The following is a 253,152-nucleotide window of genomic DNA, read 5'->3' as shown; positions in this document are numbered from 1 at the left end:
TTTTTTTTTTTTTTTGAGACGGAGTCTCACTGTCTCCCAGGCTGGAGTGCAGTGGTGCGATCTCAGCTCACTGCAAGCTCTGCCCCCTGGGTTTGTGCCGTTCTCCTGCCTCAGCCTCCCGAGTAGCTGATACTACAGGCGCCTGCCATCACGCCCAGCTAATTTTTTTTTTTTTGTATTTTTAGTAGAGACGGGGTTTCACGGTGTTCGCCAGGATGGTCTTGATCTCCTGACCTCGTGATCCACCTACCTCGGCCTCCCAAAGTGCTGGGATTACAGGCTCGAGCCACCGCGCCCGGACTTTTTTTTTTTTTTTTTACTGATATATAAAGGCTTTTGTCTGTAAGGGTCATACATGGTCACGTTCTAAAATATTTTTCCTAGGGTTCCCCCTTCCTTGCCATTTTGTTGATGGGGATTTGCTGTACCAAAACTTCATTCTTACCCATCTCTCTGTCTCCAGTAAGTCAAAATATATTTACATATGTGGGCTCCAATATCTTTGGTAGGAAAAGGAGAGTTCTTAAAGTACACATAAGTCCTTTTCAGTACTTAGAGGAACACTAAACTTGATAGCAGTTGGTCATTTCTGATCAACTCTTGCTTTCTAGCTACTTGAGAAATAACTTCTAGATCTGATTTTCCTTTTCTGAAATAAGGAAGTTACTTTTAGTTAGAAGGTTCTGCACATTTCGTTTTGTTTTGTTTTGTTTTGTTTTTTGAGAGTTTTGCTCTTGTTGCCCTGGCTGGAGTGCAATGGCACGATCTCGGCTCACCACAACCACCGCCTCCTGGGGTCAAGCGATTCTCCTACCTCAGGCTCCTGAGTAGCTGGGATTACAGGCATGCACCACCACGCCTGGCTAATTTTGTATTTTTAGTAGAGATGGGGTTTCTCCATGTTGGTCAGGCTGGTCTCAAACTCCCGACCTTAGGTGGTCCACCGGCCTCCCAAAGTGCTGGGATTGCAGGGGTGAGCCACTGCGCCCGGCTTGTTGGAGCATTTTATACCTAGTGTCAGTGGTGATTACTACTTTGGAGAAAAATACTTTGAGTGGCTAATGGATTGGAATTAATTTATTACTGGGAGTATGTATTGTTTGTTTGTTGACTGGATCTCGTAGCCCACTCCTGGCACGTAAATGCTCAATAAACTTCTCAAATGAAGATAACCGTGTTTGTCCATTATAAATCAAATTCCAAATGTTAACTACTGGTCTGGTCTGATGAGATTTTTTTTTTTTTTTTTTTTTTGAGACAGAGTTTTGTTTTTGTTGCCCAGGCTGGAGTGCAATGGCGCGATCTCGGCTCACTGCAACCTCCACCTCCTGGGTTCAAGTGATTCTCCTACCTCAGCCTCCTGAGTAGCTGTGATTATAGGTGTGCACCACCATGCCTGGCTAATTTTTGTATTTTTAGTAGAGACGGGGTTTCACCATTTGGCCAGGCTGGTTTCGAACTCCTGACCTTAGATGATCCACCTGCCTCGACCTCCCAAAGTGCTGGGATTACAGGCGTGACCCACTGTGCCTGGCCCACGCCAGGCACAGTGATATTTAAAAATGTGATTTTTAAATATCACATTTAAAAATATGTGATATTTTTAAAGAATATTATAGCCCAGGCGCAGTGGCTTACGCCTGTAATCTCAGCACTTTGGGACGATCACTTGAGCCCAGGAGTTTGAAACAGGCTGCAGTCAGCTATGATCACGCCACTGCACTCCAGCCTAGGTGACAGAGTGAGACCCTGACTCTTAAAAAAAAGTTGTGCTAGAAGACTTCAAGATCTCCCCTAAAACTGTATAGTCCTTTCCCTGGTGTTTTTGCTGAGCTATAGAGTCCACCCCTTTCTGTTACAGCAATGAACCATGAGATTCAAATACTGCTTTTTACTAAGTACTTACAGACTAATGACATAGGAGACCTCATAGGCACCTGGCTGTTTTTAACCAGGCAGGCCTAAATACACTACCCAAGTGGCCCTTCTGTGTGGCAACAAAATGGCTGTCATAAAATTGTGTCTGTGTGCATTTATCTTATCACTGGGGGTGGTGAACATTTGAGAAGGCACTTGACCTTTGAAATGTGAAGTTTTATGGCTTTCAGACTTGTATTTTAAAAACTATTTGTTAACTGTAAGGTCTTGTCTTTTTTGTTCTCCTGAAAGTCTCTTAGCGTCTCAGCTCTATAATCTATGATTGCAAGAATATTAAGATAAGCATATCTGAAGTAGTACTTAGTTCAGCTATTAATTGAGCATTACCTATGAGATGAACACTTAAAAAGGATTCAAAGATGAGTAAGACACAAAAGGACTCCATCAGTAACTTACCTAACCTAGGAGTAAGGAGGAGGAGGGAGAACAAAAGACCAATTCATCATGTCTTGTAAATACTGTATAATTACTACATAGAAATACAAATAAGATGGAGTAACTAACCACTACAAAGTGTCACTTGGATTAAAAGATCTATGTTTAATGGTAGAACTAGGAAAGAATTTATGGAGGAGTTGGCCTTTGGCAAGAGTTATAAGGCTGCCGGACTTTTGACTTACTTTATGGGATGGATGTGACAAACCAAATATTGGTCATAAACCATTTTAGCAATTTAGGACAGTTGCTACCCAAACACTCACTCATCATTTGGATTATTTTAGCCCTTCCATGATGATCCATAGATTGCAGAGCTTTTAATAATGGAAGCTTTAAGGACTCAGGGAAGACCAGGTGGCCATCTAGGCTCTCCATGAGTCCCTGCTTAACACTGGATTTATATTCTTTTTTAAAAAATTTAAAAATATTTTGTACAGCTAGGGTCTCACTCTGTTGCCCTGCCTGGCCTTCAGTGATCCTCCCACCTTGACCTCCCAAAGCACTAGAATTACAGGCATGAGACATCATACCTGGCCTGTATCCTCCTAACTACCAATTTTGTTTCTCTAATTCAGGTGCATAGCACTATTTATTAAATTGGCTTTCACAGGTAATATGACTTGGACCATAAGTGTTCATTCAAATTGCATATATAAACAATTTCAGTTCTGACTAATTTGGCATGAAAATATGGCAAATTATTTTCTTGATATTCAATTAGTTTTTATCCTGTTTATATTACCAGTTTCATAAACCAGGCAGTCTCTTCATTAGAGTTCTGAGACTTCTTATCCAGTCCAAATAATATGATCCTAAAGTTACTGGAAGCCTGTATTCAAGAGTGCTTGTCAGGGTCCATTCCATCCTTTTCATGAATCTCCTTGTTTTTTTTTTGTTGTTGTTTTGTTTTTTTTATTATGCTTTAAGTTTTAGGGTACATGCGCACAATGTGCAGGTTAGTTACGTATGTATACATGTGCCCTGCTGGTGCGCTGCACCCACTGACTCGTCATCTAGCATTAGGTATATCTCCCAATGCTATCCCTCCCCCCTCCCCCCATTCATGAATCTCTTTGAAGACACACTTTAGGATTTTGCTTGCTTGCAAAGAGCTTTTAGAAAATGTGCTGGATCTAAGCACTTAACTGTGGAAATGACTTGAGATGGTCATGGTTAAAGACACAGTTGACAAATTTGGTTATTTCCGTGCCTATAATAATTTAATATAATTACCATAATTACATGATAACATACCAAGACAGAATTTTAGGAATCTAAAAACCAGAATTTTAGGAATCTAAAATAATTTTGGAATATGTATAACAACACATCCATAAAAATGTAACTCAAGGAGACCACCTGGCCAACATGGCGAAACCCTGTCTCTTCTAAAAATACAAAAATTAGCCGGGCGTGGTGGCATGCACCTGTAGTCCTAGCTACTTGGGAGGCTGAGGTGGGAGAATTGCTTGAATCCAGGAGGCAGAGATTACAGTGAGCCAAGATCATGCCACTGCACTCCAGCCTGAGTGACAGAGTGAGACTCCGTCTCAGAAAAAAAAAAAGAAAAGAAAAATGTAACTCAAGGTCAAGGTCAAACATTCCTTATTTGTCAGTGCTGCTTATGTTGTTTATTTATTTATTTTCTGAGATGGAGTTTCGCTTTTGTTGCCCAGGCTGGAGTGCAATGGCACGATCTCGGCTCACTGCAACCTCCAGCTCCCAGGTTCAAGCAGTTCTCCTCCCTCAGCCTCCCGAGTAGCTGGGATTACAGGCATGTGCCACCACACTCAGCTAATTTTGTGTTTTTGGTAGAGACTGAGTTTCCTCATGTTTGTCAGGCTGCTCTCAAACTCCCGACCTCAGGTGATCTGCCCGCCTCGGCCTCCCAAAGTGCTGGGATTACAGGCGTAGGCCACTGTGCCCGGCCTGCCATGGAATTTTTAAGTGGCATGGCTAGTTCACTGTACCAGGGCATTCTGACAAGAGTATGGGTTCCTCCCTAAAGCAAAACCTAGACTCCAGCTAGCAGTGTTAATGCTGTGTGTGGGTGACCACTGATGGGCAGAGAGGAGACACAGCAGTGCCTCACAGATCTGAGTTGCATGGGAATCTCCATTCAGACCCAGGGTTGGGGTCTGGGTTAGGTACGAACTCCTGCCACTTGTTGGTGACATGGCCCTAAATAGGGCTCCGAGATTAGGTTATAAAAATAATATGGCCTGTGTCTGAGTTTCTTTCTCAGATCCCTTGCTCTGGGGAAAGCAGGTTGCCATGTTGTGAGCAGCTTTATGACAAAGCCCATGCCACTATGACATTTACCTCAGGCAAACAGCAAGCAGCTGGAGACAACCACAGGAGTTAGCTCAAAGCGGATTCTCCAGTTCCTGGTGGGGCTCAGGCCGACTGCAGCCCCACCAACAGCCTGTCTACCACTTCATGAGTTGCCCTGAGCCAGACTCACACAATTCTAAAATCCCTAGCCCTGAGAAAATGTGGGCAATAATAAATATTTCTTGTTTTAAGCTGCAATTTTTGAAGTAATGTGTTTTGCAGCAATAGGTAATGAGTACAGGTTGGGTGGGATGATTTCTTAGTTTTTGAAGTCAGCAAGTCCTTGTAACTACAAGATAGGTCTGACTGCTCCGAGGTTCTTCCAAGTCACATCTGTGTTGCACTGATCCTGGATGGGAAAGGGATTTTAAGCAAAACAAGCAATGGAAAAAATGACAGAGGACGTCAATACATAGGGTTGTATAAACATGAAAACGGGGCCCCCAAAAATCTAATTAAATACAAATTAATTCAGTTAAATCAATGTTTATTGAGCACCTATGATGTGCTAGGTAGCGTGCTAGGCTGTGAAATACAGAGCAAGACATGTTTGCAACAAAAATGGCAAATTGGTTAAAAAAAAAAAAAAGGAACAAGACTTTTGGCTGGTCCAGTGGTAGTGGATTATCAGAACTTACTAACATTAGTGTCACTAAAGTTGATGTACAGTCCCCTACTGCTAAATTTGACTGGCTTTAAAAAAGAAAACTAACAAAACTTCTAAAGATAAATGGGCAAAGGACAAGGACAATTCCCAAAAGATGGCATAGCCTGAAAAAACATGCGTATGAAAAACCTGATCAAGTAGTAATTAAAACCATGCAAATTTAAAGCATAATGAGAGCGTTTCCATGATCATATAACAAGGATTATGAATGATGTTATCCAATGTTTCTGAAAAGGCAGGGACACTGCTGTACACTACTGAGAGTATAGACTGATACAACTTTTGTGGAAAACTATTTGGTAATATAGTTCAAGACCCTTAAAAATATTCATATTCTTTAACCTGTAATTCCACTATGAGTAATTTTTTTTTTTGAGACGTAGTCTCACTCCATTGCCCAGACTGAGTGCAGTGGCGTGATCTCAGCTCGTTGCAACCTCTGCCTCCCAGGTTCAAGTGATTCTCCTGCCTCAGCCTCCCAAGTAGCTAGGATTACAGGCGCCCACCACCACACCCAGCTAATTTTTGTATTTTTAGTAGAGGCAGGGTTTCACCACGTTGGCCAGGCTGGTCTCGAACTTCTGATCTCAAATGATCCACCCACCTCAGCCTCCCAAAGTGCTGGGATTACAAGCATGAGCCACTGCACCCGGCCTCCACTATGAATAATTTTAACAATGATTTACATAAAAGATATTTATCACAGTAATATTTCCAAAAGCATTAGGGAAATGCTAAGTACATATTGGTATATCCACTTGATGGGAAGTTATGCAAAAATTAAAAATGATATTGATGAGTTTTCTTTGGGTTTATAATAAACTCACAGAGTATAAATTCTAAGGTCCAGAAGGGCATGGGATGAAAAGTAGGGCTCTCTTCTGCTCTCTCCTATCTCTCAGGCCCCAGATCCCGACTTTAGAGGGGACCATTGAAAGTGTGTGTGTGGGCCGGGCCCGGTGGCTCACGCCTGTAATCTCAGCACTTTGGGGGCCCAGGTGGGTGGATCACGAGGTCAGGAGATAGAGACCATCCTGGCTAACACAGTGAAACCCCGTCTCTACTAAAAATACAAAAAATTAGCTGGGCGTGGTGGCGGCGCCTGTAGTCCCAGCTACTCGGGAGGCTGAGGCAGGAGAATGGCGTGAACCCGGGAGGCGGAGCTTGCAGTGAGCCGAGATGGCACCACTGCACTCCAGCCTGGGCAACAGAGCAAGACTCTGTCTCAAAAAAAAAAAAAAAGAAAGTGTGTGTGTGTTCTTTTTTCTTCTCACTCTAGTGACAGCTTGTTTTGCCTTTTGTTTTTCACTTATTAATGTATCTGATGATTGTTCCATATCAATACGCAAAGAGCTCCCTCATTTTTTATGCTTGAATATGATTTCATTGGATCGATATATGACAATATATTGAACTAGTACTCCATGGATGGACATTAATTATTTCAAGTCTTTTGCCAAAATAACCACACTGCTATGAACAACTGTATCATATTTTACTTTGCATATGTGAGAATATATTTGAAGGGTAAGTTTTTTGACATGGACTTAATGGGTCAAAAGATAGGGGCATTTTACATTTTGATCACATGGCCACATTTCTCTTCACAGATATTTTTATTTTATTTTATTCTGAGATGGAGTCTCACTCTGTTGCCCAGGCTAGAGTGCAGTGGTACAAACTCAGCTCACTGTAACCTCCACCTCCCAGGCTCAAGCGATTCTCCTGGCTCAGCCTCCCGAGTAGGTGGGATTACAGGTGCTGCGCCACCTCCGCACGGCTAATTTTTGTATTTTTAGTAGAGACGGGGTTTCACCATGTTGGCCAGGCTGGTCTCGAACTCCTGACCTCAAGTGATCTGCCTGCCTCAGCCTCCCAAAGTGCTGGGATTACAGGTGTGAGCCACCCTGCCCAGCCTTTCACAGAGATTTTCAATTTTTATGTGCAAGATTGTCTGCTTATAAAGTGGGCAGCCCTGTATTCTGTCAAACTTTTTGTTAGAAAAAATACATTGAGTGATTTTAGAAAATACTTATGAAATACTAAGTTAAAAAAGCAAGACTCAAAATTTTATGTACAGTAAGAACTTATTCTTGCAAATATATATTGTTGAAAGAGATTATGCCAAAATATTCACAGCGATTATCTTAAATGTATTATTTGTCTTAAATATATTAAATAATTTCATTATTTCATAATTGCTATAATAATATTGTTTAATTTTGTTAGTGTCCTAGTATGTTTTCTGTTGCTTATAACAGAGTATCTGACATTGGGTAGTTTATAAAGGAAAACAATTTATTTCTCACAGTTATGAAGGCTGAAAAGTCCAAGGTTGAGGGACCGCATTTGTGCCAGCCTTCTTGCTGGTAGGGACTCTGTGGCGTGGGGTGTAACATGGCAAGGAGGTTGGTCGTGCTAGCTCAGGCCTCTCTTCTTCTTCTTCTTTTTTTTTTTTTTCTGAGATGGTGTCTCACTCTGTCTCACCCAGGCTGGAGTGCAGTAGCACTCTCGGCTCACTGCAGCCTATGCCTCCTGGGTTCAAGCGATTCTCCTGTCTCAGCCTCCCAAGTAGCTGGGATTGCAGGCGTGTGCCACCACACCTGGCTAATTTTGTATTTTTAATAGAGATGGGGTTACATCATGTTGGCCTGCCTGGTCTTGAACTCCTGACCTCAGGTGATCCACCTGCCTTGCCCTCCCAAAGTGCTGGGATTACAGGCATGAGCCACTGTGCCCAGCCATCTCTTCCTCTTCTTATAAAGCATAAAGCCACCAGTTTCATCTCCTGATAACCCATTAATCTACTAACCCATTAATCCATGAATGGGACTAGTGGCCCTCGTGAGCCAATCACCTCTTAAAGACCCTACCTCTCTCAATACTGTCTCATTTCAGATTAAGTTTCAACAAGAATTCTTGGAGGGGGCAACATTCAAACCACAGAAGTTAGTAAAATATCCTAAATATATCCCTTGGATATAGCACACACTTTGTTTTTTTACTCACAATACCTGCCCCAGAGATGAGCTGTTTGAGGAATGAATATTTTCCAGCAGCGTGGATGACCATTTGCAATTAAAAACTTTGTCACCAGATGGCGGAAGAGGGTTAAAATTCAGGGAGCTTAGAGTGAGTCGCGAAAATCAAGCACAATGTACTGTGAGAGCTTGTGAAACGTTCTAATAACTTAAAATTATACATGTATTAAAAATTAAAATGTGACAATTAGAATTTATCTAAACTATTTTTCCAGAATATTTAAAACTTCCAGGAAAAACTTTAGTGGTGTCTTCAGCTCTCCCGCTTCTATGTCCCCAGTTAGTGCCATTTCTTACCCCCTGCAGTTAAGCCTAGCTTCCTAGTGCCTACCACGTCCTCTGCTGCCCCTTGATGGTTCTGCCAGGCTTCTCTGCCTTCCTTCTAATCTCACTGCTTTCAAAGGATATGAGCAAGCAGGTAAATGGATGCATCCCTTGGAGATGCTTGGTGGCTGGAGGCCACCTCTCCGTCTTTGCAGTTGTGGATGACTTTATTGGTGGGAGTTCATCTGAGTGGGGCTGGCTGCAGTTTTATGGAGCAGAACTTGTTTCCAGGTGCTTCACATAATTCTAGCAATTGCCCTTTCACTGTGTCTGGGTGTAGCTAGAACCTGCTCCAGGGGTGAATGCTTGCTTCTCCAGGCTGGGCTGGTGCCAGTCTTGGCAACCTTGACCTTTATCCTCCCCCCTTTGAGCACCTATTCCTCTGCCCAGGATGGATCTGCCCCAGGAAGGATGTCTGTCTTTGCATCTGTTTAGAAGGGCAGAGCTCTAACCTTGAGCTCTTCATCCCTTAAATAAACTGTGATCTTGGGCAAGCCATTCAACCCCTCTGGGCCTCAGGTTGGGCCTCGGGCCTGTCGCACCAGGCAGTGCTTTGTCATAAGCCCTGCATTGCTATTAAAAGTAATGGCAAAAACCGCAATTACTTTTGTACCAATCTAATACAATGCAGAGAGGGGTCTGACCTGCCCTGGGGTTTTATTTGTGAGGGTGGAAGAGTGGAGGGAGAAGAAGGAATCTTGGGCCCCTCTTGCTGGGGTGGAATGGGCAGGGAAGGGTCTTGCCTTCTGAGAATGGAAAGGGAGTCAGAGAGCGGCTGAGCTCTTGGAATCCCTGTTAGGACACCACCAAGTGACTAGAGTCAAGGGGAAACAGCAGAGATGACCTCTCCATGACATTTTAGACTAAAACGTGACCCCATTCATTAAAAACACCTGCAACAACAAAAAGTAAAATAAAGAATGAACCGTTCCCCTGCGCCTGATCTGCAGCAGGTGCCGGTGGGGCCCGCCGTGAAGCCAAGGCGTCTGCGGGAGTTGCCGGCCCCAGGCCTTCTGTAGCTTAAACCGGGTCCTCGCGACCATCTGATCAGATCCCGTCTATCACCCCGCAGAGCCTGGATTTCGTGCGGTCCAGGGGGCCTTGTGGGCAGAAACCCAAGCCAGGACCAGTTATTTCCGATACCCAAAGACTTCCAGAAGGAGGCAGCTAGCTTCGGTTTGATATATTGATCGTGGCCTGACGCTGTGGGGCTTTAAATGGGCCTGGGTCCGGGTGCGGGCTGCAGCCCCTGGCCCGGTGAGCGCCGCGGGTCCCGCCCAGGTCCCGCGCAGGGAGCGCAGAGCGCCGACGGCGGCCGTCGCAATCGGGAGTGGTTTAGGACCCGGGGGCGGCTTCCCTGCGCGAGTGTGGAACGCAGAAGTTGAGTCTGCGGGGCCGCGGGCAGTGGCAGTCAGGCCTCCCCGCTCTGTGCCACCTGCGGCCCGGCTCTCCTCCGCGCCCCCACTCGCGCTGCGATGACGCGCTCACTGTTCAAGGGAAACTTTTGGGTAAGTCGTGGGGCCGACAGCGGATCGCGGGGCTCGGGACCCGGCCCGGGCGGGAGGCCAACGCGGCGGGCGTGGGGGGCGCCCCAGCTCCGGCGCCACTCGGTGACCGCGCGCCCGGGGGCTTGGCGGAGCTCGCGCGTGACGGGATCGGGGCCCCAGCCCCACTGCTCGAGGGGCAGACCTGGAGCGGACGCCGGGCTGCTGTTCCCTCTCTGTCCCCCGCTACCCACCGCGTGCCCGCGAGTCCCGGGGGCTTGGACTCCAGGGCCCACCCTCTGCCGCCCGCGCCCCCAGCAGCGCGTGCTCCTGAGGACGCAGAGAGCCGAGACACCTTAGAGTCAGGACATCAACCCCTCCTCTCACAGGCGAAGCAGAGACCCTTAGGGAGGCGAGACCCGTCCGGGGAGAGTCTCTGCCGGTCCCTGGAGCTGAGCCGTGAGAGGATCTGGGGGGATCTGGTGTGGGGGCTTGTGAGCTTTACCGGGTTGACAGCAGCAGCTGCCCCCCGGGATCGTCCTTTCCAGGAAACGTACAGCATAGAGGGCTTCCCTTTGCTGGAGCTTTCCCTGTTCGACAGCCTTGTTTCCCGAGCCCCCTCCCCAGGCCATTGCCCCAGCCATTCCATCCAGGCCCCATAGCGGGGCTGACGGTGTGGGAGACCCTATAAGCTGGAGGGGGTACCCCAGCCCGGTAGGGCCAGCCCAGCCTGGAGGGAGCAGGTCTGCCTGTCCCCCTCCTCTGTCTAGTCCTCTTCCCTCTGTCCTCTCACTCCCCAGGTGCCCCTCAAGGTCCATGCCCCCTCATTCAGAGGAGATGTCCTCATCCCTTTAAGACAGGAGCAGGAGGCCTCACACCTCAAAGTTGACCGCAGCTGCCAAGGGGCCCTGACTCCTTACTGGGGCTCCTGCTTGCCTCCCCCCACCCCCCACCCAGGTAGCTTCACAGCTGCCTAGATGGTCCCTCTACCCCACGTGGGCTGCAGGGTAGAGAAACCTGGCTGGGGACCTCAGGGACACAGTTGAGACTGTGCCTGTGAGTCCCTTCACTGGAGTTTGTGAGGTCCTTCTGGGGCACTACTCACCCTAGGGTGCAGGGTGGTGGCAGCCTCACAGAGGAACCAAGGGCACCACAGCTGGCTCTCACGGGAGGCCTGCGAGTTTTTCAGGTAGAATGGAGGACTGGGGGATCCCATGGCAGGCACTGTGGGAAAAAGGCTCTGTATAATACAAACTGGAGAATGAGATGTGGGCCCCAGAAATAAGGAAGTCAGCAGAGGAACTGGTTCGTGGAGACATAAGGAGAAGGAGGCAGACGTGATACTAACAGTATTTAGTTCAGGCACAGTGGCTCATGACTGTAATCCCAGCACTTTGGGAGGCCGAGGTAGGAGGATTGCTTGAGGCCAGGAGTTCGAGACCACCCTGGGCAACATAGCGAGACTCTGTCTGTCTCTACAAAAAAATCTTAAAAATTAGCTGGGCATGGTGGTGCATGCCTGTAGATATAGTTACTTGGGAGGCTGAGGCAAGAGGATTGCTTGAGGCCAGGAGTTTGAGGTTGCAGTGAGCTATGATCACATCACTGCACTCCAGCCTGGACGACAGAGTGATTTGTGTTTGTCTCAAAAACGAACAAACAAACAAACCCAACCAAACAACACAATCCTCAGTATTTAGCCACAGTTTTAGCACTGGCAAGGCTAAGGCCAGGTGGGCGCTAAGCCCCTCCCCACCAGCCTCCACCCCTCAGCCCCATGCCAGGGATGCTGGATACGGGGAGGTCTTAGCAGAGAGGGTGACAGGGTGAAGACAGGGTTCCAGGCCACAGAGTTTGCAGTATTTTAATATCTTCACAGCCAGTACAAACATGTCAGTGAGTACTCTCTAATGTCTGGTGGGTGACATGCAGGGTTTGAGGGGCTGGTGGAGATGGCCCCGCCCCTTGGGAAGATGTCCAGTTTTGAGAGCTTACCGAACAGCATGAAGCCTCTGAGGTGGGCTGCCCGGGCTTGAATCCAGTTCTGCCCCTTACTAGCTAGGTGACCCTGGGCAGCCTGCTTCTGCCCCCAAGCCTCAGTTTTTCCATACATAAAAATGGGGATAATAACAGTGTCTACTCCTTAGGACCGTTGGGAGGATTAAACTTGAGAGTTTAGTACAGTGCCTGACACACAGAGAGCACCTATAGTTGCCAGCTATTATTATCAGCAGCAGAGGTGACAAGTAAAAGAAGTGAGTGATGGTTATTCAAGGAGAAAGAATGAACAGATCGGAAGTCCACAAAGAAGCACTCTTAGTGCATGCCTCTATTGATGGAGGAGGAGAAAGGGGACAGGGAAATAGAGGAAGAGATGAAGGGATACAACCAGGAAAGAGCTATCACAGGCCCAAGAGAGGGACATTCCAAGGAAGGTGAGAGGACTGTGGTCAAACGTGTTTGTACATGTTCCTGAAAAAGTATGAGTCAATACACACTTCATAAATGAATGTATTTAAATGCTTCATGAAAATATTTATTTAAAGAAACCTTCGATGAATCTGCTTCAAAAGGGAATAATCAGTGTTTAAAACTGGGCTTGGAGCTGGCGTGTGCCTGTAGTCCCAGCTACTAAGGAGGCTGGGCAACATAGTGAGACCCTGTCTCTAAAAATCATTTTAAAATAAATGAATAAAACTAGGATTGGCCCCCAATGAATTTGCCTGCTATTGGTACATACCTGTGTGTTGTTTCTCTCCCACCCTTCCCTGTTTATACCTTCTTTGTGGCACTTTGGTTAAGCAGTGCTGTATAATTTCTCTTGGTTAACTTTGATTGTATCTTGTCAGAATAAGACAGTGACCACAGTTTCCAAAGATCCAGGGAAACAGCCAGGCCACAATGAGAAAAAATTCCAGTTTTTGGGATGATCAGACACCAGTGTCCTTCAAATACGGGCATGCACGGGTGACAGTGGGACCCGTGTTGGAAGGGTAGATGAAAGCAGTGTTCTCTCACCCCTGGGGATTTCCAGGCTTCTCACTTGGGTGTGAGGTCCAAATCGTCCCTGAACCTCCTGTAGATACTTATTTTTCCTGGGCCTTCCTGATTCCCACGGTTCTTGGTGTAGACCAGCTTCCTAGTTGCTGTTTCAGCAGCCCTGTTCCTGTAGTGGGCAGGGCTTCTCTCTGCCTGGGATTGACTAGGGCAAGTCTTGGGGCTGTCTGAACTGGCTCATTGCCCTGCTGTCAACACAAGGCTGTCACTCTCATCCAAACCTGTTACCAGATTGGAATCTTGTCATTCTGGAGCCTTAGCAGAGTTTGAACTGATGTTGCCTCTGGCTTTGCTCAATGGTTTTTCTCTATACAGTCATCTCTTGGTATCTGTAGGGGATTGGTTCTAGGACTCCCACGCAGGTACCAAAATTCATGGACATTCAAGTCCTTTCTTTTCTTTTTTCTTTTTCAATACAGAGATTGGGTCTTGCTATGTTGGCCAGGCTGGTTTCAAACTCCTGGCCTCAAGCTATCCTCTTGCCTTGGCCTCCCAAAGTGCTGGGATAAGAGGTGTAAGCTGGCCGGGCGTGGTGGCTCACACCTGTAATCCCAGCACTTTGGGAGGCCGAGATGGGTGGATCACGAGGTCAGGAGATCGAGACCATCTTGGCTAACACAGTGAAACCCCGTCTCTACTAAAAATACAAAAAAATTACCCGGGCGTGGTGGTGGGCACCTGTAGTCCCAGCTACTCAGGAGGCTGAGGCAGGAGAATGCTGTGAACTTGGGAGGCGGAGCTTGCAGTGAGCTGAGATCGTGCCATTGCACTCCAGCCTGGGCGACAGACCGAGACTCCGTCTCAAAAAAAGAGGTGTAAGCCACTATGCCTGGCCTCAAATTCTTTCTATAAAATGGTGTAGTATTTACATATAACCTACACACATCTTCCTGTATGCTTTAAGTATTCTCCAGATTGCTTATAATACCTAATATAATGTTAATGCTATGTAAATAGTTGTTTACACTGTATTTTTTATTTGTATTTTTTAATTGGTATATTTTTATTTTTTAATTTTTGGAATATTTTTCATCTGTGATTGGTTGAATCCATGGATGCAGATATGGAGAACTGACTGTACAGTGCTCTAGATAAATATAGGAGGCTGCTTTAAAAAAAAAATACAGAAAGAATACAGGTTAACACCACAGAGTCTCCCTGCTGACCCCATAGTGTATTTTGTACAATGTTTAGATTGTTGCTGTAATTTTTAAATACTCTCTCGGATTTTATGAAAAGAAAAACTTCAGACTAGTTAAATTTAGCAGAGTTTATCTGAGCAAAGAAACTATTCATGAATCAGGCAGCACCCTGAACCAGTAAAGGTTCAGAGAGCTCCACAAGGCAAAAGTGGGCAGGCAATACTTACAGAAAAAAGAGGTGATACAGAAATAGCCTGATTGGTTACACCTGGGTGGTTGCCTTATTTGGACTTGACTGGGCAGTCTGCAGCCTGGGATTGGCTGAAAGCTCCCCTGTTATGATTGGCAGAGACCCAGCTACTTGTTACAAGAATATACTCTTAGTTAGGTTACGGTTTGTTTACACACTAAGTTAGGTTGTGGCTTGCTATTTATGAAGGCAGCTTTAGGCCAAAATTTTTTTTTTTTTTTTTTTGAGACAGAGTCTCGCCCTGTTGCCCAGGCTGGAGTCCAGTGGTGCGATCTCGGGTCACTGCAAGCTCTGCCTCCTGGGTTCACACCATTCTCCTGCCTCAGCCTCCTGAGTAGCTGGCACTACAGGGGCCCGCCACCACGCCCGGCTAATTTTTTTGTATTTTTAGTAGAGACGGGGTTTCACCGTGTTAGCCAGGATGGTCTCGATCTCCTGACCTCGTGATCCGCCCGCCTCGGCCTCCCAAAGTGCTGGGATTACAGGAGTGAGCCACTGCGCCCAGCCTAGGTCGAATTTAATTTGACAATCTGGTCCCCAGAAACACACCAGGAGGGCTGTTTCCTTTTGTCTTGCCTAGTGGCAAAAGGGAAGATAGAGTCATGAACAATTACCTGCTCTCCCATACATTCTTCGTAGAGCAGCCGGAGGGAGCTAGCTTTAAAATAATTGTCAAAAACCTGTTTTTTTTTTTTTTTTTTTTGAGATGGAGTTTCACTTTTGTTGCCCAGGCTGGAGTGCAGTTGCGAGATCTCGGCTCACTGCAACCTCTGCCTCCCGGGTTCAAGCGATTCTTCTGCCTCAGCGTCCCAAGTAGCTGGGATTACAGGCATGCGCCACCACGCCTGGCTAATTTTTTGTATTTTTAGTAGAGACGGGGGTTTCACCAGGTTGGGCAGGCTGGTCTGGAACTCATGACCTCAGGTGATCCGCCCGCCTGGGCCTCCCAAAGTGCTGGGATTACAGGCGTGAGCCACCGCACCCGGCCTGTTCCACCCTTTTAAAGAACCTGTTCTGCTATGACTGGCTGGTGGTCTTGCATGAGGAGAATATCATCAAGGATGGGCTCTGGCTTCTTTAGAAGCCCTATACTCAAGAAGGGGTGCAGCACAAAGCCCACACACGTGGGGCTCACCTTCTGGTGAGAGACCTTGTGACCAACGGAGAAAACACAGCAACTTGTTGAAGAGAGGAACTTCTTCTCCATTCCCCACGTAATCTCAGGCAGTTCAACTCAGCAAATGTCTATGTGAAGTCTGAGTGGCCAGCCTTGTGGTAGCTGCTGTGGGCTCACAGAGAGACAGACACACAACATCTCACCTCTAAGAGATTATTAGCTACTCAAGAAGATGAGTCTCAACATGAAATTTTAAAACAATAGTTTTAATTTAATTTAATTATTTATTTTTGAGACAGGGTCTTGCTCTGTCACTCAGGCTAGAGTGCAGTGGTGCGATCACGGCTCACTGCAGCCTCAAACTCCTGGGCTCAAGCAATCCTCCCAAGTAGCTGGAACCACAGGCACATGCCACCACGCCTGGTTAATTTTTGTATTTTTTGTAGAAACGCTGTTTCACCATATTGCCTTGGCTGGTCTCAAACTCCTGAGCTCAAGCAATCCGCCTGCCTTGGCCTCCCAAAGTGCTGGGATTACAGGCATGAGCTACTGCACCTGGCCAATAGTTTTTAATATTAACATAAAATTAAGGTTATTAAAATATATATTATTAGTGATTTGGTACTTTCCCAACTTTTTTCCTCCATGCATAATTATAATCCTATAGTATCTGTACTATCTTGTATTCTACTGCTTTAATTAAAATATCGTAACTTTGGCTGGGCACAGTGGCTCATGCCTGTAATCCCAGCACTTTGGGAGGCCAAGGCAGGTGGATCACTTGAGATCAGGAGTTTGAGACCAGCCTGGCCAACATGGTGAAATCTCGTCTCTACTAAAGAAATACAAAAATTGGCCGGGAGTGGTGGCTTACGCCTGTAATCCCAGCACTTTCAGAGGCTGAGGCAGGTGCATCACAAGGTCCGGAGTTCGAGACCAGCCTGGCCGATATGGTGAAACTCCATCTCTACTAAAAATACAAAAATTAGCCGGGCGTGGTGGTGGGTGCCTGTAGTCCCAGCTACTTGGGAGGCTGAGGCAGGAGAATCACTTGAACCTGGGAGGCGGAGGTTGCAGTGAGCCGAGATTGCACCACTGCACTCCAGCTTGGACAACAGAGTGAGACTCCGTCTCAAAACAAACAAACAAACAAAAACAAAAATTAGCCAGGCAGGGAGGTGGGCACTTGTACTCAGCTACTTGGGAGGCTGAGACAGGAGAATCATTTGAACCCAGGAGGCGGAGTTTGCAGTGAGCCGAGAGTGTGCCACTGCACTCCAGCCTGGGCGACAGAGCCAGACTACATCTCAAAAAAAAAAAAAAAAAAAATTATAACTTATTTTATATATTGCTGTCTACTTTTCCTAACAATTATTTAGAAAAGTTTTGTGAGTGATACAACTATTCTGTCACTGTTTGGCATTTATGTAATTTCTAGAGTTTTCTTTTCTTTTCTTTTTTTTTTTTTTTTTTGAGACAGAGTTTCGTTCTTGTTGCCCACGCTGAAGTGCAGTGGCACGACCTCGGCTCACTGTAACCTCCGCCTCCTGGGTTCAAGCAATTCTCCTGCCTCAGCCTCCCAAGTAGCTGGAATTACAGGCATGCACCACCATGCCTGGCTAATTTTGTATTTTTAGTAGAGATGGGGTTTTTCCATGTTGGTCAGGCTGGTCTTGAACTCCCGACCTCAGGTGATCTGCCTGTTTCAGCCTCCCAAAGTGCTGGGATTACAGGCATAAGCCACCGCACCCGGCCCAGTGTTTTCTATAATAAAGAATGTGGTGCATGTCATTCATGTCAGGTATTTAAAATTTGGATTCTTTAAGTATCTATTTCTGGAAACTCAAGACAGAACTCATCATTGCCCAGCCATTTTACTATGTTTCTCTAATAAGTCACTCTTGCCCTTTCTGCAGTGATAATTTCATGCCTTTTCCACTCAAACCTCCACATCCCTCCCACATTCTCACTGTGTTTTGGTGATCTTACCTCTACTCCATTAAGAAACCAGACAGCAGGGCTGGGCGTGGTGGCTCACGCCTGTAATCCCAGCACTTTGGGAGGCCCAGGCGGGTGAATCACCTGAGGTCAGGAGTTGGAGACCAGGCTGGCCCACATGGTGAAACCCTGTCTTTACTAAAAAAAAAAAAAAATACAAAAATTAGCCAGGTGTTGTGGTGGGTGCCTGTAGTCCCAGCTACTCGGGAGGCTGAGGCAGGAGAATCGCTTGAACTTGGGAGGGGGCGGTTGCAGTGAGCCGAGGTCACTCCGCTGCACTCCAGCCTGGGCAACAGAATGAGACTCTGTTTTAAAAAAAAAAAAAAAAAAGAAAAAAGAAAAAGAAAGAAGAAAAAAAGAAAAGAAAAAAGAAACCAGAGCAGCTGGTGAAAGCTCACTTACCTTCTGTATAAATAGGATTCAGTTTGGCTGCAAGTAATAGAAAACCCCAAAACAACAGTGGCCTAGACAAGGAAGAGGTTTATTTCTCTCTCATCTACAAGCCCCTGATTGGTCATTCCAGGGCTGGCATGGCTGCCCTTGGGGTGAGGACCCACACTCCTGTCTGCTTACTCCAGTGGTGCCTGGTTCAATGCCTGGCACATGACAGATTCTCAGTAATACCTACTGAATGACTGAAAAAACCATTAACTAACAGGAGGACATTGAAAAACTTTTGATATGTAGAACCAGGATGATTTCCTAAAGAGTGGGCATATTCTCAGTGTTCCCAATAGTATGTGCGGATGCTAGTTTCACTCTGTCAGTCATAGCTATTGTCTTTTTTTCTGCTCATTTAATAAGCAAAACTTGGTGCCTTATTCAACTTTCATTTGCGTTTTTATCACCAGGGAGAGTGCACATTTGGTTATTTTCTTGTAATTTCTCTTTTACAAATGGCTTTGTTTTCTTCCTCATGCTTTGCTTGTAAATTTATATGCATATTTTAAAATATATATTTTTGTATATATACACGTGTGTGTGTGTGTGTGTAATTCACATGTTCTAACATCCAGTATAGGCATGACACAGTGAGAGGCAGTCCTCAGGCCCTCAAGCTTTTGCATTGGACATTCCCGGGTTTGATTCCCAGTTTGGCTCCTTTCAAGCAGAAGAATGTGTGTGCCCGTGTTCAAATTATTCAGCTTTCCTCAGCTTTGCCTCCTCATCTGTAAAATGATATATGTATATGGATTTTGAAAACACTTTATACACTCAAGTTTATTGATCTAATGTTTTGTGATTTCTTCTATTACACTTCGAGGTTTTCTGTGGTCCAAGTTTTACTCAATATGTGTCTTTTGATTGGACGCTGTGGCTCATGCCTATAATCCTAGTACTTTGGGAGGCCGAGGTGGGACAATTGCTTGAGTCCAGGGGTTCAAGACCAGCCTGGGCAACATATTGAGACCCTGTCTCTACAAAAAAAATTTTAAAATTAGCGAGGCATGGTGGCCAGTACCTGCAGTCCCAGATAATCAGGAGGCTGAGGCAGAAGGATCACTTGAGTCCATGCGGTTGAAGCTGCAGCGAGCTGTGATTACACCAGTGGACTGCAACCTGGATGACAGAGCAAGACGCTGTCTCACTAAAAATACTGTCTTTTGAGTATGAGGGCTTAAGTATTCTGACATTTGCAGAAGTCAGAGACCTGTGTGGACCTGCAAAATGAGGAGGAGGTGGATTCCTGCCCTCAGGGTCCTACATTCTTCTTAAGGAAGCAAACAAAGATGTAGGACACTAATGGGAAACAGACTGACCTACTCTCCTTCAGGCTAAAAAGAGTGGTTTACCTGCCGGGACGGTGGCTCCTGCCTGTAATCCCAGCACTTTGGGAGGCCAAGGCAGGTGGATCACGAGGTCAGGAGATTGAGACCTTCCTGGCTAACACGGTGAAACCCCATCTCTACTAAAAGTAGAAAAAAATTAGCCAGGTGTGGTGGTGTGTGCCTGTAGTCCCAGCTACTCAGGAGGAGAATTGCTTGAACCTGGGAGGCAGAGGTTGCAGTGAGCCGAGACTGCACCACTGCACTCCAGCCTGGGTGACAGAGCGAGACTCCGTCTCCAAAAAAAAAAAAGTGGTTTACCAGGGCAAGTTTCTTTTTCTTTTTCTTTTTCTTTTTAGTAGAGATGGGGTTTCACCATGTTGGCCAGGCTGGTCTTGAACTCCTGACCTCACATGATCCACCCACCTTGGCCTCCTAAAGTGCTGGGATTACAGGCATGAGCCACCACGCCTAGCATACCAGGGCTAGATTCTTGGACAAGTCTGGCTGGGTGAGTGCGATAGGGTACCAGTCCTTGAAGAGTGCTAAAATGGCACCAGGCAGGCAACAAGATGGGGAAATCTTTGTTTTCAGAATACCTCTCAGGGAGGGGATGGTGTGGCACAAGGCTGGAAGGCTGGAAGGAAGACTTGAATAAGCTGTTCAGGGTAGGGAGACTGAGACCCCATCCCTATCTGAAGCACATGCCTTCTAAAGGGCAGGAGCCTAACTAACTTCTGAGCTTAGTTTTGCTGAGTGAGGCATGCAAGCTGAACTGCCAGAGAAAGCAGTCTCCATGGTGTGTCCTCTTTACACTTGCCCTATAGTGCTTGGTCTCTGCTTCTATTTGAACGTTACTATTGAAAGAATAGCTGTTGGAAGTGATAGTTTCATAAGTGGCCACAAATATTTGAAAACCCTAGAAATATGGGCATCTAAGTCCCTTCACTACTTCAAACCTTGGTGGCCCCACCTCTTGGAATCTGCTCTGAGCCCTTATTATCAAATACAGATATTGTTTTCTCTGTCCCAGGAGATCCAGATCCTGCCCTACAAGGATTGAACTAGGGGTTCAAAAAGACCTAAGCTCTCAGGAATAAAAAGTATTGACTCAGGCCTTTGTCAGCACTTCTGCAGATGGCCAGATCTGGGCACTGTTGATTTGTCCTGTGGGCTGTCTGTCCCAAGCTCAGGTTTCCTCATCTACCTGTCCTATGTTAGGGCCTAACTATTTAATCAGCGTTCTTGTCTAGTTCCTGCCCATAAGAGTGGTTGACCTTTACTGTGACCAACCACAGCCCAGAGCCACTATCTTGGCTGGCAGGCCTCTCCCTGGCTGACACAGACTGGTATTGCTTTTCCCTGGGCAGCATGGGCAGGAAGTTTGTGGATAAGAGACCTTGATGCTCCTGCCAGGTCCTCCGAATCTCCATCTCATCTGCTTCCTTTGACTTAGAGCTATTGTTTCTCAGTGCGAAGCAGCCTCATTTTGGTCATGAACTTCATATATGATTTTTTTTTTTTTTTTTTTTTTGGTGAAATGGAGTCTCGCTCCGTTGACCAGGCTGGAGTGCAGTGGTGGGATCTTGGCTCAATGCAACCTCCGCCTCCCAGGTTCAAACGATTCTCCTGCCTCAGCCTCCTGAGTAGCTGGGATTACAGGCACGCACCACCATGCCTAGCTAATTTTTGTATTTTTAGTAGGGATGGGATTTCACCATGTTGGCCAGGTTGCTCTTGAACTCCTGACCTCAAGTGATCTGCCCACCTCGGCCTCCCAAAGTGCGGGGATTATAGGTGTGAGCTACCACACCCAGCCTTGTGTATGATTTTTTATTAATGTGCATCTATTGGTGCATTCCCTCTTATCTGCCAACCACTGACCATTTCATCTCTGCTGTTTTATACATGTCATTGTCAATTAGTAATGTAGTATTGATGTCAAGGATAGAGTACTATAGAGTACAAGGCACCTGCCTGTGAACACATGGCCCTTCCCTGCAGAAACTAAGCAGAAAAGCCCAAGGCCAAAGGGCTCAGCAAGTTATTATAGAAGCCTGTCTGCTCTCAGAGGGCAAAGAAACTAGTCCTCTGGGCGGAGCCTCACATGGGGAAGCTGGAAGCCTGGAAAGACCAGCACCCTCCCCTGCCATGTAAAGTTTGAGTGTACAAAGACTGCAGCCATTTAGAGGGAATTGTGATTGATTCTGAGAGAACAGAAAAAGGAGAGGGCAAGGCCACCAGCCAATGGCAGCCACAGCTCTCCTACCTTTATTAGGAGTCATTTGGGGTCTACACGCTATTGTACTCAGACTAAATGAGTGACTTGTCCAATACCACCCAGCTAACCACTCTGGACTTGAGCTTCCTCTTGTGCAGTGAGGATAATGATATCTGGCAAGCCCAATTTTAGGACTACAATGTGTTTCAAATGATAAAGTACGTCATAGTTGTGTTAAGGAGGTGGAATTGTGGGCAATGTGTTAGTATATCCACAGAATAGTATCTTTGCAGTTAAATTAATTTTTAAAAGTTTAGATAATGAATGAAAATGATGAGTGGAAATCACTTTCAAAAATTTAAGGAATTGCAGTGAAATACCATAGTGAAATAGAGTCCCTAATCACTAAAAATTGTGATTTAAAACAAGCACCAGGAAAGATATTTGAAATATAATAGTATTATAAAGATATTTAAATGACGATTTAAAACAAACACCACGAAAGACACTTGTAATATTAAGTTTAAAAGAAAGTTTCTAAAGAATTTGGAAAATAAGACCTCATTTTAATTTTATTTATTTATTTTTGAGACGGAGTTTCACTCTTGTTGCCCAGTCTGGAGTACAATGGTGCAATCTCAGCTCACTGCAACGTCTGCCTCCCCCGTTCAAGCAATTCTTCTGTCTCAGCCTCCCTAGTGGCTGGGATTACAGGCATTCGCCACCACGCCCGGGTAATTTTTTTTGTATTTTTATTAGAGACGGGGTTTCACCATGTTGGTCAGGCTGTCTCAAACTCCTGACCTCAGGTGATCCACCCGCCTTGGCCTCCCAAAGTGCTGGTATTGCAGGTGTGAGCCACCACGCCCAGCCTATACCTCATTTTTATTAAACAAAAAATGAAGACAGTCATATGTCACTAGGAAAATATATGAGGATTACATAGCAAATATCAACTATTGTTTTCTCTGGAATTTTAGACAATTTGAAAAATATTATTTTCTTTTTGTTTATCTATACTTAAAATTTTTCAACAATAAAATAAGTATAACTTTTAAAATAAAGAAATAAGACCAGGCGCGGTGGCTCACGCCTGTAATCCCAGCACTTTGGGAAGCTGAGGCAGGCGGATCACTTGAGGTCAGGAGTTCCAGACCAGCCTGGCCAACAAGGTGAAACAATGTGTTTACTAAAAATACAAAAGTTAGCTGGGCGTGGTAGCAGGCACCTGTAATCCTAGCTACTTGGTAGGCTGAGGCAGGAGAATCACTTGACCCTGGAAGGCAGAGGTTGCAGTGAGCTGAGATCGTGCCACTCCATCCAGCCTGGGTGACAGAGTGAGACTCTGTCTTAAATAAAAAGAAAGACCTGCCTGGCCATCACGTTGAAACCCTGTCTCCATTAAAAATATGAAAATTAGCTGGGCATGGTGGTGCGTGCCTGTAATCCCTGCTACTCAGGAGGCTGAGGCAGAAGAATCACTTGAACCTGGGAGGCGGAGGTTGCAGCGAGCCAAGATCGCACCATTGCACTCCAGCCTGGGCGACAGAGGGAGACCCTATCTCACAAAAAAAATAAATAAATAAATAAAGAATTAAGAGGATTTCCCCCTAAAGTATTAAAAGAAGAGCAAGTATACTTGTTCAGACCATAGAATACAAAAAATACCAAACCTGCAACTTGTACCCAAACCCAGATGGAAGTGGACCAGCCTCCCAGGCAGTGTCCAGGGTCCTGGGTCCTGGCCACCTGCCTGTGGCAAGGCCACAACCATTCCCTTGAGGACACAGAGGGTCCCACCCCGCTGGTGACAGGACCTGCCTAATGACAATTATCTTGCAGCGAGACCTCTCCTCAGCACCCCTGCCTTTAAGTAGAGAGAACCGCCTATGGATTCCATGAGCTATTTATTTTTCATTTTTATTGGTACCTTAAAAAACTAGGAATGTAGGGCCAGGTGCAATGGCTCATGCATGTAATCCCAGCATTTTGGGAGGCCAAGGCGGGTGGATCATGAGGTCAGGAGTTTGAGACCAGCCTGGCCAACACGGTGAAACCCCGTCTCTACTACAAATACAAAAAAAAAATAGCTGGGTGTGGTGGCGCACCCCTGTAGTCCCAGCTACTCAGGAGCCTGAGGCAGGAGAGTTGCTTGAACCCGGGAGGAGGAGGTTGCGCTGAGCCGAGATCGTGCTACTACACTCCAGCCTGGGCGACAGAGTGATACTCTGTCTCAAAAAAACAAAAAACAAAAAAACTAGGAATATAACACATGCTTATTGTAAAATATCAAAACAATACAGATGTATATGGAGTAAAAAACCATAAAAATCCCTCCCTTAGCCTTCAAATCCCAACCTCCAGGGGTAAATTACTCATAGAGGATCTTTTCAGAGTCTTTTCCAGGAGTCTCCCATCCTATACAGGTAGGCAAGTGTAATTGTCTACATGAGATGTTGAAGAAGTGTACTTATTATCATGCTAAGGAATGGCAGGTTAGCAAGCCATCTCTTCCTCTGACCCAGAGTTTTGTATTTTTTGAAAAACATAAAAGTAGAAATTTTACCTGGTTTTTAAGATTATGGGTGATTTTTTTTTTTTTTTTTTTTGAGACAGAGTCTCATTCTGTCACCCAGGCTGGAGTGCAGTGGTGCTATCTCCGCTCACTGCAAGCTCCGCCTCCCAGGTTCACGCCATTCTCCTGCCTCAGCCTCCCGAGTAGCTGGGACTACAGGCGCCCGCCACCACGCCCGGCTAATTTTTTGTATTTTTTAGTAGAGACGGGGTTTTACCGTGTTAGCCAGGATGGTCTCAATCTCCTGACCTCATGATCCGCCCGCCTCGGCCTCCCAAAGTGCTGGGATTACAGGCGTGAGCCACCACGCCCGGCCTATGGGTGATTTTTGATTTTTCTTTTTTGCTAATGTGTTCATTGTAGAACAATGAGATATTCTGTAAATTAAGAAAAAATAGTTTTGGGCAGGCACAGTGGGGCACGCCTGTAATCCCAGTGCTTTGGGAGATGGAGGTGGGTGGATCACCGGAGGTCAGGAGTTTGAGACCAGCCTGGCCAACGTGGTGAAATCCCATCTCTACTAAAAATACAAAACAATTAGACAGGCATGGTGGCACTCGCCTGTAATCCTAGCTACTCTGGAGGCTGAGGCAGAAGAATCGCTTGAACTTGGGAGGTGGAGGTGGCAGTGAGCTGAGACTGCGCCATTGTACTCCAGCCTGGGTGACAAGAGCGAAACTCTACCTCAAAAAAAAAAAAAAAAAAGAAAAAGAAAAGAAAAAATAGTTTTAAATGTCTCCCAAGAAAGGTGGTGGTTAAGTCGTGTGCACCTTCATGTGACCAAGCAATCTTTTCTCTGAGGGAGGCCCCTGTGGAGGGAGGGAGGGGTCTCTGCTGAGTGGGACGCAGGCAGAGCCAGGGCTAGGCTGAGGCAGTTGCCTTGCACATAAAATTTAAGGGAGTGCCAAAAAAACCCTCAGTAGTTTTTTTCCTTTGAGATGGAGTCTTGTTCTGTCACCCAGGCTGGAGTGCAATGCCCTGATCTCTGCTCACTGCAACCTCCGCCTCCCCGGTTCAAGCAGTTCTCCTGCCTCAGCCTCCCAAGTAGCTGGGATTACAGGTACCCACCACTGCACCCAGCTAATTTTTTTGTATTTTTAGTAGAGATGGAGTTTCACCATGTTGGCCAGGCTGGTCTTGAACTCCTGACCTCAAGTGATCTGCCCACCTCGGCCTCCCAAAGTGCTGGGATTACAGGTATGAGCCACCGCATCTGGCCAAGATAAATTATTCTTTAACGTAATATTTAAAAAAATCAAAGTTAATGAGAAAACCCCTTCCAGGAACAAAATATCAAAACTTTATTTCTTTGGAGACAGGGTCTCACTCTTCTGCCCAGGCTGGAGTGCAGTGGTACAACCATACCTCACTGCAGCTTTGAACTTTTTGGCTCAAGTGAGCCTCCTGCCTCAGCCCCCGGAGTAGCTGGGACCACAGGTGTGCACCACCATGCTCGGCTATTTTAAAAATTTCTTGTAGAGACAGAGTCTTGCTGTGTTGCCCAGACTAGTCTCAAACTCCTGGCTGCAAGTGATCCTCCCATGTTGGCCTCCCAAAGCACTGGGATTACAGGCATGAGCAACCACGCCTGGCCCCTCAAAATTGTAAAGACAGACAGAATTGAACCCTGTACATGCACGACCATGCCTCATCCTAGTAGGGGCCCTGGAGGAGGGTGACGTTTTGGACCAATGAGTACTTTAAGGAAGCACAGGGCACAACAGAGGGAAGCATGGATTTGGGGTGGGCAGGGAAAGCCTGGAGAGGGGAGTTGGAGAACATAAGTGATGATCCATTTTGCAAAGGGAATTCCTACAGACTCCCAGACCAGCTAAGGGATCTACGTTGCCGAGGGACCACCTGGACATAAGAAGTGGAGCCGGCACAGATTCCCCCTCATCCCAGCACCTGCAGGGCTGTGGAGCTGTGGGGAGCCCATCTCTGCTGTAGAGAGAGAAGGGAGAGGGCAAGTTTGTGCTTGGGGCTCCTATAGAAGCTGTCCTAGTGAGAAAATGCACCTGCAGTTCAGTTAGGTACTTACTAAACAAGAAAGATACAGTCTAAAAATACTCGGTTTTCCCGTGGAGTAGAAGCTTGTTTGCCTGCTTTCTCTACCTTTATTTTCCTAATCCTCTTTTAAAAGTGATTTTTTCCAGTACACAAATGAGAGTCTAAAAGTAAATTGTAAAAATATGGAGAACTTTTATACTTTACTACTAATAAAAAAGTCCAAATTATACAGTTTTGCTTATTAAATTTAGCAAGTTTTAAAAACTATATCAAGTGTCAGTATCTTTCACTGGGGGAAGGTGCAGGAAATGAGCATTTAGTCATTGCGGGTAAGCTGTTAGAGTTATTTTGGAGAGGATTTGGCTGTGTGCATTATTAGCCTTAACAATCACAAATGTTGGCACTGGCTGGGCACAGTGGCTCATGCCTGTGATCCTAGCACTTTGGGAGGCCGAGGCAGGCAGCTCGCTTGAGCCTAGGAGTTTGAGACCAACCTGGGCAACATCATGAAACCTCAACCAAAAAAATACAAAATATTAGCTGGGCATGGTGGCATGTGCCTGCAGTCCCAGCTACTTGGGCGGCAGAGGTGGGAGGATCACTTGAGCCCAAGAAGGTCAGGGTTGCAGTGAGCTGTGATGACATCACTGCACTCCAGCCTGGGTAGCAGTGTGAGACTACACAAAGTAACAAATTAACTATTAATAATTCCAGGGATTAGGATTTGGACATCTTTGGGAGAGGGTGTCACTATCTGCCTACCACATTAGGTGATTGGAGGGAGAGGCACTGGATGTGTATGAGGGATAGAGGGACCATAGAGGACTTCTCTATGGAGATGACATTTGAATTGAGATGTGGTAAGGTCAAGCTAGCCTTCTGGATGGCTGGGGAAAGGGGAGAGATAACAGTGAGGCTGGAAAGGATCAGTTAGAGGAACAGAAAGACCAGTGCGACTTCAGTAGGAAGCAGGAACTGGCCAAATTGCTGAAAATCAGTTGACAAGAGCCAATTTGCTGAAACGATCAAGTCACTAAAAACTAGTTTCTGTTAATTACCTACAAAGCTAAAATATGCTGTTGCCTCATTTTCAACAATTTTTAAAAATTAGTAGGTTTTTGGGAGGCTGAGGCGGGTGGATAATGAGGTCAGGAGTTTGAGACCAGCTTGACCAACGGTGAAGCCTTGTCTCTACTAAAAATACAAAAATTAGCCGGGCGTGGTGGCACGTGCCTGTAATCCTAGCTACTCATGAGGCTGAGGCAGGAGAATCATTTGAACCCAGGAGGCAGAGGTTGCAGTGAGCCAAGATCGTGCCACTGCACTCCAACCTGGGAGACACAGCAAGACTCTGTCTCAAAAAAAAAAAAAATTAGTAGGTTTTATTATTTAGAGAGGTTTTAGGTTTACAGAAAACTTGAACTCAAGCCCAGATTTCCCATCCGTTCTCCCTATTTTTCCTATTATTAACATCTTGCATTAATGTGGTATATTTGTTACAATTATGCACCAGTATGTATACATTATTATTCACTGAAGCTCATGGTTTATATTAGGTGTAGCTCTTTGTGTCCCATGGGTTTTGACAAATGAATAATGTCATATATCCACCATTATTGTATCATACAGAGTAGTTTCTCTGCCCTAAAATTCCCCTGTGCTCCACTTTTTCATCCATCACTCTTCCCTTAAACCCCTGGCAACCAATGATCTTTTTACAATCTCTATAGTTTTGCCTTTTCTAGAATGTCATATGTAGACATGGGCCACATAATGACGTTTTGGTCAACAAGAGACTGCATATATGATGGTGGTCCCATAAAATAATAATGGAGTTGCTTTATACAGATATACCATTTAAAAACATCCTCTGTACAAGTATTTTTACTATACCATTTCTGTTTGATATGTTTAGATACATAATACTCACCAGTGTGAGTATTGCCTACAATATTCAACACAGTGACATGCCGTACAGATTTGCAGCCTAGGAGCAATAGGCCATACCATATAGCCTCACTGTGTAGTAGGCTACACCATCTAGGTTTGTGTAACTACACTCTGTGATGTTCAAATAATGACAAAATCACCTAATGATGCATTTCTTACAACGTATCCCCATCGTTGAGTGACATATGACTGTAGTTGGAGTCATACAGTGTGTAGCCTTTTCGGACTGGCTTCTTTTACTTAGCGCTATGCATTTAAGATTCCCTCATGTCTTCTTGTGGCTTGATAGCTCATTTCTTCTTATCATTGATTAACGTTCCATTGTATGGATGTAGCAGTTTATCCACTCACATATTGAAGGATCTTGGTTGCTTCCAATTTTTGGCAATTATGACTAGAGCTTCTATAAACATTTGTGTGCAAGTTTGTGTGGGTATAAGTTTTCAACTCAATTTAGTTGAGGTTTAGTTTCAATGAATCAGACTTAATGGTCTGGCTGAATTGAATGTCATTTTCACATGTGTTTCACATCAAGATGTTTGCATACTTTGCTGTGCTCAAAACTCATGCAAGATGTTCATTAGATCAAGCTGGGTAAAAAATCAGCAAGTTAGAGAAGGAGAAAAGGCATTGGACTTCGATGAACATGTACTGAACATGTACTGAAAGAAACACTTCCTGTAAGTCGCTTCTAAAATCCTAACATTTAAGACTTGCTTAATTCTGAAATTTGAATATATAAAACATCCTCATTCCCATAAGTTATGGACCTGAAGTAAACTGAACTTGGGCTGGCCTCAGTGAAATGGCAGTAGTGAAGTTAGAAATAAGCTTAATCTAAAACTTAATTTAAATGAAAACTTTGGAAAAAAACCTCAAGGACAACACAAAATGTCAGTTTTATAAATAGCAAGTAGAAACAAGAGTCACATATTTCAAGGATTGGAGAAGGCTGACCCACTGAGACATGGAAGGTGAAAAGTTCTTGGAATAAACAATGGACACTGGTGTTACTTATCGGAGGCAAAGTTAATCAGTCTGATGTGTAAACTTGGAGATTACTTTTTTGTATTTATGTATTTTTGTTCATATGAAGAGTCTAAAGATTTTGGTCAACTTGCAATCTATGCTTGTTTGTTTTTTCATTTGTAAAAAGATGGAAATTAATGACATGATTGATCTCCAAGATGTACTCTACCTCTGATATCCTAGCACTCTAAAACTAGAGCACTGTAGGAAAGTAAATAGACTCTTTGATTACTTAGAACATTTAGGAGATGGGATAATCTTAGTAATTGTACCTTCTGATTCATCGATAATGAACACTGATTCATTTCTGGTTCAAAAAGTATTAGAAACTGTAAATCTACTTTTGTCTGGGAAAATCCAAGTGCAAAGAACAGAAGGGAATTTGTTTTGGAGGATTTTTCCAATTATGCTTTGGGATTTGAAGATGGATAAGATGGGAGAAACTGAATGGGAATGAACGCACTGAGGTCAGGTTTTACCTTAGAAAAAGTTTTTTTTTTTAAATTAACATTAAACATTTTCTATTAACTTGCAATTTCTTGGGATAAAGAGGTAAGCCAAGGTTCCCCAGTTAGCAGCTGTGAAATGCATCCCAGCCTTTACAGGGCTGTGGTTAGGTCTTCAAAGTTATATGGTGTCATAAGCCTTCAATATTTGTTGCACTTTGCTTATCTGGCTCGACTAGAGGCTAGCTGATAGAGATCAAAGACCTTCAAAATTGTATTGTGGTAGGGATGTGACATAGTAGTCAGAAGCTGTTTGGAATTTCTATGGGTTGGGCCTAAACGTTGTACTTGGAGTGAAAAGGAACACAAGTCAGCTGGTGAAGCAATGTTGGACATTCCCCTGGGTTTGACCTAGTTCAAGTTCCTAGCTCCTAGTTCTATATTTGCTTTTGACAGTAGTGGCAGCACATTTGTTGTTTGATCTGGCTTGCTTTCTAGAGCTGCTGAGGTTTGGTGTCTCACTCTGTTCCTCTGGTCCCATATTTGCGGACCTAGTTCCAGTTTTGGGTATAGCCACTTCCTGGCAGTTGCCTGCCTCCCCGCTCCTGTCTTGGGCATGCCCAGGGGTTCTCAGGGAATGCCATGGATCAGGAGGAGACCCGTGGGGTCTGCATTTCACACATCTTGGACGCATCACTGATTTGCCCGGTAATATGATGCATCACTAATTTTACCCTGTGAGATATGTGGTTGTTCACCTCTCAGGGATATCCAACAGAACTTCAACTTGTTTTTTATTAACTGGAAAAGTCTGAACATTAACTTCAGTAATACACTCAGAGGTGGTTGAATGTTTATGAATTAAAACACCTACTTCAATTCTCAGGTTTTCTCTTTCAATGGAATTGTGAATTGAATTTCTCATGTCCCTGGGGGTTTGGGGTTTTTCTGGGATTTGGATCATGTTGATGTTTAGATGGGTAATGTCAAACATTAACCAACTTTCTGAACATTGAAATCTACTGACTCTTATGCCTTCTATGTTAAGTTTCCAGGGATAATGGTCTTTCAAAAAGCCATGACCTTAACATACATGATAGAAAATAATCTGTGTTGTTTTCAGTTTTATGTTCAATTTTTTTTTTTTTTTCTTGAGACAGAGTCTTGCTCTGTCGCTGGGGTGGAGTGCAGTGGCGTGATCTTGGCTCACTGCAACCTCCACTTCCCGGGCTCAAGCGATTCTCCCACCTCAGCCTCAAGTGTAGCTGGGATTACAGGTGCCCACCATGCACCCAGCTAATTTTTGTATTTTTAGTAGGAACAGGGTTTCACCACGTTGCCCAGGCTGGTCTTGAACTCCTGTCCTCAAGTGATCCTCCTGCCTTGGCCTCCCAAAGTGCTAGGATTACAGGTGTGAGCCACTGCACCCGGCCTTATGTTCAATTTTTGTTATGAGAATCCAAACAGGCCAGGTGCGGTGGCTCACGCCTGTAATCCCAGCTTTTTGGGATGAGGCAGGTGGATCACCTGAGGTCAGGAGTACGAGACCAGCCTGTCCAACATAGTGAAGACCTGTCTCTACTAAAAATACAAAAAATTAGCTGGGTGTGGTGGTGGGTACCTGTAGTCCCAGCTACTTGAGAGGTTGAGGCAGGAGAATGGCTTGAACCTAGGAGGTGGAGGTTGCAGTGAGCCAAGATTGCACCACCGCACTCCAGCCTGAGTGACACAGTGAGACTCCATCTCAAAAAAAAAAAAAAAAAAAAGAATCCACACAGTTCAGAGATAGAGATTGTCACTACTACATGTATGGTGTGTCCCTTTCTTTTCTTTGCAGTTACATATAGTGGACCTGTACATTAACAAGTATGAGCTCATTTATAATGGGCTCATATATATAACTTTCATTTTCCTCCTGATATATTGTATCTTGTTATATTAATGTGTACAATTCTGCTTTATTCTAATATCTGTTCAGTTTTCCATCATGTGATTGTACATAATTTATTTAAATAATCTTTATTGCTGAATATTTAGGTTGCTTCCAATTCTTTGTTATTATCATTTTTCTTTTATTTTGTTTTTTGAGAAAGGGTCTCATTCCACTGCCTAGGCTGGAGTGCGGTTGTGCAATCACAGCTCACCTCAGCCTCGACCTCTCACCTTAGCATCCCAGGTAGCTGGGACCACAGGTGCATGCCGCCATGCCTGGCTAATTTTTAAAATTTTTTGTAGAGATGGGGTTTTGCCATGTTTCTTAGGCTTGTTGCGAACTCCTGGGCTCAAGGGAGCCGCCCACCTTGGCCTCCCATGGTGTTGGGTTTATGATTGTGAACCACTGCACTTGGCCAATTTTTTGTCATTATGATGCTGCACTGAACATCCTTGTGTACAAATCTTTTCATGTTTGTGTAGTTATTTCTGTAGGATAAACTCCTCATCATCAAAGGCTATACATATTTAAAATTTTAATGGATATTGCTAATTTCCTCCTCAAAAGGTTATGCCAATGTGCAGTTCTGCCAGTAGAATTTGACAGTATTTCCCTATAGTTCCTTGCCAATGTTAGAAATTTTCAACCTTTCCTAATTTGATGGATGAAAAATTATATCTCGTTTGTTTGCCTTTATTTGATTATTAATATTGATTCTCTTATTTAAAAATTGCTTACTGACCGTTTTTCTTTTTAGAGTGTTGCCTGTTTATATCTCTTACCCACTTGAGAAAATTGGTTGTTCTTTTTTTTTTGTTTTGTTTTTTGAGACGGAGTTTTGCTCTGTCACCAGGCTGGAGTGCCGTGGCGTGATCTCAGCTCACTGCAACCTCCGTCTCCCAGGTTCAAGTGATTCTCGTGCCTCAGCCTCCCAAGTAACTGGGATTACAGGCATGTGCCACCACACCCAGCTAATTTTTGTATTTTTAGCAGAGACAGGGTTTTGCCATGTTGGCCAGGATGGTCTCAATCTCCTGACCTCATGATCCGCCTGCTTCGGCCTCCCAAAGTGCTAGGATTACAGGCGTGAGTCACCTCACCCGGCCGGTTGTTCATTTTTATGGGATTGATTTTTAGGGCTCATTATGCACATTAATCTTTGATTAAATATTATTGCTCTTTTTTCCTCCTTATTTGTCATGTCTTTTTACATTGTTTGAATATCTTTGTTTTTTTAAACTTTTATTTTAAGTTCAGGGATACAAGTGCAGATTTGTTACATGGGTAACACACTTGTGTCGTGGGGGTTTGTTGTACAGATTATTTCATCACCCAAGTATTAAGTCTAGTCATTAGTCATTTTTTCTGATCATCTCCCTCCTTCCACTCTCCACTCTCCAAAAGGCCCCAGTGTGTGTTGCTCCCCTCTATGTGTCCATGTGTTCTCATCATTTCGCTCCCACTTGTAAATGAGAACGTGTGGTATTTGGTTTTCTGTTCTTGTATTAGTTGGCTATTATGCTGAATTTCGATGTTTTTAATTAAAGAAATTTAGATTTACTCTTGTAAATATAGTAGAAAGAATTCCTATGTGCTCTTCACTTGGATTTCTCAAAAGTTCTGTCCCTCTCTCTCTCCACACACACACACACACATACACACACGCTTTTTTTCTGAACCATTTGAAAGTAAAGAAGTAGGCATGATTTCCCTTTATCCACAAACATTTCAATGTGTATTTTCTAAATATAAGGATATTTTCTTATTATACAATCAATCACAATACAATGACAAATCAGGAAATAACATCAATATAATGCTATTAGCTAGTATATAGACCCTACTCAAATTTCCCCAGTTGTTGCAATAATGTCCTTTCTAGCAAAAGAAGAAAACATTTCCCATTCAGGATTCCACATGGCATTTAGCTGCCACGTCTCTTCTGTCTGTTTTAACCTGGAATAGTTCCTCAGTCTCTCTGTGTCTTTATGAATTTAGCATTTTTGAAGAGTATGGGAGAGTTATTTTGTAGGATGTGCCCTGATTTGAGTTTTCCCATTTCCTGATGATTAGATTCAGGCCATGTGTTTTGGGAGGAACAAGGCAGGAGTGATGCTGTGTCCATCTCAGTAACAGAAGGCACGTGATGCTTATTTGCCCTATTACTTGGTGGTATTAACTTTGATCCTTTGGTCAAGGTGGTTGTGTTAGCTTTCTGTTGGTGCTGTAACAAATTACCACAGACTTATGCTTAAAACAAGATGATTTATTACTTATGGTTCTGGAGGTCATAAGTCCAAAGTGAGTTTCACTTGGCTAGAATTGAATTGTCAGCAAGGCTGGCTCCTTCTGGAGGTTGTAGGGCAGAATCTCTTTTCTTGACTTTTCCAGATTCTAGAGATTGCCTGTACTCACTGCCTTGTGGCCCTTCCTCCATCTTCAAGCCAGCTGTGTAGCATCTTAAAATCTCTTTCTCTGGCCTCTGTATTTGTCATTGACATCTCCTATCCTGACTCTATGACCTTCCTGGCTCTTTCTTAGGACCCTTGTAAATAGGTTGGATCCACTTGAATCATCCAGGGAAATTTTCCCACCCCAAGACATTAATGACATCTGCAATGTCCTTTTTGCTATGTGTGGAAGCATATTCACAGGTCCTAGGGACCAGGATGTGGACATCTTTAGGGGCTCTTATTTAGCCTAGCATAGTGTTATTTTCCAGGTTTCTCAATTGTGAAATTACTGATTCCCCCTTTATAATTAATAAGTATCTTCAGGGGAAATATTTTGAAACCATGTAAATATCCAGTTTCTTCTCAAATGAATACTAAATCCATTAGTCTTAACATCCATGGAAAATTCTTGCCTTAATCAATTATTGCTAAGACAGTTGCCAAGTGGTGATTAAAATTTTTTCCCAACTTTATTGAAGAACACTTACTCATGTTTTAAGTATATAATTTGATAGGTCTTTTTTTTTTTGAGATGGAATTTTGCTCTTGTTGCCCAGGCTGGAGTGCAAAGGCGTGACCTCGGCTCACCGCAACCTCTGTTTCCCACGTTCAAGCCATTCTCCTGCCTCAGCCTCCCGAGTAGCTGGGATTACAGGCGTGTGACACGATGCCTGGCTAATTTTGTATTTTTAGTAGAGATGGAGTTTCTCCATGTTGGTCAGGCTGGGCTTGAACTCCTGACCTCAGGTGATCAGCCTGCCTCGGCCTCCCAAAGTGCTGGAATTACAGGTGTGAGCCACTGTGCCCAGCCAGTTTGATAAGTTTTGACATGTGTATTACATTCATGAAACCGCCACAATGAAGATAGTGAACATGTTCATTACCCCCCCCCCCCCACCCCGCCAGTTTCCTCATGGCCCTTTGACATCTCTCCCTCCGCATTATACCCTTCCCAGGCAGCCGCTGATCTGCTGTCTCTATAGATTAGTTGCATTTTCTACAATTTGTCAAATTGCAACACAGTAGGTACTTTTGTTTGCTTGGCTTCTTTCTCTTATACTTATTTTGAGATTTATCCATGTCGTTGTATGTATTAATAGTTTATTCTTTTCTATTAGTATTGAGACCAGCCTGGCCAACATGGCAAAACCTCTTCTCCACTAAAAATACAAAAGTTAGCTGGGCATGGTGGCACACACCTGTAATCCCAGCTACATAAAATAGAATAGAACAGTATTCTATTTTATGGACATGTCACTGTTTATCCATATACTTGTTGTTTTGTCTTGTTTTGTTTTGTTTTGAGACAGGGTATCACTCTGTCACCTAGGCTGGAGTGCAGTGGCGCAATCACGGCTCATTGCAACCTCCACCTCCTGGCTCAAGCCATCCTCCTATCTCAGCCTCCTGAGTAGCTGGGACTATAAGCCTGTGCCATCATGCCTGGCTAATTTTTATATTTTTTGTAGAGACGGGGTTTAGCCACATTGCCCAGGCTGGTCTTGAACTCCTGGACTCAAGAGATCCACCTGCCCCGGCCTCCCAAAGTGCTGGGATTACAGGCATGAGCCACCGCACTCAGCCTGGACTTATTAATGAACATTTGGGTTGTTTCAAGTATTTGGCTATTACAAATCGAGCTGCTGTGAACAATCATGTATAAATCTTTATATGGTGGTTTTCTAATTCTATCTACATAATAAAACTGGCATTCTACTCTAAGGAAGTCTCCCCTCCCCACCATGTTAGTGTGGATTCATGGAATCTTATTTTATTTAACGCATTATGGATTCTTATTTTGTTTGACACATTATAATATGTTACCATCTTTTTTTTATTTTTTTATTTTTATTTTTATTTTTTTTTTGAAATGTAGTCTCACTCTGTCACCCAGGCTGGAGTGCAATGGCATGATCTCGGCTCACTGCAACCTCCGCCTCCCAGGTTCAAGTGATTCTCCTGCCTCAGCCTCCCGAGCAGCTGGGATTACAGGTGTGCGCCACCATGCCCAGCTAACTTTTGTATTTTTAGTGGAGAAGAGGTTTTGCCATGTTGGCCAGGCTGGTCTCAAACTCCCGACCTCAAGTGATCTGCCCGCCTTGTCCTCTCAAAATACTGGGATTACAGGCATGAGCCACCATGCCCGACCATTACCATCATTATTAATCTTGATGTCCAAATTGTCCTAGATTTGGACAGTGGGAAGCTCCTTTAAACTGGATCCTATTTCCCTTTGATATATCCTCATCATTCTTTGAGCACTTCCTTGCTAACTGGCATGAAATGTTACAGGCTTAATAGGTAATTTTCCTGCCCCAGTTCTGGAATCCGCTGTTTCTCCAAAGAGTCCTGGTTCCATTAAGCAGAGAATAATATTTAGAAACTAAGATTTGTGCTCTAGGTAAGCACATTGCAATTTGTATGTTTCCAGGATTTCCCAACAGACAGAGCTAGGAAATACATTTATGCGTGATGATACCTCCAATTCCGTTTCAACATCATAGGGTTTATTCTAGCCTTCCTTCACTTGTAGTTTTCATTCCCTTCTAGTAGTGTGCTGGCAGATGTTTAACAACTGGCTCTCCAGTGGATAAAAAGCCTGATAGGCAACGTTTGCCAGCATTCATGGTATAAAAGCTCCCTTCCATGGCCAGTTTCAAGCTAGCAACATGACATTACTGAATGGAGAATTAGAAAGAGATGTGTACAATTGGTTCTCACTAAGTAAGCCAGCTCTAGCATGCCACTGTTCCTTTTTCTATGAGAAACCTGGCTCCCATTATCCACAATAAGCAGTTTCAGAATTGCTAACCACACCATTGTGAAAAACAAGCTAGAATTTCATATTTGTACTTTTTTTTCAATCTTTGGCTAGGAGTACATAGTCAAAATAGTGTGTTCAAAATCACTTAGGTTGGCTGGGCACCGTGGTAGATCATTTACATTTAAAAAGAAATCCCAGAATTTCTGATTTTAACTGGAATTGCTTTAACTTTCTAGATTTATTTGGGTAGAATTGACTCTTTCCATCTTCATCTAGGACTTATTTCTAGGCTGTATGGAGGTCTTCCTCTGTGTTCTTTGGCAATGTTTGGTAGTATTGCTTCAAAAAGACTTATTTCTAGGCTGCTCTGCCTATGGAGTAGACATTCTTTTATTCCTTTACTTTCCTAATAAACTTGTTTTCACTTAAAAAAAGACTTATTTCTAGGCATTTTAAAGATTTTGTTGGCATTTTGAACAGGATCTTTGTATTTTAAATTACATTTTAAAAGGTTACTGTTAACACACAAGAAGGATGTTGCTTTTCTGTATATTTATACTTTGTTCCCAGTTTTTCACTTTAATCTCTGGTTTTCTAAGTAGATACTTGTATTAACAATTTCTGATATTTTTGTCTCTGTCTGTAGTGAGAAGTTGGGAAAGGCATTGCCCAGGAAGTGGAGGGTATTTAGAGGGCCTCAGAGCTGTGCTTACCCTTTTTTTCCTCTAACTTTTTATTGTGGAAGCTTTGAAGACTTCTGGGGACAGTGCCTTTTGCTGTTCTGGTTTTCATGCCCACGTTAGGCGCCTGTTGTGGGGTGGAGTCCTCGGACCAACTGCAACCTTGGCACAAATGTCACAACCAGCTGCTCTGCTTCCTCCTGGAGTGGGGCAGGCCACTGGCTGGGTTTCCAGTGACCTCCAAACACCCTGCCGACTTCTCCAAGGCAGCTCTAGTTTCAGCCTCTGCTGATGGAGAGCTTGGGGGCTTAAGTTCTAGTATTGTGTTGGAAAAGTTTGTGTATTTCCTTCTCTGTCTTGTCTGGGTTGGAACACTGTCTTCTGACCTCTGTCTATCTAGTCCTATCTGCTTTTTCTATTGCAGAAATTCTTACAAATCTCCAGTTTCCTCATTGGGCCCCTCCCTGTTTTCTGTTGTTGCTGTGGATCATGTGTTATTTGAGTGTGGCTTGGGAACAGATGTGTGATAAACAAAAAAGTTCGATTTGTCATTAAGGGATGGAGGTAGGGAGAAAGACTTCAGATTATAAACACAGTATAAGTATATTGTAGAAAGTTTAGAAAACGTAGAAAAGTGCTAAGAAGAAAAATTGCTTTCAGTGTTTGGTACACATTCTTCTAGTTTTTTTTTTTTTCTAATGTGTTCTTGCACATTTTCTCAGGTTCTACTTTAACTTAACTTATTTTGAATCGAGTGAAGTTGCCTTTTTAAACGACCTGCTGACTTGAGAGTAGGGACATTTAGACATGTGAAAATATCAAGTGTGGGTCTAGCCTAGATGACGCCGAGGATTTTTCAGGGTTCTAGGATGCGAGGTGGGCAGATTGTGGGTTTGTGGAATAACACTGATGCAGGAACTGGGGTGGAATTTCATGCTTGTCTGCACTGTCCACTACTATTATTTAAGAAGGTTGAGGGACACAACCATTATAGTGACTTTGACCTTAGGCTTGGGAGAACATGGCTGAACATACTGACATGCTAACAGTCGTTTTCATATCCTTTGCTAAGGTATATCTGACACGTCTCCAACTCCTTCCCAGATGACAACACACACATTTTTGAATAGCCAACAGGCTATGTTTATTTCATCATTGTTTGCTTTCAGTGAAAAAATTCACATGGTCTTCTGACCTCTGTCTGTCTAGTCCTATCTGCTTTTTCTATTGCAGAAATTCTTACAAATCTCCAGTTTCCTCATTGGGCCCCTCCCTGTTTTCTGTTGTTGCTGTGGATCATGTGTTATTTCAGTGTGGCTTGGGAACAGATGTGCAATAAACAAAAAAGTTCGATTTGTCATTAAGGGATGGAGGTAGGGAGAAAGACTTCAGATTATAAACACATCCTTTTTTGCTAACGTGCCTGGTCTTGAAAAATCCAAATGTGTCTTCCTTCATTTTTTTAATTCTTGAAGCAGTTGACAGACTCAAAGCATGTGATCTCCTTTAATCCTTCCAATAATCCCCATTTTACAGTCTAATAAATTAACAGTAAGAGAGATTGAGTCTTTAGCTCAAAGTCACATAGTATGTGAATGGTAGAATTGCCACTCAAACCGAAGTGTAGCATGAAAGCCTGGGTGTGTTCCATCTAGAATTGCAAAGGAAATGGACTAATGGATATAGAGTTAGATGTGGTCCTTGTCCTCAAATAAGGGAAGCTATGTAGTTGAGTGGTTTAAAAATTCAGACTATGGTCTGTTTCAAAATACAGATTTTGAGCCTCAATGGCCTGTCCTTTATAGGAAGATAATAATGATACATATGTCATAGGATTGTGGTAAGGATTCAACAAGATATTCCATGCAAAATACTTGATATGCTATTTGGCATACAGCAAGTACTCAATGTATATTAGACATATATTTGTTTTTGTTTTTGAGGCGCATTCTCGCTCTGTTGTCCAGGCTGGAGTGCAGTGGCGTGATCTCAGCTCACGACAACCTCTGCCTCCCGAGTTTAAGCGATTCTCCTGCCTCAGCCTCCTGAGTAGCTACAGGCTACAGTACTCCTGAGTACTGCAGGCGCGTGCCACCATGCCTGGCTAATTTTTGTATTTGTAGTAGAGACGAGGTTTCACTGTGTTGGCCAGGCTGGTCTCGAACTCCTGACCTTATGATCTGCCCGCCTTGGCCTCCCGAAGTGCTGAGATTACAGGCATGAGCCACCGCACCTAGCCCTGGACATAATGATTAATATTAATTAATAATAATCCATATATGCAGAATTTGATCCGTTTGGTTGTACCTCATAGAGTGGTAAGTAAACAGGAAAGAAAGATCAAGGTTGACAGCATAGGGAGGTAACATGAACTTCGTAGTCTTTATCCCAAGTCTGCTGTTTTATAGCTCTTAATAAATAACTGAGAGATTTGGATAATATTGTTAGTTGAGAATTAAAATTTTTCATAGTGGTTGGAAGCAGTGACAAGGAAAGCGAATAAGGAAAGCTTCCTAGTGCCTTGTTTCCTCCACCTGTAAAACATAGAAAGAGCTCCTGTCTCACTGTGTTTGTGGAACATGTTGTGGTTCTTTAATGCAAAGTGCAGCACACTTATGCACCCTGTGCCCAGGCACCAAACTGCAGCCTTTGTATGAGATGCAAAGTAACTGGCCTCCTCCCTGTTCTAGTGGGGCTCTCTGGGCTTCCAAAAGCCATCATTGCCAACTTGCATGTTTTACTCAAGATTGGAGGTTTTTTAAACAATGAAATGCAAACCATGGAGGGTCTTCTCTGGCCTCTTCTTTGCACTTCTGACAGTCATTCTCTCACCTCCCCATTCTGTAGTGTTCTTTATTTTCACAGGCCTGCATCCTGCTTTCTTCTTCTGATAAGCTCCTCTAGGCAGGAACCATGATGGTTCTTTTAGCCTTTTATATTTTGTATGGCCACAATTGTCAAACTGCATTCCAAGTCACTTGGAAGGTGTATAGAAGGGTAGAGACTGCCATGCCCCACCCCAGGTTCAGAATTAGCAGGGCTGGGGTGGGACTGAGGGGTCTGCATGTTTAACAAGCTGCCTGAGTGATTCTAGCCTGCTGATCCCTGGAGCCCATGTCTATAGAGGCTGTATAGCAGACATCATGAGAGGAGCGGGCTGGAGATGCAGCACAGAACTAGATGTGTGGATGCTCAGCAGTGGGACCCGTAACCCTAATGGTAGCTTTGGAGACTGCGGGTGCTGTTTGCTTCCCCTCTGCTCCTTACACTTCTGCCCAGAGGCCATAGGAGGATAGACGAGGTGAAAAGGAGCATAGAAATAAGTTCTCAGAGGCCCTGCAGCGTGGAATGAGTAGAGGCTTTTCCCCCCACCAAGTTTATGCAGTTATTCCAGAGCCATTTGTTGGAAAGACTACCATTTTCCCATTGAATAGCTTTGGCAACTTTGTTGAAAGTCAGTTGACCATATATAAGTGAGTCTATTTCTGCATTCTATTCTGTTCTGTTGGTCTGTTTGTCTATCCTCAGAAAGGTACATACTGTTTCAATTACCGTAGCTTCAAAAGAAGTTGGTTTTTTGTTGTTGTTGAGGCAGGCGCTTGCTCTGTCATCCAGGTTGGAGTGCAGTGATGCAAAGCTCACTACAGCCTCAACCTCCTGGGCTCAAGTGAGTCTCCTCCTTCAGCCTCCTGAGGAGCTGGGACTATAGGTGTGGGTGTGCACCACCACGCCCGGGTCAAAAAAAGTTTCAAAGTCAGGTGGTATGAGTCCTCCAACTTTGTTTTTCTTTAAAAAAATGTTTTTTTCTTTTGTCTATTCTAGGTCCTTGGTAATTATTTATTTATTTATTTATTTATTTATTTTATTATTGTTATACTTTAAGTTTTAGGGTACATGTGCACAATGTGCAGGTTAGTTACATATGTATACATGTGACATGCTGGTGAGCTGCACCCATTAACTCATCATTTAGCATTAGGTATATCTCCTAAAGCTATCCCTTCCCCCTCCCCCTACCCCACAACAGTCCCCAGAGTGTGATGTTCCCCTTCCTGTGTCCATGTGTTCTCATTGTTCAATTCCCACCTGTGAGTGAGAATATGCGGTGTTTGGTTTTTTGTTCTTGCGATAGTTTACTGAGAATGATGATTTCCAATTTCATCCATGTCCCTACAAAGGACATGAACTAATCATTTTTTATGGCAGCATAGTATTCCATGGTGTATATGTGCCACATTTTCTTAATCCAGTCTATCATTGTTGGACATTTGAGTTGGTTCCAAGTCTTTGCTATTGTGAATAGTGCTGCAATAAACATACGTGTGCATGTGTCTTTATAGCAGCATGATTTATAGTCCTTTGGGTGTATACCCAGTAATGGGATGGCTGGATCAAATGGTATTTCTAGTTCTAGATCCCTTAGGAATCGCCACACTGACTTCCACAAGGGTTGAACTAGTTTACAGTCCCACCAACAGTGTAAAAGTGTTCCTATTTCTCCACATCCTCTCCAGCACCTGTTGTTTCCTGACTTTTTAATGATTGCCATTCTAACTGGTGTGAGATGGTATCTCACTGTGATTTTGATTTGCATTTCTCTGGTGGCCAGTGATGGTGAGCATTTTTTCATGTGTTTTTTGGCTGCATAAATGTCTTCTTTTGAGCAGTGTCTGTTCATGTCCTTCGCCCACTTTTTGATGGGGTTGTTTGTTTTTTTCTTGTAAATTTGTTTGAGTTCATTGTAGATTCTGGATATTAGCCCTTTGTCAGATGAGTAGGTTGCAAAAATTTTCTCCCATTTTGTAGGTTGCCTGTTTGCTCTGATGGTAGTTTGTTTTGCTGTGCAGAAGCTCTTTAGTTTAATTAGATCCCATTTGTCAATTTTGGCTTTTGTTGCCATTGCTTTTGGTGTTTTAGACATGAAGTCCTTGCCCATGCCTATGTCCTGAATGGTAATGCCTAGGTTTTCTTCTAGGGTTTTTATGGTTTTAGGTCTAACATGTAAGTCTTTAATCCATCTTGAATGAATTTTTGTATAAGGTGTAAGGAAGGGATCCAGTTTCAGCTTTCTACGTATGGCTAGCCAGTTTTCCCAGCACCATTTATTAAATAGGGAATCCTTTCCCCATTTCTTGTTTTTCTCAGGTTTGTCAAAGATCAGATAGTTGTAAATATGTGGCGTTATTTCTGAGGGCTCTGTTCTGTTCCATTGATCTATATCTCTGTTTTGGTACCAGTACCATGCTGTTTTGGTTACTGTAGCCTTGTAGTATAGTTTGAAGTCAGGTAGTGTGATGCCTCCAGCTTTGTTCTTTTGGCTTAGGGTTGACTTGGCAATGTGGGCTCTTTTTTGGTTCCATATGAATTTTAAAGTAATTCTTTATAAATTTTAGGCTTGACTTGCAAATTTCTACAGAAAAGACTTTCGGGATTTCGATGGGATTGTGTTGGATCTATAGATCAATTTGGGGAAATTGATATTTTAACAATATTCACTCCTTCAATCCACAAACATGGTATATACCTACCTTTATTTAGGTCTTCTTCCATTTCTTTTAGCTGTACCTTTTGTAATTTTCAGTGAAGAAATCTTGCAAAACTTCTTGTGTTATCCCTGTATAGTTTATCTTTTTAATGCTAATATAAATAAATGTTTACTTTTTTTCTTTCCTTTTTTTCCACTGGTATATAGAAATACAATAGATTTTTGTATATTGACCTTGTGTCCTGCAACTTTGTTAAACTGACTAGTTTTAGTAACTTTTTTGCAAACTTCTTAGAATTTTCTATGTCCATAATCATGTTGTCTACAAATAAGGCAGTTTTACTTTTTCCTTTCCAATATGTATGTTCTTTATTTCTTTTTCTTGCCTAGCACTGGCTAGGTCATTCAGTGTGTTGAATAGAAGTAGTGAGAGCAGACATCCTTGCCTTGTTCCTGATCTTAGGAAGGAAGTATTCTGTGTTTCACCTTAAACAGGCTGTTAGCTGAGGCTTTTTGTAGATACTATTTGTCAGATTGAGGACATTCCATTCTCTTAATGATTTGTTGATTTTCTATTGTGAGGTGGTATTGAAGTCTTTCAAATCCTTTTTCTGCATTGAGATTCCTCTTTTCTTTTCTTTTTTTTTTTTTCATTTTGAGACAGGGGCTCACTCTGTCACCCACGCTGGAGTGCACTGGCATGAACATGGCTCACTGCAGCCTTGATCTCCCAGGCTCAAGCAATCCTTCCGCCTTAGCCTCCCAAGTAGCTGGGACTACAGGCACACCACCATACTTGGCTTTTTTTTTTTTTTTTAAGGAGAGGTGAGGTTTCGCTATGTTGCCCAGGCTGGTCTTGAACTTCTGAGCTCAAGCGATCCTCCCATCTTGGCCTCCCAAAGTGCTGGGATTACAGGCATGAGCCACCACACCTGGCCCCTTTTTCTTAATTAAGGATGAGGAAACTCTTTGAGTGGGAATGCACGGGTGGAACTAGGCCGGAGTTTCCTGGAAACACAAACCAAAACCACAGACCTCCCAGCTGCCAGCCTTTAAAAAACCCAGAATTGCTGCTTCGGAGGAGTGGCTGGACTACAGAGGCAACCAAGAAAGGAAATCCCCAGGAGAAAACAAAGAGTGCTGAAGGCCAAGTTAAAGTGGTGGAGGACTTGTCTGGAAACTCCTGCCTATGTTACTCAGAGAACACGGGTGGTAAGTTGACTGACAAAAATAAGAATAGGAGGGCCAAGAAAAAGGGCTGCACGATGCACCAAGACATCCTCCAATGTCTTTCTCTGGGAAGGGCAAAGACTCCTGTCTACAAACCAGTTTTGACACTGACCATTTGGTACCCATTCATTCATCACTCAGGAATCTGTTTTCATTGTTCTCTTCTAATGCATCTGGCAGCAAGCACAATGGGCCTTTTCATTCTCCAGAATTTTACTGTAGGCCTTTGATGTGAATAATAAGATTTTTTGGGAGGGGATGCAGGGGTAGTTCAAAACTTGAAAGAAGCTGCAAGCACTTGCAGTGGAGTGGGGACAGAAAGGTATTCACAGGCATGATAGCAAACAACAAATTCAGATGCTGGGGACTCTGAGAACCTAGAGAAGGGAGAACTGGGGCTACTCAGGGAAGACTTCAGGAAAACCTGGGAATTGAGGGGCTAGATCTGGATTCAGGAGAGGATAATGTTAGCATCATCTTAGAGCTGCTGCTGAGTGCTGCATTTCAGGGGCAGTTAGATGCCTTCCTGGCTAAGACAGAGGGGTATGTATGGAGGAGGCCAGTGGACAAATGAGGCTTTGGTGGAAGCTGTTTTTTGGGCTTTCTAAGGTCTAAATGTGCTCAAACAACCATCACAAAGCATAGAATTAAACATTTCTAACTTAGATTCATAACTTGTAAAAGTTTTGATGATTTTATAGGTCCATTTGAAAAGTGCAAGGTGAAATGGCTTGTTAGGGTGCCAAGTTGAAATCAGCCCCAGGCCTGGGTCCTGCTAGGTCTTTCTGGGACTGCTGTCTGCTCAACTAGGCCATCATAAGTGGCAGCAAATGGAAGAGAGAAATTCTGCTTCTCCAGTGTCCAGGGCTGGGTAGAGAGGTATCTTTAGAAACCCCTTATCCCATACAGAGCTACACTTCCTTCTGCAAACTGGCGCTGGGAAGAGTTGGTCTGCCTTGGCTGGGATGGGGTGGATGAGTTCAAAACTCCCCAGGGCACATCCAGAGGCCAGCTAACCAACCTCTTAGGGACTATAGTCTGAATCAGACAACCCATTGTATGCATTCGGGGGTAGAAAGGAGGGAACCAGCCTCCTTAGGGGACACTTTGGAGTGTTATTTAGTGGACTGATTTGTTGGTTTGGGGACTTGTTGGCTTGATTTTTAAAATGTACTGCATCTGAGGCTACTGGTTTGGGGGACTTAGCCTGGTCCCTCCAACCTTGGAGAGCACAGTAGAATAAAATATAAATAAACTGCTAATTTAAAAATTTGGCCAGGCGTGGTGGCTCACTCTTGGCACTTTGGGAGGCCAAGGTGGGCAGATTGCTTGAGGTCAGGAGTTCGAGACCAGACTGGGCAACATGGTGAGACCCTCGCCTTTACTAAAAATACAAAAAATAGCTGGGTATGGTGGCATGTCCCTGTAGTCCCAGCTACTCAGGAGGCTGAGGCAGGAGGATCACTTGAGCCCAGGAGGTGGGGTTGCAGTAAGCCAAGATTGTGCCACTGCACTGTAGCCTGGGCGACAGAGTGAGACCCTGTATCAAAAAAGAAAACAAAAAACATAACATATATATATATTCCTTCTCCCATAATTGGGGCCAGTGACCATGGAGAGCATGTTTCATGCTTCCCAGTGGACAGACAGCCCCATTCTCCCACTCCTGAGTCCTGGCTCCTGGCTTCTGGCTCAGAGCTGCTTGTCTTTTGTAGAGATACCCTTGACCCTCAATACCGCTAACTGGTGGCAGGAAGAGCTATCAGGGTCAAGTTCAGTGGCAAGTTTAAGGACAGAGTAAAAATTTTATAGCACCAGGTTACATGGTCCTGTAGCATGAGTCAGTTTCCATCCGGCAGTATGAGGAAGCACATGACAGAAGGCTGGAGTGGGCGCCCAGCTCCTTCTCCCTCTCCTGGCCTGAATTTGGGCTTCAGTAGAGGATCCATAGAGGAACCTCAGCCTAGCCAGCTCCCTCATCCATGTGCCTGTGATTTGTCTGTCACTTCCTGTTTTGTGGCCCTTCAGTCTCATCAATTAAAAAACTCTTTCACACTACATGTGTTCTTACTTCTTCCATTGTTCTTCTCAGCTACCTGTGTCTTGGAGGTAAAGTGTTACCCTACTGAACTTGGGTCTGCTCACTGGGCACAGCAAAGCCCAACACTGACACAAATGTTTGCAGTTACAGAAAGAAAGGCATTTATTGCAGGGCACCAAGCAAGGAAAAGGGGCATGATGGCTTACAAGCAAGGGTTTTTAAAGGCAGGAATGAGGGGGTTTCCAAAGCGAGTTAGGGGCTGAGGAATTTGTGGAACTTCCTTATCCATTTTCTGGTTCCAGTCTGTCGAAGGTCAACATGACTGTGATCAGCATTTGTTATCAGATGAGAGTCCTGGTTTCTGAAAAACAACTCAAGGATGTACGTAAAGATGTTTTTGTTTCTATGGGGAACCAAACATCTTGTGACCCTGACTTACTTGGGTGGCTTGGTTGGTGGATTATTCATTCACATCCCTAATTTCTGGTTGCAGGGCTAGCTAGATACCTGGAATTTTCCTTGAAGGAACTGAAACATGTTCCTTCATCTCCAGGGTGGGGGTGGAGAAGCCTGACAGGCTCCTAAGCGGGTCCCTGCGCCATCTCAAAGTGAGTCAGCAACGTTCCATGGCCAGCTTCCCACCTCTTTTGTCCTATCTTCTCTCCGGCCTTGGGGGCTGCCTTCCGTTCCTGGTCTGAAGCCATGTTGTCTTTCCCCCAGAGTGCAGACATCCTCAGCACCATCGGCTATGACAACATTATCCAACATCTGAACAATGGCCGCAAGAACTGCAAAGAGTTTGAAGACTTTCTAAAAGAAAGGTACGATGATGCTCTGTCCTCTCTGAAGAGGGTGGGCCAAGATGTCTCCACACAGACAAGGAACAATTTCCTATTTTTCATTTGTGTTTAATGGTTCTGAAGACCCTCTCTCTGCTCTAGGTTATGGAATGATACCTGAGAAGTACATGATACTTCTGTCCTAAAGTTCTTAGAAACAAGTTTGACACATAAGATTTATGATGAAACTGCGAACGAATTATAGTAAGAAAAGAAATATACTTAGTACTGTGGTACAAATAACATTGAAAGACCCCATGATGTAGCTTTTAGACTGCTGAGGAAGAGACTGCTGAGGATTGGCAAAGAAGGAAAGGAGAGGGAAGGAAAAAGGAAGGAGAGAGGGAGGGAGGGAAAGAAAGCAGGAAATAAAATAGAGGACGGGGTGGCTTCATGGAGGAGTAGGTCCTTGTGGTGGCCCTCAGAGGGTGAGGTGGATTTGACAGGTGAAGAAGTACCTGGATATCTGGGAGAACAGCAGGCTTGAGGTGGGAATCAGATGGCCCACGTGGTTAGAGGGAGGCAGAGTGCAGCTCAGAGACCAGGAGGATGAGGAGCTGTGGGAAAGCTGTGAAGCCGATCATGATGCTCCTGGGGGTGGCAGGGCATGGTAGTCCATGGGGAACTGGCATGGTTTAGAGGATTTTCTTTTCTTCTGTTTAAAAATGGATAAGATTTTAAAAAAAACAAAACTTAGTTTTGTGGAAACTTATTGATCTAGAATATTCCATTTTACAGAGGTTCTGGATGAAAGAATATGTTAAGAGGATTTGGGGCCAAAGATCAGGATCCTTGCCAAGATTCAAATTAATGAACAGGTTCTATTTGTAAGGCAGTAAGTGAAAGGCTCAGAACCCAGAGATACAGACATCAAAGCATTTTCGGTCAACTCTCTCACTTTCTACTCAAGAGAAAATTAGGTAACGATCAAACTTACTCACACTGGTTGCCCAGCCCTTGGGTGGTGAGGTCTGTCTCCTTGAGCCATCCCAAAGGTCTGGAGGACCTGGAGGCCTGAGGACGGGTGAACCAAGAGAGGCTCGGCTACTGTCAGCGCTGTGGAGCTGGCTGCTGCTCCTCCCCCTTTAAGGGAGCAGTTCCCTTCTTTTCTACCCAAGATGGTTGACAGTGTTGACACCCAGTTAAAAAGTGTGCCTTTCTTTTTACAAACACTGGCAGTGGGCTTCCTCCTTCCTTCAACAGTACTAGGACAAAGAGTTTCATGAGCATGAAGGATGTAGAGATTGCAGAAGACTCTGCTTTTTTCTGTTCCTCCCCCAGTTATGGCTTCTATAAATTTCCTCCTGGGAATGAAATGGCCTTGGAATACATCTGCAGAGGAAGGAAGTGTCTGTCGGCTCAGGACCCCAGGCACTGACTGCCTGGGGGACCATCCAAGGGTCCCCTGATGCAGTGGGGTTTGTCTAAATCAGTGGCTTCCATACTTTTTTGAATGTGACCCTCAAAAAAAATGTATTTTACACAGCCACCCAGTACACACATGCATAAACAAAACAATGAAACAGGACTACCCTGTTAATTTATCCAATTGTATTTAATTTAAAAATGCTAGTCTTCCAGCTATTCAGGAGGCTGAGGTCGGGGGATCACTTAGCCCAGGAGTTCAAGGTTGCAGTGAGCTCTGATTGCACCACTGCACTCTAGCCTGGGTGACAGAGTGAGATCCTGTCTTTCAAAAAAAAATTGCTGGTCATAATCCACTGAATTGATTTATGGCTCACAAATGGGTCGTGACCCACAGTTGAAAAACGCTAGTCCAAATAGGATCACAAAGCTAAGATCTCGCTTTTAAAAACAATTCACAAAAATACATAAGAGTAGGAAATAAATGGAGAATAAAAATTATTGATTATTTATATTGTATTTCTAGTATATGTTCTCTTTTCTCCCATGGGTTTTATAGCAAAAGAAGTCAGTCTTGTGTTTTCCAATTCTGGGGAAGAATCTGCAGGCATTAGATCAGAGTGTCAGATAGGCATGCCCTGGGCGTGGAGATGCAGCCCCTGAGCGTGTGGCCTGCTTGGCTTTGGGCCTCTGTTCCTGGTGGCACGCTTGCAGGAAGGAAGCTGCTGTCATTGAGCCTGTGTGTTTGTTCCTCCAGTGTGTCCTGTTCAAGGGTAATTCATGTGCAGAAGGACAGTCCAGGCGTGGGGATCCAGCTTTCCTCTTGTTCGGGTGGGTGCAGGATGCTTGTGGGAACTGGGACTAAGTTGGCTGCATTTGTGCCATCATCTAATATGACTGAAACATCCTCCTTGAGTCTTAAACATTATTTGACTGAGCTGTCATAAATTACACGTAGAGGCCGGGCGTGGTGGCTCACACCTGTAATCCCAGCACTTTGGGAGGCCGAGGCGGGCAGATCACCTGAGGTCGAGAGTTCGAGACCAGCCTGACCAACATGGAGAAACCCCATCTCTACTAAAAATACAAAATTAGCTGGGCGTGGTGTAGCTGTAACCCCAGCTACTCGGGAGGCTGAGGCAGGAGAATTACTTGAACCCGGGAGGCGGATGTTGCAGTGAGCTGAGATCTCGCCATTGCACTCCCGCCTGGGCAACAAGAGTGAAACTCCGTCTCAAAACAAAAACAAAAAACAAACAAACAAAAATTACATGTACAACTCTGGAATATTTGTGGTTCTTAGAGACAAGAGGCAAACACACACAAATACAGGGGCAAAGATAACAGACTGTTATATGTAATAATTATTTTTGAACAACCACCTCTTGTCCAATGTCATACATTATTTATTATTTTGAGTTTATCAAGTTTAATACACATACATTTATACCACTTTTACATGGTACATGCTAAACATGCCCTATATCTAATGGGGTACTTTTAAGACTTTCCAGAAGTGTCAGAGTCCTACCATGGGCCTCTTGAATTTCTGTCAGTTTAACCTACCCAGAAAGTGGCAAGGGGAAGGGGGAGATACTATACTTCCTAGTGAGCTCCCCAGCCCTGCTCTTCCCTGGATGGAACCCAGCACTGCACCCCTCCATGCCACATTTTGCCTCCATTACCGAAACTAGGAAATATCCTTTTCATTGGTTGTACCCAGGCGGATTGCAGTAAATTCATCTGCACTGATGTGGGGTTGGACAGAATGATCACCCCAGTGCAAGGAGCCGCTCCGTGTGCTGCTCTGGAAGGGCAGGGAGGCTGCCTTTCTTGCCACCCATAGGGCAGATTCTTGCATCCAGGGTAGACATATAAAAATAAGGTTAGCTCAGAGGGTAGCTAGAGGTGGTTAAATGAGATTATATAATAGCTGCTGTTTATTGAAGGCTTGCTAGATACATAGGGCAGATTCCAAGGTCCAACTTTCCTAGGTTTCAAACCATATTACCCCTTATTAGCTGTCTGACCTTAGGCAAATGCCATAATCTCCCTGAACCTCAGTTTCTTCAATTGTAACATAAGGATGAGAACAGTTATTGTAACAACTGTTACAATAATAATTAATAATTGTTAATAATTGTTACAATAATTGTTTATAACTACTACATTGTTACAATAATTGTTCATAACTACTACAATTAATTGTTACAATTAATATTATAACATATTAACAATTAATATTATAATATTATTAAATAAAATGATATTAATTAAATTTAATATGGATAATATATAATAAATAATACTGTAAGTAACAAAACACAGTAACAAACACTCCATCAGTAAATTGTAAATTTATCTAGTTTACCCTTCTCTCAGCTGGAAAAGCACAACAATAATAGAGGTGATGCTGGCAACCACAGCCAACATCTGAATAGCTACATAATATAACAACAACATTGAGGCTTACACATCCCTTTGGCACTTATGTTGGCTGCATGAGGTTTCTTGGCACAGAAGTGTAGCTTTGTAGATGAGGTTTAAGTAATTTACCAGGGGAATCTAGAAAGTGACAGAACCCAGAATGGCTCCGGGGGCTGGTGAGGATGGGGGTCTCATACAACCCCTGTGTTTGACTCATCAACACTGGCAAAAAGGCTGGTGGCTATCTAGGGAGATGGGCTAGTTCCCAGCACAGACACACTCTCCCTTTCTTTACTGTCTGTTTATACAATCTCACTCATTATACCCATTCTCTCTATTTCAGCCAGATGGGTTTATTGGTGAGCACGCTTTGGATGTCTCTGCCTGTACGTCTTTACTTCAGTATTTCCCCACCTAGAAAGTCCTCCTTTTTCCTTGATGCCTAAGTAAATTCTCCCCATCCTTCCAAGTCCAGGTCAAATTTTCCTCTTCTTTTATTTCTCTCTCTCTTTTTTTTTTTTTTAAGACAGAGTCTCACTCTGTCATCCAGGCTAGAGTACAGTGGTGCGATCTCAGCTCACTTCAACCTCCATCTCCCGGGTTCAGACAATTCTCACACCTAAGCCTCCCGAGTAGCTGGGATTACAGGCATGTACCACTACCCCAGCTAATTTTTGTAATTTTAGTAAAGATGGGGTTTTTCCTGGCCACAGGCTGGTCTTGAACTCTTGGTCTCAAGTGATCCAGCCCAACTCAGCCTCCCAAGGTGCTGGGATTACAGGTGTGAGCCACCATGCCCGACCTTATTTCTCTTTAAAGGAAACATTCTACATAGGACTTTAGTCTGAAGTCTTTCAGCTGGTTAACAATTGAAATGAAGCCATCTTGTCACTGGTAGCCCAAGCCCATGGACTCTCCCACCCTCAGATCCCCAGATGTGGCGAAATATTATATAATGAGCTCCTGATATGAGCAGAAAATGAGAACTATAAAAATAGGGTTAATCATACCTTAGAGGGTAGCTAGAGATGATTAAATGAGATTATATTAATAGCTGCTGTTTATTGAAGGCTTACTCTATGCAAGCTACAGTGTGTTTTGTATATATTATTTAATTCTCATAAAAACTCTGTATGGTAAGTTTTCTCATCCTTATGTTATAATTGAAGAAATTGAGGTTCAGAGAGGCTATGGAACTTGCCTAAGTTCAGACAGCTAATAAGCGGTAGATATGGTTTCAAACCTAGAAAATTTGGGCCCTGGAATCTGCTATTAACCAGTACACTGTGCCCAGTACAGTAGCTGGTACACAATATATAGTGGGTAAATGGTACCCACTGATCTTAGGCAAGTTCCACAACCATTACTAATATTGTTATATTAAGTGTAGAAGGCAAGTAAGGAATATATCATTGGCTTCCTTTTACAGATAAGAACACTGAAGTTTAGTGGGCTTTAAATGACTTGCCCGAGATTACAATATGAGTAAGTAGTAAAGCTGGGATTCCTGCTGACTTCCTGTCTGATGGTTTTTCCACTTTACTTAATGGTCTCTTGAGAAAGTTGGGTGTATTCTCCGAAGAAGAACAGGAACTTGGCAGCCAAGTCAGTTCCCTTAATTGTGTGCTGCAATAGGATCCTGAGTAGGGAGGAGGGAAGCATGCTTGTGGAACACCTTTATGCCCAGAATTCTTTACCATTTGTAGATTAGCAGCTATACCTATACTCTAGGGGATCCACAGCCCCGGTGCCTCAGGACCCTGTACTCTTCCCCATAAGCTCCTGTACGTCCCATGGTCAACCTGCCCTGGCTACAGCTCTGTTTCCGGGACCCTCCCTGTGGTCAGCTATGTCTCAGGACAGCCTTAAGAAGGACAGATTGCCAGGGTGGGAATGACAGATTCCTTCGTGCATTAGCTGGTCAAGTTGTCAAGCCATTATGTACCATATTAGTTTTTTAGGACTGTTGGGACAAATTGCCTCTAACTGAATGGCTTTAAATAACAGAATTTATTCTCTCACAAGTCCATAGGCCAGAAGTCCCAAATCAAGATGTTGGCAGAATCATGCTGTCTTGAAGACTTTATTGGAGAAGGTGTCCCATTCCTTTCTCTTGGTTTTTGGTGTCATCAGCAATCCTTGGCATGTCCTGGCTTGCAGCTGTGTAACTCCCATCTCTTCCTCTATCATCCTGTGGTGTTGTTCCCCTATGTCTTCACATTGTCTTTTTTTTTTTTTTTTTGAGTTGGAGTCTCACTCTGTCCCCCAGGCTGGAGTTCAGTGGCATGATCTCAGCTCACTGCAACCTCCACCTCCCAGGTTCAAGCGATTCTCCTGCCTCAGCCTCCTAAGTACCTGGGACTACAGACGTGCACCACTACACCCAGCTAATTTTTGTACTTTTAGTAAAGATCGGGTTTCACCATGTTGACCAGGCTGGTCTTGAACTCCTCACCTCAGCTGATCCACCTGCCTTGGCCTCCCAAAGTGCTGGGATTATAGGTGTGAGCTACCATGCCCAGCCCACATTGTCTTCTTATAAGGACACTAGTCGTATTGGATTAAGAGGCCACCCTACTCCAGCATGACCTTATCTCAACAATTACGTCTGCAATGACCCTATTTCCAAATAAGGTCACAGTCTAAGATGCTGGGGGTTGAGACTGCAATCTATTTTGCGGGAGGAACACCTGTGCCCAAAAGAATGTACTGGAAGCTGAGAGCATCATGGGAAATAGAGTATCGGGATGGGAGTTTAGACACCTGGGCGGCCTTCTAATCCTGGCTTCCTCACTAGCCAGTGCTGATATTATTCAAGGCCCTAGACCTTTCTAGGTTCCAGTTTCGTTAGCCGTAAAATTTGGATCGTATGAGATGTTCTGTGAGAGCCCCTTGGATCTAATAACATGGGTCTTCCCAAGGAACTTATCATTCAGTTGAGGTGCTGTGAATGGCATATACAGTAAAATTGAGCAAAATATGTAAGTGTTAGGTTTTATGGCAAAAGGATTTCATCTTTTCAGTTCACTCTGATTTTGGGGCAACCTGGAGCACTAGATTGAGGATCATCCTGAGGCTGCTTTCAGACCTGATGGAAAAGGCCATATCTGATGATGTTTGTCATGGGTTGTTTTTCTTTTCTTTTCTTTTTTTTTTTTTTTTTTTTTTTTGACACAGAGTTTTGCTCTTATTGCCTAAGCTAGAGTGCAATGGCATGATCTCGGCTCACTGCAACCTCTGCCTCCTGGGTTCAAGTGATTCTCCTGCTTCAGCCTCCTGAGTAGCTGGGATGACAGGTGCACGCTACCGTACCAGCTAATTTTTTGTATTTTTAGTAGAAATGGGGTTTCACCGTGTTAGCCAGGGTAGTCTCGAACTCTTGACCTCAGGTGATCTGCCCACCTCAGCCTCCCAAAGTGCTGGGATTACAGATGTGAGCCACGGCACCCAGCCTGTCATGGGTTGCTGAAGGGAAAATGGCACATGGATTATTCCTGGTCTGGGAATTTGGATAGAAGCGAGGTCAAAGGGAGTTGGGGTTTTTAAGGAGAGTTTTGTGAAGCGTAGCCAGCTAAGTGCAAGAGGTGTGGTATTGCCTCTTCTGTTTCCTGTACTATTTTGTACATTTTCATCTGGCCCTTGTTACATGGTAGTAAACTAAAATATTGGTTTGCATCTCTCTCCTCTGCTAGATTATGAGCACCACTAGGCAGGTCTCATATTTCAGTCATCTCTGTGTTCTTAGCACCTAGTACGATGCCTGGCACATGGTGGATGTTCAGTAAATGACAAATTGATGATCAGAGGAGACAGAAAAATTCAGATAGGTAGTAGGAGGGTGATCTAGTTAAAGGCCTACTTATTCAAGCGTGATTTATGTGATGTTCTAGTAATTCCTTCATTGCCTGCCTGGACCCATTGCTTCCCATTTACTGGGGAAATACCCTCTCAACCTCAGTGGTTGTTCCCTGGTTTTATGAGGCTGAGATTCTAGTTTCACTTCCATTAAAGCTCCTTCTTTTCTCCAAAAAGCACACCATGACGCTTGCTGGAACTCATTACTTCCCGGGTTCTAGGAGAACATCTTGTTTCATGGGGAACAAGATGTGGCCTATGGTATGTTTAGATTCACGATGTCTTCCTCTTACAAGAAAGAAACTGAGTGAGTGACTTCTTGTCTTGGAAACAACAAAAGAGTCTAAAGAAATCTTAATGGATATAATTCTGAGGCTAAAAGGATAAAATGCCTGTATATTATATATTTTTAAAAATGAAAATGGACTGAACATCTTTTTACATGTAAAAATATTAAATGTTCATTGTAGCATGTTATAAATTTTTATATAGATATAGTGAACAGAGATTCAGAAAGTTAGAAACAGTTACTAGGGAGTTAAGATGCATCTTTTTCTATAACTAGAGTCAGCTTCAGGTGCACTTTACATTGTCAGGAGCTGGAAAAACTTTAGAAGTAGAGTCGAAGAATAGAGGCCTGAGAAGAAACAGGTTTCTTGCTCAAACTGTAGTACTGAGTACTGTCTAAGACCAGAAAGGCATGAAGGAGAAATCACTTGCGTGGTCTCAGAGCAAGTAGATAGGGCTGCCCACAGTACCAGGAGCAAGATGAAGCCAAATCACATAACAGCCATGCAAATGCACCTCCACCAAAAAAGGAGAGAAGGAAGGAATGAAGAAAGATATCAAGGCAAAAGCAACAAAGAACCAGAGCCCATAACTCAAGAACAAAGCCAATCCAACATCTGGATAACTGATCCCAAGCAGAAAATTTACCCAAAGGAATAGTGGAAGTATTCAGAGATATAATACAGGAAAAATGTCATGAAAGGAAGGACTAAATAGATCTGAAGGGCACACTATGAACCAGGAAACTCTGATACACAGTAATCAATACTGATTATGATTACATATGGATCAATGTTAACACACATCCTGGCTAAGTTATTGAATTAAATAAAGAATTCTTCAAATATCGAGGAAGGAAAAAACAAGTTGTCTATACAGAAATAATCAGGGGAAATTTGGGATGGCCCCAGGCTTCTGTACAATGACAGAAGCCAGTGGAACAAGTTCAGCCAAGTTCTGAGGAAATATTTAAGAACATTCGTTACACCAGTGAGGTTGTCAGTCCAATATAAAGTCCACAGGTAAATAGTCTCAAATATGAAAGAACTCAGGGAATACCAACCCCCTTCCTACCCTTGAACTATTTTGGCAAAAGATTATGTAGTGATAAAATTTAGTCAAGCAAGAAATGAATCCAAATTAAAATCTTCAGGATGAATAATTATGGTAACAGGACAATTATTGAGCCTCAAATTCATTGTAATAAATAGTTCAGACTAAATAACTGGGGGAAATATGATTGGAGAACAGAATATGTTATACACAAATGAAACAAAATGTAAACAATATTGAGGAGGTGGAAGTACAACAATGTTCATTATCTAACACTTCCGGCATGCTGTCAAACATCTAAAAATGGTCAAAAACAGAAACAAATTGTTAAAATGTTTTAATATCTCTATCCTCTTACTTTTTTTTTTCAAACAAAAGCTGCCACATGTTTATTAAGACATTACTAGTTCTTAAACACAGCTGGCTCTATAAGTCATTTTCCGTATATTATCACACATTCGGGAAAGTTTCTGAGACGATATATCAAGACAGGCTTCTCTTGTGACTCAACTGGACTTCAAATAGTCTGTTTAGAAGTCTGAGTAATGGTGCAACCTATAATCAGGGCCTTGCCCTTTCCTTTCTTTCTTTTTCTTTTCTTTCTTTTTTTTTTTTTTTGAGTCGGAGTCTTGTTCTTGTCACGGAGGCTGGAGTGCAATGGTGCAATCTCAGCTCACCACAACCTCTGCCTCCTGGGTTCAGGTGATTCTCCTGCCTCAGCCTCCTAAGTAGCTGGGATTACAGGCACCTGCCACCACACCCGGCCAATTTTATATTTTTATTAGAGATGGGGTTTCTCCATGTTGGTCAGGCTGGTCTTGAACTCCCAACCTCAGGTGATCCACCCGCCTTGGCCTCCCAAAGTTCTGAGATTACAGGTGTGAGCCACCGCGCCCAGCCGGCCTTGCCCTTTTCATTCCCCAAGGCAAAGTATTCACCTCTGAGAGAAAATTCCACGGCGTAAACATGAGAAATAGTTTTCTTTTTAATGACTGGGAAGTTTGAAATACTGTACAGGAAGGAAGATGAACCAATGACTGCTTCTTTCATTTTTCCTGAAGCAATTGCCAATATTTCTGTAGTAGGATTGAATGTCAGAGAATTAACACCTGTAACCAAGTTCATTATAGCTTTCATTGGCTTTGGGTTTGTTCCTTCGAGACAAGAATCTTGATTATTTATATTTACTACTCCGCAATTAGAACCACAAGCAACTGTCCATTCCTAGATGTGGCAATGCTTAATCCATATAAACTGCCTTAATCAACAAATCTGTTAAGGCACCTCCTTGAGTTCACATCCCAAACATAAACTTCTCCATCCCCGAAGAGGCATATACTTTCTTACTATCTGAAGAGAACGTGGATGCTGCAACCCTTCCATTAATTTTCATGCTTCCAATCAGTTCTTTGGTCTTCATCGATAGCAAATGCAAATACCCAGCAATGCCATTTATGAGCAAGAAGGACCCATCTGGGGAGACATCTTCAAAGCTCCTCACTATCTTCTTTCAAACCTCTCACTTGATGCACAGGAATTAATTTCCAGCTAGCATGTCATAGACATAAAAAACCTTGCTGTGAGTACTCACGGCTAAAACTTCTTCCCCATTAGCACTAAAACAAGCCTTAAAGTTTGGAAACCTTTCCAAACAGGTGCTCTGGATTTTAGGATTTGTTCTTCCATCAACCTGAAATAGTGATATAGGTTATCTAATCCAGCGACCATCACCATCTGTGCACAAGGACGGAACTGCACAGATGAGATCTGAGCAGCAGAAGGACGTTCAGCATTAGCGTGCTGGCAGTTCTTCATCTTCAGGATTCCTCTTGGAAGAGAAGTTGATGTGGATATGAAATTCCCAGTCCTTTGCAACAAAGCATCTTCATCCTCTTCACTTTCATCATCTGAAGTTGTTTTCCGCTTATTAGTCTCTGCCCAGGCAGGTACTCCTCCCACGGCATGCTGGAATTCTTCTTAAAGTCGCTTCTTAAGTTTGTCTTTCTAAAGTTTACTTTCACTAGCATTTTTCATCATTATCTTTCCGAAACCGATTGTTCATCATGTCAACCATTTCCTCATCTTCATCTTCTTCATCCACCCAAACTGGCTTCTTTTGAGGTGCACAATTACCTTTTGCCTCATAGTCCGCTTCTGAGTCTCCCAAGTCTTCATGTCCTTGAACCCGCGGACCCCGCAGACGCCGCAGCAGCGTGTCCTCGTCGTCCTCGACGTCGCCGAAGACCACCAGCTCCTCCAGGCACCACTCCACGGCCGGTTTGTCTTCTCCAGCGTCAGGCGGTTCCGCTGCCGGAGCCTTCTCTCCTCTTCCCTCGCCGCGCTTGGCCTGGCCGGCGGTTTTCGCTGGGATGAAGCGGCAGCCTTTTGGGGCGGCCCGCCCAGCCCCGCTCCGGCTTTCCAGTCCGCCCTCGTTCCGGGCTAACGCTTCGGCTTCGCTCCGGTTCTACTGTGCAGTTTCATTCGGCTCCTCAGTTCCCGCGGCATCGTTAGGTTTGAGGAGAAACGCAGGCGCTCGCGTGAAACCTCGCTGCGCATGCGCGCCTCTTTTCTTTTCGAGACACTGTCTCACTCTGTCGCCCGGGCTGGAGTGCAATGGCGCGATCTTGGCTCACTGCAACCTCCGCCTCCCGGGTTCAAGCGATTCTTCTGCCTCAGCCTCTTGAGTAGCTGGGATTACAGGCACGCGCCACCACTCCTGGCTAATTTTTATATTTTTAGTAGAGATGGGGTTTCACCATGTTGGCCAGACTGGTCTCAAACTCCTGTCTTCAACTGATCCGCCTGCCTTGGCCTCCCAAAGTGCTGTGATTACAGACGTGAGCCACCGTGCCCAGCCCTCTTACTTATTTTCATTAACTTTTTTTTTAACCTCAGAAAGATCTTTGAGGATCTAATTTTTCCTATGGTAAAGAGACTATTATTTCAATTTTAGTAATTCTTTCAGCTTCACTTCAGTTTTTTTTCTTCTGTGAAATTAAAATCAGATTAAAATTTCAATTTTTATTTACTTATTTTATTTTATTTTATACAGGGTCTTACTTTGTCATCCATGCTGGAGTGCAGTGGCGCAGTCACGGTTCACTGCAGCCTCAAACTCCCAGGCTCAAGTGATCCTCCTACCTCCGCCTCCTGAGTAGCAGGGACTACAGATGTGTGCCACCACACCCAGCTAATTTTTGTATTTTTTTGTAGAGACAGGGTTTCCCATGCTGCCTAGGCTGGTCTCAAACCCTTGGGCTCAATCGATCCGCCCACCTTGGCCTCCCAAAGTGCTGGGATTATAGGTGTAAGCCACAACACCAGTCCAAGCTATTTTTAAAAGGCGTGTGGCATATGGTCTTATTCTTTAAAAAAATCTTTTTTAAATATTTATTTATTTATTTATTTATTTATTTATTTATTTATTTATTTATTTATTTTTGAGATGGAGTTTCGCTCTTGTCGCCCAGGCTGGAGTGCAATAGTGCGATCTCAGCTCACTGTAACCTCTGCCTCCCCGGTTCAAGCGATTCTCCTGCCTCAGCCTCCCAAGTAGCTGGGATTACAGGCATGCACCACCATGCCTGGCTAATTTTTTGTATTTTTAGTAGAGGCAGGGTTTCACCATGTTGGCCAGGCTGGTCTCGAACTCCTGACCTCAGGTGATCCACTGCCTTGGCCTCCCAAAGTACTGGGATTACAGGTGTGAGCCATTGCACCCGGCCATATGGTCTTATTCTTTAAAAATTATTTGTTGCATGCATCTGTTCATCCTTCCTATTTGTATACCTGCAGAAAGAAATCCCTGTTACAATCATCATCAAATATTAATACTAATTAGTTTTAGTTGGTGGAATTTTGGGTTGTTTGTCTTCTTCTTTGTACTTTTCCTTCCTATCATAGTGCGCTGCAGCCTTGAACTCGCAGGCTTAAGTGATCCTCCTGCCCCATCCTCCCCCAGTAGCTGGGACTGCAGGTATGCACCACCACACCTGTTTATTTCATTTATTTATTTATTTAATTTTGTAGAGGCGCGGTCTTGCTGTGTTGCCGGGGCTGCTCTTGAAATCGTGGCCTCAAGCAATACTCCCGTCTTGGCCTCCCAAAGTTCTGGGATTACAGGCATCAGCCACTGCACCCATGCCCAGCCTGTACTTTTCTTCATGTTTATTTTTGAGTAATGAGCATGTATCATTTTAATAAATTGGGTAAAATCATTATTTAGAAAAGACAAATGACATGATGGGAGAAACTTTGTAACATATGTAAGAATAAGTTGTATATACATAGTCTATAAAGAATTTCTACCAAATTAATAGGAATAAGGCAAAATGCTCAGTTAAAAAGTTGGATGATAACTTACAGAAGAAGAAATGCAAATAAACAATAAGCGTATAAAATGATGCACAACCACACTAGAAATCAGGGAAATGCAAATTCAAAAAGAAGTTCTTCCTTTTTTCAACCTCCCTCTCACACTGGTAGCAATTTAAAAAGATTATTTATATCCACTGTGGGTCAGCATTCCTGGAAATGGGAGCTCCTGTACACTTTTTGTGGAAGTATAAATCGAGAAGACTTTTTTGGAGGACACTTTGGCACTATTTTTCAAAAATTTAAAATGCATTCTTTCCCCTGACCTAGTAAATCCACTTTCTCAGAACTCTCAGAAAAACACTCTCAAGCTGGGTGTGGTGGCTCATGCCTGTAATCCCAGCACTTTGAAAGGGTGAGGCAGGTGGATCACCTGAGGTGAGGAGTTCGAGACCAGCCTGGCCAACATGGTGAAACCTTGTCTCCCCTAAAAATACAAAAATTAGCTCGGCATGGTGGCGCACACCTGTAGTCCCAGCTGCATGGGAGGCTGAGGCAGGAGAATCGCTTGAACCCGGGAGGCGGAGGTCGCAGTGAGCCGAGATTGTGCCACTGCACTCCAGCCTGGGTGGCAGAGTGAGACACTCTCAGAGATGCCCGTGGATATATGTGCACAGATGTTCAGATGTTCATTTAGGTTTTTTTCTTTTTTCTTTTCTTTCTTTTCTTTTTTTTTTAGTGGTAGTGAAAACTGGAAATAACTCAGGAGACTTTGTACTACAGAGAACTCCATATTGTGAATGTGGTGGATCCCTATGTGCTGATAAGGAACATTCTATATGATGTGTTACTAGGTGAAAAACAGAACAGCAAATAATAGAATGATCTCAATTACATAAACATGAAAGTTACACATATGTGTATATGTGAGATATGGGCATGTAAATGCAGAGAAAAGGGACTGGAAAGCTAACTACTAACCTTGGCAGTGGCTGCCCCTGGGGAGAGCAGTGGAGCTGGAAGAGAGTGGGAAGGTGCTGGCGTGTTTTAGACTGTCTACCTTTGTGGTGTTACAGTCTTTTACCGTGAGGATATATTCATTTATTACTTATATAATTTTTTTAAATCTGAAGAAAAAAGTAGGGTAGATGAGCCTAAATCACTCTGTCCTAATCGTATGGTTTATATAAGGCTGGGCTGAGACAGAAGTGGAGATGGTGACAAAAAGCAGTGGGGAGAGGGGAAGGGGAAGGAGGATGTTTGGTGCTGAGACTGACCCTGCAATGCTGAGTAACAATCAGTGTTTTTATAGGGCATGCTGACTGCAGAGTTTCTTTCCTGAAATCCCCCTTCCTTTGGTACAGTTTAGTTGCGTATTTGAATTGCTTGTGAATGAAGGGCTCTATAGCATGGTAAAGGGCACTCTTAGAAAAGATGGAGGAGGGTTGGGCATTTCTTATTCCACTTAAACAAATGTTCAGTTTTACTGTAATGTTCACATAATGTCCATGTTAGGGACTTCCAGCTGGAGAAGACCACCATAGAGATAAGGGCCATCGATCTTTTTACAGTTGTTCCCTATCATACAGAGGGAGTTTTGCATTTTAGAGAACGGTGTTGTATCTGAGCTTCTATGTTCACAGGTGCAGTTTTGCTTTCCAGGGGAGGGTCATTGTGTCTTAACAAAGAGTCAGCTCTGAGAAGGACCCATAACCCTCTCTTCTGTTCCCCTAGGGCAGCAATTGAAGAGAGATATGGCAAAGATCTGCTCAACCTCTCTAGGAAGAAGCCGTGTGGACAGTCTGAAATCAAGTATGTATCAAGTTTTTTTCTGGTTTCCAGGTTGGTTAATAATGCCTGGGAGCCCCCTCACTTCAGCAGACAGATTTACCGGGAGGTTGCAGTATGCTGGCTGAAAAAAAAATTTTTTTGGAGATGTGATCTCACTATTTTGTCCAGGCTGGGCTCAAACTCAAGATCCTCAGTCAGGCGCAGTGGCTCATGCCTGTAACCCCAGCACTTTGGGAGGCCGGGGCAGGTGGATTGCTTGGGCCCAGGAGTTCAAGACCAGCCTAGGCAACTTGGCAAAACCCCATCCCTACTAAAAATAGAAAAATTAGCCAGGCATGGTGGCCCATGCCTGTAGTCCTAACTACTTGGGAGACTGAGGTGGGAGGATGGTTTGAGCCCAGAAGGTAGAGGTTGCAGTGAGCAGAGATTGTGCCACAGCATTCTAACCTGGGTGTCAGAGCAAGACTCTGTCTCAAAAAATTAAAAAAAAATATCCTTGCATCTCAGCTGTCCAGGTCGCTGGGAATACAGGTGCGTGTCATTGTACTTGGCCTGAAAAAAATTATAATTTTTTTTCTTATTTTCAATTGTGAAAAATCAAGACAAGCAGAAAAATGGCTAAAGTGGACTATGAAGCCACAACCTGTTATTAATACCTTCTAAGTTTTTCTTGAAGTTTTTTTATATGTACACCTTTTCGTAGGTAGGGCTATATTATATATATTTATACTACAAATTTAATAGTAGAGCTTCCTGTGTGTGTATATGTGTGTGTGTGTATTGTATGTGTGTGTTTTTTAAAAGCAAGAGAAGACAAGAGGAAGGGCAATGTCCTATTTGTCCCCAGGACCTCTGAGGGGACATGGACTTCTGGGCGTCTCTGCAAGTGTTGATAGCAGAGATGCCCAGAGGTCTGTGCTGATATTATTTTATAATATCTATCCTAAGTAAAACACCTATAAAATTATATATCTAAAATAGTATATAAAATAGAAAATTATACATATATTTTTTCGTTTGTGATAACTATAGGAGATTTTGCACCATTTTAAAAAAACTTTTTTTTTTGAGATGGAGTTTTGTTCTTGTTGCCCAGGCTGGAGTGCAATGGCGTGATCTTGGCTGACCACAAATTCTGCCTCCCGGGTTCCAGCAATTATCCTGCCTCAGCTTACCAAGTAGCTGGGATTACAGGCATGCGCCTCCATGCCTGGCTAATTTTGTATTTTAGTAGAGAAGAGGTTTCTCCATGTTGGTCAGGCTGGTCTTGAACTCCCCACCTCAGGTGATCCACCTGTCTCGGCCTCCCAAAGTACTGGGATTACAGGTGTAATCCACCATGCCCGGCGAAACAACTTTTATTTTAAGTTTAGGGGTATATGTGCAGGTTTGTTATATAGGTAAACATGTTATGGGGATTTGTTGTACATATTATTTCATCGCCCAGGTATTAAGCCTGGTACCCATTAGTTATTTTTCCTGATCCTCTTCCTCTTCCCATCCTCCACCCTCTGATAGGCACCAGTGTGTGTTGTTCCCCTCCACGTGTCCATGTGTTCTCATCATTTAGCCCCCACTTATAAGTGAGAACATGTAGTATTTGGTTTTCTGTTCTGTTTTAGTTTGCTAAGGATAATGGCCCCCAGCTCCACCCATGTCCCTGCAAAGGACATGATCTCATTCTTTTTTATGGCTTCGTAGTGTTCCATGGTGTATATGTACCACATTTTCTTTATTCAGTCTATCATTGATGGGCATTTAGGTCAATTCTATGTCTTCCTTGCATCATTTTATAATTGTCAGAACCCATGTGAGATTTCTGTACCATCATTTTTAATTTTTCAGTCATTCATTTAATACATTGAGGTTACAGAAATGACCAGGTCATGGTGCCACTTTAGCAATACACTCCATCTTACACAAGGCTGGTTTCCCCGGTGTCCTATGGCAACTCACACTTAGAAGGGTTTCATAATTGGCTTAATGCCCTGCTATCACCATTCTGAAATTTTTAATAATTTATAAACAAGGGGTCTCATGTTTTCATTTTGCAGTAGGAGTCACAAATTATGTAGCCAGTCCTACTCATTTGGAAATTTCTAGATTCCTTCCCCAACATGTTGAGGGAGGGTTTAGAGAAGGAGGTCAGGCTTTCTCTTTCCAGACCTAACCACATAACATACTTTCCTGTATCCTGCTCTGGTTGTGCTATCAACAGCTTCAGAGATGCGCAGAGGTCTGTGTCCCTTCAGAGGCCCTAATAGGTACATATAGGACATTGGCCTTCCTCTTGTCTTCTCTTGCTTCTTAAACAAGCACACATGCAACACACACACACACACACACACACACACACACACACACACACACTCATCCTAGACTACAAAGAAAGGTATTGAACTACTGAGGAGGAAAACATTGGGAGATATTGAAAATATTAATAGTTATATAAACCTAAAAATCTTGTTACCCTCAGACATAGGAAATTAGTACAAAGAAGATTTATTTTTCATTGGCTAATTATATATTTTTGATGTTTTAAATGAAAATTTAAAAATCACAGAAAAGTAAAAAAACGAACATAATAAATAGCTATATACCCATCACCTAGATTTTACAGTTACTCATATTTGTCACCAAGATTTTACAATTATTAACAATGTAAATGCTTTAAATTTAAATCTGGAATCAGCTATTTCTCCAAGAATACTTGGTTCCATTCCTTTTCGTGATTAATTGTGTTTAGAAACCAAATTTTCAGTTCTTTTTTTTTTTTTTTTTTGAGACAGAGTCTCGCTTTGTTGCCCAGGCTGGAGTGCAGTGGCCCGGCTAATTTTTTGTATTTTTAGTAGAGACAGGGTTTTACCACGTTGGTCAGGCTGGTCTTGAACTCCTGACCTCAAGTGATCCATCCGCCTTGGCCTCCCAAAGTGCTGGGATTACAGGCATGAGCCACCGTCTCTGGCCCAAATTCTCAGTTTTAATGTTGATCATTGTCACAGAGGCATCATCGTATGTAGGCCCTGGCAGGGAATGGATTTTAAAAGTGTGAGTTCATACTAATATTTACAATTCTAATTTAAATTTATAGGGCTCTATATAATGTTTAAAATTTTATGTTTATATTTCTTTCCTCTTATATTGAAGACCTGACAATATTAGTATAATTATTTGCTTTATTTGGTTATATATATATAAATTGTTTTAAAATAATATCAATATTGCTACTAACAATAAAACTTCTAAATAGAGCTTAACATTTCTTTGCAGTTCCTTTTGATCTTAGACCATAATAGGTCACTTAAACATTTATTTGCTCTGTGTGATTATGTAACCAATTTTACTTATAGTTAAGTTTATTTGTTTCAGTTCAGAAAGCAATTATAGGGATTGTTTTCTTTTTCCTGTTTGACTTAGTTTTATCTTTTGAATATGTAAAACATTTGCATGTCCAAGGGTCCAAACTACATCAACTTAGACAAGTTTCACTGTAATTAAAGAATGGTTTAGAACATTTTATGGAAGATAAGTGGGTCAGTTGACCAGAAAAACTTTTTCATTTATAAAGAAAGCATAAGCCATTGGCAATATACCCAAAAACTTTTGAGGTGATGTGATGGAAAATGGCCGTAGTCTCTCTACTACTTCCTGCAAAAGATATTTAGCAGAATGAATCTGACCCGAAATGATTATTTCTTATATCCTTACATATTTGATGTTTGCCTTGTTACTTGGTAAATTCAGACAGACTGTAACACAGTTCTTTTCTGTTGCTTGATAAAAGCCAGTCAGTTTTCCTTCTAAGAGTATACCTCAGAGAGGAAGTAGTCATAAGATAGGAGAACTGGGATTGTTTCCAAGGCTGAAGTGAAACGCTGTTTAGGTGACTTGTTTTTGTTGCCCCATGACATGATCTTTAGGAAGATGTTCTAGAAGACAGTGGATGATTTTTGGTTTGAGATAGAGTCTCACTCTGTCACCCAGGCTGGAGTGCAGTGGCGTGATCTCAGCTCACTGTAACCTCTGCCTCCGGGGTTCAAGCAGTTCTCTGCCTCAGCCTCCTGAGTAGCTGAGATTATAGGCACTCGCGACCCCACCTGGCTAATTTTTGTATATTTAGTAGAGACAGGGTTTCACCATGTTGGCCAGGCTGGTCTTGAACTCCTGACCTCGTGATCCACCTGCCTCAGCCTCCCAAAGTGCTGGGATTACAGGCGTGAGCCACCGCGCCCAGCCAGATGATTTTGCTTATCCAGGGACTAGCTAGGATTTTCCACCTCATTGGTTACCCTGAGAGACTCAAGTCTATAATGGAACCTGTTAGGGCTTAAGGCCAACGTGCTTTTTAAAAGAGCTGTAGAATAGTTTCCTTTTCCACAGTGAGGGAGAACACTTTGGAGAAGAGAGGGTGAATATTGTTACGCCACCATTCCCATGGTTCAGATTCCATTCCTGGAATGTCATTTTGTCCTGAACACGAGGAATGGCAATGAAGTGATGATGGGAGACAACAAAGCTGATGACAAAGGAAATGAAGATGGGGCTGCTCTTTTAGGGGCCCTTCAATCAGTCACTGTGGTGGGAGAAAAATTTTAAACTTGGGACAGACAATTTAGCTGTAAGGCTGGCCTTTCAATCTATGACTCACTATAGGGAGAGAATTCCAGTTGTATCTCCTATCATACCTGTCTTTTTTTCCTATTCTTTGAAGACAAATAAGCATCACTGAAGACTGGATTTATTAATTTCAGTTGACCATTGGTGCATTTGTTTGGATATGGACACTTTTTATTTTGATTTTTGTTTTTGAGATGGAGTCTCACTCTGTTGCCCAGGCTGGAGTGCAGTGGTGCAATCTTGGCTCACTGCAACCTCTGCTTCTGGGGTTCAAATGATTCTTGTGCTTCAGCTTCCCAAGTAGCTGGGATTACCGGCATGTGCCACCACACCTGGGTAATTTTTGTATTTTTAGTGGAGAAGGGGTTACACCATGTTGGCCTGGCTGGTCTTGAACTCGTGACCTCAAATGATCCTCCCGCCTTGGCCTCGCAACGTGCTGGGATTACAGGGGTAAGCCACTGCACCCGGCCTCAATATGGACACTGTTATAATGCATTGTACTCCTTGAAAAATTGTATCATAAGATGGGTAAAGTGAATGGAGAATGTGCAGTTAGGCTGTCCTGCTTAATGTATTTGTAATAACTGGCGCAAATGTTCATGTGAGAAAAGGCAGAGAGAAATAAGAACCTTTGTTTTGAGATAAATAGAGTGGGAAAAGTAAGGTAGCTGAAAGAAGGGGCCACTTGGAAAACACAGGGCCTTTAATTTCTAAAATAGTAGAATTTGCCATATATACATATATATATAAAATGATGCATGATCTTATGCTGCTGTGGTAGGGGACCGTGAGTTTACAAAATCCCAACCCTGTTTGGGTAGGTTGAGTGAGCACAGTCCACACAGTTCCATGAGATCAGCCTCCATGAAAGTAGCAGTGAGCGAGAAATTTACCAGGGCCAAGGCACCTCCGAGGGAGTTCACTTAAGGAAGTGTAGGTTGGGGGAGAACTAAAATAATGGGCAAAGGGGAGTTGATTATAAGGGAGAGGATGGGGGAGATTGAGAGAAGGTATGAAATATGAGTCACGGTCTTCCATATCTACAACATGGTAGACTAGATATTGGGAAAGCCCTCCCATTGTAAAACACTTAAAATGCTGGTTTAAAATATATTTTAATAATTTAAAATAAATATATGGCTATGCTGTCAAGAAAGTAAGGAAAATCCTTCCAGGCCAAAGATGAATCAAAGGTGTCTTTCAGTGGTCACTTAGCTCTCTGGATTCAAGCTTTTCTTCATCTCTTAAATCCCAGAGAAAGCCTATAAACCCAAAGATAAATAATGTCTTAATGAAAGGCTAAACCAGAGAAAAAAAATCTCAATAAAAGATATCAAGTCATGCCTGAAATCCCAGCACTTTGGGAGGCCGAGGCGGGCAGCTCACTTGAGGTCAGGAGTTCGAGACCAGCCTGGGCAACATGGAAATATCCTGTCTCTACTAAAAATACAAAAATTAGCTGGGCGTGGTGGTGGGCACCTGTAATCCCAGCTACTCGGGAGGCTGAGGCAGGAGAATTGCTTGAACCCAGGAGGCAGAAGTTGGGTGCGTAGGTGACAGAGTGAGACTCTCTTGCAGGGGGAAAAAAAAAAAAGATATCAACGAAAGATACCTCTCTAAGCCTTGATTATGAATGATGGGAGTGGTTGCATCTCCTGAGAATCTGTAATTATAAGCCAGTTCTCTTGCAGATTTGGAACTCCAAAGTACCAAATTTCATCAGAGTGGTCTGAAGAATCCTAAGCTAAAAATTTAGTTTAGAGTGGTCCTGGGTGTCAACAGAAGCAATAAATAGCAGAATTAGACATGCAAAGACTGTAGATACTAGAACTAACAGATCTAAAAAACAAGTATGTATAGTATGTTTAAAGAAAATAAAAGAGTGAATTAAGAGCATGAGTAGGGTGACTTTCAGAGGTATCCAAGAAATTTTGAAAGGGAATCAGATAGAACTTATATAAATAAAATAGAAAATACTTAAAATAAAAATTCAGTAGATGAGATGCATTAAGTAACATGTTAACTATAATTGAAGAGGGAATTCAAAAATTAGAAATGAAAAAATCAGGAGAGGCTGGGGACAAGGTTTGGGGAAATGTTGATCAAAGGATACAAAATTTCGGTTAGGAGGAATAAGTTCAGGAGATCTATTGTACAACACAATGACTGTAATAATAATGTATTATATTCTTGAAAACCACTAAGAGAGTAGATTTTAAGTGTTCTCATCACAAAAAGTGTAAGTACATGAGGTAATACGTATGTAACTTTGCTCTATTGAACCATTCCACAAAGTACATATTTCAAAACATCATTTTGTACATGATAAATATATGCAATTTTTATTTGTCAAGTAAATAAATACATTTCAAAAAAGAAAACAAATTATCTGGAATTCATCACAGAAAAAAAAATCAGAGGTTAAAAGTAAAGAAAAATTAAGAGACATGGAGAATAGGATGAGAAGGTCAATGCTGAGTTCCAGAAGAGAGAATAGAAACAATGAGAATAAATTTTTAAAGCAACAGAGCTCGACAATTTTCTAGAATTGATGGGAACCATAAACCTTCTGATTCAGGAAGCAAAATTAATCCCAACAATGATAAATTAAAAGGAAATTCACAAGTACACAAGAATAGTCAAACTGAGTAAGATCCAAGTTAATGAAAAAGTCCTAAAGGCATCCAGAAAGAGTGATTACCCACTAAGGAACATTTATTAGAGCAACAGCTGATTTTTTCAATAGCAATGATGAAGCCAGAGGCTGCAGAATTATGTCTTTAAAATACTGAGAGGAAATAATTATCAACCTGGAAAAATTATTTTTCTTGGAGAAATTATTTTTCAAGAAAGAAGGAAAAATAAAGATGTTATCCAACAAAAAATTAGAGTTAACTATGAGCAGATGTTCAATGAAGGAACTTCTAAAAAATATACTTCAGAAAGAAGGAAAATAATCCAGGACAAAAGGTCTGAAGTGCAAGAAGGAATAGTGAGCAAAGAATATGGCACATATGGATAAATCTAAACAGTTTGTAAATAAATGGTATTAATGTCAACTTGGGTGATTTAAAAAACAAAATGGAGCCAAAATATTGGACATTAAAAGCTTATAACTTGTTAGGAAGGATAATCAGAGTTAAAGCATTCTTAGGTATTTTATTGCTGAGGGTAAGTGTAATACTAACCTTGAGTAAGCAGATTCTTCCTCTGTCAAGCCACCAGATGAGAATGCAGCATGGGCAATACCTTGATTGCAGCCTGTGATGCTCCAAGCACAGGATCCAGCTAAACCATATTCAGACTGGCAATCCACAGAACTGTGAGATAATAAATGTGTGTTGTTTTATGCTGCTAAGTTTGTCATGCAGCAATAGAAAAATGGATACAATTTGTTTAATGTCTGTCTCCTCCATTAGACTCTGAGGTCTGGGATGAGGTCTGTCTTGTACGACTGATTAACCAGCATCTGACACAATGCCTGGCCCATGGTTTATGGTCAATAAATATACGATTATTGACTAAATGAATGTAAATGAGTGAAAAAGGAGGCAGTCAGGACTAGGTTTGAACCCTTCCTTTGTTGCCTTGTATTCATATTTTGAATTGCCATACTTTATTTATTTATTTTGAGATGGAGTCTTGCTCTGTTGCCCAGGCTGGAGTGCAGTGGTGCAATCTTGGCTCGCTGCAACCTCCACCTCACGAGTTCAAGTGATTCTCCTGCCTCAGCCTCCTTGCCATACTTTAAAGAATCACTGGTATTCTTATGAGAAAAGGATCATAACTCCTATCCTATCATTGGAGAAAATGAAACACAAAGAGTTTTGGCATGTTGCTCTCCCCAAATGAACAGTGAAGAATTTCTTGTGCCTGGGATTGAGGAAACTGGACTTAAGAAGTCTTGGTCTTTTGCTGTCTCTCTAGCTCATGGGCAAAAATTGGTCTGTAGTTTCTAAGTTAAGATATGGGCAGAGAGAAGCATGCAAAGGCATTATAATAAGATTGTGCAGAGAATTTCCAGAACTGAAATTATATATGTGCTTGTTTTTTTTAGCACCCTGAAGCGGGCCCTTGAAGTCTTCAAGCAGCGTAAGTAATTTAAAAAAAAAAAAAATGTATTCACTGCCCTTGACAAGCCCTGTGTCTGTCGTCAAAGGTGTGTTTTAATTTGAACAGCAGTTTCATAGTGGGTGAAAAAAAATTAGAGCAACTCCTACGGTGAGACAAAGCTCTGCAGGCTCGAAATGAGCTGGAGAACCTGCACACCTGCACATCATGATGTGTGTTTGCCTTACTCAGAGCCATGCTTCTCACACTTGCATGAGCATCAGAATCACCTGGAGGGCTTGTTATTGACACAGATTCCTGAGACCCATCCCCAGAGTTTCTGATTCAGGAAGTCTGGAGTGGGGCCTGGGAGTCTGCGTGTCTCTCGTGTTCCCAAGTGATGCTGAGGCCTCTGGTCCAGGGACCATGCTGGGAGAATGGTTGCCTCAGAGAATCGTCTATACTTCTTAGTTCTAACTCGGAGACACTGTCATCCAAGTGCTCCTCCACACCCCCACCTGCCTCAGCCAGGCTGTCTACCAACCTAAGCCCTGGTATGTTCTTATGCTCAGTCTGGTTTCCTTCTCCCAGAGCCACCCCTGCAGGGCTTCAGACTTTGGGACCCTGTTGTGAGTGTCTTGCCATTTCTCCCAGATCACCAAACATTTGTATCCAGAATAAAGTTAATTACAGTAAGCATCGAAGGAAATATTGTCATGATTCCCTCACCTCTTACTCTAATCTGCCTGTAGTCCCACCACTCACCTGGAACTGCTCTCTCCAAGGACACCAGCCCTTTGGGTCACTAAGTTTAGGGGACAATTTTGGGCCTCTTCTAGCTTGACTCTTCAACAGCATTCAGCACTGTGGTGCATTTCTTTCTTCTGGAAACCTGCATCCCTCTGACTCCCTTGGATTCTTCCTATTTCTCTGGCTACTTCTCTGTCCCTTTCCATATTGCGGGTCCTCAGAGCTTGGTCCTAGCCCTTCTCAGTCTGCCTAGAAAAACATTCTCGTCCCTGACACCAGCTATCACCTTTACATGAAGAATGTACATATCCATATTTTCAGTCCAGAACTCTCTAAGGACCAGACCTTACATCCTGTTGCCTACCTAGTGTTTCTTCTTGGGTGTTTCAAAGGCACCTTAAATTCAAAATATTTGCAGCTGAACTCATGATCTTACAGGCTGATTGCCTAAGGAAGTTTCATATCTGTTTATTTTTATTTTTTTTAAAGTCAGGGCATCACTCTGTCACCCAAGCTGGAGGGCTGCACAGTCACAGCTCACTGCAACCTCACACTCCCAGGGTTAAGCGATCCTCCAGGCTCAGCCTTCTGAGTAGCTGGGCCCACAGGCATGCACCACTACGTCTGGCTAATTTTTTACTTCTCATAGAGATGGGATGTCACTATGTTGCCCAAACTGGTCTTGAACTCCTGGGCTCAAGTGATCTTCCTGCCTTGGCCTCCCAAAGTGCTGAGATTACAGATATGAGACGCTGCACTCAGCCATTGAGATCTGTCTTTTTAGAACCACATCCTGTTTTTTCCTTAAGAATTCTTATTTATTTATTCTTTTCTTCCCAGGGTCAGGATGCTATGTCCTAGAAATGATCCCTTTTGGCCTGGTGCGGTGGCTCACACCTGTAATCCTAACGCTTTGGGAGGCCAAGGCGGGCAGGTTACCTGAGGTCAGGAGTTCAAGACTAGTCTAGCCAACATGGTAAAACTCCATCTCGACTAAAATACAAAAGTTAGCCAGGCATGTTGTCATGTGCCTGTAGTCCCAGCTACTCCAGAGGCTGAGGCACGAGAATCACCTGAACCTGGGAGGTAGAGGTAGTAGTGAGCAGAGATCTTGCCTCTGCACCCCAGCATGGGCGACAGAGTAAGACTGCTTAAAAAAAAAAAAAAGATCCCTTCTTTACTCCTCTCCTTCAGCCTCTTAAGAGGAGAACCCAGTGGGAGGTAGTTCCCTCCTGTCTGGATTTATTTTCTTGGTTTGAATCGGGTATTCTAATTTTATCAGACTTCTTGAGAATGGTAAAGGCTAATTTAGAAAGGAAATAGAAAGTCTTTGGAAATACCAATGTCACAGTTGTCAGAGTTCATCTCTGTTGGAGTGAAGTTCTATTTCCCTTCATCTTTTTGAGGCTAAGGAGTCATTTTCTTCCTGTGTTGGTCATCTTTGCTTTCCTTGGTATGAGAAATTATTATTTATTGATATGAGTCTGGAGGGGAAATGGAAGACATAAGTCATAGTGCCCTCAGCATCCTTTCTTAATTTCTCAGTTCTCATTGCCACTTTGTGGCCTTTGGTTATAACTGCAACTTGGAATTCAGCCAACAGATTTTTATTTAGCTCCTATTATTCTAATGTGATGACAAGCAGAAGTTGGGCAATCCAGGGTGAGGCACTGGCACTTTGGTTTTCAAGGGGTCCTATCCAGTTCTAATATTCTTCAGGCCTGTTACTCAGAACCTGCCTCTAAAGCTTTCTGTTTTTCAGAATACCTGGCCCTTCCAAGCTAAGGATTTTAACACAGCATAGTATGTTTAATGCTTGCTTAAAGTGTTTCTGTAGCTAGTTGAGTAGTTCTAGACGTTTGTAAATGTTAGCTAAATATTCATGTTAACTTTTTCATAGAAGGTGTCTTCTTCCCTCTGTAACTCATCAATGAATACATTTCTCAAAGTAGAGAAATGTTCCTTATATGCACTGTGAGGCCAAGTATGGCATGGCCCAAAGTCAAACCTTAGCATGGGCTGGGTCTCCTAAATAATTTTTTTGGCTTTACTTTACTTGTTTTCTTTTTTTCTAAAAAAATAAGTTTTATTTTCTTATTAAATTAATATATATATTTATCTTAAAAATTCAAATGAGACAACTAACTGTAAAGAAGATAGTAAGCACTGGAATTTTCTTCTCAGTGATTGTCTCCAGACAGTTTAATGCAATTAAACATATATGTGTATAGTATATATGTGTTTATTCATATACATAAGTAGTATTATACCATGGCAGTGGTCCACAATTTCTGGGATGGGGCCAGATATGTTTTTACATTGTTTTTAAAATGAAAACAATCATTTTAAAATCATGCTAGCAGTTTGGTATATATTTCCAGACCTTTCTCTGTGCATTTACAACTCTCTCTTTTTTTGAGATGGAATCTCGCTCTGTTGCCAGGCTGAAATGCAGTGGCACGATCTCGGCTCACTGCAACCTCCACCTCTTGGGTTCATGCCATTCTTCTGCCTCAGCTTCCTGAGTAGCTGGGACTACAGGTGCCCACCACCATGCCCGGCTAATTTTTTGTTTTTTTAGTAGAGACGGGGTTTCACCATGTTGCCAGAATGGTCTCAATCACTTGACCTCGTGATACATCCACCTCAGCCTCCCAAAGTGCTGGGATTACAGGCGTGAACCACTGCGCCCGGCCAACTCTTTTTTAATTGTAGATGCACATATGCATATAGACGTGAATGAGTTTTTATCCTGTTATACTATACATCTCTCTCTATAGTTTGTTTTACTTAACAATATATCATAGACAGCTTTTCGTTTCAATTCATATAGATCTGCCTCATTCTTTTACATTTAAAAAATTTTGTTTCTAAAAAATGCCAAATTTCCTCCAGAAAGGTTGTGCTGTTTTTTTTTTCCCAACAGTGCTGTTTTGTCCCATGCTTGCCAATATCAAGAATATTTGTGCTTTAAAAATTTTGCCCAACTGAAAGGTTTGCATTTTAAAGTTTTGCATTTTTTTCAGTAGTTTTAAGGCTGGGTATATTTCCAAATGTTTATTGGCCATTTAGCCACTCTTTTTTGAATTTCATGTGCTTTAACTGGTTTTTAAATACTGGAATATGTATTTTTCTTTTGATTTGTGGAAGCTCTTTTGATATAGCTAATTGCTCTTTGTTATATAAATTGCAAATATGTTTCCAGTTTGTCATGTATCTTTTAACCTTCTTCAAGGTTTTGATACCCACAAGTTTAAATTTTTTTCTTAGATCAGTCTGACCATCTTTCAGTCTTTCTAGCTTTATCTGTCAGTCTTTTTAGCTTTAATGCCGTGCTTTGATTTGTTTTCTTAGAACAAGTATTTATTGTTTTCTTTTACAAAGGCAGGCCATGCTCCTTGTATAGATCTTAAAAAATAAGGGGAAAAATCAGCAATAATCTTTCTACCCAGAGATAACTATTGGTAGCCAAAATTTTGGCATATGACCTTTCTTATAAACATTCAGGCTCATGAGACATTAGAGATGGAAGGAACCTTAGAGGTCATCTACAGTGAATGAAGAGTCAAATTTGAAATTGTGCTGGCTTTGGTAATGTCTCCTAGGATGTAACCTTCATGAATTGGAACTTTGGCTGCTTTTCTCCCTAGTCCTGGGCACCCTAGGTTAGTAACAGTAGTGGTAGGAGGCTAAGCTAAAGATCTTCTAGCTTTGATCTTGGTGGCCAGGGCTATGCTGGACATATGGAGAGGTTCAATACATGTTGGTGACCAAATGAAGAGATGTTGATTTTACCACTTACTCCCGTATTTTGTATATACATATTTATTTTGTATGATTTTACATATTTTAATTCAGACATATGTAGACCTTGATTTTTTTTTTAATTCTTTTTTGCAGAAGTAGACAATGTGGCACAATGTCACATTCAGCTTGCACAGAGTTTAAGAGAAGAGGCCAGGAAGATGGAAGAATTCAGGGAAAAGCAAAAACTACAACGAAAAAAGGTTGGATTTGCATATGTGTTAAGGTGTTTCCTTTCCTCCTATAGAAAACCGCAGGCTTGTTTGTTCATTATACTCCTCAGCTCAGCTCCCACCATCATGTAATCATGACCTGAGAAATTACTTATTGGAGTCCCCACATGGGGACTCAATCCAGATGGGTATATGCATTTCTACACCCCAGGCCAGTTGTCCTTTTTTAAAGTTCACATAGGATTCAGAGGTCCAGCTTGCATTCCTCTTCAGGTCTGCTGCCGCTATTCAGACTATGAATGGAAAGGGGAACCCTCTGACTTCAATAGACTCTAGCACATCCCAGCTGGACGGCTCCCGAAACCACACTCCTCATCCTGGACAAGGCAATAGGGGAAGGGAGAAGTAGTGGAAGAGTCTCCCGCTCCCCCTGAAGACCATAATGTAGTCCAACTACTCTACTGTACAAATGGGAAAACTGAAGCCCTGGGAACTCCGAGTACTCTTGTCTTCAAAGCAGCTATACATAGGCTCTTTTTCATTCATGAGATTTACTCTGACCAACTACATGGAAGAAGACAAGGGTGAACAAGAGTTAATAAAACTGACAAATATTTGGGATCAAGAAAAGAAGTCCAGGTTTATATCAAAGTGTTAGTTAGACTAGACCAGCCACAACTCTGTTCTCTTCTATTTTGTTCCTGAAAGACTGGATATTCAGGCTGATCCTGCAGCCATGTAGGGTCCTTACAGAATTTTTTTCTGTGTCTGGTTTTCAAGACTGGAACCTGGGCCTCACATGGGAGACAAGCTCTTCTCTATCTGGCACCCAAAGATGTCTACCCAGGTCTCCCGGCACAGCTCTGCGTGACTTTTGGTGACCTCTTTCACCCTTCCCGGGGGTCCCTTTGGAAACCTTTCCTTATCCTGGGCCTGAGCTTGCTGTCTGCAATGAGCATATCTGATAAGCAGCCAGCTGTTAAGGCTGATTCTACCTTGACCTCAGTCTCAGCAACTTTGCCTGTGGCTCTGGGTTGGAGTCTAGGTCCAGCTTCCCTGGCGGCCACTGGCCTCTATGGTGGGCGGCAGCATCCTAAGAGCCTGCCTGCCTTACCCCTATTGCTGTTTCACCAGCTGCTTTTAGCACACTACTGCCTCTTCCATCTTACACCTGTACTTGTGCTATGCCTTTTACCAGGAAGGAAGGGTAGAAATGAACATGAGAACACCCTGTCAGGTGCTTTGACATACTCTCTCAAACTTGATGTATCAGGTTTGAGGAGCGCCTCTGACCTGAAGCCTTTTTCAGAGCAGAAATAGCATGTGTATTAAACCCATTGGATGGTCAGACCCTTTTGGCTGACATAGCCAGGATTGCTCACCCCTGTAGGGGAATTACAATTTTTCAGAATCAAAAATGCCTTAGACAACCAGAGTCTAGGCACGCATGACTTCCCCTCAGAGGAGAGGAGAATCATTTCCTTGCATGTTTTAAGTGCCCTCCTTGGTAGCCCTAGCCCTTTCAGGGAGAGTTTTGTTAATTTTGCAAGGTTTCTGAAACTTCCTCATCCTAATAAGCTACACAGACCAAATTATTTTAAGCTAGAACTGAACTCTGCTCTGAACTGTGTTAAGCAATAGTGTAAGTCACCTGTGCTCAGTCCCCTGTCACCCTGTAAGTTCCCTTTATTCTGTGTGCTGTCTGCAGTGGGATAATACCTTCAAAGCTTTATTTGAGAAGTCCACATTTTATTAATAAAATTGTAATTACTTGTGTCAAAATGAACTCTGGGTTTTACCACTTCCGTATTTAGCTAGTTTTTTTTTTTTTTTTTACACCATAAAACTTTGGAAGAAAATGTGCCAATGCTAACTTCTCATTTTTCACTGGTCAGACACACGCTTTGGTCTTTCACTTCTTGGAAATTAAGCCATTTCCACTTAAGGAAAACCATCAGTTGGTTTCTTTTAATAAATGAGGGCACAAGAGGTAGAGGTGCTGGAAGGGCTGGCCGGAAGTTCATGGTATGGTCCCTCGCAGCTAATGTTTTATGAAGGTGGTGACCAAGACGTACATGGTCATCCTTCTCTCCCTAAGCATGAGAGCAGGGCCAGATAGATGGATGTGACCCAGGAATCATGATAAAGCGTGATGTGCCTTACATGATGGGGGGGAGGAAGACGCTATCTGAACACAGTGGGAACACGTAATGTCATCTGGAGGCTTGGGAAGGCCTCCTGAAAGAAGGACATTGATGCTAAAACCAGTGGGGTGAAAGGCTGTATAGAGGAGTGAGATACTCACCCCAGGGGGTTGGCAGGGTAGGGAGGGGTCTTAGGAGCCATTCTCAGCGGTATTGACACTTGAGGGTCATGAGGTTTCTTCCCCAGTCCATAACTGTCTGTAGCATGACAATGACAACACATGATCAGACACTCTGTCCTCTGGCGCCCACATGGTTTTATCACCTCAGCTAAGATTGGGATGGTCATGGGAGTTTCGTGCTGCCTGTGTGGAGAGCGGTCTCCAAAGAAAGGAACCTCCGTGGTTACAGAGGCGATGCTTCCAGTTTTTAGAATACAGCTTAAGGCTGGGCAAGGTGGCTCATGACTCTAATCCCAGCACTTTGCCGAGGTGGGCGGATCACCTGAGGTCAGGAGTTTGAAACCAGCCTGGCCAACGTGGCAAAACCCCGTCTCTACTAAAAATACGAAAATTAGCCAGGTGTGGTCGCTCATGCCTGTAATCCCAGTTACTCGGGAAGCTGAGGTGGGAGAATTGCTTGAAACTGGGATGGGGGGTGGGCAGAGATCATGCCACTGCACTCCAGCCTGGGCAACAGAGTGAGACTCTGTCTCAAAAAAACAAAAAATAAAAATAAAAAATAGAATACAGCTTGAGTGTGAGTAGAGAGAAAAACAGGCCATGAAGCAGCTATTCCAATAGTCTCTCTCAGGGTTATAGGGGTCACTTGCAAGTTTCCTCATCCTTTCTCCCTCTCTTGCTTTTCCCCACCCTATGGCAGAGATGGTTGTGTTTCTGCATTCCTTTGTGTTATCAGTAATAAAACCCAATCACATTTCCATTGGATTTGGTCTGAGCAGAAAGTCTGAGTCTCAGAAGAGACACTGCCCTGAGGAGCTCTGAAAGGGCACCTTTGGCTCACTGGGGTCACCACAAATGTCACCCTATAAGTGAATATGGACACGTAAATCCAGGTAGTGTAGCAGACAGAGCTGGACCTGATGTCTCTGCCACTAACTCACGAGTGACCTTGAGCAAAGCATCTCACCTCTTGGGCCCCAGGGTCCACGCCTGTCAGGTTAGGGAGGTGGATGGATGCTTTCTAGATTCCTACCAAGTTTCAAAGGCCAGGAATCCTTGAAGGCAGAGACAGGAATGATAGGAGGTGAACAGGGTTGGCTGGTGGTGGAATGTTGCAGCCACCTGAGAGGTGTTTGAAGCAAGTGTTATGTAGATCTTACAGGTAAGGTGGCCTAGCTGGGGCCACAAAATATAATATAGTAGCAGCTCCCAACTATAAGAGTGGCCATATGTATATTCAGACTAGAAAAGACCTTGGAATAGACCAACGTTGCTAACTGATCTGCTCTGTGTAGCCTGGGAAAATTGGGAACCATTATTAAATAAATAAACCCAGCTTCTCCTCCTGGCAGAGGGACACAGTCATGCATGTGAACCGCAGGTTCCTGACTGCAGTGGCAGGGATCTGCCGTGTGTCTTTCCATGCTGGGCTCCTCTTGGAACCTTGTCTATTCTCTATGTCTCCGCTGCCTTCGCCATTAGCAGGAGAATGGCCAGCACCTGGCACCTGACTTTCACATGGGCTGGAAGATGACTGCTGGGTTTTCTGAGGGCTCCTTTGAAGCTCCTCCAAGGGAATTTCATGTACTCTACAAAGCTCATATTTGAAGTGAGACCATTCCCAATATTCCATCCAGATATCTTCAAAATTCTTCTAACAATGTTTATGTGTTATGGTAGCAGACAAAAACTTAAGTTTTCTGTGTCTGGAAGGAACTACATTTGAATTTTATTTTCAATGTTATATCATTTTTGCACAACGTTAGTGTCATTGCTCATTTTGAATTTTCACATCTTTTCGTTGTTTACAGTTTGGTTTTATAGAGCTATCATAAGGATAATGACAATTTGGGTAATAATGAGAAACATAATGGCACTGGAGTCAGGGCTACTGGGTTCAAATTTCAATTCTATTACTTGCTGACTGTGTTACTTTGGTATGTTAATCAACTTCAGTACCATCAGGAAAATGGGAGTGATAGTACTCACATAGTTGTGATGCATGAAAACTGCTTAGCGTGTAAGTGCTTGATAAATGGAAGCTACTATAATTATGTCTGGGAGGTACATCTTTATTATTAACACCATTATTTTTGCTAACAAGTATTAACAGCACAGCCACAATAAAGAATTTACTCCCAAGCGAGGCATTTACCTCACTTGGATGGGGTATAAAAAGTAGCAGGGAGGCCGGGCGCGGTGGCTCATGACTGTAATCCCAGCACTTTGGGAGGCCGAGGTGGGTGGATCATGAGGTCAGCAGTTCGAGACCAGCCTGACCAACATGGTGAAACCCTGTCTCTACTCAAAATACAAAAAAATTAGCTGGGCATGGTGGCGGGTGCCTGCAATCCCAGTGACTTGGGAGGCTGAGGCAGGAGACTCGCTTGAAACCAGAAGGTGGAGGTTGCAGTGAGCTGAGATTGCACCACTGCACTCTAGCCTGGGCATTAAGAGCAAAACTCTGTCTCAAAAAAAAAAAAAAAAAAAAAGTAGCAGGGCTGGGCATGATGGCTCATACCTGTAATCCCAGCACTTTGGGAGGCCGAGCCGGGTGGATCACCTGAGGTCAGGAGTTCGAGACCAGCCTGGCCAACAAGGTGAAACCCCATCTCTACTAAAAGTGCAAAAATTAGCCAGGTGTGGTGGTGCAGGCTTGTAATCCCAGCTACTCTGGAGGCTGAGGCACGAGAATTGCTTGAACCCAGGAGGCAGAGGTTGTAGTCAGCTGAGATCATGCCACTGCACTCCAGCCTGGGTGACAGAGTGAGACTCTGTCTTAAAAAATAAAAAAATAGAATAAAAGAGTAACAGAACAGCTTCTTTTAGTTGTCTTACAAATTCTTTTTTCCTTCATACTTCCCAGGCACCCTGATGGTCATGGATGTGTCACTGATGGGCTGCAGAAATGAATGCTTACAAGTACCGAATTTAACTGTGCTGATGTATACTTATAGAATAAAGACCTCTTTTAAAATATAAATGGCACTTTAACAAAAGTTTTAAAATTCCTTTTTGAAACCAAAGTTCCTTGATTCCAGATTTTACTGAAGAGACTGCTCTAAGGTGATCAGTGAGTCTCCACAGTGTCTGAGAGTTCAGGCTTTGGTGTTTGCCTGCACAAGTTCAAAGATGGGCCCCGTTATTAGCTAGGAATAAGAGCTTGGGCAAATTGTTTGGTCTCTTTTCTCTGAAGATTGTGAAATGTGGGTAATCATTTTGAACACTTAACCCTCAAGATAAGCTGGTATTGATAATGATTTCTGTTTTTATTAATAATGACTTGTGGTTTTATTAAGAGTGTTTATGATCTCTTTACAGACAGAGCTCATAATGGATGCTATCCATAAACAAAAGAGCTTACAATTCAAGAAAACCATGGATGTGAGTCACATTTTATTGTCTTTTTTGGGATAATGGTGACATTTTCTGAAATCCTGTGCTGTGTATGAACATATTCCTACTCAAATAACATTTCAAAAATGTTATTATTTATTAGTGCAGTGTTTTAGGGAAAACAACCTTAAATGCTTTGGGTTTTCTTTTTTGTTGTTGTTGTACATATTATTACATTACCCAGAGATTAAGTTCAGTACCCAATAGTTATCTTTTCTGCTCCTCTCCCTCCTCTCACCCTCCCTCTCAATTAGACCCGAGTGTCTGTTATTTCCTTCTTTATATTCATAAGTTCTTATCATTTAGCTCCCACTTATAAGTGAGAACATGTGGTATTTGGTTTTCTGTTCCTGCATTAGTTTGCTAAGGACGATAGCCTCCAGTTCTATCCATGTTTCCTCAAAAGACATGATTTCATTCTTTTTTATGGTTGCATAGTATTCCATGGTGTATATGTACCACATATTCTTTATCCAGTCTGTCATTGATTGGCATTTAGGTTGATTCCGTGTCTTTGCTATTATGAACAGTGCTGCAGTGAACATTCACATGCATGTGTCTTTAGGGTAGAATGCTTTATATTCCTCTGGGTGTACACCCAGTAATGGGATTGCTGGGTCAAATGGTAGTTCCGCTTTTAGTTCTTTGAGGAATCTCCATACTGCTTTCCACAATGGTTGAACCAATTTATACTCCCACCAACAGTGTATAAGGTTTTTCTTTTTTTAAGGCCTTGGAAAGATTGAAAGTGACACTAGATAGTGGAAATGCAACAGGGTTATCTTTCTGGTAACCTGAGAAAATATAGCAAGTCAGTTCAAATATTTTAGGCAAAGATACAAAAACATATATAGTGTACAATACCCTTTATCTTGTTGAATTTGCAATTTTACCCTGTTACTATTTTGAATCTTGATTGCTTACCTATTTTATTGAGTGATCCCTTTCTGTTTTAAGATATCTGAAAATTATAAAAACTTTTCCTTTAAGTAATTTATTTAAAAAAATGCTTGGCAAGACAGAGATTGGACAAGTTGCTAGAAATCTCTCTCTAGCTTTTATGAATCTGTTGACTCTGGATACAACAAACTCTGTTATTAGAACATGTATGACTCCATCTTGACACCGAAGTATCATCATGATATTCTACGAGTAGGATGTAATAGGGAAGTGTCACCAGTGTTGATAGCATATGCAATCTGTTCTGCTGCATTCTTTTTCTCTTTGATGCAGAAATCCCTCAAAAACAATTGATAAATAGGGAATGATGTCAGTGTAATACAGAAATAGTGTTAGTTGATAGATGATTTTTCCCAGACCTTTTATATTTTAAACAATCTGGGGCAAGATTTTTTATAATTAAAGAGAAAGGCTTATCAAAATATAACTTTCTGGCTGGGTATAGTGGCTCACACCTGTAATCCCAGCACTTCGGGAGGCCGAGGCGGGTGGATCACCTGAGGTCAGGAGTTCGAGACCAGCCTGGCCAACATGGCAAAACCGTGACTCTACTAAAAATACAAAAAAAAAAAAAAATTAGCTGGGCGTGGTGGTGTGCGCCTGTAATCCCAGCTACTTGGGAAGTCGAGGCAGGAGAATCGCTTGAATCCAGGAGGTGGAGGTTGTGGTGAGCCAAGATTGCACTATTGCATACTCCAGCCTGGGCAACAAGAGTGAAACTCTGTCTCAAAAAAAAAAAAAAAAAACTCTGAAAGGTGGAGAGAAGAAGGCACACTGGCTAGTGACCTTGGACTCAAAGAACAACCTGACAAGGGTTCCCTGGGCTTTCTTTTTGCCTCATTTATCACAGACTGAGTGCCAAAGAAGCAGGCATCCCAGAAATGCCAATGGTCATAGACCAAAAATTTAAAAAAAAAAAATAAAAAGCTCCAAGAAAAACCTGTTCTCTCTAACCAAAAGACCAGAAAAGGGGCAGCCTAGCAGGACAGAAACTTTAGAAAATAACCATTCTACTGCAGCCAAACACCACGTAAAAAACCTGGGGACCCACCTCCACACATCAGCAAAGGCCAAATGGAGAGTCTAAACTTCCACCACACGAGGCTGTAGAGAGCACCCAACTCCCCTGCCAAGGTGGCAACAGAGAACAAATAGGGGACCAGGACTTTCACTCCCACCAGGAGATAACAGAGCCTCCTCTACGCAGTGTTATTGGGAGCTATGTGGGGAACCCTGACTTCCACCTGCACCAGGAAGTAATGATGTACACCCTCTCCCTCCTGGGATGGTGTCTAAGGAGGTCTAGTGGAGAGTGAGAACTTTAACCACTTTCCAGTAGTAACTGGGTCACACACACTCTGTGGTGTCAGTGGAGACCAAGGAGGGGAAACCTGGACTTTCACACTCACATGGCAGTAATGAGATGATGCCTCACCTTCCGCTGCTGGAGTGGTGTCCTGAGGAAGCTAGCTAAAACAGAAGCCTTAAATAAAATCCAGAGTCTTGTAACATAATACCAAAAATTCCCCCAAATCAATCAAATATCACTCTTCATACCAGAAAGATATGAAACTGCATGAAAAGAAAGACAATCAATAGCTGCCAAGATCTAGATAACAGAGATGTTGGAATTATGTGACGAAGATTTTACAGCATCCACTATCAAAATATTCAGCAAGCAATTACAAAGACACTTTTTTTGAGATGGGGGGGGGGGGTCTCACAATGTTGCCCAGGCTGGCCTTGAATTCCTGGGCTCAAGTGATTCTCCCACCTCAGCCTCCTGAGTAGCTGGAATTACCGGCATGTGCCACTACACCTGATTCACACTTGAAACAAATGAAAGACACAAAGAAAGGACTGGCAAAGAAATAGAAAAGCTCAGCAAAGAAATAGAAGATATAAAGATGAACCAAATGGAAATTTTAGAACTGAAAAATATAATAATCAAAATTTTAGAAAACCCAATATGTGGGCTTAAGAAGAGAATGGAAGAGACAGAAGAAAGAATTGGTTAACTGGAAGACAGAATAATATAAATTACCAGACATGAACAACAGAGAGAAAATAAGCTGAAAAAAATTAACAGAGCCTCAGGGACTTTTTGCACTATAAGAAAAGATCTAACACTAATGTCTCTGTGATACTAGAAGGTGAGGAGAAGGAAGGTGGGCTGAAAAAGCCCAGCTTTATGTCATTATTTGAAGAAATAATGGCTGAAAAATTTCCAAATTTAGCAAAAGACATAAATCTATATATCCCAGAGGCTGATTAAACTGTAACCAAGATAAACCCAAAGAAATCCATACCAAGACATATAATCAAACTTCTGAAAACTAAATGAGAGAGAAATGACACCTTCACTAAAAGGGAAAACCTAAAAGGGAAAACCAATGACAGCAGATTTCCTATTAGAAACCATGGAGACTATGAGGAGGTGGCCCAACGTATCGCAAATGCTGAAAGAAAAGAACTGTTAACACATAACCCCATATCCAGTGAAAATATCTTCTAAAACTGAAGGGGATGATAGCATGATATGGTGATTATAGTCAATAATCACTTAATTATATATTTTTAAATAACTTAAAGAATGTAATTGGATTGTTTGTAACTCAAAGAATAAATGCTTGAGGGGATGGATGCCCCATTCTCCATGATGTGCTTATTTCGCATTGCATGCCTGCATCAAAACATCTCATATACCCCATAAGTATATAAACCTACTATGTACCCACAAAAATTTTTTTAAATTAAAGAAAAATAATGAAAGGGAGACAGAACATAGAATGGTGGTTGCTAAGGGCTGGGGAAAGAAGAAGTTGAGATGTTATTGTTTAACGGGCATAGAATTTCAGTTTTATAAGATAAAAAGAGTTTCGGAGATGGATGGTGGTGATGGTTATGTAACTTTATAAATGTATCTAATACCACTGAATTGAACACTTACAGTGGTTACAATGGGAGAAAATATGCAAATTATTCATCTGACAAGAGACTAATATCCAAAATACACAAGGAACTCAAACAACTCAACAGCAAAGAAAAAAACAAACAATTGGTTAAAAAAATGGGCAACGGATCTGAGTAGACATTTCTCAAAAGAAGACATACAAATGGCAAACAAATATATTTTTTAATGCTCAACATCACTAATCATCAGAGAACTACAACTTAAAACCACAATGAGATACCATCTCACCCCAGTTAGGATGGCTGTTATCAAAAAGACAAAAAATAACAAATGCTGACAAGGATTTAAAGAAAAAGAAACTCTTACACACTGTTGGTGGGAATGTAAACTAGTACAGCCACTATGGAGAACAGTATGGAGATTTCTCAAAAAACTACAAATAGAATTACTATATGATCTAACAGTCCCACTACCAGGTATTTATCCAAAGGAAAGGAAATCAGTAGATCAAAGGGTTTATTTCACTTAACATAATGTCCTTCAGGCTTATCCATGTTGCCACTGATGACAGGATTTCATTATTTTTATAGTGGAGTAGTGTTCCATTGTGTATATATGCCGTATTTTCTTTATTTATCTTAGTCAACCATTCTTTCTCATCATTTTTATTTATTAGCTAACTGTTTGATTCACAGCTTTGTTGGTTTTCTTCCCCCTTCCTGGAATTAAGATAAAGCAGCTTCGGTGTTTAAAAAAGTCTTTGCTTTCACAGTTGAAACAGAAAATTATTTTAATGATTCACTAATGATTATAGTTTGTGATCTGTTTCCATAATACTGGTGGCAATGGTAACACATGATAGACCATGGCCTACGTTTAAACTACATAAAACAGAATTCTTTAAATAAAAAAAAGAACACTGGCTGGGTGCAGTGGCTCATGCCTGTAATCCCAGCACTTTCGGAGGCCGAGGCGGGTGGATCACCTGAGGTCAGGAGTTCGAGACCAGCCTGGCCAACATAGTGAAACCCTGTCTCTACTGAAAACACAAAAATTAGCGGGGCATGATGTTTGCTTGCCTGTAGTCCCAGCTACTAGGGAGACTGAGGCAGGAAAATCGCTTGAACCCAGGAGTCAGAGGCTGCAGTGAGCCGAGATTGCACTACTGCACTCCTGCTTGTGTGACAAAGCTAGACTCTGTCTCAATAAATAAATAAATAAATAAGGAACATGACTATCTTTAAGCAAAATAAATGATGGCATTGGTAACCTGTCGGCTGTTCACATGCTGTGGTGAATATTGAGGCCTCGTTAGAATTAGAGTGAGTTGGTGCCAAATAACCAAGCGTTTGTACAGGCATTCTTAGGATTATGAATGTTTCATAAATTTTAGACCACACGTTTTAGAGTTACGTAACTATTTTAATTGTTGTTGTTGTTATTATTGTTATTTTGAGACAGAGTCTCACCCTTTCGCCCAGGCTGGAGTGCAGTGGCATGATCACAGCTCACTGCAGCCTTGAACTCCTGGGCACAAGTGACCCTCCCAGCTCAGCCTCCCAAGTAGCTGGGACCACAGGTGTGTGCCACCATGCCTAGCTAAGTTTTGTGTTTTTTGTAGAGATGGGGTTTCATTCACTTTGCCCAGGCTTGTCTTGAACTTCTGGGCTCAAGCAAGCCACCCACTTAAGCCTCTCAGAGTGTTGGGATTATAGGCGTGAGCCATGGTGCCTGGCCTTAATTTCGTCTATTTCAAATTCCATCTTTCGTTTCAGTCCATTTTTAAAGCTCATGTACTTTATGTTGCCAAATAGGAGCTATTACTTCCTTGATCAGGTTGCCACTATTACATAATTTGAAAAAGGGCTAGAGAGAGAGAGTGAGCTTTCAAAGACTGATAAGAAAAAGCATCTGCCCTCTGGGAGCCCATGGCTTAGTGACAATCAGAGCACTAATCAGACGGCCCTGTCCATGCTGGACTTCCTGGGCCAAGGGGGCTGCATTTCATGGTTACACTCTGTTCGTTTTGGTTCTCTTTGTTCATAATGACAAAGGCAAAGAAGAACTATGAGCAGAAATGCCGGGACAAAGATGAGGCAGAACAGGCCGTCAGCCGGAGTGCCAACCTGGTGAACCCGAAGCAACAAGAAAAGGTACCCGGGAGGGCTAACAACCCGAAAAATCTGAGACTGACCTATGTCAGGCTAAAGCCAATTATGAATCTTCATAAGAAATGAACCTGTACCCTAAACCCCTGGCAATATCTTCCTTCATGTATTGGGGGTCTTCTGAACCTGAAAAACCACTGCCACATATTTGGGGGTTAGGGGAAGAGCGATAGAAGCATGGCTATGAGGGAGGGAGATGGGGTGATAAGAGGTTGGAGGGGTTTCCCAGTTGTTGTCATTTTTCTTAAAGACTCAGCTCATGTATTCTTTGTAGTCAGGCTGCCTTTTGCTTGGGTGGATTACAAATTTAACTTTGTAAAATCTAGATACAAGATTTCTGCAACCAGAGGGCTGGGTGTGTCTTTAGGAAGACACTGGGCAAGATGCTTTATGGATATTTTCCAAGACTGATAAGATTGCAGGGCACGTTGAATGATTTGCTCACGAGGGAAATGTACACAGGACTTGCACTAGACCTGGTCTCTTCATAGTTACTGCTTTTCAATCTGTTTTGCCTATGGAAGCCTTGTCCAGCATTCCCAATGCTTGCTCTTTTTTTGTTTGTTTGTTTTCACAGCTTTTTGTGAAACTGGCAACTTCAAAGACCGCAGTAGAGGACTCGGGTGAGGGGGCAGTTCCTACGGATGGGGGAGGGTTGCTGGTGGGGTTTACATTATCCTAAATGTGTCCCTGAGAAAGGGAGTTTTATATACCTTAAAGAGAGAATATATGGATATTCAGCAGGATTAGTGAGATATCAGAAGGGAAAAAGGGAGGAAGGAAGGGAGAGAGTAAGGAAGGGAGGGAGGAAAGGAAAGAAGAGGAGAGAGGAAGAGAGGGTGTATTAGAACGCCGGAAGGTGGGAGGAGGCTATGAGGCCACTGTTTCTGGCTTCTGTCTGCTTAGATCTTGCTGCCTTACATGGGAGTGAGATGGTGGAGTCATGTGGTAGCGGCTTTGCAATCAGGTGCTTCCTCTGATGTATTGGGGCATCTATCTAAAAGACCATTTCAGCCCCGGTAGCTCTTATCTGCTGTGAAACAGCCAAGCTGCAAGGCCTTGTTATCACTGAAATCTAAGACCCAAACCAGGCATTTGCAAAAGCTTCTAATTCCCAGAATATCCTGCAGGAAATATCCCTCATGACTGTGGTGGGTATGTACATCTTAGTCTCTACATTTGAAACTAAAGTAATTTGGTGCCCCTTTAGGGCTCAAGGTAGTTCTCTTCTCTGCATCCTTCATCAGACAATTTTGAAAATGAAAAGCCATGGGAAATACTGAGGTGGAATTACACAAACAAAACCCTGGCTGAGGTTTCTTATCAGCTTTCACTTCTTCCTTAGAACATTTCTTTCTCAATGTTTGGTCCAATGTTTAAAAAGAAAGTGATACCCTCCTTTGCCTACTTCACCAAATATGATGAGGGTGAGAGATGCAATAACTCCCAGTGCTCAGAGTCCTGGGGGCCTTGTGAGCTCAGCACAACTTGGATGAGTTTCTTTTGCCATCTGAGACGAGCCTGTGGGTGTATCTGCGAGCCACCTTCCTGTCCAGTTTCTGACCCAGGTCTCTCCCTTCTGTTGCAGACAAAGCATACATGCTGCACATCAGCACCCTGGATAAGGTCCGAGAAGAGTGGCAGAGTGAGCACATCAAGGCCTGCGAGGTACCCGTAACTGGAAGCTGCTCAGGACTGGGGTGGGTCGGGGGTGGGGGTGTGTGTAACAGGAAGCTGCTCAGGACTGGGGGGAGGGGAGGAGGGGGAGCGGAGGGAGGGAAGGGGGGGAGTGGGGCCGGGGGTGGGGGGAGGACGGGGGGGCGGGAGGTGGGTCTTCTGCCCAGAACCTGGAGAGTCTACTTTTGTAGAAATGATCTGCCCCGATTCTCATAGGGTTACAGAGCTTGAGGGCAAATTAGAAATCAGAAATTTGGCCAGGCACGGTGGCCCATGCCTGTAATCCCAGCACTTTGGGAGGCCGAGGCGGGTGGATCACCTGAGGTCAGGAGTTCAAGACCGTCTGGCCAACATGGTGAAACCCTGTCTCTACCAAAAATACAAAAATTAGCCGGGTGTGGTGGCACACACCTGTAATCCCAGCTACTCTAGAGGCTGAGGCAGGAGTATAGCTTGAACCTGGGAGGCGGAAGTTGCAGTGAGCCAAGATAGTGCCATTGCACTCCAGCCTGGGCAAAACAAGACTCCGTCTCCAAGAAAACAAACAAACAAAAAAAGAAATCAGAAATTTAAGTGAAGAATGGAAGGAACTGGAATAGTTTTCCCCAAACCTTGTCTGCCTCATCCCCATCCTGACCATGCTGTCCAACAATTCAAATTTTAGTCTAATGTTGGGTTAGCACAAGCATAGAATAGCTGAATCAGTTAATGGTCGATTAAGTAATTATCTCTGGAGAGCCTGGCCTCAGTAGGCTCTAAAGGGAATGCCGACAGCAAGTGAGCAGGCTTTGGAGATTTGTTTGTTTGCTTTTTGTTTTGAGTCTGGGTCTCACTCTGTCGCCCAGGCTGGAGTGCAGTGGCATGATCAGAGCTCACTGCAGCCTGAAACCCCATGAGCTCAAGTGAAGTAGATGGGACTACAGGCGTGCACCACCACGCCTTGTTAATTATTTATTATTTATTTTATTTTTAAAGAGACAGGGTCTTGCTCTGTTGCCCAGGCTGGTCTTGAGCTCCTGGGTCTCAAGCAATCCTTCCACCTTTGCCTCCTGAGTTGCCAGGGTTACAGGCATGAGCCACCATGCCTGGCTGGAGGGTTTTCTTTTTTTTTTTTTTCACTCTCCTCATACCTTCAATTTCACCACTGCTCCCTTTCTTTTGCAGCAAATGACCTCACAATTTCCAAGAGAAAATAAAAAACATAACTTGGAAGCTTCCTTAAGTTTCTGTCACCCTGCCTACACATTTTCTTCCAGTGGTTCTCAAAGTGAGGTCCTAGGACTGGTAGCATCAGCATCACCTGGGAACTTGTTAGAAATGCAGGTTCTCAGACCAACCTCAGACCTACCGAATCAGAAACTCTGGGGGTAGAGCCCAGCAATCTCTGTGCTAATAAGCCTTCCAAGTGATTCTGATGGGAATTCGAGTATAAGAATCATTGACAGGCACGCCTGCCCCACTCCTTTTTTCCTGTTAGCACAGAAAAGGGGCTGTTCCTTCCTTGTTCAAGATCTTTTTTCATCCAGCTTGCCTTTCCCCACCTTCTTGGGCATGGAGAACTTGTCAACTTCTGTTATCTTGCACACAGACTCAACTCTCTCCTAGCTTTAAAACCCACCAGTTCAGCCAGGCATGGTGGCTGCTAATGCCTGTAATCCCAGCACTTTGGGAGGCCAAGGCAGGCAGATCACCTGAGGTCAGGAGTTCAAGACCAGCCTGGACAACATAGTGAAACCCAGTCTCTACTAAAAATACAAAAATTAGCTGGGTGTGGTGGCAAGCACCTGTAATCCCAGCTACCTGGGAGGCTGAGGTGGGAAAATCACTTGAGCCCGGGAGGTGGAGGTTTCAGTGAGCTGAGATCATGCCACTACACTCTAGCCTGGGCAACAGAGTTAGACTCCATCTCAAAAAAACCCAAAAAGCAAAAAACAAAACCAGCAGTTCTTACTTTCTATCTACGACCCCTACTACCCCTGCCCTTCTTCACAGCCACGCTTTTTGAAGGGGTTGTCTCCAAGTCCATGTTGTCCTGACTGCCCCAGCCTGCAGTATCTGGGATTTGCTTCCCTGCAGCTGCTGTCTTGGAGGGCACCAGAATCCCTTGGCATGAGGGCCAGTGGGCCTTTGCAGTTTCTAATCTTATTTGATCTCTCTTTGCCATCTGATACTGTAGGTTATTATGCTTCTCCTAAAACACTGTTTTCTGCTTTACTTCTGTAACTCCACACTCTTAGGGGAAAGCCTAGAATGAGGCCATTTTTTAATAAGGTTTAAAAACATGTAAAGCAATGTCATGTACATATACAGATACATATATAGTGTAAAAACCTGCATAAAGGCCGGGTGCGGTGGCTCACGCCTATAATCCCAGCACTTTCAGAGGCTGACACGGGTGGATTGCTTGAGCCCAGGAGTTCAAGACCAGCCTGGGCAACACAGCGAAATTTTGTCTCTACAAAGAAATATAAAAATTAGCCGGGCATGATGGTAGAGGCTACTTGGGAACCTGAGGCGGGAGAATTGCTTGAGCCCACGAGTTTGAGGCTGCAGTGAGCCATGAGCGCACCACTGCTCTCCAGCCTGGGTGACAAAGTGAGACCCTGTCTCAAAACAAAACAAAATAAAACCCCCCAAAACCAAACAACAAAACAACCCCTTCCCCATAAAAACAAAACAAAACAAAACAAACCCTGCATAGGAATGATACAATTCAGGATAATGGCTATCTGGGGAAGGAGGAAGGTGATAGAAACTGGGTAAATCACACAGGGGCTTTTACAGAATCTGAAAAAATATGGCTGAAGTTTTTGACAAAGCTAGGTAGTTGGTATATAGGTATTTTTTATACTGCTTTCTGATTCTATGTGAAATATCCCATAACAACAATAATGTAATATTATTAAATTATTATACAATGTTATATAGATATAAACATATTTAGAGGTGAAATAATGCATTTGCTTCAAAATACTCCAGAGAGTAGGGTAATTGGTAGAGATATAGATAAAACAGAATCGGTTGTGAGTTGATAAATGTTTAAGCTGGTGATGAGTACATAGGGATTCATCATACTATCTGTACCTCTCTACTCTTGTATATGTTGGAAGTTTTGTTTTATTTTATAACAAGTTTTAAAATGTAGCAAATTTTAAAAGGCATTCAAAATTTTTTGGTTTTGAATAAAACCTGTAGTATGAGATATGAAATTGAATCAGAAACTGTGGGGGTAGAGCCCAGCAATCTCTATGCTAATAAACCTTCCAAGTGATTCTGATGTGAATTCAAGTATGAGAACCACTTATAGCTATACCTGTCCCCATCCTTTTCTCCTCATAGAGTGGAAAAGGGGCTGTGGTATATAAAAGCTATGGTATGTAAAATTCATTCATGTTAAAAATAGCTATGGTATTCAATATTTTAAAAATACACTGATGTATCACATCCACTGTTGAATAGAATACCATCTGCTTCATAGAACAGCTTGATTTTTTAAAGGCGATATTTGTTTATATCCAAAATACTGTATCTCAGGCAATGACTTTTATTTTAACCCTTTTTTTAAGGAAAAACAATTAAACATACACAAAGACAGAAGACAAGTACACGGCCTCCCATTTACTCATCAATCAGCATCAACAATTATGACCATCTTGCCAGTCAAACTCATTCATTCCAGGGTGGGAGGGGCAGCATTTTGAATCTGAGGCTCTGGCAGGCTGCTCAGGTGGAGATGATGTTAGATAGTTGGAAATGTCGGTAGGAACTCAGTTAGAACATTGGTATCTGGGATCATCATTACTTTTTACCCTCAGAACTATTTCCAAGCCTGTTTGTGTTACTATAATATTAGGATTTGTTTGCATTCTTTGTGATATGAGTTTATGAGCTTCCTCAGTGGTGGGGGAGAAGTATTCTAAATTGGACAATAAGTTTACAGATAACTGAAGGTTGACACTGTTTCTTAAGTCACAGCCAGCCAAAATGAATGGTCCTTTTCCTTGCATATCTATGTACACGTCGCTATTTTTCTGTAGGCATTTGAGGCTCAAGAATGTGAACGAATAAACTTCTTCCGGAATGCATTGTGGTTACATGTGAATCAGCTGTCACAACAATGTGTCACCAGTGATGAAGTAAGTCAGAGGCATCCACTGAGGGTTGTCCTGTGCATGTTGGATACATTAGAATAGAAGGAACTATACATATTGGTTGGTTCACTTTGCCCTTGGTGAAGTAAGGTGACTTGCCTAAGGCCATACAGTGAGTTGATAGAAGGATGCAGATAACATGTAACCTGACTCCTGGCTCATTTGCCACCATGATTTTCTCATTAAGAGATTCACGGCTGGGAGCGGTGGTTCACTCCTGTAATCCCAGAACTTTGGGAGGCTGAGGCGGGTGGATCACCCGAGGTCAGGAGTTTGAGACCAGCCTGGCCAACATGGTGAAACTCCGTCTCTACTAAAAATGCAAAAATTAGCTAGGCATGGTGGTGCACCCCTGTAATCCCAGCTACTCAGGGGGCTGAGGTGGGAGAATTGCTTGAACCCAGGAGGCGGAGGCTGCAGTGAGCCAAGATCGTGCCACTGCACTCCAGCCTGGGCGACACAGTGAGACTCCATCTCAAAAAAAGAAAAAAAAATTCAGCCAAGGCTTTTGTCCTGCCACAAAGATACATTTTCTGTCATCTTTAAAAAATTAATAGTAAATGTAGGCTGGGCACGGTGGCTTACACCTGTAATCCCAGCACTTTGGGAGGCCAAGGCAGGTGGATTGCCTGTGGTCAGGAGTTCGAGACCAGTCTGGCCAACATGGTGAAACCCCGTCTTTACTAAAAATGCAAAAAAAATTAGCCAGACGTGGTGGCATGCGCCTGTAATCCCAGCTACTTGGGAGGCTGAGGCAGGGGAATTGCTTCAGCCAGGGAGGTGGAGGTTGCAGTGAGCCGAGATTGCACCACTGCACTGCACTGTAGCCTGGGTGACAGAGCGAGACTCTGTCTAAAAAAAAATAATAAAATAAAAAATTAAAAATTAATAGCAGATGTGCATCAGAGAAAAGCTCCAATATGAATCTGGGACTTTGGAATGTGTTCTTTTTTTTTGAAAACAAGAAAATTTGGAAGAGTCAGCTGTCTATCAACCCATGTTTTTTTGTTTTTTTTTTTTGAGACGGAGTCTCGCGCTGTCGCCTGGGGTTGGAGTGCAGTGGTGTGATCTTGGCTCACTGCAACCTCCACCTCCTGGGTTCAAGTGATTCTCCTGCCTCAGCCTCCCAAGTAGCTGGGATTACAGGCGCCTGCCACCATGCCTGGCTAATTTTTTGTATTTTAAACAGAGATGGGGTTTCACTATGTTGGCCAGGCTGGTCTCGAACTCCTGACATTGTGATCCGCCCACCTCAACCTCCCAAAATGCTGGGATTACAGACATGAGCCACTGTGCCCCGCCTCAAACCCATGTTTTTAAGGAGCTGTGTCACAATGATCTCAACGTACCTCTACCTATTAATTGACCTTCTTTTTTTATTAGATGTACGAACAAGTCCGAAAGAGTTTAGAAATGTGCAGCATTCAGAGGGACATTGAATACTTTGTGAATCAACGCAAAACTGGACAGATTCCACCAGGTGAATGGGGCAGTGGGGTGGGGAGTGTTATTTACACAATTCTATTAGCCTTTCTTGTTAGATGTCATTAAGGATGAAAGACGCCTGCCTCTTCATGTCCTGTTTCTTGGTGACTCTCCTAGCACCCATCATGTATGAGAATTTCTACTCCTCCCAGAAGAATGCAGTCCCAGCAGGAAAGCCTACAGGGCCTAACTTGGCAAGGTAATAACCAGCTGCCTTTCATATGAAGAAAAATACTTTTAGCAAACATTGTTATCATGAATGTTCTAAGACATGTTAGAATTGGAACATATCTACTACTGCATCTGCTTAATAAGGCTGCTTGCTTTTTGGAAATAGTATTTTTAGGACAAATATTAAGTGGATTTTAATAGTCATAGATCAGGGAGGAGTATATCATGCTTGAACTTGATCATTGTTATTCATAGATGAATCCTGTACTTTTCTTACAGCCTGTAGAAATCCTATACTTTTCTTACAGCCAGTCAGCAAACTATGGCCCCTGAGAGTTAAATCCATTTTTATAGGGCCTGTGAGTTAAGAATAGTCTTTACATTTTTAAATGGCTGGAAAAAAGTCAAGAAGATACTGTTTTGTGACATGTGAAAATTATTTGAATTTCAAATTTCAGTGTTCCTCTATCAAGTTTTATGGGCACACAAGCACCCTCACTCACTGAGGTTTTGTCTATGGCTGCTTTGCCACTAGAGTTGAGTAGAGTTGCAAGAGAGATGGTAGGTGGCCAGCAAAGTCTAAATCATTTACTACTTGGCCCTTTACTCAAAAAGTTCGCTGCCGTTCATGTAAAGGATCCTGCGGGAAGAGAAACTTCTGTTTGACATAGTCAGCTTGCAGTCTAAGCTTTTGAATTTTCACTCCAGTTTTAGTAAAGATGGGGAGTGCCTGGGAAGGATTGCATGATCTTTATCAATATTTAAGCGTGTCAGGCACTGTTCGAAACAGTTAGTGTGAATTACCTGATTTAATCCCCACAATGAGGTAGGAGCTGTTTATACTTCCTATTTTACTTATGAGGATGCGGATGTTCAAGGCACTCAGGAAGTCTTTCCCACCCAGCTAAGATTTTAATCCTGCCAGTCCGGGTTGTGGGGATAAGGCTCTGTGCTCCTAATCACTATGCATGCTGCCTCTTGCCATAGTACGACGTCTGCAACTTAGATTTCCGTAGGTCAGTGCTACAGATCATTTGCTTTAGGTGAGCTTTCTTGACCCTCCAGTGCAGAAACCAGATCTGATTAGAGTACAATAGGCTTGTAGCAAGAAGTGAAAAAATTATAAAAATAACAAGAACTTATCTAAAATACTTTGGTTTTCATTTCTTACAGGAGAGGACCCCTCCCAATTCCTAAAAGCTCACCAGGTATGCCACTAAAAAAGGTCTTTTGAAATTCTTACATTGCAAGGCAGGCAGATCACTTGAGGTCAGGAGTTTGAGACCAGCCTGGTCAACATGGTGAAACTCTGTCTCCACTAAAAATACAAAAATTAGCTGGGTGTGGTGGTGCGTGCCTGTACCCAGCTACTCAGGAGGCTGAGCCACAAGAATTGTTTGAACCTGGGAGGTGGAGGATGCAGTGAGCCAAGATTTCACCACTGCACTCCAGCCTGGTGACAGAGTCAAACTGTGTCAAAAACAAACAAAAAACCCCCAAAAAACCCACGAAATTCTTATATTGGGTTTTCTTTAAAATTAAATAGCTAGAACTTTGAAATAAAGGGAATGAAAGGATTAAATAGAATCAAATTCCCAAGAGAATGAGCCTATATTAGAATCATACTATAATACTACTTGTCACAGAGTGGAATATGATAATTGGTGGTCTATTTTATAGCTTATCCAAGATAATTCAGTTACTGAAATACCAAAAGAAACTTATTGCAAGCAGATTTTACCTAAAAGATTATTTCAACTTGGACTGTGAGAACAGCAGAACTGAGATATAGTTCCCCTTGGATTACATAGAAATAACGATTTATAGAAGGCATCGATGTCAAGAAACATGTCCCTTAATGTTATCTTTAATGAGACCTTTCACTAATCACAGTAGTCTTTTTCTTTCTTTGAATGCCTATGATATCTCTGGGAGAAGTATACATCTTAGCACTTCTTATTAGTTGTATGGGATGTGAGGGCAGTCTGGCTGCAACATTTGTCAGCCCATTGATTGCTAGGGTTGATTCAGTGCATCCGGCTGGCTAGGCGGGTGTCCTCTTCCTCCCTCACCAGTCCGTGTGCATCCCTCCCGAAGCTACGTGCTCAAAGAGGATGACCATTTCTGATAGAGGAGGGCCAGTCTTTGGTCAAGAGTATATGAGTAGCTGCATTCCACTGCAGCTACTCCAAACAAGCTCTCGTTAGTTGTATGCCTTGAATAATAAGAAGATTCCAAGGTCAGGTACAACTTTGTCTTCTGTATTACTCACAACAGCTGACACAGTTCTGAGTACATAGTAGGTGTTCAACATATATTTATTATTTGAGTAAAGAAAAGATATACCTATCCATGTTCAAGAGAATGAGTGTACTAGTCTGTTTACATGCTGCTGATAAAGACATACCCAAGACTGGGAAGAAAAAGAGGCTTAATTGGACTTACAGTTCCACATGGCTGGGGAAGCCTCAGAATCATGGCAGGAGGTGAAAGGCACTTCTTACATGGTGGTGGCAAGAGAAAATGAAGAAGATGCAAAAGCGGAAACCACTGATAAAACCATCAGATCTCGTGAGACTTATTCACTACCAGGACAACATTGTGGGGGAAACTGCCCCCATGATTCAAATTATCTCCCACTGGGTCCTTCCCCAACGGTGGAAATTATGGGAGATACAATTCAAGATGAGATTTGGGTGGGGACACAGAGCCAAAACCTATCAATAAGGGAGGAGGACAGTTTATGCTGCACTTAACAGTTCACTAAAAATTTAGTGATGGAAAAAAAACTGTAGTGGCTGAAATTATATCTTTGAACAATATGAAGATTTAAGGTATTTTATTTCTTGTTGTTTTAGAATTACCACTTGGTAATGTAGGATGCTATTTCTGTCCATTTTTAAAGATGATTTTACTGTGGGTACTGTACCTGAGCATGGATGAAAAAGGGCAAAGAAGTCAGAATAGTGATTTCCAGAATGTCCTCTGGTTTGGAGTCATGACTACCATTTATAGTTTTTGTTGGCAGATCTATTTTCTCTTTACAAAAGGATAGACACCAGAATCTGTAAGTGAAATGCCCTGGCTTGAAAAGGGTGAGATCTTATTATGAAAAATTGATCTTACTGTTGTTTTCTGTGTTCTGCCTTTTGCAGATGATCCCGATTACTCTTTGGTTGATGACTACAGTTTGCTCTATCAGTAAAATCAATGGTAAGAACCTTTGTTTTTCACATAATTGAGTCATGTGTAGACTGGTAATTGTGCTATTGAAGCCTTTGAACCTTCTTTATAACACTACCACAAACTAGCAAGGCCTTGCGTGAGGCAGGTACACTGGCCAGCATGCTGTCCCTTCAGGACACCTCTCTGGATCCCATAGCTGGAAGCAGACTGGAGACCCCTCCATACCTATTTGAATGAGGTTATTTTTCCTTCATTGATTATTCCACAGTAACTCTTTATCTGCTTTTTTTTTTTTTTTTTTTTTCTGAAGCAGAGTCTCGCTGTGTCACCCAGGCTGGAGTGCAGTGGTGCGATCTCAGCTCACTGCAATCTCCACATCCTGGGTTCAAGTGATCTTCCCACCTCAGCCTCTTGAGTATCTAGGATTACAGGCATGCACCACCACACCCAGCTAATATTTTTTGTATTTTTAGTAGAAACAGGGCTTCACCATGTTGGCCAGGCTCGTCTTGAACTCCTGCCCTGAAGTGATCTGCCCGCCTCAGCCTCCCAAAGTGCTGGGATTACAGGCATGAGTCACCATGCCCAGCCGTCTTTATCTGCTCTTATTAAGCTCTTTTATAGTTATTACACACCTGAATTTAAGGCAGTGCTCATCAACAAAACACACATCATCCTCACTGTTAAAAGTAATTTAGATTTTAGCTTACTCTCTCACCATCTAAAAGAGGAAAAGTCAAATAAAAAGAAGTGCAAATGATATCACACTCACTATACACATAAGGTCATCATGGAGGTCATCCTGCAGATTATTATTGCTCTGAATAAGCAAACCATGAGGATTCTTAGAAGAGGACTGAACACTGCTAAGCCAACTGCAGCTGCAAAGATATACTGCATGGTGACTCTTTTTCTTAGGCACTCAGGTGCTTGGAACATTCTCCAAGTCAAAATCATTCTTCACAGATGTGAAGAAACGCCTCAGAAGCCAAAGTAGCGATACTGAAAAAACTCTTCATAAAGTATCATTCTTTTACCCCAGTGGGCTTATCTTGGGGTAAAAGAATTATATAGGTACACACGAGCAAAGAAAAGGTCTGAAGAGATATATTCCTAAATAGGTAATATTTTTCCTTCCTGTTTTTGAATTTGTCTGCAATGAAAATGTGTTACTACTTTGACTAAAAACTGTTTTAAAGATTTGATCCACTTACATATTCCTGATCTCAGTGTGGACTGAGCTACACTTCTGAACTACACGTCTTTGCATTTCTTGTTAGTTGTATGCCCTGGATAACAGTATCAGAAGACCAAGTGGCAGGCAGTGGGTGGGTGGGATGCCAGAAGTCAACAGAGAAAGGCAACAGCCTCTCTCTCACCCTTCCTGGTTTGGTGTTGGTTACATATACTGTCGTTTATGAACCTAAACAGATTTTAACAGTGCTCCAGGGTGATTTTCTATAGCGTTCTATACCACCAAAGTGAGCACATCAAACATTGTTTGTCTCCGGTCCTCTAAAAACACCTACTTTGTGGCTTATAGCCAACTGGCTATCTAGGACAGATGCCAACTTGTCCTAATTACATAAAAATAATCAGCTAATGACCGGGCACAGTGGCTCACGCCTGTAATCCCCGCACTTTGGGAGGCTGAGGCAGGTGGATCACTTGAGACCAGCCTAGTCAACATGGTGAAACCCCATCTCAACTAAAACAAACAAACAAAAAATACAAAAAAGTAGCCAGGCATGGTGGCAGGCACCTGTAGCCCCAGCTACTTAGGACCCTGAGGCAGGAGAATCACTTGAACCCAGGAGGTGGAGGTTGTAGTGAGCTGAGATTGTGCCACTGCACTCCAGCCTGGGCGACAGAGCGAGACTCAGTCAAAGGAAAGAATCAGCTGGTTTCTATTATGTTTAAACAAAAGTCCTTAAATTGCTTAATATAATTGCTTAATATATTTAATATTTAAGCAACTTTGCTATAAAATATATGGAACTTGAAGACATAAAGTACCCTGTTCTCTAACTATATATAACTTAGGACCTACAAATCTACAAATAAATGCTAGCCTTTACAATCAGTCATCATTTCTTCTTCATTTCATAAGCCTCCCTCTTTCTCATGGAAAGGCGCAAGGCCCTAGTTAGAGGCAGAGTGGAAACCTGGTAAATCAATGACTTGGAATTCAGACGTGGCACCTGCTCTCTGGAGCACTGTGTAGATGATGGGCAGGTCACTGGCAGTCCTAAGTGTTTCTTTTTATTTTTTACCTTTTTCTTTTCTGTCCTTACTTGTTTGGGTAAAGAATATATTCTAGTAGCTTAATCGTACCACTTGACCCAACAACCGTAGTTCCTCAGAGTCTAAGAGTGTGATGTTTGAATGCAAGATGCTAGTGCCAACACATGTACTTGAGTTATATCATTTCACTGGAGTTCACTGGAATCTGTGCCAGTTCAATGAGTTGGGGTTCAACATATACATCAATTTCAGAAAATTTTAGTAAAGGGAGTATACAACACATTCATATTCAGTATACAACATATACTGAATTTCAGAAAATTTTAAAGAAGGAAGTCTAATTTAGTGAATAACTTACTAAGCAACTTATCACAACAATTAAAATAGTTTGAATGAACTTTTGGAAAATAAATTTAAACAGGGTCCCGGTACGGTGGCTCATGCCTGTAATTCTAGCACTTTGGGAGGCCAAGGCGGGCGGATCACCTGAGGTCAGGAGTTTGAGACCAGCCTGGCCAACATGGTGAAACCCTATCTCTACTAAAAATACAAAAACTAGCCAGGCACAGTGGCGGGTGCCTGTAATCCCAGCTACTTGGGAGGCTGAGGCAGGAGAATCACTTGAACTTGGGAGGCGGGGGTTGCAGTGAGCTGAGATTGCGCCACTGCACTCCAGCCTGGGTAACACAGCAAGACTCTGTCTCAAAAAAAAAAAAAAAAAAAAAAATTTAAACAGAAAGAGTTAGGAATTTGTGATTTGTTTTGTAGTTGTTGATTTTAGCTGCTATTCCTGTTGTTAATTCTAACATGTTTAGGTAAAGATAGATTGAAAATTTCAAATTTGAAATATGTATAAAAATGTAAATGTATGTATTATTTACCATAAAGCAATGCTGTTATCGTCACATTCCATTTCTCATTGCTTGGAATACCCATTCCTCACCATTTGTTTTCCTTGGCCTGCACCCTTATTCTTGTGGAATATACTCTCAAGGTAGGAGAGAGTATTGACAAGCACCTTTCACTCAGAGGAAATTTCTTTGTTATTTTCTTTCAGAAACCAGAGCTTTTTCCGGCTAGTGCTTCTGTGATATGGAAAGGGCACCCAGAGCAGCAGGACCTATAGCCACGTTATGTCAGTAATGAAGACTTTGAAGTGAACCCTTGGTATAATTTTTTAGAGATTTAAAATTTATGGTAGACATTTAGGACAACTTAAGCAAGTAGAGTTCTGCAGTTTTTTGAAGTTTACAAAGTGCCCCATTCTGAAGAACTATTCTTTCCCAGTTACTCAGGTTATGAATGAATTAGGTTTTCAACATGGGAAGCATGAAATCCACTTCTGGATTTGGAGCATCCACTTGAGGAGCAGAGGTGGCAGCAGAGGATTCTGAGCCACGAACTGCAGTAGTGGCTCCTTTGGTTTTGGGCAGCCTGGCTGTGGAGTTTCCATGGCGACACACAGCCTCAGTGGTGCAAGATTTAAAATTACCTTCCTTTTTGGCTGGAAGACTTAGAAGCCACCTGATCACACTTTCTCATTTTACAGATGAGGAAATAAAGCCTACAAGTGTGAAATTAATTTCCTTACAGTTTTCCTAGCTGATTAGGGACAGAACCAGAACTAGAGCCTGAGCCCAACCCACATCACTATTCTTCTAACCCTTCCTGAAGTTGTGACGCTCATGCTGAAATTTAAGATGCCAAATATTTTTGCCAGCACTTTTTCAGTTGGGAGAATCACCAGGGTTTAAATGTCAGATTTATTTTTATGTGGACCCCTGTGTATGCTGAACTACAGAGCATGATGTTTAATCTAATTTAAGGAGCCACTGATTGTAAAACATGCCATTATTTTATGTTGCACTAAGAAGGTGGGGTCGAGGAGTTGCCAATAAACTTGGGACAGACCATTGATGGCCAAGCCCATTTGAATTTAAGATGCTAAAGTATGAAAAAAATACATCCTAGAATCAATGAAATACCATATTTTGATTCCATTCCTCAAGATAATTTTAGAGTTATAAAACCAGTCCTCAATTTTGGGTCTTCACAGAGAATCTTTCCCTTGCTAGACCCCAGAATTTTAAATGCATCCATCTTACACTTTCACAAATATTTGGGTTTTCCTTTTTCACTCACAAACAGCAGGGAGGTCATGTACTTTTTGTACAACATCTGTGCACTATGAGAAAATGGTACCTTTTAGTTATTGACAAGTTAAAATAGCACTCTCAGTTTTTCAGTATTACAGAGAGCAAATAGTTTCCTCTCCTGCTCTGTGCAGTAGCTTTTCCAGAACTATGGACAAATTGATCAGAAGAAGATTGATTATTTCCTCATCCTTTTTTCTTTTTTTTGAGACAGAGTCTCTCTCTGTCCCCCAAGCTGAAGTGCAGTGGCATGATCTCAGCTCACTGCAACCTCTGCCTCCCGGGTTCAAGTGATTCTCCTGCCTCAGCCTCCTGAGTAGCTGGGATTACAGGCGCCCACCACCACACCTGGCTAATTTTTTGTATTTTTAGTAGAGATGGGGTTTTACCATGTTGGTCAGGCTGGTCTCAAACTCCTGACCTCAGGTGACCCACCTGCCTCGGCCTCCCAAAGTGCTGGGATTACAGGCGTGAGCCACTGCGCCTGGCCTATTTCCCCACCTTTCGTGTAAGGTGCTACTGAACATGACAGCTTCTTGTCATGACAGGAAACTTGCATCAGTTGGATATCCTTTTGAGAAACTGAATTTTGCAAAGGGCCAAATTTCCCTAAACTGAACGGGCTCAAGAAATGTTCCTTTACACTCAGAACATTCTATTTTTAAGTATATTATTTATTGTTGGCAGTTCCTCAGGGATTTCCCTTTTCTCTGTATTGGTCAGTGTAGTTGATGTAAAACCATTTTGTGGATGGAAAATATTTTTATTTTATTGCTCTTTTAGTTTGGTAGGTTAAATAAAGGTTCTTGGTAATTTGGGATTTGTTTCGTATTTTTGTGTTGACCATATCGCTCTTCCAAGCTTTATTTCATCCCTTGCCACATTTGTGATTGTTAGGCTTCAAAAAGACAAACCGCTGGTCAGGGAAGCCAAATGGAGATGGTGCCGAACTACTTTGTACTAATCCTTCAGAGGTCAATTGCAGTGTTACTTCCTCTGCGAGACACCATCTCTGCCTTCAGACTAGGTTGGATCCAACTACTGTATCTCTCCTCCCCCTTCATTTTCCTTGTTATGATATGACTCACCCTTGAAATTAATTGTTCAAAGCCTGTCTTCCTTTTTAGACTGGAACCCCAATGGTAGCAGGGCCATTGTCTATTCTTTTTCCTGCTGTATCTCCAGCACCTGGCACATAGTAGAGACTATGAAAGAATTAGTGGCCCATAAGAAAACATAGCTAGAGAAACAACCACTTGAAAGAGAAATAAGGAGTGCAAAGTGAGTGAAGCCAAACGAGTACATGTGTTAAATTTAGTAAATGTGAGCTATTCTATAGACTGTTGGTATATTAATTTGGGTTCCATCAGAAGCAGACTCCGAGATAAGGATTTGTGTACAAGTACTTTTTCCAGAAAGTGTCAGTATGGAAGTGGGGAAGCCAGATAGGGAAAGGAAGAAAGGCAAAAAAAAGTGTGCATTATCAAGTAAGCTACATGGCAGGCAGCTGGAGCTTACTCTTGTTGAAGACTCCCAGGAAACAGTGCACAACACACAACTGGGGCTGGGCGCGGTGTAATCCCAGCACTTTGGGAGGCCGAGGCAGGTGGATCACCTGAGGTCAGGAGTTCGAGACAAGCTTGGCCAACATGGTGAAATCCTGTCTCTATTAAAAATTAAAAAATTAGCTGGGCATGGTGCGCGTGCCTGTAATCCCAGCTACTCAGGAGGCTGAGGCAGAAGAATTGCTTGAACCCGGGAGGTGGAGGTTGCAGTAAGCCAAGATCGCGCGCCACTGCACTCCAGCATGGGCAACAGAGTGAGACTCTGTCTCAAGAAAAAAAAAAAGAACACACACACACTTAGGAGATATTGCACCTAAGCCACAAGGGAGCTGGAGTATTTATTCACCAACTCCTGTCGGTCACTGGTTGCGGAATGCTCCTAGGGGGCATTAATTTCCCAGCACTTCTGGGCTGCCTCCAACGCTGGAGAGTGGGAACAGTCTGAGAGGGTCCTTAGGCAGGGACACAGTTCCTGACAGTTGGAACTGTGTGTTTAAGGAATTGAGAGGTACTGAAGGGATGTGGATGGGGCGTTGACAGCATCTGACCCCACATGGTTCAGATGCATCCATACCCCACTTTTTACTCCATCCTATCACTACTTCTTCAAGTCCCAACTTCCAAAAACAGACACACACACACACATACAAATGAAACAGCAGGACCAGCTATATTTCCTGTTCTTACAGATAATCTTAAATCCATAACTGATATTCATCATCTCCTTCCTCCCCCTCCTATTATGGATGAATCGTGCACCCCACCCTCACACACAATTCATATGTTGAAGTCCCAGCTGCCAGCCAGTACTTCAGAATGTGGCCATGTTTGGAGATAGAGCCTTTAAAGAGGTGATTAAATTGAAGGGAGGCCGTTGAGGTGGGGCCCTAATCCTAGTGACTGGTGTTCTCCTAAGAAGAGGAAGAGGCCAGATGCGGTGGCTCATGCCTGTAATCTCAGCACTTTGGGACGCCAAGGCTGGCAGAGCACTTGAGGTCAGGAGTTTGAGACCAGCCTGGCCAACATGGTGAAACCCCAACTCTACTAAAATACAAAAATTAGCCGGGCGTGGTGGCAGGGACCTGTAATCCCAGCTACTCAGGAGGCCGAGGCAGGTGAATCACTTGAACCCCAGAAGCAGAGGTTGCAGTGAGCCAAGTTCGCGCCACTATACTCCAGCCTAGGTGACAGAGGGAGACTCTGTCTCAAACAAACAAACAAACAAACAAAAAAAAAAAAAAGAAGAGGAAGAGACAGCAGGAGTACGTGTTTACAGAGGAATGAGCACGTGAAGAGGCAGCAAGAGGGTGGCCATGTGCCAGTGGCAAGCCCAGGAAAGAGGCCTCAGAGGAAACCAACTCTGCACCTTGCTCTTGGACTTCCAGCCTCTGGAACAGAAAGAAAATAAATTTTGGTTGTTTAAACCACCCAATCTGTGGTATTTTTTTATGGCAGCCCTAGTGAACCAATGCACAGACATTCTAGAATCCTCTTAAACTTGGCTAGTTCATCTGCTTGTCTAGGTTGCTTGACTGGTGGGATAATCTGCATCTTCCTCCCTGGGGTGGTGGTCTTAGCCCTGGTTATCAGGCTTTTGTCCCCTGTTTGCTGAAATTGCCAGTTTATATTAATTACCAGGCATGGGAACACAAGGAAGCACCCCAGGGAAACTCCTGCCTTCCAGATATATTCATCCTTGCCCCCTTTTTCTCATGATAATCACTAACTCCTGTTGGGATTGGTATGCCTCTCTTTGCCTGCTGGTCTATTGGTATGAGGAACCCCAATAGCCCAGGCATTGGCCATAGTTTTATGGAACCCTTTCTATATCCCCTGGTATAGGTATCCCCTGCTAACCTCCTAGAGTCAGGAGTTTTTGTCTGGCAGAGCCTAAAGTCAAAGGGATGGGAAGCACAAATTCCTGGTGGGTCAGTGTGAGCCATAGTGACAGATGCCACTCTTACCTCTTGGTTTCTGTGAGAGACAAACTCACCCATCCAAACCCAAAGAATGGACTCAGAGACCTGCAGAACATCAAAAATGAGACTTTTAATGACGGTCTTGCAAGATCAGGTGTCTGATAGGCAGGCACACCCAGCACAGTTTCAACAAGCAATTTATCCCCTAGTCCACAGGTCCCTCCCCAGTTCCTCAAAGGCTGAGTATTACAGGGTCACAATCTTCCTGGACATTGCCAATTGATTGTTCGGTAAAGGCTTTAGGTATTTTTTTAGGGTTGTCTTGCTGCATCTTGTTGCAGCCCACAATGCATTGCAATCCTAGCTCAGGCGCTGTTCAAGTATTTGACTTATGACCTAAATAGCTGGGCAGGCTGATAAGAACAGGCAAAAGGAACCATTCTGCAGGCTAGTAAACTTTCATCTTAGACTAAACTCCTTTGGTTCAGGTGAGGGCAACTAAGTTGTGGGGAAGGTGGAGGCCAACAAGCAGGCGTTGGCTATCCAAGCAGAGGCCTCATATATCCTGTTCCTTTTGTAGTTTGCTGATCTAAGCCAATTCAAGGCACTTTGTGTTGGAAATGGACCACTGTATACATAATTTTCTTCAGTTCCCAGACTGTGTTTTCTACCTATTGGAGTCATAACATGCAGTACCAGATTGTGGCCATTTAAACACCAATACCTCATCATCAGGGCCAGCACCCCAGCCTTGCAAGGTATTATTCTCAAGCTGCTGCACCTTTAAGAGGACATTCCAGTAATCTATCAGGACAGCATCTTCTAGGTGATGCGGTACACAGTAGACAAAGGGGAGCCGATGGGCATTTGTCTGTTGTTGTACCACCTTTGCCGTAAAGCAAATATCTCTTAGTGTAAGATTTGCATTCTCAGCCGGATGTGGTGGCTCATGCCTGTAATCCCAGCACTTTGGGAGGCGGAGGCAGGTGGATCACGAGGTCAGGAGTTCGAGACCAGTCTGACCAACATGGTGAAACTCCATCTCTACTAAAAATACAAAAATTAGCTGGGCGTAGTGGCATGTGCCTGTAATCCCAGCTACTCAGGAGGCTGAGGCAGAAGAATCGCTTGAACCCAGGAGGCAGAGGTTGCAGTGAGCCGAGATCACGCCACTGCACTCCAGCCTGGGCAACAGAGCAAGACTCCGTCTAAAAAAAAAGAAAAAAAAAGATTTGTATTCTCAGTGGGGGCAGTATTGCCACCAAGGGGGTGAAAATTGGTTATTGATAGACAAAACAAAACTTACTATTTTTATGTATAAAGCATGGATAAACATATACTGCATAAAAAGAAATACAGCTGGGCACGGTGGCTCATGCTTATAATCCCAGCACTTTGGGAGGCCAAGGTGGGCAGATCACAAGGTCAAGGGTTCGAGTCCAGCCTGGCCAACATGGTGAAACCCCGTCTCTATTAAAATACAAAAAATTAGCTGTGCATAGTGTCAGGTGACTGTAATCCCAGCTACTTGGGAGGCTGAGGCAGGAGAATCGCTTGAACCCAGGAGGTGGAGGTTGCAGTGAGCTGAGATTGTGCCTCTGCACTGTAGCCCTGGCAACAGAGTAAGAGTCTGTCTCGAGAAGAAGAAGAAGAAGAAGAAGGAGAGGGAGAGGGAGAGGGAGAGAGGAGGAGGAGGAGGAGGAGGAGGAGGAGGAATAATACAGTATATCTGTGGTATTAAAATTTCATGGGAGTTTTTGAATTCAGAAGGCATGTTAAAAAAAAAAAGAAAAGAATAAAAAAAGAAACGTTTCATAGGGTGACAGTTAGGAAAAAAAAGTCTAAAAAGGCTATTAAGGGAGTGATAATGAAAAAAAAATAGAAGGCCGGGTGAGGTGGCTCATGCCTGTAATCCCAGCACTTTGGGAGGCCAAGGAAGGCAGATCCACTTGAGATCAGGAGTTCAAGACCAGCCTGGCCAAAACATGGTGAAACCCCGTCTCTACTAAAAATACAAAAATTAGCCATGCCCAGTGGCATGTGCCTGTAATCCCAACTACTCGGGGAGGCAGGAGAATCACTTGAACCTGAGAGACAGAGGTTGTAGTGAGCTGTGATCATACCACGGCGCCCCAGCCTGCCTGGGAGACAGAGCAAGACTCCGTTTCAAAAAAAAAAAAAAAGCTCCCTCTCCCTCTCCCTCTCCCCACAGTCTCCCTCTCCCTCTCTTTCCACGGTCTCCCTCTGATGCCCAGCCGAAGCTGGACGGTACTGCTGCCATCTCAGCTCACTGCAACCTCCCTGCCTGATTCTCCTGCCTCAGCCTGCCCAGTGCCTGCGATTGCAGGCGCGCGCCGCCACGCCTGACTGGTTTTCGTATTTTTTTGGTGGAGACGGGGTTTCGCTGTGTCGGCCGGGCTGGTCTCCAGCTCCTAACCGCAAGTGATCTGCCAGCCTCGGCCTCCCGAGGTGCCGGGATTGCAGACGGAGTCTCGTTAACTCGGTGCTCAATGGCGCCCATGCTGGAGTGCAGTGGCGTGATCTCGGCTCGCTACAACCACCTCCCAGCCGCCTGCCTTGGCCCCCCAAAGTGCCGAGATTGCAGCCTCTGCCCGGCCGCCACCCCGTCTGGGAAGTGAGGAGCGTCTCCGCCTGGCCGCCCATCGTCTGGGATGTGAGGAGCCCCTCTGCCTGGCTGCCCAGTCTGGAAAGTGAGGAGCGACTCTGCCCGGCCACCATCCCATCTAGGAAGTGAGGAGCGCCTCTGCCCGGCCGCCCATCGTCTGAGATGTGGGGAGCACCTCTGCCCTGCCACCCCGTCTGGGATGTGAGGAGCGTCTCTGCCCCGCCGCCCCGTCTGAGAAGTGAGGAGACCCTCTGCCTGGCAGCCGCCCCATCTGAGAAGTGAGGAGCCCCTCCGCCCAGCAGCCACCCCCGTCTGGGAAGTGAGGAGCGTCTCCGCCCGGCAGCCACCTCGTCCGGGAGGGAGGTGGGGGGGTCAGCCCCCCGCCCGGCCAGCCGCCCTGTCCGGGAGGTGAGGGGCGCCTCTGCCCGGCCGCCCCTACTGGGAAGTGAGGAGCCCCTCTGCCCGGCCAGCCGCCCCGTCCAGGAGGGAGGTGGGGGGGGGGGGGTCAGCCCCCCGCCCGGCCAGCCGCCCCGTCCGGGAGGTGAGGGGCACCTCTGCCCGGCCGCCCCTACTGGGAGGTGAGGAGCCCCTCTGCCCGGCCACCACCCCGTCTGGGAGGTGTACCCAACAGCTCATTGAGAACGGGCCATGATGACAATGGCGGTTTTGTGGAATAGAAAGGGGGGAAAGGTGGGGAAAAGATTGAGAAATCGGATGGTTGCCGTGTCTGTGTAGAAAGAGGTAGACATGGGAGACTTTTCATTTTGTTCTGTACTAAGAAAAATTCTTCTGCCTTGGGATCCTGTTGATCTGTGACCTTACCCCCAACCCTGTGCTCTCTGAAACATGTGCTGTATCCACTCAGGGTTGAATGGATTAAGGGCGGTGCAAGATGTGCTTTGTTAAACAGATGCTTGAAGGCAGCATGCTCATTAAGAGTCATCACCACTCCCTAATCTCAAGTACCCAGGGACACAAACACTGCGGAAGGCCGCAGGGTCCTCTGCCTAGGAAAACCAGAGACCTTTGTTCACTTGTTTATCTGCTGACCTTCCCTCCACTGTTGTCCTGTGACCCTGCCAAGTCCCCCTCTGCGAGAAACACCCAAGAATGATCAATAAAAAATAAAAAATAAAAAAAATAAAAAAAATAAAAGAAAAAAAAGACAAAAAAAAAAAAGAAAAAAAAATTGAGAAACACTGGTTTAAGATGATGTTATGTGGAAACCATAATGTTACATTAGACACTCTATAAGCTCCTGGATTGTGGTGCTGGCTGAGGCAACGCTAGCAGGAAAGGCAAATCCATTCTTGAACTCAATCCCAGTAGACAGAAATGCTTCCAGGGTAGAATGGGTTTGATGGGATCAATTTGTCACCAAGTGGCTGGTTGGTTTCCTTGAGGACTGGTAACATATTTAGAGCTCAGCCTCAGTCTCTAGGCTAATGGATCAGGTATTCAGTGGTAGTTGCTACATCGGGGTTGGTGAGCAGGGAAGTCCCCTTAGCTGCATTCCTGCCACCATGGCTACTCTGTTAATGGGCCCATTGAGGAAGCACCAGAGTGGCCAAGGACAGAGGCTTGCTTACTGCACTGGATGAGTCATCCCTGCCACCTGGTTGCTCTGCACCTGCTCTGTGATGGATATTCTCTCATAGGCCTTGATATGAGACACAAAGAGTTGCACATTTTGTTGCCTAATTCCAGAGGCCACTTGCCTGCTTCTTCTCTAGGCCTCTTTGTCTTCAGTCTTCTATTTATTTTTATTTTATTTGTTTTAGATTCAGAGTGTCCCTGTGTCGCTCAGGCTGGAGTGCAGTGGTGTGGTCTCGGCTCACTGCAGCATCTGTCTCCTGGGTTCAAGCGATTCTCCTGCCTCAGCTTCCTGAGTAGCTGGGATTACAGGTGCCCACCACCACGCCTGGCTAATTTTTGTATTTTTAGTAGAGACAGGGTTTTACCATGTTGGCCAGGGTGGTCTCGAGCTCCTGACCTATCTTCCTGCCTCAGCCTCCCAAAGTGCTGGGATTACAGGCGTGAACCACCATGCCCAGCCTGTCTTCAGTCTTCTATTTCCTCCCTTGCCAATCAGTCAGGTCGTGTGCCACAGCCCAGGAATCTATGTATATTATTTACCGTGGACTACGTCTCCCTTCACAGCAAGCTGATGAGCAGCTGGACTGCTTGACTCCTGTGCTTTGAGAGTATTCCTCTTCGCTGCTGTTTTCCACAGTCCCTCCTGAGTGGGCCTGTCATGTGGCAGCAGTCCACACGGGTACAGAGCAACAATTAACATATAGAGCTGACCTATTCTTGACCGGGCCTGAGTTTTTCTCCATCAACTGGGTTGAAGAATGCCTTCTCTGAGGCCATAGGTATGAGGTGAGGGAGAGGCACAGATACAACAGAGAAAGGTAATTGATGAGTCTGCATCACCTTTTGGGGCAACGTACTTGTGCTCCCTGGATTTGCTTAGGCCTGATCCAGAATGTACCGTTTCTACGCAATGCAGTCATATGCACCTGCAGTCCCAGCTACTTGTGAGGCTGAGGTGGGAGGATCCCTTGAGCCCAGGAGTTTGAGACCAGCCTGGGCAACATAGTGAGATGCCGTCTCTATAAACAACAACAACAACAAAGAAACCAGAATGTACCATTTCCACTGCAGGAAGGATTACTGATGTGCCCTCCTGACCCGTGACTCAGGGGATCTGAAGAAAGATAAAGTAATTTGGAAGTAACATCATTTCTTTTTATATTCACGTTATCTTTATAATTTTGCAAAATGCATCTCTTTAAATGATGCCATAAGGGCTTTCTGGCTTTCCCACTATTCCCTAAGTGACCCGAGCTTGTGATTTTCTGCAGTGTATCAACAGCAGTTGATAAAAACCAACCTACTTGATAGTCCTTAGAGTTACCTTTGCCCCATATCTTTCAAGTGTTAGTAATGTCGCATGAGCTCTTCCACCTGTTTCACCCAAATTCACCACGAGTGAGGCCTCAGTAACTGTGATTCTGCAGCATAGTTTTTTTTTTTTTGTCTGCCTGTGCCTCTTTAATCATGACACCACATCAACACTGAACCACAAGGGTTTGGCATTCTAATGGCTTGCATTACATATGAACATAATTGAAATGCAATGTGGTAATAGAGGCATTTACAAAGACCTGTGAGGTTCAAGGGAGAAATAATTATTTCTCATGAATGGGTGAAAGAGAATGAAGCATTTCAATATTGGTAACTGGTATCACAGGGGTTTGTTGTACAGATTATTTCATCACCCAGGTACTAAGCTTAGTACCCAATAGTTATTTTTTGAGACAGAGTCTTGTTCTGTTGCCTAGGCTGGGGTGCAGTGGCATGATCTCGGTTCACCGAACCTCCACCTCACAGGCTCAAGTGATCCTCCCACCTCAGCATCCTGAGTAGCTGGGACTATAGGCATGTGCCACTACTCCTGGCTAATTTTTGTGTTTTTTTAGAGATGGGGTTTCGTCATGTTGCCCAGGCTGGTCTTGGACTTCTGGGCTTAAACGATCCTCCAGCCCTCAACCTCCCAAAGTGCTGGGATTACAGGTGTGAGCCACCGCGCATGGCCCCAATAGTTATCTTTTCTGATCCTCTCCCTTCTTCCACCCTCCACCCTCAAACAGGCCCCAGTGTCTGTTCTCCTCATTGTGTCCATGTATTCTCATCACTAAGCTCCCACTTATAAGGGAGAACATGTGGTATTTGGTTTTCTGTTCCTGCATTAGTTTGCTAAAGATAATGGCCTCCAGCTCCATCCATGTTCCCAGAAGGGACATGATCTCATTCTTTTTTATGGTGCAGCACAGATGTTATCACCATTTCATTTCACCCTGACTGAGACCGCCTTTCCAAAAATATTAACTGAGAAGATTACGACAGTGAAAGATATCAGACCTAACTGACCCTATCTTGCTTCTAACCTCTAAACTGTCCTTGTTCATTCCTGGGCATAGGCCGAACTAGCTTTGGGAAGGAATTTAGTGATAGTTTATATAACAGCCCTTCCCAAAAGGCTAAATTGTTCTCGTAAAACAAATAAAAGGGCACTAGCCACCAAGTCAAGATGAGAGGGGCTAGAATTCTTTTTGGCGTGATCTGAGCTCACTGCAACCTCCGCCTCTGGGGTTCAAGCGATTATCCTGCCTTAGCCTCCCGAGTAGCTGGTATTACAGGCACCTGCCACCATGCCCGGCTAATTTTTGTATTTTTAGTAGAGATGGGGTTTCACCATGTTGGCCAGGCTGGTCTCGAACTCCTGACCTCAGGTGATCCACCTGCCTCAGCCTCCCAAAGTGCTGAGATTACAGGCGTGAGCCACCGTGCCCAGCCCTGGCTTATATTTTTGTTGTCTGTCTTTTAGTATAGTTTAGTTTTGTTTTAGGTTGAAGGGACAGCTATTGCCAGAAATTTCCATTTGAGTGCCAAATACATTTAAATTTCATGGCCTTAAATATCTGGTTCTCATCTGTAATCCCAACACTTTGGGAGGCTAAGGCGGGTGGATCACCGGAGGTCAGGAGTTCAAGACCAGCCGACCAACGTGGTGAAACCCTGTCTCTATTAAAAATACAAAATTAGGGCTGGGCGCGGTAGCTCACGCCTGTAATCCCAGCACTTTGGGAGGCTGAGGAGGGCGGATCATGAGGTCAGGAGATAAAGACCATCCTGGCTAACGCAGTGAAACCCCGTCTCCATTAAAAAAAAAAAAAAAATTAGCCGGGTGTGGTGGCAGGTGCCTGTAGTCCCAGCTACTCAGAAGGCTGAGGCAGGAGAATGGCGTGAACCCGGGAGGCGGAGCTTGCAGTGAGCTGAGATTGTGCAACTGCACTCCAGCCTGGGTGACAGAGCGAGACTCCACCTCAAAAAAAAAAAAAAAAAAAAAAAAAATTAGCTGGGCGTATTCCCAGCTAGTTAGGAGGCTGAGATAGGAGAATCGCTTGAACCCGGGAAGCGGGGAGGTTGCAGTGAGCCGAGATCGTGCCATTGCACGAGATTGCCTGGCCAACAAGAGTGAAACTCCGTCTCAAAAATAAAATAAAGTAAAATAAAATAAAATAAAATAAAATAAAAAAGTTTTGGAGGAGTCAAAATTTATATGCAGATTTCAACTGTGTGGAGGATTAGTGACCCTAACTCCTGCAGTGTTGAAGGGTCAACTGTGCTTGTATGACTCATTTAATGTTTGGAGATTATAAGAGGAAAAAAAGGACGAATTTTATATGCTTTGCTGCCTATGGAAGCAAAAGTCTGTTAATGGAAAAGAGCCCACCTATGGAAGACAGTTTGTTAGAAAAACATAGGTTGTACATTTTTGGTACGTACTTGCTCTGGGAGCTAATTGTCTCAAGAAACTGAAATAATGTAGAAGTAACCTGATTCTTTCGCAATTTTACAAAATGCATTTAGTAATGAAGAATGATGAAATAACGCCTTGTGCTGTTATGATGTACAGAAAGTAACTATCTGTAGCATGAATGACTTCTCAGAAATCATATGTAAGAGGTTTCACCAAGCAGGCATTGCCACCAGATGGCAACAGAGACTCTGGAATGGAATTTTGCAAGGCGATTTAAGAAAGGTCAACCCAGCGTACCTTCTAGAGTTCAGCAGCTTTCACTGAACCTTGCTTTTACTCTTTTCCAGATGCTGGCTGACTTATGCATCATAGTCATATTATGTTATGGAATGCCATAACATAATATGTGAGTTACAGTCTTTTTATGAATGCTGGTTTTTTTTTTTTTTTTTGAGATGGGCAGTTTTGCTCTTGTCACCCACGCTGGAGTGCAATGGCTCGATCTCGGGTCACCACAACCTCTGCCTCACAGGTTCAAGTGATTCTCCTGCCTCAGCCTCCTGAGTAGCTGGGATTACAGGTGTGTGCCATCATGTCTGCCTAATTTTGTATTTTTAGTAGGGATAGGGTTTCTCCATGTTGGTCACGCTGGTCTTGAACTCCTGACCTCAGGTGATCCGCCAGCCTCAACTTCCCAAAGTGCTGGGATTACAGGGGTGACCCACCACCCCCGGCCACCTTGTTCTTGTTTTTAATTGACCAGGATTTTAATCATGAGATTAAAAAGTATTTTAAATTCTTAAAGCCACAGTGAAAATTAATACAGCCTATTAGGAGGAAATCTGGTAAATATTTATCAAAATTAAAAATGAGAATGCCTCTCTGATCAGCAATTGTACATCTAGGAATTGATTTTATAGAAATAAACATGCATAAAAATATATGAGTGGTCATGTATAAGCACTGTTTTTTTGTGTGTGGGTGTTTGTTTTTTTTTTTTTTGAGATGGAGTCTCTGTCACACAGGCTGGAATGCAGTGGCGTGATCTTGGCTCACTGCAACCTCCACCTCCTGGGTTCAAGCAATTCTTCCGTCTCAGCCTCCCGAGTAGCTGGGACTACAGGTGCGTACCACCACGCCCGGCTATATTTTTGTATTTTTAGTAGAGACGGGGTTTCACTGTGTTAGCCAGGATGGTCTCCATCTCCTGACCTCATGATCCACCCTCCTTGGCCTCCCAAAGTGCTAGGATTACAGGCATGAGCCACCGCGCCCGCCAGCACTGGTTTTAATAGTGAAACATTGAAAACAACACAATGGCCATCAAAAGTCTGTTTAAATAAGTTTTAAATAAGTTTAAATAAGTTTATGAAATATTTTATTAATTGAAGGAAAAATGAGGTAGAAGTATCTGTTTTTACAAGGAAATAGCTCTAGGATTCATGAATTAAAAGGTCACAATCTATACATAGGCATGGAGTATTTAAGAGTGTGATTTTGTATGTGAGTAGAGCAAAGTCTTTAAGGATGTATACTGAACTGTTAATGTTAACTCTGGGGAAAGGAGTATTAACTTACTATCATAGGTACTTCTATATTGTTTGCAGTTGCATTTAGAAATATAATTTAATACAAAAATTAGCTGGGTGTGGTGGTGCATGCTTGTAGTCCCAGCTACTCAGGAGGCTGAGGCAGGAGAATCGCTTGAACCTGGGAAGTGGGAGTTGCAGTGAGCCAAGATCAAGATCATGCCATTGCACTCCAGCCTGGGCATTGCAGCGAGACTCTGTCTCAAAAATAAAATAAAATAAAAACAACAACAACAACAACCAAAAGAAATATTATAATTTAAAACTATTATAGAAATTTTTGAAGAAAAAAATATAACCTTGACATCCAGCAGTCAACACTGTGACTATTATGATTAATACAGTATCTTTTAAATGAAATATTTCTGGTAGTCATCTTGGCCCCAGTGTATAAGTATTAAATATTGCAAACATGGAGACAGTAAACCTGGCTTCCTCTTCAAAGTCTGTTTATATTGTATAACTGCCTTCGTTCAAATCCCAGCTCCACCACTTACATAAGCTGTGTGACCTTAGGCAAATAATTCAATCTCTCTGAGTCTTAATTGTCTTTTTATAAAATGAAAGCAATGAAATCCTCAACATCGTGGGGGTGTTGGAAGAATCAAATGAGTTAACACATGAAAAGTACTCAGAACAGGGCCCAGCAGAGAGTAAGAGCTCAGGAAATGTTGGTGATAATTATTATAGCCCAGAGTAGCAAACCCTTCTCTGATAATTATGCCAGTGATGAACACTGCTTGCTGTCAAGGTGAATTTCTTAGAATCTCTGCAAATAGTACTTATGCATAGAGAAGACATTTGTTGTTATTTTGCTAGCTGAAATAAGTATTTTAAATTATTTAAAAATTAATCTTAATTTATTAAACCCATACACATTCTAAAATTTAGTTTTCGTTAAGTCTTTTTTTTTTTTTGAGACAGAGTCTCACAGGCTGGAGTGCAGTGGCACAATCTCGGCTCACTGCAACCTCCGCCTCCCGGATTCAAGCGATTCTCCTGCCTCAGCATCCTGAGTAGCTGGGATTACAAGTGCACGCCACCACACCCGGCTAATTTTTGTATTTTTAGTAGAGATGGGGTTTTACCATGTTGGCCAGGATGGTCTCCATCTCCTGACCTCGTGATACACCTACCTCGACCTCCCAAAGTGTTGAGATTACAGGCGTAAGCCCCCATGCCTGGCCTTTTTTTTTTTTTTTTTTGAGACGGGGTCTTGCTCTGTTGCCCAGGCTGGAGTGCAGTGGTGCAATCTCAGCTCACTGCAACCTCCGCTTCCCAGGTTCAAGTGGTTCTTGTGTCCCAGCCTCATGAGTAGCTGGGATTACAGGCAGGTACTTGTAATTACAAGTAGTACGGGATTACATGCCAGACTAATTTCTGTATTTTTAGTAGGGACAGGGTTTTACCATGTTGGGCAGACTGGTCTCGAACTCCTGCCCTCAGGTGAGCCACCCACGTCGGCCTCCCAAAGTGCTGGGATTATAGGCGTGAGCCACCACGCCCGGCCCAGTTTTTGTTAAGTCTTCAAGTTATCTTTATACATACCTCAACATTATTTTTATAAATCTAATAGAGTTTCATAGTCACGTTCAAGAGGGAACCCTAACAATTCATCCACTCACATTCAACAGACCAAAGTCCCTTAAACAATTGGTCCCATCATCACTTAAATTCCTTCAAATGTTTTATACCACAGTATTAAATTCAAAATATTAATTTTTTTTATGTTGCCTGAACTGACAACCAACCATTCTAACTACTTAAATCCTCCTACTAAGGTCTAACAAATTCTTTTTTTTTTTTTTTTTTGAGACGGAGTCTCACTCTGTTGCCAGGCTGGAGTGCAGTGGCATGATCTCGGCTCACTGCAGCCTCCGCCTCCTAGATTCAAGCGATTCTCTTGCCTCAGCCTCCCGGGTAGCTGCGACTACAGGCGTGCACCCAGCCAATTTTTGTATTTTTAGTAGAGATGGGGTTTCACCATGTTGGCCAGGATGGTCTCGATCTCTTGACCTCGTGATCTGCCCGCCTTGGCCTCCCAAAGTGTTGGGATTACAGGCGTGAGCCACTGCACCCAGCCACAAATTCAGTTTATAAATATGATAGATCTTAATTTCTCAGCGATATTCCATGATTATGTAAGCCGTATAAAATTATCTTATTTTTTAACTAAAATATATGTAATCTAAAATCAGGTAGTAAAATACATATTTTAGTTTGGAATCATAAGGTCTATATCCTTTAATTTGCCAAATTATCATAACCAGTACAAGCACTTTAAATACAAAAAGATAGTTTATTCCTAATTTAACACAAAAGGATTATGCTGTCAGCTTAAATTACTTTATCTGCTTTGTATTTGACTTTCCTGAGATGACACTTTACTTCCAGGAATTGGTTTACTATTTTTTTTTTTTTTGAGATGGAGTCTCACTTTGTTGCCCAGGCTGGAGTGCAGTGGCGCCATCTTGGTTCACTGCAACCTCCGCCTCCTGGGTTCAAGCGATTCTCCTGCCTCAGCCTCCCAAGTAGCTGGAATTCCAGGTGTATGCCATGACGCTACGCTAATTTTGGTATTTTTTTAAGTAGAGATGGGGTTTCACCATGTTGGCCAGGCTGGTCTCCTGACCTCAAGTGATCTGCCCTGCTCTGCCTCCCAAAGTGCTGGGATAACAGGTGTGAACCACCACTGCCGGCCTGTTTACTTTTTCAAGCTACTGTCTCACAAGTTGGGTTTAGCAGCCCTGGGAACTCAGGTTGCTTATCAGTCAGTTGTCTGGCTGGGACATGAAATCCTTGACTGCATATGTTCAGGAACTTTTCTGAGTCCCTGCTCCCATTGTCCCTTTTAAAATTGTTGCTGTGGCAACAGAGACTTCAAGTCTATATCCTTCAAAAGGAGTAGTTTCAAAACCACCTTCTCGGTTCAAATTATATCATTACCTAACTGATCGTTGCTTTACCTTTTGTTTGGATTCTACTGAACTTGAATTGTCTGGCTCTTGGCCTCACTTTCTGAAATTAATCCAATGACAGATAACTTCGTGATGGAAAATGTAGGTCTCCTTAGTAGTTAGCTCTCTGCCAGGCGACTTGGTTTCCACCTCCCCTTATATCTGGTTCTTCCTTCCTCTCTAAATTCTCTAAATCTCTGCTTATACAGAGCAATCTGGCTCTCTCTGGCCTCTCCAGTCATCATACATCATACTCACATTCACCATCTTGAGAAGTGCAGTAAGCCACATAAATGCAGCAGAAGTACCTTATGCAGTCCTGGGAGGCTGTGGTTTTGAGTTGCTTTTTTTTTTGGAGACGGAGTCTTGCTCTGTCACCCAGGCTGGAGTGCAGTGGCACGATCTTGGCTCACTGCAGCCTCCACCTCCTGGGTTCAAGCAATTCTCCTGCCTTGGCCTCCCAAGTAGCTGGGACTACAGGCGCACGCTGCCAGGCCTGGCTAATTTTTTGTATTTTAGTAGAGATGGGGTTTTACTGTGTTGCCCAGGCTGGTCTCGAACTCCTGAACTCAGGCAATCCGCCTGCCTCGGTCTCCCAAAATGCTAGGATTATAGGTGTGAACCACTGTGCCAGGCTGAGTTGCTTTTTGAAGAACCTTCATTTCTTTCCTCCTTCTCCTCTTTCTCCCATCCTCCCTGATTAACCTCTTTTATTGTGTGGAACTCACTCCTGCCCTGGTGTCATCCCTTCATTCAGTCTTTCCAATGTATGCCTCTTTTACCAGTTAGGCGATGATACACGTATCACGATGTATCTATGCATTGTGTCTGCTTCCCAACTAAACTGTAAAACATGCAAATTGAGAGTAAGGTCAGTTGTGTTTTGCTGACCAAGTAGTGGGTAGCACATAGAGAACTTTAAATGTCATAAATGACTTAAACTGGGAGAGGTCAGAGAGCAAGGGTATTCCAGACTGGGAGAAATATCAGCAAAAGTTATGGATAGTAATGGTGGTATAAAGATTTTGTTTATATTGGCCAACTCTTTGTAGGTGATAACTTTATATACATGCACACACACACACACACCAGGACATACAAAGTACATGTCCATTCTGAGTAGCTTAATAATTTTTGTTGTTGAGGATTTGGGAACAAAATATACGAAATTGTATTATATACTCAATTAAAATATCATCACAAACAAGCAAACTGCATCTCTGAAGTCTTTTCCATTTTTCATGCCATATTGCTGGATTTTTTATTCTAGGGTATGCTACAGGTGGGTGGATGGTCTTTTTCCTCCCTCCCATACACTCCATTTCCTTTTCTTCTTTTTCTTTTCTTTTCTTTTTTTTGAGATGGAGTTTCACTCTTGTTGCCCAGGCTGGAGGGCAATGGTGCGATCTCCGCTCACTGCAACCTCCGCCTCCCAGGTTCAATTCTCCTGCCTCAGCCTCCCGAGTAGCTGGAATTACAGGCGTCCACCACCATGCCCGGCGACTTTTTTGTATTTTTAGTAGAGTTGGGGTTTCACCATGTTGCCCAGGCTGGTCTTGAACTCCTGACCTCAGGTGATCCACCCGCCTCAGCCTCCCAGAGTGCTGGGATTACAGGCGTGAGCCACTGCGCCTGGCCCACTCCATTTCAACGATCTTACCCCACAGCCAGACAAAACTCATAATCAGTTGTGTGATTCACGAAATATTTATTTAGTATCTACTATGTGCTACTACGTGCAGTGTTCTAAAGACCCTTGGATACATCAGGCAACAAAATTAAGAACCCTGCCATTGAGGATCTTACATTCTGGGAGGATTGACAGACACTAACAATAAGGATACAAGCAAATCACAGAAATCCTAGAGCTGGGAAGGGAAGATGTGGACAAGTTTTTCACATCTGGAAATTTCAAATGAAGCACACTGTAAAATGTATACTAAGAATACTTTTACGGATCTTATTTGTCTTGTTACCTGTTTGCCTGTCCTTTTAGGAGCACATGTCTTTTTTCCAGTCTGGGAATTTGTAGAGTAATGATAATTAATAACTACCATGTACCGACATGCCTGCCGCTACCAGGCACCTTTCTTGGAGAGCCCATTAAAGCCTCATGACATCCGAAAAGGCAGGTGTGATCATTCCCCTTTACAAAAGAGGACGCTGACGCCCGATGGGCGTCAGGGTTTCTTCCTTGCGCGCAGTGCGGATTCAGGCTAACCGACTGGATCTGGTTTATCTGAAGATGAAAAAAAAGAATGGCAAACCCACTTTCCGGATTTCTTCAAGCCGACGCGGGTGAGGTGTGCGAGCGCGCCCGGGATCCGCACTGAGTGAAGTTCCGCAGAGCCGGGAGACCGAGGAGATGGGTCAGCCTGGGTAGCTGCCCTTGTCCAGCGCAACCCAAGACACCTGCGCGCCGGGTGGAGCCAGGGCTAGGGGTGGGGCCTGGGCTCCGGGAAGGGGGCGGGCCTGCCTTCCTCCAGTGCAAATGCGTCCTGGAGTGGTTTGTCCTACGTTGCGGCCCGTAGAGGCGCCGACTCACCGCCTCTTCTCCGGGAGTGGCGGAGATTCGATCATGTGACAGTCCGGAGGCCAGAACCGGGCAGGTTGCGTGAAGCGCAGGGGTTTGACAAAAACAAACGGTGACGGCGCCGCGGAAGGGTCTATGGCCGAGGCGGTGAAGCCCCAGCGCCGGGCCAAGGCCAAGGCCAGCCGGACTAAAACAAAGGTGAGGATCTCCCCACCCTCCCGAGGCTCTGGCAGTGTGCTGTGTCTCCTTGCTCCTCTCTTCGGCCTCCCCAGCCAAATCGATTCCCGTTCCCTGAGCCCTCTGCATCTTCCACCTCCACCTTCCAATATTTGATCCCACCACCCGTTGACACCGGCCCTTCTCCTCCATTCCTTCTCCATATCCCCCTGCCGCACTCTGTCAGGACCCCATTTTTCCTTCTCCCTCCTGTGACTTCACTGGCCTCTTCCTTTTCTGCTCTCTTGGCTTTCCTCACCTGGGTCTGGTTTCCTGCCGTGAAATAATTTTTCTCTTTCCAGCCCCATCGTTGACTCTCTCTTTACTCTTTTATATCCTAGAACATTTTTAGTCCCTGCCATGCATAGAGAGGGAATGTTCCCCTCCTCCACGCGGAGAAGGTACCTTTGGCAGAACTTTATAAGTAGACTAGTGCTGTGCCATTTCTCATCACTTTGAAAGTTCAAGATGATAGTAGTGCTGCCTCTGTTTATTTCTTATTGTCTCGATTGTTTATAAGGGGCACGAATGGCTAGAAATTAACCCAGGGCGGGACTCACACAGTAGGGAAGTATTTGAATTTTCTGAGTTTCCTGTATTAGACTACATGTGGTATTAGAGTGATTTTAAGTTGATTTGTTTATAAGTCCAGTCTGGATTTTCATTTTATTATAGTACATATATACACATATATACATATATACACATATATACATATATACATACATATATACATATGTGTGTGTATATATGTGTATATGTTTTTTTTTTTTTTTTTTTTGAGACGGAGTCTTGCTCTGTCGCCCAGGCTGGAGTGCAGTGGCGCGATCTCGGCTCACTGCAAGCTCCGCCTCACAGGTTCACGCCATTCTCCTGCCTCAGCCTCCCGAGTAGCTGTGACTACAGGCGCCTGCCACCACGCCCAGCTAATTTTTTGTATTTTTAGTAGAGACGGGGGTTTCACCGTGTTAGCCAGGGTGGTCTCGATCTCCTGACCTCGTGATCCGCCCGCCTTGGCCTCCCAAAGTGCTGAGATTACAGGCGTGAGCCACCGCGCCCAGCCTATGTTTTGTTTTGTTTTGTTTTTGTTTTTGTTTTGTTTTGTTTTTGTTTTTGTTTTGATATGGAGTCTCGCTCTGTCGCCCAGGCTGGAGTGCAATCTCGGCGGAGTGCAATCTCGGCTCACCGCTACCTCCGCCTCCCGGGTTCAAGCGACTCTCCTGCCTCAGCCTCCCGAGTAACTGGGATTACAGGCATGCGCCACCACACCCGGCTAATTTTGTATTTTTAGTAGAGACGGGGTTTCTCCTTGTTGGTCAGGCTGGCCTCAAACTCCTGACCTCAGGTGATCCGCCCATCTTGGCCTCCCAAAGTGCCCGGATTACAGGCGTGAGCCACCGCGCCCAGCCTATTTATATATATTTTCTAAGATGAACAGATTAAATGCTGCTCCCGCATGGCCAGACCTCATAATTTTGGCTTACCTGAAACAGAGTTTACATTTGAGAAATAAGGAGGATGGTATTACAAGTACAGGACATTTTTTTTCCCCAGAACTGGGTGATGTTCCAAGGCAGGTGTAATTTAAACATGATACTGTAATCCGATTTTCTCATGGGAACAAGGTTTTAACAGGAGGGTAGTGTTCATAGGTACCATACTTAGTAGACTGTAGATGACTTATGTGGATTTCTTTCATTATGATGCTCTTTTTTTTTCTTTCCAACTTTTATTTTAGGTTTAGAGGGTACAAGTGGAGGTTTACTACATGGGCAAATGCACACCTTGGTGGTTTAGTGTGCAGATTATTTTGTCACCCAGGTAATGAGTATAGTGCTTGACAGGTGGTTTTTTTTATCCTTACCTTCTTCCCACCTTCCGCCCTCAAGTAGGCCCTGGTGTCTATTATTCCCTTCTTTGTGTCCATGTGTACTTAATGTTTAGCTCCCACTTATAAGTGAGAACGTGGTATTTGATTTTCTGTTTCTGCATTAATTTGCTTAGGATAATTACCTCTAACTGCATCCATGTTGCTGCAGAGGACACAATTTTGTTCTTTTTTATGGCTGCATAGTATTCCATGCTGAGTATTTACCACGTTTTCTTGATATGACTTTTTAAACGGCTGTAGTGGAGTTAGACACATTGGTGTATCCAGGTCTGTGAGGAGTTATTCTGGTGAGAAAGTCATTTTGGTGCCAAATTTCAGGAATTCTATTTATTTTTTTTGAGACAGAGTTTCGCTTTTGTTGCCCAGGCTGGAGTGCAGTGGCGCAATCTCTGCTCTGCTCACCACAACCTCTGCCTCCTGGCTTCAAGCAGTTCTCCTGCCTCAGCCTCCCGAGTAGCTGGGATTACAGGCTGGGTAATTTTTGTATTGTTAGTGGAGATGAGGTTTCACCATGTTGGTCAGGCTGGTCTTGAACTCCAGACCCCAGGTGATCTGCCCACCTCCGCCTCCCACAGTGCTGGGATTACAGGCATGAGCCACCACACCCGGCTCAGAAATATTTTTAAAAGAAATGCTTTTGCATTGTATTGGGTTGGTAAAGAACTATCCAGGCCCAGGAGGAAGAAAAAAGCCATTGGCCAGCTATGCGTAAGATCCCTAAACCTGCTTAACGATGAGACTACAGGAAAAAAAAAAAATACATACCTATCCAGTGAAGAAAAAAAAATTCCTGAACCTATAATGCAGTAGTGCATAACACATAAATGTTAGTTGTCTATGAGAGCAGAATCTTAAGTCTTAATCTCTAGTTTTTTTCCCCCAAGATATTGATGAAACTAAAGCCTCTGGGGATTAAATATTGCTCAGTGTCATGCAGTTCGTGAGAGAACTCAGGTTAAAGCCAGAAATCCTGACTCTCAATCCAGGAACTTAATAGTTATTTCATGTATCTGTATGTCTTTTGTCTTTCCATAGATAGAATGTTACAGATGCTTTAAAAAGTCTGTTAAGGGGATTCCCTCTTAAGTTATTTTGTTTAAAACAGAATTTCTAAATTAAAAAGTTAAAAATCTTAAGCTTTTAGATCCATCATGAAAAACCAATTGATTATATTTTTTATCCATCTTAGGCAGCTTTCCTATACAAACATACATTAATTTTTTTTTGTTAAAGTTTATGAAGAGGCCTTTATTTCACAGGCATTTGGGCAAACCAAAAATCCTTGACATCTACTTTTGCTCACCCTCCAAATCTGATCATTCACTAAGTCTTGCCAATTGCATTTTCTAAATATTCGTTTGATTCTGTGCATTTCCTCTCCATCCTAACTAGTACAACCTTCCTCCAAGGAGGATTTCTTCTAAACTGGCCTCTTTACGTTCATTCTTGCTGCCCATTCTCTAATCTGAGCTGGATATATATTTTTCAAAACAAAACTGATCATGTTACTCTCCTCAAAACCTTTCAAAGGTTTCCCATCACTCAGAGGCTAGAGTCCAAAGCATGGACTAAGGGCTCTGTATGATCTTGCCTCTGTCTTCCTCCTCAGCCTCAGTTCTACCACCACTCCCACCATTCTCTCTTTTCTTTTCTTTTTCTTTTTGAGACCGTGTCTCACTCTGTCACCCAGGCTGGAGTGAAGTGGTGTGATCTTGGCTCACTGCAACCTCTGTCTCTTGGTTCAAGTGATTCTCCAGCTTCAGCCTCCTGAGTAGCTGGGATTATGGTGCCTGCCACCATGCTGGGCTAATTTTTGTATTTTTAGTAGAGACGGAGTTTCACCACGTTGGCCAGGCTCTTCTCAAACTCCTGGCCTCGGATGATCCACCCATCTCGGCCTCCCAAAGTTCTCTTTTGTTTCTTAACCTTTATATCCTTTCCTGCTTCAGGGCCTTTGCCCATGTTGTTTCCTCTGACACCCCTTCCTATCCCTTTTTACCTAGCCAGCTACTCATTTGTGAGGTGTCAGCTAAACAGTACTTCGTCAGAGAAGCTTTTTCTCATCTCCCTGGTGTCACTGCCTCTCCAATAGCACTCTGCTCCCCTCTGTGCCACTCATCTCATTTGTGGTTACTTTGTCAACATTTCTCTTCTCCCTTAGATTTTGAACTCACTGAGGGAGGGACCTGTCTTGTTCTCAGTACCCTTCATAGCCTCTTTGTCACTTGATAATGTTCGTCGAATGATGAAATAAATGCCAGTAATGAAGAATATTTCCAAGCTTTGTCACTCAGAGGAATTTACTCTAGTGAATTTCCTCTGACTAGTATGAGAAAACGGATGAAAAAAGTCCATGATACCAGCAAGGCCCCTATCTTTGTCAATCTAGAAAGTTAATTCTTTTAGAATAAAACAATCTAGAAAGTAATTTTTTTTAGAGTCAATTCATGCACTTCTTAGTGCTGGTTATAGTTCGATTATAGTTATAAAGTCCTATAGTAATGAAACCTTTACCATCTATAGTATAATTTGGCAACTATTTAGGGAACCACAAACTGGTTCAAAGTCTCAGTTCAGGAAGTGGATAGTGTCATGTGCTGTTGCCTTTAGACAGTTTGAGTGGCTTCTGGATTTCACCCAGCAGCTGACCTACATTCCTCAATGTTAATCATCTGATAGCTAACCTCGGCTGCTAGGTTATGGTTAGGTATGTGGTGCTTATCACCTGATGCCTAAGAGAGAGACCTAATAATGTTTTCATTTCTTTAGTATCATTCTCTGCTATAAAATCCCCCAACTCTGAGCACCCTGACTTCGTTGATCTTGATAATTTATACGTACAGTAGATTCTTAGATTTGGACTTACTCTGCAGAAGTAGTGCATTTTATAGTGTTTTCTTTGACAGTTAATATTAAATTCTGAATGCCAACAACTTATTAATAGCGAGAGCATCTGGTAATTGCTAAGGACAGAAAGATGTGTCCCAGAAGGTCACAGGAAAAACCTTTGAATCTCCATCCCCCTTGTGCCATGCCTAAATGATTGATTTCCACCTCTAGTTCCTTTCTATCAGGAGTGGTTATTGGTGTGAAGTTGGGGGATGCTGCATAGTATTATTTAGCTTCTTTCATGCCTCCTAAAAGCCATTCATTTATTAAACAAACACTCATTGATCACCCATTATGTTCCGAAAACTATTCTAGGCACTTGGGATGTAAAAGAGAAAAAAACCCAAAGAACCTGGCCTTAGTGGAGCCTAACATTCTAGAGGGAGAAGACAAAAAACAAGCAAGCTAAAAAAACAAAAACCCATGAAGAAGAAAATATATCATGCTTTATAAGTGCTATGGAAAAAAGAAAAAGAACAGGTTGAAGAGTTGAGGAGTACTGGTGAGAGGTTAGGATGGGTGGTCTGGATAGTTTTTTTTTTTTTTTTTTTGGGACAGAGTCTCGCTGTTGTCGCCCAGGCTGGAGTGCAGTGGCGCGATCTTGGCTGACTGCAACCTTTGCCTTCCAGGTTCAAGCAATTCTCCTGCCTTAGCCTCCTGAGTAGCTGGGATTACAGGCACCCACCACCACACCTGGCTAATGTTTTTTTACTTTTAGTAGAGGTTTTGCCATGTTGGCCAGGCTGGTCTCGAACTCCTGACCTCAGGTGATCCGCCTACCTTGGCCTCCTAAAGTGCTGGGATTACAGGCTTGAGCCACCATGCCCAGCCTGGCTAGTTCTTATTGAGGGTGTCATTTAAGTAAAGACATGAAAGGGAAGAGAGAGTTCACTATGTGGATATTGGGGGAGAAGTGTTTCAGGCAGAGGGACTAGCCAGGAAAAGGCTGTCTGACGGTGGCATGCCAGACCTGTCCTTGGAACTGCAAGGAGGCAGTGTGGTTAGTGCAGAGTGAGTGAGGGGAGAACAGTAGGAGATGAAGTCAGAAAAGTAGCATAGCCTGGTCATGTTGGGCCTTGCATGAGCTTTTACTCTGAGTGACATATGGAATCAACACAGGGTTTTGAGCAGAGGAGTGACATGATTCCACTTGTGCTTTAAGGAATCACTGTGCCTGCTTTTTGGAGAATAGACTGTAAGGGGGCAAGGGTAGAAGCAGAGACCATCTGAGACTATTGCAGTCACCCAGGCAAGAGGTGATGGTGGCTTGGGCCAGGATTGTCAGAGAGAAGGTGGTGAGGAGTGTTTGAAGTCTGAGAGCCAAGAGGGTTTGCTGAGGTTTGGATGTGGGATGTGAGAGAAAACAGTCAAGGAAGACCCTGAGAAGGAGAAAGCTGTGGGTGGAACAGGTTTTAGGGGGAACATCAGGAGTTTGGTTTTACATATGTTAATTTTGAAATAAACATGTAGCAATGTGGAGTAGCCTTGGACATGTGAATCCAAGCCTATTCTACATCTCTACATGTTTTTTTCAAGTGATGAACAGAAACTTCCCATTTATTTCCCAAAACTTAAAAAAAACTTTAGTTTTAAATGATTACTTTCTGATTCCTCATTGCTTAAAGTGTGTATGAGTGTACACATACACACACTCTCACAGTGTACAACCCAGAAATGAAATGCCCGGAATTCCATCTCCTGGAAATAACTGTTGGTAATGGTTTGTTGTATTTTTCTTTAGGTTTTTTTCCCCATATACCCACACTCCAGAGCATATTTACTGTAATGTATAGTTAAGCATGTTTTTCTCTGTTTATCAACTCTTTTTGTAAAATTTACTCATTATTGTTTCTCCATTTGAATGACTTTAAAATCGTTTTTTTAATCTGTATGTAACTTATGTGGAGATCAAAAATAAAGAAATAGATTTTTCTTAATATGCCTGGCATTTTTAGTCGTAAGAAATATCTTTTGTTGGCATGATGACACCAGTCTGTACTTTCAACTACTAGGGAGGCTAGGCAGGAGGACCATTTGAGCACAGGAGTTCAGGTCTGCAGTATGCTGTGATTGTGCCTGCAAATAGCCCGTGCACTCTAGGTTGGGCAACACAGTGAGACCTTGTCTCTGATTTTTTTTTTAAAAAAGGAAATACCTTTGGCTTAAATTATGTTACTTGATACACATGGAATTGATACACATAGAGTTGTCTGAATTTTACTTTGTGATCTGTAATGATTATTATATATACATTATGTCTTCCTTCTGTGTCGTTATTTATTTATTTTTATAAAGATAAAGATGGGATCTCCCTGTGTTGCCCAGGCTGGTCTCAAACTCTTGGGCTCAAGGGATCCTCCTGTCTCCCAAAGTGCTGGGATTACACGTGTGAGCCACTGCACCTGACCTTTATTTATTTTTAACTGAAGTAGGTAAAGGCAGTTGCTCTTGTTGCCCAGGCTAGAGTGCAGTGGCACAATCTTAGCTCACTGCAAACTCTGCCTCCCAGATTCAAGTGATTCTCTTGCTTCAGCTTCCCAAGTAGCTGGGATTACAGGCACCTGCCACCATGCCTGGCTAATTTTTTGTATTTAGTAAAGATGGGGCTTCACCATGTTGGTCAGGCTGGTCTTGAACTCCTCACCTCAGGTGATCCACCCACCTCAGCCTCGCAAAGTGCTGGTATTACAGGCATGAGCCACCGCGCCCAGGCCTGTTTATTTATTTATTTATTTATTTATTTAGAGACAGTCTCGCTCTGTTGCCCCCCCCCCCCCCGACCCCCCAGACTGGAGTGCAGTGGTGTGATCTTGGCTCACTGCAACCTCCGCCTCCCGGGTTCAAGTGATTCTCCTGTCTCACCTTCCTGAGTAGCTGGGACTACAGGTGCCTGCCACCACACCTGGCTAGTTTTTTGTATTTTTAGTAGAGACGGGGTTTCACCTTGTTGGCCAGGATGGTCTCAATCTCCTGACCTCATGATCCACCTGCCTCAGCCTTCCAAAGTGCTGGGATTACAGGTGTGAGCTGCCCATGCCCGGCCCCTATTTATGTATTTTGTGAGATGGAGTCTGACTCTGTCACCCAGGCTGGAATGCAGTGGCCCGATCTCGGCTCACTGCAACCTCCGCCTCTCGGGTTCAAGCAATTCTCCTGCCTCAGCCTGGCGAGTAGCTGGGATTACATGTGCCAGCCACCGTGCCTGGCTAATTTTGTAACTGCCCAAGGGGTTCACCTTGCCCGCTGCCTAGACAGAGCCGATTCATCAAGACAGGGGAACTGCAATAGATAAAGAGTAATTCACACAGAACAAGCTGTGTGAGAGACTGGAATTTTATTATTACTCAAATCAGTCTCCCCAGCATTCAAAGAGCAGAGTTTTTAAGGATAACTTGGTGGGTGGGGGGAAGCCAGTGAGCCAGGAATGCTGATTGGTCAGAGATAAAATCACAGGGAGTCGGAGCTGTTTTCTTGCACTGAGTGAGTTCCTGGGTTGGGGCCACAAGATCAGATGAACCAGTTTATTGATCAACTGGTGCCAGACCAGGTGTGAGCTTGATGGTACTTGCAGCATCAAAGTTTTTAATTTTGATGAAGTCCAATTGATCTTTTTATTTTGTTGCTTGTGCTTTTGGTGCCATATGTAAGAAGGCTTTGCCTACCCAAGTTTATAAAGATTTTTTTGTTTTTTTCTAACAGTTTAAAAGTTTTAGCTCTCACATTAGGTATATGATCCTTTTTGCATTAATTTTTGTATATGATATAAGGTAAGGGTCCAATTTATTCTTTCATATGAGGATATCCAGTTGTTCTAGCACCATTTGTTCAGATTTCCCAGTTGAATTGTTTTGGCATTCTTGTCAAAATCAATTTGCCATATATGTAAGGTTTTATTTCTGGATTCTCAGTTTTGTTCCTTTGATCTATTTGTCTGTCCATGTGCCAACAGTATACTGTCTTTATTATTGTACTTTGTAGTAGATTTTGAAATTGCCAAGTGCGAGTTCTCCAACTTTGTTCTTTTTCAAGATTTTCTGTCTGTTGTGGGTCACTTGCATTTCTGTATGCAATTTAAGTATCAGTTTATCAACTTCTGCAAAAAAAGGTAGCTAGGATTTTGCAAGGCATTGTGTAGAGTTTGTAGGTCCATTTGAGGAATATTGTCATCTTAACAATATTGCGAAAGACATAGATTGTCTTTCCATTTAAATAAATTAAGTTGCATTTAATTTCTTTCAGTAATGTTTTATAAGTTTCAGAGTACAAGTATTATGCTTCTTTCTCTCAATTTATCCCTAAATAGTTTGTTCTTTTTATGCTATTATAAATGAAATTGTTTTACTAATTTCATTTTCTGATTGTCAACTCACTAAAATTTGGCCTCTGCCATACTGACCCTGCCTCAGCCTAGACTAGTAGAGTACAGGGGTCACAAAGTCAAATGCCTGCAGGAGCCAGGTGTATAACCTGGAGGAGTGAAGCAGGCTGAGTGGGACAGTGGTCACTGGGTCAGCCCATGCCTGGTTTAGAGGGGACAGCCACTCTCGAGTTCTAGTTGATGGTTGCTGTGAGGTTGTGATGGTTCAGCGTTGCCACATCTTATGATTTTCCAAGAAAAACTAGAAATCTGGATTTTTGTGTGAGAAATCCTAATTTGCAAATGTTAGCAACTAATCAGACACATACACACACATGCACACACAGTATAGGCCAAGCGAATCATATGTATTTTTAAGGATGATGTTTGAAGATGATGCCAGTGAACAAAATGAGAGTGAAATGTTTGATGTACCACTCACCTCCTTAACCGTAAGCGATGAAGAGTCCCTGATGTGTCCACTAACATTTCTCTTGCCGTAGTAACCATTTTCGCTCTTAATTTTTCTTTCTGATTTCTCAGTCTAAGAACTCTGTTTATTACAGCAAGTTTGCTAAACATCATTGCAGCATAGTTTGGGCTTGCTTTTTTGTTTTATTAACACTCATATAATGTTTTTCTATTATTTGTGATTTTAGGCAGTTTAACAAAGTAGTTTGTATGAGGTATGCATTGGGTGACAGACTTCTGGATCTGATGTCCGCAGTTCACAGTGGGGAGTGAAGTAATTTGGAGGGTCATATTGCTTCTTGAATCATTACCATTTGTAAATGTTTGGCAGTCAGGTTCATTTCAACAAGCTGACCTCAAATTCCATGTCAAAAATGTTCATCTTTTTTTTCTTTTTAATATATAAAGGCCCTACTTTTTTGGCTATTAGTCTGCTGGACATTCAGAGCAGAATAATCCAAAATAACCAAGAGCTTGTATAACTCATGTTTGCCTGCCTTAAAATTTCTTCAAGAAAGGAAGTATTTGAGTGATTTCAATGAGGTTTTTAGTCTGTTTGAATGAAACAACTATATTTAAATGTTATTTAAATAATTTTTTCTTCTTTATTCAGCCTAACTTCCTATGTTATCTAGTTTGCGTATTAATGCCTGAAGGTTTTTTTGAAACCATAACTTATTTTTTTAGTGAACAACTTTTTTATGATGATAGAGATAATTTTGTACTTACTGAAAAGTTGCAAATATAATACAGAGACTTCCCATGTACTCTTCACCCTTCATCCTCTTGTGTCATCATCTTATATAACCGTACATTCTATGGCATGGAACAATGATTAAAACTAAGGAATTGGCCAGGCGCAGTGGCTCACGCCTGTAATCCCAGCACTTTGGGAGGCTGAGGCGGACGGTTCACGAGGTCAGGAGTTTGGCTAACACGGTGAAACCCCGTCTCTACTAAAAATACAAAAAATTAGCCAGGTGCCTGTAGTCCCAGCTACTTGGGAGGCTGAGGCAGGAGAATTGCTTGAACCCAGGAGGCGGAGGTTGCAGTGAGCCGAGATTGCGTGACTGCACTCCAGCCTACGCAACAGAGCAAGATTCCGTCTCAAAAAAAATAAAATAAAAATAAATAAAACACCCTAAGGAATTAATGTTGGTACAATAGTAGGATGTAGAACTTGTTTGAACTTCACCAGTTTTTCCATTAATGTCCTTTTTCTAATCCAGGTCCCGCAATACACTTAGTTGTCAGATCACTGTAGTTCTCTCCAGTCTCTTCCAGTTTCTCAATCTTGTCTTTCATGACCACATTCCTTCAGTTATTTTGTAGACTGTCCCTTAGTTTGGTTTTTGTCTGATGTTTTCTCATGATTAGATTGAGGTTACTCATTATTGGGAGTATCCTATTGGGTTATCTGATGTCAATATTACTGGTGATGTAACTTTGATCATTTGGTTAAGGCATTATCTTCCAGGATTCTCCACTGAAACTTACTATTTTCCTGTTCGTTGTTATTAAATATTTGGGAGGAGATACTTTGAGACTATGCAGATACTCTGTTTCTCTTCAACTCTTCACTTACTCACTTTAGCATCCATGGGTAGATCTTACCTGTGGCAGTTACCATGGTGTTCTTGTGGTAAATGTTCTGTTTTTCTCATTCCTTCTGTTAATTCTATTCATTGGAATTTTCCTGTATGGAAGAATTGTCACTTCTCACTCATTTTATTTATGTATTTGTTCATTCAGGGAATTATGTCAGTATGGGCTCCTGGATATTTATTTTATTCCAGTACTACAATTGTTATGTTGCTCAAGTTGTTCCGTCCTTTTCTCCCTGAGTTTTGAGTGAATTTGTTTGTCAAGGTGAAGACAAACCTGTTGTGGCTGAAGATCCATAGAGACTGATCTATTTGACTTAACCCCTGGCAAAGTGGTATACAATCTAATTAACTTTCCCCTTCTATTTTTTGAATCAGAATTTACTGCTTACTGTGATGTCTTTTTCTACTAGGATCAGACTAGTGAATCTCCAAATTTAACACACTCAATATTGGATAATACGAAATATGAAACACATTTCTGCTTCATATTTGTTCATATCTGTTCAAAAACACTAATAAAGTGAATTTAGGGTTCATTTGTTACATGATGAAATTTAGATTTTATGTGCAACTTTAAAATTCCTCCTGCTGAAAGCATCAATTATTGTGATAAATTATTTCACATTATGTATGTTGTTTTTAGGAAAAGAAGAAATATGAAACCCCTCAGAGGGAAGAGTCCAATGAAGTCTCCCTTCCAAAAACCTCCAGAGAGCAGGAAATCCCTTCTCTAGCCTGTGAATTCAAAGGAGACCATCTGAAGGTGGTAACTGATTCCCAGCTCCAGGATGATGCCAGTGGACAAAATGAGAGTGAAATGTTTGATGTACCACTCACCTCCTTAACTATAAGCAATGAAGAGTCCCTGATGTGTAATACAGAGCCCCCAAAGGAAGGGGGAGAGGCCAGACCCTGTGTGGGGGACAGTGCAGTCACTCCAAAGGTCCACCCTGGAGACAATGTTGGAACTAAAGTAGAAACCCCCAAGAACTTCACAGAGGTAGAGGAAAATATGTCGGTACAAGGTGGACTTTCAGAAAGTGTACCCCAATCTAATTTTTCTTATACTCAGCCAGCAATGGAAAATATACAAGTCAGAGAAACTCAGAATAGTAAAGAAGACAAACAAGGCCTGGTTTGTTCTTCAGAGGTGCCACAGAATGTTGGCTTGCAGAGTTCTTGCCCAGCCAAACATGGTTTTCAGACACCTAGAGTGAAGAAACTGTATCCCCAGTTGCCAGCTGAAATTGCTGGAGAAGCACCAGCTTTGGTGGCAGTGAAACCCTTGCTTCGCAGTGAGCGACTCTACCCAGAACTCCCGTCTCAACCGGAACTAGTACCATTTACTAAAGAACAGCTAAAAATCTTGGAGCCTGGTTCATGGCTAGAAAATGTCGAGTCATATTTAGAAGAATTTGACAGCATGGCTCATCAAGACAGGCATGAATTTTATGAGTTGCTTTTGAACTACTCACGATGTAGGAAGCAACTGCTGCTGGCTGAAGCTGAGCTGCTTACTCTGACATCTGATTGCCAAAATGCTAAAAGTCGGCTGTGGCAGTTTAAGGAGGAACAAATGTCTGTACAGGTATTTTGATCAGAAGCCTGGGGAATTTGCGGCGGAGCTGCTATTCCTGGGATGTTGTCCAGGTCTGGAGTCTGTGCCTTACACCCACTCTGACCCTGCCTCAGCCTAGAGTAGTAGAGTGCAGGGATCACAAAGTCAAATGCCTGCAGGAGCCAGGTGTATAAGCTGGAGGAGTGAAGCAGGCTGAGTGGGACAATGGTCACTGGGCCAACCCATGCCTGGTTTAGATGGGACAGCCGTTTTCAAGTTCTAGATGATGGTTGCTGTGAGGTTGTGATGGTTCAGCATTGCCACATCTTATGATTTTCCAAGAAAAACTAGAAATCTAGATTTTAGTGTGAGGAATCCTAATTTGCAAATGTTGGCAACTAATCAGACACATACAGACAGTGTAGGCCAAGCAAATCATGTCTCCAGCTGAAATTCAGCCCATGGGTCATTAGTTTGTGACCTTGGGCATAATGCTACCAACATCCAATGGGAAGAGAGTGTCAAGGTTGAGAAGGGATGAGGAAACTGAAGGTGTTATGATCACTTTGGCCTCCATGGGGTTGCATCCAATGGTCTTCCCCATTGAGTGGGGATGAGGAATCTGAAGGTAGTAACTGATTCCTAGCTCCAGGATGATGCCAGTGGACAAAATGAGAGTGAAACTCACCTTCTTAACTATAAGCAATGGAGAGTCCCTGATGTGTAACACAGAGCCCCCAAAGGAAGGGGGAGACGTCCTCTCAAGGTTGAGAGGGGTTGGAGAAGACCATTAGATGCAACCCTATGGAGGCCAAAGTGATCATAAGCCATTTCATAGTGTCTTAGGAGAGATGGCAAGGAAGAAGAGGTTACTCTTGACAAGTTTGGCAGTGAAGGGAAGCTGGAGGAGATGTTGGGGAGAGACATGTCATTCCCCTATCCCTAATCCTCATTCACTGGCAGACCTGTATATCTCTGTACATAGTAAGGAGGGAAATATTTGGAAATACTGTATTGAAGAAGAGAGGATAGAATCAAGAACACAGCTGGTGGAGTGTGTATGAGTAGAACTATGAAGAATGATGAGGGTAGATCCAGAGATGTTTTGAGGTACCTTGAAGTTTTGGAGATATCACATTGGCTTCATATTCATAAAATAGAAGGTAAGATCATCAATCATGAAAGTCTTAGGGACAAGTTCTGTTATTTTCTTGCAGCTTTCACTGCTGACTACTACTTTTTTTTTAGATGGAGTCTAGCTCTGTCGCCCAGGCTGGAGTGCAGTGGCGTAATCTTGGCCCACTGCAACCTCTACCTCCCTGGTTCAGGCAATTCTCCTGCTTCAGCCTCCCGAGTAGCTGGGATTATAGGCGCCCACCACCATGCCCATCTAATTTTTATATTTTTAGTAGAGACAGCATTTCACTGTGTTGGCCAGGCTGGTCTCAAACTCCTGACCTTGTGATCCACCTGCCTCGGCCTCCAAAAGTGCTGGGATTACAAGCATCAGCCATCGCGCCTGGCCCACTGCTGACTACTAGAGTTACTCTTCCCTTCTCTGAATTTGCGATGTATTTGTGAATGGCCTTCTGTTCCTTTGCACCTGATCATATATTTGCTGGTAATGTTCTCTACACAGTAATATGTCTCCTCACCATGATTATAAGCTCTTTGAAGATGGTACTGAAGCCTGTGTACCTTATACTTGCTGCCTGCTTACTTCAAATAGAAAGAGTAACTGGTTTCATATTGTACCTTTTTGTCCTCTGGTAGGGTATCTGTGCAGATCAAGTGAAAGTTTTCAGCTATCATCGCTACCAAAGAGTAGAAATGAATGAAAGTGCACTGGTGGAGCTGAAGAAGCTATTCGATGCCAAATCTGAGCACCTCCACCAGACCCTGGCCCTTCATTCTTATACTTCTGTGCTCTCAAGATTGCAAGTGGAGTCTTATATCTATGCATTGCTCAGTAGTTCAGCTGTTCTGAGATCTTTAGCAATTCACCAGCAAGGCCGAGGTATGTAAGTAATGAAGCTCTCTTTCTTGTGTTTTGAAGTAAAAAAAAATTGAGGGGTATAGCCTGGTTGAATTGACTGTATAGTAATTGGTCTTACAAGGTACCATTTGTGCTTGCAGTTTTACCAGGCCTCCCCCACTGTAGGATTGAGATCTGCCTTAATGACATTTCTTCGGAGCATTGCCAGGTCTCCTTTCTCCGTGGCTGTCTTTCTCTGCTTCTCTAGGATGCCAAAAAGCTCACTATCTATCATTAATGTCCTTTGCTGTCCTAGTTAATGTGCTTGTTACCAAGTTGAGTCCAAATATAGTTTTTGATTATAAAAGTAATCATCGGAATACTTCTTCACCCTTTATCTCTTGTGGTTTGTCTGGGCTGCTTTGTTTGTAGGGCTGTTTTGTTTAATTTTCCAACAGAGAATTAATAATGTTCTGAATTTTTCATCTTATTTTGGATTTTAAGAAATTAGTCTTTATGACATGAATATTAAGTATGCTTGTTGAATTATGCAATTTTTATTTCTGGGGGATGTATTAGGGTACTTTAAAGTAAAATTCCTCCTCCCCCATTTTCTTAACTAATCAATTAACTGGGGGTAGGTCAGAGATGTACTGATTTTCAAATAAAAAATAGTGGATTATGGCCGGGTGTGGTGGCTCACACCTGTAATCCCAGCAATTTGGGAAGCTGAGGTGGGTGGATCACTTGAGGTCAGGAGTTCAAGACCAGCCTGGCCAATATGGTGAAACTCTTTCTCTACTAAAAATACAAAAACTAGCTGGGTGTAGTGGCAGGCACCAGTAATCCCAGCTACTCAAGAGGCTGAGGCGGGAGAATGGCATGAACGCAGGAGGCGGAGGTTGCAGTGAGTCAAGATTGCACCACTGCACTCCAGCCTGGGTGACAGAGTGGAGGCTGTGTCAAAAAAAAAAAAAAAAAATTATGATGAGGTTGATTTTTCCATTATTTTGAAATACTTCAAAGTTAAACACATTTTTGGCTTGTCTGTTTATAAAAATTTAAGTATTTTGATGTAACTTTTCTCCTTTTATTTTTATCTGCACTAAATATTTTAAAGGTTTTTGTTGTTATTGGTTTAAGTGAAGACACTAAAAATTCCCCCAAAAACACCATTTATGAGAGACTCATTTAATATCTTTCATTTACAGCGTCTAAGCAGACAGAAAGCATTCCCTCTGATCTGTGTCAACTAAAGGAATGCATTAGTGTCTTATTCATGTTCACCAGGAGAGTTAATGAAGATACTCAGTTTCATGATGATATTCTTCTCTGGCTGCAGAAATTGGTAAGGGGACAGAGATAGACACAGTAGTCTTTGTTTTATTTCTTTCATAATTTAGGAATTATCTGTTATTACATTTGGTCTTCAACTTTTTCAGCTAATTTATCTGATGAGTTTATTAATGACTTTTCTTTGATCATGATACATGGTAATAAGTTATTTATCTAGCGCATTATTGAGCACAAAGTATGTTTCTCTCTAATAAAGATTATGCTAAATGAACTCTGGACTTCAACTTTGAAAGAAATGGAAATGCAGGAAGTATGCGAAATTGAAGACTAGATGTACATTCAGAATATAGGTACAGGTTGAGGATTCCTAATTCAGAAATCTGAAATGATCCAAAATTCCAAACTTTTTGAGTGCTGATACGATGCCACAAGTGGAAAATTCCACATCTAAGTACTTAATAGAAACTTTGTCTCATGTACAGAATTACAAATGAATATTGTGTTCAGACTTATGTTTCAGCCTCAAATGTATTAGTCCTTTTTCATGCTGCTGATAAAGACATACCTGAGACTGGGAAGGAAAGGAGGTTTAGTTTGACTTACAGTTCCATATGGCTGAGGAGGTCTCAGAATCATGGTGGAGAGCAAAAGGCACTTCGTACATGGTGGTGGCAAGAGGGAATGAGGAAGAAGCAAGAGCAGAAACCCCTGATAAACCCATCAGATCTCGTGAGACTTATTCACTATCATGAGAATAGCGCGGGAAAGACCGGCCCCCATGATTCAGTTACCTCCCACTGGGTCTCTCCCACAATGGAGAAGAAGAATTCTGTCTTATTCTGGATGATAGAATTCAAGTTGAGATTTGGGTGGGAACACATCCAAACCATATCACCAAGATATCTTATTATGTTTATGCAAATATTCCAAAATCCAAAAAAATCTAAAATCTGAAATACTTCTGGTCTTGTGCATTTTAGATAAAGTATCGATCAAAAAATTTTCTATATGTCATTCTTTTTGTCATGTGATATTTAATGTCATGCTTAAAAATGTTTCTTTTAAGAGAAAGAAGAAAGGTAAAAGGATTTGGAAAACTTAGGAAAGATGCTGGGTGTGTTATGGGAAGAGGGCTATTTATTTATTGGTTATGTTTTCAGTGGGGCTGCCTTGGATGCTCTTTTTAGGTTTGTACTAGAGTTCTTAAATGAAGGATAATGTTTCAAGCATACTTATTTGGATTTAAGAAACTATTACAAACTAAGAATAGATTAAACTACTTGACTTATATCTATTCACTTGTGGCCAGGAAATTAGTGATTTATAATTTGCCAAAGAAGAAAAAGCTAGATTTGTAGAGAATCTGCTTATGATGTTATCATAGTACTCATAGATTTGTAGGCCTCGTAGAAACTCAGCAGTGAATAGTATATCTTGTGTCTGGTTACTCTTGAAAGATTGCATGTATTGAAGCACTGGATAAATGACTTTACTAGACCCCTAGATAAATTATTTCTTTTATTAAAAATAGTGAGATCATATGACCTTTATTGTTCAGGTATCCGTGCTACAAAGAGTTGGCTGTCCTGGAGATCACCTCTTCCTTCTAAACCATATTCTTCGATGCCCCGCTGGTGTTAGTAAATGGGCTGTTCCTTTCATCCAGGTATGATGAATCGTCAACTCATTCTGAGGGGTTGGGGGAGAGGTTTTATTAGACATTAGTCCTGAAGAAATTGCTGGAAAAAAAAAGGACTATTTAAAAAAGAGTAATATTTAAAATAAAATTCTTAAAATATATCCAGTATACATTTATAAAAGTTCTTAGACTGAAACTTGTTGGGCTACCCATAATTGATAGTACAGACTGTACTAAGTCTGCTTGTAGTCTGGCTGGGTAGTTTCAGTCGCATTTAATTCTACACAATTCCTGTGTAGAAAGGCTCATCAGGACTTTTTTCCTGTGGTACTCAATACAGCTTCCTAAGTCAATCTGTCTTACACCACAGTTCGTACAGGTCAAACAGAAGCCACCACATCTCAAAGTTCTTTAATATTAGCAGAGATCTCAGGTCTATGTGATCAACTCTTGTATACTTAGGAGTTGAGTATGTGGTTTTTAGATTCTCCTCTCTGCTGTTGCCTTTGGGTCATTTTGTTACTCATAGCAACCACTTAGAATTCGCAGGAGCCAAAATGTTTGCCAAATTCAGCTTCTCCACACCTCCTTTTCTTTAGCATTTCTGGTGGCAAGAAGTCTGAATCTTGTTAGGTAGAAGGAGGATTTTGTTTGTTTTTGTTTTGTCTCTCTTTGGATTAAAGTAGCAGTAGTGTCCTTCATCCCATGTTGTTACAGATAATTGGTGGAAACTGCTCAGTTACCTCTGCTCTTTGAGTACAGCTGACTGAGTGCCACCAGGTAACCCATGGGCTGTGCTTTACTCTTGTGTATTAGGTACCAGTTTCAGCTTTGTTCTCTTAACAGCGACTTTGGTCAGAATGCTTGTGAACCAAGATTATGGACACTTGGGTTATTTGTTTTCTACAGTATGCTTTTTGCTTTTCTGATTTCAGATCAAAGTGTTGCATAACCCATCAGGGGTCTTTCATTTTATGCAATCCCTTGCCCTGCTGATGTCTCCTGTCAAGTAAGTGTGCAAGAGCTTTGTGAAGTAGAGATTAAAATGCTTCTTTCTTCTAAAGGATTGGCTCCTGAAACTGCCTAGATCTAAAGAAGAACAGCTAAGGGAAGTGTTGGCATTCTAGAATTTAACATTGCAGATTTTCTTTGGGTTTGATACTTGTTTCAAAGTGACCCTTCAACTGCTTATATATAAGCAACCATTTTTATGGGTTCCCCCTTTTAGTGGGTCATATATACTATTGTGAAAGGTGCTACAGACAAAAAAGGTGATCTGTTTCTTGGAAGAAGAGATTTAATGCCAGAAGAGAAATAGCACAGAGAGATTTAAGTGCTAAATTGCGAAGCTATGCAATAGAAATGAAGAGAATAAAGAGTTGAGTGGAGTAGTCAGAGTGTTTCATGGTAACTGAGCTGTGTTTGAAGAATGGATTGGACTGGGCATGGTGGCTCACACCTGTAATCCCAGTACTTTGGGAGGCCGAGGCAGGTGGATCACCTGAGGGCAGGAGTTTGAGACCAGCCTGGCCAACATGGTGAAACTCCGTCTCTACTAAAAATACAAAAATTAGCCGGGCATGGTGGTGTAATCACCTATAATCCCAGCTACTTGGGAGGCTGAGGCAGGAGAATCATTTGAACCTGGGAGGCGGAGGTTGCAGTGAGCTGAGATCGTGTCACTGCACTCCAGCCTGGGTGATAGAGCGAAATTCCAACTGAAAGAAAAAAAAAAAAGAATGGATTGGATTTCAGTAGGAGAACGGGACAATGGAGAACATGTAGGTGGGAGAACAGTGTGAGCAAAGGCCCCGACACAGGTTAGGATAGCTGTACGGAGCACAGGTAGATCAGTGTGGCTGAAGCAAAGGTGTGTGCAGGAGCTGGTAATAGAGGTGAAGAACTCAGGTGGGTTGGATTATAGAAGTCCTTGAAATTAAATGAGGAGTTTAGATTTGATGATTCCTCTCCCTTACTGCCTTGGATACAAGGGCCTGCTCCTGCACGTGGTAGATAATGATTTGACTCACAAGTGTTTTTGCATTTATATCTATGTTTTGGCCCTAAACAAGCCTCTCCATTACCTTTTTTCTTTTTTTTTTGAGATGGAGTCTCTCTCTTTCGCTAGGCTGGAGTGCAGTGGAACGATCTCAGCTCACTGCAACCTCCGCCTCCTGGGTTCAAGAGATTCTCCTGCCTCGGCCTCCTGAGTAGCTGTGACTACAGGCGTGTGCCACCACACCCAACTAATTTTTGTATTTTTAGTAGAGACGGGGTTTCACCATGTTGGCCAGGATGGTCTCGATCTCTTGACCTCATGATCCACCCCCCTCAGCCTCCCAAAGTGCTGTGATTACAGGCGTGAGCCACCACGCCCAGCCTCCATTACCCTTTTTTATTCAGTAAGTCATAGTTGCTAAAATAGTTTCCCTGGCAAGACTTTGTGAGCCTGGTTTGAGTTAAGGTCTGCAGCATATGTATTGAGGTCCTGCATCATGCAGGGAGCTGTGCTAGTGTAGCTGCTTTTCTGCAATTATTCATCATTACTAATTCAGAATGGTTGCATTCTCCACCAAAATTAGTGCAGTTTTATTAGCCTTGGTTTTTGGCCAGTTCTTATTCACTAATTTAAGCCATTGGAAGATTGGGATGATGTGTGGCTCTTCTTCAGGGTGAGTAGAGAATCCACAATGCACTCACATAGCCTACATCTAAGTGATGGGAGTGATTATTCTTGTCCTTTAGAAATCGAGCTGAGTTTATGTGCCACATGAAGCCCAGTGAGCGGAAGCCATCCTCCTCAGGGCCTGGGTCTGGGACTTGGACGCTAGTAGACGAAGGAGGAGAAGAGGTAACTTGTCATATCTGCATTATTTTGATGAATCATTGTGAACTCTTCTTATGCACCAAGTATTGTTCTAAGCACTTTTCACATAGTATCTCATTTAATTCTCTCAGCAACTCCATGAGGTAAAGACTTATGATTCCTATTTTATAGATGAGGAAACTGAGGTGCAGGGGTGTGAAGTATCTTCTCTTAAACCATAGGGTCATTAAATGTGGAGCCTCCAGAGCTTATGCTTTGAGCCAGTGTGCTGTGTTGCACCCCTTCTCTAGAATATCATTCTGTTCAGCTGGGAGAATTTGGCACCTGGAAATTAAAGTCGTATTACATAAGATGTATATTAGGAGTTTTTTTATGTAGTAACAAGTTGCTGGGGTTGGAGCCTCACCTACAGATGATATGAATCTGAGAAATAAAGAGCTGGAGCTTAGCAAAGTTTTCCCTTAACTCATAAACTTCTTATCCAGAAATTCTCATTTGAAAGGTAGAAGATGGCTTTCCATTTTTGGTGAGAATTTAATGATCAAAATCCAGCTTCTTGAGATCACCCTTGTTAATTTTCCTTTCTACTATAGTCATCGTGATTATATTTGTAAGCAGTTCTGTTCTCCAGCTAATTATCAGTTCTAGTCCTTTATTTTGGTCTGAATCTTGATTTGGTGTTCTTGTCTAGAATGTCCAGTGACCGATTTATTATAATCCCTCTCTTAAAAGGAGATGAAAGTGTCCAGCCAACAGTTCTCAGAATGACAGCCGTGGCAGCTGTGGGCTCGTGTCTGTGTATTTCCCAGAGTGCTCATTCAGAAGTAGGGAGCCCCCTTCACAGTTGTTTTTCCTCTTCCTGAGACTTGCAGGAGGAGGTGGTCAGGTGGTGGTAAATGACGTGGATGTGCAGGCGTTTTTGCTAGAAACTGAGGAGTCATTCTGAAGCAAGCTTCTTAGGAGCCAGTACAGATTGGTCTTTTAAAGATTGTAGTGGAGCAATATGTTTTTTTTAGAACGGTCTTTCTTGGGGGAGAAGTCTTTTTTTCTGGTAGGTTTCCTGCATTTAATCCCAGACAGATAATGATTAAGGAGCATTATAATTACATGTAATGATTAGGCGTTATAAATACTTCCAGTCAAAATATTTGATTAATTATCTCACCCTGCATTGGTGCCTGGCTCTTGTTTAGCACTCCCTAAATATTCAGTGAATTCAAGAACTTGAGGAGTAGATGAGAAAGTTGGGAGTGCCATTACCTCAGAAAAGGCTGTAGGGAGGAAGGCACTCTGAATTATCCACATCAGTGGTTTCTTGTTACTAGCTATATACTAGAATCACCTGGGCAACTTGCAAACCTTGCCCAGGCCCACACCCAGACATCCAAATAGTTAAAAGCCTCCCTGGGGGTTAAATGTACCGTTGAGTTGAGAATAGCTAAGTTGAGAACTACTGCCTTAAGTAGAGTTTCTGAAATGCTTGTTAGCCATTTTAGACACATAATAAGAGTGTAAAAATTGAGTGGCTTAAGGAAATTATGAATGATTTTGCATTAGTCCCTTGTTGAAATTGAGGTGATATATTATATCAGGTTCTCAGGATCTTTTTACTTCCTTCCCTTTTTAATGGTAGCGTATCTTAGGACATGAATCAACTTGGTTTCTAAGGTGACTTTAGTGCTCTGTGTCAAGCAAAAAGACCGCAAAGATTTCCCCTATGTAATCTTTGTGTATGACCACTGTTATTTTTATACTGCTTTTGGCATTACTAATTGACAACAGAACTTTAGTCACCTATAGCAAATGTCAATTGCTTTGTCTTAAGTCTGTTGCATACTACATAGATCTTGATTTTGGGAGAAGAGAATTGCAGCTAACATAACTTTGAACTCTCATCTATGGTTCTTGTTTTTTTTGAGATGGAGTCTCGTTCTGTCACCCAGGCTGGAGTGCAATGGTGTGATCTCGGCTCACTGCAACCTCCGCCTCCCAGGTTCAAATAATTCTCATGCCTTGGCCTCCTAAGTTGTTGGGATTACAGGTGCATGCCACCACATCTGGCTAATTTTTGTATTTTTAGTAGAGATGGGGTTTCACCATGTTGCCCAGGCTGCTCTTGGACTCCTGACCTCAGGTGATCTGCCCGCCTCGGCCTTCCAAAGTGCTGGGATTATAGGGATGAGCCACCGCGCCCGGCCCATCTGTGGTTCTTTAATTGATGTTATCAAAGCACTGATCCCTATAAGGCCGTCACTCTAGAGGATTTCTTTTTTTCTATTTTCTTTGGGATGGACATTTAATGAGAGCAGTTTCAGTCACTTGCTGTGACCCAGATACATATAAAATTGTGCTTGGAATTTCAGGGGATTTACTGTGTAACTGTCTGTGGAACTGATACTATAAATTGCTGTCCTGGAGAAAAGGTCCATGAAGACTCATGAGGATATCACATGTATACCATTGAGACCTGTGATAATTTAGCTCCTGTAACTCTAGATCATAGTGTGATCTGATCAAATCTGCTGACATGATTTTTTGTCTTTTCCCTTAGGATGAAGACCCTGAGACCAGTTGGATTCTCCTTAATGAAGATGATTTGGTTACCATTTTAGCACAGTTCCCCTTTCATGAACTCTTTCAGCATCTTCTTGGGTTTAAAGCAAAAGGTAGACTCATTTCTCTTAAGTGTAAAATGTGGTAGTGGCAAGTGTAAACACAGGAACTCTGCATTGAGTCTTCTTTTTTTTTTTTGAGATGGAGTCTTGCTGTGTCGCCCAGGCTGGAGTGCAGTGGCGCGATCTCGGCTCACTGCAAGCCCCGCCTCCCAGATTCACGCCATTCTCCTGCCTCAGCCTCCCGAGTAGCTGGGACTACAGGCGCCCGCCACCACGCCCGGCTAATTTTTTGTATTTTTAGTAGAGACGGGGTTTCACCGTGTTAGCCAGGATGGTCTCCATCTCCTGACTTCGTGATCCACCCGTCTCCGCCTCCCAAAGTGCTGGGATTACAGGCGTGAGCCACCACGCCCGGCCCGAGTCTTACTTCTTGTGTAGGCTCCAACTCGGGTTTCTTGTGCCTAGCTGTTCTAGGCTCCTCTTGTGCTTGTAATTTCCCACTTGGTGCTTAAATGTGAGAAAGCTAGCTAGCTTGCACATTGCCCAGCTTAAATAAATTGTTTTTAATTTGGCACATTGTCTCAAGTTTTTTCCCATTTCATGTTGATATGGGAGCCAGAGTAATGAGACTGTCAGTTCTTCTCCACCTTGGCTTTGAGTCCTCATTAAAATATTTATACAGATGTATCCGTTCATGTTTTTTCATAGTAATTATGATTTTTTTCTTTTATCTGACTAACTTCTAGGTGATTATTTACCTGAAACAACAAGACCTCAAGAGATGATGAAAATTTTTGCCTTTGCCAACTCACTAGTGGAACTTCTGGCTGTGGGGTTAGAAACCTTTAATAGAGCACGCTATAGGCAGTTTGTGAAGCGAATTGGTTATATGATCAGGTAATACTGCTGTTGCTCTACCCTTCTCTGTTCCTTTCACCCTGGTCAGACACAGATACTGCATAATTGGGATGATGGACATTTTAGTTGTAAACCTCAGGTCTTATTTCTCGTAATAGTTAAGATTTTTTTCTTCACCATCTATAAGATGAGAATTTCATAATTGCTTCCAGTTAGAATATTTCGTTAATTATCTCAAATTTAACTGGCTTGCTAGATGATTGTTCTTGGAGTTGAGATCCCCAAAGCTGTTGCTGGGTTGAAGTCTGGGCGAGAGAGAAGGCATCTAGGAAAATACAGGCTCTTACTGCTTCAGCTGTCTTAATAAATTTAGAGAATATTTACTGCTTTTCTTTGAATTAATTTTATACTCTTTTTTCTGCTTTATTAATTTTAATTGTCTTTACTGGATCATTTCTTATAGCATATACATATGCTGTTATTCAACTTCCTTCCCCACCCAAAAGAAACTCCATAAAACTACAAAACTTCTCTCCCTCCTTTCTTTTGCTTCCAAAACAAAATTACTTTTAATTCATTTATTTTATTTATTTTATTTTTTTGAGACGAGTCTCGCTCTTTCGCCCAGGCTGGAGTACAGTGGGCACGATCTCGTCTCACTGCAACCCATGCCTCCTGGGTTCAAGCAATTCTTGTGCCTCAGCCTCCCGAGTAGCTGGGATTACAGGTGCACACCACCACACCTGGCTAATTTTTGTATTTTTAGTGGAGACGGGGTTTCACCACATTGCCCAGGCTGGTTTCAAACTCCTGGACTCAAGTGATCCATCTGCCTCGGCTTCCCAAAGTGCTGGGATTACAGGTGTGAACCACCGTGCCTGGCCTAATTCATGTATTTTAGATATGTATCCATTAGCTTTGTAAATCAGTCAAGTGATTATAGGATGCCCTAAAAGGGTGGGGGTCCCTTCTTTTTTTTTGAGACAGGGTCTCAGTCTGTCACCCGGGCTGGAGTGCAGTGGTGCAGTCTCGGCTCACTGCAACCTCTGCCTCCCAGGTTAAAGCCATTCTCCCACCTCAGCCTCCCGAATAGCTGGGACTATTGGTGTGTGCCACCACGCCCAGCTAACTTTTTGTATTTTTAGTAGAGATGGGGTTTCACCATGTTGGCTAGGCTGGCTTCCCAACTCCTGACCTCAAGTGATCTGCCTGCCTTGGCCTCCCAAAGTTCTGGGATTACAGCCATGAGCTACTGTGCCCGGCCTGGGGGTCCCTCCTGAGGTCTAGAGAAAGCCTTGAGTATAGAGTTAGGAGAATGAGACAGTGGGAGGGAGGATGGCTGGTGACTTGGAGATAAATTTGTTAAAAGCTAAAAGCCCATCTACCTGTTATTAACAGAAGTCCATCCAGACATTTTTTTCCTGATTTTTCTTAATAAATAAGACCATAAATAAAATTTGTCCATAAGCTCACTTACATGATGTAGGATTGCATGCTTACTATATGCCAGGACTGTGATTTCTTATTTTATTCTCTCAGTAACTCTATAGGAAGGACGTTGGTATCATTACTGTTTTAAGATCACTGTTTACATTATTGTGTAAATAACAGCTGTAGTGTATTATGATTATTCTTTCTTTGTTTTTCTTTCCATCTGCTTACTTTTCTTTGTATCTAGTGCAGATTCTTCTCATACCTTCTAATTGCAGAACAATTTCCCATAAGGGCTTGCCTTCAGATCGTCTGTTAGTTCCCATTTTATTCCTCCATCCTCATTTGAACTTGCTTTTCCTCCCACCGCTACCCAAACAGCTCCTACAGATGAAGATCTCTAATGAACCTTGTGCTCCAGATCCAGTGGCCAGTTCTGGGTCTCTTCATCCTACTTGGCATCTCTCACGCAGCTTACATAGCAGCCTTTCTCGTAGTTAGTTGATCATTTTATCCTTAAAACATTTTCTTTCCTTGGCTTCCAGGATACCACATTCTCCTGATTTCTCCACCATTTCACTGACAGTCCCTTTTCTGCCTCCTTGGTTGTTTCATTCTCACTTCCAGGCTTCTTAATGTTAGAGTGTCTCAGGGCTCAGTCCCTGGACCTCTCTTCTCTTTATCTACACTTGCTTTTTGAGATGTCATTCATTCATCTTTAAATATCTAAACACTGTTACAATTCTCAGAGTTATATTTCCAGTCCATACCTCTCTCATAAACACATTGTATATTCAGCTACCAACCGAGCACCTCCACTTGGATGACTCATTAACATTGTAACGTAATGTTCTCAAAATGAACTCACTCTCCCCACCTCCCAAACTACTCCTCCCAGTTTCATTAAGTAGCAACTCTATTCTAGTTTCTCAGGCCAAAACACCTGGTGCCACCTGTGGCTTTTCTTTCTTTTATACCCCACATTCAATCTAACTGCAAATTTTATCATCTCCACCATCAAAATACCATCTTTTATCAAATCTAAAATGCCACCAATTATTTTTTAAGATATATTTTATATGCCAGTAACATAGGGAAAATGCTGCCAAATTATGGCATCACATCATTGATATTAACATGGATTCTGACATTCTAATTGCAGAGATACTAGTGTGAAAGACATGCATCCTTTTGAATCAATGAAACATGCTCTTTCCAGAATCTAGCTGCTTCTTACCGCCTTCACTGCTAGCACCCCATTTCATTCCTAAACCTCCTGACTTATCTTCCTGCTTCTGACTTTGCCCACCACCCGCTTCTGCCCTTTTCCCACCTCAGTGTATTCTTAAACAGCCGGTGTTCCTTATGAATTGTGAGTCAGCCCATTCACTGTCTGCCCAGGACCCTACCGTGCTCCCCACTGCACTCAGGGAAAAAGCCGACGTCCTCACAGTGGACTGCAGGGCCCCTCACGATCTGGTTTCCTGCCACTTTTCTGATTTCATCTCCAGCCAGTCTACCTGTCAGCACATTGGCCTCCTTGCTGTTCCTAAACATACCTGACACCCCTCAGCGCTTTTGCATTGGCTGTTTCTTCTACGTGGACACTCTTCTCATAGACACTTATGTGATTCCTCACTATTTTCCAGACGTTATCAAATGTCCCTCTTTAGTAAGCCCTTTCGTGCTCCCAACCCGCCTCCTTACCCTGCCCACCCCTCCACTTCCAGACATACTTTATTCCTTTCTCTGGCTTTATCTTTCTCAGTGTCACTTACAACCATGTGACAGACTATATATGACTTTATTTTATTTGTTGGCTCTTTGCCCTTCACTAAATGTAAGCTCCATGAAGGTAGGATTTTATTTTCCCCATTTCATTACTTTCAGAACCTGGACAATAGTAGGTGGATAGTAGGTGCTCACTAAATATGTGTTGAATAAATGAATGTTGGAAATGTAATATAAAGGTGCAGATATTGAGCTAATGAAAAGTACTGTATTATCTTTCCTCATGCTCAGGATGACTCTTGGTTATGTAAGTGACCATTGGGCACAGTATGTGAGCCATAACCAAGGCTCAGGATTGGCCCAACAGCCCTACTCTATGGAGAAACTACAGGTTGAATTTGATGAACTGTTTTTGAGGGCTGTCCTACATGTGCTGAAGGCCAAAAGGTAAGTAAGACATATGATGATATTTAGTGAGAAGTAACTTCCTCACTAGTAAGAACCATTCGGTGAAAGCCGCTTAAGTAGGTCTTTTATAATAGTTTCTTAGTGTATTTCATCTATTTCTTATCGAGGGCAAATTCTTGGGCCTTGGTTTCCTTATCTGTAGTACCCACCTGTTGACTGAAATGGTCTCTCTCTCTCTCTCTCAATTTCTTTCTGTTTTAAGATAACACTGTTCTGGTGTCTCAGTTTTTTGCCACCCTGAACTTTTGGGGCAGCCTTGAGCAGGGGAAAACAAGGATAGATTCTATCTATCACATACCCACTGCAGTGCCTGCAGTGAGACGCAGTAGGTGTGCAGCATGTGGTGCAAATGATTTGCTGATTTTATTGCTCAATTTGCCTTCCGGTAAGGGTTTTAAGGTCTGGGAATGTCATGAATCTTGGTTCTCTGTCTTAGCTTTGTAAATGCTGTCTTTGGATCGTGCTGTCTGTGCCACTGCTTACAGCCTAGGACCTGTTTGAGGCATAGGCAAGGGCATAGCTGCACATCCCATGCTCCCTTCCCTGAGCCACTGGCCAAGTTGAGGAGTGGGCTCTGCTGCAGGATTATGCCCTCCACTAGGAGATGCGGGGCTGCCTCCACCCCCACCCAGCTGTGCTTATGAACTACTGGCTCTCCCCTGCTTTGGCCCTCTCCTGAGCTAGCTGCCTACACTCCCTCTTGCCATGTGACTCTTAGCCTCAGCCCCTGATTTATTCTGTGTTGTATAGTAAGTTTGAGTCTTGGTCTGCCATTTACTGTTACCCTGGGAAGGTCGCTTAATATTTGTGGTCTCACTTTTTTCATTTATAAAACGGAGATGGTGATAATGATACTACTGTTCCATTAACCTCATGGATATGTGATGAGGGTGAATTGTGGTAATATGAGGAAATACATTTTAAACCATAAAGGACTTTTCAAATGTAAGTGGGGGTTCTTGTGTGGTTTCATCTGGGGAATAGAATAATCTAGAGACTTAGAGAAAGATCAGGAGGTCTTAGCTAAGTGTTAACCACTTTTAGACACTGTGAAGGCATTGAGTCTAACTTAAATAGAACTTGGGTATAGAAATTTATCTTTTTTTTTTTTTTTTTTTTTTTTTTGAGATGGAGTCTCACTTTGTTGCCCAGGCTGGAGTGTAGTAGCATGATCTTGGCTCACTGCAACCTCTGTGTCCTGGGTTCAAGCAACTCTTCCACCTCAGCCTTCCAAGTAGCTGGGATTACAGGCGCTTGCCATCATGCCCGGCTAATTTTTTGGGTTTGTAGTAGAGATGGGGTTTCACCATGTTGGCCAGGTTGGTCTTGAACTCCTGACCTCAAGTGATCTGCCCGGCTCAGCCTCCTAAAGTGCTGTGATTACAGACATGAGCCACCGCGCCCGGCCTTATCTTTAGATTACTCCTGTTATACTTATACCATAAATTTGGTGGTCTCATGAGATGCACCAAATCCTGTTCAGGACTGGGTCAGGGCATCAGTGCAGTAGCACCTGTCCACTGACGCTGGCCTGGTGCATGGGAGGAGTCTTCCTTCTCTGATCTGTTACTTGTTCTTGTGCTTGCTTAGTGGAGAGGCAAAGCTCTCATCCTAGTTACTTACTAGAGCTTATATATTGAGCTGTGAACCCTTCCTGTAACATTGTGTATATAATTTCACAAAGATAATTGTTTTAAATGTTGACAGCTATTGTTCTTAAGTTTATTTTAGGAAACAAATTATATGAGAACCAGATATTTAAAGCCATGAAATTTAAATTTATTCGGCACTCAAATGGAAATTTCTGGCAATAGCTATCCCTTCAACCTAAAACAAAACTGAACTATACTAAAAGACAGACAACAAAAATATAAACCAGGGCTGGGCGTGGTGGCTCATGCCTGTAATCCCAGCACTTTGGTAGGCTGAGGTGGGCGGATCACCTGAGGTCAGGAGTTCAAGACCAGCCTGGCCAACATGGTGAAAACCCGTCTCTACTAAAAATACAAAAATTAGCTGGGCGTGGTGGCAGGCACCTGTAATCCCAGCTACTCGGGAGGCTGAGGCAGACGAATCGCTTGAACCCCGGAAGTGGAGGTTGCGGTGAGCTGAGATCGCGCCACTGTACTCCAGCCTCGGCAGCAGAGCAAGACTCTGTCTCAAAATATATATGTGTGTGTGTGTGTGTGTGTGTGTGTGTATATGTGTGTATATATGTGTATATCTATATATATGTGTGTATATATAAAAATACCTATATAAATATATATGTGTGTGTGTATATATATATATGTGTGTGTGTGTGTATATATATATATATGTATATATATGCCAGACTTCCTGAATGTCTGCCATATAGGGAATTTTATAGCCTGAAATACACCGTGTTTGTGATATTACTTTTAAGTCCTCTACAATTTCCCTTCTTTGTTTTGGGGTATAAAACAGCATCAGGTCCCATGTGAAGTGTTAGGATAATTAATTAATAAGATAGAAACCTGGCCCAACTGACCTTAGAGAAGTTTCTTAATCTCTTGTTCAGAAGTCTAGCTGGCTTTTCCAGAGTCCAGGTGAGTGTGGGTTTGAACTACCAGTTGCCTGTTTAGGTTCATAGATGTGGATTAGGCATGCACTATTCATTTTTTTCTTAAATTTGGTTTATTTGTAATTAGATAATTTGTAATTGGATGATTTGTAGTAGTTGTGCCTCAAATATGGCAACAGCTCTGAGTGCCTCGTATTTTTTTAATTTTTTTTTTTTTTTAAATTTAATAGCAGGTAAGTTGCTGTACATTCCTTTGCAGATTTCCTTTTTTTTTTTTTTTGAAATGGAGTCTCACTCTGTTGTCCAAGATGGAGTTCAGTGGCACCATCACTGTAACCTCCGCCTCCCAGGTTCAAGCGATTCTCCTGCCTCAGCCTCCCGAGTAGCTGAGACTATAGGCGCACACCACCGTGCCTGGCTAATTTTTATATTTTTAGTAGAGATGGGATTTCACTACATTGGCCAAGCTGGTCTCGAACTCCTGACCTCAAGTGATTTGCCTGCCTCAGCCTCCCAAAGTGTTGGGATTACAGGAGTGAGCCACCACATCCAGCCATTCCTTAGCAGATTCTGACTTGAGGCATGGCCACCATCCTGATACAAGTGTTTTTTTTTAGTTGTGATAACATTTACATACAATTTTAATAAGCATCTATTGAGTGCTGATTGTTTTTGAGATACTGGTTTAAGTAGCAGATAATTAAAATACAAGATTCTAGTTATAAACTGGTTTATATAAAAATGAACAAGACCTGGTTTCTGCTCTCAAATTGCTGTTAGGTTAGTATGTCATATGTAAATTACAGTACCATGAGGGGTTTCTCATGTTGTGTTTTAAGAATCACTTGAGTCTGAGTCACCAAGCGTGACTATAAAGGTGTAAATTCTTGTGCCCCAGCTGTGACCTACAAAATCATGGTCTCTATAGGTGAGGCTTGGGAATCTGCGTTTTCCAGAAAGTCTCCAGGTGGTTTTTCTGCCACTACAGTGTGGGGATCACTGGCAGAATGTATGATGATGGCAAAGTCAGGTATGGATGGAGTTCTGTAATAGTGCAGAGGAGGAAGTCCAAGGAGGGCTTGACCCATGGAAGGAGCCAGCCTGGAGGTGTGGGGTCTCTCCAGGCTTGCTGGAATGCAGTGGTAACTGAAGGAAGGCAGAGAGGGCTGTGGTTGGAAATACGATTCAGAGCCATACTGTGGAAGCCTTTGAATGTGGGCTGAGGAATTTGAACTTTGTTCAGTGTTCAGAGAGGAGTACTGGATGGATTTCGATTTTCCTCCCACCCACTGCACATGTGTCTGTGGGCACACGTGTACCTGTGTGTGTGCTCAGACACACACATCCACAGCTGGCCTCTCTGCCACCCACTACTGTGTGTGCCTTAGTAGCCTGTGTGCGTTGGTGCTAATATCCGTAATAATAATTATTATTATTTTTGAGTTGGAGTTTCACTCGTGTTGCCCAGGCTGGAGTACAATGGTGCGATCTTGGCTTACTACAATCTCTACCTCCTGGGTTCAAGTGATTCTCCTGCCTCAGCCTCCCAAGTAGCTGGAATTACAGGCACGTGCCACCATGCTTGGCTAATTTTGTATTTTTAGTAAAGATGGGGTTTCACCATGTTGGTCAGGCTGGTTTCGAACTCCTGACCTCAAGTGATCCACCTGCCTCGGCCTCCTAAAGTGTTGGGATTACAGGCGTGAGCCACCACGCCTGGCCATATCCATAATTATTGTCTTGGTTTTTGTGAGGATGGTTTGAGTTGATATTGTACATACATGTATACACACACACATGCACACATTGTAGTGGTTAGAACAGTCCCTGGCACAGACTGGGTGGTTTGTATTTGCTGTTATTCTTAGCCATCCTTGAGGTGTTTATGACTAAAGCATATTAGAAAAATCACAGTGTGATTTAAGAATCTTTTTTTCCTTGAGAGCCAATGGTTTGTCTACTTTCTTAGTGTAATGAAGCTGATTAATAAATAAAATGATTCCTGCTTACATGCAGACTTGGCATTTGGCTGTTTATGTCCGAGATGCCCTTTGGGACTCTGTCTGTGCAAATGCTGTGGAAGCTTTTCTACCTCATGCACCAGGTGGAGAGTGAGAACCTGCAGCAGCTCTCCTCCTCCCTGCAGCCCGCCCAGTGCAAGCAGCAGCTCCAAGGTACAGCCCCGCCGAGCAGTCGGCGTCCAGCTCTCCCTATCTTTTTGTGCTTCTCTTCAGGGCTTAATTTTTACTTTTAGAAGGACTGAGAGAAAATGTTTTACTCTACATACTCATGTGTAATGATTTTGAAATTCAGGAGACTGCTTCACAGTTTTGATGTATTAAATAGCAACTAGCATATCTGAAATCAAAATTTGATTAGTCCCATACAGTATACCAATACACACAATATTCTAACTTTTACGAAGCACTTTTTTGCATGTGTGTGTGAAATTATTCTAGTTGACAGTTGTATTAACAGATATGTATTAATTGTCTAGAAAGTTGTTAAGGCTTTGTGCCCAGCCATTTTAATATCTTTCTTTTATTGCTGTTTTTTTAAAGTTGAATTGTTTTTATGAACTAAAGATGTAGACAGGTGTACTTTAAAAATTAATTTTGGTGAAAACTTAAGTTTTTGCGTCATACCACCTCTAAACTATAGGATATTTATTTATTTTTATTTTTTATTTTTTTTGAGACAGGGTCTCACTCTGTCACCCAGGTTGGAGTGGAGTGGTGTGCTCTTGGCTGACTGCAACCTCCACCTCCTGGGTTCAAGTGATTCTAGTGCCTCAGCCTCCTGAGTAGCTGGGCTTACAGGTCCACGCTACCACACCTGGCTAATTTTTGTATTTTTAGTAGAGACATGGTTTCATCATGTTGCCCAGGCTGGTCTTGAACTCCTGACCTCAGGTGATCTGCCTGCCTCGGCCTCCCAAGAGCTGTGATTACAGGCGTGAGCCACCGTGCCTGGCCAGGATATTTACTTATAACAAAATTATAATGTTCGAAATGAAAAACACCATTTAATTAGATGTATGTTGTAGTGATTTTAAAAAACTACCCTATACATTAAAAAAGATAGACAATTTACTGAAATACAAGATTAAAAAAAAACACCAAAGGTAATTCTGTTTTCCAAGTGTTTTTTCCTTCACAGCAGGAAGTAAAGGCTGTTTTCCAAATTTTTAAATGTCTGTATCACTTAAAAGAAAATCATATACTTTAAAAATTATTGAGCCTCTACTGTTTGCAAAGTAGTTTCTGCAGACATTCATGATTTATTTTTTATTTCCATTTCTTTCTTTCTTTTTTTTTTTTTTTTTTTTTGAGAATAATGAGCATTGCCCCGGCTGGAATGCAGTGGTGCAACTTCAGCTCCCTGCAACTTCCATCTCCCGGGCTCAAGTGATTCTCCTGGCTCAGCCACCTGAGTAGCTGGGATTACGGGTGTGCACCACCATGCCCAGCTAATTTTTATATTCTAGTAGAGACAGGGTTTCACATTGTTGGCCAGGCTGGTCTTGAACTCCTGACCTCAAGTGATCCACCTGCCTTGGCCTCCCAAAATGCTGGGATAATAGGCGTGAGCCACCGCACTCAGCCTCCATTTCTGTCTCTCCAGATTGATGTCTTTATTCTTCTGTCTCTGCTTTTTTCTTTTATGGGGCTCTGCATGCGTCCTCTTTTGTCCCTTTCTGTTTTTCTTTTTATCTTCTTAGTGGTAGCTCTGGATTCCTTATATTATTATTCTTTGTAAAATGCTTCTCCACTGTCCTGGGGGCAGTGCTTCTATTAGACCATTGCCGTGGTTGGACCTGGGCTTACGAGTGAGCTAGGTGAGAGGTCTCACAGCCATTATCTGTCCTCTGGCAGCTATTTCTGTGGTTGAAATAGCTAACACAGAAGCAGACATTTCCTTTGGAAGTGCCTGGGATGGTCAGCAGCACTTCTTTGTATACCTGAGTCCTGGGTAGGTCTCCTTTGTAGTGTCATCTCCCTTCATTGCAGACTTACTATCTGCCAGGCTCTGTTAGCATGTGGCAGATGGAGCCGATGTCAAACAGCTCAGCTCTGTAGTGGATGTGATTCCAGACCCTGAAGCGGCAGTACCAGCCTTGCCTTGCCCTAGAGCTTTGGATCCTGCTGCTGGAGTTTTCTGTCTGGACTCCAGGCTCCCATGGCACTTTTATCTTTATCTCCCTTAGGGCCTGTATCACCTGACACAGGAGTTAGTGGCACAGTAGAGAAGTTTCATCTGCCTTACTATGTTCTAGCCTTGAGAGTGGAGTCTTTGCAAAATTTGATCCTCCTGCTCTAATTTGCTGTTTTTTCATCTTCTCCTTTGCTTAATCTTTTATATACCAATTTTGTTAGGAGGTTTGATTTTTATTGTTTGTGGAAGAATAAGGCTTCCTAGCATCTTTTCCCTTCCTCACTTTTTATATTTAGTAAATGCCAGAAGTGCTTATTCTTTATAATCAGTTCTTATTTATCTGTGGTAATGGGAGTAAGGTGAGCTTGAAATCAGTTTCCAGGGAACAAATTTTAACTAGTTTTAACATTTCCTAACTAGCAGATTTCTTAGCAGTGATTGTTAAAAACCAGTCTGTTTTAATTTGGCTTCTTTTTGTTTTAGTCTGATCAACATTCTGACTACTAGTAAAGTGTAGCCATAAGCAAATCTGATGATAAATAAATGTAGAAATGTGTTTGTTTGTCCTTATAGTTAATATTTTAAAAGCTAGTTAGAAAGTTATTTCACTCTCCCATTGTTTTTTCTATAGAGTTATTTAAAATATAAGGCCTTTTCCTTGATTTGTACCTTAAACATTGTAAGTTTGAATGATAATTCTTTTTTTTCTTTTTAAATATCCTTTCACAATGTAAGTTAGAATGATCATGCCAATTTTCATTATTCTGGGAATACTTTGTGTAATAATTTCCACTATAAATCCAATTTGGAGATGGAAAATGAAAATTGATTTGGTAAATGTCCCAGAGTTATTTTGAAAATGCAGGAAATTTGGTGAACTATCTACCTTGGTTTCTCAAATGTGTAAATATGAAAAGAATTATTGGCTTGTTGCCTTCTTACTGTCAAAAGTTCCATCAAGGATATATATATATATATATTTAATTTAATTTTATTATTATTATTTTTTTGAAATGGAGTCTTGCTGTGTTGCCCAGGTGGGAGTACAGTGGTGTGATCTTGGCTCACTGCAACCTCTGCCTCCCAGGTTCAAGTGATTCTCCTGCATCAGTCTCCCGAGTAGCTGGGACTACAGGCATGTGCCACCATGCCCAGCTAATTTTTGTATTTTTGGTAGAGACGGGGCTTCACCATGTTGGCCAGGCTGGCCTCAAACTCCTGACCTCAAGTGATCTGTCCACCTTCGGCCTCTGAAAGTGCTGGGATTACAGGTGTGAGCCACAGCGCCCAGCCAAGCACATATATTTTTAAAATGGGCTTTTTTTCCTTTCTGCTGTAGAACTTTGCATGTAGTTTACTGTCATGTATATTTGTGAATATTGCTTCCTAATGGCAGAATTTAGTATTGCTTATACAACATCCTTTGTGATATAGGCAAAACATATCACATTTATTATATTGTTTATGACATTCATTAGTATTTCAGTTACGGTTATAACTAATTTCTTGCCCCCAGTTTTTCTTCATAAGCAAATCTCTTTTTTTTGGAATGCCCTATTTGTGCCAAGTAGTTGCTAGTATTAGCAGTTTTCATTAGTCAGGTCTTTGTCTGACGGTTACCAAGTAGCTTCAAGTGTGCCTTTGAAGTTGGCAGTACTGCCTTTGAAGATGACTGCCTAGTGACAGCAGCAGTGCTTTGCAGTTAACTAAGCACGTCACCAGTGACATGCTATTTAATCTTCTTATTAAATAACCTTTTGAGACAGATGTGGGTACTGAAGCTAAGAGATGTTAAATGTCTTCTGTGAGGCTACATTATATTTAGAGTTTGTTGGAATTTCAGAGGCCATCTGGTCCAGCCTTATTCCTGATGCCTGTAGAAATCTATTTTGGAACAAAGAAAGACCTTTTGTATCTTTAAATATTCCTAAATCTTTTTCTCTGAAAGAGTGATTAAAAGATATAAATTTATTCTTTCTCCACTCTAATTATCTTGATATGAACTTGCAGACCCAGAACATTTTACCAACTTTGAGAAGTGTCTTTCTTCTATGAATAGCTCAGAAGAGATTTGCCTTCTGACTACCTTTGCTCAGATGGCTCAGGCCAGAAGAACCAATGTGGATGAAGACTTCATAAAAATTATTGTTCTGGAGATATATGAGGTTAGAATATGAAGTTTTATAAATCAGCTAAAAATGTTTTCTTTTGTATTGTCCATCTGTTGATTTTTTGGGAGATTGCTTTTACAAATTGTGACTTATTTAGCTACTGTCTACACTTTTGAGAAGGGATAGAGAATCAGTGGAACATTATTTTGCTACAGGGATTATTGAAAATGTGAATTATATCCATTCCCCAGTACTTACTATCTTTTGAAATTTGTTGCACCAGTTTCAGTAAGGGAGAGACAATGTGACACAGCCTGACACTTACAGTTTTTATGATGCATGTTTCCCTCCAACTAAACTCTTCCACTCTGGCTAGTAGCAGAAACCTAGCTTCCCAGCCAGTTTAAATGAGATGGTGGGAAGAATATTGAACCTGGAGTTAGGATACCTGAATTTTAACTCTGCTATTAATTGGCCATCTCACATCAAAAAAGATAACTTATTACCCCAGGCTTCATTTTCCTCATCTATAATATGAAATCACAGGCTGGGATGAGATCCTTGCATTCTTCTTCTTTTCACTGAGCCATCCGTGAGGGTGGAGGGGAGTGAAATTTGGACCCCTGAGCATCTAGGGACTAGCCCAAAGTGGTTACCAAAATGTTCATTGGAGTTTTTCGTATATTTAAAAAGCCCTGCACATTTTACATTTTAAGCTGTCATTTATCTGTTGCTCTGCATACAAAATATCTCCTCCAAAGTATTCAAGTGTACTCAAGTAAAATTATGTTTGAAGATGATTATTTGGGTTTTATTATCTTCCCCTAATGATCCAGTTTGAGAATGACAAACCTGGATGTTCTTTCCAGGATCAAATACTTGATTCAGCTGTTCCTATACTGGTACTTCATAACCATGCATAAAGTTAAGATCTCGATGGATCTGGAATTCAGACTATCTTCATGATCTGAAAAACTTGGGGAGAGAAGACATATTTTCACAGACATTAAGTGACATTCTCAAGATCTGTTGCTAAAGTAATATTTATGCTCTTGAGTAAAGTTTCCAGTGTTTTGACCAGGAGTCACAATAAAAATTACATTATATATTACATTCTGATCCTGTATGTGTATGTACAATTGAAGCAATACTTAATCTACCTGTGATACACTATTACATTTTTCTATTTTATTTTATTCTGTTATTTTTCTGTATATTCCATTGTGTTAAAAAACACCATTGGCATTAATGGATTGTAACATACACTTTGGAAGACATAATTCAAAAGGAGTTGGTAAACAATGTTTTAGAAGATCTTGTAGTTAGGGATCTTATTTTGTAGGGGAATCTAGGCATTTCCATGAAATGCATTCTGATTGTCATCATTGTAGTGATTTCCTCAAATTTAGAAAAGTTTTGAAACTGCAGGAACCATTTTATTGTTACCGACAGACTTTGGGATATACTTTTTGAATCCACACTTGAAGTCATTGTTATAAAAAGTTGCCATTCTCTTATATTCCTCTCCCTCCACCTTTCGGCCTCAGAGTAGACAGTTGCCTGTATGAAGTTTTAACATTTTTTGGAACATAGTGTCAACTAAGGCTCAATGTAAGATTCTTTCTGCTTTGCTTGAAAAAACTATATAAGTGTGTTTTGACTGCTAATTGATATTAAAAGGCCATCTTCTTCCCCCTTCCCCCCATTTAGGTATCTTATGTCACCTTGTCTACCAGAGAGACTTTTTCAAAGGTTGGTCGAGAGCTTTTAGGGACTATCACAGCTGTTCACCCTGAGATAATTTCCGTCCTTCTGGATAGAGTTCAAGAGACCATTGACCAGGTTGGAATGGTAAGAGCACTGATTTTGTTTGTTTCTGTTTTTTTAAATCTTGGAGTAATGGAACATTGGCAAAAATAGGAAGGTTCTTGGGAATGATCTTGTCACTAGGGGTATAAACAGGATGAAAAGAACTAACAGTTACTGTGCCGGCCTCTGTGTCATTCACCACACCAACTTGGGATTAGCTGCTGCTTATAAAAAGATGTGATTGTTTCTCTCAAATCTCAAGGTTGACTTGTCCACCTCGTTCAATAACATATTTTTACTTTACTTATGACCTATAGTTAATTAACAATTTTTATTTCATAATTTGTTTGGCTTTCATAGTTTTTATATTTTATACTTGGAGTAAACAACTGACAAAGAAGGTCCTATTTAAAGTCAGCCAAAAGCAAAATAAATAGTATGTAGTAACTTAAGTTGAGGAGGACACATTTAATTTGTTTCTGTCATTTGTCACAATCCCTTTTGCAATCTTCATGTAGTTTTTCAAAAGTTTTCTTGAGATGTAATTCACATACCATACAATTTACCTATTTAAAGTATATACGTCAGTGGTTTTTAGTCTATTCACAGATATGTGCAACTCTCAACACAGTCAATTTTAGAGCATTTTCATCACCTCAAAAACCCTTAGACTTCAGCTATCACTTTTTTTTTTTTTGAGATGGAGTTTTGCTCTTGTTGCCCAGGCTGGAGTGCAGTGGCTCAATCTCGGCTCACTGCAACCTCTGCCTCCCTACAACCTCTGCCTCCCAGGTTCAAGTGATTCTCCTATCTCAGCCTCCCAAGTAGCTGGGATTACAGGCGCCCGCCATCATGCCCGGCTAATTTTTTTGTATTTTTAATAGAGACGGGGTTTCACTGTGTTGGTCAGGCTGGTCTTGAACTCCTAACCTCAGGTGATCCACCCACCTCGGTCTCCCAAAGTGCTGGGATTACAGGCATGAGCCACCGTGCCTGGCCCAGCTATCACTCTTACTCTTCTATCTCCTTCAGCTCTAAGCAGCTTTCTTAGGTTGGGGTCCTAAGCACCTTTCATAGATTAGGGCCCTAAGCCCTAATCTAATGTCTGTCTCTAGATTTTTGCCTATTTCAGACATTTCATATTAATGGAACTATGTAATATATGGTCTTTGTGACTGGTTTATTTCAGCTAGCATGATATCCTCAAGGTTCATCCATGTTGTAGCATGTGTCAGCATTTACTTCATTTTTAAGCCTGTATAATAATTCCTTGGTGCGTGTGTGTGTGTGTGTGTGTGTGTGTGTGTGTGTGTGTGTGTGTGTATAACTTTTTGTTTATCCATTCATTCATTGATGGGGACTTGGGTTGCTTCTGCCTTTTGACTATTGTGAATAATGTTTCTATGAATGCGGATGTACCAATATCTCTTTCGGGCCTTGCTTTCAGTTCTTTTGGGCATGTGAGAAGTAGAATTGCTGGATCATGTCATAATTCTATTTTTAATCTTTTGAGGAGCCATCATACTGTTTTCCATAGTGGCAGTACATGGTCATTTTCCTTTTAAGAAAAACAATGTTGGCTGGGCACAGTGGCTTACGCCTGTAATCCCAGCACTTTGGGAGGCCGAGGCGGGTGGATCACGAGGTCAGGAGATCGAGACCATCCTGGCTAACACGGTGAAATCCCATCTCTACTAAAAATGCAAAAAAAAACAAATTAGCCGGGTGTGGTGGCAGGCACCTGTAGTCCCAGCTACTCAGGAGGCTGAGGCAGGAGAATGGCATGAACCTGGGAGGCGGAGCTTGCAGTGAGCTGAGATCACGCCACTGCACTCCAGCCTGGGCTACAGAGCGAGACTCCGTCTCAGAAAAAAAAAAAAAAAAAGAAAAACATTGTATGCTACTGCAAGATGATTATATTGAGATAAAAAGCTTTTCATATACAGTTCAATACAGTAGGAAGTTTTCTGTTGCTCCTTCTTGAGTGATTAGTGGATGAATTCCAGAGAAATGTACAGTGGATCATATGATTCTTTCAGTTTGAGCTCATGACATTTTTCTCAAGTGTTTTTCTTGTTTTTGGCTTCTTTTTTTTTTTTTCTCCCAAGACAGAGTCTTGCCCTGTCACCCAGGCTGGAGTGCAGTGGTTCAATCTCAGCTCACTGCAACGTCCGCCAATGGGTTCGAGCGATTCTCCTGCCTCCTGAGTAGCTGGGATTACAGGCGCGTGCCACCATGCCTGGCTAATTTTTAGTAGAGACGAGGTTTCACCATGTTGGCCAGGCTGGTCTCAAACTCCTGACCTCAGGTGATCTGTTCACCTGGGCCCCCCAGAGTGCTGGGATTACAGGCATGAGCCATCATGCCTGGCCCAGATTTATCTTAATTTGCACACTTGGATGTGTTATTTTAAAAGTAGTGCTGTAGAATTTCTGTAAATAGGATTTAAAAATTTTTTATTGTGGATTTTTCAAATACATATAAAAGTAATGAGAATAGTATGGTATAATGGCCTATCATCAAGTTTTAACAATAGCTATCAACTCTTGGTCTCTTTGTTGATCTTGTTTCATCTTACCACCCTCCCACTCACCCCATCCCCGGCCTAGATGGCTTGGAAGCCAATAGAGTATCTTTCTAAATGCCATAGAATGAATAATTACTTAAAGTGCTAAATTCTTTTGCAAAGTGAATAGCCGTCCCCTGATTTATCATGACTTTAAAAATGTGCATTAGTGTGGTGGTTTACCTAAACTGAAGCATACCAATTTGAATATTTAAAAAGATTGATCTTTACAAAGGATTATGAAATGTGCTTTTGATGTATCATCAATTTTAATACCCACTTGATTTGGTTGTCCGTGATTTCCATTTCACTTGTCTAAAAATTAAACAAAACTCCAGTTCCTTTTGGAGAAATTTTTTTACAAGCAGTTTAATAATATAATATTGTAGTAATATAGCATTGTTTCTAAGTCTTTATTTAATGATTATTGTTTTCTTTTTAATAAGGTTTCTCTATACTTGTTTAAAGAACTGCCTTTGTATCTTTGGCAACCTTCTGCATCTGAGATAGCGGTGATTCGGGATTGGTTATTGAATTACAACCTGACAGTGGTGAAGAATAAACTGGCCTGTGTTATTCTTGAAGGACTGAATTGGGGATTTGCTAAACAGGTATGTGTTCAAACCATTCCCTGGAGACTGGAGGTTGTACTTGCATCTGTTTCAAAGAAGGATTTTCTCAAAACACTAACATTTCTGAGTACCATTTGCAAGGTCTACAAATTCTTTCAGCTGTGTCAGAGTTTAGGATTTTCTCTTTAATTCTCTTTTGCAGAATGAGCAACTATTAAATGAGGATAAATTGTTCCACATTGAAAAATTCTTCCCTTTTTCCTTATTCCCATGTATCTGTTTTTATTTTTTATTTTTTTTTTTGAGACAGTCTTGCCCTGTCACCCAGGCTGGAGTGCAGTGGCACTATCTTGGCTCACCGCAACCTCCTCCTCCCAGGTTCAAGCAATTCTCCTGCATCAGCCTCCTAAGTAGCTAGGATTACAGGTGCATGCCACCACACCTGACTAATTTTTGTATTTTTTAGTAGAGACAGGGTTTCACCATGTTGGCCAGGCTGGTCTCGAACTCCTGACCTCAAGTGATCCACCTTGCCTCGGCTTCCCAAAGTGCTGGAATTACAGGCATGAGCCACCGTGCCTGGCTGTATCTGTTGTTTTGTCTCTGGCTAGTTACTTTAGTTTCTCCTAATTGCCTCTTCTGCCTCTCGTTCCTTTTTCTCCTGTAATTTGTCTTGCATGTCATTTTCAGGGTTGTTTTCTGAAACACTATGCATTGGTTAAGAGTCTGAGCTCTAAGCCAGCCTGCCTGGGTTCTGATCCCAGTTCTGCCACCTTCTGGCTGTGTGACTCTGAGCAAGTTTCCTAAACTCTTTGGGCCTTAGTTGCTTATTTGTAAACATTCATATTAACGAGTATACCTCAATGTCTCACAGGGTTGTTTTTTGTTTTGTTTTGAGATGGAGTCTCAATATGCTGCCCAGGCTGGCCTTGAACTCCTGGGCTTAAGAGAGCCTTCTGCCGAGTAGCTGGGATTACAGGCGCGTGCCACTGCGCATAGAGTTGTTGTAAAGGTTAAACAAATGAGGAAACACAAGATGTTTAGGATGATTCTTGCCACACATTACGTACTCAGTGGTGTGGTTATTATTAAGGGTTTGCTATGTAGCATGTATCTTCAGAGATACATTTCAAGTGATTTTCTCTGTTAAAAGACCTTCCCTGCCTCTTTACCATAGGCCTTATTTGTTAGCTCTTCCATAAGAAGATTAACATTTAAAAGGGAAAATGGTGGCAAACTCAGCCCTTTACACCTGTCTGACAGGTTTTGTTCTGAGCAAGTCATTTAGTCCTGGACAGCATGATACCTGTTGTGCAGATGAGGAAACTGAAGCCCGGGAGCTTTTCTGCTGAGGTGTCCTTGACCACTTGGGACTGCCCATAGATTCATCTGGGCCCTCTCTCATTGACATGCTCGTAGGCAAGAGCTACCGGGGGCTGTTTTCCACCTTCACATTCTCTGGCTTGTGAACAGAATCACCTAGGCTCTCCTCTTGAAGAGCTGAGTGAGAGTCTCCTCATGCCTTTGTTAAGAGTTAGGAAAGTCATCTTTCTGAAAGGTTTAAGGAATGCATTTTTCCAGGCTGCAAAGGAAGATAGTGTAGGAAATTTGATACGCAACTTCAGGCATCAGAAGGAATATTTTACCTGTGTTGCTGAGTGTCTTATTTATTGTAACTAATGATAGAACAGGAAAAGGGAATGTAGACATAATTTATTAAATATCTTTCTCTTTTTTTTTTTTTTTGAGTCAGAATCTCACTCTGTCACCCAGGCTGGAGTGCAGTGGCACGATTTGGCTCACTGCAACCTCTGCCTCCTGGATTCAATCACTTCTGCTGCTTCAGGCTCCCAAGTAGCTGGAACTACAGGCGTGCACCACCATACTTGGCTAATTTTGTATTTTTAGTAGAGACAAGGTTTCACCATGTTGGCCAGGCTGGTTTCAAACTCCTGACCTCAAGTTATCTGTCTGTCTTGGCTTCCCAAAGTGCTGGGATTACAGGCATGAACCACCATGCCTAGACAGTTCATTAAATATTTTTCTGTTTAATTAAGCATCTTCCTGGTTTGTGGCATTGCCCTTGACCCGAAGTGTTTGTAGAGATGCTTGGGTGGAATGGGGGATGACATTCAAAGATAACCTTTTTTGGCTGGAGTAGGGGTTAAGTCAGGTTCAAACCTATCTAGGTACAGTGTTATTGCCCTTGACAGTTTTTTGCCCATTGTCATTTTATAGTTTCACTGTTTGGGATGTGATTTTTGGAACATTTAGCTTCAACATTGAAGATCCTTTGTTACTATTCTGCCTAATGTTTTGATTCAAAGGTACAAAAACAAAACAAAACCAAGGTTGTATGTTTGTGATTATTTTTCTCTTTAAAAGGCTACCCTTCATCTGGATCAAGCAGTCCATGCTGAAGTGGCTTTAATGGTTCTTGAAGCTTATCAGAAGTACCTTGCACAGAAGCCATATGCTGGGATTCTCTCTGAAAGTATGAAGCAGGTATTTCCTTCTCTTCTGATTTGGAAACATGAATCTTTATCTTCCCAAGACATTTAGAAATAAAGATGATAGACTTATACTATTGACCATTAGGTATCCTAAGAACATTTCTAGCAATTTAAGATGTTATAATTGACTTCTGTGGTTTGATAAAGATTCTTCTTTAAGAAATAGCCTGTATATAACTATTCTAATATTACAGAATTTGAATTGAACTGCAGTGGTGTGTTAGAGTTTGGTTGTACTGGCTCTGGAGAACTGACTTAAATTTTTAGAAACTTTGCAAGCCAGGTTATTAAACCATTGGTAGCTTAAAATTGACTATGGTGGGAATTTTTACACCACCAAAATTGGCAAGCGCTATATATGAGACCTCCGTCCTGATGGTTAAACTTATTTATCAGCACACTATTCATTGAGTATGAACTTTTATGTCACTTTTCTTTTACATGAGCTAAGATCAGGTTCACAAAGTGACTAGCAAGTAAGCGCAAGTTGCGAGTGAGAAATTGCTTTGATGTAGTGCAGTGAACATTAATTGGAGACCAGCAAGTAGAATATTCCTCTGCGTTGAGGGCATTGTTGGTCACAAAAGGAGATGAGTGTATGAGCTTACTGATTTAATTTGTGTGTGACTAATGTGGCTCAAAATAAATACTTGTTTTAGGTTTCATATTTGGCCAGTATTGTTCGATATGGAGAGACACCCGAGACCTCATTTAACCAATGGGCCTGGAATTTAATCTTGAGGCTAAAACTGCACAAAAATGATTATGGAATACAGCCGAATTGTCCAGCTGTTCCCTTCTCCGTCACTGTGCCTGACATGACAGAGTCACCCACGTTTCATCCTCTCTTGAAGGCTGTGAAAGCGGGCATGCCCATTGGCTGTTATCTAGCCTTATCTATGACAGCTGTGGGCCACAGGTACAGTGTTGGGCTGAACCACTAGGGTTGCTGAACCTTGCAGATAGTTCTAGAATTTTATGTTTCATATCCCAAGTTCTGAGGCCTCTGTCAAACCTATTGCGGAGTAATTAGGGCCAAATAATAATCCTTGATTAACAGCTTATCAAGGGGAGATGCTGCCCAAATTCACATACTTCAGATTTGTACAAGCAAGTCACCTAAATGTTACTTTATGAAGAGAGTTCTGCTTGTCTCCTGGAGTGGAATGTTCATGTCAGCAGTAGATTTGTACTGTCTTCCTCAGAATTGTGATCAAATAAAAATAATTGATCACCTGTAGTAAAATTTTTGAAAAATTGATCGTAGCCCAACTCAGGCTTTTTTTTTTTTTTTTTTTAATTTTACTTTAAGTTCTAGGGTACATGTGCACAACGTGCAGGTTTGCTACATACATATACATGTGCCATGTTGGTTTGCTGCAGTCATTAACTCATCATTTACATTAGGTATTTCTCCTAATGCTATCCCTCACCCAGCCCCCCACCCCACGACAGGCCCCGGTGTGTGATGTTCCCCGCTCTATGTCCAAGTGTTCTCATTGTTCAATTTCCACCTATGAGTGAGCATGCGGTGTTTGGTTTTCTTAACTAGAGGTCCCCTTAACTGTCTAGAAGAATGAAATGCCTGACCAGGTCACATGCCTCTCTGATATGAGCCCATAGCTGTCTGTGTGTCTTCTACTGGAGCATTTATCACACTATATCATAGTTAATCTGTTTAATTTTCTCAGAGATTGAGTTATATATAACTTCTATGAGAGAAGTGCCCAGGAATGGCATTTGTCTTGTGTTACCATTTTATCACTAGTGATGAAGACTATATCTGATGCAGTAAATAATTGAATGCATGAATGACTTCTCAGTTGATTAAACATCCTTCTCTTTAAAGATTCTTTTCTTATGCATTAATTTTTTTCTAGTCTATTCATTTGTCTTCAGACTCTGATCTCTGCTTTCTGATTCTTATGTTTTAGAGTCACTGTAACACTTTTTAGCATCCTCATTTCAACATCTTGTTCTACAGTAAGTGTAATTTCAGTGGGATACCAGTTGCAATCAGCTGTAGTCTTCAGCGTTGTGCTATGAAGTAGGAGAGATAAAGAATTGTTTGATAGCTTTCCTTGGGTTGTTTACAGTTTTGTTGAGATGATAGGCATAAATAAATCGGCAGTACTATAGAATATAATTGCAGGCTGGATGATGTGTGGAGAGCAGTGGTTCTCAACTTCTGCTGTTCTTTAGATTCACTTTTGGAGCCTTTTAAAAATCCCAGTGCAGGGAAAAGGGTGAGAATCCTGGCCTAAATGGGCTGGGGGCCAGTTCTCTAAGTATCTCTAATGTACACCCTGGATTGAGAACTACTTAGAAGCTGAGCAGAAAGAATGTAAAGGAAGGAGAGATCAGTATGGTGGGATACCTTCATGGAAGAGCTGACTTTTGGAAAGGAGTCTTAAATTAGACAAGACATCTGTCGCAGTTTGGATGTTTGTCCCCCTAAACCTCATGTTGACATTTGATCCCCAGTGTTGGAGATGGAACCTAAATGGGAGGTGTTTGGGTCATGTGGGCTGATCCCTCATGAATGTCTTAGTGCCATCCTCTCAGTAATGAATGAGTTCTTGTCTCTTAGTTCCCATGAGAATTGGTTGTTAAGAAGAGCCTGGCACCCCGCCTCCTCCTCACTTCCTATCTCACCATGTGATCTCTGAACCTGCCAGCTCCCATTGGCCTTCTGCCATGTGTGGAAGCAGCCTGAGGCTCTCACCAGATGCCCAGTCTTCCAGCCGGCAGAATCATGACTCAAATAAACCTTTTTTTCTTTATTAATTGCCCAGTCTCAGGTATTCCTTTATAGCAGTGCAACGTGGACTAAGACAACATCCTAGGCTGATGAGCAGAGTGATGTTGTGTTCCTCTTACAGTTACTTAGTGCCCACAGTTAGTTCAAGGGCCATCTCCTGCCACCTGCAGCCCCTGTACATTCTGAACAGCACACTCACTGTGTTTTATTGTCATTGTAATCTCCCCTGCTCCTCATGGACTGTTTGCTCTGTGAAGGTAGGGACATTGTCTTGTTCAATTGTGTATCTCTAGATCTTATACTTAGTAGGTATTCAACAAATGCTGGTGGGTTGAATGAATGTGGAAAGGAGCCTCAGGTGTCTGAGTGGGTAAGGGGAGAGGAGGGGAAATGATGAGGAAACACTTCTCACTGACGCCTGTGATTCATGTTGGAGAATGGAGGTGATCAGGTGTTTGGTTGGGCCAAATTATGGAGAGATTTGAAAGCTAAGTAAAAGAAGGTAGAATTGATTTAGAAAAGAGGAGACCTGATAAGGGTCCTTAGGAACATACTCTTTATATTGTTTCCAGTAGCTCTAGTGTTATTAACGGCTTCCTGTACTTCAGGTTTCCCATCTCTAAAATGGGAGTAATAATAACACCAAACTTACTTTATGAGGCTTAAGTGAGTCAGAGCACGTGTAGGCCAGGTGCAGTGGCTCACGCCTGTAATCCCAGCACTTTGGGAGGCTGAGGCGGGCGGATCACGAGGTCAGGAGATCGAGACCATTCTGGCTAACACAGTGAAACCCCGTCTCTACTAAAAATACAAAAAATTAGCCGGGCGTGGTGGCGGGAGCCTGTAGTCCCAGCTACTCGGGAGGCTGAGGCAGGAGAATGGCGTGAACCTGGGAGGAGGAGCTTGCAGTGAGCCGAGATTGCGCCACTGCACTCCAGCCTGGGCGACAGGGCGAGACTCCGTCTCAAAAAAAAAAACCACACATGTAACATGCCTAGAACAGTGTCTGACGTGATTCTCTTGAGTGCAGTTATCTGAACTTAAGTGTTTTATGATTTCTCAAATTTCTTGTATCCATTCTGGGACCATAGCTCTTTATTCACTGATACTGCTGTGGGCTCTCTCTAGAGATAACTTTTGATTTGTGCTGATCACTGAATCCTGAATGGGGGTGAGAGTGAGAAGGAGCATTTCCTCTCAGGGCTGATCTCTAGTGTAAAACTCCATGGTGGGCATTTGGGATTAGGTGTACTGGAATATAGAAGTAACTTAAAACAATCTTAGGTATGGGTGGAGTAGGCAGGGACATAAGTTGTTTGTGAATATAATATTACAGACATCGTAGAGAAGTCAGAAAATCACCCAGAATATTTCCCATCATAAAATCATTGATTTTTTTTCTGTTTATTTTCATCCATCATTTTTCGTTTGATCTTTTTAAAGATGTATGTATAATTTTATATCCTTAGTTTTTCACTTTACAATTGTAAGTAGTTTCCTTGTGGCATAACCTTTGCACAATTACTTTATTTTTTGAAATGATTTTCTCCCCCAGAATTAAAGCAGTATAACCAAGCTGCAGAATTAGGAAAGTGGAGAAAAAGCCACTCACTTCTGCCACTCTTGTACAATGACTCTTTTGTTCTGACATTGTCCCTGTATTCGCCTCCACAAATAACTTTTCTTTACTAGTAGTTATGATCATGAGTATAAAATTTTATGTCTTATTCCCTAGTATCTTTATAGCAGAAGTGTTTTTCCACATTGCCTTTGGTCATCATGTGTATTATTTTAAAATACAATAATATTTCCAATTGAAAGGATTTTTCTAAAATTGCCTTAAGTCATTTTCAACCTCTCAGTTTTAGAGTTAAAAATAAACCTGAAAAGCGCCTCTTTACATGGATCATATTTTATATTTTTTTTCCATATTTGAGGTTATTTTTTAAGGATAGATTCTTTGAAGTGAGGCAGAGAATAAAACTTTTATGCCAAATTGGTTTTGGCAGAATTTTGCAGTTTATGCAGGTTGAGTATCCCTAATCTGAAAATCTAAACTTTGAAATGCTCCAAAATCTGAAACTTTGAGTTCTGACATTGCACTCAAAGGAAATGTTCATTGGGGCATTTTGGATTTGGGACTTTTGGATTAGGGATGCTCAGCTTTTAAGTATGATACGAGTGTTCCAAAATCTAAAATACTTGGTCTCAAGCATTTCAGTTAAGGGATAGTCAACCTGTACTGACAGATTGAGGTCACTTTTGAGTCTCCTCTTTGCTGTGATACCTTGTGGGAATATCTAGACAAGGAGAGTCCCTGTGGCTCTTAGGAGAAGCTCTTTTTGAGAAATAAAATATGGTAGTAGAGAGCACTCTGGATTAGAAATTTGCAAACTGACGTTCTCATTTTGACCTTACTCTAGGAAATTATGTGAATTTGGGCATGATACTTCACCTTCCTCATCCATACAATGAAAATAAAGATTAACTTTTAAGTTTCTTTGCATTTCTAGAATTCTGGGTTCAGTATTTCTCTGTGAAGATTGGGTATAAAACATGTGTTGGAGACCTGAGATAACCCAAGGTATTGAAGGCTCATAACTCATTGTGAGAACAGAATTTTATGAACCAGCTCCCTTGTGTATTCATTGCCTTTCTCTTTTTCCATAGCATTGAGAAGTTCTGTGCAGAAGGCATCCCACTGTTGGGAATTCTGGTCCAGTCAAGACATTTGAGAACAGTGGTTCATGTCCTGGATAAGATTCTGCCTTTATTTTACCCTTGCCAGTATTACCTTCTGAAGAATGAGCAGTAAGTGTATTCCATCTATGGCAGGAGACACTCTTAAACAGTCCAGCAAGTACAAATGACTGTGTCTTCTGGTTTCTTAAGTAAAATAAAGGGAATGCTATTTCAACAGCGTATTATGGGGCAAAAATATTCTGCATCCCAGTTTAGAATGCAGGTTGATGAACAGTGATTCTAATAATGACTCCAGTTTTATTACCATGAAAGATATTTTTCCTTTTCATTTATTATAACTTTGAATTGCTTATTAAAGCTTAATAGTATATGAAGGAGCAGTTGTTTCCCTGAGATTCTGGGAATCGTGCTTCTGATATTAAACAGCAAATGGCTTTGCCATTGTAACAATAGAAAAGATTGTTTTAAATTGTTTACAGTGCACATAGTGCAGTGTTGCAAACAGATAAGATGCTAGGAAGGTGGGAAGAGAACAACCTGTCTAGGGAGGCAAGAGTAAAGCATCTGGCTGGGGCCTCATGAACAGTGATGAAAGGGGAGGTGAGGCCTCACCCCATATGGAGGAACCCTGTACAGTGGGGACATGAAGTACATCCAAAGGCACAAGGGGAGCATTACAGTTTTCCTGTTATGTGTCTTTTCAAGCAGTATGTCTCCAACTTGCCCAAAAGATCTTATTAAATATGGATTCCCAGGTTTCTCCCCCGGAGATGTTACTTTAGTAGAAATGGGTTAGGTCCTGGGAACTACTCACCTAACCCTTCAACCCCTTTTTAAGAATCAGCACCCTGGGCATGAGGCAAGTTTGGAAACTGAATGGTTTGGAAACATCTCTGCCTTTATTCATGGAGTTGGGGAGTGAGGAGGGGAGAGTGGTGCCTTTGGGTGTTTTTCCTCTAATGCTGTTTAACTTGCATGTGTTTGTGTGTCGTGGATCTGTTCTTAACACCTCTGTGGGTAGATAGAATTCCTTTTACCCCATGTTAAATGTGAAAACTTTATTCTTCTAGAATCCCTTCTTAAATAGTGCTTTGGTCGAAAAATGGGACCAATTTAGGAATTTTCTGTTTCCTCATAAGTAATTAGGGAAAATTCTGTTGAGTTCTGATCGGAAGGTAAAGTGCGTCCTCCTGTGTGCTTGGCAGGTTTTTGTCGCATCTCCTCTTGTTCCTACACTTGGACAGCGGTGTCCCTCAGGGTGTCACACAACAGGTCACCCACAAGGTGGCACAGCACCTGACAGGAGCCAGCCATGGGGACAATGTGAAGCTTCTCAACAGCATGATCCAGGTGAGGGCCTTGCAAGCCCCTAAGCACACTCCCGCCTGTCTTCCCAACCAAGACCTCTAGCGTTAGCACACTTAGGTTTTAGTCATTTCAGATCACTTGGCTTAGTGTGCTTTTGGCCAAGAAAGGCAATAGATTTGGGCTTTGTAGTGGAGGTAGATAGTATTTTGTTGCTATTTAAAAAATGAGAGGCTGGTTGTTATCTTTCCCATCACATGAGCCTTTTCTCCACAGGCACACATATCTGTAAGCACTCAGCCCAATGAAGTGGGCCCCGTTGCTGTGTTGGAGTTCTGGGTTCAGGCTCTCATAAGCCAGCATCTCTGGTACCGAGAACAACCTATCCTCTTCCTCATGGACCACTTGTGTAAAGCAGCTTTTCAGCTGATGCAGGAAGACTGCATACAGAAATTACTCTACCAGCAACATAAGGTAAAAAACCTGTTAGAGAATTTATCTTTCAGTGATTGGCTAGATAAAGTAGCTTTCTAAAAAGATTCCCCCAAGTACAGTTTTCAGTTCTACTCTGTGGCCATTACCTTCTTTAAGCTTTGCCTTAATGGTACCTTATCCCGATAATCGCAGTCCACTAGCATAGACCCTAGGGAAGTTGGAAAGGACACCCCAGGAAGAGTCCCGCTTGTTACATTTGGCTGTAATGCTCTGCCTTGGACTATTGCTGCTGGTGGACTCATCCTTGAAATCTCTGTCTTATCAGAATCTTGTATTGTAGTAAGACAGTTGCTGATACTCTTGTAAAGGTCATTGATAAGATTTTCCTTAAAGCCTCCTCTCTCTGCTCCACATCTCCCGGTGTAGAATGCCTTGGGTTACCACTGTGACCGGAGTCTGCTCTCGTCTTTGGTAAGCTGGATTGTGGCAGGCAACATCACTCCTTCCTTTGTGGAGGGCTTGGCCACGCCCACTCAGGTAGGAAACTGACTGAGAGGATCATTTGTTATCTTTGTGAACTTTAATCTCATGATCATCCTTACAAAGAAATTACTAATAGTCTAAACTAACTTTTATTTAGCACTTATTCTAGTGTAAGTATACTTTTTCGTTTAATCTTTACAGTAGCCCTTTGGTGAGGTTGTGCTGTTGCCATTCCTGTTTTACAGAGGAGTTAACTGAGTTTTTTTTTTATTTTTATTTTTTTTGAGATGGAGTTTTGCTCTTGTTGCCCAGGCTGGAGTGCAATGGCGCAATCTCAGCTCACTGCAACCTCTGCCTCCCGGGTTCAAGCTATTCCCCTGCCACAGCCTCCTGAGTAGCTGGGATTACAGGCATGCGCCACCACGCCCAGCTAACCTTGTATTTTTGGTAGAGTCAGGCTTTCTCCATGTTGGTCAGGCTGGTCTCGAACTCCTCACCTCAGGTGATCTGCCCACCTCGGCCTCCCAAAGTGCTGGGATTACAGGTGTGAGCCACCGCGCCCTGCCTGAGTTTTTTTTTTTTTTTTTTTTTTTTTAATTAAAAAAACATTTTTGGATACAGGGCCTCACTTTGTTGCCCAGGCTGGTCTCAATCTCCTGTTGTTAAGTGATTCTCCTACTCCCGGCCTCCCTAGTATTTGGGGACTACAGGCACACTACTGTGTCTAGCTGTAACTGAGGTTCAGTGGAATTAAGGGCTGTCTCAGGAGTAGACAGCTCTTGATCATACCCCAGCCAGCTGGACTGCAGAGACTGCCCAGCAGCACTGCAGAGAGGTTTAGAGTGGGCACTGGAACCAGACAGTCTGGGTTTCAATCTGGTTTCTGCCGTTTGTTAGCTCTGTGCCTTGGGCAGCTTGCCTACCTATCTGTCCTCAGTTTTCTCAATTGTCAAATGGGAATAATGATGGCACCTATATGTAAACCATTTAGAACAGTGCTTCGCACATAACCAGTGCTCACTGAGTGTTGGCCATTGTTATTATTATCATCATCAGCAGCATTATTTTTATCATTACCACCTCTTAGACTTTGTGTATAAAATTATGTCTGTTTCATCTCTTAAATCAGTAGTAATGTTCTTCAACCTCTTATTTGTCTTACTTCTTGCTCTTCTTCCCACCTCTCATGGATTGAGCTGGAACAAACTCCTTGCTGTTACCTAGACACATCCCTGGCTTTTCCTCTTTTTGTCTCTGCCTAGGGGATTCTCTTACCAGCATGCCTTTCCCTCTGACATCTACATAGAACCTTCTCTGATATAGCACTTTACCTTGACTCAGTCCTCGTCACTGCTCAACTTCACATTTTGCTTACTTATATATTAGTCTTGTCTACTCCAGTAGATGGAAGACTTCTTAAAGACAGAGCCCCTGTCTGGTCCTCTTTCCTGTCTCTCTTGCACACAGATCTTGCCTGGTAAATATGGAGTTAATGAACATCTTGTACTAAAGTAGCCTTTCCAAAGGAATGTAACATTTTCCAATGATCTATTTTATTTAAATTTATATCTGCGACAAGGATATAGGTAGGTATAAAAAGGTGTTAATTTTAGAAACTGCAAATATTTGCTGATTGAGCTTGAGATAGGAAGAGATTTAAATTGTGGAATATCAGGATGTATTTTGTCAGTGGGGCGAGCTCCTCCTTCCCCTCCCCTTTATGTGGTGTCATTGTAGGTCTGGTTTGCCTGGACAGTGCTCAACATGGAATCCATCTTTGAAGAGGACTCCCAGCTCCGGAGAGTTATTGAAGGGGAATTGGTGATAAACTCTGCTTTCACCCCTGACCAAGCTCTGAAGGTACAAATAGGAGTTCTGCATTTGAGTGGTAGAAGGTGGCTTACACTTTGATGCTGATGGATTCACCCGTAGCTTTTGAGCTTTTGTGTTTTATTTTGTTGTGAATGTTTGGAAAGCTCAACAACCAAACCAATACTTAAAACTGTGTAATTGAAGAGTACTTGCTTCTCAAGGTTTGTTTAACAAGAGTCTCAGCCTAGTATTTGAAGGCTGGATCATTGCACATGTGACGGGCGTTGTCATTGCATCCCACGTACATCAGAATTCCCTGGAGAACTTGTTAAAAAGCAGATTCCTAGACCTCATCTTCTGGGATTTGGAGTCTCTGAGTCTCGAGTGGGACAAGGAGGTTATTTTTTGAAACTCCTAGCTGATTCTTAGGCTTACTAATGTGTGGGAAAGACTGGAATAAGGCTTTAAAGCCCTTCTATTTTAGTACAGATTTTGCTTTTGGGTTTCAGAGCCTGTTAAAGAATTTGCTTTTGGGTTTCAGAGCCTCTCAAAGAATTCAGCATTCTTGAATGTCCTTTTGAAATCTGAATTTTCAAAAGATTGATAAAGTTTGATAGTCACATAGTGACATTTTCTTCTTTTCTTTTTCTTTTTTTTTTTTGAGACAGAGTCTTGCTCTGTCGCCCAGGCTGGAATTTTACAATGGCACAATCTCAGCTCACTGCAACCTCCACCTCCCGGGTTCAAGCAATTCTCATGCCTCAGCCTCCCGAGTAGCTGGGATTACAGGAGTGCACCACCACACCCAGCTAATTTTTCTATTTTTAGTAGAGGCAAGGTTTTGCCGTGTTGGCCAGGCTGGTCTTGAACTCTCGACCTGAAGTGATCCACCTGCTTTGGCCTCCCAAAGTGCTGGGATTACAGGTGTGAGCCACTGCCCCCGGCTTTACTTTTGGTTTTCATATCTTTCTATTCCCTTGCACTATAACGTTGTATTTGTCAAGGAATTTCAGAAATGAAAATGAGGTTAGACTAGATGACTCTTAAGACCCATACCCATTTTGGGGTCTGTGAAGTGTTTTGACAGAATAAAAAGCTGCCCTACATGTCTTGCTACCAAGGAGGTTAAAATGTTAACTAGTGGATTGGAGAAGTGAGTTTTATGTGACTTTTAAAAAATATATTATTGAATTGAAAACAGAATGTTTGGTGTTTCAGTTGGATCACTTAGAAAAAGTTAACTGTTTGCATTTATGTTCATTTTGTGGCTACTCAAAGCCCTTTCTTTTTTGTAGAAAGCCCAGACTCAGCTGAAGCTCCCCATCGTGCCATCCCTCCAGAGGCTGCTGATTTATCGCTGGGCCCACCAGGCTCTGGTCACACCTTCTGATCACCCCCTCCTGCCACTCATTTGGCAGAAGTTCTTCCTTCTGTATCTTCACCGTCCGGGACCACAGTATGGGTATGGTGCCCAGTATTGTAGGTTTCTGTGAGTCCATTTCTGCCTTTGCACTGCTCTCATTCTATGTGTTCTTAGACTGTGGAGTGTGAGTTGGAATCATTCTTTGGTGATCTCTGGTGAGGACTCTTTCTCTGTCTCTATGTTTGACATTTATTAGACTGGATCTTTATTGAGTTGCTGGTGTCTTGTGGCAGCTTCTCTTTACCATCTTCCGTGACCAGTGTAGTAAAGACAACACCCTGGGATTGGGCAAGGTTTCACACAGAACTTCCGGAGATGCAAAGGGAGAGCAACTGCCTTAAACTGAGGCTGCCTGTGTGACCGTCATGGGGCTTGTAGGAGGGGACCTTGTGATGAGTGGTGCACGTGTGAACAAAGGCCAGGCTTTGTCTGTCACCTGTGGGTTGTACTTGGGAATATTCAGCATTTTCATGGGATTCATATGAAGATACTCCACCCAGCCAGAGCCATCCGCTATTACGAACCATTGCTCTCTAGCTCCTGCCTCAATTCCTCATTCCCTTAACTTACTCATTTGAAATATATAGATACTGGCTGGGCATGGTGGCTCACACCTGTAATCCCAGCACTTTGGGAGGCCGAGGTGGGTGGATCACGAGATCAGGAGATCAAGACCATCCTGGCTAACGTGGGGAAACCCCATCTCTACTAAAAAAAAAATACAAAAAAATTAGCCAGGCGTGGTGGCGGGTGCCTGTAGTCCCAGCTACTTGGGAGGCTGAGGCAGGAGAATGGTGTGAACCCAGGAGGCGGAGCTTGCAGTGAGCTGTGATCACGCCAGTGCACCACTCCAGCCTGGGTGACAGAGCAAGAGTCTGTCTAAAAAAAAAAAAAAAAAAAACAACCCAGCGCAGTGGCGCATGCCTGTAATCCCAGCTACTTGGGAGGCTGAGGCAGGAGAGTCAGGAGAGTCGCCAGGAGGTGGAGGTTGCAGTGAGCAGTGATTATGCCACTGCACTCCAGCCTGGGTGACAGAGCGAGACTCTGTCTCAAAAAAAAAAAAAATGTGTATATATATGTGTGTGTGTGTGTGTGTGTAGATAGATAGATAGATAGATTCTTAGTCGCTTCTGTTTTAGTTTTTGCCAGATTGCAAGTTCTTCAAGAATAGAAACCATCTTTATGCTGTACCTCTAAGTAGTGATGTCTTAAATTTGTGTAGCATTTCACACTTTTAAAAACTAGTTTCATATACACCATCTTGTTGGACCATCAAAATAATCTTTGAGGTAGAAATAATAGGTGTTAATTTAATGGTGTATATCCACAATCACAGTAAATTGCCTTGCTAATTAACTGCTATTTTATGCCATACAGAAAGTACGTCTTGTGTTGAAAGGTTATAGATCTGTGCTTGTGTTTTTTAAGGTTACCCATAGATGGTTGTATTGGAAGAAGGTTTTTTCAAAGTCCTGCTCATATCAATTTGTTGAAAGAAATGAAGAGACGTTTGACCGAGGTGGCTGACTTCCACCATGCTGCAAGCAAGGCCCTCCGTGTTCCAGCAGAGGGCAGTGAAGGGCTGCCAGAGAGCCACTCTGGCACCCCTGGTTACCTGACTTCACCAGAACTGCACAAGGAGCTGGTGAGGTGAGTATGGTTATTTAGCCACCTACATTGTTGTTTGCAGCACAGGTACTATGCTGGAGCAGTTAACTGTGTTACAAACTGCTAGATGTTATTCTCTTAACACGGTTAGATTGAATATGGAAGGTGGCTTTGATATAGATTTGCATCTTGAAATGTTTCTCTTTTATGTTCCTCAAGAGAACTGAATCAACAGTTTGGATGTACTTGTGTCGAGTGCCTGTAGTCTGAGTGATAAATCCTCTTCTACTTCTTTATGTAAAAATAGAAATAAGCCAAATTTTATCATAGCAGGTAAACAACTATTAAAGCCTGCTAGACAGCCTGGGCAACATAGTGAGACCCTATCTCTACAAAAAATAAAAAAAAAAATTAGCCAAGCCTGGTGGCGTGCACCTGTGGTCCCAGCTACTTGGGAGGCTGAGGTGGGAGGATCCCTTAAGCCCAGGAGGTCAAGGCTGCAATGAGCCATAATCATGCCACTGCATTCCAGCCTGGGCAACAGAGTGAGACTCTGTTACAAAAAAACCTTGCTAGAATAGTTCTTTTTTCAAGAAGGAGTGTCTCACTATGTTGCCCAGGCTGGAATGCAGTGGCTATTCATAGGCACGATTATAGTGAGACGATCATAGTACACCTCAGCCCCGAACTCCTGGGCTCACGTGATCCTCCTGAGCAGTTGAGACTACAGGTGTGTGCCACCACACGTAGCTTAGAATAGCTCTTCAAAAGAAACAAATGACCAGGGCAGGGCTCTTTAAGTGTGGTTCATAGATCCTTCATGGGATTCAGGGATCCACCTGAGATGAGGGGTCTAGTAATCTCCCAAAAATATGTGCCCTATAAAATCAGGGTACAATATTTGCCTCCTCTAAAAGGTTAAGAACTCTGAAGTAGGTTTGGATTCCTTTCACACTATTCCTTCACCTTTCATTTATAAGTTTGATATAAATCAAATACTAGTCTTACAAATAAGACTTAATAAAAATGGCTCTTAAGAATTAATCCTCAATACACAATAGCTTGGTGAGGTCCCCATTTCATCTAGCACTGAGGCCTTACTTAGGTTTACTTGCCCTCAACCTTTTAGGGCTCTCTGTCAGCCTCCAGAATGATTTCTTCCCTTATGTTGCTTGTTGAAGGAGAACTTGTTTTTAACCAGCCTTAACCAGTGGACGGCTTTCTCTGTGAATATTTTAGATAAGCCAAGAGAGTCTTTGATATTCCCTTCTGCCTCTGTTATATCCCCCCTCCTGGTATGTGTTCATAAAGTGGCCATCTATTTCACTGAGCCAGAAGCTGGAGGAGAGAACTACCTAGCAGCCTCTTCCCTGTAAGAACCCCAAAGCCCTGTCCTTGTCTGTCTTCCTGGACTGGCTGTTGCAGAGGTAAAGGAGGTAATTTTCCACTTCATTGAGTAAAGTCAGGCCAGGCCATCTCCCAGTCCCCTACCCAGTAATTTGTGTATTTGCCGACTATTTTTCTAGCACTGCTGGTAAAAACAAAAGCAAAATAAAAATGAAGGAAGTATCATATTTTTAAAAGGTTTTTACTGGAAAATTGGAATTTTTTTTTTTTTTTTTTGAGGCAGACTCTTGCTCTGTCACCCAGGCTGAAGTGCAGTGGCACAATCTCGGCTCACTGCAACCTCTGCCTCCCGGGTTCAAGTGATTCTCCTGCCTCAGCCTCCTGAGTAGCTGGGATTACAGGTGTGCACCACCACACCTGGCTCATTTTTGTATTTTTAGTAGAGACAAGATTTCACCATGTTGGTCAGGCTTATCTCGAACTCCTGACCTTGTGATCCGCCCGCCTTGGCCTTCCAAAGTACTGGAATTATAGGCATGAGCCACTGCGCCCAGCCAGAACTTTTATTTTTTTACGTCTCATTTGATTTTATTCCTTCTTGATGAGAGGGGCGTACACACATGCTGTGATATTTATTTGTGATTCTCTGAGGTGGGAGATGGTTCTTGAGCCTAAAGCTGGAAAATTCCTACAATGCATAAGTTTAAAATAGCTCTTAATATTTTCTCTGAAAATGTTTTTATTTGAATGTATTATTTTTGCTTTTCTAAGCAAAAATAACTGACTGGATTGCCCAGGAAAGAAAAGCTCCAGATTCAGATCCCAGGTCTGTGGTAAAAATCACCTTTTCCAGTTATTTTTTTCTGTGTACTGTATTTAAATCTACTTTAAGAATGGTTGTCAGAGCCCCTTCTTCATACCTTTTGTTTTAGCAGTTATCGCATCATATTTGAATAATCTGTGACGTGCCTCCCCTGCTGGACCAGGAGTTCTCTGGGAGCCGTGGTGGTTGTTGGCCACATTTTCTGTATTATGGGCTTCCTTTACTCTTACGTAGGGGTGCCAGTGTTCCTAGAGATGTAAGAAGCTTCGTTTGCATGCTCATCTTTTTATGTTTCATATAATTATGTTTTTATCTTTTAGGCTCTTCAATGTATATATATTATGGCTAGAAGATGAGAATTTTCAAAAAGGAGATACCTATATCCCTTCTCTACCAAAGCATTATGATATTCACAGGCTAGCAAAAGTGATGCAGAATCAGCAGGTGAAACTATAGCCCTCTTTTTTTTTTTTTTTTTTAGCATATCTGAATGTAATTTGAACTGGTCATATTCATAATAAAACAATTTATTGATAAGAAAATGGGTAGTCACTCAGATGGTCATTGTTTCTATGGTTTTGTCAGTATCTAAGTGATTATATGCAGGGAATACTCCCTTTTGAATCTCCAGCCTCACCGTGCCTTCTACCTGAAGGCTTGAAGCTTGTTCTAGGGCTTTTTACGACCTCATAAACATAACCTTCCTCTGACTGTATATTTTTTTAATTGGAAGTTGTTAGTAGCTGAATACCTTTAAGCAATTATCTCTACTCCCATTCTTACATGCAGTGTAAGAATTTGTAAGAATTTGTAGGGATCCATACATGATGTAGGAGGTTGGTTGCATGGAGGAGATCAGGAGCTCACCTTTGTTTGGCCTGGAGGTGCTTACTTGTCGTTGTCACAGTTCTGGTTGCTCTTCTGGAACCACTTGATTTCAGTCTTCGTATGTCCTAAGCTGTTCTCCCCCAGGCACTCAAAGATGTCTGTGACGCTTTTTCAGGCCAAAACTTGTAATCTCAGTTTTCTCTAAGCTTTTCTAGCCATCTTGGGGACAGGGAAAAAGTGGGGAAGATAATTCTCTTCCATTCTAGTTCTTTTTTTTCTAGGGCTGCAGTCTTTTGAGTATTGACCCCAGCACCAGGATGGGATTTAGGAAACTCTAAGAGTTGAAACACTTTCATTTGGATCCTTAAACCCTCCTACTTTCACGTCATGTGTATATTTTATCTCCAGTAGGTGTCTTTTTCTTGTTTTCTTTCCTTCATTCCTTGCCTTCTTTCTTCTTGCTTTCCTTGCCTTCTGTGAGTATTTACTGAGTGTCTTCTAAGTGCCAGGTACCAAAGATACAAAAAGAAATCTGATACATTCCCTGCCTCCAAAGAGCTTATTGGCCAACAGGAGACTAAACAAACAGTTATTACATTTTGTGATCAAGATTATGGGCCAGGTGCATGTCCCACGCCTGTAATCCCAACACTTTGGGAGGCCGAGGTGGGTAGATCACCTGAGGTCAGGAGTTCAAGACCAGCCTGGCCAACATGGCAAAACCCCATCTCTACTAAAAAATACAAAAATTAGCCAGGCATGGTGGTGGGCGCCTGTAATCCCATCGACTCAGGAGGCTGAGGCAGGAGAATCGCTTGAACCTGGGAGGTAGAGGTTGCAGTGAGCTGACATTGCACCACTGCACTCCAGCCTGGGCAACAGAGAGAGACCCTGTCTTAAAAAAAAAAAAAATTATGAGAGTGGAATGCACAGGGTACTACGGGAACATAGGGGAATAGCCCCTGATTTGGATTGGGCCTGGAGTGGTGACCTTTGAGCTGAGCCCTGAAGGACAAATGGGAGTTGGGCAGATGGAAAGGAAAGGCATGGTGTTAGGGAGTGGCAGAGAGGATGTTAATGGGCAGAAAGACCAGTATGTGCAGCGACATATAGCAGGTGAGAAAGGGATGGGCATGTTCAGAAAGGTGCAGGGTAGGGCATAGCACCTGAGGCGGGGCAGATGAAACCAGAGAGGTGAGTAGGAGTGAAATCCCTAAGGGCCATGTATACTTTTCTAAATAATTTGGCTTGTATTTTGAAGTCTTTGTTTGGAGAACTATTGAAATAGCAGCAGTTATTAAACAAATGGATGAATTAAAAATATATCGAGGAAGAATCAGATACCCAAAGACTTCCAAATTTCTAACTTTGTCCCCCAGAGATAAACCCTGGAAGAGGGGGTGCCTGAGGGGCTTCAGCGAGAGCTCTCTATCAAGGAGTTGGTCAGAAGGGGAGGTATAGATCTAGAATTCAGGAATGAGGCAAAGTCGGATATGTGGATTTAGTGGTAAGAGAATATGTAGATTAAGAAGAGGACTGAAGATGGAGCATTGAGAGATAACAGCATTTAAGGCACAGAGAAATAAGACTGAGAGTATAGGGCCAGAGAAACAAGAAAAATACACATGAGACCATGGTGTTCTGACATCCTTTGAGTTCAGTTCCATCCTCATCTTTTTATGCTTGACACCCCTCATCCATATCCAAGGCTTTGTACATGGTAGGTACTTGGTCAGTGTTTTTAAAAATTAGCCATAGCTTTCTTGGTTCTCTGAGATTTATCCTGGTTCCTCAGCATCAACAGAATTAATTGCTTGCTTTCTCTCTCTTTTTCTTTTTAAGTCAGCCTTTGCTTGGTGCTTGATGTATAATTTCTTGATCTGTAATTCAAGCTCAGGGTTGTTTTGTATTTTTATGGTTTATAAGATGTCTCTGCTTACCTATCATTAATTCCTAGTAGTTGCTCTATTCATTAGCCTCTGTTAACAGTTACTTGGCATAGAGGCAGAGAAAGTGACAGAGTGACCCTATTTAAAGGAGCGTATATGCAATAGGAGGATCTAGCCCAGCACATTGAACACTCAGCTGCATGTAGAATTCAGGATTGTGATCAGGATTACATTGGAGCTCCTCCTCTGAGTCTGGAATGCCTTGGGCTGTGGGGTTGGTTTGGAAATAATGATTTGGGACTTCACAGCAATGTGCTTATTGAGAAGCCAAGGACATTTTTTGGTTTAGAGGGATCCTTGGGCCTTTAGAACACTTAAAATCCAAAAAAAATCACGGTCCACAAACCCATAGTCCCTGTTTGCTCACTTGCTATTACTATTTAAAGTTCATTGATAATTTGACTTTTTTTTGTTGTTGTTAAAGGCAGTCCCCCATTCTAAAGTGTAGTGATCACCAAAGTGAAATATATATAATTCAGAATATGCAAGACAGCCCATGGGAGTGTAGGGAGAGGTTACTAGAGCTACTATATTTATTGTTTTCTCATTTTATTTATTTACTTATTTGACACCTGTTATTATGAAAAAATTCCATTTTATAGGAAAATAGGGAGAGCAGTATAATGGGCATGCTCTTCTCCCCCTCCCCACATATGCCATGTGTCTAGTTTCATCTATAGCCCATCCACTTCCTCTTCCATTTTATCTTGGAGGTAATCCCAGAGAGCACTTGATGCATGAAGATTTTAAAAGATAGGGATAAAAAAATGACATAACCCAATAGCATACCTAGACATATTAGAAATAATTTTTTATATCAAATATTTAGTCAATGTTCAAGTTTCCACCTTTCTCATAAATGTCATAAAAGTTTTGTTTTTATTTATTTTCATAGTTTAAATCAGGATCCACATGTTGTGATTGGTTGATATGTCTTATAAGTCTGTTTAATCTACAAGTCCTCCCCTTATCCCTTTACTTTTCCTTGCAATTTATTTGTTGAAGAAACTGAGTAGTTTGTCCATAGAGGCTCCCCACAGTATGGATTTTGCTAATTGTATCTTCATGGTGTAGTTTAACATGTTTTTCTGTCCCCTGTATTTTCTGTAAATTGATAGTTGGATTTAGTGTCTTGATCTAATTCAGATTTGATTATTTTTTAACATTTTATTTTTTACCTCTTTAACATTTGCTATTTTTTACCTATGTCTTATAGTATACATAATGTATTAGCTTTATAGTGTATGTATATAATTTACAAATATACATATAGGGCTGTTAAAATTTTTTCTAATCATGATACACAATCAAAAAAGTTTTACAGCTACTGCAGGGATTGTTAGAGTGGTCATTTTAATGGCAATTTATCCTAATGGTGGAGGACTTGGAGTAGACCACTTCATGTTGAAACTTACTGGTTCACTTTATAGTGAAATACATAGTTTTATATGTGAATCTATGACTTGTCTGTCAGAGTTAAAGTACTGTCATTCTGTTTCAGGATCTGTGGATGGAGTATTTGAACATGGAGCGCATCTATCATGAGTTTCAGGAGACTGTTGGTCTGTGGACACAGGCCAAGCTTGAGTCCCATTCCACACCCTGCAGTTTGTCCGTGCAGCTGGACTTCACTGATCCTTTGCTGGGTGGGTCCTGGGAGCACCTGCCCCTTCGAATGAGTGAATGAATGATTGAATCAGAGCCATTGAGGGTTGAGGCTGACATACTTTATTCCCCCAGTGTTCATTTTTCCTCTGATGCTTTAAAAAGAGATTTCAGTTTACTTACACAATGGTGTAAATTGCAACTGTAAATGTAATTACTTTGCAGTTTTGAAAATCAGAAGTCTGTCTTTTTCTTTTATAAACTCTTTTCCTTTGTACCTAGAACCCTTACCATACAAATGAATCAGATTCCTGAAGTTTCTAAGTTACTTGTTTCTCCCAGTACATTTTTCTAGAGAAACAGTGGTATAAATTACCAGTTAGTTTTCTATCAGGCCACAAAAGCCCATTTAACCTATAAAGTTGCTGATATTTGGGGTAACCTATTAATTTTAATTACTGACTATATTTCAAAAATATAGGACATATCATTGTAAATTCAATTGTTGACCAAAATATTTATTACAATATATAGTGTAAGAAGACACTGAGGTGATTCAGAGAAATGCAGAATACCTTCTTATTCCAGCTTGCCACTAACCAAAACGCGTTAGTTGTATGAAGAGAGACAGATAAGAACTTCTCTGGACTTCATGCCATTCATCTGTAAAATGGTGCTGGCTGGTTTCTTCTAAGGCTCTAAAATTTTTCCCTCCAACATTTCCTCTCCCTGCATTTTTTCTTGAAACAATAATTTTTTTTTCTGATTATAAAAGATATATATTAATTTTAAATATTAAATGATATAGAAAGGTATATAGAGAAAGGGATGAAAATTGCCCTCAAGCCAACAACGTAGATTCTCATTTTTCTATTCCTGAAAGTTTGTTAAGAAGAGGAAATATATGAACAGATCTGGGAACTATTAAATGATTTCCGTTCATGCCCTTCCATATTCATAGTGTTTCTATGTTGCCTGAACACTGCCCTAAAATACGAATTGTTTTCGCTGGAGTTAAGCTAGTAATTTATGAAGCCCTTCGTTTGTTCCAAGCACTGTCTCAGTGCTTTATATGCATTAACTCAGTCCTCACAAAAACCCTGTGTTGTTAGGTTATCCCTATTGAGCAGATAAGAAACCCAATTTGTAAGCTGTTAGGTGACCTACCTGCATGGGCCACATAGCTGGTTATTGGGCAGAGCCGTCTGACTCCAGAGACCTGCTGTTCACCACTCATTATTCTACCTCTTGTGTCTGGCGATACCTTGTACTTCTAAACAAAATTAGGGCCTATACTTCTAAATAGTGAGTTTCAGGTTTTTCTCAGATATAAGAGGTTAGTTGATGATTATATCAAATTATTTAATTTGTGGTTATGATTGGTTGTAGGAAAAATTTCACTAGCACCCTTGTGATAACAATTTCTTTTTCTTAAACTAAATTTGTTTTATTGGCTTCAATATTTTTGTCAGTTGTGGTCCAGAGTGGTGATTACTGTTAAATATGAATTTAGATTTTTTGTTTGTTTGTTTTTAAAATACCTTGGTTTTTCTTTTGTGGTAACTTATATTGGGTTTGAAAGAGCCCCCAGTTTTCCTTTAGCATCATGGCCTCTTACGTTGCTTGAAAGGAACTTTAACATAAATAGTCACAAGTCTTATCCAGTGGTGAATACCTAACTTGGTTACATCTGTGCAAAGAGTGGTTAGTTCTAGTGGAAAAACACTAACTATAAGGGATAGTGCTGTACTTGACCTATTTGAAATGTTGAATTCCATCTGTTTGGGGTACAAACAATACAAGTCTCCTTATGCCAAGTAAAGTCATGGCTATTAATTTTTCTTAACAAGAATAGAAAATGGAATGTTACATCTGGAATGTAATCGGAAATTCACTGTAGTCTCTTAAGTACTTGTTGACTTGACTTATTGACTTGAAATTCCCTTGACCACTGCCTTCCTCTGTTTCTTGCTATTGAAAAGAATTGGGTAGGTAGCAGCATTTTTCTTCATGTTATTCAGTCCCCACCTGCTGTGTGGTATGTGTATAGTGTGGTGAAGGGAGAGGGAGGGAAGATAGGAATCTATTGGATATCTACTGTGTATTCAGCTCTGTACTAAGTCTAGAAGTATCAAACATTTGAATTTGATTAAACAGTATGAGATCATGTGTAATCTAGGGCAAAGTGGCATGGTAGAGATTCACCTTTGTGTGTGTGTGTGTGTGTGTGTGTGTGTGTGTGTGGCACAGGATTGCTTATTTGGACTCCATAAATCATTTGTTGAGTGAATGAATAAGTAAATGACTGATGGACTATATGACTGCATAAATAGAAGTGCTGAAGGAGCTTATGTGTATGTCTTCATTTTATCTCTTACTGCATCCAGTCCTCCTGTTCAAACCTTGACCTGATTTCAGATTTTTGACTCGGCTATATTCCATAACGCTTATTCCTTTTTCTTCTATTCCTCTGAATTCTGATGATGGCATTAAAACCTTAACTGGGTGACCTGCCTCCAGGCCTACTCCATTTACCTAAACCATTATTCAGATGATATCTGCCATCTGATTCAAGCTTGCATAGAGGTGTTCACTAGATCCACATGATATTAGCGTAAGGCACTAGATAGTAGCTTTACACTAGTATCAACTCCAAACTTGTTAGCATGTCATGCAAGGCCTGTCTAGGGTAATAATTAAAGATCATGAGCTTTAACTCTTCAACTATCGTAAGACTATAAATTTTTTGAGGATAGGAATTCTACTGAATTGTACCACATGCTTCTGTTCTCCTGCTAATTCACCTGATTGCTCAGTATATATGACTTAATTTTCTTTCAGCTAAAGAAAGGGTTTTAAGTAACTTGCGGAAGCATGAGGCTCCCCAGCCTCCCCTTGTTCTGCACCCGACGAAGCCTCCTGTGCCAGTTATTTCCTCTGCTGTGCTATTGAGTCAGAAGGACGCCACCCAGCTGGTGTGCACAGACCTGAATCTGTTGCAACAGCAGGCCAGGTAAGACCATGCAGCCTCACGGATCATGTTCCCATGTTGGTGGCTTTGACAGCCTGGATAATTTGCTACCTGGAGTGGCTTCCTCATCAGCATTTTTACAATGAGGATAGTTTGACCAGCCTGGCCCAGACGGTTCACTTGGTTAACCAAGTTGTGACAAGTCTTATAATTTCACATCGAAATTATGTGGTACTCTCACCAACTATCAATTTCACATTTCCTGTGGTGGCATTTCTGAGCGTCAGCAGTGCCAGCTAAGATTTTCGTATGCTTCTCATGAAGAGATCTTCTGATATTGGAAAGATGGTGTTGGAAAGGTGTGAAGTAAGAGTTCCTTTCTTTTCTCATTGCTGTACTCTCTACTTCTCCATATTCTTTAAGAAATTGACATAAACATTGATTGAAGTGTGGAAAAGTCATTGTTTTGAGTTCACATGGCGGATACAATATGATCAACAATTTAAGGTTTTGATCTAACTTGAGATCTTGTGAGAAGGAGCGTACGTGGAGTAAGTCTGTTTCATTAACAGTAAGTGAGCCTTACTTTTACAAATCCTATGTGAATCAATTTCCTTTTTTTTTTTTTTTTTTTTTTTGAGACAGAGTCTTGCTGTGTCACCCAGGCTGGAGTGGTGCAGTGGCATGATCTTGGCTCACTGCAAACTCAGCCTCCCGAGTTCATGCCATTCTCCTGCCTCAGCCTCCCGAGTAGCTGGGACTATAGGCGCCCACTACCACGCCTGGCTAATTTTTTGTATTTTTAGTAGAGACAGGGTTTCACTGTGTTAGCCAGGATGGTTTCGATCTCCTGACCTCGTGGTCCACCCGCCTTGGCTTCCCAAAGTGCTGGGATTACAGGCGTGAGCCACCGCACCAGGCCGTGAATCAATTTCTTATCGGTATTTTTTTCCTTGTCTGTTTTTGGTCCAGGCATTTGTTGTGTGTGTGTTGAGTGCACATATAAGCACCTGCCCATTAATGTAATGATACATACCGTTAGACCAGTTTTGACACCCCATGTATGCCATTAGCTTTCTTGGTCTTTGACATTTTGTTTTGAGTTGCTAATACCTAAGAAGTCATTGGTACTTACAATTAAGGCACCCCTTGAGGGTGATGAAGTTAGGATAGAATTCTCATTTGTTCTTGTAGGGTCTGTTGGTATAACATGGATTCTAAATGGAGCTTTGTTTGTGGCTATAAAGTTGTCTCACTTCTCTATAGGGTTTTCTTTCATTTCTTAGCTTTCTCTTTAGCCTCTCTGCTGGGGGATGATTTGGGTAAGTCTTGGCTCACAACCTTTGGTCCTCTGTTACTATGGTTTATGTGTCTTTTGCTGCACTATAATGCTGGCTGTGGGTAACTGGAAGCCTTTATCACCTATCATATAACCTTTCCTAAGACTTTCTTTTACCTCCTGATGATGTTTTTCAGAACCGCAGCTCTTCGGGAATCTCAGCAGGTTGCTCTGGATGGTGAGCTGTTGGACACAATGCCAAAGCAGTATGTGAATCGTGAAGAACAGACCACACTACATTTGGAGTGCAGAGGCAGCAGCGGTAAGAAATGCCAAGGAGCCGCAGTTGTCACGGTTCAGGTAAGTGTTTAAATTTCTTCAGAACTGAGAGAATTTTAATTGAGTCCGAAATGTTGGCGTATCAATGAGAAAGATTGAAAGACATATATAGCACACTGTCTGTGTCCCAAACATTTACTAGTTTTGCAGGGCATGAAAACACTCATAGAGCTAATCACACATTTTTGTAGGTACCAGATGAGTCCTATAAGACAGATATTCAAATAGGAATTAAAAAAAAATCAGAATCATTGAGAAGATTCCTAGAGAGAGGGCTTCAACTGATTCCTTTGTTTGTTTGTTTGTTTTTTGAAACGGAGTCCCCAGGCTGGAGTGCAGTGGCGTGATCTTGGCTCACTGCAACCTCCGCCTCCCGGGTTCAAGTGATTCTCCTGCCCCAGCCTCCCGAGTAGCTGGGATTACAGGCACCTGCCATCACGCCCGGCTAATTTCTGTGTTTTTAGTAGAGATGGGATTTCACCATGTTGGTTAGGCTGGTCTTGAACTCCTGACCTGGTGATCCGCCTGCCTCGGCCTCCCAAAGTGCTGGCATTACAGGCGTGAGCCACCGCATCCGGCCTCAATTGATTAAAAGACTTTGGTGATGATACAGTTAGAAGGAATTTGGAAATGGAGTGGCCATGATGTCATTTAGGGGTCGGTGGCTAGGTCAGCCTGTTCCAAGTGTTTTGGGGGTGTTGGTGGGAATTCACATTGGAAAGGTTGGTGTGCCCCATCATTGGGAACTCTGGCTGTCTGCTGCACATGGCAGGGAGCCCCTGAAGATGAACGTGGGAAGGATATATGGGAAGCAGATTAGTTGGGTGGAACTTGCTGACAGGCAGAAGAGAGACATGCAACAATGTGACTGAAACTTGAACTGCCTCTCAGAGTTACCTTCTTGCACTGGAATATAGGCAGAATTTGGATCTGCAATATGGTATGCACTTCACAATGGAAGCTTTGCTGAAGCTAGTGTGCCATAGCATTTACTTTATGCCAGGCCCTGTCTAAACACTTTAAATAAGTTATTTTATCCTCACAACAACTCTGCAAGGTGGCCTTTATCATATTATCTTCATTTCTCAGGTAAGGAAGTAGAGTCACAGAGAAGTTAATTAAGTTGCTCACCTGAAGTGCCACAGCCCGTAAGTGGCACAGCCAGAAAGGCCCAGGCAGTCTGGCTCCAGAGCCAGTGCTCTTTTTAAAGTAGAGATGGGGTTTTGTAGTAGAGATGGGATTTTGCCATGTTGCCCAGGCTGCTCTCAAACTAGTGGGCTCAAGCAATCTGTCTGTCTCGGACTCCCAAAGTGCTGGTATTGCAGGCCTGAGCCACCGCACCCGGCCAGCCTGTGTTCATTAATCACCGCACTGTATTCCTCCTTCGAGTGAAGTCAGTATTCCTTAAGCTGAAAGAGAAATGCTTGGAGATGAGCACTGCCTATTGTCTAAATCTGTCTACACACAAATGATTCTTTTTTGTTAGCTTTTGGAAATTGGAGAAAATTTATTTTACTCCCTCTTATTTGTCTTTCAGAAATTTCCCTTCTTTTTTTGCTAATTTTCATTGTAACTATTCCAATGTCTCCATCAATTTCCTTGGGAGACTCTTTTCTACAAAATGTCTTCTCTGAAATAATCTTTTATATGTATTGTATTTTTCATTACTTTCAAAATGTGTCTCTGATTTTTCAACATAGTTGTATTTGTCTAAAGTTCAGAAATTTGACCTAAAAGTTAGGATGAGTCCAACTTATTTTCCCGTATGTTATTGTAAATATGTGCGACTCTTAAACATTGAGTTATCTTTGGCCAGGTGCTTTATACAGTTGGTTTTCTTTTGGTGTATTTTTTTCCCAGTTACTAATGCTGTTGTAGTAAGACCAAGGTAGAAATATTTAAGAAAAGATCACTTGCTGAAGTAATAAAACTGGGAGAAAAGTTTGCCAATTTTGGGTGGAGTTCGAGTTAGTGAGGAAAAAACTGAAAATGTATCCGGTTTTAATAAAAAAAGGGGTGTCTTCACCAATTTGTGTTTTTCCATATTTTAAAACTACATATCTTTGCCAGACTGTTAATTTTATATAGAGAAGAGAATTCTAAAATGCATTTTTATAAGTGACAAGTGAGATAACTATAAAGAAATGTTTTTCCAGTTCTGGCTGATGGCTTGCTCTGTGAAGAACTGTAAATATTTACTGCCTCAGCTAAAGAACAGGTCTCTTGCCCTGACCTCCTGTTAACTCTCTGGGCCTTGCAGTGGAAAATACCACCAGGCAGGCCAGGGAGCTGAAGCTCTAAGCCTACCTGTGACTTGTCTCTTTTCCTTTACAGAAAAAGGGATCATAGTATTATATTATTTGTCTGAACCCTTGAATTGAGATTTTAAACATAATCTTTTGCTTTGTTAATTCTGAAATAAAAAGAAACACCTTTTCTAAAATGTCTTCTAGGTAATTTTGATTGGAGGGAGGTCAGAGAAAAGATGATTTATGAAAAGGACTGATGTGAACATGGCTTAGATGTTTTTACAAACACACCAAAGTTCTTGTGCTTTCTTTTCTTTAAAGAAAAGTTGGGCTGAGCGTGGTGGGTCACTCCTGTGATCCTAGCACTTTGGGAGGTCGAGGTGGGCAGATTGCTTGAGCTCAGGAGTTCAGCAGCCTGGGCAACATAGAGAAACTCTGTCTTTACAAAAAATATTATACAAAAATTAGCCGGGCATGGTGGCGCATGCCTGTGGTCCAAGTTGCTTGGGTGGCTGAGGCAGGAGGATCACTTGACTGCAGGAGGTCCAGGCTGCAGTGAGCTGTGACTGTGTCACCGCACTCCAGCCTGGGCAAAAGAGTGAGACCCTGTCTCAAGAAAAAAAAGAAAAATTGGTAATTGCTAATATAGCTTGAAGAAAGAAGGGGGAAAAGTAATGAAGGACAGAGGGAAAAAAGGAGATGTTGCAGAAGCTTAAAGAATTTGAAAAAATAGCTGTATTTTGTGGCCCTAACCTCATTAGAAATATTTAAGTTTTCTTAAAGCAGGTTTTACTTTTCTGCTGGCCTCACTCGTTTGCTTAGTGCCCTGACTTTTAGTCCCACTTGGGAAGTTCCACAAGCTTGAGATCCCTCACTGATGGCTCCTAGAAGTTCAGTATCAATAATAGTATCGACTGCAGCCAGTGTTTTGCCTGATACGCAGATTTGCCAGGGCAATTAAAAACATGGACAGTGAACAACTTTTATAGGCTGAGACTTAAATAATCTTGAAAGTTATATAGTACTGTTGTTGCTAGTTGAGGTTATCCCAAGCAGTATTTGCTGGTTGATACTTCTAGGACTTGAAGATAAAAATATGTTTTGTTACACATTAATGGCGAAGGGCAAGATAGAGGAAAGCTGAAACTCTACCTGCTATGAAGTTGGGGAATTATCTATGCAAGTTGTTCATTTTGCTCAGATTTTTGGCCAAAGATTGTACTTAAATATGAAGCCATCCATTACCCAAATGATAATATTGGTTATGGATGACTTTAGTTTTGGAAAAAGAGGTGTTAATGGAGGATAGAGAGGGTGAGTTCTCAGTGTTTATGACTCATAATGAAACTGTCATTGGGAGAGAGTATGTCCTGCAAAAGGTAGGTTGTGTTATTTTTATACATAAAACTGTAGCCCTCTCTATAGATGTGTCCAGTGACCACCTCATGGCTATGTTCAGTAGTTTTCATTCCTTTTAACATCTTTCTGTTGTGATATTGAACTTTATGTAGTCTCATCTTTTCCCTCTGAATCTCTAAGCACTTCTCAGTTTCCAGGGTTTCTTCCTCCTCAACTCAAACCCTTAGATTGCTAGTTATCCTGATTCTCTTCTTCATATGACATCATCTTTTTTTGCCTACTGTCTGTGCTGGAGTTCTTAATCTGGGGTCTGTGAATGGTCTTTAGAGAATTGGTGAAGTTCCTGAAAGTGTGCGTAAATTTTTTTTCTGGAGAGTTTATAACTCCAATAGATCTCAGAATAGTTCAAAAAGAACAAAAGAGCTATTTACTCATATGTTGATAATCCTGTTCTGTTTCTCTAGTCCAGAATTCTCTCTTGAGTTCCAAATCTAGATTTCCACCTGCCTCATTCTACCTGAATGTTCCACAAATACCTCAAACTCCATATTCCCAAATTAATCTCACCTTTACCTTCCAAATCTCTTCTTCCTATAATTTCACATAGCTGGTCTCCCAAGCTGGAAACTTAGGCATCAGTATCATCGCTTCCAGTTACCCTATCCTACTTCATTCCTGTATTTTCCAAAGTTGCTTCCATATTGGTTCTGCCTCTGAAATGGCTTTCTGAAGCCCCTGACATTCCCTTCTCTGTGTTTCTGTTGGTATACATTTCTCCATGGTATGCACACCTCGCTTCTCCCTTGACCTGTTGCATTAATTAGATTTCCTGTCCATATCTCTCTCCGTGCCTAGTCTGTTTTCCATTCTCTCATTACTCATCTTTTGAAACATAGATCTGATCACATTTGCAGGCTAAAAACCCATATTTACTTGGCAGTATCAAAAGCAATATGACCCTTAGTGCCCTTCATAATCTGTTATTGGTCTTTTTCTAGCAGCATCATTTATCCTCTCTCCCACTTCACAGACATTTTACTTTTCAGCCATTTAGACTTTCTGCATTTTTCTAAACACAACATACACATTAATACTTTTGTTCTTCGCATATGCTGCTTTTGTTCTCCTCCCACCTATTTCTGACCTCTTTCTTGCTCAGCCTTCAGTATTTAGTTCAGGCCAAACCTCTTCTGAAGTCTTTGCGGACTCTTGCAGTCGAATTGAGATGTTCTTTCCCTCATTGCAGCTTGTGCCTAAATGCTGTTGCAGTCACTTGCTGTTTTGTCCTGCCAGACTGAACTCTTTGGGAATAAGGTTTCCATCTTTATTTGTTTTTAATATTATTATTATTATTATTATTATTTTGAGGCAGAGTTTTGCTCTTGTCACCCATGCTAGAGTGCAGTGGCACTCACTGCATCCTCCGCCTCCTGGGTTCAAACAATTCTCCTGCCTCACCCTCCTGAGTAGCTGGGATTACAGGCAGGTGCCACCGTGCCCAGCTAATTTTTGTATTTTTAGTAGCGATGAGGTTTCACCATGTTGGCCAGGCTGGTCTTGAACTGCTGACCTCAGGTGATCCACCCATCTCGGCCTCCCAAAGTGCTAGGATTACAGGCGTAAGCCACCATGCCTGGCCTGTTTTAATTTTTTTAGTACACCTCTGCTGAAAGGAAGCATCCTTATTTGTAACACACCACTCATTAGGCTGTGTTACAACTTATTTTGTGTTATGATTAGTTCTATGCTGTTACTAGATTTTGAGTTACACAAGGTCAGGGACTTTGTCTTATTCATGTTTGTATCATCAGTGCCTCATACAGTCAGTGCTGCAAAATGGATGTGTTTGAAGGAATGAACAGCTCTAGATTTATGCCCTTCATAAGTAAGTTCCCTGATTTTAACTACTTTGGGGAATTTTGTGGATATTATTTGGCCATGACAGACATCATGGAAATTGGAACTTTTTCTTATTAAAAATTAACAGTTCATTCTTTGATTGTGCTTACCTTTGCTTTTAAACAGCTTAATACTTTCCATACTTAAATACTCAACTTAAATACTATACACTGATTACTGTACATTTTTACTCTAGTATAAATGTCTCCCAAATATTCAGTCTTGGGAAGCAGTAAGGATGGTTGCACTGTCTTTCTCAGCCATGTTCACAGTACTTTTTGTCACTTGCTTGGGGCACTCTCATGTCCCTGGTATTATGCTAGGTGCTTTGCTTTCATTATCCAACTTAACTTTTTTTTTTTTTTTTTTTTTTTTAGACAGAGTCTCACTCTGTCGCCCAGGCTGGAGTGCAGTGGTGCGATCTTGGCTCACTGCAACCTCCACCTCCCAGGTTCAAATGATTCTCTCTGAGGAGCTGGGACTACAGGGTCACAACACCATGCCCAGCTAATTTTTGTATTTTTAGTAGAGATGGAGTTTAATCATGTTGGCCAGGCTGGTCTTGACCTCCTGACCTCAAGTGAACCACCCACCTTGGCCTGCCAAAGTGCTGGGATTACAGATGTGAGGCACTGTGCCAAGTTTATCCAACTTAATCTTCACAGAATGAGGATGAGTTCAGAGAAACAGGTTCAGAGACACTGTGAGACTTGCCAAAGTCACATAGCTAGTGAGTAGCTCCGTCAGGATTCAAGCCTGCATGTGTCTAAATTCAAGACCCCTACTTTTCCCATTCAATATTGCCAGGTCGTTTTGCTTCAGCTGTTTCAGCTGCAACTTCTGAATACTTGCAGTGTGATTCTGAGTAAGCTGATCATGACAGTTAAATCTCATGTAAATGAATATAGGTACCATTTCATTTTCTCTCTGAGTCTGTATAATAGTATTGCCTTCTTTTTTCAGTGATTAGAGAATTTGTGATCTTAACATTCTAGATTAGATCAGTTTTTAAAAATTAGCTTTATGGGAAATGACTTCAGATTTTAAATATAATTTTGAATGACTCCTTTATAAAGAGTTCAAATTATATCATGAAAATATTTTATTCCTTAATAGAATTTTTCTGGGAAAGAATGTCCTGGAAATTTCCAGCTGTCTGCAAGCATCTGAGCTATGGATAGCTTTTTTGGGGTATACAAAGGCAAATATATTTTATGGGAAGTGAGACGTGCTTCTTTCTGTGTTCTCTCTTCCGAATAGAAGGCTCTAACAATTCAGTGATGTTCCCTGGGGAAATAGGGTGATTTATAATTGGGTTCCTTTTGATGTACTTTGGTATTGTGGGTACGCTTGCTGACCCCAGGGTTGATTTATTATCATGTGAAAAATTTGTTAATTCCAAGAAATGAACGATGGAAAAGACCCACTGAGGGCCTCACATTATTGTAAAAACTGGCTGAAGGACATGCTTTGTCCAACTTTTAAATTTAGACAAGGAAACTTTTAAATTTCTGTGTCCACTTAAAATGACTCAAGTGGAGGGGCTTCCAGCATGCTACTTTGTTCTATTGTCTACTACTTCTTGTAATTATGAACTGATAGACATTCCATTGCTCTCACCTTCATTGCAGTAAAAAAAGAAAACTTTCAAATTCTTCCGCCTTGGGATGCTGTTGATCTATGACCTTACCCCCAACCCGGTGCTCTCTGAAACATGTGCTGTGTCCACTCAGGGTTAAATGGATTAAGGGCGGTGCAAGATGTGCTTTGTTAAACAGATGCTTGAAGGCAGCATGCTCGTTAAGAGTCATCACCACTCCCTAATCTCAAGTACCCAGGGACACAAACACTGCGGAAGGCCCCAGGGTCCTCTGCCTAGGAAAACCAGAGACCTTTGTTACTTGTTTATCTGCTGACCTTCCCTGCACTATTGTCCTATGGCCCTGCCAAATCCCCCTCTGTGAGAAACACCTGAGAATGATCAATAAAAAAAAAAATAAAATTTAAAAAAAAAAAAAGAAAACTTTCAACAGTAGTGGGAACAATAAACAAAAATAAGTAGACTAGAAAATAATAATAATTTGGGGATGTTTTTTGTGAGAGGGTCTAAACTTTCCTAAACCAGCTGGTTTTATTTTAGTAGTTTCTACAACATGGAATGGCAGTTGTAAAGTTTGGGTTACAGAGTAGTTTTAGTCCTGTCTGCATTTTTCCAGTCAAGTGGTCTCTGGATCCTTTGCCTTTCCACCTCCCTTCATTCTGTGTCTTCCTTCCTCATCTTAGATTCTTTTCCTGTTTGGCTCCTTTCTCTCCAGGCCAGCCAGGGGATTCTGTGACACGCATAGTCCCGGTCTGACTGTATTTGGTGATGTATTGAACAAAAAGGCTGACTGCAGATACTCCTAATCACATTTTAGGATATTAAACATTGGTCTGTTATTTGAAAGATTTCAAATTTAATTCAGATACTTGTATTGATTTATTATCTAATTAAATGCAAGTAATTTCTTTTTTAATCTTTCATTTCTCCAATAGTAAAAGTTAATTATTGTTAACATTATATGTTCTAGAATATTCACTTTTGTGCATTTTGATGTCACAGAGCTTTTTTCTTTTTTAAAGAAGTTTTGTAAAGATTTTTAATACAACATTAATGAGTTTTATACAAGAAAGTTATTATTATCACAGTCATAAAAAATAGTTGCTCAGTGTATTGTCAGAGTTATGCTGTGCTGGGGTTCTGGGTAAGTAAAACAAATAGGAAGGACCATTGCCCTTCAGGAACTTTTTTTTTTTTTTTTTTTGAGACGGAGTCTCACGCTGTCGCCCAGGTTGGAGTGCAGTGGCATGATCTCAGCTCACTGCAACCTCTGCCTCCTAGCTTCAAGCAATTCTCCTGCCTCAGCCTCCTGAGTAGCCAGGATTACAGGTGCCTGCCACCACCCCCAGTTAATTTTTGTATTTTTAGTAGAGACGGGGTTTCACCACGTTGGCCAGGCATGTCTCGAACTCCTGACCTCAAGTGATCCGCCCACCTCGGCCTCCCAAAGTGCTGGGATTACAGATGTGAGCCACCATGCCTGGCCGCCCTTCAGGAACTTTTATACAGAATTTATGATAATAACCCTGGGCCTCATAAGTGACATAAGAGCCTCAGGTAATAAGTTTGTGAATTAAGTATTTACATTATTTATAAAGGATATCTTTAATCATTGCAGCGATGGCTGAAGACTGGGTTTGGGCAGGTGCGTGTAAGGAAAAAATGTAGACCTTACTGCTCACCCATGTGATTGGGGGAAGACAGGAGGAGAATATAGAGTTTAGAACTCTTGCCTTCTAAATGTTATGGTCTCTTCAGCTGTACCTGTAAGTCCAGACTCCCCGGCCTGCATTTCAAAGCCTCTCCAAGAGGGCTCTCTCAGCTCCCCAGTCTGATTTTACTGCACCCTGCAACCCTGGCCGGGCTCCTCCTTCCTGTCTCTCTGTCCCACATCCCCCACAGCTGTCACGTCAGTTCTGTGTTTGTGTTGCAGTCTGGGCCCAGGATGTCTTCTCTTTTCTTCTGCCTCTATCCACATCCAAAAAATGACATTAAAATTGCATAAACAAACCAGTTATGTATGTCACTATCAGTCAGAGAAAGGGTTTGTTGATGGCTTCTCAAATAAGAAAGGCTAATCTTAAAAAAGGATAATCTTTTGAGTTGAAAAAAATTTAGTTTTTTTTTTTTAAAGAAGCTCAATAAATTCTCCTTGTTTTTCCACCTTTACTGAAAACCAATAAAAATTTTATCAAAGACCAGCTTCTAGGAACCTAAATTGGTGAATTTAGGAATTAGCCAATTGCTCTTTCCTTGGCATGGAGTTGGTTTGGGCATTTCCCCATATTTTATCTTATTTTGTTATTTGTTTTATGATTATATATATTTTCTTCCTTTCAAAACGACATTTGTGAGCAGCATCTGTGTCATCTTTTTTTAATGCTGGGCACACATGTGTACGCAGCCTGAGTGTTTGGAGTTGAGTGTTTTGTATGTTGGATTGAGAGCACACAGAAGGGCTATGGCTGGGGAGCCATGATCAGCAGTGGAGGGGCTTGCTGTGCTTCAAGAAAAGCCTCAGTGGTGGAAGACATGGGATATGTTTTTGATGAGGATTTCAGGAGTTGAAACATAAGTGAAATAGTATCCTACAAAAGGCTTTGAACTATTGATAAATTAATTCAAGATCTTACCAGTTTATAAGGCAGTCATATAAAGACATACAAATTTTGGTATTTTTATAAGACAATAATTTTATTTCAGTTTGAGTCTTCATGGAAAACCTGACACATGGGGGGAAATGTCTTTTGATAACTTTAATTTTTGTTAGTTTGAAGGCATGCATAAGAATGAAGCCATAAGCCAACAGCTTCATGTTTTACGGAAGGAAGTGAAGCAGTTGCAAGCTGAAGCTGCTAAACCACCATCACTTAATATTGTGGAAGCTGCTGTACATGCAGAAAACTTGATCACGTAAGTTTCGCAGGCATTATAATTTGAAATACTGTTTTGTTATCATGAATAGTAATCATACATGCTACTATACCACCACCACCCCTGCAGCACCCACAGGTTAATTTAGTACAGACATCAGCAAACTACGGCCTTTGAGTCAAATCTGGCCTGCTACTTATTTTTATAAATAAAGTTTTATTGGAACACAGCCATCACCATTTATTTATAATTTCTATGGCTTTTATGCTGCAACAGAAGGATTGAGTGGTTGTAACAGAGATATAAAGCAGAAAATATTAACTATCTGGCCCTATATAGAAAAATTTTGCTGACCCCTGAATTGTGAGATGATATAGTGCATTGAAATTCAGTTGTGGAGAGATTTAGTGCTTATGTGTTATATCAAAGTCACATTTACCCAGGAACTTATCATTGTCAACTCAGATGACTGAACAAAGTTCATAGCACAATTATTTAGGGGAATCAGGACTCTCAAGTGTGGTTGTGAACTTGCATTTGACCATCGTTTTCTTTTGGCTTTCATTGTGGCTTACTCTCACTGTCCTCTTTCTTTCCAAAGCCACCATGACATGACTTGGGAGGTGGGGGTTGACTCTGCCTTTACTTTAAGGTGACTGACTCCACATTCTAGTTCCAACAGCTGATCCCCTCAGTAGAGTAGGATGGTGTATGGAGGGGAGCATTGAGTCCTTTTGTGTGTTGGGCTGGGGCTCCTGGGAATGAGGAGACCAGGCAAACGAGAGGTTGATGTTTCTTTTACTGGGAAAGGGACACAAAAAGGTGTGAGAATTGGAAGGGATATCTTTATTCTAGGATCTTATTCTACACAGAAATCTTTATCTCAACTTTAGTCAGTGTTTTGGATTTTAAAATGTAGAGAAATCAGGGTTTTGTGTTTAAAAAAATTATGTAAAGAATACAAAAAGTTAAATAACAAATTATGAATTACATGCAAAATATGAACGTTTTTAATAAGGATGAGAATGTTAATTAGTTCTTATAGCTGATTTTTTTTCCCTAGGAGACTATGAAATTATTACTAAGTATTGAAAATCGGCCAGATGCAGTGGCTCACGCCTGTAATCCCAGCACTTTGGGAGGCCAAGGTGGGCGGATCACTTGAGGTCAGGAGTTTGACACAAGCCTGACCAACGTGGTGAAACCCCATCTCTATTAAAAATACAAAAATTGGCCAGGTGCGGTGGCTCGTGCCTGTAATCCCAGCACTTTGGGAGGCCGAGGTGGGCAGATCACCTGAGGTCAGGAGTTCAAGACCAGCCTGGCCAACATGGTGAAACCCCATCTCTACAAAAATACAAAAAAATTAGCTGGGCATTATGGCAGCTGCCTGTAATCCCAGTTCCTTGGGAGGCTGAGGTGTTAGAATTGCTTGAACCCTGGAAGTGGAGGTTGCAGTGAGCTGAGATTGCGCCATTGTACTCCAGCCTGGGTGACAGAGTGAGACTCCGTCAAAAAATAAATAAATAAAATAAAATAAATAAAAGAAAAATACAAAAATTAGCCAGGCGTGGTAGCGTGTGCCTGTAATCCCAGCTACTCAGGAGGCTGAGGCAGGAGAATCACTTGAACTCGGGAGGCGAAGGTTGTGGTGAGCCGAGATCGCACCATTGCACTCCAGTCTGGGTGACAGAGTGAGACCCTGTCTCCCCCACCCCAAAAAGAAAAAAAAAAAAGAAAATCAGTTGTCAGTAAAATTGGAAGATACATATATTTACTCCATGAAATATTTCTAAAGTGACATTTTCATGGGTGCTCTGAGGATTCTTAAGAATATTGCCTGAGAAATGTAGGGTATCAAAGAAGGCCTTGTGAGTATGGAATCTTTTACTGTAGACTACAGTCTTACCCACATTTTCCCACAGGGCCTTAGTGAATGCCTACAAGTTGCAGCCTACACCTGGGATTCAGAAAGTTGGCATTAGCCTTTTCTTTACTATTGTGGATTACGTCAGCGATGAGACGCAGCGTCATCCCCCAACAAGGCAGTTCTTTACTTCATGTATTGAGATCTTGGGACAGGTAAGGCTATTTGTACCTTTTGCCTTGATCAGATAATGAGTCTCTGCGGTGTCTGTCTTCTTTGGATATAGTCAGCATTGACTTCAGACTTATATTACAGGTTCAGAGTCTTAGCCAAGTCAGAAGCCTCTTGGAGTTGTAGGCTTCTCAAGATATGATTAGAATTGTTGGTATAGAATTTTGCTTCTCATACAAGGGAGATTATTCATATTTGAAAGTCTAGGGAGACATCAGAATTTGTCATATATCCTTGGTGTTCTTAACAATAACAGTACTAAATCTCTTCATTGTTTATAAAAATACTTTCCAGTTTGTTTAATCCTCATGGGGAATCTGTGTGATTGAGATTCCCTTCTTAAAGATGAGAAAACTAGGTTCTAGAAGATTAAGTGACTGGCCTAAAGAATTCAGCTGGTGAGTGTGGAGCTGAGACTGGATCCCAGGGCTTCTGACAACACTCAGTGCTCGCCCCACCTCCCCACTGCTGTGTCCCGGTTGCTAGTCTTGGTCAACATTTATTTGTTTGTTTATTTATTTATTTGGCTTACAGTGACATAGATATTTAACAAGGGCAAGGGTAATCATACAGATTTATGAAATGTTTCATAAAAGAAAGGAAAACCTCTTGTTTGAAATATGTAAACACTAGTTAACCATGTACTCTCACCCAAATTCAACTGAATGAGTACTTACTTATTGGATGCTTATAAGGAAGTAATGCTGAACAGGTATTATCATTGATTTTTTTGTAGGAAGTTTTTTATCCTGATCATAAAATTAATGTGTGCTGGTTGGGTGGGGTGGCTCACACTTGTAATCCCAGCACTTTGGGAGGTTGAGGTGGGCAGATCATCTGAGGTTGGGAGTTCGAGACCAGCCTGACCAACATGAAGAAACCCTGCCTCTACTATAAATACAAAATTAGCCAGGTGTGGTGGTGCATTCCTATAATCCCAGCTACTTGGGAGACTGAGGCAGGAGAATTACTTGAAACTGGGAGGCAGAGGTTGTGGTGAGTCGAAATCATGCTATTTCACTCCAGCCTGGGCAACAAGAGCAAAACTCTGTCTCAAAAAAAAAATTAATGTATGCTTATTATAAGCAATGCAGACAGCATAGAAAGTATGAAGAAGAAAAATTTCTTATAATCCTAACTACCTAGAAATACTGACTACATAGCTAACATTTCATTATAGTTTGTCTTGTATATGTGTGTCTATTTGTGTATATGTATATGTAAACATATTTCTACATATATAGAGATATATAGATATGGATAGGCACTTAAAATGGGCTCATGCTATTTTGTAACCTCCTTTTTCATTTAAACATGTCTTTTAGACATTATTTCATGTTAATAAATACAGACCTATATCATGACATTGCATGTCTGTATAGTGCTCCATGATACAGATTTATTAGAGTGTGTTGAGCTAGTGTTTGATGGATGGATATTTAGGTAGATTGTTTTGCTACAATCAGGCTGAGGTAAATATTCTTGTATGTCTTTGTGAACTTGTTGGACTTTTCTTTAGGATAATTTCTTAGAGGTATGATTGCTGTGTCAAAGGAATTTGATACACATTGTATATTTGATGTTTTACATCATGCTTGACATAGTCACTCTGCCTTCCCTGGGAATTTTGCACCTACTTATGCTATCATTGCAGTGTTTGAGTTTGTTATTCTTCATACCATAACCAACATTAGGAACTCTCATTCTTTTAAGTTTTGCTAATCTGATAAGGGAGTGGTATTTCATTATTATTTTAATTTGTACTTCTTTAAGTACTTGTTAAGTTATATGCCTTTTCATATGTTTATTGGCCATTTATATATACTTTTGTGAACTGGTGATTGTGGTCCTTTGTACACTTTCTGTTGGAGTTTCTTGTTTTCCGATTGCTTTGAAAGAGCTCCTCACACTATTAACCTGGCATCTGGAATGTGTTAAAAAACCATTTTTCCAGTTTGTCATTTTTTTCCTTTAATTTTATGATATTTTTGCCTTATAGAAGTTAAAATTTTAATATATTCAAGCCTATCAGTCTTGTTCTTTTATTATTTCCGCCTGTGGTCAACCATATGAAAGCCTTCCTGCCAGTGAAATTGTTTCAATTTTTGCTTATATTCTGTACTTTTAAATATTAGAACCAAGTTAAAACAAGATGACATCATCTTGATTATATATTATTATGGAAGTTAGTTTTTGACAGGTATTAAATATAACTCTCAGTAAAATCTATAACCTGAAAGTTTTGTTTTCTGATGTAATGCAGCACCATGTTGGGTACTGTAGTAATCATGGTGGGGACATTGCATGTTTGTGGATTCAAAGTACCCCAATATTTTAATGTCTTAAAAGTCTTGTAGTATAGTTAACTCATCATTTTTTTTTTCTTTATTGAGACGGTGTCTTGCTCTGTCGCCCAGGCTGGAGTGCAATGGTGTGATGTCAGCTCACTGCAACCACTGCCTCCTGGGTTCAAGCAATTCTCCTGTCTCAGACTCCTAAGTAGCTGGGATTACAGGTGCCCACCACCACGCCCAGCTAATTTTTGTATTTTTAGTAGAGACGGGGTTTCACCACATTGGTCAGGCTGGTCTTGAGCTCCTGACCTCAGGTGATCCGCCTGCCTCGGCCTCCCAAAGTGTTGGGATTACAAGCGTGAGCAACTGCGCCCGGACTAACTCAGCATTTTCTGTGTGACTTGTCCAAATCAGATTTATGGATTCTTCAGAATTTCTAATATTACTTCCATTGGAAGCAATAGGCTTATCTATGTTGATTTTAGCTGTCTTTTGATTGTTTCAGACTTTCGTTTAGAAAAAAATTCTATTCACCTTATTTGGTGCCCCTTAAAAATTTGCTTGCTTAAATAAAGGTTGTGAGGGAAGAATCTGGTGACATTTTTCCTTTTTATTTTTCCAAGGTGTTTATCAGTGGCACTAAATCGGAGTGCAGAAAAGTACTTGAAACCATTCTGAAGAACAGCAGGCTCTGCTCCCTGCTGTCTCCTTTCTTCACTCCCAGTGCTGCGCCTGCAGAGTTCATACAGCTGTATGAGAAAGTGGTGAAGTTTCTAAGTGAGGACAACAGTGATATGATTTTCATGCTGCTAACCAAGGTAAGATGTAATTCCATCCTCACCATATTGTTGAAACGTAGGAATGATTGTTGCTTCCTCCTCTACAGAAATAAAAGGACCTCTGCAGTTTTGTTTCCAGGTACAGCAGAGGCTGAGAGACCTTTTTCACAGTTTGCATGAGCTTCAAGCAGTCTGACCCTACAGCTGCTTCTTAGGGGGGTGGGGCATTGGTTGTCTTGTATAGCAGTGGTCTCCAACCTTTTTGGCACCAGGGACCGGTTTTATGGAATACAGTTTTTCCATGGACTGGAGTAGAGGGGATGGTTTTGGGATGAAACTGTTCCACCTCAGATCATCAGGCATTAGATGGAGCATGCAACCTATATCCTTCACATGCACAGGTCACAATAGGGTTCGCACTTCTATGAGAATCTAACGCCATGGGTGATCTGACAGGAGGTGGGGCTTGGGGATCCCTGTTGTATAGGGTAGTCTTATTCCACTTAGTGTAAAAAGGACCTAATTCCCACCCCTTTTTAAAAACTTAATACAGTTTTGAAAATATTCATAATAGTAGTTTAGTACATCATTTTTTAAAATTTATCCTGAATTTATGCCTAAATTGTGTTTGACAAAAGTTTTGTTAGTCTCTCTCATATTTAGAATAAGCTGGATCTAAGCAAATTGCCTTTGATCTCATTCTGAATATTAACTTTAATATTTTATTTTATATTAATATTATATTTTATATTAATATCTTAATATATAACATTAGAATATTAACTCTGTTAGACCAAGGTAATGAGTTTACTTAAGCAGTTGAGAATTTCAGAGTCTTAGCTACTTTGCCTTCACTTGTATTTCTGTTACATCTATGAATCAACAAAACCTTGGCAGTTTTGGTCGGGTGCAGTGGCTCCTGTGTGTAATCCCAGCACTTTTGGAGGCCAAGGCATGAAGATTGCTTGAGCGTAGGAATTAGACCAGTCTGGCCAACACAGAGACCCTATCTGTACAAAAAAAAAACCAGGCTAGTGGTACTCCCAGCTGCTTCGGAGGCTGAGGTGGGAGAATTGCTTAAGCCCTGGAGGTTGAGGCTGCAGTGAGCTGTGATTGCACCACTGCACTCCAGCCTGGGTGATGGAGTGAGACCTGTTGTGAAAAAAAAAAAAAAAAAAGACAACCTTGACAATTTTAGGGCCTACAGATTGATCTCAGCCTATAATGGAGGAGAACATGTTTTATAGTTTGGGATTTTGGAAGGGAATATCAACAGTCTGAATTTTATTAACTGAGACAGGTAACTGATGCAGACCAGAAATATGGCTGTTAAATTGAGACAGTTCCATAAAGTGACTGCTTATTTGTGGCACTGTCACCAGTGAAGGAGAGCTACGAAGTTCTGATCCAGTTCTTGGAGAGGAAACTTATTATAAGACAGAAATGTATGAGACTCTGAGGAACAGTATAAAATTATAAGCCAATAATGAATCATCAGTAAAATTTTTAAATTGCAAGAAAAGCACACAGAGCTTAGAAAACTCTGCCTCTGAGATTCTAGATAGTAACATAGAAATAGATGCATAATGGCACCAATTAGTGAACTACTTTTTTTTTTTTTTTTTTGTGAGACGCAGTTTCGCTCTTGTTACCCAGGCTGGAGTGCAATGGCGTGATCTCGGCTCACTGCAACCTCCGCCTCCTGGGTTCAAGCCATTCTCCTGTCTCAGCCTCCTGAGTAGCCGGGATTACAGGCATATGCCACCATGCCTGGCTAATTTTGTATTTTTAGTAGAGACCGGATTTCTCCATGTTGGTCAGGCTGGTCTTGAACTCCTGACCTCAGGTGATCAGCCTGCCTTGGCCTCCCAAAGTGCTGGGATTACAGGTGTGAGCCACCGCACCCGACCCAATTAGTGAACTTCTTATATTCTTTTATGTACGTCTCTTTTTATTATTTATTTATTTATTTTACAATTAGCTTCCTCAGGTTGAATCTTTTATGTACTTGTTTATACATTTTAATTTCAATTTTTATAAAATGCTGGGTAATTTTTGGCTTTTAAACTAAATTTACACAGACCTCTCTCCTCTTAAACTATTTTTCTAGTGCAAATAAAACGGCTTTTTGTTTCTTTTTCTTTTTAGTTCGATCTTAAACAATGGTTAAGCGCCACTAAACCTCCTCTGTCTGATCGTACCAGGCTTCTGGAGTCCATTCACTTGGCACTTACTGCCTGGGGCCTTGAACCAGATGAGGATATTTTGATGCCATTTAATCTTTTCTGTAAGCACTGGACTTATCTTCTTCTCTACCAGTTTCCTGACCAGTACAGTGACATTCTCAGGCTGCTTATGCAAAGTAAGTGTCTTCATTTAATTGTAACTAACTAGATCTTAGTGAATATTTAATATCACATTTTTCATTTTACAGATGTTATTCAAAGATATGAAAGTAATACCAGTATAGGAGTTTAGAATCACTAATTGTCATCTAAAGGGCTTGATGAACAAGGCCCAAAAAGTTGTTACTGTAAATATGGCCAGTTATTGTTCTAAATGTGAGAATGGGCTCTAATTGGGCAAGGCAGCACCTCCAGTTTGGTGGAGTCCACAGTCATGCAGCTACTTCTTTGTCTTGACTTTTCAGCTGTCTTGAAGTGGGGTGGGAAAGGACTGGCTTACTCTGCAGACGACAGATCTGGCAAAGCAAGGAGGTTGTGCCTTATGATATGTTTAATATGACAGTTTGTTTCTCTGTAGTTCCAAACATTTTGGGAGTTTTTCCTTTCTGAGTCTTTTACTCTTTTTTTTGCAAATTAATTTTATCCATATGTAATGATAGACTATTTATATTTACCAAGGGAAAGAGCAGCATTACAATCTCCACATTCCTGCCACTTCTGTTCCCCCTTCTTACAATTTTCCATAGCAGTTTTAGAGTTTAGAGGATAAATAAATAGGGTAGGCTTTTTTATTTTTGGAGTTTCGCTAGGCAGTAATTTTATTAAAATTTGATAAATGAGATAGTATTTACTTTTTCATGCAAACTTCATACGGTTTATAGATATAATAGCAAATGAAATTTTGCTTTATACCAAATTTTTGTGTTACATCATAGAAATAGTTTAATGGATAAGTTAATGATCCAGTGTGTCGGGTTGCCCAAAGGACCTTGAAATGTGCAGCCTCTCATTTTGAAAGCACTTCAAGCTTTAATTGTTTCCCACAGAGGCAGGTTGCAGGGTGGGTGGAGAATGGTGGAAGGGAAATACATTTGTACAAATATCAATGAATATGTGCATAGCTAATTTTTTCTCTAAGCTTTTAAAGTTTCAAATAGTGTGTGTTGTGGATTTTTCCCTGAAATCTTTTAAAGAGATTGTAAACCATTTATATTAGACCACTATTGACTTGAATTTAGCAAGAAATTTGTTCTTACCAAGAAAAGTAATTCAGACTTAAGAATAACAATATGATACCTCTCAGATGTCATGAGCTGCAGCCTCCTGGTTTCTTTCTCCTCCTTGGCTACCATGTTGATGTTCCCTTGGGAGCATCCTTTGCTCTTCTACTGCATTCATTCCCTCTGGGTGAGCCCGTTGTTTTCCCTGATGTCACTGCCGCCTTCTAGGCATGTGTGATTTCCAGTGATAGCTTAATTTTGGGGCGCTGTCCTAAGATCCAGACCCCAGTGGCCATTGGACACAGACTGGCCACTGTCCCCAGGTACCTCACACTGGACATATTGTAACTGGCCTCACCATCGTTCTCCTCAGACCTGCTCCATGAACCTGTTATTTTAGTTGATTCTCATGTTCGCTCTGGGTGGAAAGTACTTTAGGAGATATTATTCCTGTCCTGTGGGATGGGAAGTTACTAAGTAGCAGAGTTGGGACTAGTTCAGAATACGGGCTGCTGGACTTGTCCAGTGTTTCCATGCTGCCTCTGGGTCTTGGTTTCGGGGAATTGGGGGGCCGATAGGAGACTCCTTCTGGAGAGCCCAGGCCCTGAGTTGCCTTCATCATGTGGTTTCCGTTGTCCTGTGACTGTTGTTTCTGTCATACTCATAGATAGCTGTGGTCCCCCAGCCAGGAGAGGCACTGCCACCATTCCCCAGTCAGGGTCGGAGGGTCAGGTCTCCCACCCCTCTGAGTGTAGCTCCACCGGCTTCAGCAGCGCTCACTCCCAGCAGGGTTACCAGGAACCAGGAAAACCAAATGTGCAGGCGGCCAGTTCTTCTCTTAGGTTCTCTTTACTTGGGCCTCCTCACCCCAGATATCCCTGTGAGTTTGTTTTGGATTTTGGCTTTATTTTTATTCCTTTATAAGGTACTCATATTCTTTGTTACAAGTTAAAATATTTCTTTCGGGAAAGCCGCTGACTTGCTCTTCCTGTCGCTGCTGGCAGGCTCCGCGGAGCAGCTGCTGAGCCCCGAGTGTTGGAAGGCCACTCTGAGAGCCCTGGGCTGCTGCGCCCCCAGCTGCCAGCAGGGGGCAGCGTCCACCGAGGGCGCCGTGCTTCCCAGCTCTTCTGATGCTCTCTTGTCAGACAAGCAGGTGTGTAGCCTTTGGTCTCTTACGTGTTTGTGCATTTCTTTTTATTTCCCTTGCTATTCATTTTTTAAGCAGTTGGAAAACTTTTGTGCATTATCTTTAAGAGCCATGTGTTTTTCTTTGTTAAGTGCTTTGGTTCCCTCGTGTCCCCTTTTTCCAGATGGCTCACCCCATTCCCCTGAGTCTAATTCTTGCCCATGTGTCCAAGACAAGGGCAGGCACTCCCCTGTAGATCTTTCCTGCCCACCCTAGCCCATCGGACTCCACCCTGAGACCACTGGTCGGGTTTCTATGATGCAGTGTCCCATGGAGCTCTGGGTTTTATTCTTTCTGTTTGATATGCATTTGCATGAGAATTTATTTGAAATAATTGTTCCACTGCTTTAGAAAAGGTTTGAAACCCACTGATGGCCTGGCGCGGTGGCTCATGCCTGTAACCCCAGCACTTTGGGAGGCCAAGGTGGGCGGATCACTTGAGGTCAGGGATCCGAGACCAGCCTGGGCAACATAGTGAAACCCTGTCTCTACTAAAGAGTACAAAAATGAGCTGGGCATGGTGGTGCACGCCTGTAGTCCCAGCTACTCAGGAGGCTGAGGTAGGAGAATCGCTTGAACCCAGGAGGCGGAGGTTGCGATGAGCCAAGATCGTGCCACTGCACTCCAGCCTAGGCGACAGAGTGAGACTCTACCTCAAAACAAAAACAAAAACAGAAAACCATTGATTTATTTCTCATATGCTTTATATTTTTGCCACTCTCTTATAAAGTCAAAGACCTACTATATACACCCCCATCACAGTGTATCATAACACTTTACTAAAATACATATTTAGTAAGCATTTTTTGACTAGTTGTCTCTTCCAGGTAATGGAGACTATACAGTGGCTTTCAGACTTTTTTTATAAGCTTCGGTTATCCAAGATGGACTTTAAAAGCTTTGGTTTATTCTCAAAATGGAGTCCTTATATGGCTGATGTGAAGACATTCTTGGGCTACCTTGTGAAAAGGCTGATTGACTTAGAAATGACCTGTTTGGCCCAAGACCCAACTGCCAGCAGGAAAACAGGTAATATACTTCTCATGCGATGTGGAGCTAGGTGTTTGGACTTTCCATTAAGAGAGATTTAAATAGGCACATTAAGAGATTTATGTTGAGTGTCAAGGAGAGAAAGTAGAAATATATAGAACAGGCATGAGCCCATATATGTGTCATATATGTGTCACAATATATGAATGGATATATTCATTACATAGTGAATGTAGGGTGCTTGCTATAGCTTGTCTCTGCCCCTCCTTTGCAGGTTGGGGTACAAAGAGATAGGTTTCAGTTTCCAACCCTTTCTGTCATTTGTCTTACTAATAAGGGGTTCTAAATCTTATACATTTATCTTTTTAAAAAGTGTGTTATAAAATTATCCATGATATTGTATTGTAATACAAATTCTTCAATTCAGAGAAATTCCAGTGTAGCCAATGAAAACGTAAACATACATAGTTACACTAAGCATGTTGTTTATACATTAACATAGGTTTATGAAGCTACAGATAATAAGAGGTAGATTTTTCTATATAATGTGAGCAGTGATATTGACAAATGACAAATGATGACCTTTTTTTTGTCTCTAAAACTTTTTAGTGCTGAAATCCCTACATTCAGTAATCATTCAGCTCTTTAAGCCATGGATCCTGGTTTTAGAGGACAACGAAAGGTAAATAGTTTTTTAGATATTCAAATTCCTTTGACGTTTGTAGACTTAAAATTCTAAATGGTATTTGGTAGAAGTGATGAGTTCACAGATTTAATTTTTTAGTGTAAGGCCATATTTAAATTTAGAAACGGCTTCTTTTCAAAACTTAAGACATTTTCTATTTATGGAATTGCTAGTCTGGATCATCAGAGATATTATCTTGACAATAATTTTGGAACAAAACTGGACACTCATTTCTAGTTTTCCACAATAAGAGGTTGAATAAACTTTAGTGTTTAATTTCAGAAAAAACGATGCTGTTCTCTTGAGGGTTCTCTTAGATTTTTATGAGACTGATTTTTCTCTACTACATCAGTTGTGTTTTGGAACTAAGTTGGCTATAAAATTATTGGGTGGGAATTACCTTTAAATCTGGGACTCTTCAATTAAAGCATTATTTCACAAGCATTTGAAATACTTAGAGGTATAGAGCTGTCCAAATTCAGTGAGTTGCCTTCTGAGTCTTTTTTTTTCCCTGAAAGTATACAAGCAGAAGCTAGTTGAACTTGTCAGGGTTTTATAAAAATTACGACAGTGGTAAACATCACATTATAGGAGTTGTTTTCAAAAACTTGAATTTGATTCTGAGACTCAGAGAACATGAATGTCATACTCAAGTCTCATAGCTGGTTGGTTAGTGCTGAAGCTGGGACTAGAGCTCAGGTCTTAGACTTCTGTTTCTAGACTCTTTGCATTAACCCATGATGCTTTACGAGCCACTTAAGGAAAGTATAAAAGGTTCTGAATGTTTGCTTTTGCTAGAGGGCTATCTGAATAATCTGCAAGCTTCAGGATTTTATAGTGACTGTGTACATATAGACTGCTTACCATAGTGCTGGCTGCTTGTTTATTTCCAGTAAGAATTAATGGAACCTATTTGGATATTGAGTTTTCTAGACCAGATTCAGAAAATAAAAAATTTTTTTTTTTTAAGACAGAGTCTCACTCTGTTGCTCAGGCTGGAGTGCAGTGACGTGATCTTGGCTCACTGCAACCTCTGCCTCCCAGGTTCAAGCGATTCTCCTGCCTCAGCCCCCTGAGTAGCTGGAATTACAAATGCGTTCTACCACGCCCAGCTATTTTTTTATTTTTATTTTTATTTTTTTGTATTTTTAGTAGAGACAGTGTTTTGCTATGTTGGCCAGGCTGGTCTTGAACTCCTGACCTCAAGCAGTCTGCCCACTTCTGCCTCCCAAAGTGCTGGGATTACAGGCATGAGCTCCCGTGCCCAGCCAATTAAATTTTTCATATAAAGAATTTCTCTGGGCCAGGCGTGGTGGCTCATGCCTGTAAACCCAGTACTTTGGGAGGCCAGGTGGATCACTTGAGGTCAGGACTTCAAGACAAACCTGGCCAACATGGTGAAACCCTGTCTCTGCTAAAAATACAAAAATTAGCTGGATATGGTGGTCGGCGCCTGCAACCCCAGTTGCTCGGGAGGCTGATGCAGAAGAGTTGCTTGAACCCTGGAGGTGAAGGTTGCAGTGAGCCAAGATCGTGCCACTACACTGTAGCCTGGGTGGCAGAGAAAGACTCTCTCTCTCAAAAAAAAAAAAAAAAATTATTTGCTCATTTTCTATTTGTTAATTTTTGGCCATCTCTTTGTTATGTGAATTTGATTTTTTTTTTTAAATGCTTTGAGTAGAGAAAACTGTTGAAGCTGACTTAGGGTGTTTTTCTACGGCATTTGAAATGTAACCAAGATGCCCAAGGGTCTAAATTTGATGTAAAATGATGTTAATTTAAGGGTTATTTAGATAGCACATTTTTGAAATTTAATTGCATTGGAATAAAGGGTAGGAAGGAGATGAAAGAAAATTATATGGCTGGTGTTACAAGCTACAGTTTGCCTGCAGGTATTTACAGCCTTTGAAGTATTCTAAATGTGTGTCAGGCCTACATAATGGACAGGCTTCCAGGACTTAGGCCAGCCCTAGACACTGGGACTTAACAGTATTTTAATCACGGTTGCATTCCTAAGTGTGTGTTTCTTTTCTTTAAAGCGGCCAACAGCGGCATTACCCCTGGCTAGAGAGTGATACTGTGGTGGCCTCAAGCATTGTGCAGCTGTTCACTGACTGTATTGACTCACTGCATGAGAGTTTTAAAGGTAGGAAGATCTCAGGCTGTCTCTGCTTAGTTTTCATTTTTCCCTAAGTCATTCAGTCAGTCTTTTTCTTCTACTTTCCTCTATTTAATTTTTATTTAATAGGCAGTTATTTGTGACTGAAGAAAGGTCACTGATACAATTATTTAGTGTTAAGTGTGTAACTTTTTTTTTTTTTCTTTTGGAGATGGAGTCTTGCTCTGTCGCCCAGGCTGGAGTGCAGTGGTGTGATCTGGGCTCACTGCAGCCTCCGCCTCCCAGATTCAAGCAATTCTCCTGCCTCAGCCTCCCGAGTAGCTGGGACTACAAGCACATGCCGCCACACCTGGCTAATTTTTTTGTAGTTTTAGTAGAGACGGGGTTTCACCATGTTGCCCAGGCTGGTCTCAAACTCCTGAGCTCAGGCTATCTGCCCGCCTCGGCCTCCCAAAGTGCTAGGATTACAGGTGTGAGCCACCACGCCCGGCCTTTAGGTGTGTAACTTCTTACCTTTTTTTGTTAGGTTGCTCTGAGTTTCTCAGTTATGGTAAATTTGCAGTCTTTCTCTCTTCCAATATTGCCTGTCCTGCATGTTGAGTTTCTTCCTGTCCTCCCTAACTCTTAACCTCTTTTTCATATTTTCTGTCTTTTTTTGCTTTATTATGGGTAATTTCTAGAGGTCTTCCTTCCATTTCTTTAGTCTCTCTCCAGCTGTGTCTCATCTGCTTAAAATATATCAATTGAATTTTTCATTGAAGTGATTATTTTTTCCATTTCTAGATCTATTTGTTTGTTTTTCAAATGTACCCTGATCCTTTTTGGTAATATCTTTTCTTTCATTTAAAATTCTATTTTTTATTTCCTTAAAATTTGTTTAAACATGCTTACTTTATGATGTATGTACATTAATTCTATTATCTGAAATTCCTGTTGGGGGTTGTCTTATGCTGCTGTTTAATTTTCCTTTGGATTCTTGTTCTTGGAGGCGTGTTTCCTTGTGTGTTTTTAAATTTTGTATTGTGAGCCCATATTTAGAGAGACTGATGGGAATCTCATAAGGCCTAGGCTGAGGGTGTGTAAGTCCTCCAGAGAGGATCTACATTTGTTGTCAATTGGAACTACTTAACTTCTTGGTTTGGGGTTTCCCATGCTACCAGTTACATGAAATGAAACCCCAAACTCACTTGCGAGCTGGCCTCAATTCTCACATTAAACTTTTTGATCTCTCCTGACTCACAATCTAGGGTAAGGCAGAGAAGTTTCCTCTTTTGCCCCATTCTGCCCTTTCAATAAGAATATAGTCCTTAGAAAACCTCGTGTTCTGTCCTCTTGTGCTGTTAAAACTCAGCAGGCAAATAGTCCTCGGTTGGCTGGTTTCAGCATCTGTTTAACACTCTGGCTTCCTCTTTGCTTCTGGCCCATGGTGTTTCCTTCCACTGAATACACCTAGTGCCCCTGTGGCTGCCATGTGTTTGTGTGGCATTTAGTTATAGAGTGATATGGTTTGGCAGTGTCCCCACCCAAATGTCATCTTGAATTGTAGCTACCATGATCCCCACGTGTTGTGGGAGGGAGCCAGTGGGAGATAATTGAATCATGGGGGCGGTTTCCCTCATACTGTTCTCGTGGTGGTGAATGAGTCTCATGAGATCTGGTGGTTTGATAAGGGGTTTCCCCTATTGCTTGGCTCTCATTCTCTCTCTTGCCTGCTGCCATGTAAGACATGCCTTTCATCTTCCACCATGATTGTGAGGCCTCCCCAGCCACATGGAACTGTGAGTCTGTTAAACCTCTTTTTCTTTGTAAATTACCCAGTCTCGGATATGTCTTTATCAGCAGTGTGAAAATGAGCTAATACATACAGTTAAGCATATGTCATCCAGTTTTGTTTTTTTTATAATAGATTTTATTTTTTGTTTAACGGACTTTATTTTTTAGAGCAGTTTTAGGTTTACAGCAAAATTAAGTGGAAAGTACAAGAATTCCTTTACACCTTCTGCCCCCACACATGCACAAGCCTTCCCCACTCTGGACATTCCATACCAGGGTGATACATTTGTTATAATTGATGAACCTACATTAAGGCATCATTATCAATGAAAGTCCGTGATTTACATTAGTGTTCTCTCTTGGTGAACACATTCGGTGGGTTTTGACAAATGACAAATAACATGTGCCCACCATTGTGGTATCATACAGAGCAGTTTCACTGCCTTAAAAATCCTCTGCGCTCTGCCTGTTCATCTCTCCCTCCCCTCAACCCCTGATCCTTTTACTATCTCCATAGTGTTACCTTCTCTAGAATGTCTTATGGTTGGAATCATAGCATTTTCAGATTAACTTCTTTCACTTAGTAATAGACATTGAAGTCTCTTTATGCCTTTTCATGGCTGGATAGCTCATTTCATTTTGTCTGGCTGTACCTTATTTGTATTTCTGATTTATCTTTTATATATCTTATCTTACCTTGAAGAGGTGTAAACTCTTCATAGAATAACAGAAATGTCATTCTTTGCTTCTTTTTGCTTCCTACAAAACTAGGGTAATGCCGTATTCTCAGTGTGTGTTTGATAAATAGTGGTTCAATGAGTAACACATGAAATCCTAGTAGTACTCAATTTTTTTTTGAAAGGCAGACTTCTAGCTGCTTTTTACCATCCAGAATATATTGATTACTGAGAAAAAGATTTGAGCACCAAATTATAATCATAAAGGCTATATATTTAATTTCTTTTTTTTTTTTTTCTTTTGAGACTGAGTCTCACTCTGTTGCCCAGGCTGGAGTGCAGTGGCAGGATCTTGGCTCACTGCAACCTCTGCCTCCCGGGTTCAGGCGATTCTCCTGCCTCAGTCTCCCGAGTAGCTGGGACTACAGGCGCCTGCCACCACGCCCGGCTAATTTTTGTATTTTTAGTAGAGACGTGGTTTCACCATATTGGCCAGGCTGGTTTTGAACTCCTGACCTTGTGATCCGCCTGCCTTGGCCTCCCAAAGTGCTGGGATTACAGGCATGAGCCACCATGCCCAGCCATATTTAATTTCTTAGTATAGGGGAAAGCACCCCAAGGCTCTCTTGCCCCTGTATATGAATAAAATAAGAAAGTGGCATAGGACAGAAGGGTTCACAGACATCAAGACTTGGTAGCTGGGTTCAAAGAAAGGAAACAGGAGAGCTTTGCAAGGTAGGATGAAGAAGTATTGCAGCTTTTTAGTGAGGTTATCTGATCCACTAGCTCCTTCTATGGATGAGAAAAGTGGGGAACTGAAAATGAAAAGAGTTTATCTGATGTCACAGAATTTGTGTCTTGGCTGGAACTATCAGCTCAGTCTGTCCTAAGACATCCTTCTGGATATCTTCTACATACTTACCCAACTTTATCTAAACAAAACTGTCTTTTATCCGTATTTAAACGAATGCTATCATTAACCTCTGTCTTAAAGGTTGTTAAAAATGTGCATTCCTGTTCCATGCCGGGTTGTGGAATTGAGGGTACAAGCATGTTAGAAATGAGAGTTGTCTGGTACAATGTGTTGATGCTCATTGGCTTTTTTTTTTTTTTTTTTTTTTTTCTGGACAAGGAGTCTCACTCTGTTGCCCAGGTTGGAGTGCAGTGGTGCGATCTTGGCTCACTGCAACCTCTGCCTCCCTGGTTCAAGCAGTTCTCCCACCTCAGCCTCCCGAGTAGCTGGGATTACAGGTGCCTGCCACCACACCTGGCTAATTTTTGTATTTTTGGTAGAGACAGAGTTTCACCATGTTGGCCAGGTTAGTCTCGAACTCCTGACCTAAAGTGATCTGCCTGCCTCGGCCCCCCAAAGTGCCGGGATTGCAAGCGTGAGCCACTGCACACAGCCTCGTTGGCCATTTTTTAAAAGATTTGTGTTGAGAAACACCATCAGGTTTCTGTTCTTACTGTGTATGGCTCTCTCTTCTTTGACTGCATTCCATTAGCATGGAACCAGAAAGTCTGAAACCACTTGTTTTAGACTAAATGTCCCTTATATAGTCATTAGCCCTTGAAGACATTAATGGAATTGATACTTGTGAGGATAATATTAAGTAATAATCCAGGTCTCAGAAAAGCGTGAGATTTATTTTAGAATGACTTACATGAATGACAGTTAATGGACTAGTTTCATTGCACCAAGGGTTAATTAAGTTTTAGTCATTTGGAACATTTCCACTGTTTCTTAAATTAAAAAATTAATGTTATCTTTGATTAACAAATCATAATTATATACATTGGTGGGTACAGTGTGATTTACAGTGTGGTGTGATTAAATCAAGATAATTAAGATATCCGTCACCTTGCTTACCTTTCATTGTTTATGATGAGACATTTGAAGTTTGTTCTCTTCTGATTTTGAAATACGTAATGCATTGTTGTGGACGGTAGTCACCCTGCTGTACAATAGATCCTGAAACCTATTCCTCCTGCCCTCTGAAACTTTGTGCCCTTTTGATCAGCAACTCCTCATTCCCTCCCTTTTCCCCTGACACCCCACAGCCTCTGGTAACTGTCATTCTATTCTCTACTTCAATGAGTTCAACTTACTAGATTCCACATATGAGTAAGAGCATGTGGCATTTGTCTTTCTGTGCCTCGTTTTCTTCCCTTAGCATGATGTCCTCCAGATTCATTCATGTTGTTGCAAATGACAGGATTTCCTCCTCTTCTAAGGCAGACTGGTATTCCATTGTGTATATACACCACATTTAGAAAAATCCATTCATCTTTTGAAGGACACTTAGGTTGTTTCCATATCTTGGCTATTGTGAATAATGCTGCAGTGAACATGGGAGTGTGGTTATCCCTTCAACCTATCGATTTCCTTTCTTTTGGATATATACCCAGAAGTGAGATTACTGGATCATATGGTAGTCTATTTTTAGTTTTTTTGACGAACCTCCATGCCTTTTTCCATAATGGTTGTACTAATTTACACTCCCACCAACAGTGTTTAAGAGTTTCTTTCTCTCCAGATCCTCTCTAACACTTGTTATCGTTCATCTTTTTGATAACAGCTATCCTAACAGCTGTGCACTGATATCTTGTTGTGGTTTTAGTTTGCATTTCTCTAATGATCAGTGACACTGAGCATTTCTTCATGCACCTATTGGCCATTTGTATGTCTTCTTTTAAAAAATGGAACATTTCCTTTTGAGGGATTTTGGATTTCTCCTGAGTGCCAAATGAATGAAGCACTAAATGTGTAAAACTGAATACATACTGAGGGCAACAAGCTGTAGGAGTGTATTTCAGTCAAAAAGCCATACATTTAGAAATTTTAAAGAAAAGCTGATTATTTCCCACACAGCATCTGCTCATTCCAGTTACCCAAGTGGGTAATTAAAGTACCATTCTTTATTACTAATCTGCCAGTAGTCCCCTTAACCACTCTCCCTACATGAAAATCTTTGAAATTGGGTCAATCATGAGAACCTTAGATTTTAGACTTTTATTTCAAATTTGCTTTTTTTTTTTTTTTTTAAAGGTAAACCAAAGGTCTTCAGCTCTATTTTCTTTTCACATTCTAGATAAGCTGTTGCCAGGTGATGCAGGAGCCCTTTGGTTGCACCTGATGCATTATTGTGAAGCATGTACAGCACCCAAAATGCCAGAGTTCATTCTGTACGCTTTCCATAGCACGTACCGGAAACTGCCATGGAAGGACCTGCACCCTGACCAGATGCTCATGGAGGCCTTCTTCAAAGTAAGCCCTTCATTCCCCGCATCGCAGCCTAGAGAGATCTGGCTTCTAGGGAGCAGCCTGGTCACTGTGGTTGTTAGGCATAGTGGCAGTGTGTGCTAGCGTGGACCATGAATACATTCTGTGTTGCCTCGGTGGTGCCTGTGGAAAACAGTGTCTTGTGGAAGTCATTTTATTGTGTTAAAACATCTACAGGACCATTTTTAAAACCCAGAGAAAGATTTTATCTATAATATGCCAGTCATCCCCTAGACTTTGTCACGTGTGAGTATGTAGTTTAATGCCTCCGTTATGCTTAATCTTGGTTGTTATTGATGTGTTTGTGTCATTACAGTTTGTGTCAACAACTGCTTATTGTTAAATGTTCTATTAAAGCAAATGTAAATTGATACTGAAGCTATTAGTTTCTTTTAGCAGTTATGCAAGTGAATAATTTGATTATAGGAGATAAAATGCATTGTGACAACCGATGATGCATCATAATCGTGTACAGATCTGAAATGACTTAAAAAAAGAGAGTGCATGTGAGTCTTTGCAGTAGAAGCAATGGTTACAAAACCAGAAAACAGAGAGTGTAGTGTAACTTACATACTAGTCAGGCATTTGGAGCTGTTATTGTTTTTCTTCTTTTTTTTTTTTAATTACACTCTTGTCTTAGGTTTTTATGGTAGTTTCAGTTCATTTGTTCATAGTCTCATCAGTTAGTTTGTGTTTACTCTGTCACATTTATTATTGAGACACCTTAAGTGCTTTGATACAGATCTACAGTTATTTATGAAGGTTAGCAAAATATACTTAACTTTTTTAGTGCCCTTAATGGAACCCCATCTGTGCTGCTCTTGTCAGCCACTCAGTAGCTGAAATGCAAGAAAAGCTGAGGGCAGTTGTTCTAGAGAAATCCAAGGCTTAAGAATGATTTTATAGCTAGATTTAGTATATGAGACAGGCATTAAGTAAATATTTATCACCATTATGAACATACTAGAGAAAGGTGGTTTAAAGAAGTATAAGATGGAGTTTTAAAAAGGATGACCTTAACTATAAGACAGATTAGATAGTAGCACAGCCTGTTAAGGGATGCTGTAGACTCTGTCTCTAGGAGTTTTATTCTAATGGCAGATGACCCTGACCACCCCAGAAGCTGGGGATCTTTTAATTCTTTGTGTCTTGTTGGCATAATAAACTATATTTTTTTGGTGGGTTTGAGGGTGAGGATAGAGAACAGATTATAATGGACAATGAAGAATCATTTTCTAAAAGGAAGAGAATTAGTAGTTAGCATAATATAATAACAGTAATGAGAAGAAATGAATCATCACCAAATTCCATTGATCATGATTTTATAAATAGACTAGAGCTTTTAATCTTCATTTTGAAAGGAAAAATTCATGAGTAGCCATGTTTTATTTTAAACAAATTAGAAGTATTGAAATAGCTTGTAAGAGATCTTTGAGGTTTCTTATATACTTTATAGTACATCTGTTCCTCATTCTCTAATTTTTTTTTTTTTTTTTTTTTTTTTTTTGAGATAGAGTCTTGCTCTGTCACCCAGGCTGGAGTGCAGTGGCACGATCTTGGCTCACTGCAAGCTCCTCCTTCCAGGTTCTCGCCATTCTCCTGCCTCAGCCTCCCAAGTAGCTGGGACTACAGGTGCCCACCACCATGCCCAGCTAATTTTTTGTATTTTTAGTAGAGATGGGGTTTCACCATGTTAGCCAGGATGGTCTCAATCTCCTGATCTTGTGATCCGCCTGCCTTGGCCTCCCAAAGTGCTGGGATTACAGGTGTGACACCGCACCCGGCCTCTCATATTTTAAATAGAATTTAAGCATGCAGTCATCAAAAATTGTAAAGACTAATAATACGGAGACATTGTTATAATACAACATTACATTAAAAAGGGAATATAGGCTGGGCGCGGTGGCTCACGCCTGTAATCCCAGCACTTTGGGAGGCTGAGGTGGACAGATCACCTGAGGCTGGGGGTTCAAGACCAGCCTGACCAACATGGAGAAACCCGGACTCTACTAAAAATAAAATAAAAAATAAGCAATAAAATAATAAAATAAAAAATTAGCTGGGCGTGGTGGCAGGCACCTGTAATCCCAGCTACTCAGGAGGCTGAGACAGGAGAATTGCTTGAAGCCAGGAGGCGGAGGTTGCGGTGAGCCAAGATCGTGCCATTGCATTCCAGTCTGGGTAACAAGAGTGAAACTCCATCTCAAAAAAAAAAAAAAAAAAGGAAAAAGGAAAAAGGCAATATAAATAATATATACTACTGTAGTGGATCTCAAAGTAGTGTGGTCCCTGGGACAGCAGCGTCAGCATTACCTGGGAACTTACACATTCTGGCTCCCAACCCATACCTGCAAAATTAAAAGCTCTAGGGGTAGGCCCAGCAGTCTGTTTTAATACACCTTCCATTTAGTTCTGATGCACACTTAAGTTTGGGAACTACTGACTAGTAAATTTCAACTTTGCCCTGTCCTGGCACACCTGAGGATTCTGATACACTCCCTGCAGCTCCAGTGACTTACTGTGGCAGCGATTCTCCACCCAGGTTGGGGTTAGGGAAGGTCATTGCTTGCTTATTAAGAATGATTGGAATAAATGCTGAAATCTGAACAAACAGACAAACTAAAATATACACACATACACTGTGGAAGGAAAGATATTACAAATATTAAGTCTAAATCTCTAAGAGGTGGGATTCTAAGTGATATAATCTGGGGAAAAAGTGTTTTTTTAAAACATAATTATGAAACAATTTACATACATTTTCCAGATACATAGATAGCACAAGGCAACACATTGATTTTAATTCATTTTCTTTTAGGTGGAACGAGGAAGCCCCAAGAGCTGTTTCTTATTTTTGGGGTCTGTACTCTGTGAAGTCAACTGGGTTAGTGTGCTCTCTGATGCCTGGAATTCCAGTCCCCACCCAGAAACCCGCAGCATGATTGTCTGCCTCCTTTTCATGATGATTTTATTGGCAAAGGAAGTTCAACTGGTAGACCAAACAGTAAGTTTGGGAAGCTTATGGCAAAAATTCGGCAAGGCTGCTTAGATCTTTGCTTTCTACTTGGTCGTAGTTTTTCATTTGTTTTTCCAGTGCCCCTATCAGTGTGAACAGATGCTTGGCATATGAGATGTACCTTTAACCAGATGCCTGATTTTCTTGGATAGCTCATTATCTGATTCTAAATTATGCAAAGAACCACACTGAGTTAGAATATATTAATCAACTTTATTTTGTATCTCATTAATATCTACTTCAATCCCTTGTATGCTTCTTGAAGTCAATTTTGGCATGTCCCACCAGAACAGAGAGTTCTTTTGAAACAAAAGAACCTGGGTTCCAGATACTCAATACATCTTAATATGAATGTGTTTTTGCCAAAACTTTGGTTATTGCTTTCACTAGTACTCCTAACTCGAGTAGATACTTACTTGATATCATAACTGTTCTGTGCTTACCATAGGCCATCTTAGTAGTTATTCCACAGACTAGTTAGCAACACATATTTCTGGAAAAATTGGGGCTCTGGAACTAAAGGAATATGTGTTTTATTTTTAGGATTCACCTTTACTTAGTCTCCTTGGACAGACAAGCTCACTTTCATGGCATCTTGTGGATATTGTGTCATACCAGAGTGTGCTAAGTTATTTCAGCAGCCATTACCCGCCGTCCATCATCCTGGCAAAAGAATCTTATGCTGAATTAATCATGAAGCTCCTAAAAGTGTCTGCGGGCCTTTCTATTCCTACTGACAGCCAGAAGCATCTTGTAAGTTGAGAGGTAGTTTAAAAGGCAGGGACTGTTCTTGGAGATTGGTAGCAGCATAAGTGCTACAAAGGACAGTCTTGAAGCTAGGAAGTGCTCAGCAGAGGAAGTCGGAGGATGTGTATTATCATATACTCATCTTTTGGCCTTGTAGATCTTTTGGGTTGAATTCTCCCTTTGGGTGAACCTTTACTTACTAGCAATGTCACATGTCGATGAAAGGTCAAAAGGATTGAGGGCTGCCAGCAAGCTGCTGGTTTCATGATCTGAATGTCATTGGCAGCCGAATAGCAGGGAGGGAGGGAGGTTGGTAATATGAACTTAGGCTTGACAGGGCAAGTCCCTCAGTTTTCTCATCTGATTAGAAATAGTACCTTGCAAAGGCTGGGTGCGGTGGCTCACGCCTGTAATCCCAGCACTTTAGGAGGCCAAGGTGGGCGGATCACCTGAGGTCAGGAGTTCGAGACCAGCCTGGCCAACATGGTGAAAGCCCATCTCTACTAAAAATACAAAAATTAGCCGGGCATGGTGGCTGGTGCCTGTAGTCCCAGCTACTCGGGAGACTGAGGTAGGAGAATCGCTTGAACCCAGGAGGAGGAGATTGCAGTGAGCCGAGATCGCACCACTGCACTCCAGCCTGGGCAACAGAGTGAGACTCCTTCTCAAAAAAAAAAAAAAAAAAAAAGAAATAGTACCTTGTCTCAAAGTGGTGTTTTGAGGATTGAATTCGATAATGAACATAAAAGTTTTTGGAAAAGTTTCTAGCAAGTAGTTAGTGTTTGGTTAATGTTGTTATTCTTGTAGTAAAAAAGGACGAGTATTCTGCCACAATTTGGGAAAACATGGGCCCTGGTCAAAGTGTTACCATAGATTTGCCTTTCACTAGGCCCCTTGGGCCACGTGGGACTAAGTCTTCATGTGGCTTCCTGTTCTGTCCCCTCTACTCCCTACCCAAGCATTCATTGCAGTGCCATGCTCCCAGGAAATATGCAGTTAACACTCCTTGCTTGGATTCATTTGAATGATTTTTTTTTTTTTTTGGTCAGGATGCAGTTCCAAAATGCCAAGCTTTTACTCATCAGATGGTTCAATTCCTCAGCACCCTGGAACAAAATGGAAAAATCACCTTAGCAGTCCTAGAACAGGAAATGTCTAAGCTCTTAGACGATATCATTGTCTTTAACCCGCCCGGTAAGTGACCAGTCGGAAGTCCTGTATTCATTCAGTCAATGCATCCCTGCTGTGCGTAAGGCACTGTGAGATCAGGAGGATGTTCAGGACACTGGCACTCCTCTTTCCAGAGAAGCAATGGTCAGAGAGGTGTTTGGACACCAGGGACTCAGCAGTGGGGAAGGATTGACACTGGCAGATGCTGTTGGGTGGTGGGCGAGACTGACCTTTAAGCTGGACAATGGGATCTAATGATTAGGAGATACCAGAGACCTTTCAGTGAGCGGCATTTCTAGGGATTTTGGCTTTTAACTGGGAGGGCACTTCAGAATCACCTGTAGACTTGTCAAGAAACTGTGTCTGGAGAACCTTCTGCTCCCAGCAGTTTGGTGGACTAGACATACTGCCTGCCTCTCCTGCTGAAGATAACTGGGTGCTGGATGAAATGTTTTTAAGAAACTGGAAATTAAATTTATTAGTGGAGTGGCAAAAAGGTAAGGGAACCTCAGAGGTCAGAACCTAAGTGAAAGGAGAAACCCATAAAGGTAGGTGGAGTTCTGAGGCTGCTGTCACCCTGAAGAGTTTTGCTGAATATGTTTGGATATTAGGGGGAGGTGGTAAAGCCCAGGGCCTGCCTAAGATGGGAGCCTAAAAGGAAATCCGATGCATAATCCACAGGGTGACATTTTTACTGTAAAGATAAGCTAGAAGTAAACCTCCTCTTGTGAGAGGAAGGCAAAGACAGTTACCTGTTTTGGCCTCGTTGTTAGGTTAAATGTTTATGCAGGAAAAGAGATATCTGTTTTGAGAATTGATAACAAGCTGACCCTCATGTGGTTTTGAAGCAAGAATTCAGACTACCTAGATTGTTAAAAACAGCAGTAATAACAACAACCTCAATCTAAGAATTTAGAGTAGTTCTGGGTTGGCAGTGCCACCAGCATCTGGCAAAAAGCAAGAAACCCATCTTTAACTCATGCCTCAAGGTTCCAAGAAACTCACAGTAAAAAAAGTCACAAAACACACAAGGAAACAAGGTACCATGAGCAAAGTAATAGAAAACAACAGCAGCGTCAGAAATGAAAAGATTGAAGATAGTGGAATAATTAGTACAGTAAGCAAAAAAGTTATTTTTATTATATGCTGAAATAAGAGAGGATTGAAGATATCAGTAAGAAGCAAGGGATTGTAGAAATATGCAGATTTGAGAGATTTATATAATTTAGAAATGAAAAATATAAAGATTATAATAAAGTTAATGGATAAGTTCAACAGTAGATTAAACCCATCTGAAGAGAAAATTGGTAAACTGGAAAATAAAACTGAAGAAAATACTCAGATTGCAGCACAGAGGAACAGAGAAGGAACGTAAAAGTGAGCTGGGCATGGAGGCGGAGGCAGGAGGATTGCTTATGGCCAGGAGTTCGAGGCCACAGTGTGCAATGATTGTGTCTGAATAGCCACTGCACTCCAGTCTGGGCAAAATAGTGAGACCCCATCTCTAAAACAAAAAGAATGTGAAAGTGAGGTTAAAAGGCATAGAGGATAGGCTGAGAAGGTTTAATATACATCCTGTTATCCAAGTAGAATTCCAGAAGGAGAGGAGATACTTAACTGGGGTGAAGCAATATCTGAAGAGATAGCAAGGCTGAAAATTTTCAGGGCTGATGAAGACAGCAATCCTCAAATTCAGTAAACCCGGCAAATCCCAAGTAGGATATATGGAAAGAAATTCAAACCTGTATACACTATAGTGAACCTGCAGAAGCACCAGTGGCAAAATTAAAAAACAAAACAAAACAAAACCCTTTACATCCAGGAAGGAAAGGCAGATTACCTACCAAGGAGCAACATTTAGACTGACAGCTGACTTCTCAGTATCAATAAAAGAATCTGTAAGACAGTGGGATAAGAACTTCAATGTGCTATGAGAAAATGACTCATAACCTAGAATTGTAAACTAAGAAAAGCCACCCTTTAATGATGAAGATGAGGTAAAGAACTGTACTTTCATTGAGCCCTGAGAGTGTTTGTCCCAGTAGGTGTCACTAAAGAAAATACTAAAGCATGCTAGGAAGGAGGTTGAGTTAAAAGTGTTCTAAGGTTCTACTGCTGTTTAGTGGTCAAGAGATTAACTTTATACCTTGATTAAAGTATGAATATTAACAATTTTAAGAAATTAACCAAAAGAATAGAAATTAAAATGTACAATTTCCAAGTCAGTAGAGGGAGATAAAAAGGAATGGCCAAAGTATGTTCAGTCCAAAGAAGGCAAGAAAGGAAGCATGGAGAAAGTGAGAAAAATAACCAAAATAAGATGATAAAATTCAAATGTATTGGTAAAGGGACTAATGCTTAAGTTAAAAGACAAAGATTGTTAAGGTAGGTTAATAACCAAAAACATCTAGCTTTAAGCTGTTGATAAGAAATACATCAAAAGTCTAAGGATACAGAAAGCTTTCCACAAGATGATTATGTCAGGCAAATATTAAAATAGAAAGCTGGCATAGCTATATTAATATCAGATAAATAGATCTGTAAGGCAGAAAACTTTGTAAAAGCCAGATGTTCATCTCTGTGTTTTTCTGCCCTGAAGTTGCATGACAAAGAAAAAAAAATCAGTAACTAAATAGAACTAGAGGGAAAAACACTGTGGAAATTAAGAAGCAAACTTTTAAATAACTGATGGCCAAAGGAATAATCATAATAGAAATTTAAAATACTTAGAACTGAATAATAAAATACAGTGCATCAAAATTTGTGGGATGCAGCTAACATGGGACTTATTATTTTAGCCTGTTCTCACACTGCTATAAAGAAAAACCCAACACTGGGTGATTTATAAGGAAAACAGGTTTAATTGGCTTATGGTTCTGGAGGCTGTACAGGAAGCATGGTGCTGCCATCTGCTCGGCTTCTGGAGAGGCCTCAGGAAACTTACAATCACGGCAGAACGCAGAGTGAGAGTAACACTCCACATGGCCAGAGAAGGAGCAAGAGAGAGAATGAGCGAGGGGGAGATGTTGCACACTTTTAAACTACCACATCTCTGAGAACTCTAGTATGAGAACAGCACGAAGAGGATGGTGCTAAACCATTCATGAAGGACCCACCCCCATATTCAGCCACCTCACACTAAACTCTGCTCCAACATTGGGGACTGTGGTTCAACATGAGATTTGGTGGGGACACAGATCCAAACCGTATCACTTACTTTCAGGGCCTTAAGTGCTCATCATAGACTTTTTTAAAGGTAAAAATTAAAAAGATAAGCATTAAACAGTTATTTAAAAAGGCAGAAAAATTACAGTCAAAGACAGTAGAGGGGAGGAAATAATAAAGAGAAAATAAATAGGAAGAAACTAAGAATGAAGAACAATGAAACTGGTAAATGTGTGGGTAAATCTAAATGAAATCTGACTGTATAAGACAATAATAATAGAAATGGTTTGTTGGGCTATGGCAACAGTGGAGAAATGAAGTTAGAATGTTCCAAAGCCATTACATCATCTGGGAACCAATTAACATTAGACTTCGAAAAATCAGGAATGCATGTTTTGATTTATAGGATAACCACTGTCAGAATTTTAAGAGAGGATTTAGTTTTCAAGCTAAAACAGGGAAAAAGTAGAATAATAATCTAAAAGAAGCAAAAGAGAGAAAAAGAAATGTAGAATAGGAGGGACAAATAGGATACATATAGGAAGACAGTAGATTTAGACCCAGCTACATCAGTAATTAATTGTAGTAACTGTGAATGACTAAGATTGTCATACCAGATAAAACAAGGAAGAAAAAGACAACTTAGTAGAAAAAAATGGACAAGACCCTTGAAACGACATTCTGCAAAGGGAAATATCCTGATCACCAATAAACATGAAATGGTGCTAAATGTTGTTAATGATCATACCTGTTTCATGTAGATATTGTAAGTATTGAGTGAGATAATATCTAAAATTTTAGCATCAGCCTGGCAAGTCGGCCACATTCAATAAATCTTATGGAAAAGAACTATCAGCAAGCAATGCTGGAGAAACTGTTCTAGAGTTGGTCAGATATGATTGAACCAGGAAGGTTGAATAATAGCTGGCCAGGGAAAGGGGAGAAGGGTGTTCTGGAAAGATCTTCATCGGAAGAGTGATAGGATCAGATATGGTATTTAGGAAAAGATTTGAGAGCCCTGTTGATATGAACAGGAATGGGAGAGACTAGGGTCTGTTGTAGTAATCTATTCCTATTAGTCATAATTAAGAGATAAAATTTAAATTGCTATTCACTTGAAATTCAGAGATGAGCCTTTATTTCCAAGAATATTTGTACCCATAGAAATACATGAAGAAATAGACAGATATACTGTTACTATCTCTCTCAAACTTGTTTTTTAAGTCCTTGCTTAATAGTAAGTAGGTCGTACAGAAAGATTAAGTGAGGGTTTATTTAACCCTGCATAAGTAGATGAATTTGTTTTGATAGATGCGATGGATAAGATCTCTCAACTTTTTACCCTTCCTATTGACATAAATACCGAATCCTTGTGGTGTGAAAGCTACAGTTCTACTCCTTTAGAAAAAATGTACCCAGCTTGAGGAGAGCTAGAAGAGTTGGCAAAAATTATTCCAGTTAACTCTCAGTAAAATATATTTTCTGTTTTTGAATGTGAAGATTTGCAGTTCTCTTGTAAAATGAATTTGTTCTTTTTCTTGAATTCCTCCCTCTTTACCTCCAATTTTTTTGAAAAATTACCAGTTGGTTTACTTTCCTTATTTAAAAAACAAAGGAATAAAAGAGCTGCTGTTAGGACGCTTTACAAAGGTTTTTCCTTACATTTATATTTAGTTTTAAGTAATAACCTTTAATGTGTGTAAATCACCCTAGGATATTGACAGCGGTGGCAGTGACAGTGGGTACTTTTGCTACTTGGTTTACTGAATGACTGGTGAGATCTACGTATTTGGTTTTCCATGAGCAAAGGTTGGAAAATAAAGACTGACTAGGCATGTTCTGATAAGTTACTCTTTCACACCAGCTTCAGATTTGTCTATTTATTAAGTATTGCTCTGCTATGCTGCTGTACCCAGGGAACTCACGGTAGTTCCTGCTTTTACTCTTAGTAACCGTGTGCCGCATACTATCCGTACAAACTCAACACCATCCAGAGCCTTCCTTCCGGTCCCTTGCAGTCGGCTACTAGCACTGTAAAATCTGCCTGGAGAACAGCTAAGATTGAAGCACTGTTATTCTCCTGATCACATAGATAGTACCTTTCTGGCAGCCATTCTTGAGTGTGTCTATATTCCTTTCAGACATGGACAGCCAGACCCGCCACATGGCCCTCAGCAGCCTCTTTATGGAAGTACTGATGATGATGAACAATGCGACTATTCCAACAGCAGAGTTCCTTCGGGGCAGTATCCGGACCTGGATTGGCCAAAAAATGCATGGGCTGGTGGTGCTGCCCCTTTTAACAGCAGCCTGCCAGAGCCTGGCGTCCGTCCGCCACATGGCTGAGACTACAGAAGCCTGCATCACTGCCTACTTCAAAGAAAGTAAGAGGAGGTCATCTTACACTCCATTGTATTGGTCTTTTCCAGAAAGATGAAAGCATTGTCATCAGGAGATATCTTTCGAGACTCTTCCCAGTGAGGGATTTGCCATTCTAATTTTCTGCTCTACAAATGTTGTGGATGTTTCTGAATATACGTATTTTTCATAAAGATCTGCAGTTAGCATGAGAACCTGTGGCCATGTCTGTTGGTACAATCACATTTCAAGGGAGAAAAGCTCTAATCCACTTCACGTTAGTTTTGGAGGGTCAGACCAACCTGTTATGATATGCAAATTGTGTTGTGTCGCAGGCCAAGTCATAGTCCTCAGAACAAATGCTATATACCAGGATCTATATAATCATGGTCCATGAGGTTAATTTTCCCTGTTTTTGTCACTTTTGGTAAAAGGAGTTTTCACAGAAGTTTTTAAAATTGCTGCTTATCCGACCTTTTAAAGCATTATGAAGGGCTCATTCATTGTCACCCCTCCTTTTTAAAAATCTGTTTTACTTTCTACCTCTAAACTGTCAGACTCTGGAAGCGGCTTAGTCTGATTAAGAATTGCTGAGAATAGCACTTCTCAACTCTGATATGCAGATAACACATCACACTGCAGTCAGTGGGAGAGAAGCAGGAGTGAGAAGGAGGGTATCGGAGCAAGGATCCAGGAAGTGCCCACAACCTGCCATCTGCCCTGTCCTGACCACCCATGAACAGCACATGCCCACCCATGGAGGTGGTGTGCATGTCACCATGCCACCCCACCCTCACTCCCCCAAAGAGTGGAGAACCATTAGGATAACACTGCTATTCCAAACTCATGTGTGTTACTAAAAATCAAACAGTTTCAATACATGAGTTAAACTAAGCTTTGATAAGTAAAACTACTCACAGATTGAGTGATAACAGTTTCCCGTCAGAAAGCGTAAGTGTTCATATGTTCTTAAAAAGGGTATTAAAGTTAAAATTCTTAACTGACCAGGACAGGCAGTGTCTACATGTGGTTTTAAGGATCATAATGTGATAGAAAAGTGATTTATACATATGCAGCCCTGAATTCTGATTTCTTAAACCTTTCTGGTGGCTACGCTGGGGACAGGCATCTGGCCTGAGGGCTATCCAGTCTGAGCCCTGAGGTATATTTGACTTTTGTAGCCTCCAAGGTCACTGTAAGAAAGGTTGTCTTGACAGGAAGCTTATTATCTCATAGGTTGCTATGTCAAAAAAAAAAAATCATGAAGCTTAAAGTGAAAATATTTGCTAGAGTTGTCAAGCAGTTGGATTCTTGCCTATATCTTGATGTCTCTTCTTCATGTTCTTAGGCCCTCTCAATCAGAATTCAGGATGGGGACCCATTCTGGTATCCCTTCAGGTTCCCGAGCTCACCATGGAAGAGTTCCTGCAGGAGTGCCTCACCCTGGGCAGTTACTTGACTCTTTACGTCTACCTGCTTCAGTGTTTAAACAGCGAACAGACTTTAAGGAATGAAATGAAAGTGCTGCTCATCTTAAGCAAGTGGCTGGAACAGGTGTACCCAAGGTACGTTGGCCCTCAGGCTGTTACATCAAACTTGCTGTATTTGGTTAACTTGGAATTTAGAGCTTAAGTCTAGCTTTAAGTACACAGAACCAAGTGGTGCATAAAAAATAAGGTTTTAAGGTATGGTGACAGTTGTTTTGGAAATATTCTTAATTAATGGGCTGATCTTCTGAGCAGATTTTTTGTTTCCTAAAACTGGCACTTTGAAACACGAAGTATCAGTTTCCTTACCAGTTAAGTGGAGATAGTAACCCCTACCTGATAGGGCTGTCATGAGGATGAAGTGGAAGAACACAAAGTTCATCACAGTGGCATGTAGTATGTGTTCCACAGATGGCGGTGGTTACAATCCCATGGTTCTATTAACATCAGCCGTTAGCCTGTGCTTTTGAAGTACTGAATGTTTCCTATCCTTAAAACTCTGATGTGGACTTGCAGTTAAATGGGAGTGGGAAAAATTTACTTCTAATTTTATTTTCTTCCGGTGCCTCCCCTAGCTCCGTGGAGGAAGAGGCAAAGCTGTTTTTGTGGTGGCACCAAGTCCTTCAGCTCTCCCTCATTCAGACAGAGCAGAATGACTCCGTCCTGACAGAATCTGTCATTCGAATTCTGCTCTTGGTTCAGAGCAGGCAGAACCTCGTGGCTGAGGAGAGACTCAGCTCTGGGATCTTGGGGGCAATTGGGTTTGGCCGGAAGTCACCTTTGTCTAACAGGTAAGGAATCGCCTTTCTAACACTGTTGTTCTAAATAGGCCTCAGACATCTGTACCTACTTACAGGTTGTGATATACTTCAGTAGGTTTTTCAGCAGGTTCTCCAGAAAGATTAATGGAAAAAAAAAAACAAAAAAAAAACCAGAGCCTGATTACATCTTTACATTCTAAAAAGCATTTTTATTTTTTCTTACCTTTAAAAAAAATTTTCAGTTCAAACAGTATTTTTAATAGTATCTCCTGTTGTGTTTGGACTTTGTAACCTAACTGCACTACTGATTTCTTTTTGGTTTTGAGCCAGTCATGGATGGTATGCGAGCTTAGTTTAAAAGCCAAGTCAGCTGGGCACTTGAGGCGTTCAGGGAAATCCAGAACCTGTGAGGGACTCAGTCTAGTGAACTGTAAAGTCGTCAAGCTGGGTTAAGATCTGTTGGTGGTCAGGCGCGGTGGCTCACACTTGTAATCCCAGCACTTTGGGAGGCCAAGGCAGGCAGATCACTTGAGGTCAAGAGTTCGAGACCAGCCTGGCCAACATGGTGAAACCCTGTTTCTACCAAAAAATACAGAAATTAGCCGGGCATGGTGATACATGCCTGTAGTCCCAGCTACTCTGGAGGCTTGAACCCGGGAGACAGAGGTTGCAGTGAGCTGAAATTATGCCACTGCACTCCAGCCTAGGTGACAGAGTCAGACCCTGTCTAAAAATAAATAAATAAATAAACACAAATACAAAAATTAGCTGGGTGTGGTGGCAAGCACCTGTAGTCCCAGCTACTCAGGAGGCTGCGGCAGGAGAATTGCTTAAACCCAGGAGGCAGAGGTTGCAGTCAGCTGAGATCACACCATTGCACTCCAGCCTGGCCAACAGAGCAAGACTCTGTCTCAAAAAAAAGAAAAAATGAATAAAAGGCCTGTTGGTAAGAAGGATAAGTAATGAGAAGCAAGTCTGGATTTTTGTTGCAAAAAATCTCAAGGCATGAAAGAATTTGCCATTAGCTCCTATTTTCTCTCATAATACTTACTTACATCATGGTTTCCTTTTCAAGCCCTTGTCAGTGTTGAAAAGAGTTTGCAAACTTGATGATGTCAGCATTCTTGTGGAATAGCCCATTGTGGTGTTGTAACTTTGGGACTCACTCATTCCAGACCAGTTAACATCATGTTTTTTTGTTTGCGGTGGAAGATAGCAGGACTGCAAGATTTTGTTTTACTTAAATTTGGCTTGTGTCTTTTATTCTTTTTAATTGTGATAAAATACACATAACTTAAAACTTTCCATGGTAACCATTTTTATATGCACAATTCAGTGACATTTAGAACATTGACAATGTTGTTGTAGCCATCACCACAATCTAGCTTCAGAACATTTTCATCACTCCAAAAGGAAGCCCTACACTCATTAAGTAGTCACCTCCATTCCCTTTAATCCCCGTGTCTCTAGCAACCACTAATTGACATTATGACTTTATGTATTGAATCCTATTTTGGACATTTCATATAAATGGAATCATATAATGTGTGGCCCCTTATGTTGGACTTTTTTCACTTAACATAAAGTTTTCAAGGTTTATTTATGTTGTAGCATGTATCCGTACTTCATTTGTTTTTATGGCTGAATAATATTCCTTTGTATTCCACATTTTGTTTATCCATTCATTAGCTGATGGACATTTGGATTGTTTCAACCTTTTGGCTATTGCAGATAATGCTGCTATGAGCATTTGTGTACCAGTTTTTGTTAGAACATCTGTTTTTAGTTTTTTGTGTATACCTAGGAGCAGGATTGCTGGGTCCTATGGTAACTCTATGCTTCACTTGTTGAGGAACTGCCAAACTCTTTTCCCTAGTGCCTGCCCCATTTACATTCCCACCAGCAATGTGCAAGGGTTCCAGTTACTCCACATCTTTGCCAACACTTTCATTCTTGCATCTGAATTATACATATATTGTTTGGATGGTGACAATGGATAAAACTTCTTCTTGATCATATTTAAGATTTTCCTGAGAAGGTGAACAACACAGTAGATCTGGAAATGTGTTCATCTTGTTATGTCATAGAAAATATGGTGTTTATTTCAAAATGCTTACTTTAATAGCCATTTACTTCTTCTGACCTCTCCCTAATGCCTAAGGTTCCGAGTGGTTGCCCGAAGCATGGCTGCCTTCCTTTCAGTTCAGGTTCCTATGGAAGATCAGATCCGTTTGAGGCCTGGCTCTGAATTACATCTGACCCCCAAAGCTCAGCAGGTCAGTATATACAATGAAGGGTTAGAAGTTTGCCTGCACATCTTCCCTAGAAGGCAGGGAGGTGGCAGCCGTAGCCTGTGCGCGTCATGACATGATGCTCTGTGGTGGTAGCACAGTGTTCCCTTTCATGTGCCCTACTTACGGGAAAATGGTTTCACGTGCCAACCTCCAAATTTTTGTAGGCAGTTGTCTAGATCGCTGCTACTGTCATTGTAGAAAAGTAAGGCCAAACGAAAAGTCTGTCTAGCATTAAATTTGGTTCTGATAAGTGTGAATATGCACTTATCTACCACATGCTTGGGCTGGGGCAGGGGCTGGAGCTGGGGACTGGGATCTCGCACAGAAGATGTGGCTACAGTTGGGATGGATGGAAATTAGCTGAGCTTTAGCTTGGAACCGAGAAAGTAGTTCCTGTTTTGTGAGTCTGAAGGTTGACTCTTGTTGGCTGATGCTAGAATAACCTAACATGGGCAGAATGGTAGATAGAAATTATAGCTTCTTCTAAAAACATGGAAGGCCACATTCCTATAACCTATGGACATGCTGGCCAGGTACAGAGGTGCACAGTAAAAAATGATGATCAGCATTCGTGAGTACTCCCTCTGTGCCAGGTACTATTATAGGTTTTAACTCGACCAATATTAATGAGTTAAAGCTTTAACTCATTTAATCCTCATAGCAATGCTATAGCACAGAAACGATTTTATTTTTTAAGACAGTGTTTTATTCTGTTGCCCAGGCAGGAGTGCAATGGTGTGATCATATCTCACTGCAGCCTTGAACTCCTGTGCTCAAGCAATCCTCCCACCTCAGCCTCCCAAGTAGTTAGGACTACAGGCATGCATTGCCACTCCTGGCTAATTAAAAATTTTTTTTGTAGAGACTGGGTCTCGCTTTGTTGCTGAGGTTGGTCTCAAACTCCTGGCTTCAAGCGTTCCTCTTAGCCTCAGCCTCCCAAGTGTTGGTATTACAGGCATGAGCCACTGCATCCAGCTGGGAACTATTATTATCCTGGTTTTTTGGATGAGGAAAGAGAGAGAGAGAAAGGCTAAGGAATTTGTCCCAAATTACACACCTAGTAAGTGTTGGGGCTGGAAGTCGCAGTGGCCAGTCTGGCTCCAGGCCTCTCCCATTCCCTGCTCTGCAGGGCTGTCTCTGCAAGTGCTCAGAGCTTGAACACCTTAGCTCCTCTGCTGGGGCAACTTTGTCATGTCTAAGCCAGCCACATGCAATGTCAGATCTTGGTTATGAAGAGCAAGGATCAGACAGAATAATTAGCAGATTAGCAGGTTCTCCACAGGGATCTGGGCTTATAAAATAGCTGATAGTTGTCACTCATTACCTAGACAGCTGCTGTTTGAATCCCCTGTTGTCTTACATGAAACATCCCAGTGGGCAGATGAATATCCTGAGGGCAGGTTGTGAAGTCAGTGAGATGCAGGGTGTATTTGAGAAGACTGCGTCTCCTGTGGCCACCAGTACCTGCAGCATCAGTTTCTTTAGCCGGGGCCCTGGGCTGCCCAGGCCTGGCCTCTTTGCCTTCATTTCTTTAGACTTAAAGTGATGACTCCCTGTGTGTCCCATACATACTTGTCATCAGGATTTTCAGATTTGAAGAAAGTTGTCTTTTTAGAAAATGATTATCGTTAGGCAAACTGTCAAAGTAGACTGTTTGGGGGACTAAATTTAAAGAAGGAAAGGAGAGGGAGAGAGACAGAGGGACACTGTGGTTCATGGGAATGCCTGTCCCAGTTGATTCCTATTCTTAAATTGAACTCTGTTTACATAGCTCTTAATTTGGTACCCAGATACCTTCAGTTTATTTTCATCCCAAAGACTTCCATCTACAGTTCTCCTGGTAGTTAATTTCTAAAATTCTGGTTTATTTATCATCCTCAAAAAAATCCCCTCTCTTATGGTTTTTGAATCAAGCACATTCCATCTTTTAATACATATTTTCTAGTGCAGTGGTTTTTGTAAAAGGGACAAGGAGGGAGTGGGGCACTCCATGGTGGGGGATGTGCCCCAGTGAGGAGGGGAACACCGTCAGAATCCTGGGGTGGATGAGCTTGTTAAGTTGGAAAACAAAACTCCTCACCCCAAAAATCAAGAGCCATTGTTGATTTTTTGTTTTCTCCATATACAGTCTCTTCCCCTTCTCTTCTCCTACTATGAAGAAAGGAATAATCAAAATTCTGGAGTCAAAGAATGCTTTTCTTTCCTTCCTCTGAAGAGAGGCATGGAAACAGTTTCTGCCATGATTTTGTGTCATTTGTCAGATGGATTCGGGAGGAACCTATGTACTTCATGCTTGTTGGCTGATTTAACAACCTTCTCACTTACTCTTGGCAGCACTTAGCAACTGGTTCCTCTAGAATTCCTTTCTGTTAGACAGTTTCATATAACATTATCTCATAACCTAGGAACATACCCAACAGCAGATTGAACAGATTTCACCTTAGCAAGATGAGGCTGGTGCCTGGGATTTCCGGTTGCGCCCTAGAATGGAAGGAGTGGACAATCTGGTGGGGAGGACCCCACAGGTGGGACTGGGGAGAACGAGGACAAGGCAGGCTTTAGAAATCGGTGTGGCAGGTGAGGCGCCCAGCAACAAGAGCAGCCTGCCACAGCAGTGGCTCTTGGTAAGGCAAGGTTGGGAAATGGCACAGAACGGAAACAGGGAAGGCTGGGTGTGGGATGCTGCAAAGGCCACAGAGGCTTGGGCTGCTGGCCTCCTTCTGGTTGTGGTTAAGTTAATCAATGCCTGCCTTCCGGACTCCTGACCTCAATTCTGTAGGCCTCCTTCCCACAAGGCTCACAGTTGAAGTACACAGTAATAATGGGTGTGCTGTACCTCTGGCAGTCACATTATGTGCCTCTATGGAGTTAACCCTCTCATCTTCCGTGTCTTTTAGGCTCTGAATGCTCTTGAATCCATGGCATCAAGTAAGCAGTATGTTGAATACCAGGATCAAATATTGCAAGCCACCCAATTTATAAGGCATCCTGGCCATTGCCTTCAAGATGGGAAAAGCTTCTTGGCTCTTCTCGTTAACTGTCTGTATCCAGAAGTGCATTATTTGGACCACATACGATAGTTAACACTGAGGCTCTTGAAAAACCCATTGCTGTTTATGTTTACATTTAACTTTGCTGTTGCACAAGTAACTTTGCTCAATTTCACTGTAGAGCTCAGTTTGGCCAATGTGTAGTTGACTGAGATGCAAGTTGGGAGGCATTAGATATTAGATAATTTTGGGGTGTGTGTGTGTGTGTGTGTGTGTGTTTTCTTAGCTCTTAAGACCTTCTGGGGACTCTTTAAGTTTTTATATTTATCCACAAGAGAAACTTACTAAGTTCCACTTGGGTACAGAGCCACTCACAGTTGCCGAATGTCCCAGTCATCTCACAAGACCTCCAGATGGAGTTCTTTGTATGTTTCCACTTCTGTCTCTGTTTTATGTAAATGTTCCAGATCTGACAACCTTGGAAGTCACGCAGTACCCTTACTTTTAAACCCCATTTGTGTTCCTCCAAAGTAAAAAAGTCAATTTTGAAAAATGTCTGCATTTCTCAAATGTGGACAAATACAATAGTTTTAAAGTATTGTTTTTCTCAGAAGGGAGATAAAAATGCCGAGTTAGTTAAAGTGGGTCATGTGTAAAATACGACCACTTGATCGTGATCGTAGTGGGCAGCAGAGATGATGACAAGTCCATTTCCATCCAGCCGTGTATCCTCATGGAGAAGCTGCCTGTTGGAATCAGGATGGCAAGCTGGCAGTCTGGGAGGAGCATGTTTTGCACAGATGTTTTGTTTGGTCCACTTGGTAAGGAGTGCAGACAGGGCTGCCTCTCTCTAGTCGGGAGAGTCTGTGCATTCCCTCGGGCCCTGACCCTAGCCTCATTCACATCACTCGCCCCTGTCGACACCTAAGTTTGCACCCTTTGATAGACACCATGTTCGATATCTGAAAGGCTCAGTGTCAGGAGACAGAGACTGAAGACCTGATTCTCTGTTCCCTGCTTGTTTTTTAACTTCAAACTCAGATGAAGCCAATGGACCTGCTGAAACACTTGTCTGTGGAAACTGGGTCAGGTCAGGAGATCTACTGAAATTTGGCTTTTTTTCCATAGCCACGTGCCTTCTGTTGTTGACAGTTCATTCATTAGCAAAGCCTGTGTGTAACTTTGCCTTGTTCTGTGGCCATCTTCTTGCTCATGTTATTTCTCCTGGGAATGAGCAGTTTGACTTCTGTTCCCACGTTCCTCATTCTATCAGCTCTAGATGGATTTTGCCTGCATAGCTGGCTTAATATGTCTTTGTGTATGGGTAGTTTGTAGCCTGGGAATATTTACCTAAAAATGTCTAAACAGCCACCAAGAATGTTTATAGGGGTATAGGAATATAGTTAACAGAGTGCTAATCTCTCCTCAAATGTCCTTTTGGAATGCTTCCCTCAAAATTGGGAAGTTGGTAGGAGCTTTTCTTTACTTTGAATTTCTTTACTTGGACAGAACGATTCTGCCTTAAAGACACGCTTTGCAGCTCTGATAAAGAACATCCCTGTTTAGTCTCTTGAGTTTTACAGGCCACAAAATGTCCATCTCAGAGGGATCTGTCTCAGCTTTTCTTATTTTTGCTTCTCTCTGTTTTCAAAATTAATCATCTTGTTCTCTGTATAAGAAAATTTGAGAAGCTGTGGACAATTTAATAGTCTGATCTGGCAACAGCGATTTTTGTTTGGAAATATTTTGTGTTTTCTTTGAGGAGGATATAATTACTGATATCCTAGGATGTGAAATTTTTGAGTGACAGTATGCACATTTTAAAGAAAATTATGATTAATCTGTATAATGTTTTTTGGTCTGTAAAAATTATAAAAAATAAAATCATTTATCTTTGGTTGTAACTGTTTAAAAACCAAATTATAGGGATATCACACTATCTTGTAAAGTGTTTCAGCTGTTGCTGTAGGTTTTTATGCCTGATGTCATTTAATTTATTTGACATTGAACTTCATTAATAATCAGAGATGGTCAGTGAAAGCGCTTCCTCTTTAACTCTTTCTTGCTTAACCTTGGAAGGTTGACTCAACTCCTAGGTTTCTATGGTAAACTCTGGGCTAGGAACGTGCTATAAAGACACTGAGCTAGTTCAGACATGGCCATGCTGCTGTAGCCTCCTGGGAAAGAAGGGCGGCAGAGAGACCAGCCCGCCTGTTGGCTTGCAGGGGCAATGAGCCTTGGCTTGAAAAAATTGTTGGCCTCCAGAGAGCACGGGGCTGTGGTTTCAGAATCAGTGATGGGTGCCGCACATCAAGACTGGAATCAAGCAAGACCAAGGCCCTGTGGACTGACCAGCGTGGAGGGCGAACGGCTGCAGGCTCCAGACTTCACCACAGGGTGGCCAACAGTGGCATCGGGACCAAATAAAGATGTCTAACAGCTTCCTGGGAGCAGGAGGAGGCAGCATTCTGGTTGCCATGAAAAACATCTCTCTCCCTCTCCATCACTCCCCATGCTGCAGTGCACAGGTGGGTTGCAGAGGTAGGCTGCATCCCAGAATCATGTTGTCCCACTGCCTATTAATAGAACAAGTGAAGGGCAGAATGCTGGAACACACCAGACATAGAGGGAGGGAGGTCCTGCCAGATGTGTCTACACAACTGTCTACATAGCATGACAGTAGCAGTGGAGTCGGGACCCACCTGTACATGTTTCCAAAGCTCCTTCCTGCACACTCGGGACCTCAGCTCCAAGGCGTGACTCATTTCTTAGTCTCACCATCCTTTGTTGGCTCAGACATTGCATGCCTCTGCCCCACTGGGGTTGTGTGCCTGCGTCGCTCACTTCTTTGAGGTTGGGGAAAGCCTAGTCCAGAAAATGAAAACCCATAGACCAGCCTAACTTCCTTTCAACCAAGTGACGGCCTCCTGGTTCCTCTCAATTCATCATCAAAATCAGTGTGTACATGTCATACAAGCCAAGAGTGTTCATGTCCTCATTCCTTTCAAATGAAGGTGATATATACTTTTTCACTGAGTTTTTATTCCTGAAATTCTTTCTTCTGGAGCAGGAAGCAAATGTCCTGGAATCGTAGACTTTTAAAGTCAGAAGGGTCATTCACGTTCATCTAGTGCCCCTCTCATTCTGCAGGGATCCTCCTGCCTCTCCTCCGCCCCGTCCAGTGCCTGGTGGTCCAGCCTGTGATGGGCAGGCCTAGGCTGCCATCCACAGGCTCTGTAGTTCTGCTTTCTATTGAACCAAGATGTTTCTACATTGCCTGTTGGTCGTGGTTCTGTCCAGAGCAGTTCAGGCTGGGGCTGTTCTCTTGCCCCTCCTTGAGGCAGACCTTTAGATATTTTCAGTTTTCATCACATGTCTAACACCACTTCCACCCCACCCCTCACCTCTTAGGCTAAATCCAAGCTAAATCCCCCAATGTCTTTTTTTTTTTTTTTTTGAGACGAGTCTCATCTGTCACCCAGGCTGGAGTGCAATGGCATGGTCTCGGCTCACTGCAACCTCCGCCTCCTGGGTTCAAGCTATTCTGCCTCAGCCTCCCAAGTAGCCAGGACTACAGGTGCATGCCACCACGCCCGGCTAATTTTTGTATTTTTTAGTAGAGACAGGGTTTCGCCCAGCCGTTGAGACAAGCTGGTTTCAAACTCCTGACCTTGTGATCCACCCGCCCCGGCCTCCCAGAGTGCTGGGATTACAGGCGTGAGCCACCGTGCGCATCTCCCCTGCAATGTCTTTAGTTAGACCTTTTCCACCATCATGTCTAACTGGGCTGCAATTTGGGGAAAGTGTCCAAATTAGTCCGTGTTATCCTAAAAGGGGTGTGCCCCGGATTAGCAGGGCCAGGGCTAGGGTGAGATAAATGAGGCACCTGGGGCGTACATTTAAGTTGGTGCTTGCTTGCAGGTGCCAAGAGAGTGCTTCCTTGGGTTTACACCCGTGGTGCCTCCTTTACCTCATTCTGGCCCCAGCCCTGGGGTTAGAGTCGCACCAGTGTGGTCCAAGTGGCATAATTATCTCCCTAAATGCTTGGGCAGCATCAGCTTTCAGTAGCTGTGCCCCATGGGAGGCACATTAAGCTAGTGGCAAGTTGAGACTGCAGACCTCAGCTTAATATCAATTGTTGCCCAAGACAGATCTCACCCCACATCTTCATGACAGGCCTAACAACAAGGCACTTTGCCCTTAATCCTCTACTACTGCCCGCTCTTCATTTTGGGGCAACTGTACAGCTCATTTTGAGATAGTAGCTGATCATTTTTCTGATCAGTTAACTTTGTCCTATTAAGCAAAATGGAGAATATAATGTTGGGAAATAAGTGTGTTGATTAAAAAAAAGTATCCCCTTCTACCACCTTCCATTTGTGTCTGGGTTGTGCTGGGTAAAGTTCTAGACTTACTAACGCAGACTTCATTTTGGTCCGGTTTCCACAGCATGCCTCGGGCATCAGTGTCCAGGAGTAGCTGTATTTGAGGTTTCCTTCACTCTGGTAGGTTCCTGATTCCTGAAGAAAATAACTTGAAAAAAAAATAATTATACTACTGATCCTCTTTTGGGATAATGAAATTGCAGAGGAATGTTGTTGATTATAACTTTTATTTTTTAATGTACAGATGTACTGTCTCTCATTGAGCACTGAGAGAATTTATTTTTCTTTTAATAGTTTAAAATCACTTATGTGGAGACACATACTTCTTAAGTGTGTTCAACTTGTTTTCTTCCCACATATCTAGTGTGACCTTTAAAAACCACAACTTTATTTTGGACATTAAATGTGCAATATTCACTACTTATTCATTGTTCCACATTTTTCATACTTGTACAAAGGGTAAGTTTTTATATAATGGTGAGAAACAGGAAGAAATGACAACTGGTTAAGTAAAATTCTGCAAATAAACTAGATTCGAATTTAATTTACACATGGCGGGCCTGTCTCATTGTTTCCTGCAAGTTGGTTGACAGTCTTTTCATACATTAAACCACAATAAGAAAAATTTTATATGAGAAACTTCGTAATGGATAGAATATTTATTTTGTGGCCTTTCACCACGATGGATGAGGCCTCTAATTTCAAAGAGAAGTTTTAACTTGAGAATTTCAGAATTGGCAGGGACAGGAGGCCACCTGCTGATCTCAGAGAGGTCAGGAGGGTCTGTGATGTGGCCTTGAGCTTGGTAAGAGCAGGGCCATAAAAATTGCACAAATGAGGTGGGAGTGGGGGTGCTTCTGGCAGTGTAACCCCAGCTTCGTCATGGTCTGCTGGGGAAATCCACCTTCAGTGATGGGATGCCCAGGAGTTCTCTTTAGTGTTATTTTTCACTCACATTTGTAAGATGCACTTTGGGCCAAGGTGTGGAGAAGGGTCTGCATATTCCATTTGAGAATTAAACCAATTTGGGATTCCTTAAGGACAGGCCTTTCTGGGAGTGGGGTATGTCTCCCTCACCCTTGTCTAAGCTTGGCAGCTTTTTAAACCAGATGGAACCACAAGATTGAAGGGTTGGAAAGTGGCCTAGAGGCAGGTTGTCTCACATCCTTCTAGTGCAGCAGCCAAGTTAGCTGTCTCCAGACCAGTGGGCATCTTTGTGGGGACCCTCTGAAAGAAACGATCTTTCTCCGAAAATGCTTCTCTTCTGAAGACAGCCCTTTTCCCTCTTGGTCTTTCTTTGCCACCCCTTGTTTAGTATATAATCAAGAAATAACCAAAAAAAAAAAGGGCAACCAGCAGTCCTCGGGGCTGCTCTGCCTATGGAGTAGCCATTTTCTTACTCTTTTACTTTCTTAAACTTGATTTTGCTTTGCACTGTGGACTCACCCTGAATTCTTTCTTGCTCAAGGTCCAAGAACCCTGTCTTAGTGTCTGGATCGGGACCCCTTTCTGGTAACAAGATCTCTTTCCTCCCTGGGGGCTTTTCCTCATTTTAAAATGAGTATAATTCCAGTCTTACCTCCTGGGCTCTTAGAACGCCCTGAGATCTTTTTTTTTTTTTTTTTTGAGAGGGAGTTTTGCTCTTGTTGCCTAGGCTGGAGTGCAGTGGCGCGATCTTGGCCCACTGCAACCTTCACCTCCTGGGTTCAAGCAGTTTTTGTGCCTCAGCCTCCCGAGTAGCTGGGATTATAGGCACCTGCCACCGTGCCTGGCTAGTTTTTGTATTTCTAGTAGAGGCGGGGTTTCGCCTTGTTGGCCAGGCTGGTCTTGAACTCCTGACTTCAGGTGATCCGCCCACCTCGGCCTCCCAAAGTGATACAGGTATGAGCCACCGCCCCTGACCCCCACTGGGATCTTACAGGGCTTTGAGGATCACAGGGGGCCCAGAAACATGAGGGGCTGTTATTGAAGAGGGGGTGGGACTGGACTTCAGTGGCCAGCACTGGAGCCGGGACAAAACCCGGACGCTTGACTCTTGTCTAAGGAGCCTTCCAGCCTGAGGCTTCTGTGACTGGTGGGGGACCAAGCACCCATCCTGACCCTGGCTCTCTTGTCCTGTCTGACCAGTGAGGTACAAGTGAAAACTCAGCCCATGGTGTCTCCAGCCAACTCATTTCCATCTCAAGGCAGGGCCTACTTTCACCATAGATTATCCCCTGGGCGGTTTCTTCTCATGTAGCTACATCTAGTTTTAAATTTCAGTTGGCAGCAGGGAAAGTGTGTTGGGCTCCTGGTGGACCCAGGAGATCACCCAGGTAGTTGCCGGCCACTTCCTCTCACTGCTGTCTTCAAAGTCTGGTGGGCATTGACCACAGAGCAAAGCCTGCAGGCCGCAGCCTGCCTGTCGGAAGCCCCTGGGAAGAGCATGTTCATGGAACGCTGTGCCCTGCACTACAACAGGAAGTCCAGTCTTGAAAACACCGAGTCTTCTGGGTCATTTCTCTCCTTGACTCCGTGCCGCAGGACACCATGCTGACTCAGCCTGCCGCTCGTGTCTCTGGTCTTTGTTGCCAGTGACAGAGCCTGAGTACTCTGAGAGGGCGGGTGAGGGAAGATAGGCAGCTCTGCTCCACCCAGACCTCTTACAGGGACAGTGCCAGGCTCCAAGGGCAGCCCAGAGGGTCTGGGGAGGGCCAAGTGCTGTCCCCTCACCACCCTCCCCTCTGACCCTAGGAGCAGCGGCTTTATCAGGAGGCCAAGCTGGGGGCTGCCTGTGCACTGTGTGCAGTTGTTAAAGGGGGTGCCAGCTGGCCGACCCTCCTCAACATGCTTCCCACAGCCTATCACTGCATCTGAAACCATGCCAACAGAGGCATGTCTCTCTGAGGAATGGCGCTTCTTCCGGTCCCAAGAAGCCCTCTTCAAAATGCAAGTACCGCAGAAGGGTATGTATCAGCTAGCACCAGCTGATTACCTGGCACCGTTACACATCTGCACCATCATGCCAATGCCAGGCGCACCCAGAGCTGCAGTCTCAACCGTTAGCTTAAGAATCACCTGGAGTCAACTGCTTCCTGCTTAGAAACAAACTTCAAAAGGACATTTTGAAGACAGTCGTGGAAATCTGAATATGGACTGTAAAATGATACTGCATTCATGTTAATGATCTCAAATGTGGTAATGGTATTGAGGTGATAGAGCACAAAGCAGATGATACTTAAGAAATAATTCCTATTGCAATTTTTGTTGGCTGTGAAACTGGCCTCAAAGACCAGGCAGATGTTCCAATACACACGACTCCTGTGTCCTTAACTTCTTCCCTGGTCATGCAGGACTTTCCATAGAGGTGCCCCAAAGCATCCCCACACAAGGAGGTACACAAGCCTGCTCCTGTGACCTCTTAACAGCTCAGACAGGCTCCTGGATGAATCCCAAGGTTAATTAGGAGCCACCTCTTGCCCTGGTGAAGGCTCTGGTGAGGACTGGAGCTTTGCAACCCACTGGCCTGCATAATAACTTGTGAAGATCTTGTGAAGATCCCTTGACCTTCAGACCGTCTCCCTGGAAAAAGCATCACTGCCTCTTTATTAAAAAACATTTTTAATTAGTATGAGTATATGTATTTATATATTTATAGGGTACATGTGATGTTTTCATTCAGGCATACAATGTGCAATGATCAAATCAGGGATTGGCGTATCCATCACCTCAAGTACTTACCGTTAAGAACATTCCAATTCCACTCTTAGTTATTTTAAAATATACAATAAGTTGTTAACTGTAGTCGCCCTCTTGTGCTAGCAAATACTAGATCTTATTCATTCTAACTGTATTTTGTTCTCAGTAAGTATCCCCACGTTATCGCCCGCTCCCTGCTATCCTTCCCAGCCCCTGGTGACCATTATTCTATTACCTCCACGAGTTCAAATTCAACTTTTTTTAGCTTCCACATGTGAGTGCGAACATGCGATATTTATCTTTCTGTGCTTGACTTATTTCCCTTAACATAATGGCTGCCAGTTCCATCCATGTTGTTGCAAGCGACAGGATTTCATTTTTTTTTTATGGCTGAATATTTCATTGTGTGTTCATTTTCTTCATTCATTCGTGGATGGACACTTAGGCTGATTCCATATCTTGGCTATTGCAAATAGTGCTGCAGTAAACATGGGAGTACTGGTATCTTTTCAATATACTGATTTCCTTGCTGACAGATACCCAGCAGTGGGATTACTGGATCATATGGTAGTTCTATTTCTTTTTTTTTTTTTTTTTTGGAGACAGTCTCTCCGTTGCCCAGGCTGGAGGACAGTGGGGTGATCTCAGCTCACTGCAACCTCCGCCTCCTGGGTTCAAGCAATACTTCTGCCTCAGCCTCCCAAGTTGCTGGGACTATAGGCACGTGCCAGCACGCCCAGCTAATTTTTGTATTTTTAGTAGAGACAGAGTTTTACCATGTTGGCTAGGCTGGTCTCGAACTCCTGACCTCAAGTGATCCGCCTGCCTCGGCCTCCCAGAGTGCTGGGATTATAGGCATGAGCCACCACGCCCGGCCTATTTTTAGTTTTTTGAGGAAACTCTGTACTGTTCTCCATAGTGGCTATACTAATTTACATTCCCACCAATAGTGTATGGGGATTCCTCTTTCTCCACTTTCTCATCAGCATTTGTCATTGCCTGTCTTTTGGATAAAAGCCATTGTAACTGAGGTGAGATGTCTTGTTCATGGCCTCATTATTCCCCTAGCCTGTGGCCCTTTCCTCTTGCCAGCTCACCTGGGACCCAGGCATGCCTCCCTTCTCTCCCTAAGCCCCAAGGACCACAGGAGCTAAGGTGATCAACAAATTCACCCTGAGGTGTAAATAGGGAAGCACCCCTCCAAGTCAGCCTGCCCGCGTTAGGTCAAAGGGGGTGAAGTTGCCAGTGCGTTTGGACTTTGCACACCCTGAGAGGTTGCAGGTCAGAGAGGTCAGAGCTGTAGCTGCTTTACACACAGGGACTCTCCGGCCAGACCTCCCCTCAGGTCTCCCGGCTTCAGCTCCTGAGACAGTGGTTCTCAGATACCTTGAGAGAGGGGAGCCTGGTTTCCATTTCCTAGGGGTCCCAGCTCAAGGCAATGCAGGGCAGCTGATGGGGCAAGAGTTGGGCAGAGGGTGTGGGACAGTCACAGTGGAGATCCCAGGGGGCATGGGGTAAAGGCCCAGGCCTCTCCCTGCCACCAAGTTTCCAGGATTTGATGTTCCTCTGACCACAGGTTTGCACAGCCCCTGCCCCAGGCTTGCTCTCTGGAACTCTATGTTCTCCGTGACACTGCTGCAGGGGCCACACTTCTCCAAGAACTGACTGCACATCCAAAGGTCACTCTGCAAAGAGGGTCCTGTCATGCCCCTCACGAGAAGATGGCTTTGTACTTTCCAAAGCCCCTTCATATCCATTATTTCCTCAGATCTTTGTAGTCCTCCCAGCCAGGAGGGAAGAATATGATTGTCCGTGTTCAACAGTAAATGAACTGAGACCCAGAGAAGTGAAGAGAGTGTCCCAGGTCCACACAGCAAGTCGGTGACAGAGGAGGACAAGACTGGGCCTCCAGGCCCTGTAAACAGTTTCCTGTCTGCTTTACTATAGTAGGTGTTCTAGGTAAGAAAGGGCAAGGGAACATTTCTGGAAGTTTCACGCTCAAGATAATGCATGTACTCTCTCTCTCTCTCTCTCTCTTTCTCTCTCTCTCTCTCTCTCTCTCTCTCACACACACACACACACACACACACACACACACACACACACAGAGATGTATGCACATTTATGAAATGCTGGCAAAAATATCAGGGAGCTCCGAAATGGTTGTCCACATAGGAGGCCAGATAGCCTCCTTGAGCAGGGTCTTGACCTCAAGCGGGGGAGGAGTCACCCAGCTGGGGGCTGCCAAGGTGCCCGAGAACCAGGACTGGCTGTACCAGCCAAGCCTCGCACTGGCCTTTATTCTTTACAGTGCTGAAATGGATGTTGGTGGCTGAGGGACTCCTCACGGTGAGCACATGGTGGCTGGTGGGCTCCGGGGGTTCATCTGGCTCAAATTTTCATAATTGGACTCCTGGGCCTGGGACCTGTGGACAGGAGAAAGTTGAATGATCACCCAAGACAGGTGGGAGGTCCCCAACTGCCCAAACTATATGCCAGCAGTGGGCCAAGAAGAGGAGACATTCTGGGGAGCAGTGCGGCTGGAACCAGCAGGGCTCAGAGATGAATGGCATCGGAGGCTGGGCAGACTCAGGAATAGGGAGGGGCCCCCAAAGGCCAGGGCAGCCCAGACCATAGAGTCGCTATCTCTGTCTGAGGCCTCAAGACTGGCTCCATGTCCCTGACCTATAAATCGGAATCTCCGGCCTGGCCTCCTGGTCCCCAACTGCTTTCCTGACTTCCCCTAGGACATCTCAGTGGGAATCTCAAATCTCAATGTTCACTGTGCTACACATGACCCTCACACCCGCCCCACTCTCTTCTCCTCTTGTCTTTATCTCAGGAAGTGGGACCCAGGGCTCAGGCTCCCAACCCCGGCAGCCTGGCTCCCTCCCACACTGTGTGCTGCCCACTGGGCTCTTGGGCAGGCCCTGCCTCCCATCTACCCACCTCCCCACCGCCACCCCTGCACCTTTGTCCAAACAGCCAAGCCAGCCTCAGCCTTGCCAATGGCCTGCACCCAAGTCTCCTGGGCCAGCTTGTTCTGATGGAGCCACGCATCTGCTTAAAACCATTCAGTGACTTCCCATTGCACCCACAATAACCCCCACGCCTTTCCTGCCTTCCTCCCGTCCACCCTCCAGAAATGCCTGCCTCCTTTCTGGGCCTCACCTGAGTCTTTATACTTGCCTTTTCCTCTCCCGGGCTGCCCCTACTGTCCCTGTCTTACGTCCACACTCTAGTGGGGCTTGCTCTCTGGAACTCCACCGCTCCTAGCTGCCCAGGCCCCAGCCTCCATCCTCAGGTCCCCTCAATGTCATGTCCTCCAAGAGAACTTGATCTAAAGCAGCCTCAGCCCAGCAGCGGGCCCCCTCCCCAGGGAATCTGCTGCATCACGTGTCCATTTCCTTCACAGCTCTTTACGATGTCAGGTGGCATGTTTCCATATTTATTAGAATTCTCCACAATAGGATATGAGTTCTGTGAGGTCAGGGATCTTCTTGTGTCTTTAGTACCAGTGCCTGGTACGCAGTAGGTACTCAATAAGTATTTGTTAAATGACTGAACAACGGTCGGCTTTCAGATTCAGGGGCGTTGGTGTGACAGTAAATCAGCAAAACAGGGACACAGGACGGGTTGTGGGACTGTGGAGAGATCGGCAGGCAGCTGATGAGTGGGGCCACCAGCAGTGTGGCACCTCCAGCCTTCAGGGCACAGGTGGGTGGAGTTATGGGAGTGCCTAGGCTCCTCCTCCCACTCCTCCCCTCTGCCAGGATCAGGCACAGCCTGTACAGGGTCTATGAATTGAGTTCTTTCTCCTTCAACACCAGCCTTCACATGGGTGGATGCCACAGAAGAGGAGAGTATGACCCAGGAGTCAGTGATTTCCTAGGGGTCCCTGGGCCCCTCACCTAGGCTCTCAGAACCTCTGGAGATTTTGTTTGCAAAGCCTTCAGCAGAGTGCCAGGGGGGAACGGGGATGAGTGTCCCCAATGTGGTTTTTGTGTGAATCTGCCTGTTCAAGAATGTGGAGGGGAAACTACAGGAAGAAACACAGCCTGGAGTTGTGGGGGAGGAGCAGGTCAGCGAGGCTTGGTCTGTCCAGGGAAGACCTTGGCAGGCTGCAAGAGGGGTGCCTTGGTGGGCTGCAAGGAAGGCCCAGCCCCTGGTCAAAGTAGGACCCCAGGCCCAGCCATTTGCCATTTATTCCTTCTCCTGCCTGGACCCCCGGGTGATGAGGACTAGGTGGGTGGGGTAGGGTAGGGTGGAGGTGGGGAGCTCACTTACCGTGGTGGGGTGTCCGGGGTGTCCAGATGCTCTGTGGGAGGGACAGCAAGAGAGCAGGCCTGAATCTCCACCGCAGTCCGCAGCCTGTGCGCCCACCCCCACCCATGCCATGTGGAAGGGGTCTCGAGGAAACCACTGTTTTTGAAGCAAACAGCAGACTAGCAGGGTGTGAAGCTGTGCCATGGAACCTTGCTGGGGAGTTAGTGAGGAGAGGGGTGGACTGAGGAGCAATCCAGTAAAAAGTCCGTTCTTCTGAGCACCCTGAGCACAAAACACTTGATGAGTTCCAAGAAATGGGCAAGAAAGCCATTGTGGCCACAGCAGCAGCCAGGGCCACTGTGACAATGTCTGATCTCCTCACTAGAGTGTGAGCCTAGTGTTATGGACCTGGGGGTTCTGAGGGGCTCCAAGAAGCTCCCTCCCTCTCTGGGGCACAGGGCAGATTTCTGATCCAGATCAGAGACAGCAGTAGTGGCAATCTCAGGACACCCTGCTAGTCAATCCACCATGATCTCTGCTAGGAAGAGCGTTTCTCCTTGTTTTCCTAGCTCATGCCTACTTACATATTTTTATTTAGCTCTCCCAGCACGGCTTGTGTGAAGCCTTCTCCAGACGCCCCACCAGAGGGAGGCATACCTTCCTCTGGCTTCTGCAGAGGTAGGGTTGAGGAGAGCCCTTCTCATAGCACATTGCAATGATCTGTCTACCGCTCAGCACGCACTGCAGGGCAGGGGACCATGCCTTATTCATCAGTGTATTCCTAGCACCCACACAGCACATAGTAGGTCCTCAGGAACGGTGCTATTTAGGAAGGTCTGTAGTCAGAGCCCCTCCAGAGGAATCGTTTACCGGGTGGTAGCACAGGGGCGGCTCTAGAGTTAACCGGGTCTGGGTCTCTATATCTCTGTGCTGCTATCAAAAGGCAGGTTACTTAACCTCTCTGAGCCTCAGCTTCCTTATTGCAAAATGGGATTTTTTCGTGCTGGTTACACCTGCTGGGCTTCATGCAAAGAGAGGAAAGCGCCACGATGCATAGGGCAAAAAAACCGACATTCTGGCAGTGCCAGGGGGTCAGCCAGGTGGTCTTATCTAACAGCAGAGATCCCCGGCCCGGCCCCTCGCGGCCACCCGTGTCTGGGGCGCACCCACCTGGGCGGCGGCGGGCGGCGCGGGCGGCCAGGACCCCGAGCAGCAGCAGCGCCTTGAGGCCGAGAGCGCCGAGCAGGAGGGCGACCGTCGAGGCCCCGCTGGCGCCATGGAAGCGGAACAGGTAGACGCTGGCCTCGGAGCGGCCCAGGCTGTTGGCGGCAGTACACGTGTAGCGGCCGTCATGGGTCAGTGCGGGCAGTTCGGCGGTCACTAGGTGGCCGTGACCCTCACCCGGGCTCCGCACGGCGGCCAAGCTGTTGCCCAGGGCCGGGCCGGACCAGGCGAGGGCGGGCGGCGGCTCCCCTTCGGCAGTGCAGAGCGCGCGGAAGGCGTGAGCCGGACCGGGCAGCACTGAGATGTTGACGATCCGCGGCGCGGCTGCAGGGGAGAAGGCGGGTGACTGTCACCAGCCGCGATCAAGGCGGGGTAGGGGTAGGGTGAGAAAGCGGTTTGCAGTGGGCGAGCGGCGGGCAAAGGCAAGGGCACCCCTCCCCTTAGCCCTTTGGACGCCAGAGCCGGAGGGGTGGGGGCTGGTCAGAAGGGAGGAATGGGCACTTGGGTGCCAGGCTGCCCCCGTGCCAATACAGATGTGGCCTTGGGCGAACGATTCTATCATCTCTGCTTCTGCTTCTCCATATGTAAAGTGAGGATCATGATAGCAGTTGCCTTAAGAGGTTGCTGAAAAGATTTGGCAAATTCATGCTTGTGGGTGCTTGGACTAGGTCCTGGCTCCCTAGCAAATACTAAGTGGCCATTATTGTCGCAGAGCAGGGTGGGGGCTAGAGTGGAGAGCCACTGCTCTAGGGACGGGACCCTGGTTCAGGCATCTTTGTATATCAGGGTCTGGCAAAGTGCTAGGCACTGCTTGGTGGGCTCTCTGTGCACCCCTGGGTAGAGGGGCTGCGAGTGTCTTTCCGGGCTGGTAGCACACACCACATTGCACCTCTTGGCATATTTAGGATTGCCATTCACTTGTCTTTCTCGCCTCTTCGTCTGAGAGCCACTGGGGACAGTCACTCTACGAGAGTCACGGCAATGCCTATTCCCGGGCCCACCTCAGCCCTTCCTGGGACCTGGATTCTGCATTTGTGTCAAGCTCCCAGGTGGTCCTAAACTACCCCCAGGTGTGAGATCCCTGGGGTAGAGGAGAGGGCTGGGTCTCGTTGCCCTTCCTGGCTCAGCACAGCGCCTGGCACCCACGTAGCCCTTGGGGCGGGGCAGGCGGGAGGGCGGGAAGGGAGGCCGGAGACCCGCTCCCGCGCCGCCTCACCGGTCACGTGCAGCCGGACGCCGTGGCGGCTCTCGTAGCGGTCATGGACGTCGCCGGCGAACTCGACGCGGCAGAAGTAGCGGCGGTCGTCAGCCAGGGCGAGGCGCTCGACGCGCAGCGAGAGGTCGTTGCGGCGCGGGTTGCCCAGCAGCCGGAAGCGGCCGTGCAGGCTCAGCGCCGTCTGGCAGAGCTCGCTGCCCCGCGCCGCAGCGCAGCGGAACACCTGCGGGCCCGCATAGGGCTCGCCCGCGCGCCAGATGGCCGTCAGCGGCCCGTCGTAGTGGCGGTGCGGGTGCGTGAAGGTGCAGGGCAGCACTGCCGCGTCGCCTGCCGCCGCGCTCACCTCGGCTGGCACCTGCATGGACCAGCGCTGCGCTGGCGAGCCTGAGGGCGGGGCGGGCTGCGTCAGGCTCGGGGCCCTGGGGTCGAGGCGCCCGCACCCGGGGCCTGGAAACCCCACGACCCAGGAAACGCTCCCCCAACCCCTAGCCTGGAAACCCCAAGACTCAGGGATCGTCCCCCACTTCCAGGGGAGCCGGAACCCCACCTTGTGACTTGAGGGGCAATTCCTGGTGCGTGCACCCCCAGGGCCTGCACTCCCTCGACTTGGGAGGTGCCTGGGTTCCCGCGGCTCTTCCCTGGGACTATTCCCCTCTTCGTTTCCTAATTCACCTGCAGGCCCCTTGACCCCATATTCTTACCCTTAGTTTTTCCCCATCGAAACCTGCCCTGTGGAAAAACCCTGGGATCTCGTGGTTAAAACAGACTCCCAAGATCCCCGAGATGGTGATAATAATAAAAGCACTTACTGTGCACCTCTGTGTTGAGCAAGTTCTCCGTAGTATCTATTTTAGTTCTCACAAATGAGCCTACAGATAAACACAGTTATCCCCGGGTTACACGTGAATAAACTGAGGCTCAGAGAAGTTGAGTAACTGAAGTCACACTGCCAGCATGAGGCCAAGCCAGCGTTCAGGATCGCCTCACTCTACAGCCTGCATTCTAGTGCACTAGAGGCTGGGAACTTTGGGGCTTCTCCGAGGACACCAGCACTTCCACTTACAGAGAGGAAACAGCCCCTGCGAGGGGGCAGTGTGTTTGGAAGCTAATGCGTTGAGTTGGTGCATGAGATTCCTCTAGAATTCAGGTATACCCAAGTGGACTGTGCCCTGACTGGCTTCCCTAGTGCCTGGGCAGGGAGGGAGCTGAGAGACCAGAGAGGTGGGCTGTTTCACTGCCTCCTTGCTCTGTGCAAGCACCTTTGGACAGTTTCCCCATTCCCCACCTTGTGAACCATGGATGTGTGGTTGAGCCAGGGTGTGGAAGCAGAGCTCTGCCTCCAGCTCACAGAGGGCTGGTGAACTGCAGGGTGTGTGTGGTTGCCTATGTGTGCTGCTTTGGGGGAGAGGGGAGCGCGCCTCAGAGGATAAGGCCAGGGGTGGTGCCTCCCAAGGAGAGAGGGCAGGCTTCTAAGCCTGCCCAGCCGGTGCCCCAGGGTGCAGTTCACAAAAGGATCTTTAGAGGAAATAATACGGCAGCTCTTGTAGTTCCAAAGGGCTTTGCAGTTTACACAGTGCTTTCATAGATACCATGTCATGTGACCCTCAAAGCACCCAGTGGAGACAGGCAGGGCAGATATTATTAAAGGTGAGAAAATGAAGGCTCAGAGTCACACAGGTTGAAGATGGGAGAAATATGACTTTTCTGACCCCAAGCCCAGTGCTCTTTGCTTTTTGAGGTAATTTAGCCCAATTTGCTCCTTGGGCAGGAGTCTTCTCAGCCCTAACCCATCGCTGGCAGACCATCCTCCATGGGGACCATCCATCTGTGAATAATCACAGGTCGGGACGTTCCTTCTGCACAGAACCAAAATCTCCGGCCACCCACAGGACCGCCATTGTTCTCTGGTGTGTGCACATCGCTTTCCCATGATGGCCCCGTGCAGGGTCTTGTCATGACTATCCTGGACCCATTAAGCCTTCTCTTTTCTGGTGGAAAAATCCCAGTCCCTTTCCTGGCCTTCCTCATCCTCACTGTCCTCTTCCTTCATTGTAGTGTCCTGAGCCTGGGGGCTCCAGGTGTGTGCTCTAGGTGTGCTGGACCTGCAGTGCCGTGAGTCCCACAGTGCTGCCCTGGGCTGTGGGAGCTGTGCCTGGAAAAAATCCCACTGTGTGTTCATGCCCAGCTTGCCATCAAGTAAAAGTGTTACTGGATGGTTCAGTTCCAGGTTCTTGGTGCCACAAACAATTGGACGTGACAGAAATAGCAAAGCAAAGCATCAAGAGTGTATGAAGTACCGTAT

General features: G+C 42.6%; 3 protein-coding genes and 1 pseudogene across 5 annotated transcripts; 2 read left to right on the top strand and 2 right to left on the bottom strand.

Moving 5' to 3' along the window:
- Positions 1-10,043: 10,043 nt before the first annotated feature.
- Positions 10,044-103,351, top strand: PSTPIP2 (proline-serine-threonine phosphatase interacting protein 2). 2 transcript variants are annotated; one of them, XM_019013830.4, is made up of 15 exons: positions 10,044-10,250; positions 47,094-47,194; positions 62,249-62,326; positions 70,983-71,017; positions 75,626-75,732; positions 81,350-81,412; positions 87,353-87,451; positions 88,044-88,089; positions 89,055-89,134; positions 93,181-93,279; positions 94,678-94,774; positions 94,897-94,978; positions 96,124-96,158; positions 98,106-98,163; positions 101,438-103,351. In XM_019013830.4, exons 1-14 carry the CDS (start codon positions 10,218-10,220, stop codon positions 98,153-98,155), a joined length of 1,005 nt encoding a protein of 334 aa, XP_018869375.1. In that variant the 5' UTR covers positions 10,044-10,217; the 3' UTR covers positions 98,156-98,163; positions 101,438-103,351. The 2 variants fall into 2 exon arrangements, with proteins under 2 accessions (XP_018869375.1, XP_055224123.1); XM_055368148.2 differs by lacking the exon at positions 10,044-10,250 and adding an exon at positions 46,681-46,754.
- LOC101129162 (U3 small nucleolar RNA-associated protein 18 homolog) lies at positions 56,523-58,705 on the bottom strand (annotated as a pseudogene).
- A 17,304-nt stretch (positions 103,352-120,655) lies between the features above and the next one.
- EPG5 (ectopic P-granules 5 autophagy tethering factor) lies at positions 120,656-237,985 on the top strand. Of its 2 annotated transcripts, XM_004059363.5 has the most exons (44): positions 120,656-121,249; positions 133,126-134,070; positions 135,814-136,057; positions 137,227-137,363; positions 138,870-138,977; positions 139,886-139,959; positions 141,696-141,801; positions 144,329-144,443; positions 145,139-145,289; positions 148,704-148,859; positions 153,442-153,599; positions 157,591-157,745; positions 159,402-159,542; positions 162,513-162,677; positions 165,024-165,143; positions 165,811-166,070; positions 170,583-170,723; positions 171,821-171,965; positions 172,197-172,394; positions 172,782-172,892; positions 174,576-174,698; positions 175,946-176,112; positions 177,502-177,723; positions 180,172-180,295; positions 184,130-184,274; positions 187,075-187,246; positions 188,681-188,843; positions 198,700-198,842; positions 200,729-200,885; positions 203,819-204,013; positions 206,123-206,336; positions 208,385-208,533; positions 209,394-209,595; positions 210,166-210,238; positions 212,281-212,387; positions 217,903-218,078; positions 220,912-221,097; positions 221,653-221,862; positions 222,906-223,050; positions 228,333-228,575; positions 229,898-230,114; positions 230,612-230,827; positions 232,959-233,073; positions 235,989-237,985. In XM_004059363.5, the coding sequence occupies exons 1-44, from the start codon at positions 121,187-121,189 to the stop codon at positions 236,169-236,171; spliced, it is 7,740 nt and encodes a 2,579-aa protein (XP_004059411.2). In that variant the 5' UTR covers positions 120,656-121,186; the 3' UTR covers positions 236,172-237,985. The 2 variants fall into 2 exon arrangements, with proteins under 2 accessions (XP_004059411.2, XP_055224122.1); XM_055368147.2 differs by lacking the exons at positions 139,886-139,959; positions 141,696-141,801 and having other exon boundaries at positions 121,094-121,249.
- Positions 237,986-244,082: 6,097 nt separating this feature from the next.
- Positions 244,083-252,806, bottom strand: SIGLEC15 (sialic acid binding Ig like lectin 15). The gene is made up of 6 exons (XM_055368074.2): positions 252,638-252,806; positions 251,660-251,719; positions 250,851-251,234; positions 249,581-249,958; positions 248,432-248,462; positions 244,083-246,570 (listed from the first exon to the last, which is right to left on the bottom strand). The coding sequence occupies exons 1-6, from the start codon at positions 252,804-252,806 to the stop codon at positions 246,489-246,491; spliced, it is 1,104 nt and encodes a 367-aa protein (XP_055224049.1). The 3' UTR covers positions 244,083-246,488.
- Between the last annotated feature and the right edge of the window lie 346 nt (positions 252,807-253,152).

The sequence above is a fragment of the Gorilla gorilla genome, chromosome 17, assembly GCF_029281585.2.
Source record: "Gorilla gorilla gorilla isolate KB3781 chromosome 17, NHGRI_mGorGor1-v2.1_pri, whole genome shotgun sequence".
In the NCBI taxonomy this organism is placed as follows: Eukaryota; Metazoa; Chordata; class Mammalia; order Primates; family Hominidae; genus Gorilla; species Gorilla gorilla.
Note: the sequence above shows the minus strand (reverse complement) of the source record. Positions and strands in the feature narration are given on the sequence as shown.

Bases quoted from the DNA above. Each gene is read 5' to 3' on its own strand.
- PSTPIP2 (XM_055368148.2), top strand. From the start codon at position 46,692: ATGACTGTGATCAGCATTTGTTATCAGATGAGAGTCCTGGTTTCTGAA. The intron at 81,413-87,352 runs GTGAGTCACATT...ATAATGACAAAG, and splicing joins AATTCAAGAAAACCATGGAT to GCAAAGAAGAACTATGAGCA. The intron at 93,280-94,677 runs GTAAGTCAGAGG...TTTTTTTATTAG, and splicing joins AATGTGTCACCAGTGATGAA to ATGTACGAACAAGTCCGAAA.
- EPG5 (XM_004059363.5), top strand. From the start codon at position 121,187: ATGGCCGAGGCGGTGAAGCCCCAGCGCCGGGCCAAGGCCAAGGCCAGC. The intron at 148,860-153,441 runs GTAAGTAAGACA...GCTTACATGCAG, and splicing joins CATGTGCTGAAGGCCAAAAG to ACTTGGCATTTGGCTGTTTA. The intron at 170,724-171,820 runs GTAAGTGTATTC...TGTGCTTGGCAG, and splicing joins TACCTTCTGAAGAATGAGCA to GTTTTTGTCGCATCTCCTCT.
- SIGLEC15 (XM_055368074.2), bottom strand. From the start codon at position 252,806: ATGACAAGACCCTGCACGGGGCCATCATGGGAAAGCGATGTGCACACA. The intron at 251,720-252,637 runs GTTAGGGCTGAG...GTTTATCTGTAG, and splicing joins GGATGGTCTGCCAGCGATGG to GCTCATTTGTGAGAACTAAA. The intron at 249,959-250,850 runs GTGAGGCGGCGC...TCTCCCCTGCAG, and splicing joins CGTCCGGCTGCACGTGACCG to CCGCGCCGCGGATCGTCAAC.